This window comes from Aethalodelphis obliquidens, unplaced genomic scaffold (assembly GCF_003676395.1).
Source record: "Aethalodelphis obliquidens isolate GAN/ISIS:26980383/991018 unplaced genomic scaffold, ASM367639v1 scaffold38, whole genome shotgun sequence".
Lineage (NCBI taxonomy): Eukaryota > Metazoa > Chordata > Mammalia > Artiodactyla > Delphinidae > Aethalodelphis > Aethalodelphis obliquidens.
The window spans coordinates 8321142-8560430 of NW_020837982.1; the positions used below are offsets into that span (position 1 = coordinate 8321142).

General features: G+C 50.6%; 7 protein-coding genes, 2 long non-coding RNA genes, 1 other non-coding gene and 1 pseudogene across 19 annotated transcripts in view; 3 read left to right on the forward strand and 8 right to left on the reverse strand.

The window, feature by feature from the left end:
- Window positions 1-20751, reverse strand: part of UBE2G1 (ubiquitin conjugating enzyme E2 G1) — a 104431-nt gene extending 83680 nt beyond the window's left edge. For 2 of the 4 annotated variants that reach the window (XR_003438008.1, XR_003438007.1), the window contains exon 1: window positions 20343-20715. Coding sequence is in view for 2 of the 4 variants with exons in the window: in XM_027130745.1 (XP_026986546.1) it covers window positions 20343-20388 (46 nt within the window). In the remaining 2 variants the exon portion in view is untranslated. Of the gene's footprint in view, window positions 1-20342 lie in introns of all 4 variants that reach the window. The other 2 variants (XM_027130745.1, XM_027130744.1) reach the window with 2 other exon arrangements.
- Window positions 20752-47785: 27034 nt separating this feature from the next.
- LOC113632948 (uncharacterized) lies at window positions 47786-49739 on the reverse strand. Its single transcript, XR_003438011.1, has 2 exons — window positions 49576-49739; window positions 47786-48184 (listed from the first exon to the last, which is right to left on the reverse strand). It is a non-coding gene; the product is annotated as an uncharacterized LOC113632948 (long non-coding RNA).
- A 17423-nt stretch (window positions 49740-67162) lies between these two features.
- LOC113633180 (uncharacterized) lies at window positions 67163-67280 on the reverse strand (annotated as a pseudogene).
- Window positions 67281-72819: 5539 nt separating this feature from the next.
- Window positions 72820-141179, forward strand: SPNS3 (SPNS lysolipid transporter 3, sphingosine-1-phosphate (putative)). 3 transcript variants are annotated; one of them, XM_027130752.1, is made up of 13 exons: window positions 72820-74436; window positions 77805-77870; window positions 82550-82686; window positions 83231-83382; window positions 84093-84159; window positions 84858-85006; window positions 85789-85941; window positions 91045-91234; window positions 109847-109912; window positions 116390-116488; window positions 116589-116760; window positions 117655-121029; window positions 141116-141179. In XM_027130752.1, the coding sequence occupies exons 1-12, from the start codon at window positions 74226-74228 to the stop codon at window positions 117741-117743; spliced, it is 1551 nt and encodes a 516-aa protein (XP_026986553.1). In that variant the 5' UTR covers window positions 72820-74225; the 3' UTR covers window positions 117744-121029; window positions 141116-141179. The 3 variants fall into 3 exon arrangements, with proteins under 3 accessions (XP_026986553.1, XP_026986552.1, XP_026986554.1); XM_027130751.1 differs by lacking the exon at window positions 72820-74436 and having other exon boundaries at window positions 76598-77870; XM_027130753.1 differs by lacking the exons at window positions 72820-74436; window positions 91045-91234; window positions 141116-141179 and having other exon boundaries at window positions 76598-77870; window positions 117655-117745.
- SPNS2 (SPNS lysolipid transporter 2, sphingosine-1-phosphate) lies at window positions 126986-161377 on the forward strand. 2 transcript variants are annotated; one of them, XM_027130750.1, is made up of 13 exons: window positions 126986-127510; window positions 141116-141181; window positions 149009-149145; window positions 154187-154338; window positions 154562-154628; window positions 155938-156080; window positions 156383-156535; window positions 156654-156843; window positions 157154-157219; window positions 159035-159133; window positions 159216-159379; window positions 159803-159849; window positions 160407-160521. In XM_027130750.1, the coding sequence occupies exons 1-12, from the start codon at window positions 127141-127143 to the stop codon at window positions 159843-159845; spliced, it is 1650 nt and encodes a 549-aa protein (XP_026986551.1). In that variant the 5' UTR covers window positions 126986-127140; the 3' UTR covers window positions 159846-159849; window positions 160407-160521. The 2 variants fall into 2 exon arrangements, with proteins under 2 accessions (XP_026986551.1, XP_026986550.1); XM_027130749.1 differs by lacking the exons at window positions 126986-127510; window positions 141116-141181; window positions 159803-159849 and adding an exon at window positions 153314-153442 and having other exon boundaries at window positions 146915-149145; window positions 160407-161377.
- Window positions 161378-161919: 542 nt separating this feature from the next.
- MYBBP1A (MYB binding protein 1a) lies at window positions 161920-177472 on the reverse strand. The gene is made up of 27 exons (XM_027130748.1): window positions 177366-177472; window positions 176447-176754; window positions 176177-176275; window positions 175373-175456; window positions 175209-175283; window positions 175009-175116; window positions 173970-174145; window positions 173642-173809; window positions 173418-173535; window positions 172041-172336; window positions 171294-171404; window positions 170623-170748; window positions 170267-170434; window positions 170081-170180; window positions 168373-168469; window positions 168123-168274; window positions 167675-167761; window positions 167434-167595; window positions 167178-167348; window positions 166927-167084; window positions 165654-165906; window positions 165306-165431; window positions 165150-165218; window positions 164455-164568; window positions 164142-164243; window positions 163114-163262; window positions 161920-162938 (listed from the first exon to the last, which is right to left on the reverse strand). Exons 1-27 carry the CDS (start codon window positions 177445-177447, stop codon window positions 162374-162376), a joined length of 4224 nt encoding a protein of 1407 aa, XP_026986549.1. The 5' UTR covers window positions 177448-177472; the 3' UTR covers window positions 161920-162373.
- Window positions 176578-181735, forward strand: LOC113632946 (uncharacterized). 2 transcript variants are annotated; one of them, XR_003438010.1, is made up of 4 exons: window positions 176578-176693; window positions 176862-176935; window positions 177131-178276; window positions 181155-181735. It is a non-coding gene; the product is annotated as an uncharacterized LOC113632946 (long non-coding RNA). The 2 variants fall into 2 exon arrangements; XR_003438009.1 differs by lacking the exon at window positions 176578-176693 and having other exon boundaries at window positions 176743-176935.
- GGT6 (gamma-glutamyltransferase 6) lies at window positions 177914-180447 on the reverse strand. Its single transcript, XM_027130754.1, is given in 8 exon segments — window positions 177914-178094; window positions 178096-178140; window positions 178142-178367; window positions 178370-178509; window positions 178511-178883; window positions 179211-179324; window positions 179406-179578; window positions 180138-180447. Coding segments are annotated over 8 exon segments (1383 nt in total). The 5' UTR covers window positions 180272-180447; the 3' UTR covers window positions 177914-177916.
- Window positions 181736-193455: 11720 nt separating the features above from the next.
- On the reverse strand, window positions 193456-209777 carry TEKT1 (tektin 1). 2 transcript variants are annotated; one of them, XM_027130756.1, is made up of 8 exons: window positions 209530-209777; window positions 207794-208000; window positions 204359-204524; window positions 202114-202242; window positions 201446-201589; window positions 199084-199306; window positions 194152-194348; window positions 193456-193714 (listed from the first exon to the last, which is right to left on the reverse strand). In XM_027130756.1, exons 2-8 carry the CDS (start codon window positions 207981-207983, stop codon window positions 193507-193509), a joined length of 1257 nt encoding a protein of 418 aa, XP_026986557.1. In that variant the 5' UTR covers window positions 207984-208000; window positions 209530-209777; the 3' UTR covers window positions 193456-193506. The 2 variants fall into 2 exon arrangements, with proteins under 2 accessions (XP_026986557.1, XP_026986556.1); XM_027130755.1 differs by having other exon boundaries at window positions 209305-209777.
- TRNAD-GUC (transfer RNA aspartic acid (anticodon GUC)) lies at window positions 200654-200725 on the reverse strand. The gene has a single exon. It is a non-coding gene; the product is annotated as a tRNA-Asp (tRNA).
- Window positions 209778-231142: 21365 nt separating the features above from the next.
- The window catches only part of SMTNL2 (smoothelin like 2), a 24169-nt gene continuing 16022 nt past the window's right edge, over window positions 231143-239289 (reverse strand). For both annotated transcript variants that reach the window (XM_027130758.1, XM_027130757.1), the window contains 3 exons: window positions 239142-239259; window positions 238686-238837; window positions 231143-232106 (listed from right to left, as the gene is read on the reverse strand). In XM_027130758.1, coding sequence (XP_026986559.1) covers window positions 231980-232106; window positions 238686-238837; window positions 239142-239259 — 397 coding nt within the window. In that variant the 3' untranslated portion in view covers window positions 231143-231979. The remainder of the gene's footprint in view (window positions 232107-238685; window positions 238838-239141; window positions 239260-239289) is intronic.

Here is a 239289-nt window from a genome sequence, read left to right on the forward strand (position 1 = left end):
AGTGGTTGGGAGTCCGCCTGCCGATGCAGGGGACACGGATTCGTGCCCCGGTCCAGGAGGATCCCACATGCCGCGGAGCGGCTGGGCCCGTGAGCCATGGCCGCTGAGCCTGCGCGTCCGGAGCCTGTGCTCCGCAACGGGAGAGGCCACAGCAGTGAGAGGCCCGCGCACTGCAAAAAAAAAAAAAAAAAAAAAAAAAAAAAAGACTTGAAAAGACCTCAAAAAGCCCACACAATTTTTAAAAGAAAAACAAAGTTAGAAGACTTACACTGCATGATTTTAGGACTTACTATACAGCAATAATCAAACTGTGATATCAGCATAAGGTAGACATATAGATCAATGTAACAATACAGAGTCCTCAAAGACACCTACAATAGGTTGGTCAACAGAAGTTCCAAGGTAATTCAGTAGAAAAAGTTTAGTGCCTTCAACAAATGATGCTGGAACAATATGCTACAACCCAGATCAACCTTTTTTTAAATTTATTTTTGGCTGTGTTGGGTCTTCATTGCTACACGCAGGCTTTCTCTAGTTGCGGCGAGTGGGGGCTACTCTTTGTTGCGGTGTGAGGGCTTCTCATTGCGGTGGCTTCTCTTGTCATGGAGCATGGGCTCTAGGCACTCAGGCTTCAGTAGCTGTGGCTCATGGGTTTACTTGCTCCACAGCATATGGGATCTTCCCGGACCAGAGCTCGAATCCATGTCCCCTGCGTTGGCAGGCGGATTCTTAACCACTGCACCACCAAGGAAGCCCAACCCAGATCACTCTTAAAAACATTATGTCAAGTGAAAAAAGCCATAACAAAAGAACACATATTGTATTATCTCATTTTCATGAAATGTCCAGAAAAGGCAAGTTCATAGGGACAGAAAGTAGATTAGTAGTTGCCTGGGTGTGGGGCTGGGAAAGGGGAGTGTCTCCTAATGCGCCCAAGATTTCTTGCTGAGGTGATGGAAATGTTCTAAAATTACACTATGGGGGACTTCCCTGGTGGCACAGTGGATAAGACTCCGCACTCCCAATGCAGGGGTACGGGATTTGATCCCTGGTCAGGGATCTAGATCTCACATGCATGCGCAATTAAGAGTTCACACGCCGGGCTTCCCTGGTGGCTCAGTGGTTGAGAGTCCGCCTGCCGCTGCAGGGGACACGGGTTTGTGCCTCAGTCTGGGAGGATCCCACGTGCTGCGGAGTGGCTGGCCCATGAACCATGGCCGCTGAGCCTGCGCGTCTGGAGCCTGTGCTCCACAGCGGGAGAGGCCACATTAGTGAGAGGCCCGCATACCGCAAAAAAAAAAAAAAAAAAAAAAAAAAGAGTTCACATGCCACAACTAAGGAGCCGGCAAGCTGCAACTAAAAAGCCCATCTGCTGCCACTAAGACCCAGCACAGCCAAATAAACGAATTTTTTTAATTATTAAAAGAAGAAAATTACACTATGATGATGGCTGCACAACTCTAAACATACTGATTGTACACCTAAAATGAGTAGGTTTTATGATATACAAATTAAGCCTCAATAAATCTGCCATAAAAAATATACTTTCATATGTGGGGGGGGGGAGGAAAAGCAGAGACTAAGTCCTTGGAAATTAGAAATAAAATTGCTGGGACTTCCCTGGTGGCGCAGTGGTTAAGAATTCCCCCTGCCAATGCAGGGGACACGGGTTCGAGCCCTGGTCTGGGAAGATCCCACATGCCACGAAGCAACTAAGCCCGTGAGCCACAACTACTGAGCCCGTGTGCCACAACTACTGAAGCCCGAATGCCTAAGGCCTGTGCTCCACAACAAGAGAAGCCACCGCAATGAGAAGCCCGTGCACCACAACAAAGAGTAGCCCCCACTCGCCACAACTAGAGAAAGCCTGTGCACAGCAACGAATACCCAACACAGCCAAAAATAATTAATTAATTTTAAAAATCATCATAGCGTTTCTTTAAAAAAAAAAATAAAGAAAATTGCCAAAATGAAAACTAAAATGGCCAGTCTAAACAAACAAACAAAAAAAAACAGGCATGGCCAGACCAAGTCACTAATATGGAAAAAAAAGTGTAGGGAATCTCCACAATATAGTAACAAAAGACAGAAAATGGACAACGGAAATAAGGAGAAAGAAAAGTGATCAAATACATGACTAGTAGAAGTTCCAAACACAATGTAGGGGAATGAAGATGACGACAAAATAATAAAAGAAGGAAATTTTTGAGCTAAAGACAGACCTAAGCCTTCAGCCTAAAAGAGCCCATTGAGAGTCTAAAACAACGAATAAAAAAAGTTTACACTTAAGAGACACATATGGGTAAAATTTTATAACTCTGAGTATGAAGAATATCCTTTAGAACTTCAAAAATGTACCTACACAGGAAGTAAAATTAGACTGACATGAGTAATTCTCCTTCACTGTCTTCTCATAAGGAATTCTGGACACTATAGACAATGAAACAATGACATCAAAGTTTCATGCGGAAAAGATTTTCAACCCAGAATTCAATTCTCAGAAAAGCTAACAATCAAATGTGAGGACAAAATAAAGGCATTTTTCAATATGCAAGGACTCAAAATTTACCACCCACACACTCTTTATAAAATTTAAGAAATACTAGAAATAGGACAATATGGGTTATGAGAAAATAGTTGCATATGAGCCAGAATAACTAAGTGAAGGTGAAGGAAGTAAGACTTTGTTTGATACTTAAAGATTCTCCTTCAATAGACACAGTTTCAGTGATGAGAAGTACAGGGCCTATTTAGGTACAAAATTGTTATTTGGTATTACAATGAATACATTAACATAATTATATAAATGCTGTTTTCTGGCTCTTTTTTGAGACAAGACAAAACATTATTTCAGTTATAAAAAAGAATATAAATGTTATAAACCCTGATAATATAAAAACAATTAACAAAAGCTGCATGGGGGGGGAATCACTGAACAGTAAGTGATCTAATTTTTTTACCTTTCATGGCAAAAACTCCTATGTAAGGTTGATAAATCATTTTAATAATTAAGCCAACCATCAGAAGAGCTACAAATATATAACAAAAATCAGGAAAGGGAATTAGTGTTATAAAAGTCTTCATCTTTCACAGTGAGAAGTTAAAGTCATGAATTAAGAGCTATCATATAAACTATAGTGGTAACCATAAGCATGAACTATAAATTCCCTCTGGAGATGGAAAAGGAAGGGGGGTGAGTGGATGGGAGACTTACTTTTCATTTTATTCTCTTTGGTAGAATTTATATATTTGCCATGAATATGCAATATTTTTATAATTTAAAGAAGTGTTTTATAATAAAAATTGAATTTTGTTTTAGCCATACAATGGAATACTGTGTTTGAAAAGAACAAAATAAGTTTCTACATACCAATACATAAAGATGTCTACACTGTATTAAGTGAAAAATCGAGATGCAGAACAATGCATTAGGATGGTACTATGTTTACAATAAAATGTGTGGTACAGCCACCGTGGAAGACAATTTGGCAGTTTCTTATCAAGTTAAACACAGTCTTACCATACAATCGGCAATCATACTCCTAGGTATTTATTCAAGGTACCTGAAAACTTTACTTTCACACAAAAACCTGTATACAAATGTTTACAGCAGCTTTACTCATAATCACTAAAAATAGGAAACAACCAAGATATCCTTTAACATAGGAACAGATAAGTAAACCGTGGTACAATGGAATGTATACACTGGAAAGTATACAGTGGAATACTGTTCAGTGATAAAAAGGAACAGGTTATACTGATTCATGTAACAAATGTAGATAAAAAAAAAAGAAAAAAAAATGTAGATGAATTTTAAATGCATATTTCTAAGTGAAAGAAGCCAGACCCTAAAAGCTACATATGACAAATTTAGGGAGAAGGCAAAACTGCAGAGACAGAAAATAGATCAGTGGTTGCAGGGACTGGTGGAGAAGGGAGTGGTCAACTGCAAGGGGGACACACAGGGGAATTAAAAATCGACAAGGATGGAATGAAGACTATGACAAATGAATCTAACTGTATTACAAATGTATGACATAACTTCACTGAAGGGGTTGGGGGGGGTGGGAGGCTGACTTAAGTAAGGTTGGAAATCAATATTTGTAAACTGAAAAGGACAAAGAACTGTATATAAACACTGTATTCTAGTTGTAAACTTGTTTCCCACAAGGGTATGAGTTAAAAATTCTAAAACTGCTTTTAAACAACTGGTAGGGGTCAGGTTTCTCACTGTCAGAGAGGGAAGTTACAAGAAAACAAGAAGGGAAGACTAGAATGAACATTCTGCTACTTGATTAGAGTCAGAAACATCAGTATGAACCTAGGAGTAGCTTAATACATATACAGATGGATATACAGAAACATTATAGATATGTATATACCTAAGTTAAAATACACATATTGCCTACTGCTGTCCTATAAGGTAATGACACTCCAGTAGCAACGACCACTTTCAATGCTCAGATCTTGGTTTCTAGATACTATTCTTGGAGAAACAGCTGACTGCAGGGCTGAGACAGAGAAAATACAAGATAGGTCTGACACATCCTGTAGTCATCAGAAAATAAGGAAGTGCTTAAAAACTAAAAGGTTGACTGCATGTCAAAGCAACATCAGAGCCAAGTTGAAAGAACTCTCAATGACCAAAGCTGGAACAATTCAGGGACAAAATGAATGACATAAGGAACAAAATAAATATATGATGATTAATTTATGTCTACTTTGCTGGGCCACAGTACCCAGATATGTCGTCAAACATTACTCCAGATGTTTCTGTGAAGGGATTTTTTTAAAATGAGATTACAATTTAAATCAGCAGACTTTCAGTAAAGCAGATCACCCTCCATAATGTGAGTGGGCCTCATTCAATCAGTTGAAGGCCTTAATTTTTAAAAAGACTGACCTCCCCCAAGAGGAAATTCTGGCAGCACACTGCCTTAGGAATTGTACTACAACACTGACTGTCTCTAGGGTGCCAGGCTACCCTGCAGAACTTGGACTAGCCAGCCCCTACAATCACATGACATATAGATATACCTGTATATCCATCCTATTGGTTCTGTTTCTCTGCAGAACCCTGCCCAATACAGATTTTAACCCCCAAAATATAAGCCCATACTGAGTAAATTATTGAATTAACAAATAAATGGGAGAAGTGACAAGTCTTCCTTACAGATGAATTCCAAATGATGTAGGTAGTGTCCCCTTCAGTAGGTGGGGCCTAGTCCCTCCTTCCCACATGAGTATGGGCTGGACTTCGTTAAGTGAGTAGCTTACAAAGATAAGGGTAGGAGAAGAGAAAAACAGTAACTTTACAGTGGAGAAACCTGATCACCACTGCCTTAACCAAGGGATCATGGTTCACATCACCAGTGTTGTTGTGTGGTTATCGACTGGCATGTGATAAGAAGGGCACTTCACCTCTGTGGTATTCTTTCTGAAAACCCCAGTCTAATCAAGAGAAAAACATTAGACAACCCCAATTTGAGAGACATCCTACAAAATACCTGAGAGGTATTCCCCAAAATTGTAAGACACAAAAAACAAGGAAACTCTTGAGAAATTCTCCAAGAACAGACAAGACTTAGGACAACTAAATGCAATGTGATATCTCAGATGGGCACCTGGAACAGAAAAATGGACATTAGGTAAAAACTATGGAAATCTGGGACTTCCTTGGCGGTCCAGTGGTTAAGACTCCGAGCTTCCACTGCAAGGGGTGTGGGTTTGATCCCTGGTCGGGGAACTAAGATTCCACGTGCCATGCAGCACAGCCAATAAATAAATAAATAAATATGGAAATCTGAATAAAGTATGGACTTTAGTTAATAATAATCTATCGGGACTTCCCTGGTGGCACAGTGGTTAAGAATCCGCCTACCAATGCAGGGGACATGGGTTCGAGCACTGGTCCAGGAAGATCCCATATGCCGCGAAGCAACTAAGCCTGTGTGCCACAACTACTGAGCCCGCGTGCTGCAACTACTGAAGCCTGTGTGCTACAGCCTGTGCTCCGCAACAAGAGAAGCCACCGCAATGAGAAGCCCACGCACTGCAACGAAGAGTAGCTCCCACTCGCCGCAACTAGAGAAAGCCCACACACAACAACAAAGAAGGCCCAATGCAGCCAAAAATAATAAGTTAAAAATATATATATACTGATTCATTAATTGTGACAAATGAACCATACTAATGTAACATGTTAGTACAATACTGGGGAAACTGGGTGCGGGGAATATAGATAGAATTCTACTATCTTCAGAATTTTTCTGTAAATCTAAAACTTTTCTAAAATTAAAAGTTTATTTAAAGAAAAAAAGGCCTATCACAGTGGCACTGCTTCCCCCAACAGCCATACCATATGCCTTAGACCCTGAAGAGGGCAGCAGGAAGCACAGCACTCTCACTATGCCACTGATGCACCTGCAAGAGTTAAATATAAACCAAACTGGTTAATGACAGTTTTGTTCTTTTCCCACCAGGCAAATGCTAAGGGCAGAAGTTGCAGCAAAGGTATAATCCTAAGGGAGAGATGTAAAAACAACCAGAAGAGACTTTGAAGATACAGTATTTCCCTGGGGAATTACCACACCACAGAGGTCCACAACAGTTTGAATAAAGCACAGTCCAAACTCCTAGACTGCTAATGATGACAATATAAACCACCCTATGCACTACCAAATACAAAAAATATTATCCTACGAGGTAAAAAAAGTATTAAAGGGAAGTCTCAGAGTAACACCCTTCTCTACATAAGCCTTGAAATAGACAGATATTTTAGTTTTAGAATCCTACAGCGTAGAAGATGAGAAATAGACAAACTCAAAATATCAGATGAGGCCACAAGCAATAGTAGTTACCCTTCCAAAAGTCACAAAGTTTTCAGAATTTAACAGTGTACTATTGTATAAAAAGCAGTAGTTTTGGTAATAAGATGACCTGAGTTTAAAATCAAGTTTAAGGGCTTCCCTGGTGGCACAGTGGTTAAGAATCCACCTGCCAACGCAAGGGATACAGGTTTGAGCCTTGGTCCGGGAAGATCCCACATGCCGCGGAGCAACTAAGCCTGTGCGTCACAACTATTGAGCCTGTGCTCTAGAGCTCGCGAGCGACAACTACTGAGCCCACACGCCTACAGTCTGTGCTCCGCAACAAGAAGCCACCGCAGTGAGAAGCCTGCACACCACAACAAAGCATAGCCCCAGCTCGCCACAACTAGAGAAAGCCTGCGCACAGCAACGAAGACCCAACGCAGCCAAAAAAATAATTTTTAAAAGCTTAAAAAAATATATTGTAATAAATTCAATAAAGACTTTAAAAGTGGTCCACATCAGAAAAAAAAGGCTTCTTCCTTTCGGAATTTCAATTTACAAAAAATGCAATGAAAAAATAATCAAATGTTAAGAAGCTACAAAGGGATGGCTGATGTTTGTATCATGTTTTATCTTTTCCAAATCTACAATAAACATGTTCATTTGTAATTAGGAAAGTTGTATTTTAAAACATACACATTCCATTTTCCTTTAGAATACCTTGATTTAGGGTTACCTGACATCTGTTTTAAGAACATTTAACTCACCCGCAAAAAACATAAGAAAATCAAAAAAAAAACAACAAACCTAAGAAAATCAAAGAACATATGACCCCACAGACACCCCAGGACCCAAGTAGGAAAGGAATAATTGGACTAACACATTTTTACAGTCTCTATATAGACCTAATTTAAATACTGTTAAAGAACAGGCTCAGAGAGTAATGAAATCTAGCTGTCTTGGTTCTGCTATTGTGAATAAGCCAAACTGAGTTTCCTCCTCTGAAAAATGTGGTTAACCACCTTGGTAGGAAACCTAAGATAGCTAAGATTGAGGACCAGACAGAAACTTTGAAGACATTAAAAAAAAAAGAAAGAAAGAAAAAAAAGTAGAAAAAGGGACTTCCCTGGTGGCACAGTGGTTAGCAAGAATCTGCCTGCCAATGCAGGGGACACGGATTCGAGCCCTGGTCCGGAAAGATCCCACATGCCGTGGAGCAACTAAGCCCGTGCGCCACAACTACTGAGCCTGCGCTCTAGAGCCCGTGAGCCACAACTACTGAGCCCATGTGCCACAACTACTGAAGCCCACGCGCCTAGAGCCCATGCTCCACAACAAGAGAAGCCGCCGCAATGAGAAGCCCGTGTACCACAACGAAGAGTAGCCCCCGCTCACTACAACTAGAAAAAAGCCCATGCGCAGCAATGAAGACCCGATGCAGCCAAAAATAAATAATTTTTTTTAAAAAAGTAAAAAAAGCTTTAAAAGGTGGGGGGAGAAAACCTTTAATTTTTGAGGTAATTTATAAAGAGTTAGAAAAACCAGTCATAGTAAAGTAGTCCATTAGAGAAACTGCTTTGAGAGAAAAGTAAGGACCTTGCTGAGACACTGAGGGTGCCCAACAAGTATCATTTGGTCAGCTATACTGTAAATAAGTGAAGGGGGGTGGGGGGTGTGGTATAAGGGCAAGAATGTCTACACTACTGTGGTGAAGTATATATATTCTAATTATCAACCAATATTTATTTATAAAAGTCTACGCTCCCCACTAGAAGGGGAAGCCAGGAATTGTATCATGAATCTTTGTATCCCCGGGGCCTGGCATATAGAAAGAATTAAATGTTTACTGAATGGAAGTATTCTAATTGTTTCACTTTCTACCTTAAAAGGTTCAGTTCACATGTGCTTAAATCCTGTGTGTGGTGGGGGGGAGATCCAGAATGGTAATTTTAATCCATTCAATAAATATTTACTGGTTGCTTGCTGTTTCTGTCACCCTTCTAGGCATCTGTGATATGTCAGTTAATAAACAAAACCAAAAATCTCTGTCCTTATGGAGAGACCGTAGTCTAATATCATTCTCCACTCTGCCCAAAGTAATGCTGAAGTGTGGTCCCTTAACTGGTGCCAATCCACCAAACTGTTAATGGTCCCTGACCACCAGCCAAAGGAAGCATTTTGAAACTCAGATAGCAATTTGATAGTCATTTTATATGATGAACCTAATATTATAAATATGGGCTCAAATCTGTCTTTATTTCATTTTTCTAATAATTCATTTTTATTGCTTTTTAAAATATTATATAATGAATTGAATTTTTTAAATATTTATTTATTTATTTGGCTGCGTCGGGTCTTCATTGCCGCACATGGGATCTTTTAGTTGCGGCATTCAAACTCTTAGTTATGGCATGTGGGATCCAGTTCCCTGACCAGGGAATCGAACCTGGGCCCCCTACATTGGGAGCATGGAGTTTTAGCCATTGGACCACCAGGGAAGTCCCTGGAAAATTTTTTTAAATTGGTCTTTCACCACAGATAATGAGAAGCACGGGTCCCACATACTTCGGATCACATCACTTCCCCCCTCCTCAGTGACTCTGTTCTTCAGTATCTTTATGGTATTCCACAAATAAAACCAACCTTTCCAAATATTATTTTCCCACTAGTTCAGTTTATCATATACTCCAACCACACTGAATTGTTTTCAGAACAAGCTTTCTGTCTTGCTTGTTCTTTTCCCTCAGCCTTAAATACTTTCCTATTTTATGTGATCAAATTTTACATATCCTTTAAAAGTCAAGCACAAATGCCACCAACTCCTCAAAAGCCCTCCAGGTAGAAGCAAGCTTTCCCTGACTTTCTCTGATACACTATTTTAAAGCAGCCCTCTGAGGATTTTCTACAGACTACGAGTTCCTAGAATACAAGAATAACTTATTCATCTGGCATCCCTATAGACTATACAAAACAGGCATCAAATTTGCTGAATGATGTAAGAGACAGTATTATATGTGCATAAATGAGCTTCACTCAAGAGATCAGAAAAACCTCCAAAATTATACCCAAAATTGTATGCATTTTTCTCAGGAGAAGGTCTTAAATGCTTACTAAATTCTCAAAGGAGTCTAAGAAGCCCCCAAATGTTAAAGAAACTACTGATATGGAAAGGGCTTGGGTTTCATTGGCAGACAGATATATTTCTGCCAGCCAGCTCCATCAGGGTTAGCTTGGCGAAATACCAGATATAATATAAACCTTAATTTCCTTATCTCAAAAAGGTGATATTTACTCCAAACATTTGCTGTAAGAACTGAATGTGACCACATATAGAAAGTCTAGGATCATGAAGAGTAACCTGTTTCCTTCCTGCCCTCTTCCCTCTTTTATATGTTAGTGAAGTAAGCAGACTTAAGTTCTTTACAAAATTTTTTTAATTACAAATTACTGCCATCCCTTGAAAGTTGTGCCCAGACCACTTTCTTGGAAATCTTCAACAGGGTTATTTGTCTTTCATAAATATCTATTTGTTTTAAATCTGTCAACTTTAGACTTCTGTAATGTTAAGTAATTCTAATTACTGTTTTTTCTACATTGCTAAATGCAAAGGTTTTTTTTTTAATATATAACTTAATGCTCTTAAAAGAACTGACATCTTGATTCTGCTGTATCTAAAATATAGTCCTATACCTATAAAGCCTTCCCTGACTTCACTGTATTCTCCCATAATTAATCACTCCTTCCTCAGTGCTACCTTCTGCTCCTTCCACATGTATGTTTTATACTTATACTGCAATATGTACTTATGTTGCATTATAACTTTGTTTACATGTCCATCAACGCCTACAAAATGTAGCACCTCAAGGCAGGAATACCATATCAATTATCTTTGCATTCCCCCAGCATTTCTCAATGCAACTGAAGAGCTCAATAAATGAGCTTTTTTTTTTTTTGCGGTACGCGGGCCTCTCACTGTTGTGGCCTCTCCCATTGCGGAGCACAGGCTCCGGACGCGCAGGCTCAGCGCCCGTGGCTCACGGGCCCAGCTGCTCCGCAGCATGTGGGATCTTCCCGGACTGGGGCACGAACCCGTGTCCCCTGCATTGGCAGGCGGACTCTCAACCACTGCGCCACCAGGGAAGCCCAATAAATGAGCTTTTGTACTGATCCTCTCTTCCATTTTCCAAACGACAACACAAGAAGTTTAAAGGAGGATTATTTAAAATTAAGATGGAATTTCTACCTCAAACTAGATTTCTCAATTCCAACTTCCTATTCCTTGAAAGTGTTGTTATGGCAATTATGTTGCTATGTTTGTAACTATGAATAGTAAGTTTAAAAAGGACTTCTCTACATGAAAAAAGACTGATAAAAATGCTCTGGTTACAAGTGACTTTTTAAAATTTTTTATTTTAATACACAGATTTATAGGGCAATGGAAAAAAACAGATCAGAAAGATCTCCTATACCCTTTACCCAGTTTCTCTGAATGCTAACATCCTGCATCACTATCGTATAATAGCGAACCCAAGAAATTGGCATTGGTACAATCCACACACTTTATTCCTATTGTATGACTCTTATTTGTGTGTGTGTATAGCTCTATGCAATTTTATCACATTTGCAGATTTATGTAACCACTATAAGACAGAAACAGTTCCATAACCACAAAGATCATTTATGCAGCCGCCTTATAGCAACACACTATTACCATCCTTAATCCCTAAAAACCACTAATCTATTCTCCATCTCTACAATTTTGTCATTTCAATAATTTTATAAGGGTGTTAAGACCATTCAATGGGGAAAGGGAAGTCTCTTCAACAAATGGTGTTGGGAAAACTGGATATTCATACAGAAAAGAATGAAGTTGAACCCTTATCTTATATGACATACAAAAATTTACCCACAATGGATTAAAGACCTAACGTGAGACCTAAACTATAAAACTACTAGAGAAGGTTTGTGATATTGGACTTAGCACTGATTTCTTGGCTGTGACACCAAAAGCACAGACAACAAAAGCAAAAATAGACACCTGGAACTACATCAAACTTAAAAACTTTTATGCAAAGGACATAATCAGAGTTAAAAGGCAACCTATGGAAAGGGAGAAAATATTTGCAAATTATATATCAGATAAAAGGTTAATATTCATAGTAATAAAGAATGTATACAACTTAACAACAAAAAATCAAATAACCTGATTTTAAAAACAGGTAAAGGACCTGAATCAACATTTTGCCAAAGGTGATCTACCAAGGCCAAGGAAGATGGGAAAAGTTGCTTAATGTCAGTAATAATCAGAGAAATGCAAATCAAAACCATATCACCTCACATCAATCAGGATGGCTACAATTAAAAAAACAAGTGTTGGAGAACAAGTGGAGAAATTGGAGCCCTGTACACTGTTGGTGGGATTGTAAAATGGTGCTACTGCTACGGAAAACAGTATGGAGGTCGCTCAAAAGCATTAAAAATAAAACTTCTCAATACAGATGCACTACTCTGGTGGAGGATGTTGATATTGGGGGAAGCTAAGCTTGTGTGGGGGCAGAGGGTACTATGGGAAATCTCTGTATCTTTTACTCAATTTTGCTGTGAATTTAAAACTGTTGTAAAGGGAATTCCCAGGTGGTCCAATGGTTAGGACTTGGCGCTTTCACTACTGGGGCCCAGGTTCAATCCCTGGTCAGGGAACTAAGATCCCACAAGCCATGCCGCGTGGCCAAAAAATAAAATAAAATAAAATAAAAAATAAAACGGCTCTAAAAATAAGGTTTATTTTTAAAAAACAGAACTACCATATGACCCAGCAATCCCACTTCTGGGTATATTCAAAAGAATTGAAAGCAGGATTTTGAAGAGATATCTGCACATCCATGTTCATAGCAGCAATAATCACAATAGCTAACAGGTGAAAGCAACCCAAATGCATCTACAGATGAATGGATTAACAAAATGTGGTATATACAGACAATGGAGTATTATTCAGCCTTAAAAGGAAGGAAATCCTGTCATATGCTACAACATACATTACACTAATGAGCCAGTCACAAAAAGACAAAATACTGTATGAATTTACTTATATGAATCAAATGCAGAGAAACAGTAAAACAGTTGTTAGCAGCAGCTAGGTCAAGGGGGAGAGGGAGAGTTGTTTAATGGGTATAGAGTTTCAGTTTTTCAAGATGAAAGAGCTGGAGATTTGTTTCACAACAATGTGAATATACTTAACGCTACTGAACCATACACTTAAAAATGGTTAAGATGGTCAATTTTATGTTTTTTACCACACAGAAAAAAGAATTTTATATAAATGGAATCACAGAATATGCAACATTTTGAGATTAATTTTTCATTCAGCATAATTCCTTTGATATCATCTAAGTTGTTTTGTTTATCAATGGTATATTTCTTTTTACTGCTGAGTAGTATATTCCATGGTATGGATGTACCACGGTTTACTCATCCACTGAAGGACATCTGGGTTGTTTCCAGTTTGCAGTTATTACTAATAAAGCTACTATGAACATTTGCATGTAAGTTTTTATGAGGATATAAGTTTTCATTTCTCTAAAATAAATGCCCAAATGTGTACTTGATGGGTTGTATGGTGAGTGTATATTTAAACAAGAAACTGCAAACTGCTTCCACACTGACTGTACCATCTTACATTCCTATCAGCAATGTATGAGAGATGAAGTTTTTCTGCCTCCCCTGGCCAGCATCTGGTGTTAATTTCTTTTAATTTAACTATTCTATATAGGTATGTGGTGATATCTTACTGTGGTTTCAACTTTCATTTCCCTGGTGTTTAATGGTGTTGAACAACTTTTTATTTGCTTATTTGCCATCTGAAATGTGTTTTGCTCATTTTCTAAGCAGGCTGTTTTCTTTTACTGTTGAGTTTTGAAGAGTTCTTTGTATTTTCTAGATCAGTCTTTTGTCAGGTTGTTTGCAATTTTGTTCTTCCAGTTTGCAGCTTGTCTTTTCATTTGCCTTTCACAAAAGTTTTTTTATTTTGATGATGTCCAGTTTACCAATATTTCCTTTTATAGATCATTCTTTTGGCGCCATGTCTACTTTGCCTAGAATTACTGTCTTAAAATAGAAACTCTAATTAAAATACACCTTATATAAGAAATTGATAATATAATTAAAGTGTAAGTACATTCAAAAGCAAATCAAAAGTGTCTTCTAATATAAAGGGCATTTTTAGGTTTTGTTGTTTATACTTTTAACAGATCCCTAACCAATGGACAAGAAAGGCGAAGAAAAGCAGAGAAGGAAGAGTAGCAGTTTTTCTAAGTTATTAGACATTAATATAGAACATCAATAAAAGGTAAACATTTCCACTTACAAAAATTAACTTTTCAAAAATATTCTAGAACTTAACATCATAAAGAAAAGTACACATCTCTAGCAACTGCAATAAACTACAGAATTTTTTCCTAGCTGTTTCTTTGAGGGCCAGAATCTATCAATGGAGCAGCACTGATAAAAATTTCTGATTTAGGGAATTCCCTGGCTGTCCAGTGGTTAGCATCCACACTTTCACTGCGAGGGCGCAGGTTCAATCCCTGGTCAGGGAAGTAAGATCCCGCAAGCCATGTGGCACAGCCAAAAAAAAATCCTGATTTACTTGAATTAGCCTAATACTATCTTGCACTAGGTAAAAAAAATTTAAATTCTCTATTTTAACATATATATATCTTATTTCCTAAAGACGCATTTTATTCTTATTCCCTCATTTATCTGTTCATACCAATAATTCATGTTCATTACCAAAATTTGCAAAATATTTGCTTTTTTTATTTGTACTTTTCTGTGGCTGAAATGCCTTCAACCAAATATAACTATACTATGTTTACCTGGCCAGACTGGTTCCGTAAGCATATACTATGCTTTCCTCTCTGAAAAGTTATTTCCTATAAACCAGTCAAGGATGGCATTAAACAGACTTTTGCAGGTCATCTAGTGTTTTAAATTCTAACAAAAATATTTCTCAATAATTTAGAAATGCAAAAATCCTTCATCCTGGGCTTCCCTGGTGGCGCAGTGGTTGAGAGTCCGCCTGCAGATGCAGGGGACACTGGTTCGTGCCCCGGTCCGGGAAGATCCCACATGCCGCGGAGCGGCTGAGCCCGTGAGCCATGGCCGCTGAGCCTGCGCGTGCTCCGCAAAGGGAGAGGCCACAACAGTGAGAGGCCCGCATACGGCAAAAAAAAAAAAAAAAAAAAAAAAAATCCTTCATCCTAAATTGAAGTGAGTTCATTAAAATAAAAGAATGCTTAGCATCTTACTTGCTTGAAGCAAGAGCACATCCACACTACAATTTACAATAAATTAGCATGACCTCCTCAAAGAAACTTGCACTAAAGTAAACAAGATCAAATAACCCAAGGATTGAAAGTCTTCTTGATATATACAAACACTCTTCACCTGAAAAGTCAAAAAGCAACAATAATATAGGAGTAGTGAATGGATTTTCAGATTTTCCTCACTCGATATCACTCTATCAATAATGAAGGCATCTAATGTACATTTATATGCACACATATCACCAAATATAATGTGTATTAACTCAAACTATATAATAAAACCATATACTTTGGCACTACTTTATAGTAAGTACAGATTATACTAATATACTAATATGTACAAATTAGAGTTTACTTCAGTATTTTAATATATTAAGCAGTACTTGAGAAAGTGAGGTCTTCCATTACAAAAGACAAGTACGTTTCATTCCGACTTTATACAAAAGTAAACTACCATTACTTATAAAAAACTATATTTCATTATATATCAAAAATATTCAGAGTAACACAAATTATAACTTAAAACATTTACTCCCTAATGTTAAGAAAATTCACTAAAAAAAAAAAAAGAAAATTCACTTACTCACTAAAAAATTAGACTTTTTTCCCAGCTTTACTGAGATAAAATTGACATATAACACTGCGTGTGTTTAAGGTATACACGATTCAATATATGTACATATTTTGAAATAAGATTCTGAAACATAACATCAGATGCATAATTCCTTGATGCTCCCTCCACTACAGGGATTACAAATCATCCAACACCCCTCCCTCAACCACAATGTCTGTTTCATTTATACTTTTTTTCTGACAGCATATAGTAGCTGCATTATTTCTATAACAGTGTAATGATTTCTGGATATAAAAATTCCCAAACTCTATTAAACAATTAGTGGTTTGATGAAATATAAACTTACTTTTATAATTTTCTTCCATTTCTAAATATGTGGGTAAACAACTATTAGTATACAAATATTAATATTCTGCTCATCACCACTAGGGTATCCCTGTCAATAATCAATTACTCTATTTCTGCTACTTTAAGATTATTAATGAAATTTTATGTCAGAATGCCAATACATTCTAGAAAGGCCAATGAGAAATATTAAAAATTGGGCTTTCTTTGGCCCCATCTGGACATGTAGACTAATACTCTGTGAAGGTGAGGCCAGGAATCTGTATTTTTAACATACTCCCAAATGATTTTATTGCACATAAATCTGAGAAACACACATAACTAACTCATCACAACCTACTTACATATGTAGACAAGGAGACAAAGATTTGGGAATGTTGCAGATTACTTTAAAATATGCAATCAAAATTTCTACAGTAAAAGGAGTTCAATTATTTTATTGTTACTGCTTAAGAGATTCTTCTTGCTAGTTCTGGGATGACAGGTACCTATGAGAAAGCAACTGTGTTGTCAATGTTAAAAAAAACTCAAGTGATCTTAAAAAAAAAATCCTCTTATTCTTTATAAATGTTTATCATAAAATAAAAGTTAGTATGGTTAGAGTAGGGAATAAGTCCAATTAGTCCAATTTATTTTCTCAGAGTTAACTGCTAACACAAAAAAGCTTAGCGCTACTTTCAATCTATGACATTCTACAGAATGTTGGTCGTAAAGTGACAATGGCTAAAACATCTTTTTATTATTACCTTAAGAATATCACTTAGATTTTAATGTGCATTATTTCGTACATAAAATTTTATTAAGATGAGAACATTTCCCCAATCATTTTGGTAGTTACTGGATAAATTAAGCTCGAATATTTAAATTTATAAAACCATATTTCACAATTGTGCTAAACTGCTGCTCCCTGGAAGACAATATAGCCAATTAAAAACAACGAAGTCTCTAATAAGAAGGTCCTGAATATGAATCTAGCAGCACCACTTACTACCTGTGTGACCTTGGGCAAGTTATTGATACTCTCTTAGCCTCAATTTCCTTATTAGGAGGATTAAATGAGATAATATATGTAAAGCTCTCAGCGAAATGCTTGGTAGATGCTATGCTAGTCCTCAGTAAACGTTAGCCCGTATAAACATATATATAAACATATATAGCTATATAAACATATACAGTATAAGAAGCCACACAAGAAATTATTGATGATGGCTGCTTCCAAGAAAAGCAGCCTGGGTTGGGATGGAAAGACTAAACCTTTTTTATACTCTTTATATTTTTAACCACTGCTTACAACACCTTTTCAAAAAAAAAAAATTAAATTATCTCTTGTGCTGTAGGATTTCTTAGTGTTTAGCATTATGCACTGCAAAAACTGAACTGTGACTGCTGAATTCGCAAAGAAGTAAGTCATAGTCTAATAATACCCACAAAGAAATATACAACCTATCTGATTTCATGAATCTGTTAGGTGTTCTTACTTGCTTCACAATGGCCATTATGGTCTTAATTAAAACACCTTAAACCAGAGTTTTCAACCTCAGATGACTATGTCCCTCAGGGGACATCTGGCAACAGAGACATTTTTGGTTGTCACAACTGAGGAGGTGTACTACTGGCATCTGGTGGGTAGGGGCCAAGAATGCTGCTAAACATTCTATTATGCATAGTATAGGCCTTTACAACAATAATCAGCCCAAAACATCAGTGGTGCTGAAGCTGAGAAACTCTGCAACCCAAGGAACCATTCTGCTTCACTCAGAAAGTCACCAGGTTCTTCATTACAGTTACCAACAAAACACAACACACACACAATAAATTCTCCCCTCAAATAATGAAGTAAAATCCTTCAGGACTGGCAGACTAGGGTCTCAATAAATGTAACTATTGTTAGCCACTGTTGTTGTTAAGTTTCTGAAATTCTAGCAGCTAGAATGGCTTAGGTTTGTGTGTCTACTCAGTTCAATACATTTCAAGATTTTCAAAGCATTTATTATTACGCCTTCCAAAAGTTCACTCTAAATTATTTCAAGAGACTACAGTTTACCGTTCTTTCCTGTTTTCAAATGATATCTGAAAAACCAAAAAGCTCAAACAATGTACTACTAACGACTAAAATACAACAGGGCCTTTATTTCAGTATGTAGTTTTATCAAGTCTTCCCAATAAACTTGATATTTTCACATTTTCCTTAATACACTGGCCTTGGTCTGTTTTATACATTTTGAGCATGTTAATAACCTTCAAAAATTTAAGAAACTATTAACAACAGTCCATTGTGTCTGATCAAAAAGACAAGAAAATTAATCAGCAGCTAAGTAACTTTATAATGAGGCATGAAAAATTACAAACTAAATCATTCTGTTCTCCAAACTTAAAGCATATCTTGGTGTGCCTTATCAAAAAGTCAACCATTAAGAAAGAGCTTTGGGAAATGTCTTATCAATATTTGGGATTAATCTTGTAAAAGAGTGCAAAACTGAACCAAGTGCCTATCAAAATTTACAGCCTGTTCACAAATAGGTTGGAAAGAATTTTGAAATACTGCTACTGATAACACTGTTATTAGTCATACTTTACTATCTTAGTAACTGCTTAACTTCTTTTACACCTTTAAAACATGTATCTTTCCCATTATGAAAGAGTTGAGTACTGTTTTAATACTGATTTAGTATTTTAATACTGTTTAACAGTCCACCACATAATTAAAACTTATTCTGATTTAAAGTATTCTTAGGGAGAAAAAAGAACATCTTAATTCCTTCCTCCAAAACAAAACAAACCAGAAAAATACACAGAGTAACGTGTGTTTGCAAATATAAGATGCAATAAAGTTATTCTTTCACTGCTTGCCCAATACATTTGCGATGGACACAGGTATCACTAGAAATTCTCCATTCACTCCGTCACTCTCCCTGAGCATTTAGAACTTTAGTACTTGTCCAAACCTGCTTGCTCATGCTCTAATAATAAACCTAATTATACAACCTGTAACAGCCCCTGACAACCTTTTCCTTAAGAAGCCATAAAGGTGATTTAACTAACACCTCAACCTAAGTCTTAGTAAACCTATTTCAAAAATAGATGTCTTCATTTCAGCCTCTGGGTTCTGCCGAGGGCTCAGGGCCGCTGGCTGTGGAGCGGGGAGGTGAAGATCCGTCAGAACTGAGAAGGATACAGGCTGGGCGTTGGGCAGCAGTGGTTAACTGCTGGTTCATTTCTCTTTAAATCTGGCAGCACGTGGGGCGGCATTGTGAAGCCACCGACCCGCCTCCCCCCTTCCACTCCGCACACGTACGTCCCCGTCCCCACTGCGCATGCTCCACTCACACAGTCCTAGCAGAGTCGGAGCCAACCCCCTAAAAAGTCAACCTGGAAGCTGCAAACGGCCGGAGGCCGGGACAATGGGGGAGGGGGGACGCAGGCACCTCTGGGGAGGCAGACTGGCCACCGCCCCAAGCCAGAGCCCGCGGGCCTCAGCCCCGGGGACCTGCAGGCCTGCACAGGAGCCGGAGTCGCTCGGAGCACAAAGCCCCGAGCCGGCCAGCGAGCGGCTCTCGGCTCGGCCCGCTCCTACCCTCCCCCAGCCGGGCGGCGCAGCCGGAGCCCGTGCCAGGCGGAGGCAGGCGAGGCGGCGTCCCGCGCCCCGCAGGGTTCTCAGACCCCGCGCGCCCGCGACGAGGCCGCGGAGGCCGGGGCTTTTGTTGTCCGCCACAACTCCGTGGACCCGGCGCTGCCTGGGCAGAAGTTTGGCGCGCCTCACCTATCCGCCCGGGGGCCAGTTCCTCTCGCCCACCCTGCCCCCGGCTGTCGGCCCGCGGCTCCGACAGCCGAGCCCCGGACGCGCAGCCGGCCCGGCCCAGACGCTCCTCCTGCCTCGGGGGTCCGGCTGCCTCTGCCGCACCTGAGCCCGGACCCGCCCCTCCAGGGAGGGTCCGCCCGGGCTGTGGACCTACAGCCCCTCCCCCGCAACGTCCCACCGAACGGTGGGGGAGGGGGCAACCTCCCCTCCTTCCCCCGGGGCGGCAGGCCCGGTCCTGGGGCCGAGGCTGGGGCGCGTCCCCGCCCCTAATGCCCTAAGAAAGCAGGGAAAGAAGTAATGGGCCCGGCTGGGACTGGCGCCCTGGCTCCCCAACCTCGCAGGCCCGCTCCCGGCCTCGCCGGGGGCTGCCGCTTCCCCTCGCCCGTCCGGCCGCCCGCCCGGGAGCGCCCAGGAGGAGGAGAGGAGGAGCAGGCAGCTGCTCGCCGCGATCGCGGCCCGGGCCGGCGCCCCTCCACCCGCCCGCTCACCTGCCAGCTGTCTTCGCAGTAGCAGTGCCGACTGCAGCTCCGTCATCCTCCCCGCCAAGGGCCCGGGCTGGCGCCGGGGCTTCCGAAGAACTGGGGACAGGCTCTGGGGCTGCTCGAGCTGGGTGTGCTGAGGAACCCGGGCCCCCACGACGGGAGCGCCGAAGCCAACGGAGGCTGGGCTGGGGCGGCGGTAGCGGCGTCTCGCTGCCGGTGCGAGTCAGCTCGCTTCAGCTTTCCTCACAGCGCCTCACGCCCGGAAGGGGAGGGTACCCGTGCCGCCGCGGCGCGCACTGGGACTTCGCTCGCCCGCTTCCCTCCTTCAACCCGCCAGTCGGCCCCACCGGTGCCTTCCCCCGCCACTGCCTCACTGCGCGCAGGGTCGCTCCACGCAGGCGCGCTGGGGCTGCCTACTTCGGAAGCTGCCCTCCCGCTAGGCCGACCCCTCTGGCTCCCTGCCCCGCCTCCGGAGGCGGAACCCCGCCCCCTCCGCGCAGTGGCCCCTGACGCCGCCATCTTGGGAAGGTCGCCGCCTGGCCTGGTGCCGGGGCCTCGGCGGGAGACGCCCCGCAGACGCCATGACAAAGAGGTCGCGGAGGGTCAAGACAGCACCTCCGGGTCGAAGCAGGTGGTCTGAGAGTGAAGCGGCCAAAAGAAGTGGTAGGTGCCTAGTTGTTGGCGAGCGCCCAACAGCTATCTAACACTCCACATATGGTGTGCGAATTAGTCATTGTTAAAGGCGAACTTAGTGTACACGGTGTGCCCCATTTTAAGCACACCTCCAAAATAGACTTCAGATATGCTAGTAGTTCACTTTACAGAAAGTTGCACAAAAAGATTCTTGAAATAAAAAAAATGTTCTGCATCTCATAGCACAAAATGTTTAAACACCATTAATAATCTCTATGTGTAAAGTGAGTTGAGATTAGCAAAATCTGATATACACGGTACAAAATATCCAGAAAGGCATCTACTATGTAAAGTCTAAGTGCGGGATCTAGGGTTTGGAAAAAGCAACCTTACCCCGCTCTACCTCTTCTCATCCTCATTCCCACAGCTTTCTGCCTTGCATAACAGAGTCTTAATAAAGAGACGGAGCAGAAGGAAAAATGATACCTAATGGCACTCAAATGTATCTGTTCCTTCAAAAATATTTACTGAACCTGGGCTTCCCTGGTGGTGCAGCGGTTGAGAGTCCGCCTGCCGATGCAGCGGACACAGGTTCTTGCCCCGGTCCGGGAAGATCCCACATGCCGCGGAGCAGCTAGGCCCGTGAGCCATGGCCGCTGAGCCTGCGTGCCCGGAGCCTGTGCTCTGCAACGGGAGAGGCCACCATAGTGAGAGGCCCGCGTACCGCAAAAAAAAAAAAGAAATATATATATATATATATATATATATTTACTGAACCTGCATTAACTTTGCACCTGAACTGTAGAAGACACAGAGAACACAGCTCTGTTCCTATCCTCAAAGGTCTTACAGTCTCCGTGAGCTCCAGGTAGGGTAGCCAGAGGAGGACCAAGTTCTAATACAGTTTCTTGATTCCAAAAATTACTGAAAAAATTGTCCTCACTCTCCCCCTAAAACAAGACTTAAAAGGAACAAATAAACATTAAGAGTGAATCTGCAGGGCTTCCCTGGTAGCGCAGTGGTTAAGAATCCGCCTGCCAATGCAGGGGACACAGTTCAAGCCTTGGTCCAGGAAGATCCCACATGCCGCAGAGCAACTAAGCCCGTGCGACACAACGACTGAGCCTGTGCTCTAGAGCCCGGGAGCCACAGCTACTGAGCCCGCGTGCCACAACTACTGAAGCCCGTGCGCCTAGAGCTGGTGCTCTGCAACAAGAGAAGCCACCACAATGAGAAGCCCACGCACCACAACAGAGTAGCCCCCCTCGCCGCAACTAGAGAAATACGACGTGCAGAAAAAAAAAAAAAAAAGAGTGAATCTGCATAAAAACATAAATCTACCATTAAAAAAAAAGGTGAATCTGGACTCCTTTGGGAAACAACTCCCTGGAGCTAACCCAGGTTTTGTGAAGCCTAAAATTTACTCCGTTTGAAGGACTCGCTTTAGGGAAAAAATTTTTTTAATTGCATTTGAATATGATTGTCTATTTAGAATGAGAAAATAAACCACAAATAACTGTATGCTTGGAAAATTGTTCCCTTTCTCTGAGATCTCTTGAGGCAGGTTGTCAGAAATTCTGCTTGATTGCAACATGGTTTCCTCTCTCACCTAAAACAAATTCCAGCCTTCAGGGGAGCTCTAAAGCTTCCTTAGCTTTACCAGAAAAAAAATCCGTTTCTGACACCATCCCTCCTTTCTGGACCAAAAATCTTTCTATTTAAGTAAATTTTTAGTTTTATCAAAGTAGTAAATACACATAGTTCATAACCGGTGTATTAAGGATTATAGTGAAAAACAAACGTATTTCTCACATGTGCCCTTCACCATTCCTAAATCCTGCTTACCAAACGCAACCCCTTTTAACTCTTTTAGCAGTTTCTTCTCGTAGTTACCTCCATTTATTCTAAATGATATAATGCTTTTTCTTGACTTATCCATTTTAGACCTTATATATTTATTCTTATTGTAACTGATAAGGATTTAACTGTCATGCTACTTTCCATCTTTTATTCTCCTAAATTATTAAATTATCGTATTTAGTTATAGCAATAAATGGTTTTTACACTATTGTGACTTTGTAAATGTTGAATAGGAGAGTCAAATACTATAATGGATTATATTCATTCCTTACACAGATTTTTTTTTGGAGGCCTAGTGTTTCTAATTATACTTTTTTTTTCTTGCAGTATCTTGATTATAATTAATATCCTTCCCTTCCCTATCCCACCCTAGTGCTATCGTACCACTTACCCTATCAAGCCCTTTTTCTTGAAACTCTCCCTTCTAGAAGTCTCTATGTTACCCTCTAACCTGGGCTGGTTGCTTTGGGCTATGCTTCCTACATAGAAGTCTTCTTAGGACTCCCCTTGGCTGCTCTCCTGGGCTGAGTCTACTGCATCCTAGATCAAGTCTAATTACTTTTTGTTACTCCCTTCTTTTGCTGGAGCATATTATCAGATAACTTCTGATGAGTATACATGAGGGAAATTTTCCAAGTCCTTATAATAACAGCTGAAAATGCCATTATTTTAAACATCTATAATTAAGTGCCAGTTTAGCTGGGTACAGAATTTTATGTTTAAAATCAAATATTTTTCTTCAAAAATGTGAAAGCATTGGTCCATTGTCTTTTAGCATCCAGTGTTGCTGTTGATTCTTATTCCATTGTCAGTGACCTCAGTGACCTACTTTTTTTTCTTCTCTGGATAGTCCTAGGATTTTTTTTTCTGACTGTGTTGGGTCTTTGTTGCTGCACGCAGGCTTTGTCTAGTTGCAGCGAGCGGGGGCTACACTTTCTTGCGGTGGGTGAGCTTCTCCTTGCAGTGGCTTTTCTTGTTGTGGAGCACGGGCTTCAGTAGTTGTGGCTCATGGGCTTAGTTGCTCCACTGCATGTGGGATCTTCCCGGACTAGGGCTTGAACCCGTGTGCCCTGCATTGGCAGGTGGATTCTTAACCACTGTGCTACCAGGAAAGTCCTTTTTTTGTATTTTAAAGTATCATGATAATATGCTTTGGTTGTCTATAGGATGTTTTCTTTTTTTAATTCACTGGATTCACAGTGAGTTTTGTAGTGACAGAATGGTTGTTTTCATTTACATACAGAAATCAGCTTAGAATAATGAGATAGTCTGCATTTTTCTGGTATATAAAAAATTATTTTAAAAAGCAGTTGAGGGGCTTCTCTGGTGGCGCAGTGGTTGAGAGTCCACCTGCCGATGCAGGGGACACGGGTTCGTGCCCCGGTCCGGGAAGATCCCACATGCCACGGAGCGGCTGGGCTCGTGAGCTATGGCCACTGAGCCTGCGCATCCCGAGCCTGTGCTCCGCAACAGTGAGAGGCCCGCGTACCGCAAATAATAATAAAATAATAATAATAAAAGCAGTTGATTTTTGTATGTTGATCCTGCAACCTCACTAAACTCTAAATTAACAATTTATAGATTATTTTTATTTTCTATGTAAATAATGTAAGTCCAAATAATGGTGTTTCTATTTCTTTCTTTTGATACATTGTTTCTCTTTTTGCCTCACCGTGCTGGCTAGGACCTCCAGCAGAGTTGCGTAGAAGTAGTAGTGGGCACCTTTATTTTTTTCCATTCTTAAACGGTTATTTTGATGTTTCATTATTTTTTTCATGCTGTAGATTTTTTTGTAGATCACTTTAACAAGCTAATGAAGTTCCCTTCTATTCCTTGCTTACTAAGATTTTTTTAAATTTATTTATTTATTTTATTTATTTATTTTTGGCTGCGTTGGGTTTTCGTTGCTGCATGCGAGCTTTCTCTGGTTGTGGTGAGCAGGGGCTACTCTTCATTGCGGTGCGCAGGCTTCTCACTGTGGTGGCTTCTCTTGTTGCGGAACACGGGCTCTAGGCATGCGGGCTTCAGTAGTTGTGGCTCGTGGGCTCTAGAGCGCAGGCTCAGTAGTTGTGGCACATGGGCTTCATTGCTCCATGGCATGTGGGAACTTCCCAGACCAGGGATCAAACCTTGTCCCCTGCATTGGCAGGCAGATTCTTAACCACTGCGCCACCAGGGAAGCCCTAAGATTTATTTTTAAAATAATCCCCAAATCTTTATCTCCAGCCCAGATCTTTCACTAGTTCATGTCAGCGCATCTAACTGTTTAACTCTGTGTTCATTGACCTAACAAATGTTCATTGAACACCTACTGTGAGCTAGAGGTGATTCTAAGACCTAGGGTCGGGGAGTAAACTAGACAGACCAAGTTCCTGCCCACATGGCACAGACATCCAGTGAGAGAGGACAATCAGTTAAAAAGGTAAACAAATATTAAACAAGTCATCATTATAACAAGTGATAGGATAGAAGTAAAAAAGGAAGAGAGTAAAGTTTAGATAAGGTAGTCAGGGAAGTCCTCTCTCAAGAGATTATATTTGAGCTGAGTTCTGAATTACAAGTAGGAGATGCCATTTGAGGATTCTGGGGAAGAGCATTCCAGGCGAGGAAAAGCTACTTCTAAGACCCTATGGTAAGAAAGACCTCGGCTTGGGACTTCCCTGGTGACACAGTGGTTAAGAATCTGCCTACCAATGCAGGGGACATGGGTTCGAGCCGTGGTCCGGGAAGATCCCACATGCCGCAGAGCAACCAAGCCCGTGTGCCACAACTACTGAGCCTGAGCTCTAGAGCCTGCGAGCCACAACTACTGAGCCCGCAAGCCACAACTACCAAAGCCCGCACGCCTAGAGCCCACGTTCCACAACAAGAGAAGCCACCGCGATGAGAAGCCTGCGCACCACAACGAAGAGTAGCCCCTGCTTGCCGCAACTAGAGAAAGCCCACGCACAGCAATGAAGACCCAACACAGACAAAAATAAATAAAATAAAATAAAAAAATCCAAAAAAAGCTTAAAAAAAAAAGAATGTAAACCCTGAAAAAAGTAAACCCTGAATATCAATTTAGAAATGAATAAATAAATTTATTTTTTAAAAAAAGGAGAAAGAGCTTGGCTTGTCCAAAGACTAGAAAGGGGGTCAGCATGGGTGTGGCGGCCCTACTGGAACCTGATGAAAAGGGTGCTAAGAGCAGGTTGGAGAGGCAGACAGGGGTCATCTTACAAAGGAGGCCTTGTTGACCACAGGAAAGAGTCTGGATTTTAGTTTAGTTACAGTGGAAGCCTTGAGACTGGTGATTTTTTACATTGTTTAAAACTCCCTTTGGCACTTATACAAAAGAGAAGACTTTACTGGAAGATCAGTAAGAAGGTTATTGCAGAAGATGAGGCAAAAGATGGTGGTAACTTGAACCAGAATGGGGGCAAGGATGGTAAAGTAGGTGTGGGGAGGGGAGATTGGAATGGATTTGAGATAAAATTTTGGAAGTAAAATAGGAAGGGCATGCTGATGGATTGAATGTGGGTGAAGGGGAAAGACGACTCCTAGGTTTATGACCCCTGGAAGAACTGGCTTTATTTCAAAAAGGAAGACGGGAACAACAAGTTCAAGTGGGTGATATAAAGAGATCTATTTTGGATGAGTTATATTTTAGCTCTTTATTAGACATCCAAGCAGAGATGTCAAATTAGCATATGCATACATAAGACGAGCTCAGAGGAGAGGCCAAGGCTATAGGTTATAGATCTGTAGATACAAATTTGGAGAGATCAGGTTTCCTAGGGAGAGAGTGAACTGAAATTTTTTTATTTTTATTTTTGGCTGAACCACGTGGCTTGCAGGATCTTAGTTCCCCAACCAGGGATGAACACAAAGGAGAAAAACCAGTGTGGGGTGTTACAAAAGCCAAGACAGGAGCAAATGTTCCCAGGAGGAAGGAATGGTCAACTGCAACAGGCTATTGAGAGGTAGAGAAAGATGAAGACTGAGAAGGATGCACTGAATTTTTTTTTAATTAAGACAACATTCACTATGTACAAAGTAACTGAATAACCACTTTGATGCATTACCTCACAGATTACATACATTAACCCTATTATTTCCATTCTACAGATGAGGAAACTGAGGCTTAGATTCAGCGGCCTTCTCAGATGTCAAATCCTCTTAAAACATAGTAAATGGTGGAATTGAGATTGAAACCCCAACTGTCTGTTGCCAAAACCTGAGCTATTACCCACTGTACTGTACAGCCTCCTGTAACAGCAGGTATAAGAGGCTGCATTCTGTCTCTTTAATATATTAAGTTACTTAACAACTCACCCAGGCATGACCATACTACCTGTTTCACATTTCACTACCTGAAAGAATTTAGTAACATTTCACACCCGGATGTTTGTGCACTTTGTCTTCCAAATCTTTTAGGAAAATGTTCAACGAAGAAATTTCCAGCATTAACCTGCAGGTGGTCTCAGTATTAACACTATTCTATTCAGAGAAATCTTTATATAACGTATTCTGCATTTGGAATTTTTTTTCTTGAGGTATAATTGACATATTAGTTTCAGGTGTACAGCATAATGATCCCATGTTTGTATACACTGAGATCACCACAATAAGTCTAGTTACCATCCATCACCATACATAATTAACAAAAAAATTTTTTCTTACAATGAGACTTTTAAGATGTACTCTCTTAGCAACTTTCAACTATTCGATACAGTATTATTAACTATAGTCTCCATGATACACATTACATCCCCGTGACTTGTTTTATAACTGGAAGTTTGTACATTTTGATTCCTTTCACGCTCCCCCTCCCCCACCACGCACTGAATTTTGAAACTGAGAAGCTGTTTTTGACCTTGATAGAAGGATTTTGATGGAGCAATGTTGACAGCAGGCAGAGCAAAGTGGGTTGAAGGCTAAATGCAAGATGGAAAAATAGAGATCTCAGTGTCGTGTGCTTATTTGAGGTTTGTGGTCATGAACTGCAAAAGGAACCAGTAGGTCCAGCCCGGTAATTTTTTTTTTTCTGGCAATTTTCAGTTGCTCAGGTGTAGGCATGAAAAACTCTGATAGCTGGGGTACATTTAGGGTTGGGGGCTATCCGTCAAGTAACTGGAGATTGAGATGGAGACAGGCAAGTTTGTTGAAGTTGTATGAAGAGAGTGCCTGTAGTAATGGACTCTTCTCTAAGCTGAGTAGAGAAGGAAGTGAAAATGGGAGGGAGCTGATAGTGAAAAAGTGATACAAATAATGGGATCTTGATGAGTTTGAAGAGTTGTGTGGTATAGACACTAACGCGAATTGGCTGGCAGGATAGGAAATGGTGGTCAGGGTGGGGGGTTTGAAATCCAGAATTCAGCTGAGGTATGGTCATGGGTGGTGAGCTGGTCTCCTGTGAACATAGGAGAGGCTGGCGGGTGGGGAGGGGAGGGGAGGGGAGGAAGTCAAGGAGGTGACAGGCAGGAGTACTGGATAGGTCTTCCACGTGGGTAATTAAGTCCCCAAGGACAAGAGGTGGAGTAGAATGAAGGGAAAGGCTGTGAACCAGGAGACAAAGTTATTGGTGAATGGGTCCACAGATAATAGCAATAAAGAGAGTAATAAGTGGGACTTCCCTGGCGGTCCAGTGGTTAAGACTCTGTGCTTCCACTGCAGGGGGCAAGGGTTTGATCACTGGTCAGGGAACTAAAATCCCATAGGCGGAGCGGCACGGCCGAAAAAAAAAAAGAGAGAGTAATAAGTGGTATAGCGGAGATGGCATTAACCTCCAAGAGCTCGGGTTTGGGAAAGTAAAGGAGAAGAAAGACTGGGAAGAAGCAGTGAGGAACCAGGAGACGATGCTAAGCCTACTGGCCCTGAGATCCATGAAATGTGAGAGAAGACAGCCTTCCCTTGAGAGGGCTGAGGAACCTGAGTCCTTAGAAGAGAGCCGGGTTCAGATAAGGCCAGGAGGTGAAGAAGTGTCCCGTAAGCACCTCAAGCTACTGTGATCAGAACACACTGTCAGGGTGGGGGTGGGGAGATAAATCAGGAGTGTGGGATTAACATATATACACTACTCCCTATAAAATAGAGAAACAACAAGGACCTACTGTATGGCATAGGGAACTATACTCAATACCTTATAATAACTTATAACGGAAAAGAATCTGAAAAAAATAGATATATTTTTATACATATAAATGAAGCACTTTGCTGTACACCCAAACCTAACACATTGTAAATAAACTATACTTCAATTTTTTCTAATGGTTAAAATTAAAAAAAAAAAAACCTTAAAAGTAAAAACAAAAACCTCACTGTCTTCCCCCCAACCTGCTGTCACATCTGACAGTACCTAGTCACCCAGGTCAGAAAAGAGAGAGTCAGCCTCGGTGCCCCACCCCCTTTCTCACATCTGATCAATCAGCAAGACCTAAGTGTCCCCTCTTTCCCATTTCCTTGGACACTCCTTAATCGAGGACTTGATGACTGCTGCAACCTCTGCAAGGGTCTCCTGGCCACTGGTCTTGACCTTCTCTCCCTTCATCTATTTTCTGCAGCCACAGCAAAACTTTCAAAATGCAAATCTGCTATTGTTCCAATCCTACTTAAAACTCTTCAGTGGCCTCCCAAGTATTACAGGATGAAGCCCAAGCTCCCCAATATGGTTTATAATTTTTTTTTTTTTTTTTTTAGGTACGCGGGCCTCTCACTGTTGTGGCCTCTCCCGTTGCGGAGCACAGGCTCCGGACGCGCAGTCTCAGAGGCCGTGGCTCACGGGCCCAGCCGCTCCGCAGCATGTGGGATCTTCTCAGACCGGGGCACGAACCCGTGTCCCCTGCATCGGTAGGCGGACTCTCAACCACTGCGCCATGAGGGAAGCCCCACAATATGGTTTAATTGTCCTTTACAGTCTAGTCTCCGTAGACCTCTCCAGGTTTATCCTGTACCTCTCATCCTGTACCTTTCCCTGACACTCTCTGCTCCTGGCACAGTACACTTCCTTTCCTTCCTCTAAAAGGTCAAGGGGTTTTTTTATACCTCTGGATCTTTCCACTTGCTGCTTCAACGGCCCAGCACACTCTTTTCTGCTGTGTACTTGGCAAGCTCCTACCAATTCATCTTTCAGGTCCTTGAAGGAAGCCATTTCCTCCAGAAAACCTTTCACAATCTCAAAATTAATCTTACTCCTATGTTTCCTATCTCCAACGTGTATTACATATCCTATCCTAACATTTATCATGCAGTATTTCAGGTTTTTCCTTTCAATTGTCAGTAAGCTTTGGGATGGCAGGACTCTATTTTACTTCTCTGTTCTCAGAACTTAACATAATGATGCTATGCAGTGGGCACTCAACAAATATCTGTTGAATGAATGAGTCAATCCTATTAAATTAATAATAAGATAGTCTTTCAAGACTAGTATAAGCCTACACTTATTAAATTTGGGTTTGTATACCTGGCAGAGGGTGGTACAGAGTGGTGTGCCAAGGTGTTCTTGAAGCCTCAGAATAAACCTCTTTAGGATTGTTAATTTTACTAATTTTTTTGAGGTTAAAAAGTAAAAAATAATTAAAGGAAAATGTGTAACTTTAAATGCTTATTTTAGAAGAGAAGAAAGACTGAGAACTTCATGAGCTAAATACTTATTGTAAAAAGTTAGAAACAGAATAGCAAAATAAACCCAAAGAATGATGCTGGGACAACTGGATATCCACATACAAGAGAATGATGTTGGATCCCTCCCTCACACCATATACAAAAATTAACTCAAAATGGATCAAATTCTAAGTATAAGAACTAAAACTAAAGTTTTTAGAAGAACACATAGGGACTTCCCTGGTGGCGCGTGGTTAAGAATCCGCCTGCTGGGCTTGCCCGGTGGCGCAGTCGTTGAGAATCTGCCTGCCAATGCAGGGGACATGGGTTTGAGCCCTGGTCTGGGAAGATCCCACATGCCACGGAGCAACTGGGCACGTGAGCCACAGCTACTGAGCCTGCGCGTCTGGAGCTTGTGCTCCGCAACAAGAGAGGCTGCGACAGTGAGAGGCCCGTGCACCGCAATGAAGAGTGGCCCCCGCTCTCCGCAACTAGAGAAAGCCCTCACACAGAAATGAAGACCCAACACAGCCTAAATAAATAAATAAATAAATTTATTAAAAAGAAAAAAGAATCCGCCTGCTAATGCAAGGGACACGGGTTCGAGCCCTGGTCCAGGAAGATCCCACATGCCGCAGAGCAACGAAACCCATGTGCCACAGCTACTGAGCCTGCACTCTGGAGCCATGAGCCACAACCACTGAAGCACGCGCACCTAGAGCCCATGCTCCGCAACAAGAGAAGCCACCGCAATGAGAAGCCCACACACCGCAAGGAAGAACAGCCCCCACTCGCTGCAACTAGAGAAAGCCCATGCACAGCAATGAAGACCCAAAGCAGCCAAAAATAAATAAATTAAATAAATAAATTTAAAAAAAGAAGAACACATAAGCATAAATCTTTGTGACCTTGGATTAGGCAATGGTTTCTTAGATAAGACAACAAAAGCACATGCAACAAAAGAAAAAATAGATAAATTGGACATCATCAAAATTAAGAACTTTAAAAAAAAAATTAAGAACTTTTGTGCTTTAAAGGACATTGTTGAGAAAATTAAAAGAAAACCAAAACAAAGGGAGAAAAGTTTTACAAATCGTGTATCTGATAAAGGATATCCATTCATAATATATGAAGAACTCCTACAACTCAATAATAAAAAGACAACCCAATTTTAAAGTGAGCAAAGGATCTGAATGGACATTTCTCCAAAGAAGATATACTAATGGCCAATAAGCACATGAAAAGATATCAATATCATTTGGCATCACAAAAATGCAGTCAAAACCACAATGAGATATTACCTCACAACCACTAGAATGGATAGAATACAAAAGACAGATAATAAAAGTGTTGGGGAGGACATAAAGAAATTGGAAACTTCATACATGTTTGGTGGAATTGTAAAATGGTGCAGCCACTGTGGAAAAGTCTGGTAGTTTCTCAAAAAAGTTAAATATAGAATACTAGGGACTTCCCTGGAGGCGCAGTGGATAGGACTCTGCACTCCCAATGCAGGGGGCCCGGGTTCGATCTCTGGTTGCAGAACTAGATTCCACATGCATACCACAACTAAGGAGCCTGCCTGCTGCTACTAACACCCGGAGCAACCAAATAAAATAAATTTTATAAGTAATAATAAGGGCTTCCCTGGTGTCGCAGTGGTTGAGAGTCCGCCTGCCGATGCAGGGGACACGAGTTCGTGCCCCAGTCCGGGAAGATCCCACATGCCGCGGAGCGGCTGGGCCCGTGAGCCATGGCCGCTGAGCCTGCGCGTCCGGAGCTTGTGCTCCGCAACGGGAGAGCCCACAGCAGTGACAGGCCCGCATACCGAAAAAAATAAAAAAATAAAAAAAATAATAATAATAGTACTTACCTCTTAAGTTGTGGTGAGGACTGAGTTAATGTATTTAAAAATATATAGAGAATACTACATGATTCAGCAATTCTACTCCTAGGTATGTACTCAATAGAATTGGAAACATGTTCACACAAAACTTGCACAGAAACGTTTGCAGCATCATTATTCATAAAAGAAAAAAGTGGAAACAACACAATTGTCCATCAACTAATGAAGAGGTAACCAAATGTGGTATATCCATATAATGGAATATTATTCAATCATAAAAAGAAATGATGTACTGTTACATGCTACAACGTGGTTGAACGTTGAAAACATTATTCTAACGGAAAGAAGCCAGACGCTAAACCCCACATATTATATGATTCTATTTACATGAAACACCCAGAATAGGCAAATCTGTAGAGACAGAAAGTAAATTAGTTGTTGTCTAGGGATGGGGTCGGAGGGAAGGAAATGGAGAGGAACATATAATGGATACAGAATTCTTTTTGGAGTGATGAAAATGTTGTGGTAATGGCTGTTCAACTCTGTGAATATACTAATAACCACTGAAATGTGTATACTCTATGTGGGTGAATTTCATGGTATACAAATTATATCTTAGTAAACATGTTATAAAAAATAATAAATATACCCAAAGAAATAAGAAAATAATAAAGGCGAGAGCACAAGATTGAGAATATAAACAACAATCAGGAAAACCAGTAAAGAGGAATAACAAGGCCAAAAATTGGTCATTTGAAAAGTCTAATAAACTTGACAAACTCTGGCAAACTAAAGAGAAAGCACAAATAAAATTAAGGGTGAAAAGAAGCAAAACCACATGGATTAAAAAGATAATAAGAGGATTATGAACAATTCTGTGCCACAATTTGAAAACTTAGATTAAATGGATAACTTCCTAGAAAAATATAATTTAGTGAAAGACTTAACAAGTAACAGAATGTAAATCAACTATACTTCAATAAAATAAATTTTAAAAAAGAAAAAACAAATAATACATTTTTAAAAAGAAGTAATGAAAAGCCTAAATAATTCCATTGCTATTAAATAAATGGAATTGGTAATTAAATGTCTTCCTACAAAGAAAACTACGGCTCAGATATTTTTGGTTTTGCTTTTTACTTTTTTTCTTTCTTTCCTTTTTTCTTCCTTCCTTCCTTCCTTCCTTCCTTCCTTCCTTCCTTCCTTCCTTTCTTTCTTGGCTGCATCAGGTCTTAGTTGCAGCTGGTGGTCTCTTCGTTGAGGCGCTCTCTTAGTTGTGGCGTTCAGGTTTTCTCTCTCTAGTTGTGGCATGCAGGCTCCAGGGCACGTGAGCTCTGTAGCTGTGGCAAACAGGCTCCAGAGCACGTGGGCTCTGTAATTTGTGGCACACAGGCTCTCTCGTTGAGGCGCACAAGCTTAGTAGTTGTGGCGCGAGGGCTTAGTTGCCCCTCGGCATATGGGATCTTAGTCCCCCAACCAGGGATCGAACCCACCTCCCTTGCATTAGAAGGCAGATTCTTTACCACTGGACCACCAGGGAAGACCCAGGACTAGCATAATCTTTTATTTTTAAAATAAATTTATTTATTTATAGTTGCAGCAAGCGGGGGCTGCTCTTCCTTGCGGTGTGCAGGCTTCTCATTGCAGTGGCTTCTCTTGTTGTGGAACACCGGCTCCAGGCGCATGGACTTCAGTACAGTAGTCGTGGCACATGGGCTCAGTAGTTGTGGCTCATGGGTTCTAGAGCGCAGGCTCAGTAGTTGTGGCACACGGGCTTAGTTGCTCCGCGGCATGTGGGATCTTCCCCTACCAGGGCTCAAACCCATGTTCCCTGCATGTGCAGGCGGATTCTTAACCACTGCGCCGCTAGGGAAATCCCTCCTTTTTTTTTCTTTAATATTTTATTTATTTATTTGGCTGCGGTGGGTATTAGTGGTGGCTTGCAGGCTCTTAGTTGTGGCATGTGGGATCTAGTTCCCTGACCAGGGATTGAATCTGGGCCCCCTGCATTGGGAGCGCAGTCTTAACCACCAGGAAAGTCCTGATGCAAAATTCTTAAAGGAAAACATTAGCGAATTGAATCCCACAATATGTAAAAAAAAATAGCACATCATGTCTAATTTGAGGCTGGTGTAAAAGCATAAGGAAGCCTTGTGGGGCTGGGGCAAAAGGTATGAGGGGAGAGGATGGCAGGCTGTGACGTCAGCGGTACTAGGCTTCCTGGACCAGAGTGAGGAGTGGATTTTATTCTATTTGCAGTGGGAAGTCATTGTAGAGTTTGAAGTAGTCTCTCCTCCTTCAAGACGTTTAACTATGAAGGAGAAAAGAGGTGGGGCAGTAGCTCCGGTGGGGGGGGGGGCTATGTATGCACAGCCCAGAAGACAATGACTTAGTCTTTTTTATTGATGTTCCCTCCTTATACCCTCTACCCTCCCAGCTTTTTTCACAGATTTGAGCAGCAAACCTGTTCCTTTTTGGATCATGGTGGAGTAACAGTGCGTGCACAGGTGCCTGCAATTCCCCTTAAATGATAATTAGCTTCTTCATACTTTGGTGCTTTGGTTCTGCCATCTGAAAAATGGGATGGGTCTTCAGAAGGTGTTGAGTGTAAGGCCTTTGGGTCCCTCAGAGGAAATGTTTGCTAGGACACCAAGCTTCCTGCAGGCTGCAGAGCAGCCCACCCACCCTCAGTGCTTGCTGAATGCCTCACAGCAACCCTGAGGGTCCCATCAAAGAGACTGAGGCCCAGAGAGGGGAATCGGACTGCCCAAGGTCCCAAGGGAGGCAGAGATCAATCCAAAGACAGAACCCAGGCCTCAGTTCTCATTTCCTGTTGTTCTCACGAAGCACACTGTGGCCAGAAACAGTGAACTTGAGATTCAGAAAGTGCTAAGATCTAATTCCCCTGAAAACCTCACCTCTCCTCACCTGTCCTGGGTATTTAGGACTCCCAGAAGTCCTTATCTGCCCCACGTGCCACCCATCTCTGAGCCCAGGTCCCCTCACCTGTCTGGGTGTTTGCCAGCCTTAGCAATAAGGAAGCTGCTGTTGATCTCAACAAGTATGTTGATAATGGAGTTACAGCAGGATGAGCCAGAGGAGAGTATGGAAGGACTGACCCTGGGTGACTTTTCCAAGAAATACGACTATCAAGGAAGGAGTCAAAAGATAGAAGGCAGTGGCTAAAAAGTGGGACCAAAAGAGAAGTTTTTGTCATTGGGTTTCGGTTGTGATTTCCTTGTAGGTTGAGGGAGTTGAGAATAAGCTGGAATGCTGACAATGAGTCAGTGAAAAGAAGGATGATAAAGATTCAGGAGAGGGAATTCCCTTTCGGTCCAGTGGTTAGGACTCCGTGCTTTCAGAACTGAGGTCCTGGGTTCGATCCCTGGTCAGGGAACTAAAATCCCACAAGCTGCATGGCAAGGCCGAAGGAAAAAAAAAAGATTCAGGAAAACAAGAGGGTAACAAATTGAGCAGGGTCCCCAAGAAGGGGAGGAGGTGTGCCCCACAGCACAGGTGGAGAAGTAAACTCCAAACAGGAAGGGGAATTCTCTCTTCGAAACTAGAGAGAAGGAGGAAGGAACTAACGTGGATGAAGGTGAGTTGGGGGGTGGGGGCAGGAGGCCATGGGGGAGGCAGGAGGAGCAAGGGTACAAGGGGGTGTGGAGGTTTAGGAAATAGCCACTGTGGGGCTTCCCTGGTGGCATAGTGGTTGAGAGTCCGCCTGCCGATGCAGGGGACGCGGGTTCGTGCCCAGGTCCGAAAAGATCCCGCATGCCCGGAGTGGCTGGGCCCGTGAGCCATGGCCGCTGAGCCTGCGCGTCCGGAGCCTGTGCTCCGCAACGGGAGAGGCCACAGCAGTGAGAGGCCCGCGTACCGCAAAAAAACAAAAAAGAAAAAAAAGAAATAGCCACTGTGGAGAACAGTAGAGAATTGACTAGGGAAACAGGGAAGAATGATCAGGCAACCTTGAGAGCCCAGCTGCTGTTGGAATACATTTATAGCAGCACCAACCTGCCCAGATACGTGATTTTTTTTTTCAGCCGTGTTCACTTGCCCAGATGTAGACACAGAGAAGATGGAGATTTGGAATGATTTAGGGCTGGTATGACACAAAGACAAGTGTGGAAGAGAGTTGAGGATATTGGTGAAAGGGTTGACATGATGGACCAGAGACTCCTGTTATTGAAAAAACAACTATCCTCAGAAGAATGTGTTTTATTGGTACCATTTTTCCAGGTTCATGGAAAAGCTCAGACAAAGTTCTTTTTTTTAATTATTATTTTTAAAAACAAATTTATTTATTTATTTATTTTTGGCTGTCTTGGGTCTGGTAGCTGTGGCCCGGGGACTCTCGCCCTCACACTGCAACCAAGAGCCTGCGTGCCGCAGTGAAAGATCCTGCATGCAGCAACTAAGACGTGATGCGGCCACAAATAAATAAATATCTTTTAAAAGAAGAGTATAAAAAAAATGAAATAGTGGCTCTGTGTACACACGCACACACACACAGACACACACATAAACAAAGGAAACACATAGTTTGATGACTAGGAAGAGGCTGTGAGCTGATTTCTTAGTGGTTCAAATACTTAGGGCTGTAACTGCTAAAGTTAACGTTTCTAAACAACAGGGTCTATTTTTTAAAAATTGTTTACTTCAGGGGGATCAAAGGAGGCTGATAGATGATGACCCTGTTATACTCCTGACACAGTTAAAAATGCACCTGTTCACTCCTTCCGACAATCGCTTGTTCGCTGGTTTTTCACACATACATTCAGCAGGTGGGTGCACGTGAGAAAAGTCTGGAGTTGAAAGGCGATCTTGCATCATTCAGGACTTAATTCCTACCCTCCATACAGACGTAAATCTCACCCTTAAGAGCTTATCATTCCCAAAGAAAGTCAAAGCATTTAAACCAATGCCTTAAAGATTCTGCTTCCATTCTGAGATGGAATTATACTTTGGTTCTTCAGTAGGGCTGACCTTGAATGGTGATGTCCCCCAGGGCTCTGGACAGCACATGGTGATTTGCACAAGGGCAAGTTCACGCCCATTTATCTTTGACAAAGTCCCATAAACAGTATACTGAAACACCCGCCCGTCCCCCCCAAAAAAAGCATAACTACACCTGGTCACCTTGTTTAGCTATACTTAGGCAATGTGTATGCTGATATAATTAGATGATCAAAACGCCAACAGTAATTCTTCCAAAGGAACCGCAGCTAATGATACAAGACCCTGCTGGGATTACCAAGGTGGGGAACCGTGGATGCCACCGTCTGCATCTATTTGTGGAAGGATCTCTTTCTCTGGCTGGAGTTGACTCTGCCAGCATGGCAGCCAAAAGTGTGGGAGAATTAACATGCCCTTCTCACCCCCAGCTGTCCTCAATGGGCGACTGATCTGATGGGAGTTGGTATTTACTCCAGCTCATCACCCCTCAGGTGGGAAAATTCTGAGAGGCGTGTTCTGCGCTGATCCCCAGAGGTCCCCTGCAGAATCGGGCACTGTTGCCCACAGAGATCACCTACCTGACAGTGCTTTTATTTATTTATTTTTTTAAACATTTATTTATTTGGTTGTGCCAGGTCTTAGTTGCGGCATGCGGGATCTTTTAGTTGTGGCATGTGGGATCTAGTTCCCTGACTAGGGATCAAACCTGGGCTCCCTGCATTGGGAATGCAGAGTCTTAACCACTGGACCACCAGGGACGTCCCGACAGTGCTTTTTTTTTTTTTTTTTTTTTTTTTTTTGATTTATTTTTGGCTGCGTTGGGTCTTCCCTGCTGCACGCGGGCTTTCTCTAGTTGCAGAGAGCGGGGGTTGCTCTTCCTTGTGGTGCACGGTTTTCTCATTGCGGTGGCTTCTCTTGTTGCTGAGCATGGCTCTAGGCATGCGGGCTTCAGTAGTTGTGGCTCGCGGGCTTAGTTGCTCCGCAGCATGTGGGATCTTCCCGGACCAGGGATCAGACCTGTGTCCCCCGCATTGGCAGGCAGATTCTTAACCACTGCGCCACCAGGGAAGCCCCTAACAGTGCTTTTTACTTGCTTCTTCCCCTTGCTTGCTTCTCGTCCCCACTCCTCTACAGGTGTTCCTGGGATCACCTGCCAAAGAAACCTCTTGCATTCAAATCTTTGTCTCAGGATCTGCTTCTGGGAAAATCCAAACTAAGACAGGGGAACGTTGCCAAGTATGAACAAAGGCCCTTGGAAGCCCAACTGATACTCATTATCAGAGGCAGTCTCTCTCTTACCCCATAAACTAATTTAGCTTCGCAGCACTCTCAGAAGAGCTTTTGACTCACTCATCATGTATCTCATGGGAGGAAAGGGGACTGCAGGGCAAACTTAGTGCATGTTTCATAACTTCTTTCACTTAGTTTTAACTCTTTTAGGCTGAGACAGAGTGTGACATCTAAGGAGGGGTTGGTGAGGAGTGGGTACAACCTGGCAGGGTAGTGGGGCTATTCTTCACAGCATGAAGTTCATTGTTTGTTGGTTTATAGCTTCTTACCACAGAAAATCTCAAACATACACAAAAGTAGAGAGAATAGAATAATGAACCCCTGTGTATCCATCATCAGATTGGACAACTACCAACTTATAGCCAATATCTCCCCACTCCACCCCCAATTATTTTTATCTTTTATTATGTATATATTTTTTATTTTTGGCTGTGTTGTGTCTTTGTTGCTGCCCGCGGGCTTTCTCTAGTTGCGGCGAGCAGGGGCTACTCTTGGTTGCGGTGTGTGGGCTTCTCATTGCGGTGGCTTCTCTTGCTGCAGAGCACAGGCTCTAGGCGTGCGGGCTTCAGTAGTTGTGGCATGTGGGCTCAGTAGTTGCGGCTCACAGGCTCTAGAGCGCAGGCTCAGTAGTAGTGGTGCACGGGCTTAGTTGCTCCCCGGCATGTGGGATCTTCCCAGACCAGGGCTCGAATCCGTGGCCCCTGCATTGGCAGGCGGATTCTTAACCACTGCGCCATCAGGGAAGCCCCACCCCCCCCCCAATTATTTTAAAGTGAAGCCTGTAGGGAGGGAATTCCCTGGCGGTCCAGTGGTTAGGACTCAATGCTTTCACTGCGGAGGACCCAGGTTCAAACCCTGGCTGGGGAACTAAGAACCCCGTAAGCCCCGCGGCCAAAAAAAGAGTAAAACCCATATATATTATTTCACCTGTAATACTCAGTATCTCTAAAACATCAGGACTCTTTTTTTTTTTAACGTCTTTATTGGAGTATAATTGCTTTACAATGGTGTGTTAGTTTCTGCTGTATAACAAAGTGAATCAGCTATCCCTATCCCACCCCTCTAGGTGGCCACAAAGCACTGAGCTGATATCCCTGTGCTATGTGGCTGCTTCCCACTAACCATCCCTTCTACGTTTGGTAGTGTATATATGTCCATGCCACTCTCTCACTTCATCCCAGCTTAGGACTCTTTTTATAAGCATAAACATAGTATCATTATCATATCTAAAAAATTAATAATTCCTTAATATTATCAAATATTCAGTCAGTGTTCAAATATCCCCAACTGCCTCATCATTATTGTTATTATTACTATTTAGTTTTTTATTATTATTACTATTTAAAACTGTAGACTACTTACTAGTTTACAGTTATCTAAAAAAATGTCCATATTTTTTTATTGGTTTTATGTCTCAAGTTTTTTGGTTTTGTTTTGTTTTGTTGCCGGGCTGGGTGGCTTGTGGGATCTCAGTTCCCTGGGAACCCAGGCCATAGCAGTGATGGCACTGAATCCTAACCACTAGGCCACAAGGAAACCCCCTTAAGTCTTTTTTTAGTCTGTAGGTTCCCCCTCCCCATCTCTATTTGTCTTTCCTTGCTATTTATTTGTTGAAGAAATCTGGTCGTTTATTCTTATATAATATCTTGAAAGTTGAATTTTTACTGACCACATCAACAGGGTCTGTCATTTAACATGTTCTCCAACTTTCTCTATTTTCTGTAAAGTGGTAATCAGATCTACAGAGCTTATCAAATTTGGATTCCATTTTGTTCCAAGACACCTTTTTATGTGGTTAGGGACTTCCATCAAGAGGTACATCTGTCTGGTTCTTCTTTGTTTTCTAGTTTCTATCTTGATTAAAAACAACCACAACCACAAAGCTGTGATGTTTACACTGCCATGGGACAAACAGAATTGTGATTTACCTTTTGTAACTTATGTGGCTGATTCCCCAGGTTCTTCTGCAGTGTGAACTAACCTGTCCCCAATGGTTACAGTGTTTTCCTGCTGGGATTCTAAGACATGGCTAGGAGTCAAATGGAGAGCAATGTCTTCATGTGAGAGGGCCAGTGAGGGTAGGGGACAAGATTTCAAAAATACCTGACTCAAGCTATGGACGCAGGAAAACTGTGTTTGAATCCTCAGGCAAGGCTCAGCTGGGTAACCATGGATAAGCAGCTTAACTTCTTTTGACTCTCAGTTTCCTCAACCCTATACTGTGATAAATAATAATCTCTCCCAAATAGGGCTTACAGTGGACCTTTTATTATTATTATTATTGTAATTATTATTATTATTTTCTTTTTTTGGCCACACCACACAGTACACAGGATCTTAGTTCCCTGACCAGGGATCGAACCCATGGCCCCTGCAGCGGAAGCGCAGAGCCCCAACCACTGGACTGCCAGGGAAGTCCCTGTAGTGGACCTTTTTAATCTTGTGGTCACCCAGCATCTTTTGGAAAACCCCTCCTACACAAGCCAAGACAATTTCTCATTATGAAAATAGAAGGTACAATAAAAGATAGACTCTTCTATCCAGCCTCCTGTGTAGTTAGGGCATAGGTATGTGGTCCAGTCTTTTCCAATGAGATGCAGCTGACTTTGATTCAGAAGAGAGATATATGAGGAAGAGGATGCTGCAGGGAGTGGCAGGAACTCAGAGCTTTTGTGGGGCATTTGGAATACTCGGAGTGGAGATCCTTTCTCCCTTATGACAATGCCCAGTGGTGGCAAAAACCAGGTGCTTTGCTGATAACAGTCCTGGGGTAAAATTGGCATATTGTTCCTGGCTACGTAGCCTTCAAGCCCAATTCTCTATCCTGCTCAGAGACTGTGTGAGCTATTTGTATCCTTAAATACATTCCTTTACTGTTTAAAACAGTCAGAGTATATTCTTTTATTTGCAGCTAAGTTCCCTGACAATTATGGGGATTCCAAGATGTTGCTAAATATGGTGTCTAGTATGAGGAAGGGAGGAGTCAAACTCTACCTGAAGCCTCTGGCCTTCTAGGTAGATGACATAATGCATTTTATTATTGTTTACGTCAAACTAAGTTGGGTTTTCTGTTCTTTGTGCTTAAAAGCATCTGGATTGATTTCCGTGTGTACCTTCAGTGCCTGGTTGTACCTAAATATGCTCAATACGTGTTCGTTCGTAATCACCTTTTAAAAATTACAATATAGGTAATTCCCTGGTGGCACAGTGGTTAAGAATCTGCCTACTAATGCAGGGGACACGGGTTTGATCCCTGGTCCGGGAAGATCCTACATGCCTCAGAGCAACTAAGCCCGTGCTCCACAACTACTGAGCCTGCACTCTAGAGTCCACAAGCCACAACTACTGAAACACACGCGCCTAGAGCCCGTGCTCCACATTAAGAGAAACCACCGCAATGAGAAGCCCTGAGAAGCCCACGCACCGCAACGAAGACTCAACACAGCCAATAAATAAATAAATAAATAATAAAATAGAAATTACAATATAAGGACATAAAATAAACTGTACATATTTGAAGTATATCATTTGAGTTTCAACACATGCAAACACCCATGAGTCCATCACCTTAATTAGGCAATGAACCTACCCATCATACCTAAAAGTTTCTTCGTGCCCTTTTATAATCTCTCCCTCTTTCCTTCCGCCCCAACCCCAGGCAATCACTGATTCCTTTGCTGTCACTTTCTAGAATTTTACATAAATGAAATCAAACAGAATATACTCTTTTTGGTCTTCTTTCACTCAGCATAATTATTTTGAGGTTCATCATGTTGTGTGAATCAATAGTTTGTTCTTTTTAACTGCTGAGTAACATTCTATTATACGGATATACCATAATTTGTTTATCCATTCTAATGGTGGTCATTTGGGTTGTTTCCAGTTTGGAGTTATTACCAGTAAAGCTTCTATGAACATTTGTGTAAAGTCTTTGTTGGGGAATTCTCTGGGTCCAGTGGTTAGGACTCCGCACTTCCATTGAAGGGGGGCGCAGGTTCGATCCCTGGTCTGGGAACTAAGATCTCACATGCCCCGCGGCACAAAAAAGTCTTTGTGTGGACGTGTTTTCATTTTTCTTGGGTAAGTATCGAAGGACAGAATGGCTGTGTTGTATGGTAGGTATTTCATTTTTAAAGAAAATGCCAGACTGCTTTCCAACGTGTTTGCTATTTTACATTCTCACCAGCAGTGGATGAAAGTTCTACTTGCTTCACATCCTTGCCAGCACTCAGTAAGGTCAGTTTTTTAAAAGTTTCTAGCCATTCCAGTAGTACCTCATTGTGATTTTACTTTGCGTTTTCCTAATGATGTTGCGTATCTTTTTCAAATATTTATTTGCTATCTATGCATCTTCTTTGATGAAATATCTGTTTACATTTTTTGCCCATTTAAAAAAATTATGTTGTCTTCTTATTGAGTTGTAGAAGTTCTTCATGTATTCTAGTTACAAGTCCTTTCTTAGACATGTTTTGCCAATACTCTCTCCCAACCTGTGGCTCAGCTTTTCATTTTTGTAAGTGTCTTTTGAAGAGCAAAAGTATTTATTTTAATGAAGTCCAATTTATCCATTTTTTTATAGTTTGTATTTTTTGTGTCATATATAAGAAATCTTTGCCAAACCCAAGGCCATTACTATTTTCCCATAAGATTTATATTAGCAACTTTGTAGTTGTAGCTCTTATATTTTTTAGGCCTGTGATCCATTCTGAGTTAGTTTGGTTACATGGTGTGAAGAAAAGGCCAAGGTTCATTTATCACAGCAATTATTTATTATGTACTCTTTTAAAACTTTTCCCCCAGTTTTACTGAGATATAATTGACATATAACATTGTATTTGTTTAAGGTATACAACATAATGATTTTATATATGTATATACCGCAAAGTGATTACCAAAATAAGTTTAGTTAACATCCATAACCTCACAAGTTATAAATTTTTTTCTTGTGATGAGAAATTTTAAGATTTACTACTCTCTTAGCCACTTTCAAATATACAATACAGTATTGTTAATTATAGTCACATGCTATACATTAATCCCCAGAACTTATTCATCTCATAACTGGAAGTTTGTACCTTTTGACCACCTTCATCCCCATCCCACTCCCCGCACACACAGTGTTTATTGTTTGGGTCATCTGATTTAGTCCTGACATTCTTTGAAGTAAGTATTATCATGTCCATTTTACTGATGAGGAAACAGAGTCTCAGAGAGGATAATTACTTTGTTGAAGGTCTCTTCTCTAAGTTTTGATAGAAATTTACATGTAATTCTCCCTATTATATTTAAGGTTTTTTTTTTGGCTGCCAGGGAATTCCCTCTCCCTACTATATTAATCGCCATTACCTTCCTATTAAAAATGTGAATAGAATTGGTGTGTCCATTAGGATTCTTTGATTGCAAACAACCAGAATCACCCAACACTTAACCCTAATGCCTAAGGATGTATTGGGTCCCCTGACTCCAAGAGTTGGGCTGGCTTCCCTACTAAATCAGGGCTCCAGTGATGTCCCTAGGCCTCGGCAGATCTCTGTCTCTCTCTCTGCTTGGCTCTGCTCTCCTTTTTTCATTGGCTTCCTTCTCAGGCTTCAGATAGACGCCCAATGATGGCAGCAGCTTTCAGGGTCGAGACCCACCAAGAGGATCATCTGCCTTGTTCCCAGAAGCCCCAGCCTCCTGCTTGCTAACTTCAGACCCTTGGCTTCTGGAGGTACACGCAGGAGGAACATAAGACAAAACCTTTCCGAAATGTACAAAAGGGCCGCTTCTTTAAGCCTGTCCACGCAGCACCTGCATCAGAACCACCTGCGGGCATCTGGTAACAGGCAACTTTCTGGGCCCAAGCCTCTCTTCCTGCAGGTTGACTTATGAGGCCCCAAGAAGGAGAGAGATTCATCAGGGAGCCAGGGCTAATCTAGGAAGAAAACCCAGGGAGGAAGGGAGAGAGAATGAGGGGCAGGAAACATGTCCAGCCTCAGCTCCAAGGACTCCCATGTATTTTCCCTCTGGCTCCCGTATCAAGAGAAAAGGCCAGTGCTGAGCCCAGCAGGAGGCTTTGGAGGGAGGTGGCTTCCTGCTAACTAGGGCCTCTGAAGGCTCAGATTGCCGCCCCTCACCTCCCAGGGAGGCTCAACATAGCGGGCATCTCAGGTCTCCCAGCCTCAGGCACAGACATCTTCTGTTAAAGAAGGAGGCGTGGCTAGGGGAAGGAGCTGGGTGGGTCAAGCTCTAGCAAGTATGAGAGCTGCCTCCTTTGGAAGGGCTTAGGAAGGTGGGGAGGAGTGCATAGGCAGGTTAAACTAGGTAGAGCCTGATCCACTAGGGAGGGAGGCAGAGGGAGGCCAGGACCTCAGTCACTGAGGAGGTAGGCACCTACCTTCCCTCTGCCCCACAGAACCTGTTTCACTGCTGTCTTTAGTTCCTCCCCTGGGCCAGCCAAGGGCCTCAGGGGTAGAGGTAGGTGGGCAGAGAGGTGATGGGAGGAGAAGCAGACAGGTGATGGGAGGGAAGAAGCTGCCCAGCCCTGGGGAACAGATGTCTGCAGGAGAGACAGGTGCCCAGTGCAGGCAGATGCAGCTTTCCCATGATCACCTGCTCCGGAGCCAGAGGAGTGACCCTGTCCATCAAGGGATGGGCACTGCCTCCTGGTTTCATTAATGCCATTTTATTATTTATTTTTCATTTTATTGGCCACACCCTGCAGCATGTGGGATCTTAGCTCCCCGACCGGGGATCAAACCCGGGCCCCTTGCAGTGGAAGTGCAGAGTCTTAACCACTGGACCACCAGGGAAGTCCCTCATTAATGCCATTTAAAAATATATATATATGTGTGTATATATATATATATACACACATATATATATTTTTTAGCTGTGTTGGGTCTTCATTGCTGTGCAGGGGCTTTCTCTAGTTGCGGCGAGCAGGGGCTACTCTGTTGCAGTGCACGGGCTTCTCATTGCAGTGGCTTCTCTTGTGGTGGAGCATGGGCTCTAGGCGCGTGGGCTCAGTAGTTGTGGCTCGTGGGCTCTAGAGCACAGGCTCCATAGTTGTGGCGCATGGGCTTAGTTGCTCTGTGGCATGTGGGATCTTCCTGGACCAGGGCTCGAACCCGTGTCCCCTGCATTGGCAGGTGGATTCTTAACCACTGCGCCACCAGGAAGCCCCGTTAATGCCATTTTATACTTCCTCAGCCCATAAAATGTCATCTTATGGCCACTACATCAGCACAGTACTTGTTTGGTTGGTTAGCTGTAAGATTTAGAAACAATGCAGGATGGGACTTCCCTGGTGGCACCGTGGTTAAGAATTCGCCTGCCAATGCAGGGGACACGGGTTTGATCCCTGGTCCAGGAGGATCCCACATGCCGCAGAGCAACTAAGCCCGTGCACCACAACTACTGAGCCCACATGCCACAACTACTGAAGCCCGCATGCCTAGAGCCTGTGCTCTGCAACAAGAGAAGCCACTGCAATGAGAAGCCCATGCACTGCAACGAAGAGTGCACTGCAACGAAGAGTACACTGCTCGCCACAATTAGAGAAAGGCTGTGGGCAGCAACAAAGATCTAACACAGCCAAAAATAAACAAATATTAAAACTTATTAAAAAAAAGAGAAAGAAAGAATGTAGGAACAGTCTTCTCATCCCAAACTCTCATTGTATAGATGGAAGACTGAGGTCTGGAAGGGGCAGGGCCATGAAGCTATTTAATATGCTTATCACCTTCTCTCATGGAGCACTGTGGTAGAAAAGTCCCCTACTTTAAAAATTATTTTATACATGCACACATACATAATATACATATGAAATATATATTTCATAATATGTTGGTTAATTTGATATTTCAAAAACTCATAAGGCACCCAAAAAAATAAGTCTTCTTCCCATTTCTATTCTTGGTCTCCCAGAATAACTAAGCCCGTGCACCACAACTACTGAGCCCACATGCTGCAACTACTGAAGGCCGCGTGCCTAGAGCTCATGCTCCCAACAAGAGAAGCCACCACAATGAGAGGCCCGCGCACCATGACAAAGAGTAGCCCCCGCTCGCCGCAACTAGAGAAAGCCCGTGTGCAGCAATGAAGACCCAACGCAGCCAAAAATAAAATAAATGAAATAAATTTTTTTAAAAACCCCACTTAATTTTAGTACCTAGCTGCCTCATTCTTTTTAACAGTACGTAATATTTAATTGTGTGGCTGAAGCATAATTTATTAACGACCCTCCTATTTAGGTTCCAAACATTAACTATGAAAGCTATGGTCCAGTGAATATCCTGGTGCATATTATGTACGTCTTTTGGCACCTGTATACCTGTAGGGTACATTTCTGAAGTGGAATTGCTGGGACGAAGAGTTTTTGTTTTTGTTTTGAATTTTATTTATTTTTGTATAGAGCAGGTTCTTATTACTCATCCATTTTATACACATCAGTGTATACATGTTAATCCCAATCTCCCAATTCATCACACCACCACCACCACCCCCTGCCGCTTTCCCCCCTCGGTGTCCATATGTTTGTCTCTACATCTGTCTTTTTATATTTAAGTTTTTGATAGATATTACGAGTTGGCCTTTTAAAGAGGTTGTGCCAGTTGACTTTCCCACCCACAATGTGGTGGGACCTGTTTTCAGACACCTTGACCAGCATGAGTTCCCCTTTTTTTTTTTTTTTTTTTTTGCGGTACACGGGCCTCTCACTGCTGTGGCCTCTCCCGTTGCGGAGCACAGGCTCCGGGCGCACAGTCTCAGCGGCCATGGCTCACGGGCCCAGCCGCTCCGCGGCATGTGGGATCTTCCCAGACCGGGGCACGAACCCGTGTCCCCTGCATCGGCAGGCGGACTCCCAACCACTGCGCCACCAGGGAAGCCCATGAGTTCCCTTTTGTTGGTTTTTTTGTTTTGTCTTGCTCATCTGATAGGTGAACAATGGTATCTTGTAGTTTTAATCTACATTTCTTATGTTATGAATGAGGTTGAGCATCTAAGATAGAAACACAGACACAGTTTGTAACTGGAGTGGGGTCTGGCCCCTACCCCAGCCTGAGTCACCGTGCCTGTCTTCCTCACCTCAGCTGACGAGAGCTGGCAGGACAGCCTGGGCCCCAGCCCTCCCAAGAGCTGTCTTCCCTGCCCCCTCACCTGCAATGAGCAACAGCTTCTCCTGGGTGACTGGAAGAGGCATGTTTTATTCAGGCACCCTGGTTTGTCCGGCTTTTCAGTCCCTGAGGGTTGGGTCTTGGCCACTGATGCAAAACAGAGGAGTTGCAGCAGAGAAGTGGCAAGATGAGACCTGCTTTTATTGGGAATGGAGCTGGGGTATATGGGTAGATGGGGAGGAGGCTGCAGTAGTTCAAGGTGAGCACTGATGAGCCCGAGCTAAGCAGTGGGGCCCTGGGACAGACCCAGACGGACAGGACGGACTAGGTGCGGAGGAAGAGGGAGAGGCAGAATGGTGATGGGGGTGGAGTCAGGATGGCAGAGGAGGAGTGAGTTGAAGCTTGCCTGTGGGATGGACAAAGGAGATGAAAAAATGTTTGTTGGATGAATGTCTTCCCAGTGGTCATAGGATTGGAGTGGTCACGTGTTCAACAGAGGGATGGTTAATTCAGCCAGTCTGGCCACAACAGGTTAAACCAACTCCTGCTGCTGGCTTTCTGCAATGACACAGTCTGGTTTCCTGGAAGACAATTAACACACAGCTAGCTTTACTCCTGATTTACCACCTGGGTCTAGCTTCTTCTGTGATGCCTCCTGCTGTCCCTCTGGTGCAGGGAATGTGGATTGGGGAGTGGGCTGGTGGCCAGACCAGCAAGAGCTGGAGGAGGAGCAGGTAAACTGGAGGTGGGGGGGAAGGGGGAAACAGGGGTCCACCAATCCCAGCCCCCATCCAGGCTGCTGGCTAGAGCAGAAGGTCAACCAGGCCTGGTGGCCACTGCCCTTTTCAGGCATGTGTTCTAGATCCTTCTCCTACTTCAGCCCATGTTTCTTCCACAGGCTCTCACCCCATGTGTCCCAGAGTTCTCAGTCCCAAATGAAAACTCTGAGGTGGCAACAAGAAACCCATTATCAGTACCTTAGTCTCTCTTTTAGGGTCTGCAGATAAATTTGAATTTCAGATAATAAATAAATTTTTTAGTATAAGTATATCCCAAATATTGTATGGGACGGACATACTTATATACTTCAAAAATAAAAAGAAAACCACTCATTTGAAATTCTCCTTTAACTGGGAATCCTTTTTTAAAAATTTGCTAAATCTAGGGACTTCCCTGGTGGCGCAGTGGTTAAGAATCTGCCTGCCAATGCAGAGAACACGGGTTCGAGTCCTGGTTGGGAAAGACGCCACATGCGGCAGAGCAACTAAGCCTGTGCGACACAACTATTGAGCCCGCGCACCTAGAGCCCATGCTCCGCAAAGACAAGACAAGCCATCGCAATGAGAAGCCCGCGCACGGCAATGAAGAGCAGCCCCTGCTCGTCTGCAACTAGAGAAAGCCAGCGTGCAGCAACGAAGACCCAACGCAGCCATAAATAAATATTTATTTATATTTAAAAAAAAAAACTTTCTTTAAAAAACTTTTTTTTGCTAAATCTGGCAACTCTGCCAGCCCTCCCCCAGCGGATGGAGACAGCCACTGCCACCTGACCTGTCACTGGCCCAGGTCCTTTAGTGTGCGGGCACCAGGGGTTTTACTTCCATTCGCCAGGCACATGGCCACACGACGACCCTCTGAGGAGGGAGTTCAGTCCCCTCTGGGTGAGAAAACTGAGGCTCGGAGACACGAAGTGACTTGCCTAAGGTCAGACAGTAACGCAGGTGCAGAGGCAGAATCCGAGCCCCGGCCCGGCCAACTCCAAGTTCAAGCTATCTGCCCTCCCCACTCAGTTTGTCAAACCACCTCCTCTCCGAGCAGGAAGGGCTAAGGGTGGGCTTCCGCCCTGCAATTCACAGAGAGGAAAAAAGGCCAACGCGGTGGAAGCCCCCAAGCCCGGAACAGACAAGATTTGGTGCTAGAATATTCAAAGCGATTTTGAAACCAAGCGCCTCTTAGTAATAACAATACTAACCGCGGTCATTTGCATAGCTCTCGGCAGTTGACAAAGGGTGTCTCCAGCAGTCGATTAGAATAATAAAGAAAGCAGATGGGAGACGGAACGCCTGCAGGACCACTCGGCAGGCCCGGGGACTTTTCCGGAACTCAGTCCGGGTGTGGCGTGGGGAAGAAGGGAGGGGGGAAGGGAAGAGAGGGGAGGTGGGGTGCATCCTCTCGGCCGACTTCCAGGAACTCCGGGGTTAGAGAGCCGGAGCCCCAGGCTTGGGATGAAGATCTGGGCGGGACTCAGAGCCTGGCGATGCCCCAGTGGGCGTGAACGTGTGGGGGTGATCAGTTCCTGACATTTCCTGCTGGGCTGTGTCCCCGTGTGTGCGCTCAGCCAGAGGCTAAGGTGACCGGGTTGGATTTCGATGGCAGGGGACTGGGAGCCCGGCCCGAGGGTGGGTCCGGGACGGTGGGTCAGGGACGGCTGGAGGGGAGGGGCTGGAAACCCCTACAGCGGGTGGGGTGGGGGAGTGGAGGTGGGGGTGGGTGGACAGAGGTTGGGGAAAGTCTGGTCAAAACGAGACTTATGTAAATTAAACCTTATTTTCCCCTTGACCCACAGGATCCTTTGGGATCGCACCTGAAGTTCTCACCTGCAGTTGCCAGAGGCTGCTAGATACTTGAGTTTTGAGTTTTTCTTCTTTTTATATGCCACGTGCTGCTGGTGGGGGGAGGGTCGCGGTTGGAGTGGGGTTAGAGGTGAGGGATGTGCTTTAGGCTACCTGGGGCTTAAGGAGTGCCAGGAACCTTAGGGAATCTTTCCGAAAAGCTAGAAAGGAGAAAAGCTGGGTAGAGAAGGGGAGGGGAGGGGAGGGAAGAGAAGGGAAGGTGGTCCCTGAAAACTGGGTTCACCTCTTGGTGGGTATCACAACCAAGCCAAAGATCGGGAGAAGGAAAGATTTATTACTTGCAGCAAGTAAGGAAAACATGGGGGATCTCTCCCAAAGCAGTGTCTCCAAGAACAGCAAAATTGGGGAAGTTTTAAGCTAAGAGTACATGTGTATTTATGAGGGCGCTAGAGCACAGGAGAATTCAGCATAGAATTGGGGCAAAGGGCAGCAGAGTCCAAGCCTTCGTTGATTGAAGTCAGGAGCATCAACATCATCATTCCGTCCTCCACCTGGGTGGGGCGTTAGCTCCTGCAGAACCGCAAAGATGCGTTATTACCTATATCCCTTGAGGAACCAGGACCCTGCCCCAAGGCTGCACTACTGTTTCAGGGCAGCCTCCCTTGTTTCTGCAATTCCCTCCCTTAAGATCATTAATTACTGAGAACTGTTTGAGGGTAAGCGTTGTGTCCAGGCTTAGATTACAAAATGGCTTTGGCCGAAATGGATTCTCTTATGTCAAGAAAGCCATTCCTGGTTCTCTTTCTCCAGGTACCACACCCCCCTGCCCCGCCCCGCAACCTATCTGCTTACAAAGGGAGAAAGAAAGAAAGAAAAAAAGAAAGAAGGAGGGAGAGGAAGGAAGGAAGGAAGGAAGATATACGGGTGTGGATAAGGATAATCTCCCCCTCAGTTTCTGGTTTGATAACGTTATTTTTTTTCTTAGTTTTCTCCTCTAAGCAGCTGTGTCCAAAGTGTAGTCGTGTTAAGCTGACAAGAGGGCAGAAGATACACTGATTTGACCCCCCCAAGTTAAAATTTTATTTCAAATCTTCTGCAAAGGGAGATACTTTGAAAAAATCTAGTGGAAAGATTCCCTCTGGGTAGAAACATTTGATATGAAAAAAATTGTTAGTTAATTGTCATCAAGCTGGACTTAAAAAATCTGGGTAAGCAACATTAGCCTGTTTGCCAGATGGAAGATGGTTGTGTGAATACATCTAACTTCCAGAGAAGAAGGTCTTCTCAAGTATTTTTATCAGGAATGCTAGGGACTTCCCTGGCGGTCCAATGGTTAAGGCTCCGTGCTTCCACTGTAGGGGGTTCGATCCCTGGTCAGGGAACTAAGATCCTGCATGCCTCGCGGCTCGGCAAAAAAAAAGCAAAAAATGAAAAACGAAGGTTCCAGGAATTACATTGGGCAAAAAAGTTCTGCTCCAGATGGGTGTGGGACGATTGGCACAGTGAGGTCGTCCCTGGGCAACTGGGCTCCCCAACACGTACCCAAGGGAATGGGGTACATAGGTCCATCAAAAGACACGGGCAGGGCTTCCCTGGTGGCGCAGTGGTTGAGAGTCTGCCTGCCGATGCAGGAGACACGGGTTCGTGCCCCGGTCCGGGAAGATCCCACATGCCGTGGAGCGGCTGGGCGCGTGAGCCGTGGCCGCTGAGCCTGCGCGTCCGGAGCCTGTGCTCCGCAACGGGAGAGGCCACAACAGCGAGAGGCCCGTGTACCACAAAAAAAAAAAAAAAAAAAAAGACACGGGCAGCACACACTACCAGCCCTCTGGGGCACCCGCACCCCACCCCCGCCCTCACCGCCTCGTGCTATACAGCACACTAGCCCAGCTGGGCCCCCTGGGCCCGAGTGGGGAGCTGTTTTGCTTTAGTTTCGGTTCCCAACAACCCCTCCTCCCCACCTACCACACTCGCCCACCTGGAGCAGCAGTAGACAGGATGGCCGGAGAGAAGGCAGCCCTTTCAGTATCTGTGGGCATCTGCTGCATCTCGAAGCCTCAGGCCCGAGAGCTGCCACCTGGCCGAGCTCAGAGCTCTACCTTGTTTCTACAGCTTTCTTGCTGGTCAGACAGGCTTCTCTTCTTCCGGAATCTTCAGGAAGCTCCCCTATCCAGCCCACCTGTTTGTGGCCTGGCCTCCTCGGAGCATTGTGAGGCCCAGGTGAGTGGGGTCAGCACTCGGGTGGCCCTTGAGGGGAGGAAGTGGGACTAGTGATGGGGCACCTTCTCTCAGGTAGCGCTGTTTGTGCATGGGATGAATGGCTTCAGGAGGTAGGCAGCTAGCAGTTCTTGGGAGTTTAAGCACAGGGGCCTGACACTTTCCAGAGATTCTGTGGAGAAAATCCAGCCACTGACAAAGCCTGTGGTGTCCTCACCTGGGTCCCTACTGTCCCACCTCCGCGAGAGGTTGGAAACTTGTGAGGGCATTTCTGGAGCGCTACTAGCGGTTTGTGCCTTCTAGGGTTTTGGGACCAGGAATACTAAACTCATGCAGTGGGTTGGGAGTTGGTCCCAGCAAAGGAGAATTATCTCTATTGAAATGCCAATAGTGGAAATTCCCTGGTGCTCCAGTGGTTAGATTCCAAGCTTTCACTGCTGAACGCTGGGGTTTGATCCCTGGTGGGGGAACTAAGATCCCGCAAGCTGCGCAGTTCAACCAAAACCAAAACCAAAACCAAAACCCTCACAAATACCAATAGTGACTCTCTGAGAAGCACTGGTAGGGTTGAACTGGGTGACTTCTGAGGGACTTTATTTATTTATTATTTATTTATTTGGTTGCACCAGGTCTTCGTTGCGGCACGTGGGCTCCTTAGTTGCAGCACGCAGGCTACTTAGTTGTGGCATGGGAACTCTTAGTTGTAGCACGCATGTGAGATCCAGTTCCCCGACCAGGGATTGAACCCAGGTCCCCTGCACTGCGAGCGTGGAGTCTTATCCACTGCGCCACCAGGGAAGTCCCCTGAGGGACTTTAGATGTGAGTGGCTGCCATTTTAACATCCATTGTAGGTGATATATGGAATCCTGGCAAAATAACCCCCAAAGAGGAGGATTCAAGGTCTAGGCACACATGGCGTGTATGTGTGTATGATGGGGGTATTGTGCATGCACAGGCACACTTGAGTGTTCACAGTATGGACAAGCACACACGGGTTTGTACATGCACTGTAGGTACACACGCACACTCACACATGCACACAGGTTACAAACAATCCTCTGGGAAAACTCTGACCAGCCCAGTGATGGGTGTAGTGAGCTGGGCAGGGAGATGGGGGAAGAGAGGAGCAGGGAAGGGAGGAGAGGGGAGGGGAGTCCTGGGGGCAGTGTGGGTGGAGAGGCTGCATTTGGGGACCTCAGGTGACACAGCAGCCCCAGTTCCCTTTCTGGGAACTCAGCCTCTCCCTGGCTAGAATCAAGCCTCTCCCTGGAGCTCTGCCCACCAGCAGATTTGGAGCCAAGAAGATGCCGTTCAGTTTGAGTGATGGAGTCAGCTGGTGGTTGGCTGGCACAGGTCCCTTGGGTTGATTTAGACATGTGTCCATCCCCTGCCTCCCACAAGCCTCCGCAGTGGGACCAAGGGTGCCTGCAGGCAGATGACTGAAGGCTCTTCCGCTGGTCTTGAGCATCCCTTTCCTGAATCATTGGCTCTGCCCCTTGCGCTCCACCCCCTCCTTGCCTGCCTCCTGCTGACAGCCTGTGTCCGCCCCCTGCCCTTCCTCCAGCTTGCTGTCCTCCTTCACCATGATTCCCACTCACCTGAGGATTCAGCTGTGTCCCATGAACCTTCACCTGGCCCAGCCCATCCCCCTGCAACAGGTTTCTAGGTTTGTCTTGGGCCATATGTGAGACCCAGGCTGAATGAAGTTGCTGTGCCCATGGGGACGGAAGCAGGGAAGGGGTTCAGAACATCTGAGGCAGAGAGAAGCCCCTTGTCGTTAACAGCTTAAGACACAATTGTGGGCATAATTAACACATAGGTACTTTTTTTTTTTCTTTTTGGCTACATGGCATGCAGGATCTTAGTTCCCTGACCAGAGGTTGAACCCACGCCCCCTGCAGTGGAAGCCCAAAGTCTTAACTGCTGGACCACCCGGGAAGTCCCCCACAGGTACTCTTAAAACAACACATTTAAAAAATCACCGCTTACAGGTGCATGTTCCGGTTCAACTTCAAGACCAGCCCCCAAACACGGGCACACACAGAGCTGTGCGTGCACCAAGGGTGCCCCTGAGCGCTCACAGTGCATCCGTTGTCTCCAGCAGCTCGCTGGGCCAGTGCTCTCTTTCAGCTGTGTCTCTCTACTGCTCCCTGAAGGGCAGAGACTGCCAAGCCCAGCTGGAGAAGGAGAAGGAGGGGTGGGGTGTGAAGCATCTGCACCCCACTGGAAAGGCACAGCCTCCAGTAGCAGTTGGGCATACCTTTGGGCATAGTTTTCCAGGAGGGAGTAGGTAGGGTGGTGGGCTGGAGCTGGATCTTCTGGGCTTGCAGGCGCTGTGTATTTAGTGATGTTGCAAGTCTGGACACGATGGGAGTATTTATACCATGGCAATTGACAAATGCTACAAGTCCCCCTCCCCACTCAGTGGGTTAAACGTTTCCCCAGAACACAACTGGAGCAGGAACAGAATTGCCTTGTTTGCCAGATTCCTGTGAAAGCTCTCAGCCTGACCTATTGTGCCTGTCATGGGCAGGAGAAATGCCAGGGGGTGGGAGTGAGTGTGGGGAACAGATATTTCTATACCTGTGGGTGGCCTGGGTTAAGTGGAACAGGGGCCTCACCCTCTGACCGTGATGCACCTCGGCACCCAACAGTTGTGACTGTTCCCTTTGCCTGGAAACCCTTTCCTTCTTTCTCTATCACAATCTGACCTTCAAGGCGCAGCTGGATCCTGCCCATTCTGGGAGGGTTCCTGGATGCCCTGCAGGTAGTGGGGATGGGGTCTGGAGCCCAGCCAGGGCCCTGACTCTGCCACTTACTAGCTGTGTGGCTTTGGGTGACTCAACTTGCAGAACTTTGATCCCTTCCTCTGTAAAATAGGAGTAATGGTGGGGGAGATAAATTAGGAGTTTGGGGTTAACATATATACACTACTACATATAAAATAGGTAAACAACAAGGACCTACTGTATGGCATAGGGGAGTATACTCGATATCTTTTAATAACTTATGGCAATAACTTGTAATATCTTATAATGTAATATCTTGTAATAACTTATAATGGAAAAGATATCTTATAATAACTTATAATGGAAAAGACTCTGAAAAAGGATATATATATACACACACACATATATATGTATAACTGAAAAAGTGTTGCTGTACACTTGATAAAAACACAACGTTGTAAATTAACTATACTTCAATTAAAAAAAAAACTTTCAGGAATTCCCTGGCGGTCCAGTGGTTAGGACTCACACTTTCACCGCAGAGGATGTGAGTTCAAACCCTGGTCAGGGAACTAAGATCTTGCAAGCCGCGCCGTGCTGAAAAAAAAAAAAAAAAAGGAGTAATGATATTTATGCCAACACAGTGTGAGCATTGACCAAGGCCACCTGTGGGACACACATGGCACAGGGCTGGCACAAAACTAACATTTGATAAATGGCAGTTCCTTTTCCCTCCTCCTGTCCAACCCATGGCAGATTGCAGACACCTCTGTTTAGCCTGAGTCACGATAATTGTAAATGCTCCAAGTTGGCCAGATTGGCTGTCAGATTGGATTATAAAAAGAATCCAGATTCATGCTGTTTACAAGAGAAAACATCTAAAACAAGGATATGGAAGGTTGAAAATAAATAGAAAATACTAACCAAAAGAAAGCTGGTGTATATCTACAAATATCAAACTGTTATTTAAGACAAAAAATATTTATGAGGAAAAACAAGAATATCTACATTGTGATTACGGGAACAACCTGCTAAGATGAAAAATTCTCAAGTTGTATTACCTAATAACATATCCTTAAAACATATAAAGCAAATATCAAAAACGTGAAAAAAAAAAAACCCATGGGAGAATGGGAAAATAGTTTTGCAAATCATGTAGTGATGAGGGATTTGTATCTAGAAAATATAAAGAACTCTTACAACTTAACAATAGAAAGACAGGGAATTCGCTGGTGGTGGTCCAGTGGTTAGGACTCCACGCTTTCACTGCCCTGGCCCAGGTTCCATCCCTGATCAGGGAACTAAGATCCCACAAGCCATGTGGCCAAAAACGAAACCAACAAACAAAACAAACAATAAAGAGAAAAATAACCCAATATAAAAATTGGCAAAGGATTTGGATAGACCTTTCTCTGAAGAAGATATGCAAATGACCAATAACTACATAAAGATGTTGAACATCATTAGTCATGAAGGAAGTGCCAATCAAAACTTCAGTAAGGGCTTCCCTGGTGGCAGAGTGGTTGAGAATCCGCCTGCTAATGCAGGGAACATGGGTTCGAGCCCTGGTCAGGGAAGATCCCACATACCGCGGAGCAACTAAGCCCGTGCGCCACAACTACTGAGCCTGTGCCCTAGAGCCCGGGAGCCACAACTACTGAGCCTGCGCGTCTGGAGCCTGTGCTCCGCAACAAGAGGGGCCGCGATAGTGAGAGGCCCGCACACCGCGATGAAGAGTGGCCGCCTGCTTGCCACAACTAGAGAAAGCCCTCACACAGATATGAAGACCGAACACAGCCAAAAATAAATAAATAAATAAAAAGCCAAGCATTTGAAGGAAAAAAAAAAAAACTTCAGTAAGTAAGATACTACTTCACACCCACCAGGATGGCTAGAATCAAAAAGGCAGACAACAAATGTTTGCAAGGATGTGGGGAAATTGGAACCCTCGCGTGTTGCTGGTGGGAACGTAGAATGGTGCAGCTGCTGTGGAAAACAGTCTGGCAGTTCCTCAAGCTGTTAAAAATGGAGCTGCCATTTGATCCAGCAATTCCACTGCTAGGTATATACCCAATACATTGAAAACATAGGTTCACACAAAAACTTGTACATGAATTCTCACAACAGCATTACTCATAATAGCCAAAAGGTGGAAACAACCCCGATGTCCATCAATGATGAATGTATAAACAAATCATAGTGGATCCCTACAACGGAATATTATTCAGCCATAAAGAGGAATGTAGTACTGATCCACGTGATGACATGGATGAACCTTGAAAACACTATGCTCAGTGAACAAAGCCAGACACAAAAGGCCAATGTACGATTCCATTCATATGAAATGTCCAGAACAGGCAAATCCACAGAGACAGAAAGTAGACTGGTGGTTGCCAGGGCTGAGGTGGGGGGTAAAGGGGAGAAGCTGGGGAAAAATGGGGAGTGACTGTTCACAGGTACAGGGTTTCTTTTTGTGCTGATGAAGTGTTTTATTACTATAATTATTATTTTTATTTTTATGTTTTGGCTGTGCTGCACAGCTTGCAGGATCTCTGTTCCCCAACCAGGGATTGAACCTGGGTCACAGCAGTGAAAGCCCAGAATCCTAACCACTAGGCCACTAGGGAACTTCCTGAGGAAGTGTTTTAAAGTTGATCGTGGTGATGGTGCGTAACTCTGAAACGACTAAAAACCATTGAACCGTACAATTTTAATGGGTGAATGTGTGGTATGTGAATTACATATCAATAAAGCTGATTAGATAGATATATATGTAAATTCGCCTTTGCTGTATTCTGCCCCCCCTTACCACCCCACCCTTTGGTTGTGACTTTAGTTGAAGTGTGTGGGTTTCTTTTTTTTTTTTAGATTTTATTGGAGTATAGTTGTATTCTGCCTTTTTTTTTTTTAACATCTTTATTGGAGTACAATTGCTTTACACTGGTGTGTCAGTTTCTGCTTCATAACAAAGTGAATCAGCTATACATATACGTATATCCCCATATCCCCTCCCTCTTGCATCTCCCTCCCACCCTCCCTATCCCACCCCTCTAGGTGGTCACAAAGCACCGAGCTGATCTCCCTGTGCTATGCGGCTGCTTCCCACCAGCTGTCTATTTTACATTTGGTAGTATATATAACTCCATGCCACTCTCTTCTCACTTCGTCCCAGCTTATCCTTCCCCCTCCCTGTGTCCTCAAGTCCATTCTCTATGTCGTCTGCGTCTTTATTCCTGTCCCGCCCCTATGTTCTTCAGAACCTTTTTTTTTTTTGGATTCCATATATATATGTTAGCATACGGTATTTTTTTTCTCTTTCTGACTTACTTCACTCTGTATGACAGTCTCTAGGCCCATCCACCTCACTACAAATAACTCAACTTCGTTTCTTTTTATGGCTGAGTAATATTCCATTATATGTATATATATGTGCCACATTTTCTTTATCCATTCATCTGTCGATGGACACTGGGTTGCTTCCATGCCCTGGCTATTGTAAATAGAGCTGCAATGAACATTGTGGTACATGACTCTTTTTGAATTATGGTTTTCTCAGGGTATATGCCCAGGAGTGGGATTGCTGGGTCGTATGGTAGTTCTATTTTTAGTTTTTTAAGGAACCTCCATACTGTTCTCCATAGTAGCTGTATCAGTTTACATTCCCACCAACAGTGCAAGAGGGTTCCCTTTTCTCAGCTCCTCCCCTCTTGCCCATGGGTGTTTGACAAGGAGCGGGAGGCTGTGTTCCCAAGTCTTTCATCAGTCCTGGGTCTGAATATACCCCTGAAAGGATGCCCCCCTTCTCTTTGGGGGCTGGATCGAATCAGGATGAGGATGAGCGTTCTGGCAAGAGGCATAACCCCTCTCGCGTTAACCATTTTGACCACTTGGATGTGTGCAGAAAAATTCATTCTCACTGAAGATCTGGGGTCTTTTTTGGTGGGGGGGCCCACACCACACGGCATGTGGGGATCCTAGTTCCCCGACCAGGGACCGAACCCATACCCCCTGCAGTGGAAGCACAGAGTCCTAACCACTGGACCACAGAGAAGTCCCAAAACTTGGGGACTTGAAGAGTCACCCCCAAGCCCCAGGCATTTCCTCTTGTCTCTGGTTGCCTCTCTCCTTCCTCTCCCAGAACCCAAACTGATCTCTCCCTGGACTCAACACTCATAGCAGTGTGTTGAGCCTATTCTGTGTGTGTGTTTTATCGGAAGGAAGAAAGTGCAGACCTTGCACAGATCAGTGCCTCTCCCTGAGGCTCTTCTGTTTCATAGATGCCTGGGACCCCAAGCGGCTCCTTACAGGGTTTCCTCTAAACCAGGGGTCTGCAGACTCTGACCTGTTAGCAAAACTGGTTGGTGGCCTGTGTTTGTTGAACCCTGACTACTAATGGTCTTAACATTTGTTGGTTTAGAAAAATACACTTCCCCTCCTCCTCCAGGATCTCCCCAACTCACACAAGAGGAATTCTGTGGAACATGATTGTTTCTGCCTCATCGCAGACATGGTGATAATGAAGTCACACTGTCACAGGAGATTTCCTGTTGAATGTGTGGGCACCCTGAGCGCACCCTGGGAAAGACATGTCCCTGTCCCAAGAGAAGGGCCCCTGAGAGCAGAAGAAGGAGGAAAAGGGTACCCTCTTCCCCCTTTCCATCTTCCTTTCCTCCCACCTCAATTCTGCTACAGAGGAAGGATTTGAATTAGAACCTGGACAATGAGTCTACACCCAAGGGGCAGATGGGAAGACTGAGGCCCCAGCCCCAGGGCCTTTGCCTGGCTGGCTGAGTCACTGGAGACCCCTGCCTCTAGTAAGCATGTGCTGACTCCAGGTGTTCTTGGAGACCCTCATAGTGGTGAGCTGACCGTTTAGCCCTCCTGTCCAGCCTTGGAACTACCCTGCCATGGATCTGACTCTTAGCAAAGAAGTTATCTTTAGCAACCCCTGGTGGTCACTGACCGTCATAACTCTGATTTGCCTTAAAGGCTGATTGATCCTCAGAAGCAAAGAGCTTATCCAGTCACATAACTTTATTTCATGGAGAAAGTTCAGAGAAGAGCACTGACCTACCAGAAGTGACACAGCAATTCACTCCCTTCTTTATTAAAATGTGAATGAACCCAGCATGAGTGCCAGGTACTAGTGACAGCAGCAGCTGCTAAGACCCACCGTGGGAAAGAAAGAAAACAAACAAGAAAACTATCAGGGACTTCCCTGGTGGTCCAATGGTTAATACTTTGCCTTCCAATGCAGTGGGTGTGGGTTCAGTCCCAGGTCAAGGAGCTAAGACCTCACATGCCTCGAGGCCAAAAAACCAAAACATAAAACAGAAGCAATATTGTAACAAAATCAATAAAGACTTTAAAAAAATAGTCCACATCAAAAAAAAAAAAAAATCTGGGGAAGCTGGGACGAAGTGAGAGAGTGGCATGGACATATATACACTACCAAATGTAAAATAGATAGCTAGTGGGAAGCAGCTGCATAGCACAGGGAGATCAGCGCAATGCTTTGTGACCACCTAGAGGGTGGGATACGGAGGGTGGGAGGGAGGCTCAAGAGGGAGGGTATATGGGGGTATATATATATACATATAGCTGATTCACTTTGTTGTACAGCAGAAAGTAACACAACATTGTAAAGAAATTATACTCCAATAAAGGTATTAAAAAAAATAAAAAACAACTAGCAGACAGTGATAGGAGCCATGCAGAGCATTCAACTATGAAGCTGGGACAGAGAGTGACTGGGTGACTTTTTTTTTTTAATTGAAGTAGTTGATTTACAATGTTGTGTTAATTACTGCTGTATAGCAAAGTGATTCAGTTATACATATATACATTCTTTTTTAAAAAATATTAATTTTATTTATTTATTATTTAGGCTGCAATGGGTCTTAGTTGTGGCACGTGGGGTCTTTTAGTTGAGACATGTGAACTCTTAGTTGTGGTATGCATGCGGGATCTAATTCCCGATCGAACCTGGGCCGCCTGCATTAGGAGCTCAGAGTCTTACCCCCTGGACAACTAGGGAAGTCTCTATACATTCTTTCTTCAATATTCTTTTCCGTTCTGGTTTATCATGGGATATTGAATACAGTTCTCTGTGCTATACAGTAGGACCTTGTTGATCCATTCTATATATAAAAGCTTCCATCTGCTAACCCCAACCTCGCAATCCATCCCTTTCCCAACCCCCTCCCCCTTGGCAACCACCAGTCTGTTCTCTTTGTCCGTGATTCTGTTTCTGTTTCACAGATAGGTTCATTTGTGTCTTATTTTGTTTTATTTATTTTTTGAGGCTATTGTGAGCAGAATTGTTTTCTCAATTTCATTTGGTTATTCTTTTTTAAAATTCTTTTAAAAAATGAGATATAGTTGATATATCATTTCATTTTGGATTGTTCATTCCAAGTGTATAGAAATACAATGTAAACTTGCTGGACTCATTTATTAGTTCTAAAGGTCCTTTAGTGGATTCCTTAGGGTTTTCCATATAAAAGATCATATCATCTGTGACTAGAAATAGTTTTAATTCTTCCTTTCCAATCTGGGTACCTTTTATTTCTTTTTCTTAACTAATTGCCCTGACTACAACCTCCACTGAAATGTTAAGTAGAAGTGGTGAGAGCAGACATTCTGGTCTTATTCCTGATCGTAGGGGAAAAACATCCAGTCATTTACCATTAAGTATGTCAGTTGTGGATTTTCCATAGATGTCCTTTTTCAGAATGAGGAAGTTCCATTCTATTCTTAGTTTGAGTGCTTTTAATCAGGCAAGGGTATGGGATTTGTTAAATGCCTTTTTTTTTTTTTTGCATCCATTGAGATCATATGATTTTTGTTTATTGATGTGATATATTACATTAATTGATTTTTCAGATATTAAACCAACCTTGCATCCCTACAATAAATCCTGCTTGGTCATGGTGTATAATTATTATTTTTTTTAAATTTTATTTATTTCTGGCTGTGTTGGGTCTTCGTTGCTGTGCACAGGCTTTCTCTAGTTGCGGCGAGTGGGGGCTACTCTTCATTGCAGTGCGCGGGCTTCTCATTGTGGTGGCTTCTCTCGTTCCGGAGCATGGGCTCTAGGTACGCAGGCTTCAGTAGTTGTGGCATGTGGCCTCAGTAGTTGTGGCTCACGGGCTTAGTTGCTCTGCGGCATGTGGGATCTTCCCAGAACAGGATTGAACCTGTGTCCCCTGCATTGGCAGGCGGATTCTTAACCACTGTGCCGCCAGGGAAGTCCCGTGTATAATTCTTTTTTTTTTTTTTTTTTTTTTGTGGTACACGGGCTTCTCACTGCTGTGGCCTCTTCCGTTAAGGAGCACAGGCTCCGGACGCTCAGGCCCAGCGGGCATGGCTCACGGGCCCAGCTGCTCCGCGGCACGTGTGATCTTCCCGGTCCAGGGCACGAACCCGTGTCCCCTGCATCGGCAGGCGGATTCTCAACCACTGCGCCACCAGGGAAGCCCCCCGTGTATAACTCTTATAATTAAAAATATTATTATTGTTTTAAGCCATAAAATTTGGGCATAATTTGCTAAGCAGCAACAGACAATTAGTTCAAGCTGCTTGGTGTGGGGACCATGGGCTCCTTGCCCCCTTAGTTGCCAGGGGAATGTGGTCAAGAGTGAGGCAGTTGCCTGCTGCAGTGTCTGTTCTCTTGGGCAGCTATGAAGGCCTCATCTCTCCAGTGGCTTGGTGGTGGGGTAGTCTCACGTGGAGCCAGGAGCCAGGAACTCCTTCTCTTTGGTGGTGTGAGTGTTACAGCTGGACACGGGACACCTAGAGGCAGAGCTGGAACTAGAACCCGAGCTTCAAGTCCCTGGGTCTCCAAATTCTTTCATTGGGAGTCATGACGCAGCTTGTCCTCCTGTCGCTTTCAGTTATGCTTGAATACATGGGGAAGAAAGGCGTTGTCTTTTTGCATGAGGGTCTAGGTTGGCCCCTGGAAAATAAATTGCCCTAAATAACAAGAGAGTCAGGGCCTCCAGCTTAACTTTTTATTTTTATTTTTGGCTGCGCCATGTGGCAGGTGGGACCTTAGTTCTCTGACCAGGGATCAAACCCGTGCCCCCTGCAGTGGAAGCGCAGAGTCCTAACCACTGGACCACCAGGGAAGTCCCTGGTGCCGTGTACAGCTCAGGCAACCACTTAGGCTGTGCTCCACTCCTCAGATCCTGGTCCACGCCAAAAGGGAAGGGAGCTGTGAACACTAGCACAGGGATTGCTTCCCTAGGGCTGCCGGAAGCCCCACAGAGAGGTGTCCTTGTGTGCAGAGAGCTCCTAGGTGCCCTATACTTGAGAGAACATTCTGTGCACAAGCACGCCACCCTCTGCATGATCCCCAAAGAAGTGTGTTGGGTCATGTTTTCAAAAGGGGACAGTGTTCTAGCTATTTGCTAGTAAAGGCTGGAGCGACAGAAATACCTCAGCTGAGCGGCTTCCCTGGTGGCTCAGTGGTTAAGAATCCCCCTGCCAATGCAGGGGACATGGGTTCGAGCCCTGGTCTGGGAAGATCCCACATGCCGCAGAGCAACTAAGCCCGTGCACCACAACTACTGAGCCTGCGCTCTAGAGCCTGCGAGCTACAAGTACTGAGCCCATGTGCCACAACTACTGAAGGCCGCACGCCTAGAGCCCATGCTCTGCAACAAGAGAAGCCACCGCAATGAGAAGCCCACGCACCCCAATGAAGAGTAGCCCCCGCTCGCCACAACTAGAGAAAGCCAGTGCACAGCCAAAAATAAGAATAAATAAATAAATAAATAAATAATTTAAAAAAACAAACAAAAAAAGAAATACCTCTGCTGAAAATAATTAGTCCCAGGCTGGTGCAGCTGGTCGCCTAAGAAGCATGTTTCATTCACTCATTCAGAACGTCCATTCTGTCTTGCTGCTCTGGTTAAGGCCTGGGCCAGACTCTGGAGGAGGCAGAAAGAGTGCCTTTCCTTTAAGGGGCTTACTGACTCATGGGAAAGAGAGAAAATCCCAATAACGAACAGTAAGTTTCAGGATAAAGATAAGTACTCAGCCAAGCCTGCAGGCTTCCTGGAGGAGGTGACCTCTGAGTGGAGTTTGGAAACACCAGTAGGAGGTGGTATCATGAGCCCAATGGGTGGATATTGAAAGCTCAGGGAACACTGAGAGCTGGGGATGGGGAAAGTTTAGAAAATTCCCTTCCTTTTTTTCATCTGTCTCTGCCCACTTCCTCTTTCCCTCTCTCTTTCTTCCTTTCCTTCTCTTTTCCCATCTTCCCTTTAGTTTGGCAGCCTCCCTCAGCCTCACCCTGCCCCCAGTTCAGGCCCACCACTCACCAGGGCTAGGTCCCTATTAACTGCTAGTCCTTGTATTCATAGCTTCCAAGGGAAAGGAGGAATTTTCAAAATTGCTACCATATCAAGAGAGCCCAGGGAATTCCCTGGAGGTCTAGTGGTTAGGGCCCAGCTTTGATCCCTGAGTGGGGATCTAAGATCCTGCAAGCCTTGTGGTATGGCCAAAAAAGAAAAAAAACAGAACAGGGGAGCCCAGGTGAAGAGGGGAAGTGGGCTTCTGCAGTCACAAAATCCTGACCTTTCTGGTGTAGCTACACCCATGCAGCACCGGCAGCCCTGACCCTGCCCCAGCCACAGGTATAGCACATGGTCGGTCATGTTTATCTTGTTTTGTTTCATAGCATTATTTTTTGGTGTGATCATAAAAACTATACAGGCCACTACTTTTTCTTTTTTAATATTATTATGTAAGTGAGATACTGCAGAAAATTTAGTATATACAAATGAGACAGTAAGGTAGTACAGGGAATTCCCTGGCGTTCCAGTGGTTAGGACTCAGTGCTTTCACTACTGGGGCCTGGGTTCAATCCCTTTTTGGGGAACTAAGATCCCGTAAGCATGACCAAAAAAAAAAGAAGATAGTATAGCAAAAAGGAGAGGAGCACAGAGTTCAGAACCAGGTGGGGCAGTTATTTAGCCTCTTTGGGGCTGTTTCTGATTCTAAAAAATAAGTATAATTATCATACCCAATTCACAGGTAGTTGGCAGGGTCCAGCACATGGTGAGTACTATTTAGTATTTGCTATTATTACTATTGGAAAGTAAGGAAAAAGGAAAAAAAAGAAAGGAAAAAAAGTACCTATAATTCTAGGAGCCTGAGATAAATACTGTTAACTCTTTGGGATATGTGCTTCTATACTTTTGCCCTGGGTATATGCTTTATAAAAATGGTCGGTTCTGGGCTTCCCTGATGGCGCAGTGGTTGAGAGTCCGCCTGCCGATGCAGGGGACGCGGGTTCGTGCCCCGGTCTGGGAAGATCCCACATGCCGCGGAGCGGCTGGGCCCGTGAGCCATGGCCGCTGAGCCTGCGCGTCTGGAGCCTGTGCTCCTCAACGGGAGAGGCCACAACAGTGAGAGGCCCGCGTACAGCAAAAAAAAAAAAAAAAAAGGTCGGTTCCATAATGTGGGATACAATATGATCACAGCTCTTATTTTCCCAGTTAATCACTCATGATTGCATGTGTCTCATTAGCAAGAAATCCAGGATCTTTAGATCACCCTGAATTATCCATGAACTTTGGGGGTTTATACTATGCCTGGAATAGTTCATGACTGCTGTTGCTTCTTATGGCCACATGGTGTCACTATTGGAGCCTGATCCCAACCAGTCCATAGGACTTGCTGGTGAAGGATGCTGTTGTGTCCTTTTGAAAACCGGCTAAACTCAGCTAGGGGCTTGCAGGCTTGAGATCCCAAGCCTGTGGCTCTCGGTGCGTAGCAGCTCTCTTTCCTGTACACTTCCCCCTAGTTAGTGTGCCCGCTAGCTTCAGGAGCCCCAGGTTAGGACAGTATTTCCTTTTCTCCTTGGGAACCCACACCAGGGGCTTGTTTAAACCCTCCAAATATAAAGGGTCACCTGACACCCCCTTATCCTGGGAGTGTGGTCACTTCCTCTTGTAGGGCACCGAGGTGGTTAGCTTTCTGTGAAAGATGTTGTTTGCTCACCCAACGGCTACTTGCCTACTTCTTCTTTACTAACGGAGGCAGCCTCCCACGGGGCCCACCTTCCCAGCTTCTCTTGCAGCTGGGTCACAGACATTGGCTCAAACCTGGCTGGAGGGTCTTGAGGGGATGCTGGCTGGGGGATTTCTGGGGAAGATTTTCCTCTCTGATAAATACACATGAATATATTTCAGGAGAAATCTTCCTTATTGGGACTTCCCTGACCGTCCAGTGGTTAAGACTTCACCTTCCAATGTAGGAGGTGCGGGTTTGATTCCTGGTCAGGGAGCTAAGATCCCACATGCGTCTCGGCCAAAAAACCTAAAACATAAGCAGTATTGTAACAAATTCAATAAAGACTTCAAAAATGATCCACATCAAAAAAATCTTTAAAAAAAGAAAAAAAAAAGAAAAGAAATCTTCCTTCTTATATGTGAGAGGGCAAACCTGCAGACGAAGGCTGAGGTAGCCAGCCTTCAAGAAGATCTCCAGGTAGCTTTGCCTCCTGGTTTCCATGCCCTTGTGTAGTCCTCTCGTGCAGTGAATCAGGGCTGGCCTATGTGACCGATTAGAATATAGCAGAATGCAGACTTAGAGGGCTAGATTGTGAAAGGTATTGAAGTTTCTGCCCTGGTCCCTATTGGATTGCTCCCTCTGGAGGGAGCAAGCCACCACACTGTAAGGACACATACCCCACTGTGAGGACACTCAGACAGATCTGCAGAGAGGAGTCAACAGCCAGTGCCGACTTGCCAGCCATGTGGGTGAACCATGGGGGTCCTTGGAAGTGGACCCTCCAGCTCTAGTCAAGCCTTCAGATGAGCACAGCCCCAGGTGACATCTCACTGCACCACAAGGGAGACTGAGCCAGAACCCCCAGTAAGCTGCTCTGACCCACTGAAGCCGTGAGGGATGATAAATATTGTTGCTTAAAGCCATACATTTGGGGGGGGGGGTTGTTATACAGCAATAGATAAGTACTCAAAGGCCAACACTATAAAGACTTCAGAGAGGAAAGATGGAAAACACTGGCGTCTTCGATGACATCATGGTGCCACTGAGTTCTCTCATCCAAGTACTAACCAGGCCCGACCCTGCTTAGCTTCCAAGATCAGATGAGATCGGGCGTGTTCAGGGTGGTATGGCCATAGACCATGGTGCCACTGAGTTAACCAACCCTGAAACCTCCTACTTCCCATCCCTTTGAGTGAGAGACGTACACACAAACTGCAAAGCTGAGTGGACCTTCTAGGGCCATCCAATCCCTCCACCACCATGGCTACCAACATTCAGATAGGGTAGTTGAGGCGCAGAGAGGGAAAGCCTCTGGTTTGCCCCTCGTAGTGTTGGACCCCAGGCTTCCTACGTGGTCATCCATGACTCTGTGTTGCCCCACGCCGGCCTCCTGCTCCTGGGACGTGATGATCTTCTGTTTTATTCCTAAAATGCCTCTTGGGCAACGCCTCTTCATAAAAAACCCCTCTAGAGGTCAAATCCTGAATCCCTGGTAGGAACCCACCTTTGGAAGCCGAGGAGTCCAAGGCAGTCGGTCGTATTCTGAGGCTGTGCTCCTGGCCAACACCCAGTCTCCTGGATTTGACCAATCCCGGGGGTTCTGACTCCTTGAGCTGCTCCCTTGCTCTGAAAGCCAAGGCAGGGTGGCATTCTGGGCTGGCATAGTGAGGGCTGGACCTGGAAAGGGGTGACCATGACCAGCGTATCTGGGGCAGCTGCCTCTGGATGGGGGGCAGCTCTGTCTCAGTGTTCAGTAGCTGCAGTGCTCTTGTGTAGTTTGCATGAGTGTGAGTGTGTGTGTGTGCTTGCAGGCTTGGTTTCTCACTCATGCACTCCTACTTGAGGGTGTAGCTCTGCCCGTCACTCCTCGGCCCTGAGGGCAGGGCTGAGACCCTAGTCTCATCTACGTGTGCCGGGGAAGACCCTGTTTAATTTAACACTGACATAGCATTTCCTCAACACCAGGCAAAGTTCTAGGCACATTTCAAACTCATTTAAGCTGCAACAACCCTACAAGGTATGTACTATCATTATCCCCATTTTATAAATTTATTTACTTACTTATTTTTGGCCGTGTTGGGTCTTCGTTGCTGCGTGCGGGCTTTCTCTAGTTGTGGTGAGCGGGGGCTACTCTTCGTTGCGGTGCGCAGGCTTCTCATTGCTGTGGCTTCTCTTGTTGCAGAGCACGGGCTCTAAGGCACGCAGGCTCAGTAGTTGTGGCGCGCAGGCTCAGTTGCTCCGCGGCATGTGGGATCTTCCCGGGCTGAAACCGGTGTCCCCTGCGTTGGCAGGTGGATTCTGAACCACTGCGCCACCAGGGAAGTCCCATCCCCATTTTATAGATGGGATAATAGAGGCACAGAGAGGTTGATTGGCCTAAGATCAAAGGGTCAGTGAGTAGTGAGTCTGGCTCCGGGTTAGGATCTTAGCCATGATGCCAGCCTGCCTGCGCGTGCTCAGGCTGAAAGGCCTGATTCTGAACTTCCCTATGTTTCACAAAGACCATCCACATGGGGTTTGTGGTTGGACTGCATGGCAGAGGCCAAGGACCAATCACTACCATCATCATCATCACCATCATCGTCATAACAATAATAATTGTCACCGAATGCTTCCTACGTGCCAGGCTCTATGCCGGGAATGTTACGCGTACTTATCTCAGTTCGTCCTCACAGTTAACCCCTCCAGCACATATTCTTCTCTCTGTATCACACATGAGATCATTGAAGCTCAGAGAGGCTGGGGACTTGCCCAAGGTACACAGCTAGGAAGAAGCAAAATCGGAATTCGAATCCAGGCTCGTCAGACGGCAAAGCTCGTTTCCTTGCCATGTCACCAGACTGGTTTTTTGTTTGTTTGCTTTAACTTAAAAAAAAAATTGAGGTGAAATTCACATAACATAAAATTTTAAACGTTTTAAAGCATGCAATTCGGTGGCATTTGTTACATTCACTATACTGTGCAACCATCACCTCTATCAAGTCCCCAAAACATTTTCATCACCCCAAGCGAGAGAGACCTATGTACCTATGAAGCATTCCCTCCTCTCAGCCCCTGGCAACCACTAATCTGTTTTCTATTTCTATAGACTTAACTATTTGGGGTATTTCATGTAAATGGAATCATATATTGTGTGATTTTTTGTGTCTGGCTTCTCTCACTTAGTGTGTTTTTGAAATTTAGCCACGTTGTACGTGGGTCAGGACCTCATGCCTCTTTATGGATGACTAACATTCCATTGCAGGTATACACCACATGTTGTTTACTGATTTGTCAGTTGATGGACATTTGTTTCCACCTTTTGGCAAGTGTGAATAGCACTGCTATGAACATTCATGTGAAAGTGTTTCTTTGAGCCTCTATTTTCAGTTCTTTTGGGCATATGCTTAGGAGTAGAATTGCTGGGTCATGTGGCATTCTATGATTCGCCTTATTTTTTTAAATTGGAGTATAGTTGCTTTACACTGCTGTGTAGGTTTCTGCTGTACGGCAAAGTGAATCAGCTATACGTATAAATATCGCCCCTCTTTTTTGGATTTCCTTCCCATGTAGGTCACCACAGAGCACTGAGTAGAGTTCCCTGGGCTATACAGTAGGGTCTCATTAGTTATCTATTTTATACAGAGTATCAATAGTGTATATATGTCAATCCCAACCTCCCAATTCATCCCACCCCGCACCTTTCCCCTTTGGTGTCCATATGTTTGTTCTCTATGTCTGTGTCTCTATTTCTGCTTTGCAAATAAGATCATCTATACCATTTTTCTAGATTCCACATATATGTGTTAATATACGATATTTGTTTTTCTCTTTCTGACTTCACTCTGTATGACAGTCTGTAGATCCATCCACGTCTCTGCAAATGACACAATTTCGTTCCTTTTTATGGCTGAGTAATATTCCATTGTATATATGTACCACATCTTCTTTATCTATTCCTCTGTTGATGGACATTTAGGTTGCTTCCATGTCCTGGATATTGTAAATAGTGCTGCAGTGAACATTCGGGTGCGTACATCTTTTTGAATTATGGTTTTATTTACCTAAGTGTGGGATTGCTGTGTCATATTGTAGTTCTACTTTTAGTTTTTAAAGGAACCTCTATACTGTTCTCCATAGTGGCTGTATTAGTTTATTAGTTTACATTCCCACCAACAGTGTAAGAGGGTACCCTTTTCTCCACACCCTCTCTAGCATTTATTGTTTGTAGATTTTTAAAAATTTTTATTTATTTATTTTATTTTTGGCTGCATTGGGTCTTTGTTGCTGCACGCGGGCTTTCTCTAGTTGCAGTGAGCGGGGACTACTCTTCGTTGTGGTGCACAGGCTTCTCATTGCAGTGGCTTCTCTTGTTGCGGAGCACGGGTTCTAGGCTCGTGGGCTTCAGTAGTTGTGGCATACAAGCTCAGTAGTTGTGGCTGACAGGCTTAGTTGCTCCACTGCATGTGGGATCTTCCCAGACCAGGGCTCGAACCCTTGTCCCCTGAATTGGCGGGCGAATTCTTAACCACTGTGTCACCAAGGAAGCTCCATTGCCCATTTTTAATTGAGTTGTTTGTCATTTTGTGGTTTATCTTTTTATTTAGAAATAACTTTCAACTTACAGAAAAATTACAATATAGTACAAAGAAACCCAAGCAATCTTTACCCGAATTCATCTATTATTAACATTTTGCCCCATTTGCTTTCTTGCTATATCTGTTTTTTCTTTTTTTTTTCCTGAACCACTCGAATGTAAGTTGCTTACAGGATGGCCCTTTACCCCTAAATGCTTCAGTGCAAGGATTTCACTTACATAACCGTAGTGCAGTCATCAACTTCAGTAAATTCAACACTGATCTATTTCTTCCTAGTCTATCATCTACATTCCAATTTTATCCATTGATCCAATAATATGCATTTCTTCCTCCAGTTTAGGACCCAGTCCAGGATCCCATGTTGCATTTAATTATCATCTCTCTTTCATCTCCTTTAATGTGAAACAATCCCTCAGTCTTTCTTAGTCTTTTGTGACCTTGACATTTTGAATAATACAGTTTCTTTAAAAAAACATAGTCTTCTATACTCTTACCATCTGATCTAGCAATTGTGCTTCTTGGTATTTACCCAAAGGAGTTAAAAACTTATGGCCACACACAAACTCGCACATGGATGTTTTTTTATCAGCTTTATTTATAATTGCCCAAACTTGCAAGCATCCAAGATGCCCTTCAGGAGGTGAATGGATAAACCACGGCCCATCCAGACAATGGAATATTATGCAGTACTAAGAAGAAATGAGAACCTGCCATAGGGGCAGCCGGTGGTGCCCTGCTCGCCCGCGTCAGCGCCCTGGGCTGGTAGGACCTGCTCCCTTCCCTTGCCTCAAGGCGCTCTTCAGAATCTGAAAAGGAAGCAGTTGGGAGCATGGTGCCCGTGAGCTGGGGCGCACACCAGGGACATCTTTCGTCCCCAGGTCCCTCCCCGAGCTTGAGGTCAGAACAGAGATGAGAGTCTAGAGGAGAAAGGAAACTCGCCCTTTGGGCTGATGCCCACGCCGGGAAAGCTCTGGCTGACTCTTCGTGGTGCAAGCATCTCGGTCTTCATTTTACAGATGAGCAGACTCGAAGCTTAGAGGAACCCATTCATTTCTTAGTCCAACAGTTAATTAAAGCACCTACTTTGTGCCAGGCCCTGGGTTAGGCTCTGGAGACACAACCACGAACAAGACACGCGCTCCTGACGGAAGGCACAAAACATAAGGGAGTGATGCCCAACTGAACTTGAGCCCGCAGAGGTCCGCACAGGGGTGCCCAGGAGCCCTGGGACCAGGCCAGCTCTGCCACACATGTATCAATACGGAGTGGCGGGCTGCCTTCCTGGACCTGTTTCTCCATGAGGAAGTAGAGAACATCTGCTCCCTTCCCCTAACTTTCTGGAAAGAAGGCCAGGGAGGAAGAGCCCTCTCTCCCCCAAGGTCCTGGTTCTTTTGGACAGGTCCACTTGCCAGAAGACCAAGGGGGCTTATTTCTGCCGAAGCTGCAGGGATAGGCCTCAGGGCACAGAGCCCTAGTTACCTCACTGCCGGAGCAGGTGCAGGGGGATGGGATAGTTTCTAACTCAGGGGCACAACCTTTAGACACAGGGCCTCCTCCTCTTTCAAACACTGCGTGGCTGGAGAGCCAGGGGCTAGAGCTGTCTCCCTACATGGTGTCTATAAAGCAGTGCTGGTTAGCTGGGGCCGGACTAAGAGCTGCTGGCAGGTAGATCTGGTTTCCCGTACCAGCCGTGGCTGTGGGCAGTTCACTTAAGCCCCTCTGAGTCGCAGTTTCATCCCAGAAATGGAGAAAATGACAGTATTTACCGTATAGAGGTGTTGGGAGATCAAATGAGATAATGCATTTAAAATGCTGTACAGTGGTTAAGAATCCACCTGCCAATGCAGGGGACACGGTTCGGGCCCTGGTCCAGGAAGATCCCACATGCTGTGGAGCAACTAAGCCCGTGCACCACAACTACTGAGCCTGCGCTCTAGAGCCTGTGAGCCACAACTACTGAGCCCGCGTGCCACAACTACTGAAGCCCCTGCGCCTAGAGCCCGTGCTCCGCAACAAGAGAAGCCACCACAATGAGAAGCCCACGCACCACAACGAAGAGTAGCCCCAGCTCGTCGCAGCAAGAGAAAGCCGCGTGCAGCAATGAAGACCCAGTGTAGCCAAAAATAAATAAATTAAATAAATAAATTTTTAAAAAAAGAAGAAGAAGAAGAAATGAGCTCTCAAGCCGTGAAACAACATGGAGGAAACTTCAATGCAAATGACTAAGAGAAAGAAGCCAATCTGAAAGGGCTACATCGTGTAAGATTCCAACTATATGACATTCTGGAAAAGGCAAAACTATGGAGACAGTAAAAATATCAGTGGTTGTCAGAGGATGAGGGGAGGGAGGGATGAATAGGCAGAGCACAGAGGATTTTGGGGCAATAAAGCTATTCTGTGACACTATAATGGTGAGTACATGCGGTACGTTTGTCCAAACCCATAGAAGGTACCACACCAAGAATGAACCCTAACGTAAACTATGGACTCTGAGTGATAATGATGGGTCAAGGTCATCAACTGAAGCAAATGTCCCACTCGGGTGGGTGGGGTGCTGATAATAGGGGAGGCTATGCGTGTGTGGGGCAAGTGGGAGTAAAGAGTAAAGAGGGGTAAATGGGAAATCCTAACCTTTTGCTCAGTTTTGCTGTGAACCTAAAACCGCTCTAAAAAATAAAGTCTATTAAAAAAATAGTGTCCCTCATTTGGGTTTGTCTGATGTTTCCACGTGATTAGATTGGGGTCATGCATTCCTGGTGGGAATCCTGCCCCTCATTGGTGATGCTATTTTAATCCTTTGGTCAAGATGTTGCCTGATTCTCCTCCTGTATCGTTACCCTTCCCCCCACCTGCTACTAATAAACAATCTGTAAAGAGACACTTTAAGAGCATGCCAATATCTTTCCCCTCATCAAAAATCTCCCGCTAAACTTCACATCCAATGTTGAGTTTTGCCCACAGGCTGCCTTCCTGTCGGCCGCCCCTCGCTGTCTTTGTTTCTCCGGTTAGGACATTACGTAGGAGCAGGTTAGCCTCCGCTTCCGGTCCAGTCCAGTGTCGCTCTCCTGGCCAACACCCAGCCTTCCTGATCTGACCCGGGTTCGAGTCCCTCATTCACAGCCCATCTCATGTGTGGCAGCCAGACCTTCCCACAGCGAGTGGGACTCTGGGAGACTCGTCTCATTTCCTGTCCTGCAAAGCTTCTCTTTCTCACGGCTGCTACCATAGCCCCAGGCTAGGTCAAAAGGACCAGCCACCCTGGGTGGTGAGGCCAGGAGCTCTCTTCCCCCCAGCAGGCCTCAGGGGCTGCTGCGGATGGTGAAATCTCACCTTCGAGGCTGCACTGGGATCAGTAGAGACCTGCAGTAAGATACCGAGCGGTTAGGGCAGCTGCTTTGAGGTTGGGCGGCTGGGAGCCCACAGGAAGTGACTTGGTGCAGATCTGATGCGTCTTTACCCCGGCACCCATCACGGGACGGGAGCTGCAGGCTGGCGAGGCTGGGGGCATGTCCGCGGAGTGCGGGGAACCTGGGCCCAAGGGGCTTCAGGGCTGGTCCCCGGGGCCAGGCGGGCACTCAAGGGCCATGGGCTCGGGTCCATGCCCCTCTCCATCCACGCCCACCCCCTGGAGCCTGCCCCGCTGGAGAGCTTATGTGGCTGCTGCCGTGCTCTGCTACATCAACCTCCTGAACTACATGAACTGGTTCATCATTGCAGGTGAGGAAGGGGACGGGCATCCTGGGCGGCACTTGCCCATCTACCTGCTGGCTGCCCTGCCACCAGCTGGTGCTGTGTATCCACAGTGGGCTTCTGTCCAGCAGACTTTCTTCTTGTGCAGCACATCCCTGCTATTCTTACCCCCGGCCTGGTTTCAGCCTGGCCTGAAATGGGGGAGGGTCAAATGAGTTCCCAATCCAGCCCCAAACTGTATATGCACCCAGATGTGGGTGCACAATGGTGGGTGGGTGAGGACAGCAGGGAGGACTGGGCCTCGGGCAAATGTCTGGTGGTTCTGGGTGGAAGGTCGGGGTGAGGTCGTGGAGGACAGGGTGGCCTGGCCCTGCTCCCAAGCAAGAACTAGCTGGCTGGTTGTTTCTGGGGCATCAGGCTGCGTGCAAACTTTGCACATTCTGCCTTCCTTCCTGTAGGCCCCAGGGCTCAACCTGCTGTGTCTTCATGTCACTCACTCATGCACTTATTCATTTGTCCATTCATTTATTCAAGATTCAGCCTTTTCTCTCTTGATCGCGGATTCCTTCAAGATCGACTGAGCACTATGGGCCTTGGGGACCCTCTGGTGGGCCTTGGGGACCCAGGGGAGGGGAAGTCAACCTTGTAGCTCCTGAACTCAGGAATGAGCCTCATGGGGCAGAGGGACAGAGGAGCCTGGGGAGCTCCGAGGAGGTGCTTGCAGCAGGCGGGGCCCTCCTCCGAGCCCAGGGTATGGATTCAGCAGTTACCAGCTCGCAGCTGTGGAATGAATGGGCCTGGGGTTGCAGATAGCACCAGACCCAGTGGGCGTGTCTGTCTTCAAGGAGCTCAGAGGCATACAGGACACACGTAGAAGTGGCTCTAATCCAGGACAGACTCGGGAGAGCATCATTTGGGCAGCCCCAGGATGAAAAACTGAGGGTTCCGACAGAATTCACAGAGGAGGGGCATATGGTTTGGGTCTTGAAGGCTGAAAAAATCGGTAAAGCAGGGAATGGGGTCAGGCAAGGGCGTTCAGAGAGAGGGGTCGGCATGAGCCAGAGCACATGGGGCCAAAGTGCATGCTCTGATCAGGAGAGGAGCTGGGGGAAGCGGCAACTTATTCTAAAAGGGTGTTTGGGGCTGGATCATAGGTTTCTTGGGGGCCAGGCTGGGAGCTTGCACTTTCTGCTGAGGCCGTGGGGAGCAAGTGGGGAGACTGTAATCAGAGTTGAGGCCCTGATGGAGGCAAGAGGAGACGGGGAGGTCAGTCAGAGGCTACCACTAGGATTAGACTGGAGCTGGGGAGGCATGAGTTGGACTGGGGGTGGAGGGCATGAAGGGGAGAGGAGGGGTCAACCAGGCATGTGGAGCTCTTTCAGCCCCGCAGGCTGGGATCCTTGCTTTCCTGGGAGGCCGCTGGCTGGGCTGTCAGTCCCTGAGTCCTCCCGGCCTGAGGCACTTTCCCTGATGGGAATTCCTCTGGCTGTGTGAGTAGCAAGGCTGTGGTTATTGGGCTGAGGGAGGCCAGGAGAAGCGAAACTCCACAGAGTGCCTGGGGACGGTTGGAGCAGGTGATTGTCAGCCACTAGAATTCTCTGGTGTGAAGCAGGTCTTTGGGAGGCCAGAGGGACAGAGGAAAGATAAAAACAAGGCTGGGACTTCCCTGGTGGCACAGTGGTTAAGAATCCACCTGCCAATGCGGGGGACACGGGTTTCAGCCCTGGTCCGGGAAGATCCTACATGCCGCGGAGCAACTAAGCCCGTGCGCCACAACTACCGAGCCTGCGCTCTAGAGCCCACGAGCCACAACTACTGAGCCCATGCGCCACAACTAGCGAGCCTGCGCTCTAGAGCCCATGAGCCACAACTACTGAGCCCGAGTGCCAGAACTACTGAAGCCCACGTGCCTAGAGCCTGTGCTCCACAACAAGAGAAGCCACCGCAATGAGAAGCCCGCGCACCGCAACGAAGAGTAGCCCCCGCTTGCCGCAACTAGAGAAAGTCCGTGCACAGCAATGAAGACCCAACACAGCCAAGAAAAACAGGAGCCCAGGAGCAGTCAAAACAAGGGGCTGAGTCCCAGTCCCCCAAATGAGTGCGAATATAGAGAATTTTTACTTAGCCATTTTCTTTGTTTACCTGTGTTGTCTCTTGCCAATGAATATGTCTAATTCGTGTAAGTAAAAGTATTAAAAGGGAAGGAAAGACATACAAGTTGGTATCTGGACATTGTGGCAACTGGGTACAAAGTGAATATCGGAAAAAAACCCTCTCACTTTGCTTCTCTGTTTCTTCCATCTTTTTCACCCACTGGCTGGTCTCACAGGTGTGGATGTGGGGCTTTCTTCTCCATCGTGGGGATGTTTCTGCAGGGCTCCATTTGTGACTCTGGGTGGGAGGGTAGACCCAGCTCCCCTAATTCCAGCTGTACAGCCATAGGTGGCTGGAGCCTCTGTTTCTCCAACTGTATAATGGGGACAGTGATACTGAGGGCCCTCAGCCATCTCATAATTCAATCAAAGTGATGACAGGGCCAGAGCCTCACAGCTCAGATGAGCAGGTGCCTGGGACCGTGACTGACTCTGGAGTACCACCAAGGGGCTGAGGGGATTTCGGCCTAGCGATCTCTCGGAGGGCCTTCAGAGCAAGAGCCTGCCACCCTCAGGGGCCGAGGTCGGACCTAAGTGGGACCCTCTGAAGCTCTCATGGGCATTCCGTGTTTGTGTGTCCATGCCCCTGGAAGAACATGCTTGTGTGTGCATGTGTGCAGGCCAGGGCACATATGCCTTTGCATGCACATGCTCATGCAGGTATATGTATGTCTATGAATGTCTGGAGTTTGTATACGAGCAGGGCTGCACAATCCCAGGGACTTTCATTTACACTGTAGTCTAAGTGAACGGCTGCCGTCACTATGACTGTGACGTGAATGGCAGCCCTGCACGTGTGCAAATGCATGCATGCCTGTGCGTGTGTCTTTACGTGTACATCTCAGTGTACGTATGTCCGGGTGTACGAGACTGGGCTTACACGCCTGTGAGTGCAGGCTCCTGTATGTGGATGTCTCGGTGCCTCTGGGTGTGCCTGTTTGCATGCAGCTGTGTGGATCTGCATGTCTGTGTGCCTGCATGACTAAGTGTCATGCTTGTGCATGAATGTGTGTGTATATCTGTGCCTTTGGGATGTGCTGGCTCCTGTATCTGTGTGTGTGTGTGTGTGTGTGTATGTGTTTGTGTGCATGTGTGGGAGAGAGGGGAAGAGAACAGTGGGCCCGGGTGCCACACCGGTGCTGTGCTGGTCGGCTGCAGGCCTGTCCCAAATGCAGGGGCAGCTGCCCTTAGAGGCCTGGCAGGCAACTTCCCATTTCCTGAGCACTGTCCGTCTGCCCACAGGAGTTCTGCTGGACGTACAGAAGTTTTATCAGATCAGTGACAGCAATGCTGGTTTGCTTCAGACAGGTAAGGAGGGAATCCCCAGCCTGGGGCCCTGGGCTCATGCTGGGTGGGGGTCTTTCAGCAGGTTCTGCTCTGTGTCCATCTCCAGCTGCTGGGAAATGGGTGCCAGGCTGAGCCTCACTGAGTCCCTTGGCACAGAGGATGGGTGGTATTTGGGTGGGAGGGACAGTCTGGGTCGGAGAAGGAGGCAGCACAGGCTGGGATCTGGTTGGTGCCTGAACAGCCTCTTAGGGTTTGAGGGTAGGAGCTGTGGAAGAAGCAACGGGAGCCGGGGCTGGAAAAGCCTCCCGAGTGGAGTTGCTCACTCATCCTTCACATCTGTTAAGCTCAGCTTTGTAGCCGGGGTTGAGAGTTTCTGACGTGTGCTTTCCTCTCACGGACCTGATCGCTAGGACACAGACAGACAGACAGTGGACTTCCCTGGCAGTCCAGTGGTTAAGACTCTGGGCTTCCACTGCAGGGGGCATGGGTTCGATCCCTGGTTGGGGAACTAAGATCCCACATGCCTCGAGGAGCAGCCAAAAAAAATAAAAAAAGGTAGACAGAGACACGTACCCCGCCCATGGGCTCAGGTGGGGTCTGGGCCCACTGGGACCTACATTCCAGCAGTGGGGAGCAGCCACACCTCCCATTCCAAGGTTGGGGTTGCAAGGCATTAACTTTTCCCCAATGTCTGGATGGCGACACACACATGCACACGCACATGTATGCACACACTCACAACACAGGATACACGTGTGTGTTCTTTACAGTTTTGAGAGAATTCATGTACAGATCGAGCCCGTATATTTCTTTCCTAAAATAGATCTTCCTGAGAACAAGCATCTGGCTCTTTTTTTCCCACCTCCCCTTTAATACTCACCTGTCCACCATTTAAAACATATATTTATTTATTTATTTGGCTGTGCCAGGTCTTAGTTGTGGCATGTGGGATCTAGTTCCCTGACCAGGGATCGAACCCGGGCTCCCTGCATTGGGAGCGTGGAGTCTTAACTGCTGGACCACCAAGGAAGTTCCTGTCCACCATTTTTGGCAGGAAAATACACCTATCCCCATTCTGAGTTTTACTAGGTATAGAAACCTCCAGGGTACTAGACAAAGGGACCCCTCATGGCTGTTTGGCTTCTGTTGATGAGGCCCTGGAACAGGTCAGAGAGAGCATCGGTAGAAACCAATTGGGGATGTTTCCTCCAGGCTACAAACCCGGGGATGGCAAGGCACCAAGCCTTATCTAGCTGTCCCGCTCGTGTGTGACAGTCTACTATTTATCTGCGATTGAGAATTCAGAAGTGAGATGGTTGTCTTAGGGATGGGTATCAACACATGTATTTCAACTAAAAAAATGAAGCCAACATTTTAATATCTTTTCTTTTTTTTTTTTTTTTGCGGTACGCGGGGCTCTTACTGTTGTGGCCTCTCCCGTTGCGGAGCACAGGCTCCGGACGCGCAGGCTCAGCAGCCATGGCCCGTGTCCCCTGCATCGGCAGGCAGACTCTCAACCACTGCGCCACCAGGGAAGCTCTTAATCTCTTTCTTACAGACAACCAGTCTGATCTGTCCTACTGATTGGGCAAATGAGGACTGGCTTTGCCCATAAGCCTTTATGGTAGACATTTCCTGTAAACTGAATGAGCTTAATCTGCAGCCTAAGGATTTGGATGAAAATATAGTTTAAAACATACAATCATGCTGGAAATCACATCCTTCTCAACTATTTAAACTTACGATAAAAATGCCTCAGCTGAAAACATGCAAAAGGGTACACAGTTCTGTAAACCGAGGCACCGAGCAAAAGAGGTAGATCACTGGTTAGACCACCGTATTTTCCAATTGCTCCTGTCTTGGGGCTGAGGCCGGCAGCTGGTGCTTACCTTCCAGTCATATTGTAGCCAAAGGGAGACTGTCTCGGTTCAATACCCACAACCTTCTAGATTAAACAGATAATGGAATCTGAGTCAGTATTTCCCTTCCCTGGTTCTTACCATGGTGAACAGGATTATGACCACAAGGCCCCTGATAAGTGAGTTGTGGGGAGGGAGAAGTTTGTGTGTATGAGAGAGAGCGGGGGGAAGCCTGTGAACGTGGGGACGTGCTTGTGAGTGTGTAGTGGGGAATGTGCGTGTGCGTGTGAGTGTGTGTGTTTGAGGTTGGATGAAGGGAAGGGGTTTCTCTGCAGAAGCAGCCCAAAGAGGTGTGTGGAAAGGGCAGTGGGCTTGGAGGCCTGACGACCGACCAGGCTTGTCCCCAGTGACCTCAGGTGAGTCTTTTCACCTTTCTGGGTCACCGTGCAATAGCCCTAAGACCCACCCTGCTGTCTGCAGGGTGGTAGACTGGAGGAAACCGATGACTCAGAGGGCACGGTGTAGCTCTAAGAGTGGGGTGGAAGGTGGGGGGAAGCAGTGGTCAGACACCCCTCGCCCCACCGCTATGGGACAGAGAAGCTGCTGGAGTTAGTTAACTGATTTACAATATTTAAAACGAACACTGATGTGGACCTCACCGTGTGCCAGGTGCTAGTCTAAGGGCTTAATAACATTAACTCATTTAATCTCACAACAATCCCACGAGGCAGGGATTATTATTATGCCCATTGTACGGATGATGAACCTGAGGCACAGAGAGGCTATGGGGCTTGCTGAAGGTCACACAGCTGGTAAGTGACAGAGCTGGGATTCAAATCCAGGTAGCTGCTTATAGAGTCCTTCTCTGAACCCTGTGCTCCTTAATTACTCCCACCTTGTCACAGAAATGATTTTAATCTGGAGAGCGAAGGCGTGCCTGCCTTCCACTTAGGGGCAGGCGTCTCCAACCCAGGAGATCTGCAGGTTTAAGGTGTTTATATCCTGTAAAGGATTCCCTACCCCAAATCTCATAAAAGTATGAGATTTGGGGAAATATTTTATAAGCTTTAGGTAAAGAAGATGTGCATTAACAAGACACAAAATGACTCCCCCCCCAAGAAGATTGATAAATTTGACTACATCAAAGCTAAATCCTTCTGTATGATGGTGATTGAAACTATAAGTGCAATTAGCAATAATAATAGGTGACATTTGTTGGGCATTTACATAAAGCCCGTCACTGCCTTTTATATGCTTTATTTTATTTAATCTTCCCCATAACCTTATGGGGGAAGTACTATTACTATCGTACTCTGTAGTTGATAAAGGGAAAACAGGAGAGTTAAGGATTTTGTCCAAAGTCACACAACTAGGAAGTGGTGGGGTCAGGATGTGAGCCCAGGTATTCAGTCGCAGAATTTGCATTTTAAATCCTTAATACAAATATAAAGGACTGGGAGAAATTTATCCACAAAGAGCCCGATAGAAAAATAGGCAGAGGATGTGAACACAGAGCCTGCTACTCAGCCTCACTTGGAAAAAGAACAATGCAGGTTAAAACGTCAGCGAGACGCCATTTGTGTTTCAACCATTAAATGAACAAAAATAGATCGATTGATCCTAGCAAGTGTCAGCAAGCAACATACATACTTCTATTCAAGTGTAAATTGATACAGCCTTTTTGGAGGCCTATTTTGGCAGTAGTTATTATATATTTAAATGCCGTTCACACCGAAGACCTTTCTCAGCGGAGGATTAGGTCAAACCATATTAAACTGCCGTTTTTGTAGGTCAAAACTGGCTTAATTTCCGCAATTGCCTACGGCTCAACCCAGTAATAGAGCGGGTCGGGGCAAAGTGGGAGGGGCTGGAACCTGAGCTGGGACGAATCTGGACATTCATTGGGCTCAGGAAATGTCAATCATCTGTGCTCCTGAATGAAGACGCAGACGCTGGGCGGGGCCCCCCAAAGCCTAAGGCCCTTGGGTGGTGGGACGGGGTGGAGGAGGGTCGGACTTTGCCCAGGTCACCTGGCGGCTCTCGGAGGCAGCGGAGGAGGGTGGAGAAGATTTTATTTGAGGAACAGAAGCAGTGAAGGTAGTTATCCACGTGGTATAGTCACGCAAAAACGTGGCAGTTTCTTTGTCTTCGCAGAATAGCAAACGCATTCACTAATCCAGTCACCAATTCATAAGCGTTTAGTACTTTAAAAAACTGTATAAATACAACTGCAGCGTCAGGGGAATGTTTTACCTACTTAGGAAGACCAAATCTTTTCCAGCCTCCAGGGGCCGCTGGTTTATAATCACTGTGCTCATTCTAAACCGTGCTCATCAGCTCGGAGCAGGCACCTGGCCCGCACCCCGCCCCCTCTTGCCTTCCACGCCCTGCCTCCAGCAGGGGCTTGAGAGCGAAGTCCCTGTGAGTTCTCCGAGAGACAGGGCCCTGGCAGCTCCACGCCGGGCTCTGTGTTCACTTCTGTCTCACGTTTACACGGCCTGGGAGGGGGATGTTGACTTCTCCACTGCTGGGCTGGTGCTCAGAGAGGTGGAGTTAGTAACCCAAGGCTGCACAGTGAGCAAGCAGCAGAACTGAGATTTGAGTCGGGGCCCTGCCCCCACCCTTTCCTTCCAGTCCCCCTGACTCTGGGCAGTGGTGGGGATTGGATTGGGGGATTCACCTTATCTTTTCCTCCTCCCAGCCTCCACCCACTGCCAAGCTTGTGGTGTCTGAGCTGGTTCCCTTTTCTGGGCCTGCTGGACCCATCTGCCCCCCGCCCCCACCCCCCCTCCGCCTTTGTCGAGCCGGGGATGCATGCTGCCCCCTGCGTGTCTCCTTCAGTCTTCATCGGCTGCCTGCTGCTGTCTGCACCCGTGTTCGGCTACCTGGGCGACCGACACAGCCGCAAGGTGACGCTGAGCTTAGGTATCCTGCTCTGGTCAGGAGCAGGCCTCTGCAGCTCCTTCATCCCCCCTCGGGTAGGTACCTTCACCCCTTCCCAGGCCCCCGGGGGACCCTCCCCCACCTTCTTCCTCCCTGATCCAGCCCCAGCAGAGCTGCTTCTGCTCCATTGCAGGCTCCAGGCTGGCTGGGGGATTGTCTTCTAAGGGCTGAGAGAGGGGCCTTCTGAACAGGCTGTTGGACTTTCTTAACAGGGGCCTTCCTCTCTGGCATCTCCCGCTGCTGCCCATGGCTTCACTTCCGCTCGACTGTGCTGGGGCTGGGGGTGAGGGTAACTGCTACTGTCTGCGGGAACTGGCCTGGTTAGCACAGATGATGCCCAGGAAGAGGGCTACTCAGGGCAGGGGGTTGGGGGTGGCTGTGGACACCAGCAGGGGGCACCCGTGTGGTTTGGGGAGCCTGGACTGGGAGGATAATGAGGTGTCTGGAGCCCTGATCTCCCTCTCCTCCCCTGGGGCACGTGTCACCAGATGCCCTCGGGTTCCTCTGACAAATCCTCAGGTCCCCTTGCCCCGAGGGTGATTTCTGGAACTCACTGCAGTCTTGTGCCTGTTTGCCCAGTACTCCTGGCTCTTCTTCCTGTCCCGGGGGGTGGTGGGCACTGGCACTGCCAGCTACTCCACCACTGCGCCCACTGTCCTGGGAGACCTCTTCGTGAGGGACCAGCGAACCCGAGTGCTGGCCATCTTCTACATCTTTATCCCTGTTGGAAGGTTGGTATTACCCTGGATCCACTTCCCTGGGTGGTAAACTGAGGCCTAAAGGAGTCAGAACAGGAGCCGGGCTGGGTGGAGGAGACATCAGAGCAGAAAGGCTTGGAATCCCAACTCTACCCCTTCCTCACTGTGTCACTTTACCTCTCTGAACCTGTTTCCTCATCTGTAAATGGGGCCAATAACACGAACTGACAGGCTATGGTGGGAGTTAGAGATACATAATGAGGATGCTCCCTACATGCTAGTACACTCCAGGAAGGGGTGAGAAATAGCGGCGCAGTAGTGTGGGCTGCACAGGGAGGGGCCAGCCCTGGGAGGGGAGGCAGACAAATGTCTTAGGGTTGGGCCATGCACTCCATAGTGGGGTAGGACAGAGTGGGTTTTGCAGTCAGGCCCCTGAGCTCTGACTCAGGTTTCCTGAAACCTCCTGATTTGGGCAGGGCTGAGACTTGGGGAGGTGGGGTGGGTGGTCCCCAGATAGAGAGACAGTGGATGTTTGGGATGGGCCTGGAGCCAGAGGTCACCTGTGACTTGACCAAGGGCAGTGGACATCTGGGCCTCACGTGGCTCACTTTTCCCAGTGAGAAAGGCAATGAGCTGCAGAGAGCCGGCTCCCTGGGGTCGGGGCACCCCGGCTCAGGCTGGCCTTGGGGCCTCAGGGCTGCCTCCCTTCCCTCACTGCCCATTTCCCCTGCCCCCTGTCGCAGTGGTCTGGGCTACGTGCTGGGGTCGGCTGTGACGGAGCTGACCGGCAACTGGCGTTGGGCCCTCCGAGTGAGTCCAGCTTCCTTTTCTTCCCTCCGCTTTCCCCCTGGGCCGGCAGGGACTTTCCAGCCTCCAGTGGCCTTTGCCCCTTGGCACGGTATCTGGCGCCATGGGGGGTGTTCAGACAACAGCAGCTCAGACATTTGGGGCGTCCTGTGGACCACGGCCTCTGGAAGTCGTGCCCCTGGTTCAGATCCCAGCTGCTCAGTTTGCTAGCTTGCAAGTCACCTCCCTCTTCGGGGCCTCACTTTGCCTGTCTGTAGAGTGGGGGAGTAAAGTCTACCTTATGGAATCTTGAGGATTAATGAGACAAGGGATAGGAAGACACTAGGGCAGGGCTGGTGTGGCAGATGGAGGTGTGGGCCTGGAAAAGGGACAGTTATTGGGGCAGCAAGTACTCAACAGTCAGGGTCAGTGTAGTCAAGCCTCCAGGTCTCAACCATGTCAGGCTCACAGGTCCCAATAGAGTGGTGTCTGTATAGAACAGACAGGTGTTAAGTCAAACCCCAAGGGGACCCTGCTCCCCAGAGAGGCTGTCCTCTCAGGGATGAGGGGGTGAGAAACAGTGGTTTGTCAAGCTCTGTGTATAACCAGCTCCCAGGAAGTGGGTCCCTCCCCAGCCTGGACCACAGAGTTCAGTCACTGCCAGGATCTCCTGGGTCGCAGGAGTGTGTGGCCCTGAGCTTCCTGAGCCCTCCTGTCCCCAGATCATGCCCTGCCTGGAAGCCGTGGCCTTGATCCTGCTTATCGTCCTGGTTCCAGACCCACCCCGGGGAGCTGCTGAGAAGCAGGGGGTGGTGACCGTTGGGGGCCCAAGGAGCACCTGGTGTGAGGACCTCAGATACCTGGGGAGAAAGTGAGTGTCCCTGCCCCTCCCTGCATGTCACTGAAAACCCCTCTGTCTGCCCCGGCATCACTGACTTCCTTCCCTCCACCTCCAGAGAACCCTCCCCGACTGCCCTCTTCCTTCTCTGAGCTCCCACTCACCAACGGAGATGCCCCTCCCCCACTCGGAGGCCCCCTCCCCCTAGCCATGTGACGGAATACGGGCTGGGAGAGAGGGAGGAAGACACTGTGAGCTCCAGCCTTGGCTCTGCCCTGCCTTATCCCAGAGTGACCTGAGACTTGGAGCCTCACTTCCCTCATTTATTCAGTGGACATGGTTCTCCAGCTTTGCCAGCTTCTCAGGGTTACTGGGAAGATGCCCGAGTGAATCACTCACCTCTCTGAGCCTCACAGGAGAGCATCCCTCCTCTGTTCCAGGCATGGTCGGGGAGGCAGACCTGTCACCCACATGGCCGGGTCTCATGATTTACCAAAATATGGGGCACGGGCAGGACCCCACTCTCTTTGTTACAGACCCACGAGCCGAGGGGAGGGTGGGGCAGCACAGACAGCTTGCTGGAGTATGTGATGTTGGATTTGGGTCCGTCAGTCTGGGGAGACTTGGTCAGGCAGAGAGGAGGGAGGAAGGAACAGCTGGAGGGAAGGTGCGGAGGTGGGAGGGGCAGGCTGCTTAGGGAGTGTCGGAAGGACCTGGAGCCACCTGGGTGCCCAGGAGACGGGGGAGTGGAGCGGTAGGAGGCTCCTGCAGCCCCAGCCCTCTCCCGGGTCGAGCCACATCATCTTCTCTTACAGCTGGAGTTTTGTGGGGTCGACCCTTGGAGTTACAGCCATGGCCTTTGTGACTGGAGCTCTGGGCTTCTGGGCCCCCAAGTTTCTGTTCGAGGCCCGTGTGGTGCACGGGCTGCAGCTTCCCTGCTTTCGGGAGCCGTGCAACAGCCAGGACAGGTGAGGAGGGGCGCCTGGGTGCCCGGCTCAGGGGGGCTCTTGATGGGGAAGTTCTCAGGAGGTTCTGAGCCCCCAGGTTCAGCCTCTGTGGGCTCATGGAGCTCTGGGCAGACACCAGGACTAGCTTGGGCAGAGCCCCTGGTTTTAGCTTGGGCAGAGCCCCTGCTGCTCTGAGCGGCCACAGGCGGCTCCTTCGTTCTCTCTGGGCCCCAGTCCCTGTCTTCCTGCTCTTGGGCTGCTATGGGGGTCCAGAAAGCACTTGCGGGTGGGTGAGGCTTCCGTGGGGCCTGTCCTTCGGAGGGACCCGTAGTGTGAGGTCGTCCCATTCTACAGATGGCAAACTGAGGCACTGGGATGCTTCATTACTTCTCTGGCTTAGGGATTTCACACATGCATTTGTATGTTCTCTGCCTCATTTGAGGCGCTGGCAGTCCTGGGAAAGCTGCTCTTCTCACCCTGCTGTTCTCCTGTCCCCCCAGCTGACCCTGTTCTCCAGGGGCTCCATGACCTCCTGATGGAGCGGGCATGTCTAATCCTCTCCTATTTGCTTCCTCCTTCTCCCTGCTGATGCTTTCCAGTCTCCTTGAGGACCCCTTCTCCTCCCTGATCCTGCCCCAATGGGTTTCTCAGAGTTCCTCAGGGCTCCGTGTTCTCCCCTGAGGCCTCAGTGACACTAGTGCTCTGCTGGCAGCATTGACATCCCTTCTCCCCAGCCTCCTCTCTTGCCTCTGCCTCCCTCCCTGATGCCCAGGGAGAGCTTCGTGTCATTTCCGGAATGTCCCCTGCTCCGTCACTTGTCTCTGCCTTTGCCCAAGCTGTGCCCTTTGCCCATAGCTACCTTCCCTTTTCTCATCATTACTTCTTATAAGCCTTAACTTTAGTTCAGGCCCTATTCTAAGCCCTTTACATGAAAAACCCTCTGAGGTTTTATAATAATAAACCCTAGTATTCGTGTATTACAAATGAGGAGGCGGAAGATCGGAGAGGTTAAACAAATTGTCCGAGGTCACACAACTCGAGTAGCAGAGCCAGGATTCAAACCCATCTGACTCCAAAGCTTCTGCTCTGAAGCTCCATGTACTGTTGCCTCTGGAGACTGCTTGGTACTGTTAATTGACTTGAACATCTCCCCACCACCTGGCATACAGTGGGTGCTCAGGCCGCATCCAGTAAGTGAATGAATGAATGAATGCATCAAACGATACTGTGATTTTTTTTTTTTTTTTTGCCACACCAAGCAGCATGCAGGATCTTAGTTCTCTGACCAGGGATTGAACCCATGCCTCCTGCAGTGGAAGCGTGAACTCCTAACCACTGGACCGCCAGGGAAGTCCCAGGATATTGTGATGTTTATCCTGGCTCTACAGCTAGATTCTTGGATCTCCCCAGAGGCAAAGACTGAGTCCTAAAAGTCCCACTGCAGCTTGAAAAAGTGGGGAAAAACCAGGTCTCCATCCCACTTCAGGCATTGACTGGCTGTCTGTTCCTGGGCCAGTGATTTCCCCATTGTCTGCTTCAGCCTCTTCCTCTAACTTAGCTTATTCCCAGAACCTGGCTGAGAAACTGTGTTAGGGTCCTGGGGCTGATGGAACGAATGACCACACACTTGGGTAGCTTCAAACAACAGAAACTTTTCCCATAGTTCTGGAGGCCAGAAGTCCATAATGGCTTCACTGGGCCAAAACCAAGTTCAGCAGGGCCACACTCTCGCTGGCGGCTCTCGGGGAGAATCCTTCCTTGCCTCTTCCAGCTTCTGGTGGCTGCTGGCGGTCCTTGGTTGTGGCCGCATCACTCCAAGCTCAACATCCACGGTCACGTTGCCTTGTCCTCTGTGTCTCAGATCTCCCTCTGCTTCCCTCTTATAAGGACATTTGTAATTGCATTTAGGGCCCACCAAAAAATTGGAGGATAATCTCCCTACCTCAAGAACATTAATGTAATCACATCTACAAAGTCTATTTTGCCATATAAGGGAATATATTGTCACAGGTTCCAGAGGTAGATGTCTTGGGTTGCGGGGCATTATTCAACCTAACACAGGGTCCTGGTGTTCGGGTTCTGCACAGACCCTAGCTGTTAATACACCCTCCATAGTTAGGATAAGCCCGCAGGTGAGGGTGGGGCGGGAGCAGGAAGTTGCAGGACACAGGATTCTAGCTCAGCCAGAGGGAGAACTTCCAACATACAGAGCGGGGCCCAGACGGAAGGGGCAGCATTAGAGTAATGAGCTTCCCATTCCTGGGGGCATGTAAGTAGGAGTTGGATAGCTGCTTGCCAGGGCCATTGTACAGAGGATCAGCATAGAACTTGCAGGCTTTAAGGACCCTCTTGGCTCAGAGTCTGATTCTGGGAAGGCTTTGTGGGGGTGGGGACATTTCGTGGTAGGTGTGTCCTCTGGCCACACCTCTGCTCAGGGGCACTGGGGGTCCCCCATCTACAGCGCCTGTTTGAATAAGCAATCCTAAGTCTTAGAAAGGTCTCGAGACCCTGCCAAGGCTGGCTCAGACCGGGACTCAGAGGTAGATAGCATTCATCTGGGATTTGGGGTCACTTGACTGGGCTGAGCCGGAGCCTGGTACAGCTTGCAAGGCTAGGAAGGTTCGGTGAGCACCTTTAAGCTGCCTAAGGACACACATGCTTTGTTTGGAAGCAGAGGGCCAGGAGACCCTGGCTCTGCCAATGTGGGGCTGTTTGGCCTCGGACAGGTCTCTGCCCTCTCTGGGCTTTACACAATCTCCTATAAACCAAGGGGATGGGGCAGGGAAATAAACCCATTAGTCCTCAGCCTGTGGGACGGACATTTCACAGAAGTTATTTAGGGGAGAGGTAGTTTTTTGTGGCACTCAATTTGTCAGTAACCATAGTCTTGCGTCTCTCATGTTCTTACCTCTTGGTGGTAGCCATGGAGGTAATATCAGGCACCTGGCACTTTTGGAAAGGTTTGGATCTGGGAGGGGATCCTGGCCAGGTGGAGAATGGTGGGTGGGGGCAGTGGTGCTCCGAGGCAGGGAAGCCAGAAAGTGTAGGGTGAGTTTAGAGAATTTCCAGTCATTTGTGCAGAGTGAGGGAAGGAGAAAAGAGGGGAGGTTACACAGGTCAGCAGGGGCCAGTCCTGCAGTGCTGGCTGGGAGCCTGCCTGAGGACAACAGGGAGCCACTTAGGGGCTGGAAAGGTCCTAGTTACCTTCGTTTTTTCAAGAGTTCACGCTAGTCAGTCTCAGCATCCCTTTGGGCTTCTTTAAAAGGAGGCTTGGGGGACTTCCCTGGTGGTCTAGTGGTTAAGAATCTGTCTTCCAATGCAAGGGACGTGGGTTCGATCCCTGGTTGGGAAACTAAGATCCCACATGCCGTGGGCAACTAAGCCCGCATGCCACAACTACTGAGCCACAACTAGAGAGCCCACGTGACGCAGCTAAGACCCGACGCAGCCAAAAATAAAATGAATAAATATTAAAAAAGGAGGCTTGGGCCCATCCTTTGGGCTAGACCAGGAGGATGAAGGTGTATATTCACATCCTGTTGCTTAGTAGCTGGGTAATCTTGGACTCAACCTTTCTTTCTTTCTTTTTTTTTTTTTTTAATATTTTGTTTATTTATTTGGCTGCACTGGGTCTTTGTTGAGACACGCGGGATGTTCGTTGCCACGTGTGGGATCTTTGTTGTGGTGTGCAGGATCTTTAGTTGCAGCATGCGAACTCTTAGTGTGGCATATGGGATCTAGTTCCTTGACCAGGGATCGAACCTGGGACCCCTGCATTGGGAGCATGGAGTCTTAGCCACTGGACCACCAGGGAAGCCCTGGCCTCAACCTTTCTTAACCTCACCTGTTTCAGCTGTCCACCTGGGAATTCTGGGAGAGATCAGTGAGCCATTTGGTTAATATCTCTTGTTCCAGGCTCTATGCTCCCAGCCTAGAGTCAAGAAAGTAAACCGAACCTGGTTTCTGTTCTCCAGGAATTCACAGCCTAGTGAATAACCTTGATGATAGAGACATGGAAGATGCTATGGGAACTGAAGGGGGTGAACAAATCAGCAGAGGGACAAGGGAAAGCATCCTCAAAGAGGGGACCTTTGTGATGGGTCTTGAAGGATGCATAGGAGTTCGGTAGGTAGAGAAACCAGTGAAGGGTGTTCCAGATGGAAGAATAAAAGTATGAAGTGGGGACAGCAACTAGTCTGGGGACTGAGGAGGATGGAATTGGGGTTTGTGGTTGAGGTCACCCAGAGTCAGATCATGAAGGACCATGTATACCACAATGAGCTGGAACCGAATCTGGTGGGTGTTTAAGAGCTGGTGGAGAATTTTAGGCAGGGAGTGGGCAGGGGCGTAGTCAGATCTGTGTTCTAGAAAGCATCCTCTGGGGGACCTGTATGGAGGTTGTCCTAGAAGGACAGGTTTCTACAGGAGGGAGGTGCAAGAGGGACCAAGTGGAGTTGAAATGGGTCTAGGAGTAGGTGGTAAAGGTAGTGAAGTTAAGAGGGGGCTACTTGAGAGGTGTTCAGAAACAGAGAGTCGAAGGATGGACTCAAGGAGGGGAGGGTGTGTGGGACTTCACTGGCAGCCCAGTGGTTAAGACTCCGCGCTTCCACTTCAGGGGGCATGGGTTTGACCCCTGGTTGGGGAACAAAAAAAAAGAGAGAGAGGAAGGGTGTGTCCAATGCCGGTGTATCACAGGAGCTCGATAAATACATGCTCACTTACCTGCATTCTATTAGTATTGGGGCCTGGAAGGCGAGAAGGTTGGGGCCAGTGTGGGACTGTAGAGTTAAGATTTCTGAGTGGGGCAGTTTTAGGTGGTGAAACAGTGGAGGAGATTGCTGGCAATGAGGCAGGCTGGGCGCTGGGGTGCTGGGGTGCTAGGAAGATCACCCACATGGCCAGTGGCATCCCCAGGTTGAGGCAGGAAAGAGGATGGGAAGGGTAGGGGAGTACGTGGATCCCAGAGCAGGGTCCCAGGGACCCACGAGCATCGGTTAGGAGGGAGGGGAAGGGGCCCACAGCCACACTTTCTGTAGGTACCAGATCACGCACTGGGGGGTAGGCGGCCGGACCCCTATCCTGACGCCACCGGCTGACCAATCCCTCTCTGCTCTTTTCCATCAGCCTGATTTTTGGGGTACTGACTGTTGTGACTGGCCTTGTTGGGGTCATCCTGGGAGCAGAGGCTTCGAGGAGATACAAGAAAGTCAACCCAAGGGCTGAGCCCCTCATCTGTGCTGCCAGCTTGTTTGCTGCAGCCCCCTGCCTCTACCTGGCTCTCATCCTGGCCCCGACTACCCTCCTGGCCTCCTATGTAAGTGAAGGCCCCTTTGGAGGTGGGAGTGGGGTGAGGTGGGTAGGGAGCTCCTGTTTCACATAGGCTTACGCTGTGCCGGGTCTTCACGTACATTATGTTTATCCTTCTCGGGAGCTTTGTTATCCCCATTTAACAGATGAGGAAACTGAGGCTTACCAAGAGTAACACAGCTAGGGGCGGAACTGGGGTTTGAGCCTAAGCCTTTCTAAAGTGTGTCCTCTGAGCTCCTCGTTAATACTTTGATGGGAGAACATGAGACCCCTTTATTCCCAGGACATGTGTTGAGTCCAAGAAGAAATAGGGTAATTCTCCCCAGGTTACAGATGACGAAAGTGAGGTTCAGATTGGCCATAGCCAGTGCGGACACTGCTTTAAAGGTGACAGTATTAAGGATACCGTATCTTCCAGATCCATATCCCATCACATCCCTTCATGTGCCTCACACTCCGGTTATACCAGTGACAGGTGCTCACGTCTCCCAGCCTTTGCTTGTGTCCATTCCCTCCGCCGGGGGCACCATTCCCCTCTTCTGTGCATCCTAAAGTCGTTCTGCTGTAAGACCCAACTCAAAGGCCACCTCCTCCAAAACCTTCCCAGGCTACTCTATGCTCACATCAGAATTCACTGGGGCTCCGTGCATGTTTAGGTCTCATCAGGCGTCCTGGTGTATCCGTATCCCTACATACACACTTATATGTGTGCTGCTGTATCCCTGGCTCTCCAGAGCCCTGGCCCTGGTTGTCCCACCTGATGGGAAGGAGCCACTGATACCGGGAAGATGGCGCCAGCCTAGCCCCAGCTAGACTGGTTCAAGCTTCCTACCCCTCCACTCCCACTCCCTGGTCCTAAGGCCCTGGGGACCCACCACTGTGGACATGGAAGCCCCTGCATGTGTGGGTGGGGTTCACAGAGCAGGCTGGACTCAGAAAGCAAATCAATAACAGCTTTATGGTTCCCTGACCAGTTTGAGTGTGTCTCTCCCCCATGACCAGACCCCATAGCTTTTCTTTCTTTTTAAATTTTTTACATTTAATTTTATTTATTTATCTCTGGCTGCATTGGGTCTTGGTTGCTGCGGGCGGGCTTTCTCTAGTTGCAGCGAGCAGGGGCTACTCTTCGTTGCAGTGGGCGGGTTTCTCATTGCGGTGGCTTCTCTTGTTGCTGAGCTTCAGTAGTTGTGGCACGTGGGCTCAGCAGTTGTGGCTCGCGGGCCCTAGAGCGCGGGCTCAGTAGTTGTGGTGCACAGGCTTAGTTGCTCCGTGGCATGTGGGATCTTCCTGGAACAGGGATTGAACCCGTGTCCCCTGCATTGGAAGGCGGATTCTTAACCACTGCGCCACCAGGGAAGCCCCCACCATAGCTTTTCCAGTTACACTCATGAAGCCCAGTCTCATTTAAATCAAAAGTTTTGTTCTACTTCCAAATAAAGCTTCTATCCAGGTCCAGAAAATTGCACTGGGGAGAGGGGGAGCTCTACTCGGTTGGATTCTCCTTGCTCCATCTCTGTCCTTTGTCCCCAAGACCACGGCTTCCCCGGGATCCTGACCGCTCCAGGGTTGGGCAGGCCAGCAAAGATGACCGGAAATGGGCCAGGTGTTATTGGTGTCTGGCGTTGTTTTGCTGACTGTCAGTGCCCTCCTTGTGGTAGATGCCCAGATGTTGGCTGACTCCTCTCTTGGGAGCACTTTTGTGGGTTCTGGGGGCCTCGGGCCCCAGCATTTGCATTGTCCAATTCCCTGGTGCAGGAGACATCGTCACCTGTGTACTGTCGCAGCTTCCCTCCGCTCCTTTCCAGGGTTGCCCTTCCAGCTCTTCCTCCTGGGCCCTGTCGCCCCAGGCAGGCACCCCATGGGGCTCCCCTCTTGTGACCCTCAAGCCTGTCTCCTCTCCATGGTTTCTGTTTGACCCCTGGATGTGCTCAGGATGTAGCTGCCCCTACTGCTGCCCTTGTACATCCTCCTGTTCCCAGGTGACACGTGTTGGGGTGTCCTGAGGATGCTCTTTGTAGATGCACCCCAGGTGGCCCTGGTGTAGGAAAGTGCATTTTTTGGGCATCCAGCCAGGGAGAAAGCCCAGTGTCCTTCCTGACAGGCAGTGCGCTTTCTGTGGGTGGGCCAGCCGAAGCCCCTCACTCAGCTTTCTCACTCTTCAAATAAATCCTCCCCAGCCTGGGTCTCTAGCCTTCTTCTGTATAAGCTGGGGGGCCACATGGGATGGTTCCCTTTCTCTCTCTGAGTCCTGAGGTGTGTCTTGTGCCTCTTTTAAGGTGTGGGTGCTTCTCACCAGTGTCGTCAGCCTTGGTTGGGTTTCCGCTGAAGTTCCTGGGGAATAGACAAGTCCTGTTAACATTCCCTTCTGCACGTGCTCTTATTTAGTCCTTACAGTGCCCTCCTCGGAAAGGGTTTTTCTCATCCCCACTTGACAGATGGGAAAACTGAGGCCCAGAGACAGCAACACAAAGAGTAGGACAGATAAACCTCTAACGCAGCTCCGCAGACTCCAAAGTCTCTGTCCTTCATGCCACACTGACCCTTGTCACCCCCATGGAAAAGAAACAGAGGCTGGCGTACACCAGGCACTAATAAATACCTTAATGCTTATTGTCTGAGGGAGTGACTGGGACCGTCATCTCCAGCTGGTGGGGACTGAATGGGCCTGACCTTGCAGGGAGGCTGAGGCCTGGGCAGATGGAGGCCCCATTTAAGGCCTGTCACTGCATTGGCTGGGCCCGCGGACCACCTGCCAGTTCCGCTTCTGCCACTGTCTTGCTTGGCTCTGGGAAGCAGCTCCTTGGCTGTGTTTTGGGGACACAGCTGTCCCCCGCCCCATAGCCTGGCGCATCTCCAGAGCTGGATGGCTCATCTAGAAATGACATTGCATCTTGGCTGACAAAGCCAGCTGGGGAATCTCTTCTCTAGGCTGGCCCTGGGACGCGAGGGACTGCAGGGCAGGAAGGCTGGCAGGGCTGGGATGTGTCCATCGTCCAGTGCTGGGAAGCTGCTCCTCCTTGTGGCTCGTGTTTGGGCTGGGCAGGATCCCCAGCGACCAGAGCTCCAGCCTTCCAGAAGTGGTGCGGTTCTTTCTGGAACCCCTGACCAGACCCCCCTCCTCCATGGCTCTGTCTGTGCTTCTGAGGTTCTGAGATTCAGGCTCTAGCTCCCCCCATCCCCGCACCCCCGCACCCCTGCCCACTAACACCAGTCATAAATCTTTTTTTTTTTTTGCATTACGCGGGCCTCTCACTGTTGTGGTCTCTCCCATTGCGGAGCACAGGCTCCGGATGCGCAGGCTCAGCGGCCATGGCTCACGGGCCCAGCCGCTCCGCGGCATGTGGGATCTTCCTGGACCGGGGCACAAACCCGTGTCCCCTGCATCGGCAGGCGGACTCTCAACCACTGCGCCACCAGGGAAGCCCAGTCATAAATCTTTAACACCTCCAAACTGCCTCTCTTCTCTTGGTCCGCTCTGTCCTGTCATGGCACACGCCTTGCCGTCTTTCTCTAGGACTGTCCCAAGAGCCCCCATCTTGGTCTCCATGTCTTCCTGCTCCCCCACCACGATCTGTTCTCCCCACACTGCCAGAGGGACACCACAGAAACTTCCCTGCTTGAAAGCCTTGCATAGCTCCTTGGTGCCTCTGGAACTAAGTCTAACTCCTCATCCTGGCATTCAAGGCCCCTCATGAACGGCCCTGACATCCTTAGTAGCGTTATTCGATGTGGTTCTGCCATGCAGGTCCCCTCCTGATTCCCAGGATATGCCCTGTGCTCTCCATATCCAGGGTCTCCCTCTGTTTCCTCTACTCCCTTCCCTTCTCCATACGCCCGAATCATTCTGGGCCTTCAAGGGAGGCTAGAGCACCATCTCTCCATGGAGCCTTCCCTGATTGCTAGAGCCAACACTCTCTCCCCATACTCGCCACTCCTCAGCACTGTCTTCCTTGGGTCCTGGTTACTTATGCTCTGACCACCCCCTCCCAGCTGGGCCCAGGTTTGTTCCTATCTTTCTCAGCACTCCAGCCCGAAGCGCAGTGTCAGGCACTTGGAGTGGGGTTGGGGTGATCAACTGTTTGCTGTGTGAATGGTTGAGTGACCAGCTATTTTCATTCATTCATTTATTCAACAGGTATTTATTGAGTGCCTATAAGGGTGGCATGCTAGTTTAAATGCCACAGATATAGCAGTAGATAAAACAGACTAAATTATCTCTGTTTTTAGGGAGCTCCCATTCTAGTTGGGGGACATAGACAACAGGCAAGATATATAAGTAAAATTCACGATATTGTGAGTTATGGGATATTTAGGGGAACAGTGTTCCAAGCAGAGGGAACAGCAACTGTAAATACCCTGAGGCAGGAGCGTATCTGCTGGGTTTAGGGAACAGCAAGAAGGGCACTGTGGTTAGTGTGGAATGAACGGAGAAAGGGAAATGAGGACAGAGAGGTGGTGGGACAAGATGATGTCGGGCCATGTGGGCATTGGGTGGGCTGGCTGAGAGCTGAGTTGAGGTTTTGTGCTGAGGCGTGGGTGGTCTAGCTTATGTTTTTTGCGTCCATTGAGATGGTCATGTAGTTTGCCCTTTATTTTATTAGTATGGTATATTACATTGATTGATATTTGTATGTTTAACCAACTTTGCATTCCTGGGATAAACCCTCCCTTGGTCATGGTGTAAAATTATATTTATATGTTGCTGAATTTGGCTTTTTAGTATTTTGTTGAGGATCTTTGCATCTATATTCATAAGAAATACTGGTCTATAGTTTTCTTGTGATGTCTTTGTTTGGTCTCATAGAATGACTTGACAAGTGTTTCTTCCTCTTGTATTTTTTGGAAGAGTTTGTGAAGGATTTGTGCTAATTCATCATTAGCCATTTGCTAGAATTCCCCATTGAAGCCATCTGGTTCTGAGCTTTTTTTTGTGGGAAGTTTTCTGATTACTGACTCGATATTTACTTATTATTGGTCAATTAAGGCTTTTTATTTCTTTTTAAGCCAGTCTTGGTGGTTTGCATCTTTCTAGGAATTTCATTCACAGTATTCCCTTATAGTCTTTTTAATTTCTGTAAGGTCGGTAATAATGTTCATTCTTGATTTTAGTAATTTGAGTCTTCTCTCTTTTTTTTTTTCTTGGTCAGTGTAACTAAAAGTTGGTCAGTTTTGCAGCCAACTTTGGTTGTATTGATTTTCTCTATTGTTTTTCTATTACTGACTTATGTTTAATGGAATCACTCTGACTTCTCTGTTGAGAATAGACTTCCCATGAGGGTATGGGGTACAGGAGCAGAAGCAGCAGAGGTGGTAAGAAATGGTTGGATTATAGATATGTTTTGAAGGTAGATCTATCAGAAGTTCCTGATGCATTCAGTGTGGGGTGTGAGAGAGAGAAGAGTCAAAGGTGAGTTCTAGGATATTAGCCTCTGTAGCTGGAAGGAGGGAGAGGCCATTAACTGAGATCGGAAAGTAGGCAGGAACAGCGGCATTTGGGGGAAGATGAGCAGCTTGGTTTTGTACATTCTGAGTTTGTGGTGGGAGGTTGACGTCCAGGTACAGGTGTTAGTAGAGCTGGATGCAGGAGTCTGGAGTCCATGGGACATGACATCATCCCTAAAACTTCAGTGGGTGGGAACTGGCTGCAGTCTACCATGAAGGATTGTCATTAGGTGTGGGAGACCTATGGGGGTCAATATCAGAAAGGGTGTCCAAAGGGGGCTGAGGAATTCGCTTCTGTTCATATTAGTTTCAAAATAGGAAGAATCACTTGAGTCTCTTCAATCCACCCATCCATCCATCCATCCCTCCTTCCATCCATCCATCCATCCATCCCTCCTTCCATCCCTCCTTCCATCCMTCCWTCCATCCATCCATCCMTCCWTCCATCCCTCCTTCCATCCCTCCTTCCATCCATCCATCCATCCMTCCYTCCWTCCATCCATCCATCCATCCCTCCTTCCATCCATCCATCCATCCCTCCTTCCATCCCTCCTTCCWTCCATCCATYCATCCATCCATCTATCCATCYATCCAYCCATCCAYCCATCCACCCATCCAYCCATCCATCCATCCATCCATCCATCCATCCGTCCRTCCGTCCATCCATCCGTTCACCTTCTCAGAYTGTAGGAACCAAAGTTCTTCCTGTACTTTCTCTGCCAGTTCTGGGGAGATAGATAGGGCTTCCTGCGAAGGCCCACAGGAATGTGGGTATGTGTACTGCTAGTGTGTGCACGCATCTAAGTGTGAATATATGCAGGTCTGTGAATATGAGTGCAGATATGTGTGCTTTTGTGTGAATACACCTCTGTGTCTGTACAGCCATGCTCTGTGTATGTTGCATATACACGTCATTCATTCTATATATGCGTAGTATGTATGTGTCCATGTATGCTGTTTTGCATACATGTCTGTGCATGAGTGTGCACATGCACATGTATCAGGGCAAGCAGATAATTGTGTGGGATGTGTGTGCACATGTGTGTCTGCAGCTGCCTATAGCTTTCATCAACTGCTTCTGGGCTCTAGCTGCACTGCGTGGGGAGGAAGGGTTTTTGGAGGCATCGTGGGCATGCCTGTCCTCAAATTTCCTGAAGTAGGGCCAAGTCATGCGGTCTGTTTCATGGCAATAAGGTTTCCTGAGCATATAAAATCTGGTCTGGGGCCTTTCGTGGGGGAGCCCGTTCCCTGGGGCCCACCTGCAGGAGCAGAGGGTTCCGTCTCTTCTCTCCTTCCAGTCCCCTTGGCAGGGGAACTTGACTTCTTGGCTGTTAATTGGGATCCAGACACACACAGCAGGTCTTGGCTCACACCGTCTTCCTTGGCCTTCTTCCCAGAGCCGCTGCCCTTCAGAGGAGAAAGGGTTTGTACCCAGAGGAGGGACTGAGCCCAAGGTACGAGCTCCATCATCACTTGTCTGATAGCTGGAGGATGTGGCTGAACGTCGGCAATCCCCCCTTGGGTGGGCTTTGTGGTCCAGAGGAAGTAGCAGGAGTTGGGGGATGACAATGAGCATGCATTGAGGCGTCTGAAAGACCTGGACATCGTTCCTGCTTCTACACTTACTAGCTGTGTGAGCTAGGGCAAGATCTTGACCTTGCTGAGAGTCAGTTTTCTCAGCTGTAAAATGGGAGTGTTCGTACTTTCCCCTTGGTTTCATTGAGGAGCTAAATGAACTTTTGGACCTGTTCTAGTTAGTATAGATACATAATGAAACTTAGTGGTTTAAAATAAGAAAAACACTTATTTTGCTCACGAATTTGCAGTTTGGGCAAGGTGGGGGGTGGGGCTGACATATCTCTTTTCCACTTGGGGTTAACTACGCAGAATGGGGGTGGGGGAACTGGATCGTCAAAGGCTGAGGGCCGCCTGATGGTTGATGCTGGCTGTTGGCTGAGACCTTAGCTGGAACTACTGGCTAGAGCAGCTGCCTGTGACCTCCCCATGTGGCCTGAGCTTCCTTACAACATGGTGGCCGGCTTCCAAGGACTAGAGTCTTGAGAGAGCCAGGTGAAGCTGCATTGCCTTTGAGGGCCTGCCCTTGAAAGTTACACAGCGTCACTTTCACTGCATTCTGTTCTTCCCTTGGGCCACAACTTCTTGCTCAGATTCGAGGGGAGAGAGAACGGATTCACTCTTTTTGGTGGAGACTAGCAGTGATCTGAAAGAGCATGTGGAAATATTACAGTGACTGTTTTGGGAAAATACAGTCTGCTACATGCCCCAAACGTTCCTCCTTCACTGAGCCCTGGGTCAGTGACATCTAACATTACGGGGAGGAGTGTCTGGGCATGTGGCCATGAAACCCCACAGGTGTAACCCTACCCCCGCCCAGGGTGTCTCTGGTTCTGTGCTGCTCTTCCTGTTTCACAGGTGAGAAACCTGGGAGTGGGAGTCTTCACCCTTAAACCCTGCCGGGCTTCACGGGCCGAGGGAGCAGAGGTCTCAAGGAGCAGAGTCGAGGCCATGGTGAGGTGGCTGTGAGGCAGGTCCCAGCCAGGATGAGCAGAAATGTTCACTCACTTATCAGATATTTCCCAAGCACCTCCTGTGTGCCAGGCACTGTTCTAGGCTTTGAGGATGATGCAGCATTGAACAAAACAGGCAAGAATATGTATGCAGTAAAATAAATGGTATGTTAGATGGGAATGAGCTCTGTGGAAAAGAACAGAGCATGGAAAGTGGACAAGAAGAGGGACTGGGCTGTGCAGGATGGTCAGGGAGGCCTCACAGAGATGGTGGTGCTTCAGCAGCAACCTGAAGCAAGTGAGAGAAGGAGCCATGTGGATACACGGGTGGAGTGGGGGAGAGCTCTCCATGCAGAGGGAAGTGCAAAGGTCCTGAGGGGGAAATCATGCTGGTGTCTTCTAGGAAACGTGGTTGGAATGGGGCGAGCCAAGGTAGAGCAAAGGAGATGAGGTCAGAGGGAATGCCGGGGGTGGGGTGGGGAGGGTGGGGCACTGATTGTGTGGATCCCTGCACATAGAATGAACTTGGCTTCCAATTTAAGTGAAATGGGAAACCACTAGAGAATTTCTAGCACAGAAGTGATGCTCTGACTGATGGTTTGTATCAGTCACCTATTGCTGAGTAACAAATCACCCTAAAATGTAGTGGCTCAACAATTTATTATTTCTTATGATTCTGTGAGTTGGCTGGATGGTTTCTTGCCTGGTTTCACCTGTGCTCACTCCTGTGGCCGTCTTCACCTGGAAGACTGGGTGGGGTGGGACATCCAAGCTGGCCTCACTCGTGTCTGGCCGTCAGCTGGGGCTCCTCCATTCTCCTCCACGTGGCCTCTTGTCTTCCACTGGGTGAAACCGGTTACTTACATGGTGGTCTCAGGGCCGCATTCCAAGAAAGCAAAGTGGAAGCTGCAAAGTCTCTTAAGGCCTAGGCCAGGAACAGCACAACATCACTTCTGTCTTATTTTATTGGTTGAAGCAAGGGTGAAACTGAGCCGGTTTCACCATGGGAAGGGACTGTACAAGGGTGTGAATACCAAGAAGCATGATTAATTGGCGGTTGTTTTGTAACTACCTACCACGTAGTTTACCAAGGTCTCTCTGGCTGCTGTGTTGATAACAGAATGAAAAAGGACAAAGACAAGAGACGGGGGAACCCATTAGGAGGCTTTCCAACATTATAGGCAAGAGATGCCTGTGGCTTTGATTGGGCTACTTATGGAGGAAGTGTGAAGAAGTGGTCAGATTCCGGGTACGTTTTGGAAGTAGAATCGACAGGATTTCCTGACGGGTTGGGTGTGGAGTGTGAGAGAAATGGGTGAGTCGAGGGCAACTCCAGGGTTTTGGGCCTGAGCAACTGGAAACACGGAGTTGCCATTTACTGAGACGGAGAAGGCTGGAGGGAAGTACGGAGTTGTTGTTGGTTTTTTTTTTTTTGGAAAGGATGGGATTAGGAGTTCAATTTTAGACATGTTGAATTTGAGATGCCTTTTAGAACATTCAACTGCAGATGTTAAGAGGCAGTTGGAAATTTATGAGTCTGGAGTTCAGGAGAGAGGTCTAGGCTGGTTATGTAAAGCCGTGAGACTGAATGAGATCAGCAAAGGCCTGAGCTTGGATAGAAAAGAGAAGAGGACCAAGGATCACACTCTGGGGGACTCGACACGTCAAGGATATGATGGAAGCATCATGCTATCACAGTGAAATCAAGCGATGAGACCAACAATTCAATCCACCACACTCTATCAATGACCTTTCTATTTTTATTTGGGGGAAATTAAAAAAAAAAAAGCAAAACCAGAAAAGCACAAAGAAGAAGATAACAATTTTCCATTTTCTCATCCCCTAGAATCAGCTACTGTTAACATCTTGGCCTGTTTGCTTCTACTTTTGTGATGTGACCATCCTTCTATATGTGCCTCTGTAGATAAACCCAGATTTATGTGTTTAGAAATACTTTTGTTAAACTGAGGTTATCTGGTAATTTTAAAAACAGATTTATTGAGATGAAATTCAGGTATCATACAATTTAAAGTACAAAATTTAATGGTTTTTAGTATATTCACAGAGGTTTGCAATCAACACCACATCAATTTTAGAACATTTTCATCACCTCAAAAAGAAACTTTATAAGACAATAGAATAAATGCATTTCTTGGGCTTCCTATAAAAAAAAAGAAACTTCATATTCATTATAAATCATTCACCATTTCCCCCTAACCATCCTCTATTCCAGCCCTAGGTAACTGCTAAGCTGCTTTCGGCCTTTATAGATTTGCCTATTCCGGATATTTCATGTAAATAGAATCATATAGTGTTTAATTCATTTATATGAATTTACCTGAAGAAACTGAAGTGAAATCAAAGGACTTGGTTAACTTCAAATTAATTTTAAAACTTTGGACTTATTGATGAATCCTGATCAGCTTTCTTATACCTCCCCCTTCTTCTCTCCCCAGTCTCCTGGTTTTTGTTAGTTATATTATTATTTTTACTTTTTCTAGATTTATAATACTCACAGTCTGTTCTCTAAGCATAATCCTTAGATCTGGGACAGTAGTCTCAGATTTAAATAGATTCACTACTCATTCTCCATCTGTTGCATAGATGCTCCATTCCTGAGTTCTTCGTTTTGGTTCAACTCCTAACTGAGTAGATTTTGTGGTTAAATAGTTTTTAATCCATTCTGTCCCCCTTTCCAAACCAAAAAGGGCTAGAGAGGTGGTTTTCCTTTGGTTCATTTATGTTTGAGATTGTCTTCTCCTCTTTCCCTCTTTTCTTGAACAACAATTCACTGGGTATGGTATTGTTGGCTCACATTTTCTTCCTTTCATTACTTTGCAAACATTTGTTCCATCGTCTTTTCGTATCAAATATTGCTGTGAAGAATGAAGTTTAAAAAATCTTTCATATCGATTCACTTTTTCATCTGGATACCTGAAGATTATATTATTTATTCTTGAAATTCAGTGACTTAGGTAGTGTATTAGTTATCTCTTGCTGTGTAACAAATCATCCCCAAGTGTAGTTGTTTAAGACAGCACACACTTATTATCTCACAGTTTCTGTGGGTCAGGAATCCAGGCATAGCTTAGTTGGGTCCTCTGCTTCATGGTCTCTTGTAGGCTCCAATCAAGGCGTTAGCCCAGGGTCTGTGGTCTCATGTGAAGTCTCAACTAGGGAGGGATCTGCTTCCAAGCTCACTCAGTGGTTGTGGGCCTCATTCAGATCCTTCTGCGATGTTGGATTGAGGGCCTCAGCTCCTCATTGGCTATTGGCTGGAGTCTGCTCTCAGTTCCTTTGCTATGTTGGCTTCTTTCTTATGGCAGCTCCCTTCCTGAATATGTGTAGGCTGAGAAGGCAATAGAGGAGTCTATCAAGGGGAGTCACGGTCTTTTGTAACATAATCACGGAAGTGGTATCCCATGACTTTTGCTGTATTCTGCTCATCAGAAGCACATCCCTAGGTCCAGCCCACGCCCAGGATGAGATACAAGAGGCAGGGGTCTCTGGAGCCATGTTAGAAGCTGCTTGCAACAGCTAGGATATATCTCAGTGCTAAATATTCTATATCATATAAAAGTTTGTTCATAACAGTGTTCTTATCTGCTGAATCAGCACTGAGTATCCTCCTTCCCCCTCTCATCTCTTTGAATATTTCTTATGTTTGTTTATTTGTTGAGTTTTTTTTTTTTTTTTTTACCTGTGTTGGATCATCTTCTGGGATGGGACTAGGGTAAGGCCAGCAAGGCATAAGGGCACACAATTTAAGGAGGCACTCACTCCCAGGGGCTAACCCTACACTTGTGCAACCCAGAGACTGAGTACCTCCTTAAATTTGGTACCCTATGTGTCTCACTTGCCGTGCTCTAGTCCCAGCCCTGATCTACTTCACCTGTCTTTCATATCATTTACTTCTCTCTAAATGTTTTCTCTTTTTCTTTTTTAAAGTTTTTTTTTTTAATGTGGACCATTTTTAAAGTATTTATTGAATTTATTACAATTTTGCTTCTGTTTTATGTTTTTGGGTTTTTTTTTTTTTTTTTTTTTTTTGCCACAAGGCATGTGAGATCTTAGCTCCCCAACCAGGGATTGAACCCGCACCCCCTGCATTGGAAGGCGAAGTCTTAACCACTGGACCACCAGGGAGGTCCCAATGTTTTCTTCTTTGTGTTTTTTAAAAATCAGTCAATCTGTGAGATTATCTCAAGCCTTTCTCTATATTGGTGATTCTACTTTGGTTGATGTCTATTCTGTTTCTGACTGTTTTTAATTTATTAGTTCTGTAATAATGTTGTTTATTGCTTTGCTCCTCCATTTATTCCCTTAAGTCTGCAATATCCTTTTATATCTCATCCTATTGGGGGTTCATTTCATTTTTGAGCTCTTTATTGAATTACTATTCAATGTAGTTTGAAGCAATTATAAGGTATTTCCTTCTGCTCCTTCTATCATCTGTCTTCTAGGTTGGGTTCTTTTTTCTTCCTTCCTCCTTTTCTTTCTTCTTCCTTCTCCAACTTTCCCCCTTTCCATTTCCTCTGTTTCTCCCTCCCTCCCCCTCCCTCCCTCCCTCTTCCTTCCTTCCTTTCTTTCTTTCTTTCTTTCATTTCTTTCTTTCTTTCTTCCTTCCTTCCTTCCTTCCTTTCTTTCTTTCCTTCCTCCCTCCCTCCCTTCCTTCTTTCTTTCTTTCTTTCTTCTCTCTCTTCCCTCCCTCCCTCCCTACCTCCTTCCCTCTCTCACTTTCTCTTGCTGTTTTATTTAGTTTTTTTGTATGTTTGCACAGTTCACATACTGAGTGCTTTCTCTAGCCTGGGTGTGGGCAGCTCTGCTCTGATACTGAATTTGCTTTGATATAGTGTGGGTGACTCTTTTCTCCTACTCTCTTCCTGCCTTCTCTGTGACCATTCTCTTCCCCAAAGGGGCTGCAGTTGGAGAGTTGAGTGTTAGGTTTTCTGTCGCCTGAGGGAATTGCAGGGCTCAGGTAAGGCAGGAGGGGCTTTGTGAGAACACCTGGGCTCTGCTCTCTCTTCTGGGATTTAGGTAAATGCTCTATCACAGGGTTCATTCTACTTAATTACTGGGCCTTAGGCCCAGTAAAAAACAGTAAAAAATGACTGTTTTTAGGCCTTATGTGGAGTCAGTAACTGGAGTCATTTATTCACCTTCACCACTTTTACCCATTTCTCCCCAGCAGCTTTTCCCACTGGTTCTCAGTTAAGAGTGGAAACACAGGACCCCTGCTCAGTTTATTTCCCTCTAGATGCTGGGGTTTTGGAGGAGAGCTCTGGGGAGGGAGGAGCTGAGAAGGGTTATATTCTCTACTTTACTCCAGAATTATCTGGTTTTTTTTGCCTTGGCTGCCAATATTTAATACTTACATCATTAAGCTTTTTTTTTCCTTTGGTGAAAAATGTTTCCCCCCTACCCCCCAACACTATTTTTTACTTTTGGGGGAAGGGAAGTCTATGGTGCAATTGCAACCCTCCGTTTTCACACAGGAGTTGCCCCGGATGATCTTTAAGGCTCCTTCCAGCCCAAACTAGATCGTAACCCTGAGTTCCCTTCTGGCCCAAGGAGCAATGTGGCCACCATGACACAGAGCAGAGCCAGCTTGACGGTCATGGAGGCCTTTACATCCGGGAAGGGATGCTGCCCTTCTTAGCCTTGGCGATTCCTGAGCAAGGACCAAAGATGGAGGCCCAGTATTTGCTGAGCCCGGTGCCCACAAGGGAGTCTTGCGTGATGGTTGGCAGGGAGCAGTCAGGATGTGTGTCCATTGTAGCTGTGGTCCGGGTCAGCTAAGGATTCCAGGGTTGGCTATGGGACCTGCTCTCACCCCTTGGTGGCCCAGACAGCTGGGCCGTGCAGCTGCCCCAGCTTGGGGGATCTCTCCTACCACTTGGCCCTTGCGGGTTTTTTGGACAAGCCTATTTATTTATTTAGGTCTTAGTTGCCGTGGGATCTTTAGTTGTGGCACGCAAACTCTTAGTTGCGGCATATGGGATCTAGTTCCTTGACAAAGGATCGAACCCAGGCCCCCTGCTTTGGGAGCAAGGAGTCTTAGCCACTGGACCACCAGGGAAGTCCCAGTCCTTTTGCTCTTGTGTCTTGGGCTGGAGTAACTGAGCCTTGCCAGAGGCTGCCTATGAGGGGCTGAGAGAGGCCCACCTACCCTTCCTCTGAGGACCCCACTTCCCTGCCAGGATCTAGCAGGTGTCTCTTCTTGGATGGGCAGCAGAGCCTGCAGTATCAGCTGGGTTCTCCAGGAGGACTGGAGCTCATTCCCCATCTGCCTGTCTGCCAGGCTGCTGGGCCTTTGCTGGCCCATGGGAGCTGGGCGGTACCCTTGTGCCCTAAAGACAGTCCCTGCAATTACAGGTTGGCAGACCCAGGGAAAAAGTGTGCCAGCCGGCCCAGCAGCTTGCTGGTGGCCAGTCTGTGCCGGGGACCTGCATCCTGACTGGCTCAACCACACTGGGTGAGGAGTTGACCTGTGCAAGTGGAGGATTGGCCTTACCTCTGCCTGAGTCTCCACAAGCCCATGGGAGACATTTGCTTTCTCCCTACCTGGGGGCACCTAGAATCGATTCTTTGCAGTTCAGAGATCAGTTACTGCCCAGTTGTCAGACTGAGATGGACCAAAGTGAAGACACTGTCCCTTCCACTCCACAGGGGCTGAGCCTCCTCTGGGGCGGGTGCTCCAGCTTCCACCCTGCTCCCTGCCCATGCCTACCTGTGCGTGCAGGTGTACGTGAGGAGGGTGTCTTTGTGTGTGAAGGTATGAGTGTGTGCATGTCCGAGTGCAGGTATGCACATGAGTGCAAAAGTAAGAGCGTGTTTGTGTACATGTGTACGTGTGTGTGTGCCCGTGTGATTGTGCACAGCTTGCTGTCTACATTATAAGACCACAGGCATGCACAGGTACATGCTGGGCTGTTTTCCAGCCGCCGTCTGGTTGGTTGGTACTCTTGCCACACATATTTTAATACTTAGAATGTCATCCCTGTTACCTGCTTATGTATGTGTCTTTGTGGTGTGTGAGTTTTGCGTATGTGTCCCAGGTTATGGGTCTAGGTATGCGTGCATGGGTCTTGGAGCTCTTGTGTGTGTGTGTGTGTGTGTGTGTGTCTTGAGGATGCACGTGTCTGTGCATGCTTGTGTGGTTGTGTGTTATGTGAGTGCATGTGTCAGAGTGTGTGTGTGTGTGTGTGTGTGTGTGTGTACGCCTCTCTGGCCGGGGGTGACTAAGGCCAGAAATATGCATCATCGCTGCCCCCACTGGAGGGGGAAATCCTCTTGAGTCTGAAATGGAAAGGCCAGGGGTTGAGGGGCTCCACGCTTCTCAGGCAGTATTCCCAGGCCCTATCACCCAGGGAGACGGAGTCAGGGTGCAGGGAACCATGAACAGGCACGAAGGGGACAAGGGCAGATTTCCCATTTCCCTTTTGGAAGTCCCCTCCGGGGCTGCTGTCGGGAGGGATGGTGGGGCCTGGGAAACTGGTGAGGCGGAGGGACGGGGGAGGCCTGGACCAGGCCAGCAGCAGTGGCCGGGAGGAGGGGGCAGATCTGAGGGACATTTAGGATGCAGAATGGACAGGAATCGGTGTCTGGAGGGGTGCGAAGGCGAGCAAGGCACGTAGGAGCCCCCCGCCTCCCCCTTTCCGTGTCTGACCGCTTGGGCAGCTTGCTGGTGGCCAGTCTGTGGGTGGGTCCTGTATCCTGGCTACCTCAGGCACCCTGGGCGAGGACAGTAACATGGGGGGACAGGAGGAGAGAGCAGGTTTGGGGACCTAGTCAGTGTGAGGGGCCTGTGGCCGTGCAGAAGAGGGCGTCCAGGGGGCTGAGGGGCCCGTGTGGGAGGAGCTTTGAACGGTCGGCTGGCTACATTCTTCACCGTGACTTAACTTCAGGGCCCTTCTTGTGTGTTTTGTTTTTTTAATTGCGGAACACAAGTCTGCATTGGTTGTGGAGGCCGCTGACTTCTCAGACCCAATTTGCACGCAGCCTGTGGGACCAACTGAAGTTATCTTGCAGCTTTAAAAGCAAAAGCTGTAAAAAAAAAAAAAAAAAAAAAAAAAAAAAGCAAAAGCTGTTGGTGGTGGAGGGGGCTGCCGGGGCGCTGGGCCACCCTATCGTAGCAGCGTTGGGGAAACCAAGGCCCAGAGTGTGGTGACCGCCAAGGGTGGCCCCACATGGCCAGGCCACACCTCTTTGATGGGGTGTCCCTCCAGGGGGTCACACCTCTTTGATGGGCTGTCCCTCCTTGAGCCCAGGCAGCCGCCTCAGGAGACTCTGTAATTAGGGATTAGGAGACGGCCTCTCCCCAGCTGGGCCTTTCGCTCCTCAAAGCCTCTGCGTGGAGGCGGGGATTTGGTGGCTTGGGGTGGGTTTCCAGGTGTGTCTGAGGAAACCTGGCATCCTCAGGCAGCTCGTTCAGCCTTAAGGGGCCCGTTGTGGCTGCAGCCTCCCTCCGATCGGCCCTATTTTGGGGTCAGGATCCACCCTGCTCCAGCTGGAGGAAGGAAAAGATGTATCTCAGCATGTCCCGGGGGTGTGGGGCAGCCGCGGGGAGGCCGCAGCACCCGCAGAGAGCAGGCTCCGTGCGGCTGGCCCCCCGGCTGTGGAGGGCAGGATGCCTTTGAGCTGGAAGTGGGAGGAGGGCAGCGGCCTGGCGGTCCTGGTGGATGTGGGAGTCGAGGGAAGGATGGGTGTGAGCTGCCCTCACGTTGGTCCCAGGAGGCCAGGTTGGCAGACCCTGTGGGGCTGGAATGCGGGTCTGCAGCCTGCCTGGGCCCCGCCTAAGGCTCGCCAGCTGGCCACTTCCTGATTCCCACCCCTGTGGGTGCCCAGCCCCGGGCCCAGAGGGAGGCCCCGCCCTGCCTTCAAGCGTTCCCCAGTCTGTGGAGGGCCAAGGACTAGTGAGACTGGGAGAAGACACCCGCTGCTCCCCCTTCCCAGGGGGTCCTGCCGTCTCTCCGCAGCCCCGGGCCACACTCCTGCCCGCCCGGCCTCGTGGGTGCCTTCTAGCCTCTTCGCCTCTGCTCACTACGGTTCTCTGCCTGGCACGGCCTCAGGGCCCTTCCAGACCCATGCTGATGCAGCCCATCCTTCAGGGCTCTGCTCAATGCCACCTCTACCTGGAAGCCCTCCGCATCCTGGGCTTTCCTCCGACTTCCCTCTTGCCAGCCTCTCCCAGCACTATGGTCTCTGGGACCTCTTGGAGTCTCCCCCCGACCTCACCGACAGCTTCCTGCCCCTCACCTTGCCGCAGGGGAGAGGCGCTCACCAGAAAGTGACTTGATGTGTGACCGTCGGCCTGAGTCTTCTCATGTGTGGAGTGGATGTAATAATACGTGTCTTATGAGGTGGCTGAGAGTTGGATGGGTGACAAGAGTGGATACACCTGGCGCGCAGTCAGTGTGCAGGCAGTGGGCCTTTGGTTCCGCGGTCCTGGGTGCTTGTAGGCCTTTGGGATCCAGAGCCTGGGCTGCCCCAGGCACAGCCCCGTGACTCCAGGAATGACTAATTCCACTCCAGCAATAAGCCCTTAGAAGCTCTGAGAAATGAGACTTTCCCCCTCCTTCTTGCCGCTTCATTAAACTCTTCTTGAGTGAGTGGAATGAGGATTGTCCTAATCCTTTGGCACGAGGTGGGGGGTTCAGGGAGCTGGGAGAGACAGGTACACAGCGGCCTCCAGATGGCGAGGCGGAGGGTGGGCACACAAGGTTATCCCAGCCCCACAGGTGCCCGGGGTGGGGGTGGGCACTGGACGGGGGCCGGAAGCCTCGTGTTTCAGGATGGCTTTGCCCTGGGCCAGCTGGCAACCTCAGATGAGCCCTGGCCCTGACCCGGGCACAGTTTACTGTCTCAGACTTGCTCACCTCCCTGTGCTGCTCTCGGGGTCTGGGAAGGGGAAGGCCTAGGAGGGGCTGTTGATAGGAGGCCTGGACTGGGCAGTCTGGCTGGCATGCAGTAGACACCTCCTTAGTGTACACAGGCCTTAGGGGAACAAAGGGGAGGGTGGGCAAATCCTGGACCTTTCTCCTCTGTTTCTCCACCTTTATTTATTTATTTAAAATAATAAATTTATTTATTTATTTATTATTTATTTATTTTGGATGTGCCGGGTCTTAGTTGCGGCACATGGGGTCTTTAGTTGCGGCATGTGGACTTGTTAGTCGCAGCATGTGGACTCTTCATTGCAGCACACATGCAGGATCTAGTTCCCTGACCAGGGATTGAACCCGGGCCCCCTGCATTGGGAGCACGGAGTCTTACCCACTGGACCACCAGGGAAGTGCCTGTTTCTGCACCTTTAAACGTGGCCTGGGAGTCCTGGCTGCCTCCCTGGGTGACCTCAGTGGCTAGACCCTGGGGGCCGCCCATCAGGGGGAGTGCTCTTCCCAGGCCCGGGCCCTGGCACTCCTCTCTGGGTCACGGCTGCCAGTCTGCCCAGATGGGAATGTCCACCCACTCTGGAGGCTGTCGCAGCTGGGAAAACAGTTGCAAACCTCACCCACCCCAGTAAGTCTCGATGGGTCCTTCCTCTGGGCAGCCTCAGTCTCCTTCTCCACAGGTGGGAAGAAACAGCGCGGGGAGGGGCTGGTGACTGAGATCCAGGGAGCCTCATCCTGGCCACCCTTTGTTCACAGGTGTTCCTGGCCCTCGGGGAGCTGCTCCTGTCCTGCAACTGGGCCGTGGTTGCTGACATCCTGCTGGTAGGTGTGAGAGTCGGAACGGAGGGCTGGTCCTGGGGCCTCTCGAGCAGGGGCAGCTGGAGTCTGTCCTGCTCAGAGCTGGACTTCTGCTGTTGAGTGGCCTAGAGGCCAGGAGGCGCTTCAGAGACCATGGGGTAGGGGACCAAGGTCAATGAACAGTCACCTTGGACCAGGGGCCTCCCTGACAGTCTCAGACATATCCTTTGACCATCACTCCCATTTTGTAGATGAGCAAATGGAGGCTCAGAGAGGGCAGGTGCCTGAACCAAGGTCACACAGCCTGCAGAGGCTCTGAGCCAAGACTGTGGCCCGGGTTTTCTTTTTTTTGCGATACACGGGCTTCTCACTGCTGTGGCCTCTCCCGCCGCGGAGCACAGATTCCAGACGCGCAGGCCCAGCGGCCATGGCTCACGGGCCCAGCTGCTCCACGGCACACGGGACCCTCCCGGACCGGGGCACAAACCCGTGTCCCCCGCATCGGGCGGCGGACTCTCAACCACTGCGCCACCAGGGAAGCCTGGGCCCGGGCTTTTTGACTCTCTCTTTCTTGACTGCAATTCTCAGCAAGCAGGCTCCTTGGCCTCCACTCTGGGTGTGCAGACAGGGATGCTGGACTTCAGGGCCACAGAGCCCAGGTGGGTCCAGGCCACCCCAGCTCCCATATCATGGGCTGCAAGGCAAGGGGCCAGCTCAGGCTATAATGAGGGCTGATGCTATCCTGACCCCATGACTGCTAGGTCCAGAGTCTAGCAAGACCCTCCCTGAGCCTCACACTCTCCGTCCAGCCTCCCTGCCTCCTTCTAGGAGAAGTGCAGGGAAACTTTTTGAACACTGAAGGGCTGTGCCCTTGTGGATTACACAGGGTCCCAGACCTAGGGACACCCCAAGAGCCCTCCTCCTGCCTCCTGGTAGTCCACGGCTGGGTGGGCATGAGGGAACCAGAGCAGCTTGCAGTCGGCTGAGAGCTGTCCTGAAGGGGGTCTAGTGCAGGGGCACGAACCTGGATTCAGGAAACAGACCTGGGATTCAGCCCTGCTTCTGCCGCCTACTAGCTGTGTGTGACCTAGGCAAGTCACTTTGTGTCGCCGAGCCTCAGATTCCTTGTGTGGAAAATGGAGATGAAAATACCTCCTGGATTACTGTGAGGGTGAAATGAGATTATCCATGTAAAGCTTTTGCCCTGTTCCTGGCACAGAGAATGCTGGCTGGGATTCTGACAGCAAGTTAGTGGTTCCTACTTTCTCATCTTCCATCTCCCAGAGAAATCCTGGCATCCTGGAATCTGAGTTTGAAAGGGCTGTGGGGAAGTGTAGTCATTTAATTAGCCAACAAAACCTGCTTGAATACTGCTGTGGACGGGAGGCTCACTCTCTGTCTAGATGCTCTGGCCCTCTTCTTGGCCCAGGCTCAGTGGATGTAGACAGGGCTGTCCTGTCTTTGACTCCTGGGTGCAGCTGCAGGGCTGGCGCGTCTTCTCTTTTCCTCCTTCCAGGCAGGAGACTTGGGCTCCATCCCAGACTCAGCCATAGACTTGCTGAATGGCCTTGGGCCTCAGTTTCCTTGTCTATAAAAAGGGGTAATCATGGGCTTCCCTGGTGGCGCAGTGGTTGAGAGTCCGCCTGCCGATGCAGGGGACACGGGTTCGGGAAGATCCCACATGCCGCGGAGCGGCTGGGCCCGTGAGCCATGGCCGCTGAGCCTATGCGTCCGGAGCCTGTGCTCCGTAACGGGAGAGGCCACAGCAGTGAGAGGCCCGCGTACCGCAAAAAAAAAAAGGGGGTAATCATAACCAGCCTGGCGGGGTAAGCAAGATAGCCTGAAGGAAAGCCCTCTGTATGTGGAATCGTGCTGGCAAATCCTTTATTTTTGGGCCAAGCTGTACAGCATGTGGCACCTTACTTCCCCGACCAGGGATTGAACCCGTGTCCCCTGCATTGGAAGTGTGGAACCGCTAGGGAAGTCCCAGGCAAACGTTGTCTTGAGTGGGGCTGCCCACTTGTCCTCTGAATCCTGCCCCCTGCAGCTTCCTCCACGTCCCCCCCTCCCCCCGCCTGCTCCCTGCTGCACACGGCAGCCCTGCAGATATGTGAAGACTGCGCCTGTGTGTGCTCCCCCACCACCACCGTGTCTGTGTTTGCAGGAATGATTAACCTGGCAGAGCCAGGCTTTTTGTAGAGCTGTGTGTGGGCTGGGGACAGGCGAGGAGGGGTGAGGGGGCCAGTCAGCCATAGTCTGAGCCATCTGGGTCTGCTGGGGAGCTGGCTGGCACTGCCCAGGGGGCCGGGCTGGACGTGATCCAGCCTACTTAGTGTTCCCCACGGTCCTCCCCTGGCTTGGAGGCCTCCAGCCCCTAAAGCTTAGTGGGGCCTGTCATCCCAGGAAGGCTTCTAGCCCCCCTTCCCCTGCCTCCCCACCTTCCCAAAGCCCCTCAGTGGAGGACAGCCTTGTGACACTTTGGTGGCCGGAGCTGGACCAGTCCCTGCGGTTCTTGGAGCTCAGTCCCCTGACAGAGAGAGGGGGAAGGCTCCAGGGGGGAGTGGTGTCCGGCAGCGGGGGGCTCCCAGCTGTGGGGTGGAGGGCAGACAGATGGCAGCTGGGGGCAGGGTGAGGAAGGGTGGGAGGTGACATGACCTGGAGAGTAAGAAGCTGCGCAGGGGAGAGGAGAGAGAGGGTGGTAGCTGGAGTTGGCAGGTCATAGGTAGCTGGGGTTGCTTTTCTAGAGGTGAGGCAGGAGCAGGCTCCAGGGGCCCAGAGGGGAGATGGGTGGAGAGAGGCCAGCAGGGGGTGGGATGGGGCTGGGGAGGAAGTAGCGTGCAGCAAGGCAGGGGCAGGAAGTGTGGCGACACTGGTGTGGCAGGAAGTGCAGGGAGGTCCCTGCTGGCTGCCCTCGCTCCTGAAGCACAGAAGGTGAGAGGGCAGCAGAGCCCAGGAGCCAGGATTCTGGAACAGTCCACCTGCTTCCACTCCCAGTCCTGCACCTCTCTGGCTGGCCTTGGTTTGCTCAAGTGTGCAGAAAGGTGGTACCTACCTACCAGTTACGCCCAGGCTACGCGGGCAGAGTGAGCTAAGCCTGTATCACGCACGTTCCTGCGGGGTTGCTGTGGGCTCCATGGCCCCATGTCAGTCCTGCCTCAGGGACACGGCTCTCTTTGATCTGCTTATCCACAAGGAGGAGAATCCAGATTCTCCCTGGGGAAGAGACCTCAGGGCCTCTTCAGTGGTTCCCAAACTTCACCGAGCCTAAGAATCAGGTTTGGGGGAGCTTGTTACAGATTCAGCTTCCAGGCCCTCTGTCTTCAGGGTCTGATTCAGTTGGGTCTGTGTTGGGTCGAGGGATCTGCATTGCTGTCGAATGTCCTGCGTGATCCCGGTAGAGCCGTTCCTCAGAACGCACTGGAAAACACTTGTCTAGTGTAGCCAGCTCCCCAGCTCGTAAACCCTCTGCGACATTCTGACTAGTGCAGTCCATCCTCTTGTTCACCTACTCTCTGACGGGGAGCTCACTCTTTGCACGCTGGGAAGCCCCTACCTCCCGGTGGGTGAGTTAGTAAAAAGGACCTTGGCTCGTCACAGCCAAGACCCACTTCAGACCCACCTCCGGCAACCTCCCTCTGCCCGGCGGGGCCTCGGAGCGCCTCGCTTCCTGGAAGGCTGGAGAGTGTGTCTCCCCAGATGAACTCCCTGCTTCCCCAGACCTACTGATGGGGTCTCTGGCTCCCTCCACACCCTCCTGTCTGTCTGGGCCCCGCTCCAGCTTACCCACCGCCAACCGTGGGGAGTAGGGTAGAAGGGGGACTCGCTCCAGGTCTGTCCTCCAGGGTGCTGGAAATCCGCCACCAGGCTCACCTCCCACCTCCTCAGCACATCGCCACCCCCTCCTGCTGGGGGCTCATCACCCTCCTGGTCTCCATGCTTCCCTGCTCTGCCTGCTGCCCCTAGGTAGCCGTCTGCTCACTTGTCTGTCTCACCCTCCCAGGGGTGTCTGGGTGGGAGGGCTGAGTGGGGAACGTGAGGCAGGCTGCCAGGGAGTCTGCACCTGGTGACTGGTGCAGTAACCAGTAACCGACTTTCTGCACTCCCTTGATGCGCGCCCTGGATTGGCGCTGGTTATGCCCCTGGATATAAAGGGAACAGCTCTTCTAAGAGGGCGAGTCAAAAACAGAGGGGTTTTTATCTCGGAATAGAGTGTGCCCGGGGTTTTGGGAACCCAAAAGCCTCTGAACTTCTAAAATTACCTGCTGGGCTCTCTAGCTGCTGGTGGGGCCCAGCCTTGACCCTTGGCTACGTGGAGACCCTGGGGACCCAGACAGGCAGGGGGAGACCTACCTCTCCCGCCACTGGCATCAGGGGCTGGTCCAGGTCCCGCAGGTTGGAGTTCCTGGGAGGGGAGGAAGGGAGGGTCCAACCAGCCCCTGCACGGACTTTTTTGGACACTCAGAGTCCATCTTCTAGGAGGCCCTGCCCTTCTGCCCAGAACCACCAGTGAGTAATCACATAATTATGGGGTGAGAAGGAAGCACTTGGGGAAGGTGCAAAGCTGTGGTCAGTTCCTTCTCAGGCTTGTTGGCAGGTCTAGGTGATGGGTGGGAGGCCCGGCCTCTCTCACCACCTGGACAGAGTGGCTCAGCGCCGGTGACTCCGGGACCAGCCGGTCACCCTCAAGAGTGACTCTTACTGCCCTGCCCGCCCACAAACCCCTCTCTCCAGTCCCCGGGCTCTGGCCTTCACACCTTGGCTCCCACCGTCCCCTGTCTGGAGTTCCCTTCCCTGCTCTCGCTGCCAGTTAGCGGTTTTCGGGACTTGGGGTGAGCTTCTCCTCTCAGTTCTTCTCACTGTTTTCCAAATGTTCTATAAAAAATGTGTAAATATTGCTGGAAAGTTTCCTTCTTGCTTCTAACAGCAGAATGGTCAAAGGTCAGACCCTGGAGAAGAAGGCCTGGGATCAAATCTCAGCCCTACTATTTCCTGGCTGGGTGACCCTGGGCAAGTTACTCACCCTCTCTGTGGAGGGTTTCCCATCTGTAACATGTGGCTAGTAATCGTATCTCCCTCATGGGTTGGTTGAGTGGATATATAAGTATATATATATGTATATGAGATACAGAAAATGCATACAGGAAGCATTTAATAAATGTTAATTATTATAATAATAATTATTATCATTGTTATTATTCTCTGATGGGCTCAGATTATGGACAGCTAGGCCTTGGGGCTAAGGCCCTGGGGTGAGAAGTTTCCCTGTGGCCGCCCTGTTGGGCCTGTGTGACGTGTGGCTTCTACTTGAACCTCCTGCCTCCCTCCCCTCCTGCGCTGCAGCCCTGGGTTCTGGCAGGGCCTCTCCTGAGACCAGCCTCCATGATGGTTCTACTTGACTTATTGAGTTGGCAAACTTTCAGCTAGTCCCCTCTGTGCCTGGTGCCTTGCTGAACCCCAGGGACCCCAAGAGAACTTAGGCAGGAGCTTTGCTGCTGGACAATGTAAGGGTAAGGGGAGGAGGACCATGAACCTTCCAGCTGAGGGGGATGTGCCTTCAGTTAGGGGTGCGCACGAGCTGGGGGAGCTCAGGGCAGGCACCTGAACTCTGGGAAGGCTTCACAGAGGCGGTGACCCAAAGGCAGGCACCTGAACTCTGGGAAGGCTTCACAGAGGCGGTGACCCAAAGGTCAGTCCTGAAGGACGAATGGGGATGCTCCAGCTGGACCAGAGAGGGGAAGGCTTGCCAAGCAGAAGGCACAGCATGTTCAAATGCCTGGAAGCTTTCTGCCCCTTAGAATCATAGGGCATGATTTCAGCCTGATGTCCTCCAGGTATCAGATGGGGAATGATAATGAAAGTAACCCTTTATGTAGGTACTATTATTATCCCCATCTGGGGCTGAGGAGTCCGAGGCACAGAAAGGTGAAGTGACTTGCCCAAGGTCACACGGCTAGTGAGTTGGGGGTGTGGGATTGGATCCCAGACAATCTGACTCTGGAATTCATATTCTTAACCTCCCAAGTGGGCCTTTTTAGCAAGCCTGCCTTCGGTCTCTGCCCAGAGGGGCTTCTTGAGATGGGGGCTGAGCCCTCCACACCACTCCGCCCAGGCGCCCACACGTGCAGGCGCCTAGCTGTGCACCCGCTCTTCACCCCACAGCCCACACTGCTGCCTTGTGGGCCCCTGAGCTGGGACACACCTGCCCCATCACATGTCACAGCCATGCCTGGTCGCCCTGATTTAACAGTGAATCAAGAGGGGTGGCCTTCATCAGGGACCTGGCAGCTCCATCCCAGGGGACCAGGGAGCCTTCCTGAGCCTCCAGGCGACCTGATGGCTCAGTGGTGGGGCTTCAGGCATTGGGTTCGTCGACCCCCTGCCATCCCACTCTCTTGGCCAGCCTGTCACCCTGCCAGGCTGGTCCTGCCAGCCGGGGCATGAGGGGGCACCTACTCCTTGCCCTCGCTTGGGGAGCTCCCTTGGTGCTTCTGTGTTTTGCAGTCCGTGGTGGTACCCAGGTGCCGGGGGACGGCAGAGGCGCTTCAGATCACAGTGGGCCACATCCTGGGAGATGCCGGCAGCCCCTACCTCACTGGACTTGTAAGGCTGGGTGGATGGCAGGGGTCGAGGGAGGAAGTGCACTTGAAGGCCTGGAGGCTGGTCTGGTGGGCCCGACAGACCCAGCCTGTCTCCTCTGCAGATCTCCAGCGCCCTGCGGGCTGCGCGTCCCGACTCCTACCTGCAGCGCTTCCTCAGCCTTCAACAGAGCTTCCTGTGCTGCGCCTTCGTTATCGTCCTGGGTGGTGGCTGCTTCCTGCTGACTGCACTGCACCTGGAGAGAGACCAGGCCCAGGCCCAGGCCCGGCAGACAGGTACCCCTGCCACCTTGCACCCATACCAGGCTCAGGGCTGACCCTATAGGAGCAGGATCACCACCCACCCGCTGAGCCCCTGGCTAGTTTATTTGTTCATCCATTCACCCATAGTTATTACGTCCCTGCTATGTGCCAGGCAAGGTTGCAGATGCTGGGGAGTGAACACCAAGTCCGAGCCCCCATGAAGCGAAACAAACAGAAGAAGTAGAAGATAGAGTATGTTCAAGGTGATAAGTGCTACGGAGAGACATAAAGCAGGAAAGTGGGGAGAGAGGAACAGGTGGGGGCAGGTTGCAGTTTTTGAAAGGGTGGTCAGAGAGGTCCGCACTGCGCGGGGACTGAGTCATGCAGCTATCTGGGGGAAGGTGCTCCTGGCAGGGGGAAAAGCTAGTGCAAAGGCCCCGAGGTAGGAATGGACCTGTTGTGTTTGAAGACTGGCAAGGAGGCCAGTGTGGCTGGAGCCAGGAGCAAGGGGGCCAGTGGTTGGGACGAGGGTGACAGTAATGGGACCAGAGCGTGGGGGCTTTGGGGGCCTTTGCAGGGACTGAGGCCTTACACAGAGCGAGATGGGAGCTGCTTTCTGGTTTCCAGTGCACAAGCCCCAGGGTGTCTGATTTACATCCTAAAAGCACCACTCTGGCGCTGCTGTGTTGAGAACAGACTGCAGGGGGCTAGTGTTGAAGCAGAGACGCCACAGGAGGCCCTGCAGCCGTCAGGGGAGAGCAGCGGGGCTGGGACCATGGTGGTGGCATCGAAGGTGGGGAGAACGGGTCGGATCTGGAATTTATTTTGAAAACGGAAGCTAGAGGATTTCATGACAGGCTGTGCCCAGGCCTCGTCCCCAAACGCCTTTGCCTCCTTTGGGGCTGGCTGAGCGATTTCTTCCCACAGGGATCCCCGACAGCAAGGACGTGCACAGCGAGGCCATGGAGAGCCAATGCCTGCTTCCTAGCACCGGTGCCTCCCCAGAGGACCCCTGAGGAGGGGTTTGCAGCGAGGAGGTCCCACCCACCCTGCTCGCGCCTTTCTGGGCGGCCTCCACCGTATCAGTGCCTCTGCCCACCTTTGACTGCGGCTCCGGGGCCCTGGCCAAGCGGCACCTGCCGCGTCTTCGCCCCCAGCTAGAGGCTGGCAGCGCCTGTGGCTGGGCTGGGATTTGAGCTGTCGGCACCCTCGCTGGGAGGCCTGAGCCTGTGCCCGCACCCAGCACGAGGCCACGCCAGCGCGGGCCCCTCAGCCCGGCTGCTGGCAGCCCGATTAAAGTGTGGCCAGTACAAAGCCCGTGGATATAGGCCTTTGGACCTATGTTATTTATAGCCTCAAGGTGTCTCTGCTGGGATTAGAAGCAGGAGACGGGGAGGTGGGCAGTCTGGGCCAAGGATGCAGGGCTGCTCAGCATGGGCCTCTGGGCGTCCGCACCCTGGACCGCCTGCTCTGACCCAGGTTCCCCAGTCTGCAGGGGCAGCCCTCTGCGTGCGTTCGCCCTCTGAACGAAGTGGGGGCTGAATCAGTAGTCTTGAAGAGAGGTTTCTACTCCGGTGCTGGTGTGGGAGCGTGGCTGCAAGAACCAAGGAGGCACCCAGAGGAGTGCCCAGGCCTGCGCAGACCCACGCTGGGGGGCTGGCATGGCTGTGCAGGAGCGCCCTGCTCTGCATCTCGGCCTCCTCCCGCACGGGGAGGGCCGGCTCGCTGGGCCCCATATTTGCCCCTGGGCTCGGAGCAGCTGGGCACAGTGGGCCCCGCAGGAGATCAACAGCTTCCAGGCGGGCAGCAGTGGGGAGGCATGTCCTTTCCGCCATGAGCATAAGCGGGTCTCCCCTGCCCTGGTGCCCAGCTAGGCAATCACTGTTCACTTGCTGATCGCCACTTGCGGTGTGCCAGGCTGGGCCTGCCTCCCAGCAGCTGTGGGCAGAGCAGTGACCCAGACTCACACTCACCTCCTGACCCTTGCTTGCCGCCCCCCTGCCCCCCTGTGGTGTCCTCCCTGCCCCTTATGTTGGATGGGACAGGCTCCAGGAGCTGGACACTCCCGCTCAGCCCGCGCCTGCCACGCTCACCCCCAAGTCTCAGCGGCCCCTCAGGAGCAGCTGTCACCAGGGTGACCTCCCCTTCCACCCACGATCTGACGCTTGGCACTCCTGAAACAGCCGGCCCTGAAGTTAGGAGAGAAAGGATTCATGAGGCTGCATGGTAAGGGTTCTGCACCCAGTTACAGTGTGGGTGCGGGAGAGGGGTCCGTTCCCACACCACCAAGCGATTCTCTGACTCTCGCTGGGGGCCTACAATTCAACTCGACTCTGAGACTGTCTACCCAGAGATAGCATCAGATTCCGCAGGGTAAGGATGTAGTGCAAAAGACTGTCCCTGTCACCCCTGTGCCACGCTTCAGATGCCAATCACAAGTCCAGGCTGTGACCAACTGTAAATCCAAGGTTCTCACAACCCCTTCCTTGGGTTCCATTAATGTGCGAGAGAACTTAGGAAACCCATTTACTCACTGTATTGCCAGTTGATTATAAAGTATAGCTCAGAAATAGCCAGATGGAAGAGATGCATAGGACAGGGTATGGGGAAAGGGCGTGGAGCTTCCACACTGTCTCCAAGCACCACTCTCCCCAGATGTCCATGTGTTCACCAGCCCGGAAGCTCTCCGGACCCAGTCCTTTTAGATTTTACGGAGGCTTCATTACTTAGGCATGATTGATTAAACCGTCACTGGTTGATCTCAATCTCCAGCCTCTCTCCCCTCCCGGGAGGTAGTTGGCGGGGGTGGGGGAGCTGAAAGTTCCAACCTTCTAATCACAAGGCTGGTTCTCTGGCAAGCAGCCTCATCCTTAGGTGAGTTCCAAAAGTCACCTCCTTAACAAAGGAAAGACACTTTTAGGGCTCTCATCACCTAGGAAACTCCAAGGGTTTTAGGAGCTCTGTGCCAGAAACAGGATGAAGACCAAATATATATTTCTTATTAGAAATCACAGTATCATACTTAGTTTCCTCTGAGAAGGAGGCAGTCGGTCTGTGCGGGATTCACTGGCTGTGCGACCACTTCCTGTCTTCTCTGAGCTGCGGACTCCCCAGCTATATTTAAGAGGTGTGTTGAATGTGATTTTTCTAACCTAGACCTCATGTGATTTCTCACGGGCTGGGTCTAGGTCCACAGAAGCCCAGCTTCAGGATCTTCCTCACTGCAATCCTGGGGAGGACCCCTGTGAGATTCAGCTCCCAGGAGATGGGCAAGCGCTTCCCAAGAGTCAGCAGCTACCCCCACCTCTCCCACCTCAGAGTCCTCAGGCTGGGGAGAGAGATCAGAAACCTCATTTATGCCAGTTCCAGAAACATGCGTTGGTACCAGTGGGTGCCCATCTTGGTGTTGGGCAGTGACTCCGACCCTGCCCTTGGACCTCACAGCCCCAGAAGGAACAGGGAAACGCTTGGCTGGGCCAAGTGAGGCACACCTATGGGCAGAAGAAGGGGTTACATCCCTCAGAAGCGTTGAGGAGTCAGCCTAGGAGCTGGTAAAAAGCCAGAGGTGTGGGGAAGGGAATCCCTGGTGGGTAGAACAGGCCGAGGTGCAGGGGATGGGGCAGAAGATACGTGATGAGTCACAGAGAGGTGTGGTGTGGTCAGAAGGGAGGGGGTATGTGTGTTTTGGGGGAGAGAGAGGGAGCGGGAGAGACTGGCTGGGACCAGAGGGCTCAGATGCCAGCCGAGGAGCTGGAGCATGAATCCTGTAATCAGGGAAGTTCTTTCTGACTCAAGTGCTTTCTGGGGTTTGGGTTGCCAGGCAGGGCAGGGTGGTGCTTTCTGGGACTGAGCTAGACAAAGTGCCCCACCAGGAGTTTATACGATGTTATCATCCAAAGTGTTTGGAGGCGGGGCAGGAGCAGGGCGGGCTGGCAGACTCTGGGAGGAAGGGACCAGTATCTGTTCTGCAAGCAACCCGACCCCAGCTGTACTCAGCTCCCACCCCTTGCCTCTCTGGGGCTGGTCACTCAGACCTCACTGTGCTGAGGTCGCAGGTATAGGTCTCTGAGAACCCAGCCACTCGGGCTAGGCAGGAGGAGTGGTCAATAGAACGCACCTTTCTGGCCAACAGGGCACTTGCTGGGTGATCAGTCCCTGATACCGTGGACTCACTTGTTGGGAATGTTGATGGAGGAGCACACTGCTGAGCAGGACGAGGCCCTCAGACCTGATCTGCTCACATCATGTGTTAATTGCTCTTCCTGGACACACGCTGCATTCCAGCTCCCAGGTGTCATCCAGGTATGCAGGTGTGCTTGGTCAGTGTGCGTGTGCCTGTGCGTGCTCATCTCTGTGTTGGTGTGTGAGCACGTGAGGAGGTGTTTATAGGGTCTGGATGAGAAAACTCTTCTTCCACCCTGACCTCAGGCTTGAAGGGTTAAACACGTGCGTCGAGATGGTCACCCCAGTCCTGGCTTGTCCCCCTGCAACACCAGACATCAGTCTGTTTCATTCCCTGAAGAGTCTATCTTTCCTCCATGCCTGGGTGGGCCTGTGAGCCTTCTGGTTTAATGCAGCTGCAGGAGGCAACCAGAGGTTGTTGGAGCCAAGCCTTATCTGACACAGGGAGGTATGGGACTGCACGTGCTCTTTCTGTGGGACCACATCAGTTAAGGTTGTAGGGTGGTGTGCAACAGAAACTGACTGATATCTTAAGCAAGAAAGGGATTTGTTGAAGACCTCGGGAGCTCACTGTGAGCTCTGTGGGAAGATTGGAGATTCAGGAGCCAGGGCTCCAGGGCCATCTTATTGGGACATTTTCTCCCTATTCTTTTTCCTAGGCTGGCCCAGCAATATATTTTTTTGTTTACATATTTGGGTTCCATGTAAAAGTTTGAGAAAAGGGCTGTTCTGCAAAAAAAAAAAAAAAACAAAATGCTGATCCAATACACCTTTGAGGCCATCTGCACTGGAATGTGAATTAAAGGCCTAGAGTGGTGTCCTGTGACATCAGATTTAAAGCCCTGGCTGAGAGAGTCCAGTTGGATCCTACGCCCATGCCTTGATGTATAGCTCCATTAAGACCAGGAAACCAGGGTCACTTAGCAAGGGAAATGGACATTGAGCATCAAAATAAAACATCAGTGAAAGAAAACAAGACCAGAAAAAACAAACCCACAAAAACCAACGACTGTGTCCATTACAGTGATCCTGGGCAGGCCACTGGCCTTCTCTCAGATGCAGCCTCTCACGGGACAGGGAAGAGGCTGGACTCAGTGTCCTTCAAGGGATTCTTCACTTCTCATAGTCTGAGTCCATGATCAAAGGAGATCGGAGCGTCTGTAATTCAGAAAGTGTTAAGGATGTTCGAAAGACAGAACAGGAACTTCTGTGTTAGTGGGGACTCAGAGGCATCTGTTCTGAGCAGGAGAGAGAGGCAGAGACGAAGCGTTCTGAGCAAAACTCGTGAGGCAGGCCCAGGCTGGGGGATGGAGGGGCTCCAAGAAGTCCTCAGCTTGGCAACAGCGGGAGCAGAGAGGAGGTGTCCTCTCCCTACCCGTGGGTGGTGCCCTGTGGAGAACGTATTCAAAGGGTGGGAGGGAAATGGCACAGGGAAGCTAATGGAGGGTGGAGTCAATCAGGGAGAAAATGCCTTTACCAGAAGGGCCCGGAGAGGAATCTGGCTGGTTCTGAGTCACGCAGAGCAACAGATACATGATGCAAATCAGCACACACTTACTGAGCACCTGCTAAATGTCATTTACTCATTCAGTCACAAACATTCTCTGAGCACCTCCACTGTCCTGGACAGCGGAAGTGAATCAGACAGCGTATGGGCCCTTAAGGCTCACGATCTGTTGTTGGGCCGGTGGAGGGGAGTGGTGGACTCATGTACAAACATAGTCAGCACAACGAGTTTGCTGTGATGGAGGAGGGATACACAGGTTACTCAAGTAACCTAGGGGAGGAAATGACAATTGAAACAAGCAGGTCAGGGAGGGCTTCCTGGAGGAAGTCATGGCTGTGCTGGATTTCTGAAGGACTAATGGGAGGAGTGACCTAGGTAGACAGCATGGGCAGAGCAGGACTAAAAAGCCGGGGGAGGGGGCTGCCCAGGGGACGCTCTCCGTGGTCCTGAACCATCAATGTGTTAGTAGGACAAGGGCTTTTGTGTTGAAGGGAGAGCGGGGACTAGAGACAACTGCCCCCAATTCCTGCCACTCCTCTGGGCTCCAGGAAGTATAACTATGAGCGAGTTCAGGGAGATCAATTTTCAGTGTAGACGAGTGTAATTTTGAGAGATGGGCTGTAGGATCTAAGGCTGGAGATTAGCATGGGTCATGAAGGGTTATCAGAGATCGTGTTAAGGAAATTAGATATTTTTTAAAAATTAATTTTATTGAAGTATAGTTGATTTCCAATGTCATGTTTATTTCTGCTGTACCGCAGAGTGTTTCAGTTATACATATATATATTCTTTTTCATTTTCTTTTCCATTATGGTTTATTACAGGATATTGAATATATAGTTCCCTGTGCTATACAGTAGGACCTTGTTGTTTATCCATTCTATATATAATAGTTTGCATCTGCTAATCCCAAACTCCCAATCCATCCCTCCCTTACCGCGCCCCCCCACTTGGCAACCACAAGTCTGTTCTCTGTGAGTCTGTTTCTGTTTCGTAGATAGGAACTTAGATATTTTTAATCCTGTAGGCAGTGGGGAGCCATGGAAAAGTTTTGTGCAAGGTAGTGGTAGGGTTGCATGTGTGATTTAGAAAATTACTGGCAAAAAATATGAAGAAAAGACTGGACGGGGGACTTCCCTGGCAGTCCAGTGGTTAAGACTCCGCACTTCCACTGCAGGGGCTGTGGGTTCGATCCCTGGTTGGGGGACTGAAAAAAAAAGAAAAGAAAAAGACTGGAGGGGAATGTTGGAACAGGTGGTGTTCATCTTTAAAAGGGTCCAAGTGAGACATGGAGAGGTTTGAGCTAAGTCCATGAGCAATTGGGACACTGGGAGATATTAAAGAGAAAAAATGGACAGGCCCTAGAGGTGGGAGTTGAGGGAGAGGAAGGAGTCCCAAATGGCTCCCAGGTTCCCAGCGCAGTGACAATGTGGATGCCACTGCTATTTGTCAAGAGATAAATGATACTGGGTGGGAGCAGGTTTAGGGGAAAGACAATGAGTTCAATCTTGGATGTGCTGAGTTTAAGGCACTGGGGGATATCTAGGGGGGAGTGTGCAGGAAACTGCATGTGGACCTAGTGCTTGGAGATGAGGCCACATCTAGAGATGGAGGTTGGGGTGTCCTAGGGAGGTGGATAATTGTTGAAAGCCCAAGCACGGGTGAGAGGCTGCCAGGGGAGAGTGTGCCATGTGAGCAGGGAGGAGACTGAGGCTGAGCCCTGGAGACACTCCTGTGTAGGGAGGTGGGCAGAGGGGAGGTGGACTGAGCTCCCAGGTGGCAGCCGTGGGGGAGCCAGTATTTCTCAGAGTGTGTTCTGCAAAGCTGTAGTCATCTTACGAGATGTTCTGTGGTCTGGTACACATGGGGACAGGGCAGCCTATGCTTCCCCATGGGAGACTCCCAGTGTACACTCTCAGATTACAAACTCTGAAAAGTTCCTCAGTTAGGAAACCTAATTCTCTGTGTTTATCCCACCATTTCCCAAATATACTTGCCCTTGGGACACTGGCCACTAATGAAATGTGCCCCATTTGTTTTGAAATTATGGTCTAGACCTAATGAACGAATATCAATTATGGTCTAGACCTAATGAACGAATATCAATGATGGCCCTTTAGCCATCATTGAGTTCAGCCTCCCATCACGCTGATGAGAAAGCTCTGTCCTGGAGAAGCTAAGAGCATCGCTCTGGGGCAGTAGAGGAAACACTGTATTAGGGGGTAGACACACCTGTGTTTAGTGCGAGCCTCATCATTTACTAGTGACCTTAGGTAGATTACTTCTCTTCCCTGGGTCTCTTTATCTGTGAGATGAAGACAAGAACCCTACAAGTTCTCTAGCTGATGGTCCCAGAGGCTCTCAGGAGGCCACAGTGACTTGCCCAGGGCCATACAGACCAAAAGGGCTTATTGTCCCCCCATCACCGTGCCTTTGGTGGCCCCTTAGCCCACCTAAGGACCCACTCTAGAGAGTGCCTTTGAGTTAAAATCCCAGAAAACCCCACAGACTGGGAATGGCTGGCTTGCTTGGTGGCAGCGTAGAGGTCCCCCAAATCTGAAAGGCTCAAAACTCTGCCAATTTTCCCCTGCTCCAGAGCCTACTCAGTGGCGGAAAGGCAGTACCATGGAAAGGGAATGCTCCCCTTTCTGGCTAAGGCCTAAAACTGCTCCCTGGGCAGAGCTGTGGCTGAAAGGATGAGGGATTTGGGGGAGTGGGAAGGGGACCATGGTGTTGGGCTTAGAGCCATGGTTCCGCCTTCTTCACTGCTGGACAGGCCCCTAGCTGGCCGCATCGCCCCGCTGGGCACTGTCCTTTAGCTAGCACCATCACACAGTTACGAAAGTCAGTGCCAGGGCTCAGTCCCAACCCCATGGAGCTCCTAGGTCTGTCCTTCCCTGTTTAATCACCTGCCATCCTGGGCCACCCTGTGGAACGTCCCTCACCCAGCTTTGCAGTCCTGGGCTCAGCAGACTGGAAAGAGGCAGCAAGGCAACTTTCAGAACGAAATCTGTTTTCCTAACCCTCCCGCCACAGTCATTCATACCCAACACGATGAAGCATATTTTTGGTCACTTTGCAGAATTTAAAATACACCTCGAAGGCGCCAAGAAACACCAGCTTGGGGATTAACTCTGCTCACAAGAGACGGTGGGGCGGGAGTGGGGAGGGGCGACTTGTGCTGTGTCACCCGTTGGCTATGCCATGACTCACTGTGGCCGACACCTTCACGAGATGCACCTGCCAATGGATGTGGGCTCTGGAGCAGCCTGCAGTGGGAACCGAGCTCCCAGCCCAGGCCGAAGGTATTGCACCAACCTGGGTCAGCCCCAGCCCTGCTGCCAACTAGCTGCATGTCCATGGTAGGGTCACTTATGGGCCCTGGAACCTGTGTGTGAATAACTCTGGTTTCCCAGGTTCTGTCTACTTCTAACATTATGTCCTCAGCACTCTGTACAGGATTTTCATTTCAAAGCTGCAAACAAATGAATGGGGGAGGGAGCTTACCAAAACCACAGCCCCTCTGAGATGGGTGAGAGTGGAGATTGTGGCCCTGAATACAGAAACTACCTGACCACTCTGCACAGGAGACAGGGCGCCCCGCTCCCCCAAGGGAGGACCTGGGGGACTTCCAGACCCTTTAAATCCTATCCTCCTATCTACCCCCAGAGAGAGAAACTGAGACCCAGAGAAAGTTAGGGGTCTTGTCTAGGGTCATGCCACACACCAGGGCAGAACTGGGCTAGGACCCAGCCTCCTGTCGCCCATTGAGGGCTTTGTCGTGCGCTGCTGAAGTGTGATGCTTGCAGTTGCCCGTTGCCGTGCCCTCAGGAGAGAAGGCCCCCTTTCAATGCCCTGTTTCGTGGGTGGAGGAGGGGGCCGGTTGGAGCCCTGGCTCTCTCTGCCAGGGGCTGCCTTTCTGAGGGGCAGGGGTAGGGTCTCGGTGTGCACACAGAAATGGGCCCAGCAGGAGGCAGGGGGCTGGATCTGAGCTTCCCTGGAGAGGTGGGTGACATAGCCTTCTGTGACTGGTGGAGGCCTGGGTCCCGGGCCAACCCCCCACCCGTCACGCTTCTTGGTTCTTACGCAGCCCTCCCTGAACTGATTAAATCATGGCGGGTGAGTAGCTGCTGGAAAGGCCGTGGGCCCTCCTACCCGCGCCCCTGACTTAACCGTCTGAGACCCTCTCTCCAGGTTGTCCGTATGCCCTGAGCTCTAGCCTTCAGCTCTCTCCCAGAGTCTCCGCCGCGGTAGGGGGCGGGGAGGGCATTGAGTGGGTGCTGGGAAGTCCTGCTTCCCGGACGCTACTCTTAGCTCCGCAGCTCCCCACAAACCCCCTCCGGGTCCTCGTCAGCCTCGGCGGCCGCGCGGCTCCAGAGTGACTGCGCCCCCGTCGGGCGGGAGGGGCTCTGCGGCCCGGCCCTCCTCCTCCTCCGCCCCCCGGGGGCAGCACGTGCGGGGCGGGGCTGTGGCCTGAGCCCGGGGCTGATTGGGCGCGGGCCTGGTGGGCGGGGCCGGGCTGCAGCTGTCAGAGCAGCGGCGGCGGCGACCGCGGCGCACCGGGCTGAAACGGTGGCAGCGCCGCAGCCGGGGTCGGAGCGCAGGAGCCGACGGGGCCCGGCCGGGATGGTGCAGCGGCGGCTCCTCGGCGCACACACGCACTGAGTGGGCCCAAGCTGGGCCCCGCGCCCCCCGCGCCCCCCGCCGCCCCGATCCCGGCCGGCATGATGTGCCTGGAATGCGCCTCGGCGGCGGCGGGCGGCGCGGAGGAGGAGGAGGCGGACGCGGAGCGGCGGCGCCGGCGCCGGGGGGCGCAGCGAGGGGCCGGCGGTGGCGGTTGCTGCGGGGCGCGGGGAGCGGGCGCCGCTGGAGTGGCGACCGCCGACGATGAGGTGCAGACGCTGTCGGGCAGCGTGAGACGGGCCCCTTCCGCACCCCCCAGCACCCCCAGCACCCCCAGCTGCGCAGCCGCTGCCAAGGGCCTGGGCGCTCAGCAGCCCAAACCAGCCAGCTTGGGCCGCGGGCGGGGGGCAGCCGCTGCCATCCTCAGCTTGGGCAACGTGCTCAACTACCTGGACAGGTACACCGTAGCAGGTGAGCGAGTGCCCCACCCAGCCCAAGAACCAGGACCCTCTGCCTCGAGGTACTTCGGGGAGCCTTCGGTCCCAGGCCCCCTATATCCAAGCCTTTCGTGGGGTCCCTAAGGGCCCTCCGTTCAGGCACGACTGGGCAAGTGATGCCCTGAGATCTACTGGTCCAATCCAGGGACCGGCCCCCGTACCCCCGGGCCTGGGGTTGGGGGAGTCCCCACCCCTGGAGTAGCCCGCGCGTCCTCGCCAGCCCTTGACGTCCTATCCGTTGTCCTCTTCTGCGAGAGAGTCTCCTTTGCGTCTCTCTGCGTTCTGACCTCCGCGCCCCCATCCGCCCCAGCCTCAGGTTCCCGGGCCTCTCCTCCCCTTCCCCCAGCCCAGGCTGTCTGTCGGTCCGTAGCCGGTCAGTTCCTTCCTTCCTCCGCCGTCTCCACTCTCCTGCGTGCGTGCGGCGAGTGCGCGCGCCCCTTGCGGGTGTGTGCCAGGGGGAACCAAGTGTGTGCTCGCGGGCGGCGCGGATGTGTGTGTGAGCGTGTGAGCGCGTGGCTGACAAAGGCTTGGGGCTGCGGGGAGCGGAGGGAGGGGCGGGGCGGGTCCGCGGCGCCTGGGGACCCAGGATGCGGTTTGCAGCTGGCCCTGGCTAGAGGCCCGAAGACGCCTCCCCCTGTTCTGTGTCGCTTGGGGCCTGGGGTAGGGCGCGGGCCACTGGGGCTGCCTCATCCTCTGTGAGCATCTCCGGGAATCAGCCTTGGGGAGGGGCTAGAGGTAGATAGAACAACTGAGTTCTAGCCCCGGATTTTCCCCCTTGTGCTTGGTGTGTGACCTTGGGCCGGTCTTAGCCTATGTTTAGGTCTGTTTCCCCGTTTGTAAGGTGGTTGGTCCTCAGGCCCTTCTGGGATTCCAGTCTCCTCGCTCCCCTCCCATAGTTCTGGGGTGGGGGGCGGGGGGTGGTGGTGCCTGTGAACAGGGGTTTTCCCTAAATTGAGCTGCCCCTCGGTGGGAAGGGTGCAGCCTTGAGAGAAAGAGACTTTGGCCAGGCTAGCACGTGGGGGCTCTCTGCCATGGGAGAGCAGTGACTGGATACCTGACATCCTGGCGTGCTGGCCTAACCATAGCTTAGTAAAATCTGGAACTAGAAAAAAAAAAAGATGGAGGAATTTTGGACAGACTCGAAAGAGAACTAACTTTGTACCCATGGAGAGAGGCAAGCTCTGGCTTAAACCATAAAACATATGCCACCTGGGTCCCCTTCCCTAGGACTCAAGTCTCCCCCTCTCTTGAATGGGCTTTTGTGTCAAGGGGAAGGAGGAACTCTGATGGGAGAGCAGAGGCTTCCGCCTTTCCCCACTCCCACTTTCAAAACCCTTTATCTCTCTGACCCTCCCTGTGGGGTGTTGGAAGTGGGTACCAGTGGCACCAGTTTCCCAGTCGAGCTCAAGGGGCTCTTACTTCGGCCTGGTGAGCAGGAGTACCCAGCACCGCCCAAGTGCACCAGCCCCATGGCACACACATGTGCCCTGCTGCCTGGGACCTGGGAGCTTAGGTGCCACCCTAAAATGGGGAGAAGTCAGAGAACACGGGGGGGGCCTGTAGTTAGTGCAACATCGACTTCTGTCCGTAGATGGGCAAACCGAGGCCCTTGTCCAAGATGGCCCGGAGAGTGCGTGACAAAGCTGGTGTTCGATCTGCCTGTTTCCCGCCCTCTCAGCTGGGCAATGAATGGCCTGCTTCTAGTGCTGTAACACACTCCAATTTGTTTTTTCATGCCCCTGACCACCCCCTCTGATATTCTTAGGGAAGCCGGGGTGCGGTGGTGGGATCGGGGAGGGCTGCTGCTTATCTGCCCCCACCCCCACTTGCGTCCCAGAGTCAGAATGCGAGAACAAGATAGGAAATTTCTGGTGAATTGGTAAGGGGGGGTGGGGCAGTAGGGAGGAAGGCCCGGAAAGCTCTGTGCAAACACCGCCTGAGCTGTGCATCCCTCCCTGTCCCTCCAGGGTGGGAGCTCATGCACCACCCTGCCCCCAACACACAGCATACACAGATTTCCTCTCCGGATAAGCCTGGCTCCCTCCCTCTCTCTTTATGGTAGATTCTCCTACCACCCCCACCTTGCTGCCAAGTTCAGTTTTCAGGAAGATTTACTGTCTCTATGGCAACTACTATGGCTTGATGTATCTTGGTAGACTGGGGGGACCACAGGGGAATGGTCATCCCTGGCCCCAGTCCACCTGTTGCTGGCTGTCCAGCTGGGACAGAGGAGGGGAGGCAGACACTCCACTGCTCAGTCATCTTTGATATTTGCGCCCACCTGATCCCTGAGAACCTCACCATCTGGCCCTGCCTCCCCCATCAAAAAATGGGTGAGTTCCCACTCTCTTCCTTTAAATCCGTCCTGTGCATTTCTGTTTTCATGGTATAGACCAGCTCTGTCCAAAAGGGATATAAATGCAAGCCACGGATATAATTTAAAATTTTCTAGTAGCCACATTAAAAAAGTAAAAAGAATAGGTGAAGTGAATTAATTATGTATTTTATTCCACTCAATATATCCAACATAATTCAACATGTAATCAATATAAAAGCTACTCATGGGATAGTTCGCCTACTTTTCATACTGAGTTTCAAAACTCAGCGTGTTTTACATTTACAGCACACGTCAGTTTGGACTAGTTGCTATTCAGGTGTCCAACAGCCACAGTGGCTCGGGGCCACCGCAGTGGACAGTGAAGGTCTAGAGTCTTTGATTCCAGAGTTCACATCCAGGCTCTTCAACTTCCCAGCCATGTGACCTTGGGGATGTCTCCTGAGCCTTCTGGGTGATCATTTCCTCCCCTCCACCTCCCGGGGTGTGTGGCATAAATGAGAATGTCTCTTAAGCCAGACTCCTAGGAGAGCTTCACAAATGTCAGCTCCCTGCTCTTCCATGGCTCTGCCCAAGCTGTGCCCTGGCCACTGTGCCCTCCTGTTTCTCGGTTTCTGACAGTTCCTTTCAGGAAGCGTTGGCAAACCCCTCCCTTCTTCACCAGGGCTGATCTCCATCCTGGGAACTCCAGGAGGTTCTGCCTCTGCCCTAGCATTCCCAGTGCCACCCCCGGTGATCTGGCTAATTATGGCGTCTCCGCCTCCTTGTTCTCCCCCTCCTCCCCCTCCTCCTCCTCCTCCTCCTCCCCTCCTCCTTCCCCTCCTCCCCCTCCCCCTCCTCCCCTCCTTCTCTTTCTCCTCCTCCTCCCCTCCCCCTCCTCCTCCCCCTCCCCCCCTCCTCCTCCTCCCCCTCCTCCTCCTCCCCCTCCTCCTCCTCCTCTTCATTCTCCTCCTCCTCCCCTCCCCCTCCCCCCCCCCTCCCCTCCCCCTCCTCCCCCTCCTCCTCCTCTCCCCTCCCCCTCCCCCTCAGAGCCCCCCTGAGGGCAGCAGGCGTCAGAAGCAGGTGAGAAGGGCCAGGTTCCTTAAGAAAAGCTCTTGCTTTTCTTACTGAGCATTGTTTCAGTTGGATGAAAGTGAGGTAGCCGGGAAACTGCCTCCAAACCCTTGCCCCATCCTCCTTGGGGGGATGAGGACACTGACACCGGGAGAATGCTGGAACTTATCCAAGGTCACATGGCGGGACGGAGCAGGACCAGAACGCTCCAGTGTGGTCTTCTCTCAGGGGGAGGACAGAGCATATCCCCTGCTTCTGACCTGGAAACTCGGAGACTGCTGGCCAGGGCAGAAGCCCTCTGGGCAGATGGGTTTCAGCTCAGTTTAACAGCAGCAGTTTGAGCTCCCCTAGGGCACGTGGCTCCTGCACCCTCCCCCAAGCCCCTGTGAGCCTGGCAGCCACCCGCTCTCCATTCGGAGCCCACTCCTGGCTGCCAGGTCAGGAGAAGGAAGGAGCCTCTCAGGCGAGGGTCCTGAGTCTCCTCTTACCAGCTCTACATCCTGGTGCCGGAGCTGCCTGTGCTCCTGGGCTCCCATTCTTGCCTCTGTAAAGTGGAAGCAGAGCTGAGGGTGTAGGTGCCAGCATTCTGCTCCTGGAACCAGGCCCAGCAAGAGGGAGCTCACGTTTGGTGAATAACTATTTGAAAGCTGAGATCCTCCCCCAACTTCTCCGGGACACCTGTTCTCTTCGGGAGACCTAGTTTCTTTCCCTTTGATCCAGCCCCCTGGCAGACCAGGCACTTGAAATTGGGCGGAGCAGGGGCTGGTGAGGAGAGGCAGAGCCCTGCCCTGGGGGAGTCCTTTTCTGCCAAAGAAGCTGAGACCGGTATCCATGGCAACCACTCACTAACACAAACCCAGAAGGAGAGGGGAGTACAGGGAACCAGCCTGGAACACAGGCCTGGCAGGGACCGAGGGGCTTCCCCGAACACCTGGGCTCTGCGCAGGAGGGGCTGCCAGGACCGGCTTTTAGCTCTTCTTCTGTCTGCTTGGCTGAGGCTGTCCAGAGCTGACAGTTGGGGAAACAGAGGCTCAGGGCCTTTTACAGAGTCACCTGAGTGTGTAGAAGCCAGGTCAGTCCCCAGGCTCCGTGTCTATCTTTGTGGATAAGGATATCAACACCACTCCCACCCTGCCCTCTCAGGTGGCTTTGTCCCCTTGAGTGGCCCTGCCCTCGCCACCACCAAGTCAGCACTACGCAAGGGCTGTAGGGCGGGGTGTCCCAGGGCCACATTCCAGAATGCCTGTCTGGTGGGTCAGCGTCCAGGTGCACCGCTGGGCTGGCCTGGAATGCCTGTGCCCCAGTGACTAACCACCAGCAGCCCATTTCCTTGCTCCTTTTCCTCCTCGGCCACTTTCTGGCTGGTTCTAACAGCATTTCTGCTGCGCCGTTGACCTGTCAGAGAAGCGCTTTGAAACTCACTGCCTCGATTTGGGACTCAGGGCCAGTGACTGGCCCAGCCTGTGCCTTAGTTTTCCCTTTGTGAATGGGGCCGGAAGGCTGCAGGCTGCAGGGTACAGCCTGGTCTGAGAGTGAGGCTGCTCAGAGAGGTGGAGTTCCGCGTCCCTTCCCCAGACAGGAAGTGGCTTTGTTTCTGCCTGGGTGTGGGGGCCTGAAATCCTGAGGGTAGAAGGGGGATGAGAGCAAAGGAGGCAAAGAGGACACTGTCTTGATCCCCAGGCCCCTGGGGCTGGGCTCCTGGTTGGGCCCTGACAGTCTCCTGGGCTGAGCGTCCTACTCCTGGCTTTACCAGAATTGCTGTGTGACCTGAAGCAGATCCTGACCCTCTCTGAGCTGTGAATCCACAAATAGATGATTTTGTTCCTCTTTTTCTGTGGTCAAGGTCTTGCTCCCAAGGGTAGTATGGGGCACATGACTTGGTCTCAGGGACTCTTGTCTTCTGGAGCTCGGTTCTGCCTGTACCTCCCTTTTCCAGGACGATCCAGGACTGTTCCCTAGATGCTGCAGCGGCCAACCTTAGTTTTTGCTGCCGGGTCTCAGTGGTGTCTCTGCCCTCCTTCCAGGAAGTCTTCCCCACATCCCCCTCACTCTGTCCACCTCCATCACGGCACCTACCCCCATGTAGGGTGGCTGTCTCCCTTCAGCCTCACGTGGGCTGAGCCTGGTCATCTCTGTGTCCCCAGTATGTGTGGGGGGCTGGCACAGGCTTGGCTCTTGTTGGCCGACTGAGTGGCAGAATTGAGTTGACCCAGCCCTGCCTGTCCCCAAAGCCCATCCTTCTGGGCTGAAGGGGCATTGGTAGGTTTGAACGACCCTGGACAAGGACCAGGCCCCTGTAGGGGACAAAAGGCCGGTGCTGCCCTTTTGTCCTGAGTAGGACACAGTGAGCTGGAGGCCTCATGTCTCTGAGAAGGAAGGGGGGGCAGAGATCAGTGTGGTCCCTGTCTGCCCAGTCCGCAGCCCTGACAATGGGGCTTCCTGGCCCCATGCTGGGCAGAACGGCTCCTGTACATGCAGGAGGGCGCTGTGGTGGCTTCGTCTGGTCTCTTCTGCAGGTAGGGCACTGGAGGCCAAGGGCTGGTCCCGGGTCACACTGCGAGGTGGGGTGAAGCAGAACAGAACGCTGGTCTGCTCTGGGCCTGGCCCTCTCTTGGTAGTTGGGAGTGGTTGGTGAGAGGAGCCCTAGGTAAGATACGGCGGAGGGCAGAGGCATTTATATTAGAGCAAGAAAGAAGCAGGAGTGAGCACCCGCCAGAGCTTGGAGGCTAGGGGTGGGGTCCCAGCCTCCTGCCTTGCCCTCGGTTCTCTGCCTCCATAGAGACCTTGCTGGGGTCTACCCTCACAGCCTGGTAGCTCCGTGGGGTCTTCCTGGTCCCTTCACTGCCCAGCATGGACTTGCAAACGGGGTCCCAGGCAGCAAGGAGCACCAGTATGCTTTGTAAACTGTAAAGGGCTGTGCCTGGGCAGGGAGGGTGTTACTTGGCCACACACTGTTTCTAGCACCCAGGTGAGGGCGGTTGGTGTGGATGTTGAGAGGGGGCTGGCTGCAACCTCTTTTCTGGTGCTTTTTGCGGTGAGGTGGGGAGCACAGGCCAGGTCGGGGCGCTTAGGGGTCTGCTCGGCCTAGCTCCTGCCGGGCTCTGTTTCCTTTGCCTTCTGAATCTCAGTTTTCCAGCTGAGAAGCGGGAGTGGGGGTCGCTGGTGGCCTGGGCCGCTGGAGCAGCACACAGGGAGGCGGCTGAGGGCTCGTGGGCTTGAGCCATGCTGTTCTGAGGTCTCTTATCTCTCCCCACCCTCTCTCCCCCCATACCCTGGACTTATCCCAGGTCTGTGGCCACACAGGCCACACCCTCCACGGGTCATGATAAGGGTGTGGCCACCTTGTCCCCGGCCCCTGTTGGTCTTGGGAGTCCTTGAGCCAGAACAGGGCCGGGGAGGCTGAGATGGGAAAGGAGTGGCCCTGCAAAGCCCCCAAATTGCTAAGGCCGAGTCTGGTTCCAGGAAAGCTGGCCCCAAATGATAGACCAGAACCACAGGCCAGAGGCCCGGCCGCCTGTCCCCGCCCACTCTGGCAGAGAGGCTTGGTGGGAATGGGGGTGGGGGAGGGGGAGGGAGGGCTCTCTGAGCTCTGGGGGTGGTTCTGCTTGCCCCAGGCTGGCGGGGCCTGTGGGCAGGGCTCTGGGTAGGGAAGGGTGCTGTGGGGTGCTCTTTATGGGGACAAGTCTGGAGTTTACGTCTTCTAGGGAAGGGGTGAGGCCTCTCTGAGGCTGTGGGCCAGGGGTCCCATCCTCACGGCCCCTGCAGAGATGACCCAGATCTGTAGGCAGGCATGGGGGTGGGCGGGTGAGCACGTGTAGAACAAACACGATTAAGATTTAGAACGGACCCAGCAGGGGTGTATAGGGATCCTAGGTCACTCTCAGATGGGCAACCTGAGGCTCAGGATAGAGGCCAGACGCTCCTGTAGGTCACTCAGTTTGTCCCTGGGGGATGGGGGGAGGGTCTTGCCCTGTGGAAGCTCTGGGGCAGGTAGAGGTGAGTGTGCTTCACAGCCCTGGTCTCCGGCTGAGGAACTGCCTTGGCCCATCCCCATTAGGCTCGGGAAGGAACGGGTGGGTGCTGGCGGGGCCAGGCCGTGGTTTCCCAGCCTTAGCCATTCAGAGCCAGGTCAGCGGAGCCAGGCCCTCAGGCCCCTATAATTACCGGGGTGGGAGTTGCGGCCCTGCACTGGAGCAGGGGTGAGACTTCCAGAGTGAGCCAGCCCTGAGGCCTCCACAGGGGAACCAGGGTCGCTCCAAGAAGGACCAGCCAATGGCAGGCATCACCTATCCCTTCAGATCCCTAGGCTCTGTCTCTCCAGCCATCTGCCCCCATTTTGGAGAAAAGAACGCTGAAGTGGGAATTCCCATCTGGGAACTGGTCACAGCCGGGGCTCTTGCCCCATGATGAGCTTGGTGATCTATGATAACGTTTGTAACATTTATTGACTACCTACTATGTGCCAGGCACCATTCTAAGCATTTTACATGGATCAACCCATGTAAACCTCACAACAACCATGTAAAGCAGATCTTAAAATTAATCCTTGTTACAGAAGAGGAAACTGGCACAGAGAGTTTAAGTAACTTGCCTAAGGTCACAAAGCAGGGAAGGTGGAGAAGCCAGGATTTGAACCCCGATGGTCTGGCTCTGGAGCCCATGCTCTCGGAAATGCAGCTATGCTGCCTGCTGCTCTGAGAGAGGTAGGGTAAACATGGGGTGATGATGACTGTGTTTGGGGAGTGAACGTGGGCACCAGGTGGCCTGCCCTGGATGACAGGGCAGAAAGAGACCTCAGGATCATGTCCCAACCTTGCATCTGAGGCTGCTCTGAACTGGGGGGTCCTGAGGTCAGTGTGGGTTTCTTCTTACACCTTGGCCTTTTTGAGGACTCTGTGATGTCAGTGGGTTGGGTTCTGGACCTGGCTCCTCTAGGGGCTATTGAAGGACCAGCAGTGATGGGGGATCACTGTATCTGTGACCAACCAGATGGGTGAGTCGGGCCAGGTTCCATCCAGCTCTGGGGGTGCCTTCAAAGTTACAGGCACCTCCTCAACAAGAGCCCCAAAGGAGGGAGTTGGGGGGGGCACCCTGATAGACATGACCTCGGATCTGGGCCCTGGATGAGGTGAATCTTAGCAGGTGGAGATGAACAGTCCAGGAAGAGGGCATGACTGTAGTCAAGGCTTGGAGGCCTCTGGGCCATGATATGTGAGTCACAGGGGCTTCAGACCAGCCAGGCCAGTGGTTTCCAATCACCTGGGCAGCGAGTTAATGGATTCCTGGCTCTGGCTTCTAGACAGGGTGATTGTGCGGACCTGGAGCACGGAGGCCTCAGATGCTAGAAGTCTGGGCTTAATTTGGGTGGCAATAGGGAGCCACTAAGCTCTACTGGGCAGCCACCCTCAATGACCTAATTTGGATACACTCTCAGAACAGTGTCTGGCATGTAGTAAGCACTCAGTACACGTTAACACCCATATTGTTGTTGTTAGCAGTAGTATTACTGAACCAGGGACCTGGGCCAATGGATTTTGAAGACCTCGTGGGTGACTCTGGGCCCTAGCCAGAGTTGATAACCACTGTGCCACGGCCTTAGCTCCTTGAGTCCAGAGATTGTCTTGTGGTCTCTGAAACCCCAGCCCAGGACTTAATAGGAAGTTGATAAGTGCTTGTGTGATCAGGTTGCAGGAGGGATGCTGGATGGGCTAGTAGAGGCTGGAGGCAGGGAGTCCAGGGAGGAGGCAGTTGGAGAAGGAGAGAGAGAAAATCATTGGGGCTCATTCATGGGAGACAAGGGGGATGTCATGGTCCACTCCCAGGTGTCTGGTCTGGGGAGTGGACCAGGTAGGTGATGGAGCCGTGGAATCGGGGTCCAGGTGGCTGGGATGCTGAGAGATGATAGAGCCTGTGGGTTTGAGCCACCAGAAGGCAGTTGGCTTCAGGGGGGATGGAGATGAGGACATCGAGTTGGGGAGGGGTGAGAACTCTTTTAAGAACTTCAACTGTGGGAATTCCCAGGCGGTCCAGTGGTTAGGACTCAGTGCTTTCACTGACATGGCCTGGGTTCAATCCCTGGTCAGGGAACTAAAAAAAAAAAAAAAAAGACCTTCAGCTGTGAAGCGGGGAGAGAGAAAGAGCGGCTGGCAGGGGAGATGAGGCCGGACCGTTTTTACCACCAGGGTGAGAGGGGCGAGCACGTTTGTGCGCTGATGTGCAGGAGACAGGAGTGAGGGAGATGCTGACAGCACAGCTCAAGCAGCGGCCGACCCGGGCCAGCTTCCCGGGAGGCAGGAGGGGCAGTTGGCCTTGGACAAGAGGAGAGCCCCTTGGAGGCTTGAGAGGGGTGTAATTAGGGTCAATGGGTAAGAAAATTCAGGTGCTCCTGCTTTTCCAGAATGTTTTCTTGGCTCAGGGAGGAGGACCCTGTGGGCAGAGGACGATGTGGCTGTGGATTTGGGGTGACTGCCTGGAGAGGCCTGGATCGGGAGCTGTGGCCATGGGACAGGGGGGCGCTGCGGGTGTGGTGGGAGCCCCGCCTTGCCCACCCTGGGCTGTTGGGGCTGATGGAGTGGGCGTGGTCTGAGCTGGAGGAGGCTCTGCTCCTGGGCGTGAGGCCCGTCCTTGACCCGCTAAACCTCAGCCTCCAGGAAAGAGACTAAAAATAAGGCTGTGGTGAGGAAGGGAGGCGGGGTGTGGGTCCAAGCTTGCCTGGAGCCCAGAGGAAAATCTGAGACAACGGTCCGGGCTGCTGTGACACACGCTCCCCGTGCCAGTGGCCAGTGGGATCTCACTCTCCTGCAGCCATGGCCCTTGGCAGGCCTTGAAGAGGGAAAACAACCGAGAAAGGCTCAGGCAGGGCCTGACCTAGGGTCTTACGGCCTGTACGAGGCCCTGTTCCCTGGAAGGGTTTCTCTGGCCTTCTGCCTGGAGCTCAGGCCTTGGACCCAAGACTGGGTTGCCGGGGGGTACAGGGGTGGGGACATCCAAAGCTGCCTGCGCCTTGGGGTCTAGACTGCTCAGGAGTTCCCAGGGACCCTGGATGCCCATCTGGGTATGGTGAAATATTCCTCCCCCTTACGAGGAACTCTGTTCAGTAGAGGAAGTCAAGGAAGGCTTCCTGGGACTTCCCTGGCGGTCCAGTGGTTGAGACTTAGCCTTCCAATGCAGGGGGTTTGGGTTGGATGCCTGGTCAGGGAGCTGGGATCCCACATGCTGCAGGGCCAAGGACCCAAAGTATGGAACAGAGGCAGTGTTGTAGCAAGTTCAATGAAGACTTTGAAAATGGTCCACATCAAAAAAAAAATCTTAAAAAAAAAAAAAAGGAAGGCTTCCTGGAGGCAGAGGCAAATACTGGACCTTAAAGTCATGGGTAGGGGAGTGCGTCCAGTCAGATAGCTAGGATGTGCCTTGGGGAGGAAGCAAGGGTGTTTTGGTTTGCTGTGGACACATGCCGCCTTTATGATGACCACTTTGATATGGTCTCCCTCCCAGAAAGTGGGCCTGCGGTTGCTGCAGATCCGCGCCCTCCTCTGGGCCGTGCGTGGGGACCCAGAGTGCAGGGCCCAGGGGGAGTTTTACCCTCCTACCGTCTCCTGACTCTATCCATCCTTCCGTCTACCCAATGCCTAAATTGTGATGGTCTCTGTCCTGGGTTCCGGAGATGACTTGCCATGGTCCCAGCTCTCAGGGGGCTCATGATCAGGGGGGTGAGGCAGGCCCCCGCCCATCACCTATGCATCCATGGCACAAACAGTCACTGTGTGCCGGACCCCGGGCTGGGGGGCAAGAGTGAACCACGCAGAGGCTGTGTGGCAGAAAAACAAGCTTTGGTTTTTGATAATAGACCCGGTTTCAAATCTCACCCCTGACATCTCATGTGCTGCATGACACGTTATTTCATTTCTTGGAGCCTCAGTTTCCTCATATGTAAAATGGGGATGATAGTCATAGCTAAGCCTGGGTAGCAGGGAGCCTCACACAGTACCTGGAACTTAGCAGGAACCAGCAGCTAGTGGCTCTTTGCTCCCGGCCACAGTGGATCCAAGGAGCTCATATCCGTGTCCCTCTGTCATCTCTGTAGATCAAACTAATCCTGGTGTGACAAGTGTTAAAACAAGGATGGACAGGGGAGCGTGGGGGCAACTAGCTTATGGAGGGTGGTGGGAGGGGGAGAAATTAGGGAAGACTTCCCGGAAGAGGAGGCATCTAAACTAGTCTTGAAGGTATGGCGAGAATTAGCTCAGCCAACAAAATTGCACCAGGGTAAGAAGAGGGAACGTGTGTAGTCAGGGGCCCATGAGTAGTTTGGGGTGGCTAGGGTATGGGGTGCGGGGTGGTGTCCTGAGAAGTGAGTCTGGAGGGTGGGGTTGGCGGGGGTGAACCTGCAGCCCCACGGCCTGCTGAAGGCAGGGGAGCCGCAGGTGACGGTGATTCTGCAGGAGAGGGATGTGATTGGATCAGGAGACTATAGAGGCCCTGGCTCAGGTCTGGGAGTGGGCTGTGAGGCCGGGAGGTGAGCGTGGGTGGCTCCCCAAGGTCGGGCCCAGCCATGCCACCCACCGAGCCTGATCGAACTCAGGGCCTCTGAGGCTGGGTCGGGGCACCTCGGAGATCCCACTTGGTGGACCTGCCATCCGCAGGCCCAGGACCGGCCCCTGGTTTCCGCCTTCAAGGTAAAGTCCCAGCCGCCCTGGTTAGTAAGTCATTAGTTGGGTCTCACACAGCCTCTTCATTATGGGTAATTATGGTGAATCCACTCTGGGTATTAACAAGGAGGAGACCAGCTGCTCTTGGCTGTCAGGCTGCTAGAACAGGAAATCCCTCAGCATCCCATGTCTGGGTCTTGGGTGGGGGGACAGTGGCTTCTTCCCCAGCCCCAGCCACTGGACGGGACCCTCGTACTGTGTTTGGAGATTCCACTTTCACCCGTTTCCCTGTGGTGTGACTTTGAACATGTGGCTTACCCTTCTGTGCCTCAGTTTCCTCATCTATCCAGTGAGATGATAGTACCAGCCTCATAGGGTTGTGTGAGGGTTAAACTAATGAAGCACTTAATGCTCAATAATACGAACCATCATCATTTAAAATGCTGACGTCATCATCACCATCGCGTCGAATAGTTCTGGGAGTCCCCCGAAGGCAGGGTCCTGGTCCCTTCCTCTGTCCCCTACATGGGGAGCTCCTGAGACAGGCCCTGTCTCCTTTCTCCCCTCTTTCTTCTCAGTGCAGACGTGCAGTGGTCAGGGGGACTCTGGCCTGTGGCCCAGCCTCCTGCTGTCCTCAGATAAGCTGAGGCAGGGGCCCTGGGAGCTGTGGGGCTGGGGGTTGGGCTTACCCCAGAGCCCTGGTTGAGGGCTGCACGAGGTCAGAGGGGGCTGGGCAGTTGCTGGCCTCTATACAGCCACGGCTGGGTCTGTCCACAGCTGTCGATCGTTTCTAGTTGTTCTGGTTGCCGCCCCCCCTTTGATGTAAAAAGCCCTAACGAACGCAGAGGTGGCTGGGAGTTGGGAGAAGGGCAGACATGGCCTCAAGGGCTCCCCTTCCGCCAGGAAAGCAGACCCGGAGCCCCGTCTGCTTCCCTCTGCCTCTGGGCTCCTGCATCAGAAAACTGGGAGTCCTGGTTATTGTCCCGAGGACAGCTGGGGGAGCACATGTTTGTGCACACGTGCAGGTGAGCGGGTGTGTGTGTTGCCTGTGAGCCCTCTCCGCCCTCTCCTCGGCCAGGGGGCTTCTCCTGCAGCTTTCAGTGGCTGCCCACCCACTCTCCGGGCTGTGGGCTTTGTGGTCTCCTCTGACGGCAGGGTCCACGTCTGGGGACCCAGCACTTAGTCTGGGGCTGAGCTGCAGATGGGCCAGAGGCCCAGGCTGGTAGGAGGCTTGGCTGCCCCGCTGGGCCGAGTAACCATGGAGGAGCCTCACCTGTCTGCGCCTTGGACCCCACACTGGCCGAGTGAGGGGATGTGGTCCTGTCCCCAGTGTGAGCACCTCAGGGTAGAAGCTTGGCCTCCAAGGTTTCTGGTGGCCTGGCTAAACTCGGCAGGGTGGGGTTCTGTAGATGGGGCCAGGCTGGGCCCTGCAAGGTGGAAAGAGGGCTGGGCTGGGGCTGAGGGTCGCCTAGGTGGGGTGTGCGAATGGGGGCACCCAGGCGTCAGGCGTCGCCAGTAAGCACCCTCTGTCTTCTCCTCCCAGGTGTCCTTCTGGACATCCAGCAGCACTTTGGGGTCAAGGACCGAGGCGCCGGCTTGCTGCAGTCAGGTGAGGTCCCCCTCCCGCCCTGGCCCCCCTCCTGCTTTCTAATACCTGGTGGGGATTCCCTGCCTGTCTCTTCCCCGGTCCTGACTCACTGGAAAGGGCGTGAGTTTTGTGTCCAAATCCCACCTTTGCCTCTCACAAAAGGCACCACTTCCCCCAGCCTCTGCTTCTATTCTTGTGAAACAAAGCAAATAACACCTGCCCTGAGGGCCTGTGGGTGAGATACAGGAATGCAGGCAACCTGGGAGTCACCTCTCAGATGCCCAAACAGGAAACTCCAGCTGGTCAGCCCCAGAGCCTCTCGCAGGCCCAGGGCAGGAGCCTGAGAACCTGGGTCCCAGACTAGACCTGGGCTTGAGGTTCTCGGCCCCTCACCCCCCGGGGTCCAGCCTTGGGACTGGTGGGGAGGCAGGGCCCGAGCCCCCCTGGGCCAGGGCAGCATGGCAGGTGATTAAGCAGCTATTCCAGCCTCTGCCCCTCCCTCCAGGGTCCATGTCAACCTCGTGACTGCCCTGCCTGCTGTGTAGCCCTGTAGGACCTGAGCTCTTGGCCCTCCACTGGCTGCGGCCCTGCCGGCTGTGCCCTCTGCAGGACCCTCAGGCCTGGGCAGAGCCAGTATTTCATCCCAGGGCTGGTTCTGACTCGGCCTTGACCTTGCTGTTTCCCCTTGGTCCTGGAGTCCATCTGGCCGTGAGGCCCAGTTAGATGTGGCTGCGAAGGTGCATGGTCTGCATTCCACTCTGGGAACCCCGTCCCCTCCCGGGCTCTCCTGGGAGGGAGGGGCAGAGAGGCTGGCTCTGTCCAGGAACCTGCCTGACCTGTCTGGGTGGCATTCCACCACGCACTGTGCCAGGCCTCCACGGCCTCCTTGAGCCACAGCCATTCAGCTAGGCTCAGTGCCCATCCTCATTTCCTAGATGGGGCCTCTGGGGCTCAGAGAGGGGAGATGAAAGCTCCAGGGTTCAGCCCGAATACATGAGAATTAACCGAGCTGGGACTATAGGGCAAGGCTGTGCCGTCCAGTTCCTCCTAAGGGCGCCCAGGCCCCTGCCGCTGCAGACATCACCTCCACCCGGAATGTGAGCCCAAGCCCCTCTGCTGGCTCGGCCCCCCCCCCCCGCCCCCCTTGCTTGGCCTCCCTGGCTAGGTCAGAGCAAGTCCTCCTGACCCGGGGCCTGGGACAGGTTCCTCTAGCCTCCTGGGCTCCGTGCAATGCAGTGACCAGCACTTACAGCTGGAGAGACAGAGTTGAAGCCGGATGGGAGTGTGGGAGGGATCAGGCTGCCGAGCTGGTGAGGGAAGGGCAGGAGGGAGCCTAGCTGCCCATCCCCCTGCTCCGTGGCCCCTGAGTCACTGGGGACCCAGCCCGAGCCTCATCCCCCTCCTGCTCTGGCCTCCTCCATTCAACTCTCACTGATGGAGGTCAGGGCCAGTGTAGCCACCCAGGGAGCGGGTTGGGAGGGCTGCGAGGGTCCTAGCGCTGCCTCAATTATGTCCCAGGCTGTGTCCTTCTTATCCCTGGCGACCTGGCCGGAGGGGGATAAGTCATCCATAGCATCATCTTGTTTCTTCCTCCTACAAGCCCCCTTTGCTCAGCTTCACTTTCCAAATGGAAGGACAGAGGTCAAGAGAGGGGAAATGACTTGTTTAAGGTCTCATGGTGAGAGAGTAGCAGGCCTGACACTGGGACTTCCTCTTGGCTTGGGTTGGGGGCACAGATGGCCGCTGGATTGGTGAGGCTTATCCCAGGTATCTGAGTGTCTGGCATCTCAGCGTTCTCGGGGTGGGTGCCTCTGGGCCATGGTGAGAGTTCCCAGCACTCTCCGAGACCCTCTAGTCATTACTCTGCGGCCCTCACCCTCCCACCTACCCTGGGCACAGCTGGAATGGCTCCCCAGAATGTCCTTGCCTCTCTGGCCAACTGAGCCAAGAAGCCAGGTGGGCTAGACCAGGATGTGACCCAATGGGCTACCAGGCAGGTCACCTAATTGGCCTCGGCCCCATGCACCTGGCTCTTCCCTGATAGGGTCAGAGCCAGGTGTTGCTGCTTGCCCAGATCAAAGGGCCAGGGCTGACAGCTGGGGTGCCTGCTTATTTGTGGGCACCAGGAGCTGCTGGGCCAGGAGACAGGGTCGGGGGGTGGGGCGTGGGGTGGCTGAGAGTTCGGCCTGGGCCTGCCCCTGCTGTTTCCCCTCGGGACCAACTCAGGGCTGGGGTTCGTGGCATCATGAGGAAGTGTCAGGATTGGGAGGCGGGGGCAGGGGGAGAGTGGGGACAGAGGAAGAGCCAGCTCAGACTGAAACCAGACGGCGCCTTTGCTTTGGGACCAAGTCTCCTTCTGGCCTTTCTCCCTCCTCACTTTGGCCAGCCTTGCAATATCCTCCCGCTTCGACAGAGACTCAGGTTCTGAAGGCAGAGCTGGGCAGCCCCCGTGGCTCTCCCCGCAGGACCCTCCTGTTAGAAGGAAGGCCCGAGAATCTCCCTCCCTGAGGCCTCAGTGGCCAACCTAGGGTTTATATTCTGAGCAGAGTCTGAAGGAGGAGTGGTTCCCATTCCTCCCGTAGGGGCTCTGAGTCTGGTGGGCTTCCGGGTACCGATGGTGCCGGCTGTTCTGGGTCCTCCCCATCCTGTGGGCAGGGAGGGTGCTCGGGCAGGGCCTGACCCCACCCACCCCATGCCTGCCGGAGCACCCTCCCTGCCCACAGGATGTGGAGGATGGCGAGTCTCCTCCAAATAACCAGTTGGCCAGATCCGGACTTTGTAAAAATAGACCTGGTTCAGCCCAGGCTGAGGTGGGGCTGGACATGTGCTCTAAGGCCACAGTCTGGGGGCTCAGGGCTCCCCCAGCGCAGACCTCACCCGCTTCTGCTCCAGGGCCACCTTCTCAGCAGCTCCGTGGGTTCGGAGTGCAGGTGGTCCGGGGGCTGCCTGCAGGGGCGCAGAACCCTCAGTGGGAGTCGTTTCAAGCTTTGGGTGCTGACCTCCAACCAGCACCATGAGAGGTGGGTGGCGCCTTAGGGATGCTGCCCGATCCCTGTCTCCTTGATGACCTCCTGCCGGCCCTGTGAGGAGGGGCGCATCACCCGTCTTGCAGAGGAGGGAGTGAGGCTCAGCCCCAGCTTCTCCGGGTGAGCCAGGGGCTCTGACTCCTCCCCCTCAGCCCTCCACGGCCCTGCCCCCTGCCCTGGCTCCCTGCCAGCGGCTCCATTGTCCCAGACCTGTGGGCTCAGCACACGTGAGCTGACGGAGGGCTTCCCCACACCCCGACCACAGGATGTCCTCGTGCCGGGAAAGCCGGCCCTGCGGAGACCAGGGGTGGGGCAGCCAGTCTGCCCAGAAAGCTCTCCTCAACCAGACAAAGACTGTGGGGTTGTGGGTGCTGAGCCCAGGAAGCTTCTAGGCCGGGCTGTTCTTTATTTTCAGCAGGGCTTCCTGCTGGCTGGAGAAGGGTCTGCGCCCCCATCTGGGACATGGGTCACCTGCCCAGGCCTTTGCCTGTGCTGTTGCTGCTGCTGCTGCTGCTTTTTTTAAAATTAATTATTTGGCTGCGTTGGGTCTTCATTGCTGCGCGCGGGCGTTCTCTAGTTACAGCGAGTGGCAGCTACCCTTCGTTGCTGTGCGCGGGCTTCTCATTGCAGTGGCTTCTCTTGTTGCGGAGCACGGGCTCTAGGCGTGCAGGCTTCAGTAGTTGTGGCATGCAGGCTCAGTAGTTCTGGCTCGTGGGCTCTAGAGTGCAGGCTCAGTAGTTGTGGCGCACGGGCTTAGTTGCTCTGTGGCATGTGGGATCTTCCCGGACCAGGGCTCGAACCTGTGTCCCCTGCATTGGCAGGTGGATTCTTAACCACCACGCCACCAGGGAAGCCCCTGTGCTGTTCCTTCTGCCAGGAATTTATTTCCCTCCAGGCCCTACCTAGTTGTGTTCAGGCCTCTCTGCTGGCTGGTGACAACCCTGAGGGCCAGGAGAGGCCCTTTCTCTTGGCTCCCCAGAGCAGAAGGGAGGGCTGGAAAGATGGATTGTGTCTCCCTGCTGACCTTGGATTCCCTTGTCCCCAAGGGGAAGGCCCTGAGAGACAAGAGAGTCCAGGGTCGGGAGGGTTGCTGTGTCATCTTGGGCAAGTTCTTCCACCTTCCAGTGGCCCCAGCTGTACAATGGGACCGACGGTAAAACTCAGGTTGGGACTTGGTGACCTTTGGCGGGACAGGGGTGGGGATGGGGTGTGGCTGCCCCAGCAGGAGTCCATCTGAAGTCCCAGGTGCCTCTGCCCACCCGGAAGAGCAGGCAGAAAGCCAGCGGGGAAAGCACTAGGGGGGCTGCCTTCCGGTTCTGCTGTGGACAGGAGGATAGGGATGGACCAGGATGGCTGAGGTCTGGCTCACCTCCTCCAGCCCCTCTGCACCCACCCAGTGGGTGCTCCTCCTTGAAGGGGGAGAACAGTGTGCTGTGGATCTCCACTGCCCTCTAACTAACACCAAACCTGGAACTAGGGGTTAGGGCCCGATCTCCCTCAGTGGTCTCCTCTCCCACTGCTTCCTCTCTCTATCACCTTCCCAGCCTACAGCCTCATGCGTCTTCCTGCTGTCCCCGACACACCCTGAACTTTCTCTGACCTTTGGAACATCAGCTGGGATCTTCTGCCTTCCCAGCCTGGCCACCTGTGGTGTGATTTAGAGCAAGGACTCTGGAGTCAAACTGGGGTATAAATTCTGGCTTAGCCACACACGAGCTGTATGATGTCACTACTTTTAGCCTCTACTGTTTCCTCCGTAAGATGAAGGTAATAGGGAGAATCAAATGAGATCATCTGTGCTTATGGCCAGGGCACATCCATGAACGGTAACTGCAGTTATTACTAACAATAAGCATTATGCCTCATTAACCATTATACAGTCTTATAAGATTTGTAATTCATATTTTAGTATACTTGATTTTAAGTAGTATCATCAGGGTGAACTCCTATGCAGCCTTCAGTGCCCTGCTCTGCTATCACTGCCTCTATGAAGCCTCCCTTCATTGCCTTGGTAGGATTTGGCCCTCCTTGCTGGTTCCCTGGCATTTTAACTCTTTAAGCTGGGCAACCCATGGACAGGGTCTGCTTCTTGGCCAGACAGGGGGGCAACTCCTATTCTGATTCTTTCTGTCCACTCCTCACCTAATACAGACAGGCATAGAGGCAACAATTCTTCCTTCTCCCCTAACATGTGTAAGTCCTGATGAGACTGAAATCTCTTTCCAGCCCATATCCTGGTCTGATCTCAGGCAGGTCCTGGGAGACAGACCCAGCAGGAAAAATTCTTTTTCTAGATAAGAGGAAATAATTCCTACCTTGACGGATCTAAACAAGGGCCCAGTGTTGACCAAGAGCTGACCCCCTCTGGGTATGGGCAGGACGTGGCATTAAGCACCTTACACGCATTATCTCATCCAGTGCTCAGAGCAAGCAGGGAGTTGCTATTTTTATCTTTATTTTACAGATGAGGAAGTCGGCGTGCTGGAGGTGGCTTAGCTTCATGAGAGTTGATTGTTAAGTTTTCAGGAATTGTGTGAGCTGGTTGTTAAGCACAACCGTTATTACAAACTGAATTATATAAACTTACAATTACACAACATCACAGCAGAGCACAGGGAGATGGGCTCGGTGCTTCGCGATGACCTAGAGGGGTGGGATAGGGAGGGTGGGAGGGAGGCTCAAGAGGGAGGGGATGTGGGGATATATGTATATGTATAGCTGATTCACTTTGTTATAAAGCAGAAACTAACACAGCATTGTAAAGCAATTATACAGTTATACTTTGTATAATTATACTCCAAAGAGCTATTAAAAAGAAAAACCCAAAGGTAATAAACATTCAGAATTCATCACCCCCTAATTATTTTGCTACCTTTCACTATTATCTACGTTCTTAAGGTTATTTACGTCTGTTGGATCTAGGTGGTAGAAATACTCTATGTACAACTCTGTGACTGCATCTCTCTTCCCAACTCTGATTAGTGACATCGCCTTGGTAGCTTGAAATCAGGCCATGGTGGGAGGATGTGCACCATGAAAATGGGCAAACACTACACATCAGGGCTCCCCCCCACCCCGCCTCATTTTTGGAGAGCCAGTTGCTAAACATTTATCAGCACACCACTGAATTGAGGGACAGAGAGGTTGTGACCTTCCCAAGGTCACCCAGCTGGAAAGGAATAGAGCTGAATTCAAGGCCAGGCACTGCGTCTCTGGTGCCCAGATTCGTGCACCTCTCTGCTGATTCTGCCCGAGACCCCAGTCACACAGTTGGGATTAAAAGATTGCCCCCCACACCCATACACGCTCACCATCCTGCTCCCTGGGATAAGTGAGGGACAGTCGCGCTGCACCAGCCCAGCCTGCTCTCACCGCCTTGCCTCCTTCCTCCCCTCCCTCTATCTCTTCTCCTAGGGGCTCAGGTCTGTGAGGGAACAGCCAGACCCTGTGAATGTTTAGCTTGGCTGGCCACCTTATCTGCCCACCCCCGGCCTTTGTCTGGCCATCTGCCCGTCAGCTGTGGGATTGCCTTCCAGGAGGAGGAATCAGGGGCTGCCTCACCGCATGACCTAGCGACTACCCTGCGTTGCTGGACTCTTTATCCCCCTGAGACCTCGAAGGCCCCTCCCATGCTGGTAGTGTCATTCCCACAGGGTCCTCTGAGACTCTGCTGCTCTATTGTTCTGGAAGAACAAAACCAGGTCACATCACTCCTCTGCTCTGGTGTTTTCCTTTCTCACCCGTAGAAGCCACAGTCACCACAGTGAGCCACAAGGCCCTACCCAATCTGGCCTTTTCCCCAGGGTCCCTCTGCTCCAGCCACTCTGGTCTATTTGTTGTTCCACAAATATGCTAAGCACATTCCTGCCCCAGGGCCTTTGCACTTGCTGTTCTCAACCCAATATTTGCATGATTTGTCTCCTCCTCTCCTCCAGGTCTTTGCTGAAATGTCACCTCTGACCTTTCTATTTAAAATGTTAACATCTGTTTTCTTTTTCTCACACACTTTTCCTATCTCCTGTTTCTGCCCTTTTTCCCTCCTTAGCATGTGTCACCCCTTGACATACTATATTTTTTATTTCATTGTTTCTCACTAGAATGAAAACTGCAAGAGTCTAGGAATTTTGGTCTTTGTTGAATGGATGAAAGGATGGATGAATGAATGAGTGAATGAATGAACAAATGAATGACAATGTTTCCAAGTGTCAGGAAAGTCTCTGCAGTCTGCTGGGAGTGAGGGTGGCTGTGTGATCTGGCAGGTATGAGACTGGGGGTTCCAGGTCCAGTTCTGCCCCGATTTGCTGTGTGACCTTGGGTAGGTCCCTTTCCCTCTCTGAACCTTTTTTTCAAGTATAATAAGGAGAGTGGCATGGCAGAGTATAAGGAATACTGGCTCTGGAGTCAGACGGGGTCAAATCCCCACTGGGACATTTACTATTGGTGAGGCCTTAGGCAAGTCACTTCTCTCTGAGCGTCTCCCCATCTGTGAGGTGGGATGGGGGTCAGAAAGATACACAAGATGCTGTGTGGTGAGCCCCTAGCACCTGACAAGTAGAAAATGTTCAGTGAATAATCTTTACTCTTTTAAAAAGTACCCGAAGGGCTCATCTGCCACTGGGCGTGGAAGAGGATGGAGCCGTGGAGTCTCCTAACCCAGAGGGCCTGTCCTACCTCCCCTGGGCCCAGATCTGGCCGAGGTTGCCCCTCTCGGGCAGCGGCTGCTTCCTCAGCAGGCGCTTGGCCTCTCGCTGGGTGGTCTGGGCGGGCGGGCTCAGCCATGAGACCCCTGTGCCACAACCGTGGCTCTCCTCTCCCCACGCAGCATTCATCTGCAGCTTCATGGTGGCCGCCCCCATCTTCGGCTACCTGGGTGACCGCTTCAACAGGAAAGTGATCCTCAGCTGCGGGATTTTCTTCTGGTCGGCTGTCACGTTCTCCAGCTCCTTCATCCCGCAGCAGGTGAGGCCTGCCCGGGCCTTCCACCCGGCATTCCTGCTCATCCTGTCCGTGTGTCCTGGTTCCTCCAGCGGGTGGCAAGTCTGATTGACCTATCTTCGTCTAGACTGGGGTTCCAGCCCGTTGGGTCCAAGTATCGTGGGATGAGGGGGGTCTCTGGGTACTTCTATACACTGGCCCTACTGATTGGGCTTTCCCTGTGCTGGCCTTGAACTGAGGGACTCACGGCCCTGTGTGGCATCCTGACTCTCTCTGAGCTGCTTCTGATGTGGGGAGGATGCAAGGATCAGGGGGGCAAGTCTGGCCAAGGAGTCAGGGCCCTTGGGTTCTAGTTCTGGCTCTGCTGTCATCTTGCTGTGTGACCCTAGATGCGTCACTACCCTTCTCTAGGCCTCACACAGTTTGCTCTTTGTCCGACCATCAGCCAGCTCCTTGGGTCAAAGTCCTAGGGAGACAAACATTAGTTCAGTGTCAGGAAGAGCTTTCTTTCTGTTTTTTTTTTTTTTTTGGTTACAATGTGCAGCTTGTGGGATGTTAGTTCCCCAACCAGGGATTGAACCCAGGCCCTCAGCAATGAGAGTGTGGAGTCCTAGCCACCGGACTGCCAGGGAATTCCCAGGAAGGAAGATGTTTCTTACTTGGCTCTCACAGTTCTGGATTTGAATATCCCAATTCTGTGGCCCACTCAGCTTTGTGATCTGGAGAAACTTCTCTGAGCCTCAGTTTCCTCATCTTTAATTGGGGATAATACTTCTTAGTATGAAGGGTGGTTGTGAGAAATAATTGAACTCATGAATGTCCAGACCCTGACACATGGCAGGTTTCAACAAATCATTATTTCTGTTCTTTCTTCCAATGAGGAGATATGTTGCTCTGAGAGGTAGTGAGTGTCCCGTCACTAGGGGTCTTTAAGCAGAGGATGGACAATCACATGATGGCTACTATAGAGGGAGATAGAGGAAGAAGGGGACGGACTTCCCTGGTGGCGCAGTGGATGAGAATCCGCCTGCCAATGCAGGGGACACAGGTTCGAGCCCTGGTCCAGGAAGATCCCACATGCCGCAGAGCAACTAAGCCCGTGCGCCACAACTACTGAGCCTGCACTCTAGAGCCCGCGAGCCAGAACTACTGAGCCTGCATGCCACAACTACTGAAGCCTGCGCGCCTAGAGCCCATGCTCTGCAACAAGAGAAGCCACCACAATGAGAAACCTGCGCACTGTAATGAAGAGTAGCCCCCGCTCGCTGCAACTAGAGAAAGCCTGCATGCAGCAATGAAGACCCAAAGCAGCCAAAAATAAATAAAATTAAATCTTAAAAAAAAAAAAAGAAGGGAGAAGACCAGGATTTGCCTTCAGGGAGTGTTCAGCCTAGGGGACAAAGGAGGAGACCCTGGCCTTGGGAGCATCCAGGCCTGGGGATGGGAAGATGTGACAGGAGCTCCCATGTTCAGAGCCTTCAAGATAAGCAAAGTGCTGAAAGTCCTCACTGAAGAGAGAGCAGTCTCTGACATCCATGTGGTCAGGGAAGACTTCCTGGAGGAGGTTGGCAGTTGAGCTGGGCAGGCAAGACAGGGAGGTTAGGCCTTTTGGTGAAGATAGCACAGGCAGAGGGAGCAGCCCCATGGAGGCAGAAATGGTGGAGTGTGTTGGTAGATTGAGGAGCAGAGTGCTTTGGCTGGAAAGGAAGGCAGGGACCAGGTCATGGAGAGCCTTGAATGCCAGGTTGGAAGGCCTGAGCTTTCTCCTGAGGGAAGTGCTGGACCCTGGAAGAGTCTGAAGAAGGGCAATAGTGAGTCAGATTTACACTGATCGAGAGGAGGTTGAAGGTGAGGGCAGAGAGAACTGGCAGGTTTGGGGGATACAAGTTTGCTTCATGGGGCAGCTTCATAGCGAAGGGTCAGGCCAGGTAATAAGCTCCAGGCCTAGGACTTCCCTGGTGGCACAGTGGTTAAGAATCCACCTGCCAATGCAGGGGACACAGATTTGAGCCCTGGTCTGGGAAGATCCCACATGCCACGGAGCAACTAAGCCCGTGCACCACAACTACTGAGCCTGTGCTCTAGAGCCCACGAGCCACAACTACTGAACCTGTGAGCCACAGCTACTGAAGCCCGTGCACCACAACGAAGAGTAGCCCCTGCTAGCCGCAACTAGAGAAAGCCCGTGTGCAGCAATGAAGACCCAATGCAGCTAAAAATAAATTTAAAAAAAACCCCAAAAAATCCCAGGCCTAGAACGTCAGGTAGAGCCTGATGGCCACAGTCAAAAATGGGGACTGGACCAGAAGAAGCTTCTGGACCCCCTCTGGCTCTTGTTCTGCCCCTGATCAGGCTCCTCCTCATCTGACCTCTGGGGCTGCTTCTGGGGTTAACCAGTGAGTACAGGACCACGATGTCAAGTCTGGGCCCCACTCTGGGTGTGTGGAAGGAAGGGAGAGATGGGGAGAGAAGATGAGCAGAGGCAGAGAGAGAAACGGATCACTCCCAATTAATCTATGAGTTCATTGCAGTCACAATCCGAGTCCCGTGGGGGTTTTTGGTGGACCTTGGCAATGTGATTCTGAAGTAAATCTGGCAGAGAAAGTGCCCAGGAACAGCCAAGAACATTGTGAAAACAACAATGAAAGGGCTCTTGTCCTATCAGTTATCAAAACACGGCTATTCTAATGAAAACAGCAGAGGGATAAACTAAGAGATCAAGGAAACAGAGTCCTCCTTTCTATGGGAATTGAGTGGAGGATGGAAGTTGCATCTCAAATAAATGGTTTTGGGAGTATTGACTCTCCATCTGGATGGAAGATAAAGTATGGTCTGTATTTCTAACCATACTTCAAAATAAATCCCAGCTAGGTGAAAGTAAAGTAAAAAGCAAACCATAAAGGTCTAGAACTATAATTCAACAAGAAAAAGACAAACAACCCGGTAGAAAAAATGGGCAAAGGATAGTGACAGGCACTTCCAGGGGAAGATCCCCCAACAGGCAACATATGTAGGAAGAGACGGTTCTCGGCTTCTTGAGTAATCAGGGCACTGCAAATTAAAGCAACAATGAGTTACCGTTTCACACCCATCAGATTGGCGGCAATTAAAAAGGCGGACAATACCAAGTGTTATTCAAGCTACTAGTGGGAGTGTAAATTGGTAGAGCCTCTTTGGAGAGCAAAGTGGGGCAGGATTTTGTAAAATTCTGTGTACACTGCACAGCCCAGCCTTCTACTTGGGGGTATATGCCGAAGGGAGAAGCTCCAACTCGTGGACACAAAGTGACAGGTTTACGTAAGGATGTTTGCTGCAAGTTTTGTAATAGAAAAAAAAGACAGAAACTAAATGACCTCGACTTGGGGGACGCCCAGGTAGAATGGGGTGTATTCATACTGTGAGCTTCTTAGCAGCAAATGAATGAACTAGATCTATATTAACCAGCTGAAATGGGTTTCCAAAAGATGAGGGAAAAAAATCAAGTTGTGGGACAAGACGCATGGAACGCTTTTTTTTTTTTTAGTATTTATTTTACTTTTGGCTGTGTCGGGTCTTAGCTGCGGCACGCATGATCTTCGTTGCGGCACGTGGGCTGCTGTCTAGTTGTGGCTCGCGTGCTCGGTAGTTGCGGCCTGGGGGCTCCCAGTCCCCCAACTAGGGACCGAACCCGCGTCCCCTGCACTGGAAGGTGGATTCTCAACCACCGGACCAGCAGGGAAGTCCCAGGGATGGTCTTTTTATGTTTATTGTGTGAGAGCACACAGGGGACACTAAATGTTGTTCCTTGGTACGTGTATGTGCAGGCAAAGGTAGAGAGGAAGCCGCGACAAATGCACAAGATAGCCAGTTCCTGGGGGAGGAGTGGGCATCTATGGGATCCCTTGTCAAAGAGGTCTTATCTGCCTGCTCTTGTACGGAGGAGAATAAGGAAATCACTCCCGTTTTCTTTCTCTTTCTAAAATATAACAAACATAAAAGAATATTGTGTATCATTCTGGGATGGACTAGCCCTTCTTGAGCAAGATGTGAAATCCAGAAGCCGTTAAGGGAAAATCAACAGCTTGGACAGCATCAAATTAACCAACACAAAATAAAGCTTCTGTATGATGAAACTCCCCACACACAAAGTGGAAAGGAAGATGATGGAAAATATTTGTGACCTATCTAATAAACCTCAATTCCCATGATATAGAAAATGCTAACAGAAACCAATACGAGAAAGACAACCCAACAGAAAAATAGGCAAAGGCTGTGGGCTGCTGCTTCTCCGGGACAGAAGCCCAGGCAAGGGGCCAGGAGAAGGAAGACTCAGAGATGGAGGGTGAGAGAGCGAATGAACTATGGAAACAAGAGGCACAGACATGGATGGCAGGACCAGCGGCACAGAGAGAGGGCCGGGAAAGAGATGTGCAGAGACAGGGAGACCTGGAGGAGGGCTGGATGTGGGCAATGCTGGCCGGATGGGTGGTCGGGGTGGGGCCGGGGAAAAATGACCAGGCTTGGTTCTCAGGCCCTGGGCAGCTGGGGGGATGGAGGGGCTGGGTCCACATCAAAGGGGTAGAACCACTGGCAGCTGGCACGGCCCCACCCTTCCCATGTAGCTGGGCTTTGCTCTTTGATGTGTGCATGGGGGAGGGGCACTGAGCCCACTGGGCTGCCCTGCCCACTCCCCATTTACACTGCGTCCTCAGTGCTGCTAGGGTCAGCCCAGCTGCCTGGTCAGGCAAGATGGGGCCAGAACCCAGGGAGGAAGTCTCCCAATGAGTCAGGGTGGCAGTGGAGACACAGGCTTACGCCCCCCGCCAAACCTACAACTCTCAGCCCCTGAAAGTCCAGCTCCATCCGAGCACTGGGCCAGCTAGACCCAGTCCGACCCACTATTCAGAGGCAGGAACTGAGGCCCAGAGTGGCCTGGGGTGTAGTCGTTGCTGAGGCAGGGGTTGGGCTCCACCCTCTCTCCTGTCTCCTGGGCCCTGCCGCGGGTAGGGAGCAAAGCGGGGAGCAGGCAGGGGAGCAGGCAGGGGAGCAGGCGGGCCCCCCCAGCGCTCTCCGCCCCTCCCCACAGCACTTCTGGCTGCTGGTCCTGTCCCGCGGGCTGGTGGGCATCGGTGAGGCCAGCTACTCCACCATTGCGCCCACCATCATCGGCGACCTCTTCACCAAGAACACGCGCACACTCATGCTGTCTGTCTTCTACTTCGCCATCCCTCTGGGCAGGTGAGGATCCGGGCTAGGTCCCTTCGGGTTTCTCACCACTCCCTCTCCCTGGAGTTTGGCCCTCTGTGACCTAAACACATGGGCAGGCAGCCTTGAGAAGCGCCTGGACCAGCTCCCTGGCTGGCTGGGTGGGGGCGGGGGCTGGTGGCCTCCTAGACTGGTGAGCATCCCCTGCCCCCGACGCCCTGCCCATCCCTGCCTGACCGTCCCGTCCTCTCTGCAGCGGCCTGGGCTACATCACCGGCTCCAGCGTGAAGCAGGCGGCCGGAGACTGGCACTGGGCCTTGCGGGTAAGGACACCCCCAGACCAGCCGTTGCCCAGGGTCACCCAGAGATTCAGGGACAGAGCCTCAGCCGCCAGGCTCCCCACCTCGCGGGCCTGGGCTCTTCTCCTTCAGTTCACTTGGAGGTGTGAAGGGTGCCAGACTCGCCCCACTCGGGGCCCCAGTCTGTGAGGACGAAGGAAATTCCACGTTCACGGCAGCACTTCCTGCTGTGGCCTGTGCTGGGGCGGGGCTGAGGCGAGACCCCTGTGTGAGGGCCCCGGGGTCTGGAACCACTTCCTGTCCTGCAGGAGGACTCGGCACAAGTCTGCCAAGGCCGCGGACAGTGCAATCAGAGGAAACAGAGATCCCCAGTCTTGTGAAGGAGAGGAAGCTTAAGACAAAGTGTTTTTTCCTCAAAAGCAGGAAGGAAGCAGCCTCCGTGGAATTTTTTCATGGGGGGCGGCGAATGGAGAGGAACTCCCCAGACCATGGGCTCCCAGGCCTGGTGGGGATGGGTACAGATTTCCCTGTTTTCAGGAGCTGGTGGAGGGACTGGTATATTGGAATCCAGACTCGCGAGATGTGCCCTTTCCATCTGGAGAGAGGCCTGGGGCCTTGGAGATTCTATTCTCCACACTGGGCAGGATGCAGGGAAGACCCAAAGGGGCTCCTGAGCCTCTGTTCTCCTGGAACCCACACGGGCCCCTCCCAAACCATAAGCTACATGCGCAGCCAGTCCCTTCTCAGTGCCCCCCCCGCCACCAGGGTGAGGAGCTGGCCCGGGAAGCTTTTCCAGACCCAGGGAGGCGGGCAGGAGCTGGTATCTGGCTCCCTGTCCCCAGGAACTCTCCTCTCCCAGTCATCATTCCATATGTCCGCCCACCTACCTTCCTTTTGTTCCATCGATCACCCATCATCCGTCACTCGTCACCCATCACCTATCCACTCATCCGTCCTCCTGTCCTTCCATGTGTTAATTCATCCACCCAGCAATCTATCCATCCAACCATCTATCTGTCCATCCATCTCTCTGACTATTCAGCCATCTGTCCTCCCTCCTCCATCCATCTGACCATCCCTCCCTCCCTTTCACTTTCCGTCCTCTCTCCCATCCGGCCCCTGGGCGGCACAGCCCATTTTGAGCCCCCAAGCCCCATATGCTAGCCTCACCCACAGCGGCTTTGCCCAGTCAGGAAGCCTGGGCAGATACCAGCCCAGAGGAGGAGCCCGGGGCCCAGAGAAGGCGTGGCTGGCCTGCTCCCCCTTCCAGGTGCAGCACAGACAAAGACACCTGAGCCCTGGTGTCCTGACTTGGTGCACCCTGACCCACCAGGTGTCCCCCATCCTGGGCATGATCACAGGAACGCTCATCCTCGTCCTGGTCCCGGCCACTAGGAGAGGCCACGCTGACCAGCTCGGGGGGCAGCTCAAGGCCCGGACGTCATGGCTCCGAGACATGAAGGCCCTGATCCGCAAGTGAGTACTGCTGGGAGGAGTCCAGTGGGAAGAGGGAGGGAGGGGCGCCGAGATGAGAGGACCCCGACTTGCAGGGTGGCCCACGCAGCCTGCTTGGCCAGACTCCTGTCCACAGTGCTGGGGCTACGAGTGTTTACGATCCCTGAAGCCAGAGCCCTCAGCCCCAGGGCCCGTAGGCAAGGCATTTGAGGCCTTCTGTCCCTGGGGGAAGGAGGGAGGGAAGCCTGCCTCCTGGGCCCGACCCTGCCAGCTGCGGGGATGCTGGCCCCCCGCTCAGTGTTGCTGCCCCGGCCTCTCCCCAGCCGCAGCTACGTCTTCTCCTCCCTGGCCACGTCAGCTGTGTCCTTCGCCACAGGGGCCCTGGGCATGTGGATCCCGCTCTACCTGCATCGCGCCCAAGTCGTGCAGAAGGCGGCGGAGACGTGCAGCAGCCCGCCCTGTGCGGCCAAGGACAGGTGCGGCCAGGCGGGCTCAGTGGGCGGGCGGGGATGGCAGCGGGGTGAGGGAGGCCGCCGGCCCCTCTACCCCAGCCCTGCCCTCTAACCCGTGCTGCACCGTCCTCTGTCTCCGCAGCCTCATCTTCGGGGCCATCACCTGCTTTACGGGTTTTCTCGGGGTGGTCACGGGCGCAGGAGCCACACGCTGGTGCCGCCTGCGGACCCAGCGGGCTGACCCGCTGGTGTGCGCTGTGGGTATGCTGGGCTCCGCCATCTTCATCTGCCTCATCTTCGTGGCGGCCAAGAGCAGCATCGTGGGGGCCTATGTGAGTGCGGTGGGAGTGCCAGGGTGGCCAGGGAGCTGGGCTCTGGAGGAGGAAATGCAGTCTGACTTGGGGCAGGGGGAGGCTCCCCCACGGGGAGGCTTCAGTCGTCAGTCTGCCCCTGCTCTGTCCAGGGCTGTGGGCCTGGCTTGAAGCCTGTAGCTAATCCACAAATTCCCCGTGCGCCTGACCGCCAGGAGCCGGGGGGAAGGCTTCTGGGGGCTCCCGGCCAGCAGTCAGGGTGCAGGGAGCAGCCTGGGGCCAGTGGCGGGTAGAGCGCCCCCTGATGGTTGCTCTGGTCTCTCCCGGGCAGATCTGCATTTTTGTAGGGGAGACGCTGCTGTTTTCTAACTGGGCCATCACAGCGGACATCCTCATGGTGAGGCAGGCCAAGGTTGCCTCGTGCTGACTGGGGCCTCTCAACCTCTCGGGGCAGATGGGGAGGGTGGGTGAAGGGGTGGGAGAGCCGGCTGGGCTTGTGAGGGGAGAGGGGATCAGAGATTTGGGGGTCTGCATCGGGGCAGGGCCTGGAATCAGAGGGTTGAGCAGGCAGAAGGGCAGGATGTGGGGACTGGGTGCGGAGGGCGATGTCTGGAGGCTCAGGTTAGTGGCCGAGAGGCTGGCAGTGCCAGGCTGGCACCAGAGTGGTGCTGTCTGCCAGGGCTCCACCCTCAGGGTCTGAGCTCCCGTGGACTCTGCCCTCCCGGCTCAGCCCGGGTTCCAGGCGCGCCTGCCCGAGTGCCCGTGGCTGGGTCGGGCAGACAGAGGCTGTCTTCACGGGGCCAACAATGGGCTCTAGACCAGGCGGCCAGGGACAAAGAGCCATCTGAGCGGCGGGCGGCAGGGGCTCGTGTCCTTGGGCGGGGATGGGAGCAGCCTGGGAGGAAGCAGGAGGGGGCTGTGGCCTCGAGAACAAGCGGCAGTCTGGGACGGGGGTGGTGGAGGGGGGTCTGGCTGGTCCTGTCCTCAGTGATCCTCCAAGTCAGGGCCGGGAGAGAACTGGGAGAAGGGTATGCAGGGGACCGGCGGCGGCGGCGGCGGCGGGGAGGGTGGGAGGTGCCAGGGTGGGCCCTGGGGGCAGGGGGGGAAGGACTCCTCATGGGGCCACCTTCAGCGCACTTGGGGTTTGGTGCCAGGATGTGGGTCAGCCTAGGAGATCAGTCTGCCTGGGCATGAGGGCCCCTGGCTAGCTCCCCTCCAGGAAGCCTGCCGGGCCCCGCCCGAGCTTCCCTGTGTACATGCTTCACCCGGGGTGGTCTCTCTCCAACACCGCCCCCCCTCACCCAGTCCCTGGCTAAAGGTGTGGTGGGCGGGAGGTCTGACTCAGCTCAGTGCCAGGCGGGGATCACTGCACACGCGGGAGCGAAGGTTGGAGTGAGTTTGCCTGAATCAAGTACCCTTGGCCGTAGGCAGGACCCCCTCCTCTGCCCCCAGCCCCAGGGGCAGCCCCAGATGCTGACAGGGTTTGGGCCCCAGGGAAATCGTGTCCCATTTTATTAAGTGTCACAGCCAAGTGACTAATTATTCCTGGAAATTGGGCCACGCAATCCAGGTCTCCCCTCCCCCCCAGTAACTGGGTGCCCGGTGGGCACTGGCTGCTCTCAGACTGTCCACAAAGGCTGGGGCTCTGACTAGATGAGGAAGCTGAGCTCGGGGGCAGGGGGCTGCCACCAGCCCCTCTGTCTGACCTTGGCCCGCCCAGCTTTGGAGCTGCAGCCCCTGTGGGTCAGGGCCTGCTTGGTCTGGCGGGGGTTCTGGGGGCCCAGCAGCTCTGGCAGTCCGTGCTGGGGGTAAAAGTGGAGGCTCTTCGAGGCAGGGTCCTGCTTCCCCACCATCACCCATCCCAGCCAGCCCAGGCCTTGGCAGGTCCCCACGGAGGCGAGACCAAGATGGGTCTTTAGCTTGTGGGGAGGTGAGGGCAAGATTGAGGTCAGGGTTCTGGTCCCAGGGTTGCCACGTGTGATCCCTGTGCCCGGTGCACTTGGCTCCCCGCCAAGGGCCAAGTGCAGACGCTAAGGCAACCTGGTCTCAGAAGCTGGGGAGGAGGGGGTGAGGGCCCAGGAGAGCAAGTCGAGACACCAGGGCAGGAGCGAGTCTGAGGCCACGGGAGCTTGAGAAGTGTTGTGACCCCTGGGCTGAGGCCAGGGGGGCAGAGCTGACTCTGCTGGCCTCTGACCTGCTGCCTCTCGCCCAGTATGTGGTCATCCCCACCAGACGGGCCACCGCCGTTGCCCTGCAGAGCTTCACCTCCCACCTGCTGGGGGATGCCGGAAGCCCCTACCTCATTGGCTTTGTGAGTACTGGGGGTGGGGTTGGGGGGGGGGTGCAGGGCTCTGGAAGGTGGCCCCGCCCTAACATGCACCCCCATCCCACAGATCTCCGACGTGATCCGCCAGAGCACCAAGGACTCCCCGCTCTGGGAGTTCCTGAGCCTGGGCTACGCCCTCATGCTCTGCCCCTTCGTCGTGGTCCTGGGTGGCATGTTCTTCCTGGCCACCGCGCTCTTCTTCCTCAGCGACCGCGCCAAGGCTGAGCAGCAGTGAGTGCGGGGGTGAGGGTGGGCTTGGAGCGGGTGGGCCAGCTGGCTGACAAGGTCCCCGCCTCCACGCCTCCCCGATGCTGCCTCCAGCACAAGAGGGGGCCCAGGGTGGCCCCGGGGCGTTTGTGGTGGTTCTAGGTGGGTTTTTCCCTGGAATGAATGTTTTTCAGAATTGGGGGTCTGGCCCTGCTTTTCTCTCTCATTTTCTGACTTCTTTCTCCTCTCTTTACTCCTCTTTCTCTCTCTCTCTCCCTCCCTCTCTCCTCTCCCCACTCCTGGGCTCTCCCACCTCCCCCTGGGGCTGACGAGGTCCCTGCCCAGCACATCCGGTCCGCCGGCCCCCGCGATGCGATGCGCCAGAGCAGTGCCCGGGCCAGGCCCCCGCTGATCTGCCACCTTGACCCCCGCCCGTCTCTCCCCCAGGGTGAACCAGCTGGTGATGCCGTGTGCATCTGTGAAAGTCTGAGGCAGTGAGTGTGGGTCCGGGGGGCTGGGGGTGAGACTCCTTGCAGGAGGGCAGAGGCAGGGTTAGTGGAGGGGGAGCACGCAGCTCGCCGTGGAAGGGTGTTCTGGAAGCAGGAGCAGCTCCTGCGTCACTCCTGCCTGAGCACATCCCAACCCTGGGTTTGGTCCTCTTCCTGATGAAATGTTGCCCGAGTTGACCAGTGGACCCATGGGAGGGGGGCAGCTCCCCCTTCCTTCCTCAGAAGGGCTGGGGGCATAGGTCAGGGTGGGGACTGGCCAGGAACTCCCTGCTCGGTTCTGGACTCTGTCCTCCCGAATCCTCCTAGAGGTGCCAGGGCCTGACTCCTCCTTGGACCTTCCTCTGGGCCTGGCCTCTGGGGGCTGCAGCTTCCCGGCAGTGCGAAATCCAAGGTCACTGCCCCACGCCTTGGCTCCAGTAGACCCACGCCCTTCATGCTACCAGGGCCCCGAGAAAGGCCTGTTTCTCCCCCATAGGGAGGATGGTGAAAGAGGGAAGCTCTGGAATGGGCTCCGCACCTGACCTCTGACCCCCTCCCTCCAGGTGCTACTGGGATAATGAAGAACCCTGGCTCCTACCTAGTCTGGGAGGTGTCCCCCGACGCCCTGGCCCCGTAGGGCTGTCCCGAAGCTTTCCATGTGACCCACAGCTGGGTGCCCACCGGCTCTGCTCTGGGACTGCTGAGTGGCCTTGGCTCCAAGAAGCTGTGTCCTCAGCTAACCTGGAAGGCTGTGTGTGCTGGAGCCATGCGCTGGGACAGACCCCCAGGCCTGGGTCTGGGCTGCAGGGGCCCTGGGCCCCAGGAAGACGACAGCCCACTGTGGGTATGTGGGGAGAGGCCGGCCTGTCCCCGGCTTATGTGATCCTGGGGCAATCTCTGCCCTCCCCAGACTCTGGGGCCGGGGGGCTGGACTTTCCCGCACAGCTTGCTGGGCAAGGCGTCATCTGCAGCTTTGAAGACACGACACCCCGTGGACTGCACAGAGAAGGGGTGGCCCAAGCCTCAGGGCGGCACTTCCGGCTCTGAGGCTCCCTGAAGCGCCTGGGGCGTGAGGACTGCAGCCTGTCAGCTGGGCCTCTGACCTTGTGGACGTTGGACTCAACCTGGCAGAGCCGGGCACCCAAGTTGCTGGTCGCTCTGGAGGACATCTGTCTCTGCTGCCTTGGGCTGGCTGTCAGCTCGGAGATCTCCCAGGTGGGGGACCATCCTGACAGGGAGCTGGCATTACCAGGAGTGAAGGCCCTGGTGGCAGCTACACCCCACCTGTGCCCCAGGCTTGAGACCTTTGGGGGTTCCCCATGCCTACAGGGCTCCTTGGATCCACCATAGCACCCCCACCCCCCAGAAGCCAGGAACTGACTCTGGCCCGCAGGCTGGGCCCTTTCCAGGGGCAGCGCCCAGGGGACAATTCCCAGAATCTGTGGGGCAGCAGCCAGAGCTCTGGCCGTCAGAGGAAGCAGCCCTCCACTAAGCTTCCTGGCCCAGGGCCGAGCCTGGTGGGAGCGGAGGCACATCGGGACAGGCCAACACCCAGAGCCACCTCCACGCAAACAGCAGCTGCTTTCAAATGCAGCCCTTTCCAGACCCCCCCCCCCCGCCCTCAGAGCCACACGCTGGGGCGCCAGCCCCCCAGCTTCCCCCGTGGAGCTCATCACATCCCCTCTGCGTCACACACTCCCTCCCGGTACCTCTGCTGGAATCAAGGTGGTTCTGGTCTCGGTGGCCCCGTGTGGCCAGCAGGAGACCCTAAGAGCCCTGCGTCACACACTTCCTCCCGGTACCTCTGCTGGAATCAAGGTGGTTCTGGTCTCGGTGGCCCCGTGTGGCCAGCAGGAGACCCTAAGAGCCAGCCAGCTTAGTGCTCTCTGCCCACAGTTGAAGGGCTGGCGTGGCTTCAATGGTGGGGAAGTTAGTGGTGTAGCCCCCCTCCCCACCAAGCTCTGGGGCACCCTGGTGGGGGGGCTAACCCAGGGGTGGGCTTCCCCCAAAGACCAGCCTGGCCTCGACTGGGGCCCCAGCAATGTTTTCTTGTTGTACAAGAACCAGGTCCAAGTGTTGCTTCCTCTTCCTTCCGGAAGCCAAACTGCTCCTTTATTTTTTAGAGCTGCTGATTGTGAATCTCAGAGTCTTAAGAGAGAAGCCAAATATATTCCTCTTGTAAATGAAGAAATAAAGATATTTAAGTCACGCCCCAGTGGCTCCCGCAGGAAAGCAGCCTGGGGGGTACGAGGCATGGTCACACTTGTACCCCACCCGCCAGATACCAGAGCCCTGGGCCTGGCCCACACCGCTTGGGGAGCCAAGGTCCCAAGCGTGCTGTGTGCCTGAGAGCAGCGGCAGGGCCTAGCCCAGGGCTGGGGTCTCTGAGGCCACGCCTGCTGGGGCAGGACCTGCCAGCAGGCTGGCAGCAGACCTCCCACCCCCGGCGCGGAAGGCAGAATCTCAGACGGTGGCTTGTGTATTAAAATTGCGGTGAAAAAATAGGAGTCTCTAGGGCGGATGGGGACACTCACAGCTTTTTCGCCTTCCTCAGCTGCCCCTTCTTCTTGACCCCGCTCTGGAGGAGGCTGGGGCTCCTGCTGGCCAAAGACAACCTGGCCTTTCTCCGAGGCAGCGCGGACTGCGGCGACTTGCCTGAAACCCCCTTTTGGGGCAGATTCTTCTGACGCTTTTTGGCAGCAGGCTCCTTGGGGGACTCAGGAGACACGGGGGTGGCTCTGCTCACCTGGGACAGCTTCCGATTTTTCTTCTGCAGCTTTGGGGTCTTGGCGGGGCTGCTGGGGCTCGTGGCAGGGGGCTCTGGGGTCGGACTCTTGGAGGCAGGCAGCCCCTGCGCCTGGGACTGGGCTGGGCCCTTGCGCTTGATCTTCCTCTTCCTCTTGCCAGTGCTGGGGGGCTGGTCCCCACCGGCGGCTGCGGGCTTGGCCGCCTCCTCCTGCGTGGCGTCCTCGGACTTGCGTTTCTTACGCTTCTTGGTCTCTGGCAAGAACCCCTTTTTCTTCCGCTTCATGCTAATAGGGCTCGGCGTGGCCTTAGGGACTTCCTTGGCATCCTTCTTCTCTGACTTGGGACGCCTGGGAGGAAGTGAGCAAAGGAAAGAAGTATGTGGTGAGGGCAGGGTTGACCTCTGCGTCCGTGGTCCCCAAGCTGCCCAAAGCTCCCACACTGCGGTGCAGACACCAGGACGTGTGCAACGTGAGGGTCTTCCCAGCCCCTCCCAAGGTGGGGGCCCCCTCTCCCCGAACGTACTGGACTCCGAGGAACTTCATGGCCTGCCAGTAGAGATCATAGAGGCGGCTGGAGCCGGCCGAGTGCGCCCCCTGCTGGAGCCCCTGCTGCAGCCTCGGCTGTTGGCTCTGCAGCACGCCCAGGACAGCGGTCAGGTCCATCGTCAGCTTCTGCAAAGGGGCAGGAAGGCTGTGGCTGCAGTGGTGACATGAGGCATGGCCTGCCTCTCCCTGGCTCCTGGCCCCTGTCCTCCCACCCTTGCCCAGTGAGAGCCACTCTGTGAGCCCACCCCCCTTCTGGACCCTCAGCCAATCCTGCCTGTACATCCCTAGTCTCTCGCGTTGCAAGGAAAAAAGAGCCCCAGGTGCCACGTTCTGTTCTCTTCCCACAGCCCATAAGGCCCACCCACCTCCGGGGTGCCCCATGCAGTGACCTCAGGGTTGCCAATGCCTTTCCTCCTATCTCCCCCTCCCCGTCACATACTGAATGGGTTGTTTTTCAAATCCATGGGCTTCCAGAACACCTCTCCTGACTTTTTACTGCCCCTCTGCGCGTGGCTTCTCAGGGCCGCTGGCCGCTCTGCAAGGCCCCGCCCTGTCTGCTCCCTGCAGCCCCCTCTTGGAAGCTTATCCCACGCCTGGGCTTTGATCGAGTGTCTCCGCTAAGAACCCCCAAACCTCTTCCTCTGGGCCAGACTGGAGGAACCAGAGCCTTGCCCACAGCGGCCCCTTGAGCATCTCACGTTCCACCCGCCCGGCCCGCCTCCGAAGGCCCAGAAACCCGTGCCCCGCGCTCACAGCCGCGTCCTCCCGTGGTCGCCAGCCCTCCCAGCCCCTTCTCGGTTTTCTTACTGGAGCAGAGGGACAGCCCCTGGCTCACCCCACCCCGGCCAGGCACTGGCTGTGGCACCCTCGCCCCTCACACGAAGCCCAGATTCCTGAGCCTAGCGTCCAGAACCTTCCCCACCTGTCTCCCCACCTGCCCCCTCACCTCTGCTCAGACTGCCTACTCTGCCTGCGTGGTGCCCTCCCTCCTGCGCCCAGGCTCACCTCATGATGGATGTTCCTGAAGAGAACGTTGAGCAGCTCCAAGGAAGACAGCTCCTTCTGGCGCCCTGACTTGGTCTCGGCCTCACCCAGCGTCCGCAGGGTCTAAGGAGAAGGCAGCCAGGCTGAGCCCCTCCAGAGAGCTGCCCAAAGCCTTGCTGTTGCCCACACGAAGAGATTGGGGCGCCGAGGAGAGAAATGCCTCCTTGGGGGGACCCCCAACACACCCCCAGGCGCAGGGTCCAGCAACCCTTGCCCCTTGGTTCCCAGAGCACCACTGCCAGTGGGCGGGGGAGCGGAGCCCCGTGGCTGTTACCTCGGTGACCTTCGCCAGGACCTGGTCCAGCAGCTGCTCCCACTCGGGGTCCTTAAAGCACAGCCTCAGCTCCCGCGTGGGCAGGGTCTTCTGGAGCAGCAGGCAGGCCTGGGCCTGGGGGGTGGGTGGAGAATGGGGTGACCAAGAGCCTCGGCACGCTGGGCCAGGGCTGAGGGAACCGCAGGGGGACCCCACGAGCTCCAGGAGCCTGCTGGGCACTAGAATAGGCCACGCGGGAGGCGCTGTCGCCACAGAAGCTCTGGGCTGGGCCCTCACCTGCCCCTTCTTCTCAGGCAGGTGGGAGAACCGAGGCCTGGGGGGCAGCCAGGGCTGTCAGTCAGCCGGACAGGGTTCCTGGCCCTCCACTCACTCAGTGCGTCCTCCTCCTGTGTCTCCAGCCCCCTCGTCCCACCCCCGCCCCCAGGCCTACACCCATCAGCCCGGGGCTTCCTCTGCGCAGGTCAGAGCATGGTCTCTGAGGAGCTGGTGGGCTCGGGCCACACAGGAAGGGCCCCCCACCCCCAGCTGCTCTGGGCCTACAGTGGGGGCGGGGCTGGCCAGGTCGGAGGGGCAGGGCCCACCCTCTGGCCCGCCCAGAGCAGCATTCCCAGGCCTCACAAACAGCTAACCAGCCAGCCAGGAGTCGAGCGGGCAATTCAGACAGGCCCTCAGCTGGGATCTGGGAAGCCCCTTACCTGATGGCGGGGCCGCGTGTGGCTTGCCACGTGCTCGACCACGATGGGGAGCAGGTTCTTACAGAGCATCTGCGGAGGGAGTGATGGGCTGTGAGCTAGGCTGTGAGGACCGGGCCGAGCAGGGGCCCAGGGGGGCGGCCTGGCACTACAACTCACCGGGTGCCGGGAGAAGAGGCTGAGGAACATGGGAGCCGTGAGTGGGCTGCTGCGCTTGGTCAGGAAGGAGCTCAGTGCCGATGAGTAGATCGGGGTCACGAGGCCCAAATCCAAGCAGCTGGCAGCCTGCACCGTGGGAGAGAGAGCTGGTGTGATGCCAGGGAGAGGGGCCCTGGCATGGGAGCAGAGCCTGGGCTGCCTTCAGAAGGCTGAAAGCTGGGTCCCGGGGAAGGCACAGCCTCAACTTCCCATCTGTGAAATGGGCAGATGGTCCCGCCACCTCCTGGGACTGGCTCCCACCGGCTTGCACTTTCCAGGCTGAGCCTTCCCGGGCCAGCGCCTGCTCACCTCTGGGCCCTGGGGCTGGGTGCCGGCGTCAGTGGCGGCTTTCTCCTTCTTCTGGGCCTTGCAGGTGGACTTGCCCACAGTGTTGCCCTTTAGGACCCGGAGCAGGTAGAGGGAGGCGTTGAAGTAGTAGAGGCAGACGGAGGAGTCAGCCTGGCGACCGGCCTGCTGCACCAGCCGCTCCAGCTGGGCGTACAGAGTCTCCACGCGGTCGCCCACGTTGCGGCAGTAATGCCGGGAGCGGCACAGGTGGTGCCTGGCGGGGGAGAGCGGGGTGGGGGTGGTCACGATGTTACCCCCCCACCCCGCCCCACGGCAGGGCCAAGCCCCAGGGTAGGGACGCCGGGCCCCATTTCACAGGCAGGAAACAAACACCTAAAGAAAGGGGTCTGACCAAGGGTGCAGGGGCAGGCCCGGGACCACATGCAGATGGGCCCTGAGGAGAAGCCGGAGGGAAACCAGCTCCCCGGGTGAGGCTCCACCACGGGCCAACACCCCGACCTGGCCACAGCCCCATCTACACCCGCCCCCCGGGGGATGGTGGCTTCCAGGCTCTTTGTAAGACACAAACCAGGGCCTGCGCGCTCAGTACCCTTCGGGCCTGGGCAGTGGGAGGGAGAACTAGATGAGCACGTGGGACCCGGGCCTGCAGGGGGCGTGAGCGGGGGCGCTGTCCACTGCCCCGCCCCACCTGCTCTGTGCTACGCACTCGGCACCTCAAGTCCTTAGGCCTCTGTCTCCACCACCTCCTCTGCTCTCTAGAAGACAGGGAGGGCTCCCCCTGCCACGCTGCGCCGACTCTCTTGCTGGGCTCCCTGCTCTAGCACCACCCACTTGCCCGCCTCCTGGCTGCAAATGCCTCCGAGGCTCCCAGTACTGCGAGGGCCACGAGGCCTCTCGCCTCCATGTGACACGTGTGGACACGCCTTTCTGCCCCGCCTGTGGCCTCTGGGCCTGAGGAGCTCCCGGCACTGCCTAAACTTCTCCCAGGTGGCCTTCCCTGGCACCTCAAGCCTGGGTTAGGTGCCCCTACCGTCTCCCATCCAGCCCCTGCCACAGGCCCAGAATGTCGCCGCTGGACGCCCTATCAGGTTTCCCAGCCTCAGTGACCCCGAGGGCAGGGATGGGACTGGGGGCCCCGTGGTAAGGGCTGCAGAACACACGGGCGGGGCAGAGCTGAGTGAGACTTCCCGAATGATGCGGGCCCCCGGGGCTCCTACCCTTTCTACCCAGGGAACCCCAGAGGCCCGGCTCCCGGGGGCCCGCCCGCGCTCACATGAAGATGCGGGCCGTCTTGTGCAGCAGGTCCTGCTCCTGCTTTGTGCTGCTGGTGCGCATGCTGCGCCGGATGACGTGCAGCAGCGGCTCGAGCACCTCCAGGACCAGGGGGTTCTCGGGCTGCTTGGTCACCAGCACCTCGATCAGGTCCAGGACCTGTAGCCGGGAAGGGTGGGCTCAGCCAGGTGTGGGGACGGGAGCAGAGGGAGACGGGACGGAGGGTGGGGGCGGGCCGCCTAGCGGGCTCACCCTGATCTGGAAGCCCCGCCGGAGTGCCTTCTCCTTCTGTAGCTTGTTCTTCTCGTCCCTCCGGGCCTGGATGCGCAGCTTCTGCTCGGCAAAGAGGCTGGCCAAGTTCTTGTCCAGGGCCATCATGGCCTCATCCCCCAGCTCGTCGTCGTCCTCGCCGTCAGCTCCGCCCTGAGGAACAGATGCCCCGTGAGCGGCCCGGCCTCGTGCAGGAGACGCACACGGACGCAGGGCCCCCAGCCCGGCTCCTGCTCACCAGCGCCTTCCCTGCCTGCAGCACCGCCCGCAGCTGCTCCCGGAAGCCCTGGTCCACGTCCCCGTCCCGCTCCTCCTCGTCGCTCTCCTCGTCATTGCTCTCCTCCTCGTCGCTCTCCGAGTCTTCATTGCCCTTGTCCTCGCCGTCGTCCGAGCTCTCGTCCTGTGGGTGGGCCGCGCGTCATGCCTCTCCACCACTCACCGCGTGTCCGCCCGCCCCCCCGCCCCTCGCTGGCACGAACCTCCACATCCCCCAGCAACTGCCGCTCAGAGGCGTCTGTAACCACCACGTTGTCGTCCTCATTCTGGCTCTCCTCGGGGTTTAGCACCTGCCGGGATTCCCAGATGGCTGACGCACCTGTTGGCCCGGCCCCTTCACCCACCTCAGACCCCTGGGCCCTCTCAACTGCCTTCCCTGACCATGGCCATCTGGTCTCGGCCAAAGGTCCCCATTTCAGGGAGGAAGATGGAGCCCAGGAGAGAAAGCCACTCCCTCCAGTGCCTCCTTGATAAACCCCGTCAGCTCTTGGCAAACCCAGGGTCAGGGTGCACAGCAGGAAACCTTGAAGGAGGCCCCCGACCACCCTGCAGGTTACAGTCAGGACAAGGTGGCAACGAGGCAGCCCTAGTGCAGCCCAGCGCTTGGAGAGCCCCATCCCGGGACCCATTTCCCCAAAGGCCCCAACTTACATCCAGGATGAGCTGCAGGGCACGTGGAGTCAGGTGGGAGCAGATGTGGCTGAACACACTTCGGGCCACCTGACGCATCAGGTGGCTGGGCTGGGCCAAGAGGGCCAGCAGGATCTCCAGCAGCACCTCCACCCACGGCGGCTCCTGCGGGTCTGCGAGCAGGGAAAGGGCTGAGTCTGGGCAGGGCACCAGCGCCCCATGCTGGGTCCCTATTGCCTGCCCCCCCACCCCCCCCGGGACGATGACCCACTGGTGGCCTTGGAACGGGTCCGACGGGGCTTCTCCCCCAGGCTCTTTTTGATGCAGGTCTGGATGTCGCCCAGGAGGTCACAGCTCTCTGTGGGGGACTGTGCAGGACAGGACAGAAATCAGGAGCCAGGCCCCATTCCCAGCCTTTGCTGAGCCAGAAGAGGGGGTGGCCAAGTGGGAGGAGCTGGCATCTGAGGCCTAGAAGACTCCAGACTGCCCTTTCCAGTCACCCTCACAACCCAGAGCAGAGGACCCCAGCCAGACCCCAGGGGCAGCCCAAGAGCTGATGACCTTTTACACGTAACACGCAGGCACGGGGTCTGAGTGCCCTCAGAGACCGTGAAGCCCAACCTGCCCACCGCTGCCAGAGCAGTGGAGAGCCTGACAAGGCTGGCCTGGTCAGGATCACAGGGCACCAGCAGGCCCCAGCCTCCTGATTTGCAGTTCTAGATTTCTCCTCCCACACCAGGCTCGACATTGCTACAGAGAAAGACCTGAAAATCATTGCTCTTAACAAATTTAAACCCATCTTGATAGGGGAATAAGCCCAGACTCCAGAGTTGAAAATAACCTGTGTGACTGTCGGTACCAAAAAGGCAGACTTTCCCCCATAATGCAGCAGGGCAGTGTCAGTGTTGGGAGCAGGGGTGGTGAAGCGAAGGCCAGAACAGGGCCCAAGCCCTGGCCATCTTTGCCTCCAGCTTCCTGGCTGTGGCTGGGTACCTTTTACCCAAGTCAAGCTCGGAGGTCCCTTTTACCCAAGTCAAGCTCGGAGGTCCTCAGAGGCCCAGTGCCAAGCACTGGAAGGGGCATCGAGACCGATTGTTATCCACACAGCTCATGTACGAGCTGGGCTGAGTGCCCAAGACCTGGAAGCGAAAACTCCCAGAAGGGAGTCCCGTCTCCGACTACTCAAGACCTGAAGCAGCCCCACAAGAGCCAGCCCACACAACGCAAGAGGAAAACCTTCAGAGAAACCAGGGTTCAGAGCCGGGAAGAAACCACGAGGCTCAAAAGAGCTGCCGGCACTAAACTCCAAACGTGGTCAAAGTTTCTTGCTGGAAAGAATAGAAAAAGAGACAAAGCTGGTTCTAGAGGAGCTGTCATGAGAAAGAGTATGAGTGACAATGTGAGGAATCTAGTGACAGGGCACAGAACCCCACGTGGGGAGCACCAGACAGAAACACACTACCCTCAACCCACTACTATGGGTTCTGGAAGTGCGAGAGTCAGACAGAAAAGTCAGGACCCCGCTTCTAATTGACCACTGACAGACAGAAGAACTGCCCCCATCGGTGACTGGTATGCCCAGAGCCAGAGCCCCTCTTCTTTACATCCATCACCTCTGGTCAGTAAGGCAGTTTTGGGAGGTCCTGCGGGATAGTGGAGTCAGATCCTTATGTTTGAATCCTAGCCAACAGCTGTATGGCCTGGGGTAAGTTACTTTACCTAAGTCTGTTACCCCACCTGTCAAAAAGAAGATGCGGCTGACTCAGAACTGTGGGGATTACAAACAAAGGACACTGCCTGGGAAAGCTCAGGATGTAGCTGGGGCCCAGTAAGTGGATGCAGTGATTTCGTCCTTGGGCTGTAATTCCAGCCCGCAGCAGTCAGCCTAGGAAACCTGCCAACTTCAACACTCCAGAGCCTCTCCTGGCCACCGCGGACCCCAGGTCTATAACCCCCCCTTCCCTTCCAGGCCGCCATACCTTGAAGAGGTGTATGCCCACCAGGAGTAGCAGGTGCTGGAAGGCAGTGGCCTTGGCCTCTGAGGACTGGGCCTCCAGTTCTTTCAGAGTCTTCAGAGTCCTGGGGGAGACGGGCACACCCTCAGGCACTGTGGCCAGCGTCAGTACCCCAGTGTCCCGCCCATGCTGTGGCAACTGCACCCTCACCGGTCCCAGGCCTGGCGCTGCTGCGTGGTGAAGGCCACCAGGGGAACCACGTTGCGGCTGTGGCTCAACAGCAGGTCTGCGAACCGCACCAGGTGGTAGGTCCAGGGCTGCCCGTCCTGCGTCTGCCCTGGCGCCTGCCGGAACTGCGTGCTGAGGGTCTGCAGCAGGCTGGTAGGGGCGGGGTCAGGGTCACAGGCTGGGCTGCTGAACAAGGCCACACCGCCCCCCCAGCCCCACACTGTGACCCACTGGAACTCACTGGGCCGCAGCTTCAAACTGGAGGGAGCAGCGCCCCGAGGCCACCTTCCTGCCCGCTCGCCCACCCTCAGACCTCTCCCAGGCTGCCCAGCGCCCACCTGAAGAAGGCACTGCCCACCACCTCCCGGGTCCGGCTGTCCAAGGGGTGAGAGAAGTGCTGCTCGGTCTCAGGGATCTGGGACATGGGCTTCTTTGTCTCGAAGAATGAGTGGAAAAAACAAAACCTGGGGAGGGAGGGAGGGAGGGAGGGAGAATAACCCGTGTTACCCTCAGTCAGTGCCACCATTCTGAGCAGCCCATCCTCGGGCCCTCACCGAGGGCCTGGTGCCAGGTGGCAACGATGAGAGAACGGCCATTTCTCAGGTCTGGATCCCCAGCAGAACAGAGCCCAGGCCAGACTAGGGAGAGCACCAGCATCCCTCCCTCACAACCAAGATGTGAGGCTGTGTGGCCTCGGCCAGGGCACCACCGCTTCTGCCTCTCTTGGGGCTGCAGGGAGGGTGGGAGGGGCGCCTGGCAGATGCAGAGGCGAGGACCCCCCAAAACTGCCGACGCGCAAAGGCGTCTGGGGAGGGTGGAGCCAGCCCAAGCCTCTACGGTCCCCCTTCCGAGGGTTCCCCCAAGCAGTTCCCCTAAATCTCCTCCTGCCTAAGGGGCAGGGACAACTTGACCCCCAGGCTCCTGGCTCCAGGGGGACCCAAACTCGGATCAGACAAGAGGCCGCTGCACCCGGGGGGAGTTGGGGTTCAAGCACATCTCATGACGATACCTGGCCACCTCCTCAATCAAAGTCTCCTCCTTCTCTGCGTGCAGGTTGTCCACGATGCTGACCAGGCGGAAGATGAGCCACTTGCGTAGCCGGAACACGGCTCGCTCGGGCCTGTGGGCAGGAGGCAAGTCCGGAAGCCGTTTAGAGGTGGTGAAAACAGTGCCCCCTTGCCCCGTCTTGGAGACAGGAAAACCAATAAAGATCCCCCAACGCCCTTATCACCAGCACGGGGCCACGTATGAGAAAACCGAGGCCTTTAACAGCAAAGGCTCAGGGGCTTCCCTAGCAGTGCAGTGGTTAAGAATCCGCCTGCCAACACAGGGGACACGGGCTCGATCCCTGGTCCAGGAAGATCCCACATGCTGCAGAGCAACCAAGCCCGTGCACCACAACTACTGAGCCTGTGCTCTAGAGCCCACGAGCCACAGCTACTGAGCCTACGTGCCATAACTACTGAAGCCCACACGCCTAGAGCCCGTGCTCCACAAAAAGAGAAGCCACCGCCATGAGAAGCCTGCGCACATCAACAAAAAGTAGCCCCTGCTCACCACAACTAGAGAAAGCCCATGCGCAGCAACGAAGACCCAACACAGCCAAAAATAAGTAAATATACATATTATATACAAAAAAGAAAGAGTGAAGGCTTAGATCTTCCCCACCTCTCCCCGCTTGGGGAACCACGGTACCATGCGAGGGAGGGTCCAGGCCTTTGGGGCCAGCAGGCCCCTCCCCACCAGGCCCACTCACCCGTGGAACAAAGCGTCCTGGGCTTTCTTCTGGTTGTTGGTGCTGAAGTCCACCAAGGAGTCCAGGTTGGGCTGGAGAAACATGTCCCGCAGCCAAGCCACGTAGCCCTTGAGGGCGGGGAGACTCAGGAACTGCGTGACCCGCCAGAAGGTGGGCACGACGGGGAGGCCCTGGTTGGTGACGGACGTGAAGCCCACCACCAGGGCCAACTGCCGCTCGGGGTCGTCCTGGCAGCCCTTCAGGAAGGCCCCCACGTACTCATTCATCTCTGGAGCAAACTTGAACTGGCTCGGGAGCTGCGAGAGGTGGGCATAGCACCGGGGTCACCAGCCAGGAGGGATCCAACAGCGCCCCAGCTTCTTCCACAACAGGCTATACTGAGGCCCAGGCTACACTGAAGCCCCTCCCTTGTACCAGCTGGGCTGCCCAGGCGCCCCAGAGTTTAATCTTTGTAACAACCCTTTGCCCTGGGCCCCTCTGTTCTGCAGATGAAGAAAACGAGGCACAGAAAAGCTTGCAAGTAACTTCTGAGGGTCACGGGGCTCCACGTGGTGCAGCTGGGATCCGGCTCCAGTCAGTCTGGCCCCCCAGTCCATGCACTTAACCACTGCTCTGTCCTTTCTAAGCCTGTCCTTCACCCAGAAGAGAGGAACAGCAGCTCTCCAAAGCTGGTTGTGAAGATGAAATGAGCCACTAACAAACCCAGCAGCACTTCCTGTGAACAGGGCACTGCCTTAAGCGCCTGTGGACAATGAGCCTGGTCATCCTCACAATGACCGAGGAGGGTCCTGCTCCTCTCATCTCACGGGCAAGCGGAAGCAGGCACAGAGTAAGGAAGCAAGCTGCGGAAGGCCACACAGCTGCGGTGGAGTCAGGAGGGAACCTGGCCGACCCAGGTCCGGGATTCCGTGCTCTTAACCACCAGTTGATTCTCCTGTGGTGCACTTAGCTTAGTGTGGGGTGCACAGGCTGCTCAAAACGGCATCGGTGATGATGGCTGTTCTCACTATAGCACTAGCTGGGGGTGGAGGGAGGTCCGGACAGACTGCTGGTGGGATATATAGAGGCGGGGGAGGGGTATACAGCTATAGAGGCAGGGGGAGGGGTATATAGATACAGAGGCAGGGGTTGGGGGGGGTCGGCCCTCAGGTAGCTCACTTTACACAGAGAGAAGGGACACCTAGGTCCCAGGTCCCTCCCAACAGCAGCTGTGCTTGCCCATCCCAGCAGGACCACTGACATGGAGAGGAGAGCAACCCTCTCTTCTGGAAGCCAGCTGACCCCAGAGGCGGCCCCCCCACCCCAACTTCTTGGCAGGAAGCAGCCCAGTCGCCTGGCCCTTTCTGGCAGGGCTGGGCCACAGTGGGCAGCACCTACCTTAGCAGTGACCATGTGCTCCCCATAATGGCGGATCAGGTCCCCCTGCATCACCAGCTGCAGCTGCTCCTTGGACAGCAGGGGCAGGGCCGCGCCCAGCAGGCGGAAACACAGGTAGCTAAGGGGGCGCAGGACAGAGCCTGGTCAGAGCCCTCGGACCCCTGGCCCATCCCTGCTTAACAAACCTGGGAGAAGGGATGGAGAGAGGTCAAGCACTCACGCACCTGGCCGGCCAGAACTGCTTCTTCAGGAGCCCTTGTTCCACAACTTCCTTCCAGAACCGTGGGAAGCTGTCTTCCTGGAGCGCCAGGCGGAGCAGGTCCAAAGCCACGGCAGGCAGCTTGCGTTCCTTCTTCACAGAGGTGGCCGCCATCTTCAGCACAGTCACCAGCCTGCAGAGGAAGGCGGAGGGGACTCAGGGGGCACTCCCTAAACAGACAGAGCCAGGGGCCTGGGGCCACATAGACACCCAACCCCAGGCCATGGCACAAACCTGTGGACGGAGAGGCAGCCCCAAGGCCCAGAGAGCCCATCTCCCCGCCTCCCTCACACCTGGGGATGCTCTCATCTGAGAACAGGTTGACCGGTCCCATCAGCTTCTCCAGCTTCTTAGGCACCTTCTGCTGGGCCAAGAGGAAGAGCTCCAGGTGCTCAGGGGAACCAAGTACTGAATTCAAGTCGGGCTTGAGGACTTTTGGCAGGACCTCCTGCAACATGGCCTCTGGGACCTGGCGTGGGGACATGGGTTGAGGGATGGGGGCCTCCCTCATAGCACCCTTTGTCTCTCCCCATGGGGTGAGTCCTTTGGGCCCTGTTCCACCTGCCAGCCCAAGGAGGGACAGCCACAGTCCACCTTGCCAGGCATCAGAGGGTGTTCCTTAGAAAGCTCAAGTTCCCAAGTCCCTGAAGCTGGGTTTTAAACAAGTACCCCGCTGATGCTAACTGGCCCTGGACCACCCTTTTAATTATTCCTCTCTTGGGTTCTGCAGAACTAGCCCATTTCTTATACAACGTGCCCCACATGAAGGTCCTTTTGGCTCTGTGGCCAGGGCTGTGCAGAAAGCCTTGGCCTGGGATGTACCGGTCCCTGCCTTTTCCTCAGCAGCAAAGGATTCTAGGTACTAGCCCACCTCCATTTCCCACATAGGGCAGTGGGGGCCCCTGAGGGGCCAGCTCTGCCCAAATCAATGGCAAACACGTTGAACCCACCGGGCACATGCCAGGCACTGTTCTAAAACGGCACCATCCAGTATGGCTGCCACTGGCCACATGTGCACACCACGTGCTTAGAATGTACTAATCTGAATGGAAATACACTGAGTGTTCAACACACTGGATTTTGGAAACTTAAAAGAACGTAAACTACCTCTGCAGTTTTTTGCACTGAGCGCACGTTAATACTTTAGACACAGTAACATGTTTTATTTAGTCTAGTAAACCACACCTATTTCTTTCTCACTTTTTAAATGTAGTTACTACAAAACGTCAAGTACCACACACATTTCCGCGGGACAGTGCTGTGTTTCCATGCGTAAACTCGCGTCGTCTCCATTTTCCTCTACAACAGGCAGCGTTACCCCAGGCCCCGTACCTGCGAGAGGATGTCCACCAGGGCCTTCTGGGGCTGCTCCTGCAAGTGGCTGTAGTGCTGGCCCAGGACTTGCAGCAGCTTCACCGACTGCATCAGTGCCTCCGAGTCCTGGTACCCCCAGAGGCAGAGAGGGTGTGAGCAGGGCATGCCCCTCTCCCCCCACCACTCCAAGCCAGTCCACATACCCCCAAAACCCTTACCTTCACCAGCCTGCCTGACTGAAAGAGGGCTAGCACCCCAAACAGGTTTCCAAAGAGAGCAGGTCTCACCATCCCCTAGAAAAGGATTCCAGGCACTGGTGAGAAGGATCCAAGTGTTCCCCAACCCTGGGGCCGCTGACCTCCCCGGGGCCACTGACTCTCACCTTCTTAACCTTCTGCAGGTCATATTTCTCTTGTATTTGCTGCAGGATGCTGCACAAGGGGATGTCTTCAAAAGCCTGTAACAGCTGCCAGGAGGAAAGGAGGGGTTCTGGGGGAGCGGCCCAGCCACATCCCAAAGGCCTCCATCTCCTCCCACTTCTCCCTTCAACTTCTGCCCAGAGGCCACCCCCGCTCCCAGCCCAAGGATGCCTCCGAAACTGCCTACCCGCCTCTGAGCAGTGCTGATGATAGAACACAGCTGTGAATGGAACTGAATCTTGCCTCCCTACCCCATGCCCAGCTGGGGTTCAGAAAGTACCTCCTCGGGCCGCTAGATTGCTCGACTGCGATTCCCAAACACTCCGTCCCCACAGCCTGCTCTGAGCTCCCCCCAGGCAGACCCTCAGGGACCAGGTCTCTACAGCCCTTCCATTTGTTCAGACTCCTTAGAGATAGCCTAAAATTAGCTGAAGTGCCCCTTGGGAGAAGAGGGCCCCGAACCCTGCAGAGGTAAGAGAACTCATCCCAAAGCTTACTACCCCCAGTAAGTGTACCTCAGAGGCTGGTCAACCCGTGTACCCCAAAGCGAACTCAACCTTCCACTGCACCTGCCTGGGCTTCTCTGCACACAGGCCGTGCTCATGCAGTTTTCTCCGCGTCCACGTGGGGACACCTCCCATCAACTCGGATGCCACCCCATCAATTTCTCAGCTGCCACTTCTCCTACAGCTGGGACATCTGCCCTTCTCACTCCCCCACCGTTTTGATCAGCAAGGCTGAACCCATTCCAGGAAGCACCACCTCACCTGCGCCAGGGCCAGACTGTAGCAAGGCCGGGCTGTTTCTCGTCCGACCCCGAGCCCAGTGATTAGGCGCTTCAGGGAGTACTTCAGCTCGGATGATCCCTGAGGAACCAAGCACATACCCAGGTGGGGCGGTGAAAAGAACCGTCCGGCACCCGCTCATCCCTTTTCCTCCACGTTCGCGACCACATAACCCCGGGCCCAACTCCCGGGGCCCGCCGCTACATCTTTGCCGGGATCTATACAGCCCCGTCCCAGGTCCCGCCACCATACCTCTGGCCTTGCGCGCAGATACTCCAGCAGCTTCTCCGTGGCCTCAAGCCGCGTCTCCTGCTGCGGCTTCGCAATGTCCCAGAAGAAATCCAAAAACTCGCGGCTGTGCTTGAGCAGGCCATGACGGTCGGCAGGCCGGGCGCCACTCTTCGGGGCCTCTCCCGGAGCCGGAGGCTCAGCAACGTCCGTACTCTCCGTCTCCGCCATGCTTGTCGAACACGTGGGCTCTGAAGACTGCCTCTTCCAGGTCGGGTCGCGGCGCATGCGCACTGAAGTGGGTCGGCTGGGGGCGGGGCGGCCTGGCTCTTCTGTTCTCAGGGAGATCAGGAGTTTGAATTTTATTCTGATCGTGATGGGGAATCACTGGAGGGTTTTACGCAGGGACAAGGCTTGATCTTACTTACACTTTTAATAGATTATCCTGCTGTGTGGAGGACGGATTGTAGGAGAGCAGAGTAGAAGCAGGAAGACCAGTTGGATCGGACCAAGGTAATGTGAGAAAATTCCAGCTAATTTAGAGCTGGTAGTGGGTGATGGAAAAGAGAGGGATGTTAGGTTTGGGGCTAACATCAGCGGGTAGGCTGTGGCATCACTTGAGCTGGGGGAAGAATTTTCTTCGTTGTGGGGAGCAGTAAGGGGGAGGTGGTGGGGTTGAGTTCTTTAAATCAGAGATACCTCTTACAGGGCGGCTGAGGAGTGCTACTGGCCACGCCTGTTTCTTGGCTTGAGAACCTGTCTCTGGAGAATCGTCGTTCAGAGACCCTGGCGCTCTGGGAAGTGGGGAGGTGAGGGCCAACGCTGGCCTTGAAATTCCACACACCCAGCTCCAGCCCCTTTTGTAGCCCGAGACACCCAACTACTCATCCTCCCAACCACTTCCTTGCTCTGCTGTTTCAGAAAGTGAGAATAAGTGGTTTACCTTGTACATGTGGTGCCCTAGAAGGTGAGAAGACAGCAGCCCGGCTCTGTGTCCCTGGGTAGGGGTCTCCTGTGTTGTCCATGGGCGAAGCCCAGACACCAGGTGCCTAAAAGGCTGATGCGAAAGTAACCAAGAAGTAGGAATGGCACGTGGCGTCCAGGAGGCTTGATCTTTATGTGGTTTCCAGCCCAGATGAGGGAGATCAGTGGAGTGTGGCCTGAAGGGGAGCACAGGATCTGCCTGCCCTGCCCGGAGGCCCAGAGCTTAGGGAGGGGCGTGGCTTTTTTCCACCTGTCCTTCCCGGAGCTGGATAAGAACTCAGGGCCGTCCCCAGGCCCTGGTGTTCCTTCCTCATTGTCCTCAGGTTCCTTAGCTGAAAAAACTCAAGTCCAGGCGACTGATCAGGCCAGAAGTTGAGGGCCTAAGCCAGCAGTGGGCACAGGATTGGTGCACACTCTTCATGTACTCCATTGGTGCTGGGCCCACTCTGCCCTGGCCTCCAGGCTTGAGACCCCCTACTCCCACCCACCCCTGCCAGGCACCGCCCCACCTTAAAACCCCTGAAAGGAGCAGCAGCCACTGGGGACACTGGAGACATGGGCATGCTCTGCGGGGGCTGACACCTGAAGCAGGGTCCCTTGGCCACAAGTTCCGGGGCTCTCTATTGGTCCTTGCTGGCCCTGGGTTTGGGGCCCAGCCAAGTGGCTGAGCAGTGAGTGAGTCATGACTGGCAGCTGCAGGGGTCCCTGAAGGCATGAGCCCCAACATGTCGGCCTGTGTCATCTGAGCTGTCAAGAAGGATGAGGGGACAGGCCCAGGCACTGTTTGCAGACTCGGCCACCAGCTTGCTGAGTAGAACCCCAGCACTTGGGGACAGGCGTCCAGAGCTGAAGGAACTGTTGAGCGAGGAGGTAAGGAGCACAGAGGCGGTGCTGTCCATGGTGGCCAGGACACTGCTCCCGGGGCTGACGGCAGCTTGTAGGGGTGCTGGGCAGGGCTGTGCCCCCCAGACTGTAGAGCTGCCTCCAGTAGTTCCAGGCCAGCTGAGGGGCTGGGGGTGGTGAACAGGATGCCCTGGGGCACAGGTAGCTGCAGTGCTGGCTCCAAGGTGGGCATGGGCCTAGCTGAGGGGCCCTCCAGCCCGCAGACTCAGTAGAGCATCCCTGGCAAGGTCTGGGGTGGGAGCAAGTGCAGCCCGGTGGAGCACAGCTGCCAGTTTGGGGTTGGTGGCTCGGGCCCCAGGGCCCAGGGGAGTCCCATCAGTGTGGCAAAGTAGGGGACAGAGGCCCTTTGTGCCCTGGGCTGCGTCTACCAGAAAGCCCTCTTGAGCCAGCATGGTGGGGCCTACCAGCAGGTGTGGCGAGGGCAGGCGGGCAAAGCCTGTGTGTAGCAAATGCAGGGCAGGCAGAGCCGAGGGTAGCCCCAGGCCGGGGGCCGGGGGCCGGGGGCCGGGGTCTGACGTCAGGGCGGTTGAGTTGCCTGAGGAGCTACTATGGAAGAGGCCCCAGAACACAGTGCCTGGGAGGAGACAAAGGGGTCACACAGGGGTCCGGGGCACTGACTGGTGTCAGGGGCACTCAGTAGTCCCAGGTGAAGGGTCACTGACTTAGCCTGGGGTTAGTGGTTACTGACTAGGCCTGGAGACAGGCATCAATAACCAGGCCTGGGGTCAAGGTCATACTGATCTGGGATCAAGGGTCACAGCCTAGAGTTGGGGCTACTGCCCAAGTCCTACGTCCTGCTCACCAGCCAGCCTTGAAGGCCAGGGGCCACTGACTGCCTGAGTTCTAACTTACTGATCATGCCCAGGGTTGGGGTCGCTGGCTGGGGTTGGGGGTCACTGACCTAGCCCTGTGGCATGAGGATGCACCACCGCCAGACACAAAGCTGCTGCAAGTCCAGCATCCACGACGTTGCCCCCGGCAACAGACAGCTCTCCACCCAGGTGGGAGCACGTGGCTGCAGCAAGAAAGGGGCTGTCTCGGGACTGGGACCCGTGACCCCGGCCCTCCCCTCCCCCGAGCTGCTCCTAGCACTGACCTGTAGGGCCGATGATGCTGCCGCGGTGGTACACGCCAGGCCTGTGGGAGCGCCCACTGGCTGGAGGGGCCCCAGAGCCCAAGGTTCCTGGAGAGGCACAGCTCTGTGGAGTTGCCTCACGGACAGGGAGAAGCCAACGGCCACCAGCCCCGGGCAGACTGCCAGCCTTGTTCCTGCAGAGAGGGATGTCCCGAGCCAGGACCAGGCAGGCAGACACCCAAGAACCCAGCAAACAATTCCCAAAAGGTTTGGTCTTGCTTGCAAGGAGGAGTATAAGTTTGCCAAGGAGAAAGGGCCTCCTGGCAGAAGTCACAGCCTGTCTGGAGACACAGAGATGGGAAAGAGCTTGGGGGAAACTGAGTCTCTGGAGAGGAGGTTGGAGGGACGCCTGAAGGGGGCTTGGCAGGCCTGAGGCGCAGGGCCCGGCCAGGTGTAGCCAGGACCAGCCTGCCCAGCAGGTGCCTCGTGCACCAGCGGGTGGGAGCTGGGAGCCTTCGGCAGAGCAGCCGGCAGGGCCGACTTGATACAAATGTCCCTTCAGATGCACAGACCTTGGACTGACCGGCACAGGCCAGGCCTGGGGCTGCAGCCGGGGGTCCCCCCACTCAACCAGAAGTTTCCTAGAGCTGGCCAAGCACGGGGTTGTCTGGCGCTCCTTAGGGGCTCCAGAGGGAGACACTTGCCAGCCTCAGTCCTGAGTTGCTGGGTGCCCAGACCCCTTCCCTACCTCACCCAGAGGAGTCCTGGGGCCCCGAGGGATGTGGAATGAGCTGCTCTGATATCTCACCCTCTTCCTCCTCAGACTCCAGGCTTGGTTCCCAGACCAGCAGCTTCTGGTAGAGCACAGGCCCTGCTATAGGTTCCATGGCCCACGGTGCCTGCCCGCCATCCAGGCTGAGTCTCTGGAGGCCCTGCCCAAGCCTGAGCCGGTGGGGAGGAGGTGGAGGCACCCTTGGGGAAGGGTGGTGGGCAGGGCACGGGGCCAGGGAGGCTGTGAGTGACCCTGCCCCACCAGGGCACAGGGCCCGAGGAGCTCTTGTGGCAGGGGACCCCGTCAGGGGAAGGAGAAGCCCAGTCCTAGGGCCACAGCCCCTGAGACCCAGGGCACCCGCAGGCCGCTCCTTTTAGGGGATGCCGCCTTTGGATCCCGGTCCTGTTAAGGCTCTAATCTAGGGACGGGAAGCTTGAGTGAGAACTGCAGTACATTGGCTTGGATCAGGGCTCAGCATGGTATGGGGGTTTCTGGTCTCTGGCTTGGGTCAAGGCTCAGCCTGAGGCCACTCCAGGGGTCTGGGTGGGGAGCAACTTGGGTGGTGAAGGTACCTACCTCCCTGGGCACGTTATGCGGCCCTTATCCAGCAGGTGGCGCCATAGGGCTCCTGGGGAGCTGCAGCCTCCTTCACTCTGGGTTTCACTTCAAGGAGTTCTGTGGGAAAATCATAGAACTCCAAAGAGTGCTGCAGTCTCATCTGTTGTCCAGTCATCTCTCTGCTGATCACGCTCTGCTATGAGCGCCTCAAACCCCAAACCCTCCGCTATGCTCTCAGCGGACCATCTGTCCTCCCACTTCACATATCAGAGCCAACACAAGAAGCCCTCTATATCCACCCCCAACTACAAACCCACCTTCCACCCCACTCCAATGGAAAAGCCTATTCCCTGCCTCTGGTTCTGGCCCCGACCTCTCCCCCACTTCTTACCTCCTGCTTCCCCAGGGACCTCATTCAGTGACCCCCTTCTCTCCTGTAGCTTCACATCTCTGCGGGTTCCTTCAACAACATTGAAGTGTCGAGTCTCCAGAAATTCCTCTCCTAGGTATGTACCCAACAGACATGTACTAGAATGTTCATAGCTGCACTAGTTGGCACAGCCCCAAACTGGAAAGCTCACACACCCATTATCAGTAGCACGATTGTAGTTACACAGTGCAATACTCTGCAGCGGTGAGAATGAGGGGTCTACAATTGTATGCAATGATAGAGATGGATCTTACAAAGACACAACGACTGAAAGAAGCCAGGGACGAAAGAGCACATCCTATTTGCTTCCATCTGTATAAAGTACAAGAACAGGTGAGCCTAGTTCCTGCCATTACAGGTCAGGAGGAGGCAGAGAGGGCTTCTGGGATGCTTGGTGATGTTGTTTATCAATCTGAGGTCGGTTGCGTGGGTTCCTGATTGTGAAAGTGCATCCAGCTGTACGTTTGTGACACGTGCACTTTTCTGGAGGTATATTGCATTTCAATAAAAAGTTTTTTAAAAAGCTGGAGTATTTTCTCCATTAAAACCACAGCCACACTCGGTGCTTTGTGACCGCCTGGAGGGGTGGGATAGGGAGGGTGGGAGGGAGGGAGACGCAAGAGGGAAGACATATGGGAACATACGTATATGTATAACTGATTCACTTTGTTGTAAAGTAGAAACTAACACACCATTGTAAAGCAATTATACCCCAATAAAGATGTTAAAAAAAAAAAAAAAACCACAGCCACAAAAATCGTCCTTTCATCTCACTTGGCTCTCCAGCCACTTCTCTTTCTCTCGGCCTCTTCACAAGCAGGTAGAGTGGTTAACTTGGTGTGCATTGGGAGTTTTTAAAATCAGATTGCTGGGCTCCGTTCCCAGAGGTTCTGACTTTGTAGGTCTGGGGTAGGGGCCAGAAATTTGCTTTCGGAACTCCCAGGTGATGCTGCTGCTACCAGTCCTGAATGAGCACTGATCTACAAAAGATACACACCTGCTGTTGCCACTTCCTTGCCTCCCATTTTTTCCCCCTCAGCCCACTACAAGCTGGTTTCCATCCCCAAACCGCCAGAGAAACCTTCAGTTTCTAGGCTTTCTGATTTCTTGGACCAATAACTTACCAACCAACCGGAGATACCAGCATAGGGTGGCCAACTTTTTATTTTGCCATGGATTGGGTGTGGGAGGGTCACAATTACCATCTGTGTTCATTTCATAAAATAATTTGATTTCACTTCCTGTTAATACAATGTGGGAAGGTTATAGTGTCGGAATGAAGGTCAGGCCTTCCTTCCTGAGAAAACGCAGCTGGGAACCTTATGTGTCTATATGCCCCATCCTCAGACTGGCCTCTGCACTCCTAGCACTGGCTCCCTTTATCCAGCAGACAGTCTGTGGCACCTGTCCAGCCAACATTCCTCTGTCCTTAGAACTATGCCCTGGCAAACTCTTTGAGACCAAGACCTCCACTGACTGGGTCCGGGAGACCTCTCCCTGTGTGGTCTTTCTCATTCCCACAGCTCTGGGCCTGGACAGCACTGCCCCACACCTCCGGAGATGCCTATTAGCTAAGCTCCAGTTAGATGCCAGACAGGTTTCGGGGGTGAATAATGGTCAGGCCAAAGGGCAAATGGTGCCAATCATTTCAGTGGGAGTTGGGAATGGAACTAGGTTCCAGAAACCTGGGTCTGGTCCGATCTACAAGCCTTAGCAATTGCCCAGCTATGAGACCAAAGAGCCCGGAGACAGTGACAGAGATGTCAATGATTTATTGGGTAGGGAATCTTACAAGTCTGAAGCAAAGTCCTGGAGGGGCACCCCACCACGGGTGGTGGACGGCAGGCAGGCAGGCAGGCACCCCACCATGGATAGCGGGCGGCGAGCAGGCAGGCCGGACACGACAAGCTTCAGTACTCAGGGAAGAAGGAGGCTACCTTTTATAGGGGGAATTGACGTCAGGTTGACTCATCAGTTACCAGGGAAACCAGCGGCTGGGGCAGGGGCAAGTATGTAGGTAATTACTGATTAAGCCCTATGATTAAGAGGATTGGGTAGTCGTGTGAGTAGGGTGTAGGTTAAGCAGGGACTGGTCAAGCAGGGGATATACAGAGAGCAAGAGAAGCCATCTTGAGTGGCCTGACCACAGAGCCTCAATCTACAATGCTAAGATGATAATGGATAAGCCTCATCCCTGCAACTATACACACACACACGCACAGGTGTCTCTGAGTGTGAAGGGTAGGACTATAGGTTGATTCATGCCTTCATCATTTATTTTTAAACTATTATTTATTTTGGCCACACTATGCGGCTTGCGGGATCTTCGTTCCCCAACTGGGGATTGAACCCGGGCCCTAACCACTGGACTGCCAGGGAATTCCATATTTTTAAAGTTTTTTATTAAAGTATAGATGATTTTCAATATTATACTAGTTTCAGGTGTACAACATAGTGATTCAATATTTTTATAGGTTATACTCCATTTAAAGTTATTACAAAACAATGACTATATTGATGATTTCATTCTCTTAAAAGTTCTCAACTTTATCCTAATGGTTCTGCACATTAGAATCACCTGTAAGCTTTAAAAGCTCCTACTACCCAGGCAGACCAATTAAAAAATTAAATCAAACTCTTTAGGTTGGAGATTCATCAGTTTTTAAAAATTAATTAATTTATTATTTATTTTTGGTTGCCTTGGGGTCTTTTTGCTGTGCGTGGGCTTTCTCTAGTTGCGGCGAGCGGGGGCTACTCTTTGATGTGGTGCGTGGGCTTCTCATTGCGGTGGCTTCTCTTGTTGTGGAGCACAGGTTCTAGGTGCACAGGCTTCAGTAGCTGTGGCACGCAGGCTTCAGTAGTTGCGGCTCATGGACTGTAGAGTGCAAGGTCAGTAGCTGTGGTGCGTGGCCTTAGTTGCTCCGCGGCATGTGGGATCTTCCCGGACCAGGGCTTGAACCCGTGTCCCCTGCATTGGCAAGCGGGTTCTTAACCACTGCGCCACCAGGGAAGGCCCTCATCAGTTTTTAAAAAAGCTTTCCAGGTGTTTTCAACGTGCAGCCAAAGTTGAGAACCACTGCCTTATCTAGCCCGCTAGTTCAGTGATTTCTGCAACTGGAATCATTTCCAGGGACTTAAAAATGATACCAATGTGCTAATCCCTCCCCCTCTCCAGTCCCACACCAATGGAGTCAGTATCTCTGGAAGTGAGCCTTAGTTATCAGGAGAGTTTTTAAAGCTCCTCAGGTGATTCTAATGTGTAGCCAGAATTGAGAATTGCTGCTTCTATTAATACCCTCCTAGGTGCCTTTACCAGGCATTCCCTGGGTATCTCTTCTGTGCTGGGGGAGGGTGGTGAGGAGCCTGGGAACAGCCAGAGGTTGGTTGTCCTCCAGCAGCCCTGGCCGCTCCTACAAAAAGAGGCAAGGAAGGATATGGGCCCAGCAGTCAGCTTCTCTCCAGTCCCCTCAAGCTGACTTTCCTGCTCATCATCTCTGGCTCAGACCTGCCGTGTGTGTGCATGCACACGTGCACATGACTTTATAATTGGACCCTGGGACATGCTGAGATTTGACTCTGATTATAAATTTGGAGGCAGTGAAGTGTGGTAGGCATGGAAGAATTGGCTTTTCCTTGCAAGGTGATTCTGTGATGTGACCAGAATATGGGTATTGAAAAAAAAAATTATGAAAATCAGCCCCGGTGATTATAGTTGCAGATATCGCCAAAAAGGGTTTCTGAGCAAGCCAGGAACAGCCTCAACAGACAGAGGAGGCAGTGTTAGAGTGGGTGTATTTGCTGAGCCATTTGCTAAGACAACTGTACACTCGGGAGAGACAAATACCTTTATCTTTCAGGGATTATTAGATGCTGGCTCTGAGCTAATAATACCTAAATCGTTATTGCTGTGGTCCACCTGTTAAAATGAGGACTTATGACAGTTAAAGGGAAATTTGACCAAGATAGAGCTGGTGGAATTCTTCACTCATTCTGTAGCTATTTCCACACTTTCTGAGTGCACAGTTGGAATAATATACTCTGCAGCTACCACAATCTTTACATTATTTCTCAGATTCATAGAGTAAGAGCCTTTATTGTGGTAAGAGCCAAGTGGAAGCCTCCCTCTTCAATGCTCCCTCTATAAGCAGAATACTCAGATCAATACTGGAAGAATTGCAAAGATGAGTGCTACCATTAAAGACTTGAAAAATGGAGGGGTACGGATTCCTATTTCAACTTAATTTAGTGGTCTGTATAATGCAGAAGACAGATGGGTCTTGGGAAATTACAGTAGGTGTAGTAACAAGAGTTAAGTCAAATTGCAGCTGCTATTCCAGGTATTTCTTTATTGAGGAAAATGAACACAGCCTCTGGCAAATGCTCTATTCTCTACCCCAATAAGCAGAGAATCCAGAAGTCTTTTGTTTTTACCTGGTAGGGATAGCAGTACACCTTCACCTTCTAGCCTCAAAATGATGGCAGCATGGCTTCTAATGTTCAGGGTCAGGGATACAAGCTGGGGCATCTGGTGCCCAGACGAGATGGAAACAGTGGTGCCTTCACCAGACATTTCTGCCCCATGATTTTGAGCATTAGCTTCTGAGGCAGTTCTTGAACAGCTCCCCACGTCACCCAACCACTTTCTGTGCCCACAGACCTTTCATAAATTTATTTTCTATTTAATGCAGGCAGAAGTATGTCTTTTGCTTACAACTAGTAACACTGACTGAGGCACATACCTCTAGAAGTCCCTGGAGGGCAGCAAACATCCTACACGGCTTGAAGTGGGGACCAGGGACGTGTCTCTTGATAGAACCAGGATTCTCATCTCCAAATACCGAAGTCACTCACGCAGATGAACAGACGTGAGGTCAGTTATCTCACTGGCTGAGCTTAGGCCACATGTGTGCCCCTTGCCAGTAGAGGAAGAGTATGTCTTAGAGCCAGACTTAGAATTGGGGAAGTTCAGCTCCAGTAAGAGGTCATTACTTGGTCAATTTCTTTTCTGAATATTTCTAAAGCAAGAAAGCCTGGGGGCTTCCCTGGTGGCGCAGTGGTTGCGAGTCCGCCTGCTGATGCAGGGGACACGTGCCCCGGTCCGGGAGGATCCCACATGCCGCGGAGCGGCTGGGCCCCTGAGCCATGGCCTATGAGCCTGCGCGTCCGGAGCCTGTGCTCCGCAACGGGAGAGGCCACATCAGTGAGAGGCCTGCATACCGCAAAAAAAAGCTTGAATCAGGAAGCACCTCCGTTGCCCCTTTCCTGGCAGCATCTAGTTCTTTATTCACTGCTTTAATCTCTGTCAAAAGTGTTCCAGTTGCCTCTGGGTACCGGTCTTCTCCTGGTGCTGAGAGCCTCATATATCTTTGACGATACTCCCTGTAGTGGGTCTGTCATGTTTTCGAATGCCTCCTCTCTCCACTCCTTCCTAATAGCATCCACATTTTCTACTGGGGAATTATTCCTCCCCACCCCTCATAGCGTGGAGCCCTAGTGAGAAGTGGTGGTAAGTTCAAATATTTGGGGCTGATCAAGCAAAACAAAACAAAACAAAACAAAAAACTCATGACCACTAGATGGTAGTGGCACACAATGAGGTGTATGAGCGTGGCTCTGGGACAGGACTGCGGTCACGGGAAGTCCCCCATAGCGGGAGACGTTCTAGGGATAGCAGTGCTGGGCCACCCCCTGGAAGGGAAGAGGGCAAGGGACCTCCCGGGGGAGAAGGGACTCCAAGAGGGGGTTTATGTGTCTAGGTAGGTCTCTGGGTCAGACAACTCCAAAGGGCAGCAGTGGCTTGGGGTCTCTTATAGCTCTGGGGTTTGTCTTATCTATGGCCGGCAGATGTTGGGTGAAGTTTTGCAGGGTGTGTAAAGCACGCAGGTGCTAAGGGGCTGAAAATATGCTTATTGGGGCTATATTTAAAGCAACTGGATGTGTACAAATTTGAGTTTGGCCCCCGGAGGGGGGGCTTTTGAGCAATGGATCCCAGCCTGCTATGAAGTAAACACCATACGGGTCAACACACAACACAGGGGTTATCTATAGCCCTTTTATTGATATATGACAGGCTAATAATAACGAGTGCCTGTCTCCCGCCTCTCTCTTCCACGACAGAAGGGGAGGGAGCAGATCTTTCCTCAACCCACCCTGCTGGCATAGACAAGGGGCACTGTTTTCTGGGGCTGACAGTTGAGAGAGACAGAGAGAGATACAGAGAGAGAGAGAGAGAGACAGAAACACAAACTAGAACCCTGTACTAGCTGATAGGTCTCTGGGTCCACACTCCAGCTCTGAGATGGGGTTATCAGTCAGGCTACATTCTGGTCTAAGCGTCAGTGCATCCAACAATGGCTTGAACAAATAAGGGCTTATTTTTCTCACTAGTTTAGAGTTAACCGGCTGCTGCTTTTGCTCTGGGGCTCCCCAGCATTGGGACTAGTTATCTATGTGCCCTTCTTGGTCTTTCCCCATGGTATCCAGGGGCTGTTTGAAACACCTCAGCCATTGCCCTGGCAGGAAGGAGGGGAGGAAGGGACAGCACCAGTGGTGGAATTTCCTGCTGGATGCCCCCGGCCGATTTCTGCTTTTGCCTCTGTGGCCAGAACTGAGTCACACAGCCACCCCCGCCAGCTGCAAGGGAGGCTGGAAACGTAGTTCATGGATCCTCTGTAAGGGAGGAGAGTGAGGGAGAGGCTGGGGGCTGGGCACGGCTGTTGGGTTAGGCAGCCTGTGTGCCCCGTCTCGGGGCACTGTGTGTAGCTGATCATCCTGGAGCACGAAGTCCAGGGGCTGTACGGGGGCCTCAGCCCTTTACTGACAGGATGTGTCCCCAGAGTCTAAAATCAGGTTCAACAAGTAGTCTCAGATGCAGGTGGTTAGGAGATCTAGAAGGCAATGATTGATTTCATGATTTCCCTAACTCTTCCACATTTGGGAAACTGAGTCCCTGGCTGTGGTTCCTCAACATGGAAGACCACTTTGGGCATTATTCACCTTGGACCTGAGGTCACCAACCCCCTTCCAAACTTAGAGGCAAAGAGTAGAGTTTAGGTCATCACAGGAAACAGACTTCCCAAGATCAATTAAGGTATTGATCTCTCAGGTCTGATTTGGGAAACTTGAGCTCAGTCTCTAAATCTGGGACTGAATCACTCTGAACAAGTTATTAACTCTGTGCCCAGGTTTTTCCATCTAAAAAATCTCTCCTTGCTACTAAATGATGGGGCATAATGGTTTCAGGAGCGCGTGTGCTCGAGTTAACCTGCTTGGGTGTGAATTCTGTGTGACCCCCTCCAAGCCTCAGTTTCCCCACCTATAAAATGAGCATAGTAACCGTTTGCATAAGTAACTCATTATAAGCACTCAACACGTTAACAGTTGTCATAACTGTTGGCATTACCAATGGTATACCTGTCTTGCAAGGCTCTATAATAAGTCCTTTTGGTTTTGCGATCGTAGCATCCTTTATAGAGACCTACACACAATTCCTCGGGAAATATATTCAGCTCTGAGACCCCTTGCGTTTGTGTGTGCTGTGCCACTGCCTGGAATCCACCCCTGCCCCAGCTTTCCGCCCAGCAAACATCTATTCCTTCATCAAGATCCCACTCAAGGGTAACTCCCTTAATTACCCAGCCTTCTCCGCCCACTTGTCCAGCTGAGTGGCATGGCCTGTGAGAGTTCCAGCTCTCCTGGGTGGCAGCCACAGGAAAACCGCTGGGCATCACTGAGCAGTGTAAGGATGCTTGAGTGTCTCGCGGAACCCGAGGGCCTCGGAAATGGCCTGGAGCCCAGAGAAGGAGGGCTGCAGGAAGCACTTTCTTCTCTCTTTCTCTTGGGGAATCAGCTTCTACTTTCTCTCTAGCTGCAAACTGGCTGTTACCCGTCCACATGATAGACAGCAGCTGTCGCCCACCCTCCAAAGCCTACATCTAGAGAGCAGCCGGATGGAACTGAAATCTCCTGGTCCTACGTCCAAATTCCTCAGGAGAGGGGCTCATTGACCCACCTTCCGTTAGCTGCTCACTGACCCAGCCAGCCGGGGCGGGGCGTGGGGAGGAGCAGGGCTAGATGGTGCAAATACGGTGGTTCCTGCTGAATTGAGTTGAGGGGGGCAGTCTCTGAGAAGGGAAATTTGTGCAGGAATTTGAATACAAGCAAGAAGCCACCCTGTTGCCTACTTAGAGCCCTCTGCACATTCAAAAGGTGTGTCGCCTGCATGCTCTGATCCCAGCAGGGCCACTCACGCTTTCCTTCAAGGTATGTGTGTGTGTATATATATATATATATATATTTTTTGTTTTGTTTTGTTTTGTTTTGTTTTGCGTTACGCGGGCCTCTCACTGTTGTGGCCTCTCCCGTTGCGGAGCAACAGGCTCTGGATGCGCAGGCTCAGCAGCCATGGCTCACGGGCCCAGCCGCTCCGCGGCATGTGGGATCCTCCCGGACCGGGGCACGAACCCACGTCCCCTGCATTGGCAGGCGGACTCTCAACCACTGCGCCACCTGGGAAGCCCTCCTTCAAGGAATATTAGTTAAGGTTTTTAACTGAGCAAACTTAGCAAAAAACTTCTGAGAGCTAAAGCCAAGAGTGGGACTATACTGGGGCATCTCATAGAAAGAGTTGGTTGTTCAACTCTTTGCATGAGAGGACCCAGGAGAGCTCTGGGGATGTGGCCACAGGAGTTAGTGACCCTCCTCTCTAGATCTCTAGATCCTCTAGTTATTTCCTGCCTCTATGCGTTTCTGTTTCAAAATCCCGATTCCCAGGAGGCCGACTCTGACCGGCCCTGATGGGTTGCTGAGCAGTTTGGCCGGGGAGGGCAGGGTATGTCTATCACATGGACACGGTTGTGGAGCCCTCCCTGTGTATGCTGGCGTGCAGTTCTCAGAGAAGAAGGTTTTGGGGGCTGGGGAGTTAGTTCAGGCCATAGTGAGAAGAGCCCTGAGTTTGGGGCCAGGAGTTCAGCCTTGCCTGAACCTTTACAGGGACCTGGGCAAGTAGCTTGCTTTCCCCCAGTTCCCTGTGAACCTGTTTCCTCATCTATAAAACTGGGGAGTTGGGCTGAAAGACCACAGGGATCCCATGACATTCTGTCCATTCACATGTTCTCTTTTTCTGGAACTCACCACCCAGTAGCTAAACTTTTGAGACGTCCCCAGAAGGGTCTGAGAAATGTAAGCAGATTCTTAGAGTGATCAACTACCTGCCAAAGACTTAGCCCTCAGGGACCCAGCACGTTTCACTCTATGCTGCTCACAGATGACACTTATCCACGAATAGACCTCAAACGCTCAAATGCTAAGGATTTTCCTGTGGTATCAGGAGATTGTGAGAGAACAGGGTGCGTACCAGCTTGAGAAACAGGCGCTCTTTGTTTTGTCTTACTGACAGGTTCATCTCTGTTAACATAAAGGCATCCTTTCCTTAATTTTAACTGTCTCAAATTTGAGGGATGCTAACCACCCCCATTAAAGAGTCTTCGTACCTAATTGAGATCGTCCACTTAAGTGCCAATTATGACCTAAGGAATGCAATGGGAAATAGTTCATAAAGAAATTGTCTTCTTCCAGGATTTCCAGAACATACCAAGGGCCACAATTCTTCAACAAGGCTCAAACCAAGCCAGCATCTGGTTCTCTGTGATAACTTCATTACGTAATTCATGTGTAAAGGTAAACACAACAGTAGGTGTGAATGTTGCAGGACAGCTGTGTCTAGCACTCTGCTACTTCCTTTCTGGGCTTCAGTTTTTCCAGATGTACAATGATTGAGTTGGACTAGATACTTTCAAAGTCTGCACTCACAGCTTCAATGTTTACGACTTCCAAGACACACTGATTTTTCAAGGACACAGGCCAAGTTGAAAGAAATTAACATGGCCTCTTACTGCCGGCTCATGTGTGATAAAAGAGGAAATGTTTCCCTATTTCTGCTCCCACCTCTCGGCTTCTTGGTCCTTGGGGCAGAATGCGTACCAGCAGAGAGCAGAGGTTACCAATTTTCTTTCCAAAGACATCCTGAGATAAGATAAGCATCTTTCAAAAATCAGCACCTACACTTCTTGACTTCCTCCAATCCTCTATTGAAATTGCCTTTGGCAAAGTGTCATTGGCGATTGCCCAGCTGCCAGACCTAGAGGATGTTTTCCTTTCTTGGCCTACGCTGGAGCGTTTGACCCGCTGACCACCAGTGCCTCCAAACATTCTCCTCCTGTGGCACCTGTGATGCTACGCTTTTCTGGCTTCCTCAGCCCCTCGGAGGTTCTTTCTTAGCCTGCTGGTTGGTCCGGTTCTTCGCTCAACCGGGAAGTACTGGTGTCTTCCGGGGCTCAGGCCCAGACCCCTCCTCTGAGCTCTTCAAACTCTCACACGCTGCTTGGCTTCCACTGCCGCCTGTCTGCAGATGTCTCCCCGCCCTCTGGCTGCCGCTGGACCTTCCTCCCCACCACAGGGTTCTTGCCCTCAACGTGTGAGCTCGTCACCTTCACTCCCCGACCCCCACCCTCACTGCCCAGCCCTCTGCCTCCCACGTTCCCTCTCAGCAAAAAAGGCGCCCCAATTCACTGATACCCAAGCCAGAAACCGGGGAGCCGTCCTTGGCCCCTCTCCGTCCCTCGCCCTGTATATCCAAGCAGTCCCCAAGCCCCGGAAGCCCTAGACTGTCCGGACTCTGTCCCTCCTCTGCTTGCTGCCCCCCACCCCCGGGACGGGCTCTGTGTGAAGCGCTTCTCAGGGGTTATCTCACCCACAGGCGCCCTCGGCGGCGGCGGGTGTGACGGGAGAACTTGAACTTGAACTGAGCCATGTGTGACTCCAGAACCCACACTCGTAGCCACCGACTTGAATCTGGCGAGAACGGGAGGAATTTTTTTTTCTTTTCTTTTACTGTCACTTGAGTGTTAAAAAAACCACTACGAATGATTACTAACGGGTCAGAAAACCGACGTCAAATGGTTTACGTTCAGCAAAGAAAACAAAAGCCAGAAATCCTTTTCACGCGGTGGTGCGACAGGACGGCCCACTGGAAAGGCTTACCTACGAGCCCAGGAACCTCGCCTTCCTCTTTCCCAGGCTGGCAATCCCGAGACTAAGGTCTGAATGGATCTGAATGCCTGACCCCCTCAAGTAAGGGCACCTGTGACTTGTTTTCGCTCCCTTGTGCTGCAGCATGAGGCCCGATCAAGCCTTGCCTGAATTTCTCGTCGGGCCTTTTATCGACTTCTAGTGATTAAAGAGTCCAGGGCCCCGAGTCAGTAACCATGACCCCAGAAAACAGCAACCTGGCTCACCCGCTCCCCAACCCCTAACTTCCTAAGAGCTGGAGGGCCCTTGGGTCCTATCCCTCCTCTTTCATTTTGTTACTGACACAGGTTCTTGGACTCTTTAATCAACAGAAATCAAGAAGAAGCCAGATAAGAGACAGGCGAGGCTTTACTGGGATTAGCGCTGCAGCACGAGGGAGTGAAAGCTAGTAACAGGTGCCTTTGCTCGCTCCCCGAGGGGGCTCACGCTGCTTCCTTAAATGGGTAACAATGGGGGTGGGTCAGTGGGTTGGGACAGACGGCTGGCTTAGGTGGTCTGCCCAGCCCCCTTGGTGGTGCCCTGGGCAGGGATCATGCTCAGTACTCTGTTTTTGTTCCCGGCACCTCAGAAATAGCAGTTGGTTTGTGGCCTTTTTGTGCAGAGTTATTTTTAGTCCCTTCTAGTTTCTTTGTATTCTGTTGCTCGGGGAGATGTTTGCTCAGGTGCAATCACTCCACTAGAGGGTCTCAGGTCCCAGCCTGTCTCAATTTCACCCGAGAGAAAGAGGCCCAGAGAGACACCCACAGGTGTTGGGAAGGCTTACGGGGGTGGGGGTGGGGAGACTCCTGACCCAGGGCTGCTCTTCTCTCATCTAAGTTCCGTATGAACTGAACATGCATCCCGTGGACGAGCCAGGGGTCTAAGTCAGCAACCACCACATTGTTTTCTAGGGAAAAGGAATCTTGAGGGCCAGGAGAAGTGTTCGCCGGTCCTCTCCTGAGTAAGATGGGCATGGTCTGAGTAGGGGATCCAGCCCAACTTCTGAATTGACATAAATCTGAACTAAAATGTCTTGGACCCCTCCCCCAGGCCTGAAGTCCTGTGATAAGAATGGCCTGTGCTAACTCATGGAACTTAACCCTTGAACAACCACAGCACCACTAGCAGTAGCAGAATAGAGCTTTGCACCCAAATCTCAGGCCCCGAGCAGGCCTGGAACGCCAGCCAAGACTCTTTGGTGGGCTGACTGGAAGTTCTGCCCACCTGAAAGGAGAGTTCTGTGCTACGGTTTTATGACTCTGTTTAATGAGAATGGCTTACTGAGAATCCGACTTTCAGCAGACAGTGTCCGGATCGAGGTCCCCGGCCCACTTCCCGTGGTCATCCCCACCCCGTGGAGGGATGGACTTCCTCACACGCATACACAGCACTTCATCGATGTAGATGGTATTCTCCTTGACTTGGATCTCCTCCTGCAGGGCGAGCTGCCTGCCATTCAGGCCTCGCAGCTCTACTTGAGCTTGGGCTAACATTTCCTTTAATCTAGGAGAAGAGGAAGAACACTAGGGAATAACTTATGGCTCTACGTCACTATTTCAGGGGGAAACACGTATTCATATATTCAGCGCAGGATCCAAATTGAGGTGTCTTCCTCCTTTCTCCTCCTTAAGACAGAGATTTCAAATTGGCGGCCCCGGGCCATGTTCACAAGGCAGATAAACCCATGAACTGCCAACATTTAAAACTGTAGATTGTACCTAAACATCTGGAGTTGGACTTCAGGAAAATGTAAACATTGGGGTGCATTCCCTGCATGGCAGCAACTGGCGGGAGTTAGGAGAGACCGCCCTCTAGAAAAGAACCCCTCAAACGCGAAAGATGCAAAGGTCTTTAGGCCCGCCCGGGATCACCCACGATGACATTGCCTAACCCTGCTCACGGGCCAGGTTTAAATGGAGCCCCAGTAGCCCTGTGCCTACCTTGCGACGTTGTGGGTGATCTCATCAACCTCCTTGATCAGCCTGTGCTGTGCACCATCGTGACACAGCTCCACATTAGGCCGATGTGTCCTGGTCTCCAGGCGTGTATGAGCCACCTTGGCAGGTCCTTCTTGGTCAAGGATGGCTTTTTCAAGAACTGTGATATTTTTCTCCTGGGAGGCAATCTCTTCCATGACCTTACAAAAAGGATTAGAGGAGGTGAGGCCAGGGTGTGTTCCTCAAAACTCAACAGCAGACACTCGTAGGAGGTTAGGAAGAGGGGACCTCCGATACCTACCCGAGCAGGACCCCAGAAAGAGTCTGATTCCTCTTCACTACAGCAGTGATTGCTCATGGGCAACGTAACTCACCCAACCCTAGAACCTCACAGAGGGAACGGACACAGGTGGCCACTGTTGCCTTCCCAGATATGTGGATTCCCTCAGCAAAGGCTGAAGGCTGCCCATTTACCTTGGTATAAAGTACCTTTGTATCATGAGCGGAATGCTGCCTATTTCCTTACCAATCCACCCACTAGTACTGTAACTGAAGGTGGGGTCCGGCTGCTCGCCGCTCAAAAACCATTAAAGAGGCCAGGTTGGTGGAAAGGAAAGTTTGCTTTATTTTGAATGCCGGCAACCAGGGGGGCGGGCGGGGAGGGCAGACGCCTGTCCAAAGGCCAACTCCCCAGCACAACCGGACGATCAGTGGGCAAGAGCTTTTATAGACGGAGGGAGGGTGCTACATGCAGAAACAGCACAGTCACCTCTGACAGTCACCTTGGTATTGGTCATCGGTGGTCTGACCAGCGTCATCTTGATTGTTTTGAGCACAATTCATCTTCAGTTCCAGGGTCGGTTTGTTCCCATTTCCTTGAGACCAATTCTCAGAATTGCGGCAGCTTATGTCATGGCTACAGTCTGATCATCATGTTAACTTCTTCCATCTGCTGGGGGTTTCAGTACCTACAAGACAGCTCACAGGCTACGGCTCAGAATATTATCTACAGCCCTTGAGGAGGAACTAAAGGTCCTTGACTTTGCTTAATGACTAAACTATTATTATTTGGTCTCCTTTGACTGTTTTCCTTTGTTTCTGTATCTTCTCACTTCTCTGATTAAACTTATTCTTTGGCTCAAGTTTTTCCACAGATAGATGGCAGGCTGAGGACACAGGGGGAGGGGAGCAAGGACCATAGGGTCCTGCTCTGTTTCAGTACCAGTTCTGCCCCCTAGAAGCCTGAAGAAAGGGTGAGCAGTTTAATCCGAGTTTTGCTGGTTTCTTTGATGGTGGCTTTGTGCAAAGAAAAGATTCCTTTGAAGCTACTCGGGTTTTTAGATTAATATTTCCCTAGTTTAAAATTTTATTTCTTCCTTGTTTTTCTTTTTAAACTTCTCATCATGGGAATTTCCAAACATACATGAAGGTAGGTAGTATAATGAACCTCATGGACCCATCAATTTAAGCAATGATCAATACATGGCCAATCTCGTTTCATCTATAATGCCCTCTATGCACCCCTGCCATCAGCTTATTTATTTTAAAGGAACTCCCAGATATTATATCATTTCAGTCTAAAATACTTGAGTATGTGTTTCTAAGTTATAAGGACTCTTTTTTTTTCTTTTAACATAACGACAATACTTTTTATCACACACAAACGAAAGAAGGATTCTTTATTATTATCTAAAATCTAGTGTTCAAATTTCCCTCAGTATCCTTTTTTTTTTTTCGGTAAGAGTTGGTATGTTTAAATTAGAATTCGAATGAGGTCCACACATTACATCTGGTTTTCATAATGTTTCTTTTTTTTCTTTATAAATTTATTTGTTTTTATTTTTGGCTGTGTTGGGTCTTCACTGCTGTGCGCGGGCTTTCTCTAGTTGTGGCGAGTGGGGGCTACTCTTTGTTGCAGTGCGTGGACTTCTCATTGTTGTGACTTCTCTTGTTGCAGAGCACGGGCTCTAGGCGCGTGGGCTTCAGTAGTTGTGGCACACGGGCTCAGCAGTTGTGGCTCGCAGGATCAGTAGTTGTGGCGCATGGGCTTAGTTGCTCCACGGCATGTGGGATCTTCCTGGGCCAGGGCTCGAACCCGTGTTTTTTTTTTTATTTTTTTTTATTTTTTTTTTTTATTTTACTTTTTAAAGACATTTATTTATTTGTTTATTTATTTTTAGCTGTGGCACGTGCGATCTTCGTTGCGGCATGCGGGCTCATAGTTGCGGGATCTTAGTTGCAGCACGCGTGTGGGATCTAGTTCCCCGAGCAGGGATCGAACCCGGGCCTCCTCATCGGGAGTGCAGAGTCACACCCACTGGACCACCGGGGAAGTCCCTGGATGCTCGTTTTAGATGTTGCTGCCAAGGCCTCAGCCACACAGCTCCCAGCTCCTGCAGGATCTCCTCCGGCAGGACCGGGCTTCTCACAGGCCTCTGCAAAGCCCAGCTTCTTGCCTCGTCTCTTACGGTGGGGACCCTCCTCCCCGCTGCCTTCCTATCTCAGATTCATCTTTCAAGGCCTGGACTAAGTTCTTACTCCACCAGGAAGCCTCTTGACTAGTCTTTGGCTACGTTTATCATTATTACCATTATTGTTGTTGTTGTTCCTATTATTAGCTGCTGCAGCAGCCAATTTTGATTATCTATTATATTGATTATATGTATAAACTATGTAAATGTACGTATATATGTGTGTGTGTGTGTGTGTGTGTATAAAATCGGTATGTGCCAGGCATTGTTCTAGATATTTTATTTGGGTTGTCTAATTTTACCCTAACCAACTCTGGGAGGTGAGTACTGTTGCTGTCCCTATTTTATCAATGAGGAAACCAAGGAACAGGGAGCTTTTTTTTGTTTTGGCCATGCAGCGTGGCATGTGCATGCAGGATCTTAGTTCCCTGACCAGGGATTGAACCTGTGCCCCCTGCAGTGGAAGTGCGGAGTCTTAACCACTGGACTGCCAGGGAAGTCCCAGGAACAGGCAGCTTAAGTGTATTATAAATGTTTTAAATTTTCTGTACATTATGATGTTCTGACATCATAAAAAACCTTTCTGGCTGGGAGAAACTGCCCCTCCCTGGGCTCTTCGATACTTAGAGACGGCGAAGGACCAGCCTGAGCAGGCCTTGGATCTGCAAGCCCAGAGCTCTCCCTCCTCTCTCTGCCCTTTCAGCCCAGGAGGCCATCTTGCTCTGCCTCAGTCATCCCAGGGCCGGGTGCCAGGCACCTGGGGACCATTCCATAGCCCAGAGCCCACTGAGGTTATTCACACTAGCTGATCCTAAAGTGCTACCTTTGCCCTGCCTTGGGGGTCCTGAGGAAACCCCAATAAAGGCCGTGGCCTCCACCTTCCCCTTGCTCCTGTCATCTGCCGCCTGACCACCCTAGTGTGTTCTCCACGTGGCCCTGCGTGGGGAGCCCTGCCTCCTGTCTCTAGGACCTGTGAATACGATATAAACTTTGTTTTTTCCTGAGCCCCCTGTCTCCTTATGGCTACACTTGACTGACCATCTCATAAAAGAACACAAAACATTAAGTAGCCTCCCCAAGATCACACAGCAAGTGTGGAAGCCCCATTTCGAACCCAGGCTGTCTGGCTCCAGGCTGTACACGCTTACCCACAAGGCTCTTCTACCTGTCTTTTTGCGGACTATTGCAGTATAACTTTTGATGACATTCTGGTTTGCCCTGCTCATCACAGAGATAAATCTTTTCTGACAATTAGACTCTGGGCTCATGGAAGGCAAGGGAGGAATGCAGCAGAAGGACAAGGTTGTGGTAGTTGAGCAGGCCTGGGGCTGGAGCAGTGATGCACCTGCCACCTGGGGTCCCTTTCGCTCTCCATGGCTGCTTCACCATCAGTGAAAAGCAAGGAGCGGGCCAGCAGTGGCCACGTCGGGTAGCTGTAGCTGTCCCAGCGTTACAGGTGAGGCGGAAGGCTCAGAGAGCTTGAGGCGTCCGCTTAAGTCACTCAGCTGGTCTGTCGCAGGACTGGAATGTGGGCCCACAGATCCTCAGTCCAAATTCAGCCCTTGTTCCACTGGACTCTACCCAGTGTCCCTGAGCTTAGCCTGCGGATGGTCCCATATGCTCAGGATCCAGCGGTCCTTGCTGGTGAGGGACACGGGCTACAGCCGGCTTACTGGGCTCCAATTGTTAAGCATTCAGGAATTCTGCCAGACCTGTGTTAAATGGGTAACTTGAAACTGACCATGGTGGAAGAATTTACACCACAAAAATCTGCAAATTCTATACAGCAGGGGCTTTTTTCTCCTCTGGGAGCCAGTTACCAGCAAACGGCTGGATAACCAGACAACAAGCCAGAATCCCAAAGTTGCATCTGGGTTTGGAGAAATCGGTTGCACTCAACTCACGGAACTTCAGAGTCATAAAGGACGTATAAGGGACTTCCCTGGTGGTCCAGCGGGTAAGACTCTGCACTCCCAATGCAGGGGGCCCGGGTTCAATCCCTGGTCGGGGAACTAGATCCCACATGCATGCTACAATCAAAAGTCCGCGTGCTGCAGCTAAGTCCGCATGCTGCGACTAAAAGATCCTGCACGCCGCAACAAAGGTCCCGTCTGACGCAACTAAGACCTGGCGCAGCCAGAATAAGTAAATAAAAATCAATCTTTTTTTTTTTTAAAAAAAGAACGTATAAGAGCATACGGTGCATCTCTATGCTCCACAGAAGGACGAACTAAGGCCCAGAGAGGGGAGACAGCCTGTTCTTTGCAGCAATGAGTACGAGAGGCCCAGAGCGGGGCCAAGGCCCGCTCCAGTCCCCCAAAGCCCAAAGCCTGCTGCTAAGATGGAGAGAGCTGAGTGACCTCTACTCCTTAGTACACAGGATCACAAGTCCTGAAGGCCATTCTAGGTTTACAGGGTAAAACCTTCGGAAGGTGCTCTTCCATGGTCCCCCCAGGGAGCTCACCTTGGCCAGATGAGCAGCCAGCTTGTCCCTGGCGTCCTTGGTCTCCTTCAGCCCATTCTTGAATGCGGTGTCCACCACGTCACATTGCCTGCTTAGGTCGTTGGCCGTCTGGGACAAGGTTCGGTCCACGAGGGCCTTCAGCGTCAGAGAGTTGTTCCTCTGCTTGTCAGCCTTCTCCACGTTGGTGTTGGAGAAGTCCATCCAGTCTTCCAGACTCACAGAGCTGAAACAGGACCCATGCATTCGTTCATAGCATGTTTGGGCTGGGTGTGTGGGTATGGCGGTAGGACAAGCTACTAGAAACCCACAGGAAGTTAAGCCTCCCTCCACCATCAGAAGCACTTAGAACGTTTCCCCATCTCTAGGCAGAGCGAATGGTGGTCTGTCAGTGGCAATAACTGTCACTTTGGGGAAACCTACTTACTCTGTGCCAGGCTCTGGGCTGGCATTTTACAGACATCCTCTCATTTAATCCTCACGATGGCCTAGTGAGCTAACTTTCATACCCCCATTTGACAGATGAGGAAAACTGAGGCTCAGAAAGATGGAGTACCTTCGTCAAGATCACATAGGTAGAGACAATTTAAGTATCAAAGTAAATTATAATAGTAACAGATTATAACACACTGAATAAAATAGGAGAACATGAGTCCATACTGGAATGCTATAAAGAAATGAATAAATTGCTAGTTTGACAAGGAACTGCTTTATATAACACTTGAGGAATCTCAAATAATGTTGACTGGAAGGAAAGGGACACACGAGATACATAGTACATGATGCTATTTACTAAATGCAAAAGTAGGCACAAGAAACCTATTAGAAATCAGGAATGTGGTTCTCTTTGGGGAGCAGAAAGGAGGTATTCATCAAGAGGGGACAGGGTGGAGGTTTTGGTGTTGGTGGTAATGTTTTATTTCTTGGCCTGGTTGGTGGTTACATGGAGACTGTTTGCTGTGTGACTAGAGGCAGCCTCTGAGATGGTCCCCAGTGACCCCCTGTGTCTCCTGGTGTTCACACCTTTGTATAGTCCCCTCCCCTTGAGATGCGTGATGAACTCATTGACTCATCTCTCCTGAATAGACATAATGAGAGGTTATTTCTAGGATTAGGTTGAAAGAAAATTGTGGCTTCTATCTTGGCTGCCCTCTCTCTCTTGCTTCCTTTTGGATGACTCACTGTGGGAGAAGCCAGCTGCCACGTCCTGGCACAGCTCCATGGAGCAGCTCGGGTGGCAAGGCCTGTCATGACCACACGAGCCAGGTCAGAAGTGGATCCCCCTCACGGTTGTGCCTTCAGATGAGACTGCAGCCCCAGCAGACCCCTGGACTACAACCTCATAAAATGTGAGCCAGAGGCGCCCAGCTGAGCCGTGCCTGTGCTCCTGACCCACAGAAGCTGGGAGGTAACACACGTTTATTGTTTTTAAGCTGCTAAGTTTTGGGGTAACTTGTTATACAGCAAAAGAGAACTAAAACAATGATAAGTCGTTAAACTGTTTACTATTATTTGTGCATTTTTCTTTTCTTTCTTTTTTCTTGGCTGCACCGCATGGCTTGTGGGATCTTAGTTCCCCGACCAGGGATTGAACCCGGGCCCCGGCAGTGACAGTGCCAAGTCCTAACCACTGGACCACCAGGGAACTCTTGTGCAGTTTTCTATATGTATGTGTTACTTCAAAAAGAACGTTTTAAAGATTAGAATGAGTTAGGTCTGTGATGTAATGTTACTTGAAAAATGTAAGTTAGATGTTACAGAAAAGGTACATGGTACGATCCCATTTTTGTAAAGAAACAAAATTTATTGGTGTAGGTGAGTGTATACATATGTTTGTAAGAACATAGAGATAACACTGGTTATCTCAGGGGGTGTAATGATAGAAAGGAGTACACATGGGGAAATTAGTAACTTGCCCTTTCTACATTTTTAAATTCTTTTACTTGTTAAAAATGCAAATAGGTAAATGAATAAATTTGAAAGGTTTAAAGATTTTATATCAGGGACTTCCCTGGCGGTCCAGTGGTTAAGACTCTGCGCTTCCACTGCAGGGGGTGTGGGTTCAAACTCTGGTCGGGGAACTAAGATCCCCCATGCTGTACAGTATGGCCCCCCCCCACCCCCCAATTTTTTTTATATCAGACTTTCTTAAAGTGGGGGCAACCCGGAGGACCAAGGCGCCTGTGGGTCCTGTGTCAGGGTACTCACTGCTCAGTGCCCGCTTTTGCCCCAAGCCTGCCTCTTCCCAGCTCTCAGCCTGCATTCAGGATGATGTGCTAGGTCCTGCCTGCCTCTCTGAGAAGCACTACGATGACACGCAGCAGGGAGGAGGACAGCAGGGCCAGGCCAGCAGGGACCCACTCACTTTGCTTCAACCCTCCCGACGTTCTCAGAACATTTGATGTCTGGCGAGTTGTTGTTGAGTGAGAAGCAGATATCATCAATGGTCAGGGCTGTAAACTTGTCCCTCAAGTCCTTTTCAAGACTGTACTTGGCAGCGCGGTTCAGCCTGAAGGGAGAAGGTAAACTGGGTTTCTCCCTCTGGAATGCCGAGGTAGCACCTATACCAGGTTCTTGGGACACCATGGAAAATGAAGCCAGTCTAGTGCAATATGGTGACACTTCCTCCCACCTTCCCATCCCCCCAACACACACACACACACACACACACACACACACACCATTAGACACTTGGTGACAAATTAACATATCCAAGCCGGGACTTCAAGATCTTCCCTCCAGATGTGACATTTTCTGATGTCACCACTGTGGCATCCTGTTTGTGAGAGGTCAGCTCCAGTGTCCTCCAGTTTACAATCAGGGGTGAAATCTGGCCGCACCCCAACCCGCCACCAGAGGGTGACTGTCACGCATGAGAGGTTGTCTTGGTCTCATTCTGAGTGTTGCCGGGCCACCTTGGGGCATGGGAAGTGCTTGTAGGGTATTAAATCCCATTCTTTCTGGGCCATGGAGCACGGCCTTTTCTAGATAACGCCCAGTGGAGATGCGAGGGCAGGCCCTGCATGGCCATACCTGATCTGCTCGGACGTCTCCTCCAGGGTGCGGGTCAGCAGGGCCATCGCCCCCCGGATGATCTCCGCCTCCTTGATCAGCTCCTGCTCTACCTCATCGTGGACCAAGTCAATGCCAACTCGCTTCTCCCTGACCGAGAGAAAGGGGGATGGTCATCCCACGCGCGGAGGAAGGCAACTCAAAAGCTGCTGACTTTTAAAACTGTCTGGACAACTGGACCAGATCCATCCGGATGATGTGATGGGGGATGGACATTAGTTGGTGTCTATGCGACTTCAAAATATCCAAAACATAATGAGGAAAAATTAATCGGTGACTGGTTACTTGGTCTGAAGAATCCCAGCTGGACTTTGGGCCTCAATTTGGCCATCGGTTCTGAAGCCTTTTACTTTTTACCTGTTTATTGGAAACACTGTCTTCTGACTTAGAATTTTAAAGACATGTTTCCTTCCTTGATCCTCTGACAAGGATTGAATCCAAAAAGATGCTCTATAGTAACAATAGTAATAGTCATAATGATGCCAAAATTAATAGTACCCCCGCCACTGAGCACTTACTATGAGACAAGCATCGTGCTGAGCTTTTCATGCGGATGTTCCTTCTCACGTAACCTCTCAAGTACAGGTGAGGAAACTGAGTTTCAGAGAGATTACGTAACTCACCCCCTGTCACAGAACTAACTGGGCATCACTCATGTTTTTAACCACTTACTCCCAAAATTGATCAGTCACTGTCTGACAAGTTATTCGTTTCCACCTGCATGACAGTGCTAGGGAGGAAGTCTCCACTCACCAGCTGTGTGGCCTCAGGCACGCTGTATAACTTATCTGTGCCTTGGTTTCCTCATCTGTGAAATGGGCATAACTATTAGTACTTCCTAGGGTTGTGGCAAGGGACAAAGGAGATAAGAAAGCAGATGGCACTGTACCTTCCCCAGAGGAGCATGTACTCAATCCATGTATGTCCTCTACACCCTAGTTACCCTTAGGTGTAGACTTGAGCCAACTGGATGTTGGCCTCTTTGATCACCTGCTACTTCCCTTTGCCTCACAAACTCTCTAAATCTGGCTGGGAGGTTGCTGCCTGGTTGCTGCAGAGGGGGTCCTGGCTAAGCTCACTGAGGTAACAGGGTTTTCTGGGAAGGAGGAAGAGTATGGACAGAGTCACAGTGCATTTGGGAAGCTGCAAGCAGCTCAGCACCCCTAAGTACCTCCCACTGTTGGGGATGAGATATGGCCCTGGAGGGATCACTGGGGCCCCAACCATGATAGACCTTGTTTTTGAAGCTAAGAAGTTTGAATTTTATTTTGAAGGTACTAGGGCAAAGCATTGTAATGAAAGGATTTTAAGCATGGAGTGACCTGGAAAGATCTGCATTTGGGAGGGTTTGCTCAATAGCTAGTGGGGAGGATGCACTCGATTGGAGGGGGCTGTGCTGGCAGAAGGGTGCCCCACCTAGGGCTGTGACAGGCATCAGGTCTGCAAATCAGCATCACCCCAGAGCAGAAAGGATCGTCCTACTCATAGGACTTACAGGAGGGAACTTATAGTAAAAAGGTATGTTTGCACAGTGCTCTCTGGATTACAAAGTGCTTCCATGTGGCTCTGTGTATAGGAGCAGACTTGTCCTCTAGTAAGTGTACCTGCTCTGCCTGCCCAAAATAAAGACCACCATTTCCCAGTTTCTATTGGTGTGGCCATGTGACTAAGCTCTGGTCAACGGGATACAAGTAGAAATGGTGAATGCCAAACCCTTATTATTACTACTTGTTGGCATGTAGACGTAATGGCTGGAGCTCCAGCTGCCATTGTGAGTCACGAGGTAACCTTGGGAGTAAAAGCCACGCACATGGAGCAACAAGATAGTGGAGCAACACGATAGAAAAGGCCTGGAAGCCTGACACTGTGGCACACCATGCCAACTCTGAACTATCTCCAGACTCCTTAAATGTGAGAGAGAAAGAAATTATCTAAGTTCAATGTTATTTTGCCCTTTTCTGATTACCCACTGCCAAACCTAGTCCTAACTTATATTTAAGTTAGTCAAGAGCAGAGTTTAGACATGAGCCAAGTCCAGTGCTCCTCCCACTGCCCAGCACCCTGGGCATGCGAGATAATTTCAGGCTCTGAAGGAACACTTGCTCATTTGTCTCATTCTAACCCATCACCTAGCACAGTCAGCTTTTACCTCTTCGCAATTCATTGCTTACAACAGATGATTCATTAGAGGAAACTTCCCTCCTACCTGTATTCCAGACACTTCTCAGTGATGTGCAAGGGCTCTTTAAAGCTCTCCAGGGCTTTCTCCAATCTGGTCTGATAGATGAGTAGATCTTCGGTCGCGTGCACCAGCTGCTCAAGTTTGTCATCTAACTCCTTCTTCCAGAACCTGACTTCCTCAAGCCTCTGCTCTGAAGCACACAGAGAAGTCACACCAGGATTAATCTATTTCCAATGTAGCCAACTCTTAGATTAGAAACTTGAAGATTATTGTAAACCTACCCGAGATACTTTCTTTTCTTCTTAGGGTTGTGCTACTTGGGGCATTTTTACATCTCTGAGTTTATTAGAAAGAAAGAAGGAAGGAAGGAAGGAAGGAAGGAAGGAAGGAAGGAAGGGGGAGGGAGGGAGGGAGGGAGGGAGGGAGGGAAGGAAATAAGAATATATTTCTTCTTACATTCAACATCAAATTAACCCAAAGACCATTCTAATTCACCACTCTAATTCTTCAAAACCCACTGTTTTTAATAACTTTTAATTGTGTCAAAGACACATATATTGTTTGAAAAGTCAAATAGTTTTACAAGTATTACAATTCTCTGACCCATCCCTACCCACTCCCACTTTCTGGAAGCAACCTCTTTTTAAACACTTTTAGTATTTCTTCTGGCATTTGCTTACATTGCTATTTATTCATTATCAGTTTTAAGATTACCTATTGATTTCCTATGATGAAAGATAAGAGTTTGCTCTTATACGACCTATACAACACACTTCTGATCTTTCAATCTTCCCAATATAGCTGCGTCACCATGTTGTTAAATAATAATTTAATGTTTGTTTATATTATTGTAGGTATGTAAATATTATTTACACCCAAACCGTGATATCATGATACTATGATAAATTTACTTTCTTATACAACTTTTAAAAAATTTTTTATTGGAGTATAGTTGATTTACAATGTTGTGTTAGTTTCAGGTGTACAGCAACGTGAATCAGTTATACATATACATATATCCACTCCTTTTTTAGATTCTTTTCCCATATAGGCCATTACAGAGTACTGAGTAGAGTTCCCTGTGCTACACAGCAGGTTCTTATTAGTTATCTATTTTATATAAAGTAGTGTGTATATGTCAGTTCCAATCTCCCAATTTATCCCTCCCCCCGCTTATCCTCTGGTAACCATAAGTTTGTTTTCTACATCTGTGACTCTATTTCTGTTTTGTAACTAAGTTCATTTGTTAGATTCCACATATAAGTGATATCATATGATAATCTGTCTTTCTGTGTCTGACTTACTTCACTCAATATGACAATCTCTAGGCAACCATGTTGCTGCAAATGGCATTATTTCATTCTTTTTCATGGCTGAGTAATATTCCATTGTATATATATACCACATCTTCTTTATCCATTCATCTGTCAATGGACATTTAGGTTGCTTCCATGTCCTGGCTATTGTAAATAGTGCTGCAATGAACACTGGGATGCATATATCCTTTCAGATTATGGTTTTGTCCAGATATATCCCCAAGAATGGGATTGCTGGATCATATGGTAGTTCTATTTTTAGTTTTCTGAGGAACTTCCATATTGTTCTCCATAGTGGCTGTACCAATTTACACTCCTGCCAACAGTGTAGGAGGGTTTGGAACGCCTGTAGGTATTGAGCCTCCCAGATGGATCCTCTAATTTTGTCTTTTCTCTCCTGTTTTCTATCTAGCTCTTTGTCTTTTTTTTTCTACTTTCTGGAGATACTTCAACTCTATCTTTCAACCCTTCTTTTGACTGAAAAAAATATTCTGCTCTCATATTTTTAATTTCCAAGAACACTTTCTTGTTCTCTGAATGTTCTCTTTTTTAAGAGTCTTCTTGTTCCATAGATGCAATGTCTTTTCTAAATTCCCTGAGGATCTTATAGTGTTATTTTTTCTTTTGCTCTGTGTACTTTCCTTAGTTTTGTTTGTTTCAGTGTTTGCCATTTTAGAACCTTCCCTCACATGTTTGGTGATCCTCATCTGGTCATATTTGAGAATAAAATGCTAAAATACTAACTGGGAGCTCTGTCTGCAGGGACACGGCTTGTCAACCAGAATGCTTTATTGTCTAGTGTGATCAGGCCTACCGATAGGCTGGTATCAGCAGTAAGCATCAACCCATCAGGAGAAGCCTAACATTTAACCCTGCAGGCCTGAACGAAGTTTTGGTTTATTGGAGGTTGAAAACTAGCAGCCCTTAGACCAGGTTTTGTTTATAGATGTGTTTGTTCATCCTGCCCAGTGTTATAAATATATCAAATCAATTGCTAGCATTTAAAAAGTGGGTAAAATTCCAGCTTTTCTAAAAAAAAAAAAAAAAAAAAAAATCAGGGAACTCGGCAACACTGGGCCCATATTCTTTCTTGGGAAAAAAATGGGTTGAAATTGATGGAGCACATGTTCTCCAGGAACCCTCAGTCCCCACCACTCCCTATTGTCTTAGGGGTCTTATTCAAACCCTTATGTTACCTGCCCAACTCTGATAGACTGTTGAGTTTGTGGCCTCTGGTTTATCACTTTTTGGCATTTGGGACTTTTGTTTGTTTCATCTTATTTTTATTCTTGTTTTGCTTATTTAAGGGCACCACCTTTTACACCGTGTTCGTAGGAATGGGATTGTCAAGAGAGCATTACTCTTTCTTTAAGATTCAGCTCAGGGCTTCCCTGGTGGCACAGTGGTTGAGAATCTGCCTGCCAATGCAGGGGACATGGGTTCGAGCCCTGGCCTGGGAAGATCCCACATGCCGCGGAGCAACTAGGCCTGTGAGCCACAACTACTGAGCCTGCGCGTCTGGAGCCTGTGCTCCAAAACAAGAGAGGCCGCGACAGTGAGAGGCCCGCGCACCGCGATGAAGAGTGGCCCCCACTCGCCGCAACTAGAGAAAGCCCTCGCACAGAAATGAAGACCCAACACAGCCAAAAATAATAAATAAATTAAAAAAAAAAAAAAAGACTCAGCTCAAGTGTTCCTCTCTAGGAGGTCTTCCCCAATTCTCCAGGCAGACTCCGCCCTCACTTCTGTATCCCTTCCCCCAGCTCCTATCTAGTTATATTTTGATTATTCATTTTTCTATCTTTCTCCTCCTCAATCCAGGAGCCCCTCAAAAACTGAGGCTCTGATCATCCTCTGTGATATTCCCAGGGCTTAGTCCATAGATGCTCTTAGACACTCAACAGATATGTATCAAATCAGTAAAAGAATGGCTGATGAATGGCTGAAAATCAGACTGGATTACCATGTCTCTACCTTAGGGCAGTGAACTTAAAGACAGAGCCCAGAGAATACACATGTTTCTCCCTAATATTTCAAGATAATACGTTGCCATTCCTGAACATGAAATGCAAATGACAGTATCGCCATACCTCAACAGTATCATCCAAACATGTTCCCAAACATACCAAATATGTTATCTTACCTAGTTTCTTGTTCACATCGCTTTGAGATTTTCTTGTGGTCTTTTCAATTTCATTCACAAGCCTCTGGCTTTCTGCCACCAGGCGTTCGGACCGGGACCTTTGGGCCTCTGCTCTGTGGTATTGGTTCTTGTTAGCAATGTGCCACTCTGAGGGCAAGAACTTGGGTGGATGTTGTAGTAGTTTGGCCATTTGAGGTTTCTAAAGTCCTGATCAAAAGCAGAATTTTTTTTTTTTTAGATTCATTGAAAGCAAGTTGTCCTTTTTTTAATGTCAGTTTTTATTAAAGTGTGACATTCATACCAAAAGGTACATAAATCATAATCTGTACACAAAATGAAAACCTCTGTACAGCCAGCACCCAGATCAAGAAATAAGCATTACCAGCACCTTACGTCTCTTTCTGATCACTATTCTTCACCCCCTCCCCCCAACAGTAACCACTATTCCAACTTTTAACACTGTAAATTAGCTTTGGTATTTTTGAACTTAATATAAATGGAATCACTATGTACTCTTTCATATCTGACTTCTTTTTGCTCAGCCTTATGCTTGTAAGACTTATCAGTATTGTTCAGATACTTGTAGTTTGTTCATTCTCATTCCTGTGTAATATACCATTGCATGATTATACCAAAATTTGTCTCTCTTTTCTACTGTTTATGGATATTTGGGTTTCCAGTTTGGTGCTATTATGAGAATGCTATGAATATTCTCATTTAGAGACAATGTGTTTTTTGGTGAACATATGCTCGCATTTTTATAATACATTAGAATTGCTGGGTCATAAGGCAGTGTTCAGTTTTAGTAGGTATTGCCAAACAGATGAACCCAGACATGTTTTCTTAAAAAAAAAAAAAAGAACAACTGTGACATCTGTAAACTGACAGCTGGGTATTGAGCCTGTTCAGCAGATGAAAGAGACAAAACCTTCCCAGGACAAAGAAAAGGAGAGAACAAGAAGAGGAACACATGAGGAGGCAGCAGGCAGAGACCAGCAGCAGCAGAAAGACCAACATTTCCCCACCTCATCTGCACACAGCTCTGACTGTGAGAACTGCCGTCCTCAGACAGGGCTAAAAACTGCCCCCACCAACATCTCACCCAAAATATATATCTGACCGCCTGCTCTTAAAGGCTTCTGGATCTCTGAAGTCCTTCAAACATACAAGGAGCGACCCGGAGTCAGAGCTTGACCAGGCTGAGCCCCAGGCCACCCGGCTCCCTCTGACAACATGGGGTCTCCTAGTCCAGTCCCTCCTATGGCTTCGGCCAAGTGTGAGTGTGGGGCTCAAAACTTAACCCAAGATTTCTGGATAAGTCTGAGTAGCTCTCAGAGAAATCTAAATTAGGGCTGAGGTCGAAATTAAACCTAAATTCGGGCTGATACCAATGGGCACAAGGCATTGGGTAGGTCTGTGCGCTGCAGTTAAGGGTTGGTGGTGTGGGGCCGGGGCTTACCCTCAGCGCCACAAAAAACCACTACACAACTTCGGGATAGCAGCCTCCTTACCCCAACCGGAGCTCCGGGTTCTTGCAGAACTGGGCTGTAAACAGCGCAGTCTCCATGGCAACCGGAGACGCGTCTCCAGGGCAAAAGGGGCGGGGTCTGCCGCGAACCTGCTTTTTCCTCAGAAGGCTCTGCGCAGGCGCGAGTTCTGTGTTTACCCCCAGCGCCGGGGACAAGGGGATGTGGCCTGGGAGCGCTCAGGCCAGATGCTCGGCTATCTCAACCTACCACGAAGACGCGGGACACCAAGCTGGGAGTCAGGAGACCTGCAACTGGCCTTGGTCCTGCTGCGGGCTGGGCCACCTCGGGCCGCACTGCTCTCACTGGGTCTCGGACTCCCCAGGTGTACAGCGATGTTGGGCTGGACGATGGCTTCAGGTCCTCGCAGCCGCAGGCCGTCCTGGGACCACTAAGCCACAAGCCCGGCGCTGCATGGAGTTAGCCACGAGAGATTCCTGGGGTTGCCCGGGCCGCGAGGAATTAATAGGAGGAGATAGGAGGCGGGGCCGGGTCTCGCATCCTGGGCCCGCCCCTCAGCTTCCGGCCGGGGGCGGTGGCCGAACTCAGGCTAGGAGTCAGGAGTAATTTCTCCATCTAGAAAATGAGCGGATTGGAGCTCTCAAACTAAGAGTACAGTGCTCGGAATATGTTCTTTATGGTTGTAGTGCTGGTAAAAAAAAAAAAAAAAAGCACTTCCGCACAGCCTGGAACACAGAAAATGGGTATTCAAATCTCCCTCCCTATGCCAAACTTGCAGCTCCACCTTTCACACCCCACAATCGAAGGCAACCTCCAAGAACAACCAATCAGAGGAGGCTTTGCCTCGTGGAGCCCGACCCCCTAACATCTCTTGATTCTTTTGTTAGCGTCCTGAAAGCCCACGAGGCGTCATGAATATTAAACAGGCCGCCTGTCCAGTGGCGGCTGGAGGAGCTCGTGTTGCATATTCATATTCCCCATCCCTCAGAGAAGGGGCTATTTAAGGAGCGAAGTGGCCTCGCCCGCCACCCGCACACCAGCGGGAGAGTCGCCAGTCTTGGCTACCAATGGGTATTCAGGGCGTGGAGCCCGGGTTTCCCACTAAGGGAAGGCGAGCCGGCGGGAATGGGCCAGAGTCCCGGCCCCAGCAATGCATTCCAAGGACACCTGAAGAAGGTGGTCTGGCTCCTGAGCGTGCCGGGCAGCTGGGCCTCGGGGGAGGTGCTCGCTGGTGGGCGTCCTCTCCTACTTAGGCGAGAAGAAGGGGCGGCATCCTGATGGAGCAACCCTGAATGACCCCTGTGGTTACCTTTGGAGGCCCCGACCCTGGCGTCCCCGCACCTCAGGTTACAGAAGGGGAAATTTCTTGGACCTGTTGGGAACATGATACAATTGGCCAAAGTACATGAAATTAGCTATATGAATTATGATCATAGGTCGCCATTGTATTTTGCATCCGTATACAAATTTAATCCTCTCCCCCTTCCCCACGGCATGGAGAGGGGATAGAAAAACCTTGAGACCCTCACCGAAGAACTAATGCTTGTAGTTGAGTCCAGCCAGCTGGACTCTCTTCTGCTGGTTTTGCTCTCTGAAAGGCCTAAATTCGGATGCTGTTGCATCTCTTGATATACTTAAAAAAAAAAAAAAAAAAAAAGCACTCTGCAACTATTTATTCTGGCGTTTAAGTGTAATTGCAAGTATTTGAAAATATTTTCAAAAGTAAAATCTTATCTTGCACCCACACAGGCCAGCAAAGGAATGAATCCAATAGAGGAAGTATCGAACAGCTTATTATCAATAATAACTCAGTGTGTATCTGGCATCAGTATATGGGTAGCGAATAATATTAGAATGTAAAGCAGTGCAAAGCTTAGAATTTGCTAAATTAAGAAGTGTACAACCAAAGTTTATATTCAAAGTAGGAATACTCAGGCAAAGTGCATTGAAGTTTTAAGTGGTTTTGAGACTTTTGTTGGTTGGAACAAAACTACGTTTCCCAAACTGCGTTGTTTCCTGCAGAGGTGGTGTAGGTCTGTTTCCCCAACCCGCCTCCTACTGGGTGAGAGGCCTGAGTGGGCAACTCTGAGTGCAGGTGTGGGAAAGAGGCCTTCAGCAAAACACTCCAGGTCACTGGGAGATGGAAAATACAGGAGGAAAATTAAGCCTGAGAGGATAGACTCAGGAGATTTAATATTTGTCAAGTGGAACTTCCAGAGGGGGAAAAATAGAGAATAGAAGATGAAGGAAAGAGAGAGAAAATGTCCTTGAGTTAAAGACTCAAGTCTTTATTTATTTACCTTAATTAATTAAAAATTTACACAATTTTGATGGGCTTCCCTGGTGGCGCAGTGGTTGAGAGTCCGCCTGCTGATGCAGGGGACACGGGTTCGTGCCCCAGTCTGGGAAGATCCTACATGCCGCGGAGCAGCTGGGCCCGTGAGCCATGGCCGCTGAGCCTGCGCGTCCGGAGCCTGTGCTCTGCAACGGGAGAGGCCACAGGAGTGAGAGGCCCGCGTACCGCAAAAAAAAAAAAATCAGGTATTATTAACTTCTTGTTTAACTTTCCTACAGTGCTACCATGACCCTTGAACTGACCCATGACCCTAGCGGCAGGACTAGGACTAACTCTTACTCTGCCCAGAGTGCCTAGCCTCACTGCACATATAGTGTGTGCCCAATTAATGCATACTGAATGAATGTGCTCTAGTCAGTTGAACTGTCCAGCCATTATGAGAGTGAGCAGCATTGACATAAGAATGCAGCTCTCCTAAGTGGAAAGGAGATGTCTGAGAACACCCTGTTGCCTAAATTAATATCAGGAAACAAGCTACTCAGTAAAAGAACTCAATGTGCCAGCTCTGATTTATGTTACCCAATCACTGCTTGCTTACTTCTTATTAAGTACCATTTTATTCTATATAGGAAAAGCTATGGAAAACAGATTCTCTTTTTATGCTTGCTTTTGTTCTCCTACCAAGAGTCAATTTAATTATAAAGATGTGAAAAAGATTATGATACATTTATGGATCCCAATCATTAAAAAGCTAAAATACTTTAAGACCTTAGAAAGCATACAATTTGAGTGTAATTTAAAGAAATTGCCCCTCATGATTACCTATCTGGGGCTTGTGAAAATCAGCAAAGGATGCTATTGCATTGATCTTTGTCCCATACTCCTCTTATTTTGATGTACGTTTCAGATAGCTTAGATACATCTTAAGAGTTCTATTCCTTCAAACTTTTAAAGTATTCAGTGTATACAGTACTAGAGTTTCTACTCACCTTGATTCCATTTTGCATGAAAGAATTTTGGAAAGCAACTTTGGTAGTTTTTAAGCCTATAGGTTTACTTTTGAATTTTTGAGTTATCCTTTAAGAGAATCTGATTCTTGGAACTCCAAGGAACTTGAACAATTATCTGGTCCAATCTGATGCTGAAATATCCTCTATAGCAGATATAGAGGATGCCAAATCATTGTCCAGTGCTTGAACTCTCCCAGTGATGGGGAACTCATCATCTTTCAAGGCAGTCCTTCTTTGGATGCAGCTGTTCAATTTTCCCAACACCATTTATTGAAGAGACTGCCCTTTCCCCATTGTATATTCTTGGCTCCTTTGTCATATGTGCGAGTTTACTTCTTGGCTCTCTTCTTTTCACTGATCCATGTCTCTGTTTTTATTCCAATACCACATTCTGTTTGATTACTGTAGCTTTGTAATATAGTTTGAAATCAGGGAATGTGATACCTCCAGCTTTATTCTTCTTTCTCAAGATTGTTTTAGCTATTTGGGAGCTTTTATGGTTCCATAAAAGTTTTTGGATTGTTTGTTGTACTTCTGTGAAAAAATGCCTTTGGAATTTTGATAGGGATTGCACTGAATCTGTATATTGCTTTGGGTAGCACAGACATTTTAACAATATTAATTCTTCCAACCCATGAGCATGGAATATCTTTTCATTTATTTGTGTCTTCTTCAATTTCTTTCATTAATGTCTTGTAGTTTTCAATATACACATCTTTCACCTCCTTGGTTAAATTTATTTCTAGGTATTTTATTCTTTTTGATGCAATTGTAAATGGGACTGTTTTCTTAACTTCTCTTTCTGATAGTTCATTATTAGTGTATAATAATATAAGGAACACAACAGGTTTTTGTGTATTGATTTTGTATACTACAACTTAATAATGTTATGTAATGACTATTTCTTTTTTCAGTTTTAATATCTTTTATCAAAGTATAGTTGATTTATACTGTGTTAATTTCTGCTGTACAGCAAAGTGACTCAATTATACATATATATACATTCTTTTCTAATATTCTTTTCCATTATGGTTTGTCATAGAATATTGAATATAGTTCTCTGTGCTGTACAGTAGGACCTTGTTGTTCATTCTATATATAAAAGCTTCCATCTGCTAACCCCAAACTCCCCCTCCATCCCTCCCTCAAACCCTTCCTCCTTGGCAACCACCAGGCTGTTCTCTACGTATAATGACTATTTCCTCATGTTCTATTTAAAAGTACAGTTCAGGACGCGAAACATATGTTTATTGTTTATAAATACCTATCTACTAGCATTTACGTGGGCCAAGCGAAATCTGATTGAGCCAAACCCTGGAAAATGTAATTATACTTATCGTTTTACTATATTGTCATGGCTTCGTGCTCCTGATAATTTTAATGGTATCTGCTATTGAATCTTGGCAGGCGCCATTGAGTATTTCTCAGAATGTGGGCAACTCTCCAATAATCTGCATCAGAACCCCCCAGGAATGCTTGTTAAAGTATGGATTCTCAGTCCCCAGCCCAGACCTGCTGGATCAGAACTTAAGTTTAAGAAACGCTGCACCTTTGTGGGGCCTGCTGTGTCCTACCAGTGGTCTTCCCTTGGGTTTCACTTTTCCACAGGAAACAGAACATAAACCTCAAATTGTCTTTGCACTTGGACCCGTTCCCTTTGTTGATCTGATACAAGAATAGCTTTCTGTGCTGCAACAGTGAGCTTGTTGAATAGATCCCTTGTATTTTAGGAGAGGAAATTTAGTGCTTCATTGCTCACCATCCCTACTGGCCCGGGTAACTCTAAGGATAAACTAGCTTGGGTTTCACCCTGGAGGATTAACATTTCATAGAGCACACAAAGCCCCATGAAAGTCAAGATGAGGCAGAGCAAAGTGTGCACTGGCTTCTTTGTGTGGTTGGTTTCTTGTCTTTAGCCATTTGTCAGGCACAGCAGCTGAAGGTGCTGAATTGGATGAGGTAGTAAATTCAAGAGTCAAACCAGCTGCCAGATGCTCCCTGGAGGCTTCCTGGAGGGTGCAGCAAAGGCTGCTAACCCACCTCCTGCCCTTTTCGCAATTATCTCCACACCTGGGATTGCAGGAAAGAAAAAAATGTTTCCTCTGCTCTCTTATATTCAGTATCTTGGTACGTGCAAACTAAACTGACAAAGTTTAGCAGAAGAAAAGGCATACGATTTTTATTGATGTTAATATTTTTGTGTGCACAGGAGCTTCACAATAAAAGAAGTGAAAACTCAAAGAAGCAGCTAGACTTGAGGCGTATATACCATTTTAACAAAGGGCAATAAATTGTGAAGAAGTGACTAGACAAAAGTAAGAAAATGTGAGCTTCTAAGGGTGATAAATTCTGGGAAAGTGACTAGGGAACATATGGGGAAACTAACGGAAAATAAGGGTTATTTAAGTAAGGTCTGTATATACAGGTTCATCTCGGTGTGACCCCAGTCTCTGCTGAAAAGAGTTAGTTTCTTCTTCCTGGTACAGAGGGACACCTTCCTCCAAGGAAAATTTATGCCCTACTTTTAGGCAGATAAAGGGAGGACAGAGAACTTTTCCTGCATCTGTTGTTTCTCAGTTACCTCCAGCTCCGAATAATCCTTATGCCAATGTGGCATATTTTAGGGTGGCATATTCTGATCCCCTTCAGGATCATCAGCACATCCAGCTGGGGAGAAGTCGGACAGAAACTGGCACAAAAGGATGATTTCAGGCAGTTTCTTTGAGTTCTAACTGCGTCCCCTGTGCAGAGCAATTGGCCTGGGCCCTGTGAGGCCTGCTCTCCCTGCTCCATCAGAATTGCTGTGGACTAATTTGAGAGCAGCCCTCTGAACCCAGAGGAACCATAAGAGTGAGATTGATGTGCCCACCAGGTAGAACAGCTCTGCAGGAGGGTAGATTCTTAGACGGAGAAAACCAAGCCTCATAGTTCAAAGGATTGAGAATTAAATCATAAGTAATTTTTTTTAAAGTTTTGTAAAATATGTGGATAAGCCATATCTTCAAATGAGCCTAATACTATTAATAATAAATAATAAATGGGATATACACTACTGTATATAAAATAAACAACAGGACCTACTGTATAGCACAGGGAACTATATTCAATATCTTGTAATAACCTATAGTGGAAAAAAACCTTAAAAAGAATACATATATATGTGTGTGTATATATATATATATATAAAACTGAATCACTTTGCTGTGCACCTGAAACATTGTAAATCAACTGTATTTCAACAAAAAAAAAAAAGAAAAAAAATCTGCAACCTAAGACAAGGAAATCATCATGTTCCACTAGAGGGCAGTGTGGCAACAATCTAGAAACTTTATAAAATAGGCTCGTGAGAACAGAGGGAGCTTGTTATTCGTTTATAAATTTATGATGAGAACTGCTTTGGGCAGAAACAAAAATCAAATACCGCTTTCAGCACAGGGGGTTTGTCTAGATGACACGAAACCTACTCAAGTAGTTTTTTTTTTTAAGTCAGAATGACATTAAAAAAAAACGCAAGTTGACTGACTTGAGCAAAACGGAATTGCTTTCATTAGTTGCTATGTTGTTCTGTTGCTATGTGGTTTAGTAGAAGCTATAAACAAAATCAGGGAGATCACATTTCCTCTGCCTCAGCCATTTGAAAAGCTTCAAACCCCTAAGAGTCCTCATCTCCAGTTGTGCTCGAAGTAACAAAGTTTGCCCGAGGGTTTAAACTGGGCATGATAATAAGAGTTATATCTAGCTCTTTTTGAACGCTGAGTTCAGGCTGGGAGATTCACATGGAGTATCTCTTTACTCCCCAGAGCAGTTCTATGAGTTTATTACCATCTCCACCGGAGAGATGGTAATTTTAATGGAGACTAAGCCCATGGAAGATTGAGTGCTTGCCCCTGGGACACAGCTAATCAGTGGCAGAGCTGGGCTTCAAACTTAGGCAGGTTGAATCTAGATGCCTTGTTTGAGCTACTTCTAAGCCATCAATGGCAAAGACAGAACTAGAACCCAGGTCTCTTTGTTACAAATTAAAGGCTGACTTTCATGTTGAAAAAGATGTATATGAGCAGGAATAGGAAGAAGAAAACTTTAAAAGAGGGCTGAGAAGAAAGACAAAGTGTCTGTGTTTGCAAAGAGATGGGTTCATGCCAAAAAACAAGAACATTTTGGGCTGAGCTGGGATGCCCCATATATGCCGATTACGCACGGCCAGAGTGGCCAAGACCAGAGGGATTTCCCCACTGCCTCCTCAAAATCCAGAGCCCCGAGACCCATGGGCTGGTGGATCTCCCAGGAGAAGCTCACAGAAGAACGCTCTTGCTTCAGGGCACAGAAGAGGAGAGTTGGAAGTTCACCTAAATCCTCAGAGCCCTTAGTCAAGTACATTCCAAATGATAAGAATAATTATACTTTAGTACTCAAATGCCAGGCACTGTACATTTTACTTGTCTTAGTTCACTGAATCTTCATAATAGCTCTAGGAGGTGAGTCCACCACCTGGGAATCTGATGGGTTGGCCCCTCGTGGAAGGCACGTGTGGATTATGAGTGAGAATGCACATCCCGCACGTAAATGGAGTATTTTAACCGCCCTCTCTCATCTTCGAGCAATACAGCCAATTCTGTTATTAGACTGCAACCCGCTTCTTAGGAAGCATGGCAGATGGCTTACTTCCCACTTCCCAAACCTCCCTAAAAGGGCAGCAAAGGAATAAAAATATATACACACCAGCCTGTAAGGGAGAAAATGGGAGAAGAGACAACATGGAGAAGACAGTTCCACAAACAGTTGGAAAGATGGGGAGGATGGTAGCTGATCTGGTGGAACTGGGGATCACTACCTGGGCCTCTGCAGACAAGGAGACCAACAAGCAGAAGGGGCTGGCCTTGCGCAACTCTACGTTCTGGGGACTTGGAGGCACAGGATCTACAGAAGGTGGGAACGAGGAATGGCACTAAAATCTGGGGGGCTAAAGGGCCTGTATAGGGAGTGGTTAGACCTCCTTCCACCTTCTGCTTTTGAAAATAAGCAGGCATCACAGGCAGGCTTACCCCAGCCCTCTCCACACCCCCATCGTGCCCCTCTCACCCTCACTGCTAGGAGATTTGATAAAAGTTCTCTCTGGATAACTCAATGGCTCCAGAGAAAAGAACTCTCTTGTCTGACATTTTAGAGTCCCGCCCCCATTAAAAAGCCAGTTTGAGGCCCAATCACCTTGTAGTAAGTCTTTCCCATTGACCAGCCCACCCACTCCCTCACAGCCTCTGTTCATCTTTTTAGCGAATCAGGCTTAGATAGAATGAGCAGTCCAGGACCACCCAATATTTAAGGAAAGCTTCCAACTTGAAAGATAGAGACCCAAACAAACAGGAAGAAGGAATCTGGAGGAAAGAAAGCTTATGGGAGCAGGAAAAAAATGTGAAAATAAAAGTCCTTTCAATAATTCTTTCAGAGAAGTAAAATAAGATGTTATAGACATTAAATGAGTTGGATGTTATTTTTAAAAGGATTAATGAGAAAACAAGAATGAGATTTTGGGGAATTCCCTGGCAGTCCAGTGGTTAGGACTCCATGCTCTCACTGCTGAGGGCCCAGGTTCAATCCCTGGTCACGGAACTAAGATACCATAAGCTGTGCAACAAGGCCAAAAAAAAAAAAAAAAAAAAAAAAAGAGAGATTTTGGAAATATTTTAAAAGGAGAGTAAGAATAAAATACTTAAAAGAGGGACTTCCCTGGTGGTGCAGTGGTTAAGAATCCACCTGCCAATGCAGAGGACACAGGTTCGAGCCCTCGCCTGGGAAGATCCCACATGCCCCGGGGCAACTAAGTCCATGCACCACAACTACTGAGCCTGCGTGCCACAACTGCTGAAGCCTGCGTGCCTAGAGCCCGTGCTCCTCAACAAGAGAAGCCACTGCAATGAGAATCCCGTGCACCACAACGAAGAGTAGCCCCCACTCGCTGCAACTAGAGAAAGCCTGCACGCAGCAACGAAGACCCAATGCAGCCAAAAATAAATAATAAATAAATAAATAAATAAATTTATTTTAAAAATACTTAAAAGAAAGTTCAGGAGATAAAGTAGAACAAAAAGACAAAGAGATTTAAAAATAATAGTAATAATTGAGGAAAGATAAGAATGAGGACCATTCCAAGATGTCCAGTTTCCAACTAACAGGAAGGAATTCAAGAGAGAACAGGGGAAAAGAGAAATGGAAGGAAGGAAATTCTAGCAAAAGCAATACAATTTCCCAGAACTGAAGGACATGAGTCTCCAGATTGAAAGGCCCCCCTAAGTGTCTGACACAATGAACACAGACGCACCAAGATTCATCAGCACAAATTTCAGAAGACCCTGAATAGAGAAAAGATTTTCAAAGCTTCCAGAAAGGAAAAAGAAAAACATACAGAAGATCCAGAAGGGCATTAGACTTCTAAATAGCCCCAGGGAAGTTAGAAAATAACGGAGCAAAGCCTTCAAACTTCTGCGTGAGAATCATCTTCGGCCTCAAATACTTGTAACCAGATGATCAGGGAAATATGAAAGTGGAATAAAACATTTCAAACATGAAAGGACTTAAATTTTACCTCACATGTATATCTTCTCTGAAACAGCTACTGCAGGATATACACCAACAAAATGAGAACGGAAACTAAGAAAGAAGATGTGGAACTAGGATTCGTGGGATTCAATACAGGAGGACAGTGAAAGGAGATGCCAGGATGACAGTGGCTAGAGAGCAGCCAGTCCAGCGGGGACCAGGAGGGAGGCACTCAAGGAATAAAAGAAAATGACATGTTTGAGAACATAGGAAATAATATCCAGAAATACTGAAGCGCTTGGGGGAAAAATAAGCAACTGGTATATAGAATGCTAAGCAAATAGAAAACAAAAAGTAATTACTAGTTCCAGGAAATAAATGAAAAGAATGACTTGTGTAAAGGGCCTAAGGTAGAAGTGAGCATTTGAAGACGAGCAAAAAGAATGGGGCCGGGGCTTCCCTGGTGGCGCAGTGGCTGAGAGTCTGCCTGCCGATGCAGGGGACATGGGTTCGTGCCCAGGTCCGGGAAGATCCCACATGCTGCGGAGCGGCTGGGCCCGTGAGCCATGGCCGCTGAGCCTGCATGTCTGGAGCCTGTGCTCCGCAACGGGAGGGGCCACAACAGGGGGGGGCGAGAAAAAAAAAAAAAAAAAAAAAAAAAAAAGAATAAACTGTAGCAGGCAGAAAGGTAGAAGCAAGATGCTACTGCAGTTAGAAGGCTATTGCCATGATCCAGGTAAAAGACAACCATGATGACCCAAGAGGATGATGGTGGCTTGGACCAGGGTGTCAGCATTGGAGGTGGTAAGAAGTGAGTGGACTCTGGGTTGACTTTGAAGGCAGAGCCAGAATATTTCTTGACATAATAGACGTGAGGGGTGAAAGAAAGAGAGAAGTCGAAAGTGCCTCCAAGATTTTTGGTCTGAGCAACTGGAAAGATGAAGTTGCAGTCAAATGAGATGGGGAGACTGGAGTTGGAACAATGATCCTGTTATCCATTACTGAACCAACCCAGACTTAGTGGCATAAAACAACAACCATCATTTATTATCATTAGCTGGGCTCAGCTGGGCATGTCTCACTTGCTGGTTGGGGCTAGGGTTACTAGAAGATTAGAGTAGCTGGAGGATGGACAAATTGGGGCTTCTCAGACATCCACCTCTCTCTCTCTGTCTCTCTCTCCATGGTCTCTCCACATAATCTCTCCAGCATGGTGGCCTCAGAAGAGCCAGACTTCTTACACAGTCACCCAGAGCTCCACAGGATATGTCCCAAGACAGAGAGGGAAGCCACGTCGCCTTTAACGACCCAGCGTCAGAGGCAACACAGCATCCCTTCAGCCACCTGCTATTCCTTAGAATCGAGTCACATATCAAGTAGGCAGGGGATCCGTTTCCCCTCTTGGTAGAAGGAAAGTCAAAGGGTTTGTGAACGTGTTTTAAAACCACCACGGCAGGTTTGGGGAAGAAGATAATTCAGTTAGGGGACATTCTGAGATGAACACTATTTGCATAGTTGTGACAAAATAAACACCGACCATTGCTTTAGCCAAAAATTATGATGTGACCACATTGGGGGGGATTGATGGGGAGAAAGTGATGGGATCACAGTGTGGGAGGGGCACCTTATCATCCCCTCTTGTGGGAAGTCAATGGATGTATACAAAGGGAAAATCGAGACAGAGGAGTGAAACAATGTCCATTAGAAATACAGGGATAGGGGAGTTCCCTGGTAGCCTTGTGGTTAGGATTCTGGACTTTCACTGCCACGGCCTGGATTTGATCCCTGGTCAGGGAACTTAGATCGTGCAAGCTGTGTGACGTGGCAAAAAAAAAAAAAAAACCCAAAAAAACAAAACAAAAAACAGGGATAAATACAAAGGGAGATATATAGAAGAAGGAACCCCAAGATGGGGTGAGGCTGTGGGAAGGGAAGGGGGCTAGTGTTTTTCAGTATGTCTTTTAGTACCATTTGACTTTTTAACCTATGAAATGTACAACTTTGATAAAACAGTTTTTTAAAGGATGTAAATTTCGTTTCACTAAAATTGATTTTTTTGTTTTGGCCGCTCTGCGCAGCATGCAGAAATTCCCCGACCAGGGATCGAACCCATGCCCCCTTCAGTGGGAGCACAGAGGTTTAACCACTGGACCACCAGGGAAGTCCTAAAATTGATTTTTCTTTTTTGCTTTTTATTAAAAAAATTTTTTTAAACATCTTTATTGCGGTATAATTGCTTTACAATGGTGTGTTAGTTTCTGCTTTATAACAAAGTGAATCAGTTATACATATACATATGTTCCCATATCTCTTCCCTCTCTAAAATTGATTTTTTATTTTATTTATTTATTTGATTTTTTAAGTGTACAGGAAAAATACCCAATCCATAACGCAAGGGCAGTTTTAGAAACTATCCCAACCCAGCCACCTTTCCACTCTGCCTTCTCCTTCACGTCTCTGGCCTGAAAGAGCGCTGAGACCAACCCGGGGCTCCATTCCTGTCCACTCTGTCCCAACAAGGACCACCACGGCTTCCCAGGTCTTGGATCATCTCACTAATCCCCCTCTCCACCCCTTCCACACCAGCAGGGCAGGGCTGATGCCCATTTGAAAGAAGAGAAAAGTATGGCTTGGTGAGATCACCGAGTCATTAAAAGACAGTAGAGGCTTGAAGCCAGGTCTTCTGGTGTTACTCTCCTTCAGGTGTTATGGTCTCTCCACGCTAAACATGGTGGTTGCCATCACCGAGGGTTCTCCTGGCAGCGTGAGATGGGGGTAAGGGAGAGAGAGAGGGAACGCTCTTGGAAGGAAAGTGCATTATTTTTCCTGAATAAAAACACACCTGTCATGAAATCCACCTCTCCAAAAGATATTTGATACAGTGACTGTGATGGCCCCTGACTGAAAATACTCCATTTCCCCATAGTCACGCTCCTTGGGTCAGCGTAAGCCTGCTGGATAAAGTAACAGAAAGAAACAAACAGATCTCCTTTGGGATGAAATTCCTATGCCCGGAGGAAGACTGTGGCGAGGGTGCAGGGGACACAGTTCGGGGCAGAACATTGGGTTTTCCTCTGTGGGATTGGTCCCTCTCGGGGGGCCGGCCTGGTGTGCTGGAGCCCATCCCTGCCCTGGGGAGCAGAGGGAAAGTCACCAGTGGGAGGCAAGACCGTTGTAAATCAGTTACTCCTTCAGAGACTGAGGACTGCCCGCAGGGCTGACTAATTAACCCCTGATCTGTGGTTAGTTCTGCACAGAACCTGCTCTAGTTACGTCAAAGCCTTTATTAGCGGGATAAAGTGGCCTGGCGTCCCCCAAACTTGCCAATGTGCAATGCGATGGTAACCATGACAGTGGAGTGGTGTCAACAGGTGGGCAGGTGACCTGTCCCAGTCAGGTCAACAGAGCCCGCTGAGCACCTACTATGAGCAAACTCTGTCTGAGGCCAGGATGGCAGTGGGAACGGACGGGCACACAGCTCTGCCTCTGTCCCCGGGGGCTCAGTGGACCAACTGAGTGGCTCAGGATACTTCAGTGTCATCGGTAGGAGTTCGCTCTGTGATTCTGCCATGTGCCATGTGGTTAATGCCATTTGCTTAACTACGCTAGGACTGATCTGATTCTGGGCGGCGTTTTAGTCACTGGAAGGTGCCACCCTGTGGGTCCTTCTGGGGGTCCCAGAGCCAGGGGAGGGGCTGTGGTCTGCTTTCCCCTCCCCGGCTTTGCTTTCTAACCGATCACAGCAGATGCCCCGAAGTGTTCTCAACCCTTCTCTGTTCTAACCGAACTGGATTTTCTTTCTTTCCAGTCTCGTGATAATGACTGAAGGGAAGGTGGCCTTCGTAGTGGAAAACCCGTAACACTGATCACCATCCCTCATCCAAGGCCGTGACGCTGAACTCTGGGGGCAGAAATCTGAACCTCTGAACCGACGGTGGTTCCAGTCAAGCTTGGAGAAGCTCAGTTACAGCTTGTTACCTTCGGCTTCATGTATCAGTATCAGCTCATAAACAAATGCCTGACTCTGCTCCTCCCGTGGGCGCTTGAGAGTCTCTGGCGATTGGAACCGAAGCAATATTGGATTAGAATGTCCCACTGGAAGGAGAGGCAGCGGCACCTGATTCATTCTGAAAGGAGGCACGTGACCTTCCGAAACTTGGGCGGGGTCCCGGGGGCCCAGAACAACTGGTTCATTTGGCCTGCTCCTCCTGTGCTCGCCCAGCTCAGAGAAACCTGCTCACCTGGCAGCACCGCCCATCCGTTCAGAAAGTACTCGTGAGCACCTACTGTGTGTCAGGCTCTTGTTAGACCATGGGCACCCAGTAGGGAGCTGGGCCCACTCTCTGCCCTCCTGGCACTTACGGTCTAGTGATAAAACAAGAGTGGTGGGTGATAGGACAAAGTGAGTTTATGGTGCTCTGGGGACAGAGGTGGCGGAGGGCTGTCAATGAAGGCCTCCCGGAGGAAGTGATATTTAGACTGAGCTCTGAGCATGAAGTAGGAGAGATTCAGGTGAACAGGGCAGAGGGAACAGTGAGGGACGAAGATAAAGGTGAGAGTTGGAGCCAGGTTGGTGGTCTTCAATGCCCTGTTAAGGAATTGCTTATCCTAGGGATGATGCGAATCCATTCAATGGAGGTGGTGATGCAATCAGATTTGCATTGGAAGATCACTCTGGTGGCTGAGGGTAGAGAATGGGTTAGAGAAGGCCAAGAATGGAGGCCTGGAGGCCAGTTCTAGGAGGTAATTGTTCTAATCCAAGTGAGAAGTGATATGCGTTACATAAGGTTACCAGGCAGAGTGGATGGAGGAAACTGGGATCAAGAGATAAGAACCCCAATGTTCACAGCAGCACTATTTACAATAGCCAAGATATGGAAGCAACCGAAAGGTCCATCGACAGATGACTGGATCAAGCAGATGTGGTATCGGGCTTCCCTGGTGGTGCAGTGGTTAAGAATCTGCCTGCCAATGCAGGGGACACACGTTCGAGCCCTGGTCTGGGAAGATCCCACATGCCTTGGAGCAACTAAGCCCGTACGCCACAACTACTGAGCCTGCGCTCTAGAGCCCACAAGCCACAACTACTGAGCCCGCGTGCCACAACTACTGAAGCCTGCACACCTAGAGCCTGTGCTCTGCAACAAGAGAAGGCACCGCAATGAGAAGCCCACGTACCGCAACGAAGGGTAGCCCCTGCTCACCGCAACTAGAGAAAGCCCACGTGCAGCAATGAAGACCCAATGCAGCCAAAAATAAATAAAATTTAAAAAATTAAAAAAAAAAAAGAATCTGCCTGCCAATGCAGGGGACATGGGTTCAAGCCCTGGTCCGGGAAGATCCTGCACGCCCTGGAGCAACTAAGCCCGTGTGCCACAACTACTGAGCCTGCGCTCTACAGCCCGCGAGCCACAACTACTGAAGCCTGTGTGCCTAGAGCCCGTGCTCTGTAACAAGAGAAGCCACTGCAATGAGAAGCCGCGCACTGCAACCGAGAGTAGACCCCACTCACCACAACTAGAGAAAGCCTGCGCACAGCAATGCAGACCCAACGCAGCCATAAGTAAATAAATAAATAAATAAATTTTAAAACATGAAAAGAAGATGTGGTATCTATATATAAGGGAATACTGCTCAGCTGTAAAAAGAACGAAATTTTGCCATCTGCTATGACATGGATGGACTTGGAGGGCGTTATGTTAAGTGAAATAAGTCAGAGAAAGACAAATACTGTTCAATATCACTTATATGTGGAATCTAAAAAATACAACAAACTAGTGAATATAACAAAAAAGAAGCCGACTCACAGACGTAGAGAACAAACTAGTGGTTACCAGTGGGGAGAGGGAAGGGGGGAGGGGCAATTTAGGGGTAGGGGATTAAGAGGTACAAACTATTAGATGTACAATAAGCTGCAAGGGCATATTACATCATATGGGGAATAGAGCCAATATTTTGTAATAACTGTAAATGGAAAGTAACCTTTCAAAATTGTATTAAAAATATAACATTTTAAAACATTTTTTTTTAAACTTTTTTTTTTTTTGCGGTACGCGGGCCTCTCACTGCTGTGGCCTCTCCCGTTGCGGAGCACAGGCTCTGGACGCACAGGCTCAGCGGCCGTGGCTCATGGGCCCAGCCGCTCCCCGGCATGGTGGGATCTTCCCGGACCAGGGCACGAACCCATGTCCCCTGCATCGGCAGGCGGACTCTCAACCACTGCGCCACCAGGGAAGCCCTAAAAACATTTTTAATAAAATAAAAATTTAAAGAAAGAGATACAGAAATCTTCCTCATATAAAGAGTTCTTAAAAAATCAGGGGGGAAAGAGAAAAGGGACAAAAGACACGAACAGAGAGTTCACAGAAAAAGATACACAAATAGCCCATAAGTATAAAAATATTCTCATCTTCACTCTTAAGTGAAATACAAATTGAAATTATACTGATACCATCTGTCACCCGTGAGATTCACAGAAGTTCCAAAGTCTGACAAAGTCTGGGGAAAGAGTGAGCTGGGGAAGAAGCAGGTACTCATGGTGGGAGTGCAAAATCCACCCGTAGGGAGGGGAATTTGACAATATCTAACAAAGTAGGCATTTACCCGTTAACCCAGCAACCTCATTTCTGGGATTTAACCCTGAAGACACACCGCCACAAGTATAAAGCAGCACATACACAAGGCTGCTCACTGCTCGTAACAGCTAAACATCAGAAGGACCTGGATGCCCTTACACAGGAGACTGGCTGAAGAAACTGCCCCTACCCACACAGTAGAGGACCATGCAGCCACCTTTTAAAGAGGAGGACGAGCTCTATGAAACGATGTCACTTGCTAATGAAAATTAAAAAGCAAGGTACATAGCAAGTATTGGCTACGCTATCCTTTATGTAAGAAAGAAAGGAACATAAAAACATAGCTATGTATTTGCTTATTATTGTGGATGGGAGGGAGGGAAGGGGAAAAAAAAAGAAGGAAAGAAAGACACAAAGGGAGGATGAACCAGAGAGTAAAGGAGGGAACAGGAATGGATGGGGGAACGTGAATGGGAGGATACCTTTTCATACAGTTTTGATTTTTAAACTAGGGAAAGAATTTGCACATTTAGAAAATAAACTAAACTCATGGAAACAAACCCTCCATTGAATGCAAACAGAAACAGATGAACCTAACTATATATCAGATTCATAACATGACTTCAAAGAGAAAACAAGTACTGCAAGCAGCTTTTGAGGGAAGTATCTGTGCACCCTAAGAGGATTTATGGGGGGGAGGGGGGGAGGGCTGCCAAGAAATCCTGAACTTTACTTAGTGGATTCGTCATTGGCCTTGCCATCAGTTTTTAAATTATGGAATTCTTGTCTGTGTATTACAGCATAGAAGACAGTTGTAATACACCGCAATTGTCGGGAATCAGGATTGTTGGAGAAAAAGAAATGTAAGTATGGAATAGAGGAGGGTGCAGATGAATCCTGTGGTCTCGGATCTGCTGGTATGCTTGGAGGCATTTATACATAAAATTTCTTAGCTCTGTTCACTGAAAGGGCTTAGAAGCAAGACACCCAGTAGCAATGAACATACCTAGTTCCCGGATCCTGACTGAAAAATACGACTCCCCACTAAAAGAGACCAGGATCCCTTGCTGCTGATTGCAGGATTACGGCAAAGAAGATAAAAGGTCAGCCTGGAACACCTTGTGCCACCGGGCAAGGAAGTGCTCAGAGGCTGATGGGGACACATCAAAAGGACACAAGAGCTGTCTTCTCCCCCTGGACAAACTGGACAGTTCGAGTATCAAAAATAATAATGACAGGGATTTCAACACATTGCATTTTTTGAAAAAGAATCATAAGTCCATAGTAATACTCAAAGAAAGGAGATATGAAGAGAGAATGGCCTTCTTTACAGAGGAGTGTCAGCTATTAAATATAGAAGAAATGATGGAACTCAAAAATCACCCCTTTCAAGGAACGTATGGTTACCAAAGGGGAAAGCAGGGTGGCGGGGCTGGGCAGGATAAATTAGGAGCTTGTGATTAACAGAGACACACTGCTATATATAAAACAGACAACCAACAAGGACCTCCTGCACAGCACAGGGAACTATATTTAATATCTTATAATAACCTATAATGGAAAAGAATCTGAAAAAGAATATGTATGCACAACTGAATCACTTTGGTGTACACCTTAAACTAACACAACATTGTACATCAACTATACTTCAATTAAAAAAAAAATCACCCTTTTCAACTCCCAGTCTAATCACAGATTCAGGCAAAAATCATCAGCTGATAATTCTAAAGATGTTGGGGAGAAGGATACTCACAGGGTCTCAAGAGCATCACCCAGGTTTCTAACTAGTTACAGGGGGAGAGGGTGCAATGGAGAGGCCTGGTGGACACCCTTCCCCACACCATCAACCCTCCCATGGCCCAAAGGGGGCTAACCCGCACCGTGTGCTCCTCATGTGATGCTATGGAAACATCCATCACCTGGGCTGTATTCGTGCCAAACACGTTTCACGTGAATCTACTCAGGAGGAAACAAACGACAGCAGAGTGGGCAACGGTCTACAAGGCAACCGGCCTGGGCTCTTCAAAAGAGTTAAGTTAAAAATAGGCAGTAAAAAGTGGAGGGACGGTTTTAGATTAAAAGCAATTAAAGAGACACAACCACCCAGTGCAGTGTGTGAACTCTGATTGGATCCTGGATTGTTAACAATTTTTAACAGCCTAACAGGCATGTGGAAACAATTAGGGAAATGTGAATGTACACTGTATACAAGTAAATGTTCCGTTTCTTAGGTGTGCTGGTATATCGTGCTCATGTAGGAGAATGTTCTTATTCTCGGGAGACGTCTGCTAAAAAGGTATTCAGGGCCAAGTGTCATAATGCACCTTACTTCCAAATGGCTCAGAAAAATGGAGGCAGGACACAAACATGGCAGAATGTTATCAAGACAAAAGAATACGCGATGTTCGCTGAACTCTTCTTTCAACGTTTCTGTAAATTTGAGGATTATCAGAATAAAACCTTGGGGAAAACTAGTAGCTCTGATGCGTCGGGACACTCAATAGAAATCATGAGGCTCTGCTAGCAAGAGTTTTGCAAATGCCTGGTGTACAACACACGAAAGGAAACAGGTGAACTGCTTTGGCAGTTGGTCCGTGATGCCCAGGGACAAGGTGGCTTTCAGGTCCCTGGCATAGACAATGGGTAGTGATCATGCTGCCGTTTGCTGACGCAGTCAACACTGGAGAAGGAGCCAGTTGTGAAGGGAAAAGGAAGGGAAAACATTCTATCTGGACATTCAGGCTCCCAAAGCCCACACCAGTCCTGGGTTATGAACCCCTGATGTAGAAGACAGGGCACAGAGCAGAAGACACAGCACAGGGGAGTGACGGATGGGGGGAGAGGAGGCCATGGTGGAGACTGGGAAGAAACAGCCGGACAGGTGGGGGGAACTTGAGAGTGTGGGTGAGGTCACGGATGCCAGGAAGAGGGTCTAATAAGGCACATATCACCGAGATATCAGACACACTAAGGACACTTGTAACTGTGAGTGATGAAAAATTTGGTTTGTAAAAAATATAGATCTTTGCCCCTTGCCTATGTGACAGCATTGGATCAACTCAAGGGACCAGGGTGGAGTCAAGATGCACCCAAACACTGGCACGTCTCGGGTGTCACCACCCATATCGTCTTGCCCTACTGATTCGGGGCCTCCATCAGCTCTTCATTACACCCAGTCGGACGGTCTCCCTCCTGCAGAGGCTGCCTGGATACCCCAGAGAGCGCAGCATTCTTGGTTCGTCCTTCCCAGGTGTTTTTTGGTTTGTTTGGTGCTTTCTAGGGAAGAGGCAGGCCTGTGCATGTTTAAGGTGCCCTTTCAAAGGACGATGAGGGCTCTTTGATGTCAAATCAAGTCCAAAAACCAAGAGATAAGAGATCAAAGGCTTTAAAAGCAAGCCCAAACCAAATCTCAAAAGCGAGACAGATAAGACGGATACTAATCCTACCGAGAACATTCGTCACTCAGCAGAAGGGGATGATGGGTGGATGCGAAAGCGTAGCTCAGAGAGGGGAACAAAGGCAGATCAAGTTGGCCGTCTCGACAGGCATAATCGATTCACCAGGATGAGTTGGTCACCTGTCCCTAAGTTCGAGAAACCCAATTCAGAGTTGGTTCTTCTGGGTTGCACAGATGTCCCACCTAAAACTGACCAACTTACTCAGCATTTTTAGCATGCCATCCAATTGCCTGGAGTCACATAGACCTGGGATGGTAGAAAAGAAAATATCCTCTCACACATGTCTCCTCCAGTTACAGAGCACTGACCGCTGCAGCAGGGAAAACTGAGAGCTTTTCGTCATCGAACACATTTGCGAAATTCGTTGGCCTTCACAGACTGTTCCCCGAACACCTGGCCTGAACGTTCTCCTCTAACCAGCATGTACAAGATCATATTCAGAAAGTGCTTATGAGCTCTCCCTTGGCTAGAAAAATCTCCATCAGCTGTCAGAGAAGCTAAAACCCATCTTGGCTCTGGAGAAACATTCCCTTCAGGGAAAAACGCACAAGCCAATCTGGTCACTTAATAAGTTTTAACAAAATCCAGGTGAAGGGATCTGGGAAAGCAGAAGAATCTTATGGAACACAAGCAGCTCTGAGAAATCATTCCTCTCGGGAGGTGTCGTGGGGATGGGAAATAAACATGTGAGACCATCTGTACCATGGTAGAAGGCAACTCGACGTCCAATTGCACAAATGGGAACTTTCCGTGCAAGACTGATCTAAAACGATGGCTTCCAAATGTCTTGAGACTGGGCGGCTTGCTCGCGTTCCGCCCACCCCCCCTACTTGCCCCACACCTTGGAACCCTCAGGCTTTGTCTTGGAGATAATCAAGTTTCAAACCCCTTAAAGCTTATGAGCCCTCATTTGCCCCTCCCCCCCAAACCACAGACGAGAACATTACAGGACCTACTTTAAAGATATCTAGCCTGGATTACTCTGAATGTGAGACATGAGGGACACCACGCCTCAATTTAAGAGAAATTGTTCATTACGCCAGCAGGGTCTGCTCTATTTTATGTGCAGAGGTGCAAGACCACGTGTGCAATTCAGGAGCGCTCTGCTTAACATGTGCAAGGACTCAGGAATGTATAGGCGTGCTTTTTATAGAGCTCCTGTGTGCTTGGACTGGCTTTAGGTTTGAAACCCTAAACTTCAGTAAGAAAAAAAAACCAGGTGCAGTGTCTTTGCTAATAATAGGGCTCACCTTCCCAAGCCTCCACGAGACAAGAGCTGGAAAGGGAGTGGTTCCCACTGTGGAAGAATCCAAAGGATGGGACAAGGCTGCAGCCCGAACAAACAAATCTGCTGAGACTACCAATCACCCACTTGGCAAGCTCTGCCGTGGTCCTCCCGACACCCCCAAAGAGCTCTGTCCCCCAACACAAGGGACCACGGGTGACTCTGAGAAGGCACAGATGCTGGTGGTTAGAACCCACTGCACGAGCTGAAGACATACATTAACTCCTTAAAGGGAAGTCCTCCAAGTTCATGGCTAAAATCCAACCCAATTAGAAAATGCTTCTTGAATAAGAATAAGCTAATGGCTGCAGCTTTATAGAATCTAAAGATGTTCTACTAAAACCCTAACAGCTTTTTTTTGTACCACCGAACAGCTGTGAAAATAAACCAGTGCCCCTCGATGGGCTCCCCCACGTGCGGGACCACCCCACTGCCGATCACAGATCTGTCAGTCAACTTCCAGGGGACAGAACCACAAGGGGGGACTTTCTGTCCGTGCTCCTTCCATGACACGGAGACGGGTGACTGACAGGCAAACGCAAGAAGAGCAAATGTGATTTTGAACTTTCTGAGTGGTGATTTTGGTATAGAAACAGTTAAGTGGGGGGGGGGGGGGGGCGGGATGTAAGCAGATTTTCATTTGAAACGGATGAGAAATCTCTTATTCCCAGGCACCCCATCTCCCAAACAGAAATAACAAATCCCAAGCGAAGTGCGACACATCTTTTTATGTACAAACGGTCAGTGGTACAGATGGAGTTACTTTTTATAAATATCTGCAGCGAATCCCTTAAGAGAAGCTGTGACTAAAAACCACCTCGCAGCACCAAATGCCCGTCCTTCCCTAAAAGTGTTAACTTCCCGAGGGCCTATTCTCAGCCAAACACGTGCGGAGCCCTCCTGGGAAGGACAGGACCACTTTGGGACCCGGCGAGAGCCCTCCCATTTCCCCAGAGAGCCGAGGTGACTTGCAGGTCAGCTGCTGCCCAGGACCTGGGAGTGATTAAACAGTTTCTTCCCAAGACTTCAGTCTTCTTTGTCAAGCTGCTGATTAAGCGTCTCTATATTTCCTGGCAGTGGCCCAGAGCGCGGGAGGAAAGGAACCTACAATAGTGTGAGGAAGTAGAAAACTCTGGGTGTTTGGATTAAAAAACACTTGGTAGTCAATGCAACCCTGTAAAGCCAATGGATCCAGTTCAGCAGAGGGAACACTGATTCAGGCTTCCAGAATCTACAGACAAGCATTATTATTATTATTATTTTTAAGGAAGGTAATTATTTAGCACCAATTTCTCTCTCTCTGGTAATACTTCCTTTGCCTTGGAGCCCCTGGCTGTGATCAGTGCAGTCAGTGCACGCAGCTCAGCGGTACTTTCCCATCAGTAACGCAGCCGGGCAGGTTGGGGAGCGCGGTTACGAGGCACAGAACAAACAGCTCTCTCACACCAGAATGCAACTCTGCTCGGGGGGGCATCCTGACTCCGGGACACAGGCGGCCCCACCGACTCCTTCGGGGCTTGGCTCTCCAGCCCCGAGGGGCTTCACTCAAAGCGACGCAGGTGGTTGTACAGAGACTGGACGTAAGTGAAGACGCACATGGGGTCTGGCTTGCGGCCCATCACCATCATATCCTCCACCTCAATGAGGCGCTCACAGTTGGCCAGATTCCTGAAACACAGAAGCCGCATCAGAACGCCAGCCCCAGCCATCAGCCCGGAGCTGGAGGCTCCCAAGTGCTCTCCAACTGTGAATTCACATCACCCCAGAAGAGCCTTTGCAGTTACTTTCTCTAATGCAGTGTTTCCCAGACTCCCACATCCAGGAACCGCCCTTACGACTCGTGTTTTTACATAACTAGACTTACTTTAAAATTTCAGTGAAATTCAGCTTCACTTTAAGGTTTCACTAAATTAAGTTCTGCTAAAAAATTCAATTTTATTAATTTAGACAAACTTATATTAATCGAAAAGGTTAGTTTCATTAATAAAAATTTAGCTCCAAAATTAAATTTCACTAAAAAAATTCAACGTGTATCAGCAGTATATGGAGAATCAGCACGGACTATAAATGTAAAATGAATAAAGTAAAAAATAAATTCACCCATATGCTTCCTAAAACAGTGTCTTTGGGCTTCCCTGGTGGCACAGTGGTTGAGGGTCCGCCTGCCGATGCAGGGGACACGGGTTCGTGCCCCGAACATGTGGGAAGATCCCACACGTCGTGGAGCGGCTGGGCCCGTGAGCCATGGCCACTGAGCCTGCGCGTCCGGAGCCTGTGCTCCGCAACGGGAGAGGCCACAACAGTGAGAGGCCCGCGTACAAACAACAGTGTCTTTCACCTTTTTTTTTAACCATAACCCATAGTTAGAGGTGTTTCATTGTGATTCATTCAGCACGCTCATACATTTATGTGGAAATAAAGTTTCACAAAGATACTGACCTTTTCTACTACTCATATTTTCTCTAGATTTCATCTTTATTTCTCTCCCCACCTCCTTTTTTTTGTTTTTCTGTTTGGTTTATTTTAATGCTGGTTGTAAGCCACTAAATTGATTTTATTATCTACTCAAGGGTCACAACAACTCAAAGTTTTAAAAGTTGCTTCAAATCATCTTGTGAGCCTCCCCTCAACCTCGCCCTGGGCCCGCCTCATGCTCTGGGAAATACTGGTTTAACTTCTGGCCCACTGGTGTAGATGCATGTGGAAACTGGGGCCTTTCACTGGGCTGCAAAAAAAAGCTCTTCCCTCTGCCGTTCCCAGTTGGGAGGGGGACTGAAGGTCCCGGCTTCAAGGTCTCATGGAGGTGGGAAGATGAGCATCCACCTGGGAGGTAACAGTAGGGACCCTCGCCAAGCCCAGCAAAGCCCCGCCCTGTGCCGAGCCAGACGCGTCATCAGGCCGAACCCAAAAGGCCCAAAGCAACTGCACTCGGTCCAATCAGCTTCAACAGCTGTGTGCACTCTTGTGGTTCCAGGGTCTCCGGTCTTTTTGCCCCCATATCCATAAGTCCATGAGTGACACTGTTCACATCCCAGCTGTATCCTTCCTAGCGATATGATTTGAGGACGACACTTAACTTCTCAGGGCCTCAGTTTCCCCGACTGGATAACAGCCACTTCACAGGGAGGTGGGAGGATCCATGAGCTCATCACACAACCAGCAGGAACGGTGTCTGGCTCATCAGAAGAGCTCAGTAAACGTTAGGAATGGTCACTGTTGCTGTCTGTATTATCATGGTTCGCTCCAAGCAGCAGAGTGGGTCATCAGGGAAAAGAGGCCTGAACTGGAACTCTAAAGAGCTGGGTTCAGATCCTGGCTCTGCCCATAGCTTCACCCTTCCGTGCCATTTCCTCGGTGGAAAGTCAGCCCCCGACCTCCGCTCCCCCTCCCGGTAGGCTTGCTCTTGTTGGGAGGTGGTGCCTTGTACCCCAAGCACTTTCTACCAGTCCCTGCCGGCTCCTGGGCCTGCGTGCTCCAAAGACAAGCACTGTAATCTCAGCACGGGGCCCATCCTGTGGTGCTGGCCTGTCGCTGGGCCTCCTATCAGAAACCGAAAGTCAGGGCGAAACGGAGACGCCGGTCCTGGATCCCGTCGGCGGGCTCCCTCTCGGTTTGGAGCGGGCAGCTTGCAAGGGAAGCCGAGGGCTTCGTGGGTGGCAAGTGGCTCTGGCCCGATAAGCGGGCACCCTGGCTGCCCAGGATGGGCCGGGGCGGGGCTCGGTGTCAGGGGAGTGGACGCTGTGACGAGGATATGCACGCAGAGGTGCTTTGTTGATAGTCAAGGACTGAAAATCTGAGTTCCTGGGGAGGCCGTGGACCTGAGTTCACCTCCCTGAGCTATCAGGTGGCGTCTGATGCCCTTCTCCATACCTGCAGCGCAGGGAGAGCTCCTCCTACCCTCCCAGGGCTGCCGACGGAGAATGCCAGGTGTGTGTCCAGGTATCACCACTGACAGCAGTGGCCTGAGTACTCAGTCCCCCAGGAAACGTGGGCACCGTTAGAACCCTAAACCTCAGCCTTGGAAGAGAACTGAAATCCCACCCTCCAAACACCCCCCTCGGAGGCACCAACCACCTGGTGAAGGCCCTGCCTCGACCATGCTCCCCTCCAGGTTCAGGGAAGGGGCCCTAATTTCCTCCAAGCACCGTTCCGATCCCTCTGCGGGTGGCCCTGGCCAGGAGCAAGTTTTCCCTCACGTTTCTTACGCGATTTTGCCTCTTGGTACTTTCTACCTATTGGCCTCACAAGGCTCTTCTCAGTCTAATTGCTTTTCCCCCCACAAAAGAGCCCTTCACGTGTTGGAAGAGAATCTTAATATCCATCTTTCCCTGAAACTAACCATGTCTGGTTCCTTCGCTGTGCCCCCAGTGGGTACCTGGGGGCCCTCCTCTGAGCGGGTTCTGGTTTCTCTCCAGGATTGCTGGCACGTCCCAAGTGTTGTCCAACTTGGGCTGGCCCCCCTTCTTCATTCTAGAGGCTGCACTGACCCTCCCACTAATGACATCCCTGCCCCTGCCCAGGGTGGCAGTCAGGACGGGCGCTAAGGCCTGACCCTGGTATCACCCTCTACCCCGCAGACAGGAAGCTATAGGCAAGGTACTGGCTTCCCCAGAAACCAGGGGACTGAGCCCCTAACCATCTGGTCCCCACCCCACCCCAACCAGCCATGACAGTAATGATAAGATTTCTAGAAGCTATGGACACAACTCCTGAGACAGGATGTGAGTAAAGGAAAATGATGATGAACACTGACTTTTATAAAAACATTTCAGTCTCAAAATATTAGAGGCCCCAACTGCCTTTTAAATGAAAACAAAACTGCTTTTGTGAAAACACAAACTTGTTTTAAATAGTTCAAACAGCATGGAATAATCATCCAAAGAAGAAAGTACAGGTCATTTCAAATGTCGCTGCGCAGCAAGAACCAGAGCTATCGTTTGCCTACTACCAATTTTAAGATGAATTAGCCCTACCTTGTTTGGGGTTAAAAAAGGGTCAGAGGATTTTCTCCTACTACTATCCTATTGTGATCTTCGTCACTCCAGGGCTAGCCTGTCAGGCCAGCAGGTGGAGGAGGTGCCTGAGGGGTTATTTTTATTTGTCTAAGCCTTCTCTAAATGCAGCCTGGGATGCCAGGGCTCGGACTACAGCCTCCTATCTGGTTTTAGAGACACATGGGCACTACAAATAGCCTGGAAGCTCCCTCAGCTGGGCTGTAACCTGAGAGTAGGACACATTCCCCACAGGGCAAGCGGGCTCCTCAGCTACACTGGCCGGCCCCGGGCCTACACCGCACCCTCCATCTCGGCGGAGAACCACCCGCCACAGGAGCCGGTCCTCCCGCTTTCCAAGCCCCGAACGCCTGTCGACGAGGGGAGCTCACTGTGTTGTCGACACCGCATCACTCACAGATTAGGCCCCGGGGAATCTTGGGGAGGTAAATTATCAGGGGGAGGGGCATCACAAACCCCTCTTACTCCCCAGGTTCTAGAAGCGTCTCTGTGCTTTGAAGGCCCCTTGCTCGCCCAAGGGTCTGGAAGCTTCTCCTTCCTGATGTGCAGGGGCCCTGTCCACGGCTGCTTTTCCTTTCCAAAGGCTGTGTCTTCATCAGAGCCCAGGCTCCCATCACCCTACACCGCCCACCGCAAACTGCCTTTCTGCTGCCTGCGTGGCCCTTGACGGCTTTCCCCCAGCCCCGCGTGTCTGCTTGGCTTTTGCTGGCAAAACTAAGGAGTAGTCTGTTAAGACACTGGTACCCAGTATCCTCAAGTAGGTGTCCCTGTGCCTTCTTTCCAGCTGTTCTAACCAGCTTATTGTCCAAGAAACTAGGCGAGCCCAGCTGCCATCCTCCCAGGAGGCCTCGGGCAGGCAGGGCCACCCTCCCAGCCCTGTCCCCCACGTACCTGTGAGCTGAGTTCCCGGATGACTCAGGAGGGGAGGCACCTTCCTCCCCCTCAGGCCGGCTGTGGGCGCCCCTCCCTGCCCTCTCTCGAGTCAGCAGATAAGCCAGAACTCATCTCAGGGGCCCGAAGCCCATCCTCCCCTCCCCTCCCCTCCCCTCCCCAGCTAGCCAGAGCCGGCTCAGGCGGCAGGAAGGCGGGGCCCCGTTTTTACCACGTCCTTTGCTCTGGGTGGGAGGGAGGTACAGCCTGAAGCAGGCTCCCACGCCCCAACCCCAATGTGGGAGTAGAAGAAACATCTGGTTGGAGCCTGGAGGCTCTCTGAGCTCACACCTCGTGCTGGGAAAGCACAGCCACGAACGGCTCTGGCTCCAGCCGCCAAGGGAAGTTACGTTCCCTGCGAGCTGGGGTGCAGGGCCACCATCCTGGGGCCCGGGGCACCCCTCTCCCTGCCTGCCACCCCTCTCCCTGCCACTCCCTCCCAGCCTGGTCCAGGGCTGAGGGTGACCGAGGCGGCCGGGGCTTGAGCGGGCACCGCCAGGCCCACTGGACTCGATGGAGAAAAACTGTCAGACAAGCGTGGCCTCACCCAGCGGTGGCGGGGGGCGGGGATCTTGGGTGCCCACATCGGAGCCCGGGCCCTGTCCACTCTGAGCATCTGCTTTTCGACAGTCACCCTTTCTGGGCTTCCAAGCAGCTGGGGAGGCGCCCCCTCCTCAGCATCGAGCCGTGACCCTTGGCGCTACTTCAGCACCGTCTGGATTCGGTTGTGTAACGCGCTCTGCCCAAAGCTGTTTCCGCAATTAGGACGACAGCTAATCCTAAACAGCCAGGGAAGAGACGGCTCCCAAAGCATACAAGGAGTTCTTACGACCCCACGGGGCGAGAGGCCACGCGGGTCACCCGAGACAACACAGCAGGGGCCACGCCGGCACGCCAGCAAGTCAGGGTCTCCGTTCTGCCCCTAGAGCGAGACCCGCAGTCCCGGGCACGGGGCTGTAACCTGTGAGCTCCAACTCCTTCCCTGGCCGGGCTTGGGGCCAGGTGTGGGGTGGAACAGACTCGGGGTGGGGGGGGGGGGGGGCAGGCCAGGCTTCAGGGAGGGCTCTTCCAGCTCCACCAGCACGTGAGAGCACCTCCCGGACGTGGGCACCGGGGTCGCGGACAAAACACGAGGGGGGTCAGGCACACACGGGTGGCCAGAGGCTCACTCCACCAGGCACAAAGGTGGGCGGCCAGGAGAGAATGAAAAATGTTCCCTCCAGGAAACTCAGCTCTGGGGAGGTCCTCCTGCCCTCTGACCTTCCTCCCCCTAATTCCACAAAGCCCAGCAACAGGCAGCCCTCAACACCCTCATCTCTGCCCCGTGCCTGCCCTGGACCGGGGGCACGGACTCGACGGACCGCAGCAACAGCTCCCCTGCCCTCTGCCTTCCGTGTCCAGCCCACGTGAGGCCCTGGCATGAGGGCAGGAGGTGGGGGAGGGTGGAGGGTTTACGCCCTCAGCTCCCTTCCTGCCGAGTCACTGTGAGCTGGTCGCACCCACTGCCCCAAAGTACGGCTCCTATCAGCCAGCCCTCTCCGCACAGCTGTTCTCCCCAGCCCGAGGGTACCCCACGGCGCCTGGCTCATCGCTCACTCCTGCCCACACGTTTGCAAGGAAGCCCTTTGTTAAACCCTCCTGCCTACTCGGTTTGAAGGCACCTTCACCAGAGCATTCTTTGACACTCCCCTGAGGCACAGGGGGTAGCCCTCAGCCTATGACCAAATGCCAAGCTCCCCGAGCACCTCCTGAACCCAGAATCACCCCTCACCCAATCTTCTCCCTATGAGCAGGTCTTAAGAAGGTAGGCAATTTCATATCAAACGGTTTTACGACATTTAGGGAAGCAAAGTGTACCTACTGGCGAAGTCTGAAATGTCCCCCAGGCAGATATTCAGTTTCCTGCTGCTCAGCTGCTGGGCTCTCCCAAGCAACTGTCTCTCTCACCAGCCTGGAGAGGACAGGCTCAGTGCTCCGGCGGACCCTGCCCCACTGCCCCTTGCACCTTGTCTGTGGCTGGCCTGGCAGACCGCACACCAGAGGCCGGGTACCAGCCAAGAGGGCAGGTGCACGAGAAGAGGAGAGAGTCTGGCTCTACTACTGAGTGCCGGGGGGCCCAGGGAAAATCCCCCCTTCCCGGCCATAGTCTCTCCATCTGTACGGGAGGCGACAGACTGGGTGGCCTCAAGGCTCTCAGGTCTGCGGACAGCTGCCCCCGTCCTGCCGGCCCCTGTGCTGGACGCAGGGCAGAACTCGGGCTTGGGGACTGGGAGGGGCTGGCAGCCAGGGGACCCGCCATACTTACTCGGCCATGGTGAAGGCCAGCTCGAAGTTCTGCCGCCGCTGCGCGGGGCTCAGGGCATTGTAGTCGAAGGCATCGGGGAAGAAGGAGTGCACCAGGGCGCAGAAGGCCATCCCGTCGCTCCAGCTGGAGGAGAAGTTCTGCAGGTCCACGTGCTGCGAGGCCAACGCGGGGAGGTAAGGGGGAGCACAGCGCCGGCCTCAGCTCCTCCACCTGATTCGACCCCACAAGCAGGTCCTCCCAGCCCCTCCCCAGGCCCACCATCCCCCCAGCTCAGCAACAAGCCGTGCCTTCTGGACTCCACCTGCGGCGGCTGGGGACCGATCGGGAGGGTACAGTTTCTCCAGCTCCTACCCCTCCGCCCCAGACTGGGGCTCCCGTCCCGGCCAGGGGAACACGAGCGGGGTGTGGCGCCCACTCCCGCCTCTGCCGGGGTCCCGGCGGCCGGGCCGGGCTCACCTGGTAGCCGAGCGTCTTGTTGCGGCACCACTCGAGCAGGATCTGCTTGATGCTGCTGGCGCTGGCCACGCCGAAGCTCTGCGAGCGCTTCAGCTTCGCCCGGGTCTCGCCCTTCCCCCTGCAGAGAGAGGCCAGGCCTGCTGGGGGG

Coding starts and splice junctions, on each gene's coding strand:
- SPNS3 (XM_027130751.1), top strand. CDS start 77,564: ATGAATGTGTGTGTATATCTGTGCCTTTGGGATGTGCTGGCTCCTGTA. Junction 84,160..84,857: donor ACTGGCGTTGGGCCCTCCGA/GTGAGTCCAGCT, acceptor TCCTGTCCCCAG/ATCATGCCCTGCCTGGAAGC. Junction 91,235..109,846: donor CTACCCTCCTGGCCTCCTAT/GTAAGTGAAGGC, acceptor CTTTGTTCACAG/GTGTTCCTGGCCCTCGGGGA.
- SPNS2 (XM_027130749.1), top strand. CDS start 149,026: ATGGTGGCCGCCCCCATCTTCGGCTACCTGGGTGACCGCTTCAACAGG. Junction 159,134..159,215: donor GCCCCTACCTCATTGGCTTT/GTGAGTACTGGG, acceptor CCCATCCCACAG/ATCTCCGACGTGATCCGCCA. Junction 159,380..160,406: donor CGCGCCAAGGCTGAGCAGCA/GTGAGTGCGGGG, acceptor CCCTCCCTCCAG/GTGCTACTGGGATAATGAAG.
- MYBBP1A (XM_027130748.1), bottom strand. CDS start 177,447: ATGGACAACACAGGAGACCCCTACCCAGGGACACAGAGCCGGGCTGCT. Junction 171,405..172,040: donor CAGGACGCTTTGTTCCACGG/GTGAGTGGGCCT, acceptor TCCTGCCCACAG/GCCCGAGCGAGCCGTGTTCC. Junction 164,244..164,454: donor TCCTGGCGAAGGTCACCGAG/GTAACAGCCACG, acceptor CCTTCTCCTTAG/ACCCTGCGGACGCTGGGTGA.
- TEKT1 (XM_027130756.1), bottom strand. CDS start 207,983: ATGGCCAAACTACTACAACATCCACCCAAGTTCTTGCCCTCAGAGTGG. Junction 201,590..202,113: donor GAGACGTCCGAGCAGATCAG/GTATGGCCATGC, acceptor TTCTCCCTTCAG/GCTGAACCGCGCTGCCAAGT. Junction 193,715..194,151: donor ATCACCCACAACGTCGCAAG/GTAGGCACAGGG, acceptor CTCTTCTCCTAG/ATTAAAGGAAATGTTAGCCC.